A 288,358-nucleotide genomic window follows, 5' to 3' on the forward strand; every position below is an offset into this window, starting at 1 on the left:
GTGACTAAATTCTAAAATGTGCCCCATTCCCGGTAGACAGACCCCTTATCCTATACTCTGTCATATTATAATTTATACTTCTCACTTCTGCTATATTTTTTAATATAACTTATTTTTTGTTACATTGTCTCCACAAAAATGCTAGCTCCGTGAAAACAAGAGTATGGTTCTTTGGTGTATCCCCAGGGCCTGACCTTGGGCACTGAAGATAAGATTTTGAAGGATTGACCAAATGAGAGAATAATAAATTAGTGAGTAAATGAGTTTGAGTAAATGGGTTGAGTCCAAATGCGGCAAGGTATGGAGCCCTGTTCTGCCTCCATCAGGAGTGGCAGGGGTCCTGGGGTTCAAGCCTGCCTGCAGGCCACTTCAGTGGATCACTCTACAGTAAGGTAAGGCAAGCAGAATCAGGAACTGTTCTGATGATTAATAAGTAATGATCAAAATTTACTCACCACTTTTTGATTCTATTGATAGTAAGACAGTGTATGAGAAGGTGTGTGTGTGTAAAGGGGTATACCTCCAAATAATTGATGCATGTGGTATTATCAATTTCATGATTCTCTTAGTTATGATCATTTAAAGATGGAGAAATAAGATATCCAGCTGTGGATGACAGTTAGCCCTATGTAATATGTTTTTCCCATCCACCTTAATAACAAATCAAACTTTACCTTGAGCTAATTGCCACTCAGGTTTCCAAACCACCCTTATAGTGAGACATGGATATATGCTAAGTTCTGACCAGTGAAACCCAGTTGGAAGTGTTGTGGAGGGACTTCAGAGAATGTTACCTAAAATGAGTTAACTTAGTTGAGAAGGCACATTTTAAGCAATATTCTATAATTTTCCATATAACCCTCAACTAGAAGGTGCTGGTTACAAACCCTGGAAATCAGCTGTTCTCCTGAAATATAACTAGTGTTGAGGATGACAGCCATATACTAGGATGGGGGGAGGGGCAGAAGGTAGAAGCTTGGTTCCTAATGAGTCCTTAGAATTACAATACAGCTCAAGACTGATCACCTTCAAGTAAAGGCATAGGTAAAAGTGAACTTCTGCTCTGGTGGGTGGTATATGCAACTGAATATTATCCTAATATGCCTGGCCCTGATAATTATAACAAATAGATTATTAAAGGAAAAAATATTGAATATATTCAGAAAACATGAGTTCCTGTTTTGGTTCCCATGACAGTTGTGATGCAAATTCTCACAACTGAGAATTTAATCATTCTGAGACTCTATTACTCCACTTTAAATTTTGGAAAAATAATGAATACTTGTAAAGTTGCTGTGAGAATTAAGTGTAAAACTTGTATGTAAGTGTACCATATATTTCAGAGAATTAATTAATTTATAAATATATTAATAAATTAATAGTCTTGTGGGGAGAAAGCAAGTCCTTGCTTCTGCTGACCTGTAAATATTTGCTAAGAAGCAGCCTATTATTGTCTCCTTATACAACTTGATTGATGATTACAAACCACCTTCTGTGTGTAGTAAGTCAATATTGGATACTCTGGTAAAATGAAATACATATGATACCAGTCACCTAGAATCTAAATATAAAAGAGAAACTTAAATTATGAATTACTATTGTTATGGATTACTATTGCCGACACCCCTTCCCCCTAACACACACAAATAGACTAAATGTTGTTAAGTACCAAAATTAGTTTTGGCTTTTATCCATTACCAATCCATATCTGGCTAACCCTTATAATTCCATGGAATAGAGTGCTGAAGAATCTGAGAATCTGCTACTTATTTTTCTGACCTTTCTTATGCAGGAAGCCTATCAGATCACATTTGAGAGTGAATTTGGCAAAATTATACATTAACCTAAGTCTCCTCTGTTGCATATAAATTTTTTTAAGATTTATTTATTTGTGCATACAAGAATTGGAGTACAGGCCAAAGGTGCAGGGGGTGAAACGATTCACCAGAGTCAGAGTGGGGAACAGAACAGGCAGATGTTCTGAAATACACTGCTGAGGGGAGCAGTAGGCAAGACAGGAGAGGTCTGCTGTGCCACGTGGGTCACCTCCCTGGCCAGGGAGTGAACTCATGCTGCAGTGGCTGTGGATTGCTTCACAGTGCTGCTTGTGCCACCAGGGAGGCCCCAAATTTTGTGACTAGTACCTGGAAAAAAGAAACTGGTGATTAGTAAGAAAAGAGGTAATACGGATGGCAAATTAGAAAGAACTCTTTTCTTCATGTGTCCTTTCAAGCAATAAGTGGAAAGGAATAAGTAGTGCCTAAACCTTAGAATTATACTTTTGCTTTTGGGGAAAGAAAAATCAGAGGTGGGTTGAGAAGTCACTAGCACAGTGTGGTCATCATAAGTGTTTACAAGTATTTCCAGCTCCCCATCTTCCGGGCACAGAGTAATATGCTTTTTGGTCTCTTTATGGATGTGTGATGATGTTTGAGGAGAAGGTATTTATCACTTCTGAGCTTAAGCATTCAATTATTGTTACCAGAGTCCCCAGAATTTCCTTTCTCTTTGCCAGTGTGACCACCAGTGTTCAAAGTGGCAGTTGCTTCCTCAGACTGGATTCTGGAATTTGGTGAAAAAGAACAAAATCCCATCTGACCCACAATAGAGATGGAGCTGAGCAAGAAATATGTATTTTTTCTGTCACTGAAATTTTGAGTTTCTTTATGACTACAGCATAATCTAGGCTTTCCTGATTAACCCACACAATATTAGAAAGTTATCCTATGTCTTGGACAGGACATCAGTGGAATGATTGAAAGTGATAGAAAAATATATATATATGCATATACATATGCATATATATATATATGATTGAAAGTGATAGAAAAAAATATATATATGTATCTGGTTATTAGTCAACATTTGTTTTACTAGTTATGTGATGCTAAGTTAAAATGCACAGAAAAATATTTTAAAAATTGGCTATTTACTGGGCCTCCCCAGTGGCGCAGCGGTTGAGCGCTGGGTTGCGAAGCTGCCCGCGGCCTCTGCGGCGCCGGTTCGATCCCCGGCTGCTCCCTGGCCACCAGAGGAGGGTCCCACATGGCGCGCAGACCTCTCCTGCCGCCCGCTGCTCCCCTCAGCAGTGTACTTCGGTCCTTCTGCCTGCTCTGCTCCCCGCTCTGGCTCTGGTGAATTCTCTCACCCTCCCGTACTTCTGACTGTACCCAGTACATGTATAAACAAAAACAAAACAAACAAACCAGCAAACAAATAAAAATAAAGCATGCCTCTATTAAAAAAAAAATATATAAAAAAAAAAATTGGCTATTTACTGACTTCACAGAGGAATGGAATATAGGGCGATTGTTTTCTTTCCTGAACAAATGGGAATGACTGTTAAGTTGCTCTGTACCTAGAGAAAAAGGAAAAGGAAGAATTAGAGCAAAACTTGAGGATAAGAGTGTTGGGGACACCAAAGCCAAGGGAGCTTGAAATGTTGGGTTCTGGAAGAGTTGGAGAGGAATGATGTGACTGTAGGTGAACTTGAAATTTGGAGGTAGAACTGAGGAGTCTAATAACAAATTGTGTTTTTGTGGGACATGCAAATGCAGCCCTTTCTTTTTCCTATAGTCTTTGCTGAATGCCCCAAAGCAAATTTAGTTTCACAACACCTTGGAAACTTACTAGGTTTTACTAAAATGTTGATGCCTGCTTTGAAGTAAGTATAAGATAAGACTTATAGTCCCCATGGGTCACAGACATAATTGGTAAACAAACATTTTACCCTTCAAGCACACACATTAGTCTGTGCTTTGGAATCACACTGGGAGTTTCTTGCAATTGAAAAACATGAGTCAAAAGACTTATAACCCAAAAAAGTTGTCAAAGCTATAGGAGAGAAATTTATAACTACCCTTGTTTAGAGTTTTCAAGTATATTTTTAGAAAAACTTAGGTCATTTTCCTTTTTTAAATTTTTTCATTGAATTTACATTGATTTACAACACTGATCATGCTTTCAATGAAAAATAATTGGTAAACATTGATGGTTTTCAAACAAGCAGCAGCTAAAAAGGTAGGCAGGAAGCCAAGCAAAGGAGTTTTCTGCTAACACCATCAATCCCTTTCAGAGTGTCTTTTCTGTATTTTAAATATTTAGAGTTCCAGATAAGAATTTATAGGGTTTTTAAAAGAAAAGCCTTAAAAGTTCAGCTTTGGGTGGAGGTTTAAATACTCCTGTATGTACTATATTAGGAAAAAACAAACAAACACATAGTCAATGATATCCAACCTAACCTCGATTTCAAATACTACCTTGCTGGTCTCATCTGAAAATCTCCCTGGACAGAATCCTTTCCATTATTTACCCCCAGCCCCATTCAACCCTACTTGTCATGAAGGCCCCTCTTTCTTTACCTCCAGACAGCTGCAAATGTGCCATGCTGAATGCATGTGCTTAGATAGCTTAGGCATTTATCCTGATTTCTGCATCCCCCTATAATTTCTGCTTACGATTTTCATTGCACATTTGGAGTTTTTACTTTCATTCCAAACTTGGTATTCTCCCACGTTATCTCTGATTTCCTTCACTTTTGTGAGTTGTCGGTGAATTTGTCAAAAACAAGCCCCCACGAATTCAGCTACCCCATCTTCAATTACAGAAATAAAAGTCAAAAATTTGTGTTGAAGTATAAATGAGTTATCAGTCAGTTTGTATGTGTGCTTTATGGCTCAAATTGGAGCACTGAGAAGGAATTATTCTGTGTTTAAATTATAAGCTATAACCTCTCTCCAAGAGAAATAACAATAAATGACAAATCTTCCAAACCTTCCAATAAAGGACATCTGGAAAGCAGGCTGCCAATTTTCACTCTTCAGCCTATCCAAGGGAATGTCCTTATAAAGTGAAAATGTGAATCAAGAGAAAGAGATGAGTGCTTCAGGTGTTCTGTGAGTTTCAGTCACCTGCTTATGCAAATTTCTTATGCTTTAGGAGGTGCTGAAGCCCAAACTCATGTAACTATTTCCATTGGATAATGAACTGTTGCACCATATGCCCAAATATGGCTCAGTGGAGTAGCTGACAGTGTAGGATGGATGCTTCAGGTTCCTGGTCACTTGTTCTATAGCAATTGATATGTTCAGTCTCAATCAGGACTAGCAAAAATCCCAAGCTATATCTCATATGCAGAGTAGTTGAATAGAGCATTTTATTGCTCAAAATTCTGAAACACTCAAATGGAGGTTTGTGGCAGGCTCCATTTAGCATTCCAATATCCCACAGAAATTTAAGCATCATTAGATCAGCTGGGTGTTAAGGCTCATGTGATGGAGTGCTTGTAATGCAACCTGGAAAAGCTGGGGAGCCTTCTCCAGGCTATATTTAAAGTTGCATAGTCAGAACAGCATATCCAACAATTTGATTTATGTTCCAACCGAAAACAAAGAGCCCCACTAAATACTTAACCTCTTTCTTTGTGTAGTACAATGTGCATCAATTGGCATTCCTTTAAAGGGTGTAACATGACTGAAAATGACACTAAACTGGCATGTCCTTGAATTTTCTTAGGCGTTATCTTCCATGAATTTTTCTTCTTAGATATTGTGTGTGTTATGCTCACAAGGTCCAAAATGCCTGATGTCTTCAAGGTAGAGAGCAGTGTAATATTCAGATCCCTGCAGATTTGTTTATGCTAGAGTACCAAAAGTTTAACATAGATATGAATCAAAATTGTGAAAAATGTCTCTTCCAGGAGAAAAAAATGATTCTAATGGTCCTGGCTTATTGTTATTTGAAAAACATTTTCCACCTCAATGACCTCATATCAGCTGCTACATGTTTTGTTGATTTGCTCTAGTCAAGTGTGAACCATATAAATAAGCTCCAATTGATATTACCATCTGATCTGTTAAGGCATTCTAATATCACTCTTCAAAGCCCATCTGATTTTTTCGGTGATGAAAAATAGGAAGTTAAATGAAAATGTGAAAGGGACACCACCAGTGTTCATTTGCTAGGGTCACTCTAACAAAGTACCACAAGCGGGTTGGCCAAAAACAACTGCACTTTGTCATCTCACAGATATGGAGGCCAGAAGTAAAAAAAAAAGGGTGTTGGCAAAACCATACTTGCTCTGAAATTTGCAAAAGCAAATCTTCTCATCTTCTAGCTGGTGGTGGCCATCAGTCTTTGAGATGGCTTTCAACCATAGTTTTCAATCCTTAGCTTTCAACCATATAAACCAACTTTGAAAGAAAGGAAGTTGTTGATGGTGGAGGACTGTGGGGGCTTGGTGGTGAGTGGGGTGTAGTAACATACATTTGAAGAAGTGTGATGTTATACCTCTGAATTATACATAGTGTAAAACAATGTTATCTAAATTTAAAAAGAGAGAAAAATAATTTCAAGCAATTATATTAAGCTCTCAGGACCTAACCTTGTTTCAAAAAAGTTATCTATCAAAATGTATTACCTATTTGTAGTAATCTTCTGGGAGATCTATAGGATGCTATAGAGGGAATATATAAAAACTCTTCTGTGAAAGTTAGAGAAATGTGTATTAGTCAAGTCTATATCCAGTGATGGATATAGAAAGGTATTCTAGGTATTGCAAGTAGAAAATAATTTATCATATTTTATCAAAACATTATCAACTATCAGGTACACCATTATTTCTAAGAAATACAAATTGCTATTAAACTATTCCAAAATGCCAAAAAAAATGATCTCTGGAAAATCAAAAATTAAAACATTGTGCCTAATCTAAAATTTTGTTCCTTCTAATGCAGAATCTCATTACTCCATAATTGCATATATGTTCTTCAGATTGATGCCAATAACAAAATCATAAAAATGTTTCTATCCCATTCCATGTTGGATTTTTGTTTGGTACCTATAGCTGTTGGGCCTGACTATTCTAGGTCAAGAATCAATAAGGTTGGGGACAGTTTCATAGGGAGAGGTAGTTTTTGCTTGCAAGTTATAGATTACACAAGGCCTCAGGTAGGACTCCAAAGTAGAACCAGCCTCATAAGATAGAGATCAAGGGCTGCCTCTAGCTGAAATGGGAGGAATAGTAAGTATAGAGAGCCAGAAGATTCAGTTTCCTATGAAACCACCTGTGTATATTCACTACAAATGTAAAGATCTAGTTCTTTCTGTTTTAAAAAAATCCACTAATATATATGAGAGACTTGATGATAATACTTCCATCTATATTTTAATTCAGTAACCTATATGATAAGACTGTGCCTTTGTTGTTGCTGTTGTTGCTGTTTGTTGCTGTTGTTGTTGCTGTTTGTTGCTGTTTTTAAGCTATGTTGTCCTGATAAGAGATCATTTTAGGGCAGTCATGAAGGCTCCTAGTCCTTGACAATACCTCAAGCTAAGAATTTAAAATCCATGATTTCATCATAGTCTTCAAAGTCTCTCCCGCTTCCCTCTTGTCCTTGTCCTCTCCCTCCCCCTTTTTTCTTTCTGTTTCCTCTTCCTTATCTTCATCCTTGTGTTCCTCCCCTTTCCTCTTTTCATCTATCTGGTACAAGTTGCCGTCCAATTTACAGTCTCTTTTTACCTCTTTGTCTCTATCAAGGCCTGTTTTAGAAACCTCTTGTTCTAAATAAAACAAAATAAAACAAAACCTAGTGTCTTTTTAGATTAGGTGATAGTGGGTAATTATTTAAATATTTTATCATTTCATGGAATCTATTGCATATAGTCCATTGACCAAAGACAGTCAAATGAGGTAAGACACTCTCAAATGTTCATCCTTAAACTACTTGGAGCAATAAGTTAACCCCGATGCTGGAAAGAGAAGCTACTCTAATTACCTTTAGAAGATAAAGTTTGATGCAGAAAATGAAATGATTAGATCACCATCTGAAAGACTTGAGAATGGTCTAGGTCTTGTTCTACAGGAATGCTTTCCATGTATACACACGACTGACTCATTAGAACATCATTTCACTGTGGGTTGAGACTACAGCTATGAGTTCAAGAACACCCTGAGGCTCTGATTCAAATTTCTGAAAGCTGGAAATAAGCCAGATATAGAAAGACAAGCACATTCATTTTACTTAATTGAGGTATGTAGAGAAAGCAAACCAATAAATGAACTCAGTAAAATAAGAATAAACTTTTGGAATATGAGACCTCTTGATGATTACCTCAATGGAAGGGTGCAGAGTGATGGATAAGTCAGAACAAAGAGAATAATAATGGTATGTGATTGGACATTTAGCATTTAGTATAAACACATTGATTCTTCATGATGTATACCTAAAACTTGTAATGCAGTGTTGCTCTAAAAAAAGATGTTGGAAATACTATGCTATTATGCAAATGCCTCTTACTGCAAAGGAAGGCAAAGAATAGACATTTAAACATTACTTCCAGAGCCTCTCTGGTGGCACAAGGGGTTAAGCACTGCAGTATGAAGCAATCCGCATCCTCTGCAGCATGAGTTCGATCCCTGGCCAGCCAGGGAGCAACCCAGCAGACCTCTCCTGTCTCACCGTTGCTCCCCTCAGCAGTGTATTTTGGTCAGTCTGCCTGTTCTGTTCCCCACTGTCTCTGGTGAATCCTCTCACCATCCACATCTCTGGCCTATACCCCAGCTCTTGTATGCATAAATAAAATAAATCTTAAAAAAATAAAATATTACTTCTAACATTACCTCTCTTAACTTTTCCTGATCTTAAACCAATTCACCTAACAGGCAGAATCTAATTCACACAAAGAATCTAAGTTGCAAGGAATTTTGGGTAGTAGGAATTTCACCTTTCTGATCTCAGTAATAGAACTGTGGTTTGAAGGTTGCATGAGCCCTCCCTCAATTTTTACCAAAAGTAGAAAACTGTATGTCACCAAGATGGTGACACAGAAGACTGCTGCATTTCCCACTTTCCGCGGACAAATGTACAATCACACAGCACACAGAGCAGTAAGGAATCCAGGCTCTAAACCGGTTGGAAAGGCTGAGACACTCCTGCCGTAATCTCACCTCTGCCACAGTGCCACGCACTTGGGAGGAAACCTCAATACCCAGGTTCTCCTCGAGTGAAGGGTTTGGATCACACTCTTCTTAGCAGAGTGGAACAAGTGTTCACTTAGACACAGTGTTGACTCACCCTGGAGGCACGCTGAGACCTGCTGCTAGACCCGCTTAGCGTGGTTCTGAAGCTCATGCGGTTCTTAAGGGAACGGATAGGCTGGAAGCTGACACAGTGGTACTTAACTCTAACTCTGTGATTTCTGCCCTAGAGAATTAAGAATGTGTCAGGCCAGAATTGCCCCATGACTAATCAGACCACCAATTAGCAGAAAGCTGCTGAATGCATACCTTGTTATTTTTAAATCTAAAACTATTATTTCTTTTCAGAACTTACATCAACTTCTCATTGTATATGTACATATGCATCCTATGCAGACATAAATGCATCTGTTTGTCTTTCCTTGTAAGACCAATGAGTTTGACTCTGCTTTTGCTCATCATAGCCTCAATATCTAGTAATTGCAACCAAGACTAGTACATCATGGGAATTTCAAATTATGTTTAATGACCGAAAAAGTCGGACTGTATATTTTGAGTATCAATACAATGACATTTGTCCTCTGAGAAATAGAGTGCGCAAACAAGTTATTTCTTTCTCAAAGGAGATACCAATTCCTCGACTCACCTATATGTCCACAAACTGCTCCTGAAAACACTGGGTTGTATTACAGTACAATAACTGAATTATCCTTGATTCCTTGTAAGTAACAATCAAATATGTATATATTTTTCCATTTGCTTTCATACCTGATTTTAAGATTTATTTATTTATGCATACAAGAGCTGGGGTACAGGTAAGAGATGTGGGGTGAGAGGATTCATAAGAGACAGAGTGGGGAACAGAACAAGCAGACTGACCGAAGTTCACTGCTAGAGGGCGAGACAGAAGAGATCTGCCCTACCATGTGGGCTGCTCCCTGGCTGGCCAGGGATTGAACTCGTGCTGCAGAGGCTGCCGACAGCTTCCTAGTGTGGCTCTCAACCCCTTCTGCCACCAGGGAGGCCCCCATACCTGCTTTTAAATCTTCCTTAAAAAAAATCAGTTGCCTTTTAACACTTTAAGATATTGTGCAACCAAATACTGAATACAAAGAAATCCTTTGTGGTCTCAATAAAGTAATGTTTCTTTTATTTAGGGTAAAAAACTTTATAGTTACATCTAAGACCACAGTAAAATGCCTGTATAATGTGACAGGTGAATCATACTGGGTTATTATTAATAAGATAAATGAGAAGTATTTTGGTTAATTCAATTGTGGAAAGATTCAGTCGCCTCCTTGTGAGACACTGAATTCGAGAAGATAAAATCTTTTACTTCCCTGACATTCTGCCCCCATTTCTAACTGAAACTTGCAGTTTTTTAATCTACTATTGAGATCATTCGTTCATCTAATATGTATTGTATAACTACCTCCTCTAAAGTCATCTTTGCCGCCTTTAAATTGTTATGATGCTTAGAGCCCTGTAAATTTCTTCAAGGAAGATAGAACCCTAACCAAAGATAACTGAAAGATAAAAAAAATGAAATTAACTTCAAAAATATGTGGTGTATAAAGAAACAAATAAAAAACACTGAAGGAGTAGATGACAATAATTTTTTTGATTGCCAGTTTCATCAGTTCATCACTTTACCATTCTAAGAAAAATTCAAAACTCCTTTAGAAAAAAATCTAAATCCAAGCAACTCAGACTGTACATTGAACAATCTCCTCTATGTCCTCTAACAAAGGCAACAGTAATTAAGAAACTTTCTAATTGTAGTAAAACTAACCAGCCAGGTAAAATTCTTACAGTAAAGATTGACCAAATATGGAACCCAATTTAAATTGAGACTACATCTCTACTAAATGGGAATAATGGGGAGAGTGTTTGAGTATCAGAAAGGACTTGAACTGAAAGTTTTGTCAAGCACTTGTCTGTGCTAAAATTCTATCCCCATACCAGAAAAAATGTCAGTCAGTAGACTGTATAATTGTGTCCACCCAAGGGCACCCTAAAGTTGTCTGATTGTCTGCCTATCTTGATGTTGATTTATAAGCTTCATGGAGTCTTGGAACATTCAGCCTTTTATTTTACAGATGAGGAAGTTGTGCCCACTCCTGCTTCATAGCACCACATTAACAATGTCTCCGAACGCTGATGTGCGTTGCTCAGGATTGGAGATCCATATGTAGTTACAGTGGTAGGCTGGCCAGATCACCTGATGCTGACACAAGCAGTACATTTTTTCTACTACTCTCCCTAGGATATTAGGTTATGACCCCTTAAAAGACCCCATGTTTATTTAATTTCGCATGTGGTCAGGAAATAAATACACTCAATGTATTTGTCACTCCTGCTACTGCAGAACACACTAGTGTTTTTATTTTTTTTTTAAAAGATTATTTATGCATACAAGAACTGGGGTGTAGGCCAGAGGCACAGGGGATGAGAGGATTCACCAGAGACAGAATGGTGAGCAGAACAGGTAGATCTACTACTAAAATATGCTGCTAAGGGGAGCAGTGGGTGAGAAGCGAGAGGTCTGCTGCACCATGTGGGTCAGCTCCCTGGCCGGGAATTGAACTCATGCCCCAGTGGCTGGTGATAGCTTGATAGTGCTGAGACTTTAATCCCTGTGCCACCAGGGTGGCCCCTTACAAGTGTTTTTAAATTGTACATCAGGTTAAGGAATTTTTGAATGATGCAAACACCTCTTTTAATTACCTAACTTCAGTGTAACTTGCACTAGCTGAAAGGTTGTTTCATTGCAAAATAATGTAAGGAGCAAGACTACAGAGGGTATAAAGTACCAAGCACAAATAAAATCAGTTAAATGGTTATTTGTGAAAATTACTGTAGGAGTTCCCTTTTGTTTTGGAAACTTCTGAAAGAGCAGTTAGAGAATTTGCCACTAGATAAGACACTCTTTAACTACACTTTTAAAAATACAGTGCACTGAGATTAAATCACCAGCAACTCCAAAATATAGGGCCAATGAAACTACAAATTACGTTTACAGGATACATGTCACCTGAAGGAATCCCAGGCACCTTATAAACTGATTAGAAGCACAGATCTAGGTCTCAGCACAACTACACCTGAAATACTGCTACCTCTGGGTCACTTTCTGGCTACTTTTTAGCAAAAAGCAGCTGGACCACCCTGGACAGGGCACACGGCCAGTCCTAACTGAACCACACATTTGCTCCTGACTCAGCGCCGTGGAGCTGTGTGTTGCAAAGCACGGTCTGGAAATGGGAATGTCTAAGAAATTGCACTAGCACCAGCCATCTGGGAAATCATGGTGTTTCTCTCTCATGCCTTTGTAGTCAGACTACCCTTGGGGTCAAAATCCACTTTGACCATTTACTAGCTGTGTGCTCTTGGGCGACTTATGGAACTGTGAGGTCTGTTTCCATGTGTGCATTGCTTTTGTAATACATCAGATGGTGTAAAACTTAGGCCAGTACTTGGAACATAGCAGATATTTTAAAAAAAAAAACTTTTTTTCTTTTGCTTACTGATTGGAGAAATTTTTTTCTTTTTCAGCATTACTACATAGCTAAATTTGTTTTATTTTATTTTATTTATGTGTACAAGAACTGGGGTCTATGTGGGGGATAAGAGAATTCACCAGAGACACAGTGGGGACCAGAACAGGCAGGTCTATGGAAATACACTGCCAAGGGGAGCAGTGGGCGAGACAGGAGAGGTCTGCAGCACCATGTGGGTAGCTCCCTGGCCAGGGATCAAATTCATGCTGCAGTGGCCGGTGATAGCTTGATAGTGCTGAGACTTTAACCCCTGTGCCACCAGGGAGGCTCTAAATTTGTTTTCTTGTTCCTGTTAGGAATTTTTATCACCACTAGATAAATTCATGTATAATATCATGTATATGTATATCAGTATATCACTTTACTATATACTTAGATATATTCATCTCTGTGTATGTATGTAATGATATGCACTTATGTATGGGAGAGGTATTTTTGTGTGGTATGTAGATTGTAGATTATTTCTTTTATCATTTTAAAAATGTCATTTCTCTATTTTTGGATGAGGTTGGAAGCTGCATGTGATCTTTCTCAATATTTGATTTACAAAATTGAAAATTGTGTAACCTTATGATTTTTATCTTAGGAGTTGTTGAGCATCTGTAAGTATAGAGCTTTCATCAAATTTGAAGCTTTAGTATTTCTTCCCTTGTTTTTTCTGTTCCTCTCTTCTTTCCATCTGAATCTCTAAATATGTATATGAGGGCCTCCCCAGTGGCGCAGCGGTTGAGCGCTGGGTTGTGAAGCTGCCAGCAGCCTCTGCAGCGCCGGTTCGATCCCAGGCTGCTCCCTGGCCACCGGAGGAGGGTCCCACATGGCGCGCAGACCTCTCCTGCCGCCCGCTGCTCCCCTCAGCAGTGTACTTCGGTCCTTCTGCCTGCTCTGCTCCCCGCTCTGGCTTTGGTGAATTCTCTCACCCTCCCGTGCTTCTGGCTGTACCCAGTGCTTGTATAAAGAAATAAATAAATCTTTAAAAAAATATGTATATGAACATTTGGAATTATCTCACTGGGTCAATAAAGCTCCTTTTCTAGTCTGTCTTTCTATGCCACATCTATCTATGTATATAAAATTATTGATATTGCTATATTTGTTATTAAGTCAACACTGATATTTCACCTCATACATTGTCGTTCTCATCTTCAGTAGAAGTTTCCTTTCTTTTTAATTTAATGTTAATATTTCTGTATATATTATTTTCATATTTTCTCTTAAATACAGAAACAATATATAAAAGATTATGACAGTTACTATAATATACTCTCATGCTTGTTCTATTATCGTTGGCATTCCAGTATCTCTTTCTTTTCGTTGAATCTTCTGGTTATGAGATACATTTTCCTGCTTCTTGATAATGGCTAATAAATTTGACAGTATGCTGGACATGATGATTTTTTTGTAGAATGTCTGAATTTTTTGGCCTGACTTCGGAAAAAAAAGTGGACTTTTTAAAACTTGTAATTAAGTTATTTGAAGGTCATTGACATCCTTTTGAGTCTTGCTATTAAGTTTTCATATTTTCTGGGCAAATACCGAGCATAAATCTAGTCAATGTCCACCCTGTCGAAATCTCACTGATCTTTGTCCAGCGGATAATCAATCCTACTTATATCTGTTGGATTGTCTCTCTGAACTGTGTCCTTTTGACTCACCGCTCCGAGAGTTTCAGATAGTGGAAATCAGGCTCTGTTATTGGCTCCCATGCCTGGCAGTTGGGCACCAGTGGCTGGATGCTTATGACCATATTCTGCCACTGGCAACCAGCTCTTACAGCTGATGTCTGGTGGCTGGGCTTCTACAGCTGGCAACCTAATTCTTGTGGTTGGTAGCCAACAGCCAGCAGTGGACAGCCAGGCTCCCCAGCTGGGATCTTATGGCATGTACCTGGCAGTTGGGACTGTGTTGGACTCTTACAGTTGATCACTGGTGGCCACAAGCAACTGGCTCTTATGACTAGTGACTGGTGTCTGGTCTCCCATGGCCAGAAGTAGCTAAACTGGGGCTTCCTTTCTCTAGATGATGTTCCAAGGTCACACTGCAGGAGATACTCAAAATCTTAACTTTAAGAGTTTTATTCTGCTCTAACAGTTGAATTATAAGGAGTCAAGCCCACATCTTCTCTCCCCCACTCACTTGCCCCCACTCTGGAATGATCATGATTTTTGTTGATCTGGTGAATGACTTTGATTGATTTGCATCTGTTGAACCAGCGTTGCATCCTTTAAATAATCCCACACAGTTATGAGTGATTGCCTTACTATTTTGTTGGGTTTGATTTGCCTAGATCTTGCTAAGGATTTTTGTATCTGTGTCTATCAGAGATATTGCTCTATAGTCTCTATAGTTTTCATTTTCTGTGATGTCTTTGTTTTGTTTTGTTTTTCCCCTGTGATCAATGTAACACTGGTATTGTAAAATGTGTTTGAGAACTTTGCCACCTCTTCAAAAAAATTTTTGAAGGGTTTGAGGAGGATAGGTATTGAATCCTCTTTGAATGTTTGGTAGATTTCATTTGTGAAACCATCTGGTTCTAGGTTTTTGTTCTTAAGGAAACTGTTGGTTCTTATTTCTGTGTTGGTGATTGGTCTGTTTAAATTGTCTGTTTCATCCTGGTTCAGTATTGGGAAGGTTGTATAATTCTTAAAAGTGTACATTTTTTCCTAAAGTGTCCAATTTGTTTGCATATAGACATTCATAGTGATCTTTCTTTTGGCATTTCTGTGGTATCTGTTATAATTTCACCCCTTTCATTTCTGATTCTTTTAATTTAGGTTTTCTCTCTGGCTGTTTATCATTTTTTCTTAGCTTTTTGGTTTCTATATTATTTCTTCTCTGACTTATTATTTACCCCCTTCAACTTTCATTTATTATTTTTATAATTCCTCCAGATGTAAAATAGACTGAGAATTTTTTCTTTATTGATGTGGGCCTGTATGGCTATGCATACTTCTATTTTCATGCCACTTTTAGTGCATCCCATGGGATTAGGTAGCTTGTCTCTTGACATTTGTTTGTCTACAGATAATTTATTTCTCCTTTTAATTCTTCATTGACCTAGGAGATACTCAAAATATTTTTACTGGATTTTTTTTCAGGGTGTGTGTGTGTTTATTTATTTTTGTTTTTTATATTCCCCAAACAATTACAACCCCCTTATTTTGACCCCAAGCCCTCCTTTCCCCACCCCCCACCCACCACAGAGTGTCTCTGGTTCATAGTTGTTTGTTGATTTTGATATATTCTTTCTTATAGTTATTCATTTTCCTGGTCCCTTATTTAAGTTTTCTAGATTCCTGCTATGAGTGAGACCATCCAGTATTTTTCTTTTTCTTTCTGGCTTATTTCGCTGAGCATGATCCCTTCCAGCTCCATCCATGTAGCTGCAAATTGCATGTGTTTATCCTTTTTGAATTCTGAGTAATATTCCATGGTGTATATATGTACCATATCTTCTTGATCCAGTCATTTATTTTTGGGCATTTGGGTTGTTTCCAAAGCTTAGCTATTGTAAACAGTGCTGCTATAAACATAGGGGTGCAGGTGCTCTTTGGAGGTGATGTTTCTGTGTCCTTTGGGTAAATACCTAGGAGTGGAATTGCTGGATCATATGGAAAGCTCTATGTTTAGTAGGTCAAGAAATCTCCACACAGCTCTCCATAGTGGTTGGACCAGTTTGCACTCCCACCAACAGTGCAGGAGAGTTCCTTTTTCTCCACAACCTCGCCAACATTTGTTGTTACTAGTTTTTTTAATATGTGCCATTCTCACTGGTGTAAGATGGTACCTCATTGTAGTTTTGATTTGCATTTCCCTGATTGCAAGTGATGTTGAACATTTTTTCATATGCCTGTTGGCCATTTGCATTTACTTTTCAGAGAAGTTTCTTTTTAGCTCTTCTGCCCATTTTTTCACTGGATTATTTTCTTTGTTTTTGTTGAGTCTCATCAGCTCTTTGTAGATTTTTGTGATCAGACCTTTATCGTTAGTGTTGTGTGCAAAAATGTTCACCCAGTTGGTGGGATTTCTCTTTGTTTTTGTTATTGTCTCTTTTGCTGTGCAGAAGCTCTTTAATTTGATGTAGTCCCAGCTGTTTATCTTTGCCTTCACTATCACTGCTTTGGGTGATGTGTCTGTAAAGATGTCTTTGATGTGCATATCATGGAGTGTTTCGCCTATATTTCCTTCTATGTATTTTATGGTTTCAGGTCTTATGTCTAGTTCTTTAATCCATTTTGAGTTGGTTTTTGTGCATGGTGTTAGCTAGTAGTCAAGCTTCATTCTTTTGCATGTAGCGACCCAGTTTTCCCAGCACCATTTATTGAACAGACTTTCTTTTTTTTTTTATAATAAATTTTATCTTTATATTCCCCATACAATTGCAACCCCCCCATTCTGACCCCAATCCTTCCCCTCACGTCTCCCACCCCCCAAAAAGTGTCTCTGGTTCATAGTTTTTTGTTGATTTTGATTTTCACTTTCTTATAGTTATTCATTTTCCTGGTCCCTTATTTAAGTTTTCTAGATTCCTGCTATGAGTGAGACCATCCGGTATTTTTCTTTTTCTTTTTGGCTTATTTCACTGAGCATGATCCCTTCCAGTTCCATCCATGTTGCTGCAAATTGCATGTGTTTATCCTTTTTGAATGCTGGGTAATATTCCATGGTATATATGTACCACATCTTCTTGATCCAGTCATCTATTTTTGGGCATTTGGGTTGTTTCCAAAGCTTAGCTATTGTAAACATATCATTGTTTTCCTTTATGAGTTCTGTCATTTTTTTAATCATGGCAATTTTAAATTCTCTTTCTGGAAGGCTCAGAAGTTCTTCCAAGTTACTCTCGTTGCAATCTTGGGGCTGGTTTTCTTTTTGTGGTGTGTTTCTTCCCTGAGGAGTTGCTATGTTGCGTGTGGTTTTTCTACTCCCTACTGTCTGCTTTCTAATTTGCCATATGCGTTGGTACACTGTGTTGCTGGGACTGGCCGGCATTTGGGTGAGCTTCTCTGCTCCCCTCTGGCTCCTCCGGGAGCCATCTGTCAGTTTCAAGCAGTCTTTCCTGAAGAAAGGTCCCTGCTCTAAAATGCCGATGTGGGGACACACTCCCCTGTGCTCCTGTTCTGCCCCAGCGGTGGGTTCCCTCTCCCCCTCTGGGCTTGGACTGCAGGCCAGAGGTGTTCTGGTGTGGGCAAACTTCCCTGGCTCACCTCTGGCTCCTGAGGGAGCCTTCTGCAGGCAGTCTTTACTGAAGAAATGTCCCTGTTCTAAAATGGTGATGCGGGACACACTCCCTGCGTCTCCAGTCTCAGGCACACTCTTCTGCGCGTCTGGTCTGCCCCGGCTTTGAGTACTCACTCCCCCTGTGGGCTCAGACTACTGGTCCGCAGGGGCCCGGCATGGGCTAACTTCCCAGCTGGCCACTGGCTCCTCCAGGAGCCTCTGCTGGTTTCAAGTCGCTAGGTGGCGCCAGAGATCTCTCCTAGAGCCCTTGGGGAGCTGTTTTTTTTTTTTTTTTTTTTTTCACCCCGTGGGACAGGAAACAGAGCGGGAATGGTAGGGTATACCTCAACGGCTTTGGGGTGCTCTGTCTGCCTTGTGCTCCACCGTCGTGGAGAACCCATGCCCCGAATTTTGTGCTCCGGATCTCAGTTCCAAAGCCCTCAGGTCCAGGACGTGGGCTGTAGCCCAGTTCAGTGTCCACAGAATGCGTCTTTTGCACCCCGCTCCCGTGCCTGGGTGCCTGGTTCCTGGATACTCAGTGAGGGACTTTCACCTCAGTGAGGGTCTTCGCGCGCATCTCCCTGCAAGCCTAGGTCGCAGGCGTGGGGACCTGGGCAGCTGCGATCCCAATCCAAGTTTGCTTTTCAACCGCGCTGCTTTTCAGCGCTATCCCAATCCCGATCCGCGTTTGCTTTTCTAGCATGCCGCTTTTCCGCGAGATCCCGATCCCGATCTGCTTTTGCTTTTCCAGCGCACCGCTTTTCCGCGCGATCCCGATCCACGTTTGCTTTTCCAGTGCACCGCTTTTCCGCGCAAGCTTACCGGTTGGCCCGGGGCTGTGTGGTGGTCCTGGCCTCCTCCTGGGGGGCGGGGTCTCTGTTTAATGGCGCCCGAAGCTCACCTCCATGGCGAATCCTGCAGGGTTCTCCGCAGCTCCCGTTCACGGGGTGTGGTGGCTGCAATAGTTCCTTTCCACTCACAGTCCCGCTTGCTGCGTTGTTCGTTCTTGTTGGTCGTTTTAATATGTTTTTTTCCTCCTCTCTGCCGGTCGGAGAGTGCCGACTCTGTGGGTGGGGGAGGGGAGCAGGGTTCTGCTCTTTCCTCCCTTTTGGTCCTCTTTTATGGCAACTTTCTTCTTCGGGTAGTTTGCTGGAGTTGCCCGTTTATCTTCCGTGTCCCAGTTCTCACTGGGACCTGCCGCTTTTCCTCCCTATTAACTTTTTGTAATGGGAGATCTTACTCGCAGTGTCTCCTCTCCGCCATGTTGCTCCGCCCTTCTGAACAGACTTTCTTTGCTCCAGTGCATATTCTTTGCTCCTTTGTCAGAGATTAGTTGACCATAAATCTGTGGGTTTATTTCTGGATTTTCTATTTGATTCCATTGGTCTGTGTGTCTGTTCGTGTTCCAATACCATGCAGTTTTGATGATTATGGCTTTGTAGTATAGTTTGAAGTCTGGGAGTGTGATGCCTCCAGCCCCATCTTTTTTTTTTTTTCAGGAGAGCTTTGGCTATTCAGGGTTTTTGGTGATTCCATATGAATTTCATCAATAATTGTTCTATTTCTTTGAAGAATGACATTGAAATTTTGATTGGAATAGTATTGAATCTGTATATTGCTTTTGGTAGGATGGCCATTTTGATAAAGTTAGTTCTTCCAATCCATGAGCAGGGGATGTCTTTCCATTTCCTTGTGTCTTCTTCTATTTCTTTTAACAGTGCTTTATAGTTTTCTTTGTATAGGTCCTTTGTCTCTTTTGTTAGATTTATTCCCAAGTATTTGATTTTTTTTTGTTTTGATAAAAGGGATTTTTTTTTTATTTCTTCTTCTTCAGATTTATTGTTTGTGTATAGGAAGGCTACTGACTTTTGTGTGTTGATTTTGTATCCTGCCACTTTACTGAACTGATTGATGAGTTGAATTAGTTTTTCTGTGGAGTTTTTGGGGTTCTCTATGCATATTATCATATCATCTGCAAATAGTGATAGTTTGACTTCTTCTTTTCCTATTTGGATTCCTTGTATGTCTTTATCTTGTCTTACTGCTCTGGCTAGGACTTCCAGTATTATATTGAAAAGCAGTGGTGAGAGTGGACATCCTTGTCTTGTTCCAGATCTTAACGGAAATGCTTTCAGCTTTTCGCCATTGAGAATGATACTGGATGTTGGCTTGTCATGGATGGCCTTTATGATGTTGAGGTATGTTCCTTGTATCCCGAGAATTTCAAGGGCTTTTATCATGAATGGGTGTTGCACTTTGTCGAAAGCTTTCTCGGCATCTATTGATATTATCATATGGTTTTTATATTTCTTTTTGTTGATGTGTTGGATAATGTTGACTGATTTTCAGATGTTGAACCATCCTTGTATCCCTGGAATGAATCCTACTTGGTCGTGGTGAATTATCTTATGGATATATTGTTGGATTCTGATAGCTAAAATTTTATTGAGGATTTTTGCATCAGTGTTCATTAGGGAGATTGGCCTGTAGTTTTCCTTTTTTGTGTTGTCCTTATTTGGTTTTGGTATTAGTGTAATGTTGGCTTCATATAACGTGTTTGGTATTATCCCTTCCTTCTCAATTTTTTGGAAGAGTTTGTGAAGGATAGGCACTGATTCTTTTCTGACTGTTTGGTAGAATTCATTTGTAAATCCATCAGGTCCTGGGCTTTTGTTTTTGGGGAGGTTTTTGATTACCATTTCAATTTCGCTGCTTGTAATTGGTCTGTTTAGGTGTTCTATTTCTTCTTTATCTAGCTTTGGATGATTGTGGAGTTGTAGGAATTTGTCCATCTCCCCTAGATTGTTGAACTTGTTTCCATGTAACTGTTCATAGTAGTTACTGATTATTCTTTTGATTTTTGCTGTGTCCGTTGTGATTTCTCCTCTTTCATTTATGATCCTGTTTATTTGTGCTTTCTCCCTTTTTTCCTTTGTGAGCCTGGCTAGGGGTTTGTCTATTTTGTTTATTTTTTCGAAGAACCAGCTCTTGGTTTCATTGATCTTTTGGATTGTTTTTAGTTTCGATTTCATTTATTTCTGCTTTGGTTTTTATTATTTTTCTTCTGCTGGTGTTGGGGTTTTTTGTTATTCTTTTTCTAGATGTTTGAGCTTTGAATTAGGTTGTTTCTTTGCGTTCTTTCTTGTTTCTTGATGTGAGCCTCTCTTACTATATATTTTCTTCTTATTACTGCTTTTGCTAAATCCCATACATTTAGGAAATTGGTGTCCTTCTTGTCATTCATTTCAAAGAATTTTTTAATTTCTTCTTTGATCTCATTAGTCCAGTGGTCTTCCAGTTGTGTGGTTTTCAATCTCCATGAGGCAGGAGATTTCCTTGCCTTCTTTTTATGGTTTATTTCTAGTTTGATGCCTTCATTGTCAGAAAAGATGGTTGGTATGATTTCAATCTTGGTGTATCTGTTGATGTTTGTCTTGTGTCCCAGTATGTGATCAATCCTGGAGAATGATCCGTGTGCACTTGAGAAAAATGTGTACTCAGATTTTTTTGGGTTTAGTGTTCTATACATGTTTGTTAAGCCCAAGCGCTCTAGATCCTTATTTAGAGCTTTAGTTTCTTTACTTATTTTTTGTCTTGTTGATCTATCCATTATTGATAGTGGTGTGTTGAATTCTCCCACTACGTATGTGTTTTCTCTGATGTTGTTTTCACAGATGACAACAGTTTCTGATATATTTTGGTGCTCCTTCATTTGGTGAGTATATGTTAATGAGTGTTATTTATTCTTGAAGTATTGTCCCCTTGATCATAATGTAGTGACCGTTGGGAGCTCTTTTTATGTTTTTGAGTTTGAAATCTGTTTTATCTGATATAAGTATAGCTGTTCCTGCTTTCTTTTTTGGTCCATTTGCTTGTAGGATTGTCTTCCATCCTTCAACTTTTAGTCTGTTTTTATCTTTTGTAGCTAAATGTGTTTCCTAGAGACAGGAGAAGGTTGGGTTTTGTTTCTTAATCCAGCCTGTGATTCTGTGTATTTTTATTGAAGAGTTTAGTCCATTTACATTTAGAGTTAATATTGAAATGTTAGCATCTGTATTTGCCATTGTGTTTGTCTTTCCTCTGGTTTTATTTATTCTTTTAATAACTTTTTTATTTTTTGGCCTTCTTTAGTTGTTATTCATCCCTCTGTTGGTTCTGGCTTTAGGACTCCTTGTAGTATTTTTTGGAGTGGGGGTTTAGTCATAATGAAATTCCAGAGTTTCTGTTTGTCTGGAAAGGTCCTTATTCTTTCTTCATAGAGGAAGGAGAGCTTTGTGGGATAGAGTATTCTCTGTTGGCATTTGTTTTCTTGGAGTCTGTTGACTATGTCCCTCCACTCTCTCCTTGCCCATAGTGCTTCTTCGGAGAAGTCTGATGTCAGTCTGATTGGTTTTCCTTTGAATGTTATCTGTTTCTTCCCTCTTGTCAGCTTCATTATTTTTTCCTTGTCTTGGATTCTTGAGAGCTTTACTATTATGTGTCTTGCTGTATTTTTCCTTTTGTTGTGGAAGTTTGGTGTTCTTGCTTCTTGTATATCAATTTTCGGCTCCTTCTTCACGTTTGGGAAGTTCTCTTCAATTATTTCCTTGAATATTTTCTCTGTTCCTACACCTCTCTCCTCTCCTTCTGGGATTCCTATAACTCTTGTATTTCCTTTCCTCATGGAGTCAGATAGTTCCCAAAGTCTTTCTTTGGTCTTTTTCCTTCGTACTTCTCTTTCCTTTTCTGTTTTGGTTCTTTTTATTTCTGTGTCTTCAAGAGTGCTATTCGTTCTTCCATTTCATCTATTCTGCTTTCATTGCTCTTCCCAGTGTTATTTAGCTCCTCCATTAATTCTTTGATCTCCTGCATTTCTTTTACTTCCCTCCTTATCATTGTTTTCCTTTATGACTTCTGTCAGTTTTTTAATCATGGCAATTTTAAATTCTCTTTCTGGAAGGGTCAGAAGTTCTTCCAAGTTACTGTCTTTGCAATTTGGGGTGTGGTTTTCTTTTTGTTGTGTGCCTTTTTCCTGAGGAGTTGCTGGGTTGCATGTAGTTTTTCTACTCCCTACTGCCTGTTTTCTAATTTGCCATATGCCTTGGGACCGTGTGTTGCTGGTACTGGCCGGCATCTTTTTGGTGTGCTCTTTGTGGGGTTCGGGAACTGGCGGTCTAAACGAGTCAAATACTGTTATGCCAGAAGTCTAATGAGGTAGTGGTACTTTGAGTATGTTAATTGTCACTGTCCCAAAATATTTCCTCCTTCTGTGTTTAATTACACAGGTGTGTCTTGAAGTCCCACAAACTTCCCTGGAGGTGGGGCAGCTGGATTGCACTCTGGGTTCCAAATCACTGGATCTCTCTCTGGTTTCTAACTTCCTGTCAGGTGGGACCAGGCTTGCAGGGGCCTTCAGCTCACCTCTGACTGCACAGGGAACCTTTTCCCTCTGGTTCCACAGAGAGCCTTCTGCCAGTTTCAAGCAGTCTTTATTGAAGAAAGGTCCCTGTTCTAAAGTGGCTATGCGGAGATGCACTCTCCTGCGTGCCTGGTCTGCCCCAACAGTGGGTGTCCCCTCCCCTCTGGGCTCTGACTGCTGGCCAGAATGGGCTTGGGGTGGGCGAACTTCCCAGCTCACCTCTGGTTCCTCTGGGAGCCTTCTGCTGGTTTCAAGCAGTCTTTACTGAAGAAAGGTCCCTGTTCTAAAATGGAGATGTGGGGACGCACTCCCCTGTGCGCCAGGAATGCCCTGGCGGTGGGTGCCTGCTACCTCTGGGCTCGGACTGCTGGTCAGAGGGGCCTGGTGTGGGCGAACTTCTCAGCTCACCTCTGGCTCCTCTGGGAGCCTTCTGCCAGTTTCAAGCAGTCTTTACTGAAGACAGGTCCCTGTTCTAAAAGGAAATGCGGGGACGCACTCCCCTGCGCGCCCAGTCTCAATGTGTGGTATTTTTTTTTTTTTTGAGAAATATTTTTTACATCATTGTTCATTTTTTTCAGATTATTTATTTATTTATTTATTTATTTATTTATACATACAAGTGCTGGGATACAGTCCCGATGAGCGGGAGGGTGAGAGGATTCACCAGAGACAGAGTGGGGAACAGTACAGGCAGACTGACGAAATACACTGCTGAGGGGAGCAGCGTGCGAGACAGGAGAGGTCTGCTTCGCCATATGGGATTCTCGCTGGCTGGCCAGGATCGAACCAGTTCTGTAGAGGCTGCGGAAAGCTTCACAGTGTGGTGCTCAACCACCTGCGCCACCAGGGAGGCCCTCATTGTTCATTTTTAAACAATATTTGCTTCCTCCCCCCTCAGGTGTAGTCCCCATAGAATTTCCTTCACCAATGCACCTGTGCACCATCACCACAGTCCCCTGTGCTCGATCTCCCTCCTGCTAATCCCTCTCCCTCCTCTTCTGCAGATTTATAATGGTCTGTTTTTGTTTTGTTGTATTTTGTATTGTTACTGTTTTTTTACACTGATGTCTTATTTGGTTCCCCTATATTCCTTTTTTTAATACATATTTTTAAAGATTTATTTATTTTATAGAAGAACTGGGGTACAGGCCACATGCGCAGGAGAGTGAGAGGATTCACCAGAGACAGAGCAGGGAACAGAACAGGTAGACTGAAGAAATACACTGCTGAGGGGAGCAGTGGTGAGACAGGAGTGGTCTGCTGCGCCATGTGGGATGCTCGCCGGCCAGCAGGGATTGAACCAGTGCTGCAGATTCTGTGAACAGCTTCACAGCTAGGTGCTCAACTGCCAGCGCCACCAGGGGAGGCCCCCCTATATTCCTGCTATAAATGAAACCATCCAATATTTTCTTTTTCCTTCTGGCTTATTTCACTGAGCATAATTCCTTCTAGCTCCATCCATGTTGACGTGAATGACATGAGTTTATCTTTTTTGATTGCTAAATAAATTCCATTGTGTATATGTACCACATCTTCTTGATCCAGTCATCTATTTTTGGGCATTTGGTTTGTTTCCAGGTTTCACCTATTGTAAATAATGCTGCAATAAACATAGGGGTACAGGTGTTCTTTTGAATCAATGTTTTTGTGTCCTTTGGGTAGATCCCTGGGAGTGGAATTGCCGGGTCATATGGCAGCTCCATTTTTAGTAGACTGAGGAAACTCCAGTTTTCCATAGTGGTTGGATCAGTTTGCACTCCCACCAGCAATGTAGGAGAGTTCATTTTTCACCATATCCTCACCAGCATTTTTTGTTGCTAGTTTTTTTGATATGTACCATTCATACAGTGTAAGGTGGTATCTCAATGTGGTTTTGATTTGCATTTCCCTAATGATAAGGGATGTTGAACATTTTTTCATATGCCTGTTGACCATTTGCATTTCCTCTTTGGAGAAAATGTCTTAAGTTCTTTTGCCCATTTCTTGACAAGATTGCTTTGTTTGTTTTTATGGTTTATGTCTAACTTTTGTGATCAGAAAAAATCCTTGGTATTATTTCCACTTTCATGTATTTTTGAGATAAATTTTGTGTTCCAGCATCTGCTCTATCCTTGAGAATGCTCTATGTGCATTTGAGATGACTGAGTATTCATTGGGGTGGGGAGAGGGAAAATTTCCTGTAAATGCCTGCTATGTCCCTTTGAACCATTACATTTATGGTCAATATTTGCTTGATTTGTCATTTGATGTAAATGGTGTGTTGAAATCCACTACTATTACTGTGTTACTGTCCATGTGTTGCTTTAGGTCGTTAATAGTTGTTTTATGTATTTGGGTATACCTGTGTTGGTGCCTAAATATTGATGACAGAATAAAAGGGTTGGGGAGAGGGTGCTCTACTATTGCTTGTACTATAACTAGACCAATGCTCTGGGACGATTCATCTAAATGCTTAGTCAGGAAGCAAAATACTTTATCACGCTCACTGTGGAGGTCCCTTTCCAAATCTGGGTGCACTAGAATCTGTGCCTTCCCTGAGTCTGTTTGTGTGCCAGTTCTGACCCAAGCCATGTCTAAGGCTCTGTCTGCTCCCCCTGCTTCAAGACATAACAGTGTAACAACAGCCACCCAGGGAGAAACCAACAGTGTTGGTGATGAGTTGATGAGGTATACATGTGAGCTTTGATTGCATTTTCAGTTGTACTTGAAAGAGAGGGCTGCAGATAGATAGCTATTCAGCTATGTCTTGGGACCACCCCACCTGCTATGCATTTCCACCTAATTATCAACCCTGTATTCTCTTCCTGGCTCATTTGTTTATCCTTGTTCTCACTGTACCCTGTCTCAAAACCCTAGAGAGATGATTATTAAGAGGTTATTTCATGTATGTCTCACCAGGACACTATTAGTTTGTTCATATATAGCTATAATATTCATAGAAGCCCCAGAAATTTCCCTGTGGATTGCCTTAATACCAGAAATTCACATATGTTAATATCATTTGACTAAAGCAACAGTCTTCATTCTGTTAAACTTTATAACTAATCTGAAGAACCACACTAATATATAAAAACAATAGTTTAGAAGTAAATACCTGTTCTACTCACAGCAACTATCTGGACTTGGATCAACCCACTAATCACTAAAAAAGGCATGAAATGGAGAGTGTGTTGTGTGTGTGTCTGTTTGTGTTTGACACTGGAGACCAACTAATCAGGGTATTAGAGCACAAACAAAAAATACTTTCATTGGATTGAAGGTACAGATATTAGGTCTGCTAGAGGAGTAAAATCCCTGAGTCACAGGAAAATATGATAAAAATCCCTGTATAATTTGCTCTTAATTTGTTATCAGTACAACCCCCAAAAGAGAAAATGGTAACTAGCATTTTAAGTGTTACTGTATGATCTTTTAATCCTTTCAACAATGCTGTGAAGTAAGTACAATTATTACCTTTATTTTACTAATAATAACTTAGAAAGGATGAGTAACTTCTCAAGGATCATAAAGGTAATAAGTAGTCCAGTGATTTGATTGTATGTTGCTGAGACCAAATGTTTAATTTCCAGATTATATTCATTAGTGGGTTCTTTTTATGTTGTTAACTAGTAGAGATCAATAACAAATTTTCAGGAAAGCACTTGGGCATGGGTGTTGAGAAAGAAGAAATTTCAGTCCATGAGGCATTGCCATAAAAGACCACAAACATTGAGAGTTACTGTGTTACTGTCCATGTGTTGCTTTAGGTCGTTAATAGTTGTTTTATGTATTTGGGTATACCTGTGTTGGTGCCTAAATATTGATGACAGAATAAAAGGTTTGGGGAGAGGGTGCTCTACTATTGCTTGTACTATAACTAGACCAATGCTCTGGGATGATTCATCTAAATGCTTAGTCAGGAAGCAAAATATCCCGAGAACACCCATCTTTTGGGCTAAGTGTCAACAATAACTAAGAGGCTGTTCGTGCTTGTAAGTAGCTATTTACCTGTTTGAACTAGTTTTGAATGTTTCCCACCATATCAAGACCCAAAACTCGTTGGAAGTTAGGACTGTGTCTCATCACCATTGTTTTTTATTATACGGGATATTGAGTAGACCCAGTGAATAATATAAGACTAAATGGAGAGGACTGACAGATTTCTCCAAATGATCTTGCCCTGCTTTATACTTTTTCCTTGAAACTGGTCCTATTCTCACTATAAGTTCTTGAATAGCAGGAAAGTAAATTACAGGCTCGCATCTTAGTTTGCAGGTTCTGTTAAATTTTGTTAATGCTAATCACATATGCTATAAACCAAATGTGTCTGTGGAAAAAAAAAATGTGATCCAGCAGTGAATTTTTGGTGCCATATTTTGAGATTCTACTATCTTCTCTGGAGCTTTGTTTTATCTGTTCTGTGTATCCCCTGATCCCTTCCTCCCCATGCAGTTGTCTCCCCTTCTCTCCCATTTCCTCTGATTTACTCCCTTTTGTAGGGACTGTCACTGGTTCAGAATTTAGAGATTGATAATAATGTCTTGTTCTTGCACTGTAATTGCTATGTCAAGACGGCAGACACAGCGGGCTGCCACAATTTTAACACTGACTAACGAGCAGATTTGCTGGTTCTGATTAATTTCAGGGGGGCAGGATGCCTCACTTTAAAACAGAATCACTAACAATCCACTAGCACACTCATTCACAGTAGTCAAAGCAATATGTCTTTCAATATATTATTAATTTTGAGTGATCTCATCACAACTTTTCAGAATGTTAATCTAATTTTAAGTTTATTTAAATAAAGGAGAGGCCATACTATCATTTTTCCTTATAGCTAAGGAAACTAGGTCACAAATAGTTCAGTTATCTTTCTCATTTGTTACGTGAAGAATCGTTAACGTTAACACAACGAGAATTGTACAGTGTTTCCAACAAGCCAATTTCAGACTATACAACCTCCCTCAACACACATATATACTTAGTTAATTAACATAAAATTAAAGTTATAGTTTATAATTTAATGATATCAGTTTTTGAAGAAAGATCTTTAGTGTGGAATTTTGTTGTGCTAATAAACATTTGATTGCATTAGACAGTCGGTCCCTATAGCAGATCATTTTTGAATGAAGCTATTGCCTTTGGGGCCCTTACTAGAAGTTGCATTTGCAAAAGGAATATGAGATTGTAACTGGCACTATGTTGTATTTATAGTTTGAGCTAAAGTTTGAACAACACTCACTGATAATATTTGAATAAAGAGGTAGCCAGAATATATATTATAACCCAAGGGAAACTTAATTGCATAGGATCAGAATGTTGGATAGATAGTTTTGCAATATTTGGTCAAGACTGTCTGCTGTCCAGCTGCATAACAAAAAAATATTGAATATTTTGAACTCCCCTTCATAATTGACAAGAATGTTAAAAAATGAACAAGAATAGCCCATAGGTCTTAGCAATCCAGGCAAGCTTAGATCTGGGTTGCAATGGTGTGCATATCTCGTAAGATAACGAGGACAAAGCAATGAGGTCGGACACTGAACAGAATATACTCTTGAGGGTCCTTCCAGTCCAGCCGTCTATGAAAATAGCTCATCAGTAATGCCCCAAATCGGTTCACATTTAGCACATGGGTTTTAAAGGTTTCTTCAAGTGGGTAGGTTTTGTAACACATGTTGTGAGTGTCCTGAGATAACAGAGAATTCAAACCCCTCAGCAGCTGCTTATCTCTAGGTTCCCAGAAGATAACACTTAGGGATTTGTAGAAAACCCACCGCCCTGCTAGAAACAAAAGGTCACTCTTCTTGCTCAGAATGAAGCCAGTAAATGTTTAAAGTTAATCTCCCTAATATACTATAGACAGCAGTGGAGCAAACTGAAAGCTGCTGCAGTGGTCTCCCAGCAATAATGCCATAAATTGTATTGACTTCCAAATCCCTGCATTGCTGAAGTTCAGCTGAAAGTATACCCTTGTCTCAAAAGAGTCACACATAATTGCTTTGAATTATTATTCACGGGGAGCCAATGATCACATTCAGATGTAGATGACTTGTGTTACCAGCTCACTACAGGGGAGGAAATACAAATTTTTAACTTCAAAAAAAAAAAAAAAGTTGCCATTGTCCTCACAGTCCTGCTGAAGATACCAAGTAGTTTATATAAGTTTTTTTTTTTCCCCCAAATGCAATTTTTCGATTCAATTCTTTTTTCAACTTTATTGAGGTATAATTGATAAATTTGTATAAAGATTACATTACGAATTAAAATATGTAGTTGTAAAGATTCCCACAATCAGGTTACTTAAAACATCTATCCAGCACATAATTAACTTTTTGTTAATTTTGCTTTCAGTGAGCACTTAAATTCTACTGTCAGCAAATTTCAATTATACAGCATAATCAGCTGTCATTGCATACAACTACTGTTGATACAGGAGGTAGTTCCAGACCTTACTCATAACTGAAAGTTGTCCCATTTTTACCAACCCTTTATTCCTCAGGGCAGAGCTACAAGTTGGGGGTTCCCGCCACATTGTATGGTGCTGTGTCAGGGGTCCAGTTTTTGGCAACTGCATTTTAGTCAGTTGCCCAATGTATAGGATCACTGTACAGGTTTCCGGATTCCTTCAGTGGGAATTTATCCCTGTATAGCTATATATTCAATGTGTCTGGGGTGGGGCAGCAGAGAAATACAGGAGTTACGCCTGCCACTTGCATATAGTTACGATCCAGTCATAGTCTAAACCTAATATATTGTAGATGAGGAAATGCAACTAGAGAGATGGCAGGACTGGCTTATGTGACTCTAAGGCAAAAAAGCTGTCACTGATCTGTTGTCAGTGAATGTGTGACAGTTCTTCTGTGACAAGGAGGTTTTATATGACAAGGAACTTAGTAGAATGACATTGTGACTAATGATTTCTGAAGTTACGCATGAACAGTGTTAGAGACAAACAATCCACTGAGAAGACCAAGTTTTTAAAACTTCCTTTAAGTTAGATCAGAAGGAATTTTATGCCGAAGCAATGCATTAGAGCAGTTGGGAGAAATGATCTTGTAAATAATCGATGAAAGGGTTTTGGATCCTAATTTTCACAAAAAATGTGAAAAATTCATCCACCTCGTCTTTAAAATGTAAAGAACACCACCACACCTACTTAAAGTCTTACAGACTCAGCTGTGGGTTTTCACAGTATCTTGTGGCATATATTAACTCTTCTTTCTAGGTGAAGAAATGTGAGCATGAAGTATAATCTGAGGATCCTAGAGTTTAACTTAGCTCTAAAGAATAAAAATGAAGTAGAGCTTGAGCACTACTTAATTTATTTTTGTGGTTTATTATTCTATCTGCAATGTTTTATCAAATTGCCTGACCTTTCTTCAGAGGAAAGAGAAGCTGAGTCTCCTTATTGATATCTGAGCTGATTTTAATCAATGGTAGATTGTCTGAATACTTCTGAATTTTCCAGGTGGAATGATAGTGGGTGATCTCTAAAGGGAAGTAAGTGCTCTTGCTGTCTCTTCAACTCCAAGTGAGTTTAATTCAAGGAGTTAATATCACAAGGGGATTAGCAAGATGTACTCTGAAGTGCTCATGGTCCTTTGAGAGTTGAACAAGAACATTGGTCTTCTCAAGGTGCTGAAGTGATCATGGAAGGCATAAGTGTCCTTAGTTGCCATTAATGTGAAGAGCAAAGAATATTCAAGCTGAATTTGCAGTGTCCTTAACATGACGATCTCTTAGATTTTAAAAGCATGGCACCCAAAAGTCCTTTTGTGTTGCACATTGGAGCTTCTTAAATGAAACAGATGCTTTTTGATTTAACCTATGAGAATATTTATTCCCCTTCCTTACTGAGTTTTCACTGAATCAAGCAATTTACTGCTTTTCTTTTGTTGAGAAATGACAGGCTGCAATTTTTCTTTTCCTCTTTTTACTATAGAGCAAATTAATAAAAATAGATATTTTTACACCTTGAAAATGGGTCCCTGGAAGGACTCATTGTGTGCCTTGGCGCTTTGGAACACAAAGTGATTAGCAACATGGCAATGTCCATAAGTTAATAATTACTTTGCAGAATTTGCATTGCATCATGCAATTTCAACTAGACAATTCTGTTTCCTTTGCAGATATGTTGACCAATTATTGACCAAAAAAACTAATGGTCTGGCTTCCTCCTGCTGCAATATGAAGTAATTAATGATAATAGGTGAAAGTCAGTTGCCTGTTTTAAATATCCTTTCTTGTCCACAAAAATAATTTGACTAATTGTTTGAGGTGTGTTTTCAAGATCTAATGTGTAGAGGGATGGATTATAATCCTAGCTCTTCTTGTCAACTGTTGAGTGACCTAGGGAAAGTTATTTTTGTTCTCTAACTTATGAATTTTCTTTATGTGCAAAGAGAAGATAATAAGTATAAAGTACCCATTTCACAAGAATTTGAGAAACTCAAAGTGCCATATAAATGTTTAATTATGTTAGTAATGACTAAAAATCACAATAGAGATGCATTAGGCTTACTTGTTGATTATTTATTTGCCCCTTATTTTGCAAGAAATTCTAGAGAAACCACATTGTGCATTGCTCTTGATTAAACATTTATACAAAAAAGCGCCTTGGGTTGCTGGTTTTAGTTCATGTCTGAATAGCCTAGGGTGTAGGTACTTATGGTTAAGTTTAATTTTTTGCAAGGATACTTTGCCCCTTCCACTGGAACATTCTTCAGTTCCTTTTGAGATTAATTTCAGCACAGATACTGATACTCTAGGTAAGTTGCTGCAGATGTTTTATTTCATTCCCCACATATTTACTACATAAACAAGCAAACAAATGAGATTTTTGAATGGTTTATTGTGGCAAAAGGAGTGTCGGTAGTGAAGGGCAGGTTAGGAGGCGTTTGTACCCATCACTTTCAGGTGACAAAGAGAAGAGTGTCTCTGCTGAAGAGGAGGAGGATGGGGTGGAGGGTGAGGGGCAGATCAGCTAGAGTTTGCAACCTGAGGGCAGGGAATATTTCCATAAAAACCAAGTGGATCTGCCCAGCTCAAAGCAATTTCCCAGAGAAGGATCCCCTGGAGACTTCATTCTCTCTTCCCCTTGCTTTCTCTAGTGGAGTCAGATAATTCTTGAAGTGTTTATTTTTTTCCTCATATTTCTCTTCTGTGTGGGTCCTTTCTGCATTATCTTTGAGGTCACTGATTTGATCTTCCATTTGGTCTCTTCTGCGTCCATGCTTTCTGGAGAATTTATTTATTGATATTTTTACATCCTGAATCAGTTATGTCCTTATTTAAAGCTTAAATTTCTATTTTCTCATCATTGTACTTCTTGACATATTCGTTTGCTTTTCTGAATTTTCTTGTATCTTTTTATATGCTTTTTCTGCATTTTCTTCCATTTCTTTGAATTTCATTATCATTATGATTTTGAACTCTGGATCTTCTAGGGGAGAAATCATCCATGGCTTTGCAGTTGCATTCTGGAATGTTCCCTCCCTGTGATGACGTATTCCTTTGGGGTCTGAAGGTGCCATATATTGTATTTATCTGCCTAGTTTACAGACTTTGGTCTCCCTGCTTTAAAAAAAAAAAAAATGTAGCAGTAACTTAGAGACTTGCAGTACTTCTACTTTTCCAGCAGGTGGTGTTGTGTTAGTTATTTATTTAGCTTTTCTAGTTTTATGTGTTTTTAGATATGTGACCTTTCAGAACTTGTACAGCTCAGAGATCTCATCTTGCAACTGCTGAGTTGGGGATTCGGGAAGTTAGGGAAGGACCTGGAAGGTTCCAGACAATGTTGGGAATGGGGTCAGGGGATTGGCTTGCATTTGTGGCACTACTAATATATCTCCTCTTGGGGGTTCCAGAGTCAAGTATCTGCAGTCTGAGAACTGTCAGTTCCACCTCCCAAATTCAGTATCAGTCATGGCTATAGGATATTGGGAGTGTAGTCCAGCCCTTATTCCTTTTTATTGGGTACCTGGCTCAGTGGAGCACCCGAGCACCTCTACAAACATACCCCATCAGTCAAAGGTATGTGCCTTCACACCTCCCAGCTCTCCCTTCCACAGGGGTGGCCAGCCTGGCAGCGGCACCTTGGTTTGTTAAGTCAGTATTTAGCTCTTTACCACAGCCTTCAGGCATTTCTCTCCATCTATCTATTATTTTTTTAAGATTTATTTATTTTATGCATACAAGAATTGGGGTACAGGCTAGAGCTGTGGGGGGCACTGAGAGGATTCACCAGAGACAGAGTGGGGAACAGGCCCATTGATTGAAATACACTGCTGAGGGAGCAGCGGGAGAGACAGGAGAGGTCTCCTTTGCCATGTGGGTAGCTCCCTGGCGAGGGGTCGAACTTGTGCTGCAGTGGCTGTGGACAGCTTCGTAGGTTTCTTCTTAACACCTTGTGCACCAAGGAGGCCTTCTATCCTTCTCTTGCTTAATTAAACATGAATTTCCTCATGTTCTGTGCGGTCCATTGTCCAAGAGGTGTTCTGTTTTAGCCCCATGCCATGAGACTCTCTGGGTGTAGCAGTGATGTGGATTAACTTTGAAATTATTCTTCTGAGAGCAAAGCAAGAACCTGCCTCTTGCACCATCTTTCTAGTCTCTAAATTCTTTAATTCATTATGTGTTACATTTTGTGTATGGGGTTAGGTAGTGGTCTTGTTTCATTATTTGGCCGGTGGCCGTCCATTGTTGAAGAGCTTGCTAGTGTTTTGTTAGAATTCAGGCTCTGCATTCATCAGAGACATTTGTCTAGTTTTCTTTTTCTCTGTGTGGAATCCTTGTTTGGGATCCTTTAGGTTAGTTTTAATTTCCTTACTCATGATCAGCTTAGATTTTCTCTTTCTTCCTCAATCAGTCTTGGGGTTTCTTAGTTTCTGAGAGTTTTTCCATTTCTTCTACATTGTCCAATTTTAGCCTTCTAGGTGTTCATAGTACTTTTACAAATCTTTGTATTTCTGTAGTATCTGTTGTCATTTTCCTTTATTTTCTGATTTTGTGTTTTATCTTTTCCATGGTTCTCGCTAAAGTTTTATTTCTTTTATCTTTTCAAGGAGTCAGGTTTAGTTTTTAATTGATCTTTTGAATTGTCCTTTGATTTCTATTTCATTTATTTCTCCTCTAATTTTTATTTCCTTGCATCTACTGACTTTTAGCTTTGTTATTTTATTTTGTAGATGCATACAATTGTCATCTGAAACTGCTTGATATGATTTCTATCTTCATATATTTATTGAAACTTGTTTTATTCATTTTTATTATTAATCTTAATAGAACTTTACATTTTATTTTTTATATTTTAAATTTTTTTACATCATTGTTAATTTTTATTTTTTAATTTTATTTTTTTTAAGATTTATTTATTTATACAAGCACTGGGTACAGTCAGAAGCGCGGGAGGGTGAGAGAATTCACCAGAGTCAGAGTGGAGAACAGAACAGATGGACTGACAAAGTACAATGCTGAGGGGAGCAGCGGGCGGCAGGAGAGGTCTGCGCGCCATGTGGGACCCTCCTCCGGTGGCTGGGGAGCAGCCGGGGATAGAACCGGTGCTGCAGAGGCCGCGGGCAGCTTCGCAACCCAGCACTCAACTGCTGCGCCACCGGGGAGTCTCATCATTGTTCATTTTTAAACAATATTTGCTTCCTCCCACCCCCTCAGGTGTAGTCCCCATAGTTTTTCCTTCATCAATGCACCCGTGCACCATCACCTCAGTCCCCTATGCTCCTCCCTCCCTCCCTCTGATCCCTCTCCCTCCTCCTCCCCTGCAGGATATCTCTTGTTTATAATTGTCCGTTTTTACTTTCTTGTGTTTTGTACTGTTTTTTTTTTTTCACACTGATGTCTTATTTGGTTTCCCTATTTTCCTGCTACAGGTGAAACCATCTGATATTTTTCTTTTTCCTTCTGGCTTATTTCACTGAGCATAGTTCCTTCTAGCTCCATCCATGTTGCTGCGAATGGCATAAGTTTATCTTTTTTATTGCTGAATAATATTCCATTTTATATATATATATATATATATATATATATGCCACATCTTCTTGATCTAGTCATCTATTTTGGGGCATTTGGGTTGTTTCCAGGTTTTACCTATTGTAAATAGTGCTGCAATAAACATAGGGGTACAGGTGTTCTTTTGAATCAATGGGAAACTTGTTTTATATCCAGACATATGGTCTACTTTTGAGAATGTTCCATAATACTTGAAAAGAATATATATATATTCCTTTGTTTTGGATTTTAATGCTCTGTAAATATCTATTAAATCCATGTCATCTAAGTTGTTGTTTAAGGTCATTTTTTCCATGTTGATTTTCTATTTATGTCCATTGGTGTATGTGGAATGCTAAAGTCCCCTCTTACTATTCTGTTGCTGTCAGTGTTTCCCTTTAGGTCTATTATGTAATTTGGATCGTTTTATGTAATTTGGTGTTCTTCTCTTGGGTGCATATTTATTAATCAGTGTTATGCCTGCCTACTCTATAGGTCCCTTCAACATTATATAATGTCATCCTTGTTATCTTATTTGGATCAATGTCTGTTTCATCTAAGTATAATGTGTCCTGCCTTTTTGAATTTTCCATGGTCTTGGAAGACCCATTTTCTACACCCGCCCTTTATGTGTTTGTTGTTCTTTATAACTTAAGTGAACCTCTGGAAAGCAGCGAAGGTTGTGATTTGCTTTTTTAATCTATCAAGCACTTTGTGCCTTTTGATTGGTGAGTTCAGCCCATTTTAGGGTGACTATGATCTGTGAATATGTGTGGTATGTGTGTGAGTGAATTTTATATATTTTGCTCTGCTACTTAGTTTTCTGGTTCTATCTACTTATTCAATTTTTTGTGAACCACTTTAGGTAGAACTTTCAACATTTCTTGTAGGGAAAATGTTTAACTCAGCCTTTGTCTCAGAAAGACTTCATTTCTTATATCTGAAAAAATAGACTTTTTACTGGAAGTTTCTGTCTTTGAGTTTTTTGAATATATCATTCCATTCTCTCCTCACTGTAGCATTTCTGTTCAGAATTTGATGGTAGTCTGATGGGTTACCTATTCCCCACCGCAACAGCTTTAATATTCTTTATCTTGACTCATCATGGGTTCACTATTATGTGGTCATCTAAATTCCATTCCATGCTAGTCTGTTTTCTGTCTCCTGATCCTGGCCAGGCTTCAATGTGAGGGGCTAGGAAAGAAGGAGCAATATCTTTTTTTTTTTTTTTACCATTCTTTTATTTCTATGTTTTATGATTGGGAAAGAGGAAATATTAAAGGGAGAAAATTTTTTTTTTTGTAGAATTTTGTATAGCATTGCAGTGTATCCTTGATTTTTTTTGTTTGTTTGACCTATGTGGTAACTCTATAATTGTGGATTCTGTCATTGAGTTGATGTGCAAGTTCTTAGGTGACTCACTATTATCTGACACATAAGAAATCTGCCTGGATTTCCTCATGACTAGTCCAGGGATATGTAACTCAGTCTTTTCCTACTGAGATATTTTTCCTGGCAGACAGCTTTCTTAGGTCCTGTCACAATGACCCAAACTCAGCTGCCATCACAAGGGCCTGCTTATCCTGTCATATGTCCTTACTTTCCCAAAAATTGCTTATTAGGTGATTACTACAGACTTCTTTCAACTGTTTTGTGTTCACCTTCCCTCTCCAACTCCCTGCTCAGTTGCTCACTCACTCGCTCACTCACTTTCAATGACACATCAGTAAGTCTACTGTATAAATACACATCCAAATAGAATAAAATGAACATTTCTGGGGGCGTCGTTACTTGGATTGGCAGAGGTGGATTTAATTTATAACATTCTCTCCCAGCAATCATATCTCTCAGGTCAACACATGAATTCATCATTTTCTTCTTGTATCTGTTGTAGAAGAGAGTTCTACTGCCAGCTCCTTAATGGGTTCTAGAACGATTTGCTGGGTGAGTTTTTAGAAAATGGAGGCATTTATTTATCACCTCTTGGTTTCAACTTTGGGTCTTTATAGACTCATCTGAGGAAAGAGAGTCCTCTTTAATATCTGTGTACATTGAGATGAGGGAACTAAAGGAATCTTCTATTTATGCCACTTTCCTCTATATTGCAAAACAACATTGTACATTTCAGTTATTAATAAGGTAAAGACTTTAGGCATATTTAGTCTAGACGGTAGTGAATAGGAGAGAAAGTTGTTCTCCCACCCAGAGTGGCCTTTGTAGTCCAGCCAGCTTAGCATCGCTAATTTCTACCCTTTTTGTATTGGGTTTTGAGTAGCACAGGAACAGTACATGATGGTAGTAGCAAAGGTCTTATGTTAAAAACTCAACTCAGTAATTTGTTGGTAAATGCATAGCTCATTACTCTTCAAAAGTTTCATATGATCTCAATTTAGCTATAACAATTTTGTTCCACTGTTATCATACTCACACAGCTAGGAGTAGACAGTTCAGACTTCTTAGTAGTCTACTCAGGGAATTGTGGGTGATGAAATGAGGACTAATAGTTCTGGTTATGTTACAAATAAAAGCTACCATTTATGGAACACTTCATTGTAACGGGCATGTTCTAAGTTCTTTATCACTATTCACTCACTGGGTCCTGTTGTCAAACCTTTCATGTAAGTATGGTTGTAATTCACATTGCTCTTATTTTACGTTGAAATACTATTTAGCTTTGTCACACGTCAAACTTCAGAAAAGGAGAGTATCACACCCTACTTTTCTTCCAGTCTTTGAAGTAATATGGCTGTTCAAAGGATTAGATGAGGCAACTAGTGCAGAGAGGTTAGAACATTTGCTTAATGTCACACGCCTTGGAAATCGGAGATGTAGGAATTGACTAGTGAATCTAGCTGGAGTACTTGCAAAGACACATGATATATATTGTAATACTGGTGCTGTGTGAGACAGAAAAGATATGTGCAACTCAACTTATAGGATGAGCTAGGGAAATGTTTCACAGACACAATACTTAAGCTGTATGTCAAAGAATAAAGGTGTGCAGGCTAGAAAAAGAAAACTGAATATTGAAAAGGCCTAGTATATACAAAGATGGAGTACATTGGGGCTGTGATGTGAAGGAAGTATAAAGAGGAATGCAGAAGAGGAACCACAATCTTAAAGTCTTTACCTTGAGTAGTAACATTGATTTGAATGTCAGAAATTTCACTTTGTTTTGCACTAGAGCAATGGAAGACAATTAGGGGCTATTTAAAATTCTAGTCTTAATTCAGGACCCAAGCGAAGTGGCAGTAAGGTTGAAAAAAGGCAAAAATAGATAATTAAGAATACTGTCCAATTTTCCCTTAAAAACCAAGCAAGAGGGCCATAAAACAAGAGGCATAAAAATTAAATTTCCCTTTAGTCTGTTGCCTGATTTTTATTTGATGTGACAATTCCTGTTCGGTACAACCTAATTCCCCTCGTATTTTCACGAGTCCCGTCATCTCTGACCTGCATGATTCCTAAATCCTGTGGTTTCCCACAGCTCAGAGTGACTGGCCCAGACCTTTATCTTCAGGCAACAACACATAGTCTCTTCTGTGTTCCTTAGGCCTTGCTACATTTCACCTTTGCCTAAAGGACAGTTTCATCACACATGCTAGTCCTAGCTGAAAAGATTTACTTCTGGAGTCCTTTCTTAATAGAAAAACCTTGCTCTTATTTCACGTTGCAATACTATTTAGCTTTATCACATGTCAAACTTGAGAAAAGGAGAGTATCATGCCCTACTTTTCTTCCAGGGTCTTAGGAGTAATAATGGATGTTCAAAGGATTAAATGCTTTCCTTGCATATATTAAGGGCGTGAAAAATCGGCTCTTAACCTCTAAACATATAATTCCAGCACAATGTGGTGAATTTTGCATAGTATTTTTTTGTGCTGGAATTACTTGCTTGTGTCTCTCATTTAATTGTATGTGCTTTGAAAATAGTTATTACTATACTTGGGCCATTGCATGTAAAAATTAAAATTCACAGCATTCCCTTGTGGTTTCTTATATAGTTATTAACATTGTTCCTATCTCTATCTCTTGCCACTGTCTAGTAACAGAAAAATCAAGAATTTAGAGAATTACTGTTACTGCTCATTCAGAATGATCAATTATGATTTGTCATCTAGATACTGTCAGCTTTTGCAGATGTGGTTTTACTTGCAACCTTAATAGAACCTTAACTTTCAGTTCTTAAACATGGAGGTAGCTTATCCATGGAATATCTTTTGGTATGTAATGGCTAAATCTGTGATGGGTACTTGTGTCACCTTGTCCAGTTAGCTCTTAAATCAATTGTCTTCTAACAAGATGAGAAGTTATAACACAAAAATGCTTTTGAAGAAATGTGTGTTCATTTGAAAAATAAAATACCCACTCTGTTTTTTAACATTCATTTTATAAAATACTTAAAAGAACAGATAAAGTACTTGCGTTTACATAATAACCAAAATTGCAAAAGAATGAATATAAATTAATTGAACACATAACTATTTTGCCACATTAGACAAGTTTAAAAAGGTATTTAAAAAAAAATAGCAATTGGGAAGAAAACCCTTCACTCTATTGCTGTCTTTTTCTGGAAACTTTTCCTAGAAGCACTAAAATTCCAGGTCAACAGGTAGTACCTGTATTGTTGAAAACATTGTAATTGGCTTCCATATCTGTCAGCTTAAGAGAAAATAAAATTTTAACCAGGTTAGATAACTCAGTGCAAATTAAGCTTTAAGTTGAAAATCTGAAAGAAAAGATGTCCAAAGTGTAGGAAATGCTTCTGGAACTAAAACATAAAAAATTCACATTATGAATTATTTGTAAGTGTTCTTGTATATGAAACATTGAGTTAAAAATGGGCTCTTTGAAGTTGTAATTAGGGGTCTATTATTAAGACTTTTCAACGTGGGCTTGGAGAAGTGGATAGGGAAGGGTTAAAGGTCATCTGTTGGAAGAAGTTCAAGTTAACCATAAGCATTGTTTTGATCAATTCTAAAATATTTGGCCAGGATGTTGCAGACATAAAGGTGGAAAAGATTAGGAGATTAATTTATTGGACTATCAATGAGAGTAAGTACTTCTACCCTCAGAACATTTGGGGGTTGGGACAAGCAGGTTGAATGCTGGATTCAATTATGTCATACTGTTTTAAAAAAATGTATTAGCAAGTCTGGAGAGATGGGAGGCGTGCCAAACTATTCGAATCAGAGTGGAACTGAGTGTGGATCATTTCCAGTCATTAATGGATAATCATTTTTAGAAATAAAATGTATTTTGGTTTATTCACTTTCTTTTGTTGGTTGTCATAGGGAATAGGTAGCAATGGTTTTTTGTATTTGATAAAGTTTCTTCTTTCCATTCTTTTCTGTATAAGTTTTAGATTCATTCTTATGACGAAAAACTTGAGTACAAGGTGCAGAGAGATTTTGGTGGAGACTAGTAAGTTTCTCTTTTTGCAAATCCTTAAGGAAATGTATGGTATCATTACCAGTCTTCTCACAGTTTCTCATACTTGAAAAATGTTCAAATGTACTGTATTTTCTAGCATTCAGCATTTTATCATTCCCTTATCTATTAATGTTAGAACAATATTATCACAATGAAGGGACAACTTTTGGCTTTTAGACTGTACTTACGATCAGCAAGTCATAAAATATACAGTGCTAGTCTGACATCAGAAACTGATAAAACAAGTGGGAAATCATGATGACATAATATGGTTTATAAAGCAATGGAAAAATTCCCAATCCCATTTTTAAAAGTATAAAAAACTGCAGTCACACCTACTCACAGGAATAACATCTAAGACACAGTAAAAATTCCTATTTAGGGACAGTTAACTAGTCAGAATCACCTGAAATAAAACAGGAGCACAAACTATCCAAGTCCCTTGACGCCTCAAGTCCGCCCTATCTTGATAGCCAGACTGTCAGGAAAGGCACGTCACTTTGCAAAGGAATGCATTGGTTTCCCGCCCCAGGTTGACTACCCAAGTTTCATTTATTTCTGTTGTGTCTGCTAGATGCTCAGCCATGTCCTTTCAATTCCTGAAGAGGCTCTCTGTCAGATGCGTCTTTTACATCGTATTGTATTTGAAATTAAGAAAGGAGCGGCAGATATGTGCACAAACATAGTTCATATTTAGAAAACCTGTGGGTTCAAGCATTTCACATACACCTGGTTTTGTCTCATTTCTCTGCTAACTTCTCAGGAAAGAAAAAAAAAAGTAAGTTGCCTGAAAATTCTGAAGCTCTGCTGGAAACCTAGATTTTGTCCATCAGAGACTATCAAAAGTACAGGTAACAAATAACACACTGTTGGAATTAGCTTGCAACAGTTTGTGCTTTAAAAACACAGTGCCTAACAGCGCTGAGCACATGATAGATGCTCAATAAAAGGCAAAACTCTTTTTTTTTTTACCTGATTGGATGGAGCAATGTGGGCAGTGAGTAAGAATCTACAAATTAAATATATGAACTTTAATTTGATTACAGAGAGAAAGAAATTTGCAAAAAATATTGCCACAGTAGCATTGGCACTTAGCAGTGCATCAAAGATTGTTTCCACCACAATATGGGATGATTCCTATTCCACTTAGAGCAAGGTCTGACTATAACTTGGAAAATTATTAATATATTTCAGGGAGATGGCCCCTTTATACTGCCTAAGTAACCAGACCTAAATATCAGGGTCCTCATCATGTAACTTTAATGCAGCATTGTTGTGAACAAGTGTATTTCTCCCACATCTGCAGTAGTTGCTTGCTAGTATTTTAGGTTTATACAGAGTTATGACACCCCTGGGATAACAAAGATGAGACTATGGAAGACTGAAGGATCACAAAATTTACACAAAATATGGAAGTGCCTCTATAGTATATGAAAACCCCTTATTTAAAAAAGGCAGTTCATTGACAAAAAAATGCTTTATACATTCAGATTTTCCCCATCTCTCAACAGTGATGGTGTCCAAAGAAAAGATTCAGTAGTGAAGGCCACACTTTTTTTTTTTTTGCATTAGTTTGATATGCTGAAAATCAGAACCTTTAAAGCATCTTATAAATGGGAGAAATGGAATTGGACCGGGAGGTGGTAGAGAGGGGGATGGAATGGAAGCAATCAAAATGCATATAGGACTTAATCGTAGATGTGACAGCAAGGAAGCTGGTGGGGGATGTTACAGCAGACCTGACTGCTCTACAAAGGGCCCAAGAAGAACACAGTACAGGGATGAAAACAAAACACAAAAAACTCAAAACAAAAACTGCAACTTCGCCAACTTGTAAACAAGGAAAAGCATTTCACAGATTCAAAGTTCAAGGGAAGTAAACGTCTTTAAATTATTTTTGTCAGTTCAACCCTGATTTAAAAGTATGGCTAGCAAAAATAAGAGAGCCCAGCCGCTGACTTCCTGAGCAAGCAGCTGTCTTCTGAGAAGCAGCACTTCTAAGCCTCTCTCTTCTCCAGATGCCACGTTGAGGAGGAGATACTTTCTCTCCTGAATTCCATTTCACTTCTTTCCGCACTCCTAGAATATTCATCGATTTACATCTTGTTTTTTATAGTTCAGGCTGCTATAGATTCAGACGTGGGGAGACAGGAGGGGGGAAGGCAAATTCTCGGAGGATGCTACGGGCCACTTCAACGTTATTCTGGGCTATCTCTAAGGCTCGCTTCACTTCTTCAAAGGCATAACCCTCTCCCATGAGTTTTGCAATTTTTGCATCGACGTTTTCCAATGCGGCTTCGGGCCCATGGGGTTTCCTGTGGTGAATTTCTGGTGCAGTCCTGCGGGGTCGTGGCTTAGGAGGTCTGGCTGGTGCTTGAGAACCATCTGTGTGGATTTTTAAAAAAGAGAACATTTAACAATGAGAAAAAAATGATGACATTATCACATTACTATTTCTAATGAGAACATTATTTTTCATTATCTCTGCAAATGATTTTCTATGTTTACGTATTATGGGGTAGGCTTATATTCCCATTTTGAATACTGAAAACTGAGGTAGGATATGTTGGAATCTTGAGAAATGAATGCAGATACAGCCTCAATTTTATGCCATACGAAATAAGATTCATAGAGGGAAATAAACCAACTGCCTGAACAAGGGTGGCTTCCATTTCGTAGTGCAGCCCACCTTTCTCGAAACACTGTGGTGGAGAAATGACTGGGAGTTTCACTAGTGGCGAATCTATTTACAAACAGGATATGTTCCTGGCAGGATCTCCCCACCAGATTATCTGTCCTGAGAAATAAATTTTGAAGAGTCTCTTCCTATCTGATTTTTCAAATTAATAAAACTGTAAAGTGCGGGAAAATAGGTATTTTAAGTCTGTTTATCAATAGGCTCGATGGAAATAAATCTGTGCTTTCCTCAGACAGCCAGATAACAGTGCAGGAAGTGAAAAGTAATTCTGTCGTTCGCCCTAGTTAACCCCTTTTAGCAGTGAACTTAATAGAGTTTATACAGATGTTGATTTACAATGATGCACACCTCTAATGTACATGGTCTGAGGCAATTAAATAGAAAATCAAAACAGAAAAAAAAGTACAAAATTAGCAGTGGAGAATAAGCTTTTCAAAGTGAAACCAACTGACATTGGTGCTCATGAGTGGAAAGTAATCTTTTTAGGAGAAAAGGAAATTCTAGGCTACATCCCATGCAGATTCCCAAGGTAAGAAAGTAACTTGAAGGGGTGATTTTGTCATGGATCTCCATGCTATTTAGTACTTTTTTAAAAAAACTTAAAAATATTCAATGCTATATATGAGATACACCTGTGGACTTTATATAGGCATCGATGGTAAATTTAAGAATACAATTAAGTAAATGATCAAGTGGTGCTAGAACCCAAATGCCTGTGACTCTTGTACTTCCATCCTCCAGTCTCTGCTGCCTGGTGCACTTTTCCACAGACTTCAGGAGATATTGGAAGCTGGTATTTTCAATAATGATTGAATCTAAATCATAGAGCTAACTGATATATGATTGAAAAAAATAGATGAATTAGAGAAAATTTTTTTTGAATGGAGAAGGTAACTGGTAAACACCAAATTCAATCTAGCCACATCAATATACATAATGTACAAAATATAAAATTCTCCAGAGTGAAAATACTTGGTTCTATACTAAACTGGGTAGTCATTTATAATTTTTCCAGAAAAATAAGCACTTTGAAAAAGTCTTATAGCTAATAAGCTTATTAAATTGTATTCATATATAAGGGCACACATTAACTTCTGATTTTTGTTGGGCACTACTGTTTCTTGCATCTGTAACTAAACATATCAAATTATTATGTCGTGCTAAATTACCTTTTTTTTACATTTTCAGATTCCATTTCAGGTTTGTTTTTCTATCAAACATTTCCATTATGTCACACAGAGATGCACACTGAAGTATACTCTGCTTCTAATTACTTCCAAAAACCATTAGAAATTCTTAGCAAGCTTTCCCTAATCAATGACCACAGAACTTATGCACTGAAATCTTCTGTGTTCTCATTTGCTTTTAGAGGAAAAAAATCCTAAATTTCTTATATTCTACTAGTATTTTTCTACATTTGTATAATAATTGTTTTTTGGTTTCTATCCACCAAAAAACGGAGGTCACGTGTGTCAAGCATTATGAAAAGCTCAGCTGTCAATACCAGATAAGTGAGGAGGACACTGTGGCAGGAGGGACACATCTGGCAATGAAGTGTTAGGATGTGGAACTTGGTAGCTAACACTAAAAAAGATGGCACCTATCAGCAGGGGAAAAGCCCAAGAAATGCATATGATCTGGGGGACTGTTACAATTACTACTAGGAAAAAAAAAAGTGGGGGAGAAGGGGAATTTGCAGACTAGTAATTTGAGAGAAAAGTATTCTTTGCTTGGGAAAAATAACTTAGTTTGCCTGAGTTATATTTACTACTTATCAGGCGAACACACTTGCCAATTAAATCAAGACTCTAGATTATTGAAAATATCTAGATCCTGGAAAACTAGGAAAAGTAATTTAACCTCTAGAAGGAATTGAGACATTTTCATTAAAAAAAGAAAATACCCTTTGCAGATCAAGGATTTATTTTTCCAATACTTTTCCCTCTAAACCCAAAATTCATACATACACACGTCTATCTCCCAACTCATTTAATCCTACTTTTCACTGCTTTAACTCAATCTATTTTCCTAGTGTTGCCATCACTGCAGAATCTCACAAATGTTTGGAAGATTAATTGTACCATGTATTCGAGACTACAGATAGAAATGAAATGGAATTGGTTTTCAACTGTTGGTCTTTTTCTTTAAAAAGATTTTATTTATTTATTTATACAAGCACTGGGTATAGTCAGAAGCGCGGAGGGTGACAGAATTCGCCAGAGCGGGGGACAGAACAGGCAGACTGAAAATACACTGCTGAGGGGAGCAGAGGGTATGGCAGGAGAGGTCTGTCCCGCCATGTGGGACGTTCGCTGGTGGCCGGGGATCGAACTGGCGCTGCAGAGGCTGCGGGCAGCTTCGCAGGCCAGCGCTCAACTGCTGCTGCGCCACCAGGGGAGGCCCTGTTGGTCTTTTTAGATATAAATTTATTGCTGAATTTCATTTGGAATATCTTAATTTGTTTGACTGTTCTAATTGGCTAATGTAGCTCTGCACCAGGTAATTGTCATCTGTAACAAATTTCTAGGTGAGCAACATCATACAGAATTGAGATTTAGTCAGGTGCAGCTCAGGTTAACCACTAAGATTTTGAGTGACCTAAACAATTTACTTTTATAAATCTCACTCCCCAAAAATACATTTGTAACTGCATCTTTAGAGGTATTTATTCCTTCTCAGTCAAGTAGTGTGAGAATTAATGTAAATGTTCAGTGTATGTGTTGAGACCATTCAAAAGAAAGGTAATGAATGTACACCTATAATAACAGCTGTTAAACAGCAATTACATACTAAATAGCAGTGTTAGGAGAAGAAAATACAGAACTTGTTACCTCTAATCCTATAGAAAGCCTGAGGCCAGAGGGCCTCCCTGGTGGTGCAGGGGTTAAAGTCTCAGCACTATCAAGCCATCATCAGCCACTGCAGCATGAGTTCCACCCCTGGCCAGGGAGCTAACTCACATGGCAGAGCAGACCTCTCCTATCTCGCCCAATTCTCCCTGTTCTTTTCCCCACTGCCTCTGGTGAATCCTCTCACACCCCACACCTCTAACCTGGACCCCAGTTCTTATCAAACAAGACCTGTTATAATCTGAAGTACCAATGGAAGGTGTATTTAAAAAAGGGTCAGATCATTAGAGTAAATCATTGGGGAAAATTAATCCCTCTTTCTATACCTCTTTTCAAAGCTCTTTTTTCTGAAAAGTTGTATTTAAAGGTAGGAGATAAACCAAGTCTTTATTTACTTTCTCTAGTGCAGGGCCCTGGAATGGAGCTAGGAAACAGAAGGTGAACCTATCTCATAGTACCTCAAAAGTTATACTATTAATCTTACTGAAAGGTCCATACGGGAGGCCGGAATGCAAAAGCCCACAGGAAGCCTGCCTAGAAAAATCAGACAATGAACCTCTCCCCGCCCTACAAATCTTCTTGCTTCCTACAAACTTTTTCCTGCCGTGCAAACCCAGTTTCCCACCTGACCTCTCCTCACCCTATAAAAGCCTGCCTCCCCCTGGCAACATGCATGGCTTCACCAACCCCTCCCTACCTTGGGTCCGTGAATCCCACGCAGGGCACAATATATTTCCCCCCCCTTCGAGAAATTTAGCCTGGCTCTCCTTTTCTTTACCACGCCGAACCTTTCACACACCAACTCTGGGAATTTCTATACTTGAATAAATACCATCCTTAAATTATTGGAAGGACAGACATTCACTGGTATTCACAAGCTGTCCATGCTTGTGGGATTTTGAATCCCTTTGAGTAATGCTAAATGTCAAAATAAGTGCAAGATTATGTGGAGCCATGAGATACTGGGTTGTCCAAAAAGTCATGACATATTTTTTGTTTTTCAAGCAAAAACGCATCATGACTTTTCCGACAACCCAATGAGTAGTACATACTCCTGGAGCATCAATTTTACTCAGGATGTGGGAAAATTTTTTCAGTATTTAAATGAAGAATGATACCAAGGGATAAATACTAAAATTAGCATAAATTTGAGATAAAACAGACTGTGCATCAATTTTCTGCATGCAGTTGTCTACTTTTAGCTAAACTGGTCCCTGTGTTGTCACTTAACTCTGTTGGGAGAAAGATTTGAGAAGTACTGATTTAGGGTAAAACTTGACTCTTGTATTCTAAGGAAATGAGAGAAAAAGTTCTGGATGGATTGGTGATTATTAGCCTCATTTCCAACTGGATTTTAATGCAGAATAAATATAGAGTATTAGTCCATTTTCATTTTAACTAATAAGGGAGATCTCCCTTATTTTGTTGACAATAACATCGTTTACTAGCTATACATATTTAACTTGTTATGTTCTGAAATTCTAGCATTATTTTCAATTGTTTACCTTGAATTGCCTTTTAAATCCTCATAATACGAAAAATCTCTTATCAAGAGGTAATGTTGCATGTTATCAGTACAAACACATCTGCATTATGACTTTGTTATTATATGTAAGTTGTAGTCCCTGGGTTTCTGAAGGGTATTCAAACTGCAACTCATGATATTTTACAAGAGAAAAACTGGAAATTTTGTGAAAACTACTAGTCAATAGTCAGGTCTATTTGAAATAACATAGTAATAGTCATGTATTTCAGTACATATGCATATCAAATATAATTGATACATCTTAATTTTTTAAGATATAACTTTGGGCAGAGGGATAAAAAATATTTGGAAGCCTCTGTATATGTAGACATATATACATTCATATATACCTTTTTAGGTAAGAGGATAGGAGCAAGGTAATTCTGAATTCTTTAAAAATATTTTTTCAACAGAAAAGATATGTGAAATTGAATTTCATCTTATTGTAATGAGTTTTTATTTATGAGGGCTGTTAGAATCCTAGGGACACAACACCCAGTCTTGGGTTACTGGTGGGAAGAGCTAATCCAGTCCCTTTGCTGGTGTGAAATAAACTAGTGGACAGCCTGGCATCCTTGTGAACGAGATCATGCTAGAAAAAAGTACCTTATGTCTGTGATTTGACTTTTTTTTGTAAAGAGTTCAGGGAGAAGTTTGAAATATTTGATGTTACAGCCACCTGAGACCTGCTGTAATAATCAGGCCTATTTGATCACTCAGGTCCAGAAAGACTAGCAATGGTGAGTTATGTAAGATATGGTGGCCAGGAAGGCCTCTGGAGAAAGCAGAAGTTCATTACTGGTGAATATGACTTGCAGTGACTAAATCAGTACACTCCTCACTTACTGGCTGATAGTGGACCACTCCTGGTAGCACTAAATAAATTATGGAAATTAATAGTTTGGTGAAAATATTCTAAAAAGATTTCTCCCACTTCTCATAGCTAATTAGGCAAAACAAAAGAGAATGAATATTTTTTCCTCTCCCCCCTACATTTAGTATCCTTTACTGACTAATGAAAGGTAATATTAAAACCGGTATTCCTCTCACTACCAACTTTATAAGCAAAATGCAAAGTATAATTACCATGATTAGTCACTCACCTGAAGATGAAGGAAGCTGATCATAGTCCTGTGATGTTCTGTTGGATTTGACATTTTCACCTGGTAATCTCCTGGCAGGAGGCAAAGGAACTTGGCCACTTGCTGGATCAAAAAAGGGATCTTAAAAATAAAGAAAAATTTCTCTGTAAAGATCACATCTTTCAAAAATTAGAAAAATAATTTCATGACTTATGAACCATTTCTAATTTATTCATCCCTTGCTCAAATATGCTCTTCTGATTTACTCTTTAAGTAATATACACTACTATTTTATAAATTTTTCAGATCTCTAATTTAATTGCAAAATTGTTGATGAAAACTAATTTTATGTACTAATCTGCCCTGTACAATGAACAGAAATTGTTGTAAAAGAAAAAAAAAAAAACCTTTGAATTATTCCTGTAATAGTTATCAAGTCAATCTCTCTAAGCAGTAGACAATCTGTAAAATGAATCTGACATTTGGGGTTTGTGAGGACTAAAGGAATTCATGTGTGTGAAATCTGTGCAAATAAGGTGCTATAATTAAGTTTTGAATACAGAGTAAAATGATTTATTTTCTTACAATATTAACTGGAACTAAAGGCAGAGAATGACTGTCAGCGGTACTCAAGTCATTAGGATCATAAACCTAACTGATCTTTTTTTGAATGGCTGCACATTACTCCTCTATCTTAGGTTGACCGATAACTTATTTAGCCACTAACCCCATTTCATCCTTTATCATATTATTTTATTTCTACCAGTATCTCTCAAGGAACCACTCTTTTGAGGATGGGGATCTTACCTTAAAATCATCATCTTTGAATCTCCTAATACATGGTACTAAGTAAACTCCTTGGAAAACAGACTGCATGTAATAGTTACCAAAAATAAATCCTGACAGGTTCAGATACTTCATGTATTCAAAATCAGTGAAATCTGAATGGCTAGCATAGACTAAAACTGGAAATATTAAGGGAGATCTGATTATATGTCTTTATTTTAACTTCCATTTGACTTTAGGAATACACAATTTGATTGTTTAAAAGAAATACATGCCTATTTCTAATTTTTTTTTCACATTTTATTTTTATATTCCCCATACAATTGCAACCCCCTTATTTTGACCCCAATCCCTCCCCTCCTCCTCACCCCCCATAGAGTGTCTCTGGTTCATAGTTTTTTGTTGATTTTGATTTTCACTTTCTTATAGTTATTCATTTTCCTGGTCCCTTATTTAAGTTTTCTAGATTCCTTCTATGAGTGAGACCATCTGGTATTTTTCTTTTTTTTCTGGCTTATTTCGCTGAGCATGATCCCTTCCAGCGCCATCCATGTTGCTGCAAATTGCATGTGTTTATCTTTATATTAAAAAAACTAGCAACAACAAATGTTGGTGAGGATGTGGAGAAAAAGGAACTCTCCTGCACTGTTGGTGGGAGTGCAAACTGGTCCAACCACTATGGAGAGCTGTGTGGAGATTTCCTGACCTACTAAACATAGAGCTTCCATATGATCCAGCAATTCCACTCCTAGGTATTTACCCAAAGGACGCAGAAACATCAACTCCAAAGAGCACCTGCACCCCTGTGTTTATAGCAGCACAGTTTACAATAGCTAAGCTTTGGAAACAACCCAAATGCCCAAAAATAGATGACTGGATCAAGAAGATGTGGTACATATACACCATGGAATATTTCTACTAATTTTTGATCAGATGGCGGGAGGCAAGGGTTGAAATTACTAGTGATTCTTCCCCCCCTACTTGAGTACACTAATTGTCCCTAGCTTTGATGAAGATTTCTTGACCTAAGCAAGACTACTTAACTTGCTCGAATTTAATGAGTCTTAAGTTTTGAGCTTTCAGTGATTCAGGAAACATTTTAGGAAGGAACAAGAAGATAAATACTATGTAAAAAAATGTTAGACATTTCTCAAAGATGTAGATACTCCAATTGCTTTTAGTTTTTCTGCATTCTAAATGTCATAAATTAATGGTTAGAAGATTGTCTTTTGATTTCCCTAGGGGCAATTTATAGATTTGTCACATATTTCTAATAATCTAAGGCTAAACATTAAATTCTGGATATAATTCAGGCATAAACAGTCTATAATTGTATGATATATTGTTCCATTAGACAAGTTCTCTCAAAAAGTTACTAAGTAGATTAAAAATATTAACACACACAAGAAAAATATTTATAGTTCAATTCTGAATGTCTACCATATTCTGTGTTAAGTGTAAATCTGAAGCTATTGCTCAGGAATAGGGTAAACACAGCTTCTGTAGCAAGCTATACCTCTGGAAGCATTAATGCTCCCATGGAAAGAGATATATAAAACACAATTACCACAGAGAGTACAAAATTACCAACTGTCTCCCTGATAAGAAAAATTTGAAAAGCAATAAAGTTAAAAAAATTCTTCAAAAACTAATTAAAGTAAAATTTTATAGCCTCACTTAGGATTAAAACATACAAATTGAAAATACAGACATTTGTATAGTAATAAATGTTTGAGAAGTAAATGAAAAAACATGATGGGATTAATCTATTCTTAAAAAGCACGGCTGCTTGTGATTTATAGTATGGTAGAACATTGAAAATTTAATATTTTAGAGATTAAAAAAAATGGGAGGAAAATATTTGCTAAGTATAAAGGGGGGAAATATATGCATCAATCAAGATAATGCTGTGTAATACGGAAACCTATTAAATGGGTATTTGGGGGAAGAGGCATTATGGAATTTTTCCACTAACTAAAACACAAATTTTTACTCAATACAGATAGACAAAACTGCTCAGTGAAACCAGCGACATGTTTCTTCTGGGACTGTCCAAAAATCCAGAAGATTTATCTCCCATATTTTAAAAGAATATCTACATAGGATCTAAATGCCAGAATGGGTTTGAAAAGCAATTTACATAAAACAAAATTCCTCCTCCTCTGCTGCTCACTATTTGACTCACATTCATAAAGTCTCCACTACGTAGGCTCTAGGCCTAGATTGACATGCAAGAATAATTTACTAAGCTTGTGATAAATGAAACTCTCACTAATTCCTCTCATGCCGTCTTCTACCTTTTGAAGAGAAAGACATGGAAGAAATTGAATTGAAAACAACTTCAATCTTTTCAAGGTCTTCTCTCCATTAAACACCCTCAACTCCCTTAATCCATATAGTTTATGTGGTGTGGACTGACCTCCCTTTACCATGCTGCCTGAGCTCTTTTAGGAATACCCTGGCTCTGTGTTTCCTCAAATTTAGAATCTGCATTTTCACCAAGTCCCCAGGTGCAGGAGAGCCAATGCTCTAGCCCAACAACCGCAACACAGGACTACAAAGTCTCTTCCCCCTATTTCTTACTAGATCTCTGTTAAAATGCAACCCTCAAAAAACGTGAGCTGCCCCATTTCCAATCATGATAGTGTTTCATAAACATCATGGTCAACAAAACTGCGTAAATACTTATAACTGTTGCTAATGACCTGGGTTTCCTTCGTAGTTATGTGATTGCATTTTAGGATGCAAGTGGAAACTTTAATTTATCTCTAACATCAATTTGCTAACTTTTAGAGTTCAGTTGTTATTTTAAGATTGGATAAGGACTTCAAAAGAGTGTCTAGGTTAGAGACAGAGTGAAAGAAAGGTGCAGTGAGGGCTGCCAAATACACTGGGTTTTGTGCACTGCACAAAGACACGCCATTATGAGAATGAGCAGACTTAAATACAGCTTTGGCTTGCTTCATTCAGCACTGGCCCTGGTACAAAGTGGAGGGAGGGCTGCTATTTCAAAGCCAGCACAAAGGAAGGGCTTTTTGTAATCTGGACAAAAGTACATATATGCTCTCAGCAGTTCTAGGTTTGGTGAAAGTGTGAGGTGTTTTCGAGAATTCTTTAGGTTTTGTTAAGCTATGACTGGCCTGTCCTGAACACATGGCTCATGTAAAGCAGTGGGCATTACTATTTTGCCAAAAGAAATCTTGTGTGAAGTACTAAAATAGAAAACAGACAAAAAAGTAGCATCAGACTCGGCACCCTTGTTTTCCTTTCCCTCCTTCATCCTACAGGAATCCTGTGGCTCCTTTGCAGAAACTCAGGACCCTGCTCTTTGGAAATCACTACTACCAAGAAGTCATTCAGGCCTAATGCTGGAAAGGCAGACTAGACTCAAGTGTACGGGACCTGCATCCTTTGATAAGGAGGTAGGTTTGATTAGGTATTTAATACAACATCAAGAGAAAATACAGTCTCTTAGACATTCATCCTTTGTCTTTTGGTTTCCTTAAGGAAATAATTACCATTACCTCAGATTTATCATTAAAATGGACTAAAAGTTTACCTATTGAACAGTGAAAAGAACAGTAGTGAAATGCTTTTATAAGCTGTTTAAGTTTACCAGTCACCTTTGTTTACCTTTTATGTAATTTATAGTACACTACATAATATTCTATAGTATTCTTTCATGAGGATCAAGTCTTAGAGAAGATTCACAGCACCACTTCTTCACCCTATTACACTTTTTCAGATAGCAAAATGTAAATATTACTTTGCCAAAAGAAACCTTTACATTATAATCTGACATTATGTAAGAATTAAAATATTTCTTCTAAGAAATAATATACATGATTTAAAACCTAAATAAAATTATATCAAAGTATCTGGCAACAGACTAGAAATGAATGGTATTTATTATCGAAGGATGCCAACATTATTGAGAATGCCCCCATGTATAAAAGGAGGTCAAGAGAGAGAAAATAAGTTCTAACCACATGGCTCTGGCCCCAAGGCAGCCTCAAGCCAGAAGTTAAGGATACTGCTGCCATGCTCCCTGACAACCTAGCAAAATCAAAACATGTAAAACCTACTGTGAAGTAAGTCAAGCTTAGGAGGTTTCATACTAATTTTAAAAGCAGTACACTGAGTTTTAACTTAAAGGGGCTTAAAGCTACATCTATAAAAGGTGATAGGTACTTTATACAAATAATGGACAAAAAATTATCTAGAAGTTAGCCTTGGGAAGCTAACCAAGGGGCAGAAGCTCTCTCTCCTTTGAACAGCAGCATGTTGAGGCTGGGCTGAGCCCAAAAGCCCTTCTTACTCAGTGTACCAAAGTCATGCCCCTCTGCTGAGCCCATCATAAATGACTGAGCTATAGGCCAGCAGCCCCAAGCACCAGACTTTGCAAGTGGATGTAGTCCACTCAAGGAAGGCATCTTAAGTGCCTTGCTTGGGCAGCCACAGGGGACATCACCTGCACAAGACCAGGAGAGGTAGCAGAGTTGCCTAACAGAGGCAAACATAGAATCAGGCAGAACATTGATCCCAAAGAAAGAGCCAGACAAAATCATAAGCAAACTATCCTGATAAAGAGTTTAAAGCAATGATTAGGAAGTTGATCAAAAGGGCAAAAAAAATACTAATGCAGTGAGAAAGTCAACAAACATCTAAAGTTTCAAGCTGAAGTAAAACTGAAGAATAAAACTGAAAAATATAATAGAGGGGGTCTAACAGTAGACTGAATGTAGCAGAGGGTCATATAAATGATCTGGATGACAAAGCAACAAAATGTGAAAAAAAAATTTAAAATGAAGATTTTTTAACAGATTTCTGGGACATCATGAGGAATAATATTTGCATTATAGGGGTCCCAGAAGAAAGAGAAATGGACAGAAAATTTATTTGAGGAAATAGCTGAAAACTGCACCAGTCTGGAAAAGGAAACCTATATCCAGGTAAGGAAGTCCAGAGAGATCCAGCCAAGATGCATTAAAATAAAAATGGTTAACGTTAAAGAGAGGATCTTAAGGCAACAAGAAAAACAGCATGTCCTATACAAGGGCAAGCCATAAAGCTGTCCATAAACTTGCAAAAGAAACTAAATTTAGAGACAAGAGGAGAGTGGCAAGACACACTCCAGTGCTAAATGGGAAAAAAAAAAAACAAAAAAAAAAAAACTAAAGAATTTTGTAACTGGGAGGTTAACTTTTGAAATTTAAGGATTAAGAGTTTCTCAGAAAAGCAAAAGCTGGAAGAATTGATCACCTATAAATATACCTAGCTAGAGCTGTTGATTCTAATTAGCATTACCATTGACCCTTGAACAATGCAGGGGTTAGCAGCAGAATCAACCCAGTGTATTCAAAAAAGTGGTGTATAACTTTCGATCCCCACAGATGCTAAAGATGTTAAAGGGGCTTCTTTTAAAAGAAAGACAGTTGCCTTTTGAACAAATGGGTTTGAATTTTTTTTCTATACTTAAGTTTTACATTCACAAATTCAACCAGCCTTCGGTTGGTTGGAATTCCTCCTTGGATGTGGAACCCAAGATGATACACAAGGCTTGTGGCATTTGTGGGGGCAGGGGTGTGGTGCTGAAACCAAGACTAAGGAATGATTGCAGTTAAATTTTGGGGGAATCAAAAGTTATATACCCATTTTTTGACTATACCGGGCTGATCATGCCACTAACCTCTGCATTGTTCAAGCATCAGTGGTATTGCTAATTAGCTAATGAACATATAGTAAAACAGATCACCAGTGAAAAAAGGTGCAAAGAATAAAGTTGTAATATTAACTAAAGCCATAAGAATTTATATATTTATACGGTAAAGATGTAAAAAGACATTAAAATTATCAAATGGCGGAAGCAAAAATGTAAAGTTTCAGCAGGTGTTCACATGCAAGCAGCTATCAATCCAAACAGCGTCATACACAGAAAACGAAATAATCTACGCACACCCCTAAAGAGTAGTGAGACTTCAAGGGAAGAGAGAAAAAGCTTGCCCTGTGCAACATGGATGGGCCTAGAGGGTATTATGCAAATGAAGTAAATGAGAAAGACAAACAGTGCAGGTGGAAGATAAAGAAAGCAAAAGGAATAAGCAAAAATGAAAACAAGCCCTTAGTTCTGACAACAGAATGGTAGTGACCAGGGCCAAAGTGGCTTAGGGGGAAGTAAAACAGTTACTAGAGGTCATTTTTTTGTGCTGTATGGAACTAGACTTCCCTGTGAGATCATAATGTAGAGTAATATGGCTGTTCTAAATGACATACGGATTTTGAACCCTGAGGCTGCCCACCTAAAACCTATGTATAGTTGTTATCCAGGGTTGCTATAAATCATGTGTTTTTTGGACAGGAACTACTTTCAGAAAATCAAGCTGTATACTACAGGGTATATGTCCACCATCCAAGTGAGAAAAAAGAATGCTAAAGGTGTAAAAGATAATGGTTGAAATTCCTGATTTCACTGAGCACACCTGAAAGGCTTTACATAATTATCTCATACAGAAGGTAAAGAAATTGTTAGGGGAAAGGTATCTTTCCCCTATTTTTAACCAAAACAATTCAAGGAGACAAATATTTTAGATCATGCTGGTATCACTGACAGGACAGATTAGAATACCCAGTATCAGCAGATTCAATGTAACTGAATGTTGGCATTTCTAGTAAAGCTTAAAAACAGTATAGATAGTCTCAAGTCTGTCCAATCACTGAGGCTTCTCAGGAATGCCTCTGTAAGGTGGGGGTGTTATTTGTACTGGATGATTTATTTTTATGGCACCATTTCTAAATTCTATGATTCCATATTGCCTCTGTCATCTTATCAGCACAAAACCAGCTGATTAACAAACCTACTCACCAACTGCTATTTTCCCTCTCCCCTCCAAGGATTTTTCTACTTGGGAACTAGAAACAAATGAATTACATGTTTGACAGTAAGGTTTTAAGTGAAAAGTTTTCCAGTTTTTCCTCCTACCTGAAGGAAGAAGGAAGAGGTCCTGTCCTGAGGATGGTCGGCTGCTGGAGCCAGGAGGTTTTGAATGCTCAATGAGACTGTGCCTTGCAGGAGGGGGAGGAGGTGGGAGGGAAGGTGGAAGGGCATCGAAAGCATCTTCACCTGCATTTAAAGAAAGGTCTGGATCAACAGCATTCATCATAAATTAGAACACAGCATCAGGTACCAAGCAAAAGTAATGACTGATTTCTTTCATTGCTTAAAAAGAACTTCAGCCGCGGGGTTCATCCAGCAGCTCACTGCCTTTGATGACAGGAGTTACTAATTTTATGGGAGTGTTTGGAGTAAAACAAACACACATGCATGTGTAAACATTTTTCTGTTTCCTAGTACTATTAAAAAAAGATTATTGCAGGTTATGAAGACAGCTTATTATTCACTTGTAACTTTTATAATATTGAGACATGGAAAATGTGAACTAAAAATAAGGTCACACGATCAAAACCAATTTTTTTTGTACGTGCTCACGGCCTGTAATTAGAAAATCACATGCACAAAATATTTAATGTCACAGAATAGTTTACAAATATGTATATTTCACTTATCATATATCTCTAAAGAGGAAGAGTTAAATATAGAACTTCCTTTTGTGGTCCCCATAGCTAGTCACTTACATTTGCATACTCCCTAGCAGCTATAGAATAGTGCAGGATGCTATTATGTCTACTTTTCCCCGTGTCATGCTATTTTACTCATGTTTTCCCTTACCTTGATGCTTTAAAATTAGAATTGCAACGTATTTTTGTAAGCTATTTCAAATACTTTGTGAATAAAATGGGATGAATACCTATGTTCCTGTAATCAAAATTCACATGTATTTAAATATATTGAATTAAACATAAAGTTCTATTTAAAGAAAAATTATTTTACCATTCATTCAGCTTGCCTTGCAAACTCTTTCTCTAACAATCATGAATTTCTAATTTAAAATATTTGAAGGTATAGACAAATGCTGCTCTCATTCTAACTTTTAGCTATATGCTACATTATCATATTTATTCAAATCTTTTTGAAGCCCCTAAATGTCAGGCACCATGTGGGTAATGTGATGATCAAAATCATGAGGTCCTGAAGCAAGGAACTTAGTTTTCACCAGGAGATGTAAGGAAAAAATAGGTATGATTTATAGGTGAATGTCCCATAGGTATCAGGAGGAGCTATGCACTATAAGAGGGAAAAGAAATACAGTTACCAAGAACAGGAAGGTCAGAGGTCAGGGATATCAGGGGCTTGAAACCATTTATTCACCAAATTCATGATGGTGTCTTCTAGGTGGTATAAATGGTCAAAGCAAAGCATGAGATGTAAAGGACAAGCTAGAGGAAGGTCATGTTAAAAAGACAGATTGGAACGTTTGTCCTCACTGTCCAGTATACTACTTACCATCCACATACAGTTAAGATTAAAATTCAATTTGAATCACACTAGCCACATGTGATTATAGAAATCCTTTACAGCATCACATGAAGTGCTATTGGATAATGCTAATTTAAATCATAACACTTGGGTTACTGGTCAAAACTCAGCAGTGTACAGGAAGAAGAGAGAAAAAGACTTAGTAAGAAGTTAGGAGGCCCTTATAAATTATGTACATGAGGATACAGCACCCAGCTCCGAGAACAGGAGTAAAAAAAAGACAGCCTAATTATATGACTGGAAATGCTAGTCAGTGGTGTTTGGAGAAAATAGGTCATTTTGTATTTCTGGTAGCCTAATAACCAATTCAGATCAGAGTAAAAACCATTGTACATTATTTTGTTATGGTGAATTGTTATTGTGAAATCTTAATTTGTGTAGATGTTCTAAATGTTTTCTTCAAAAAATAGGGTGAGAACCTGCCTACCTAGAATTAATGAAATAAACTTGACCCCAGCACCTGCTAACTAACACCCGTGCCCACCAATGTGTACCTTCACCCCTGCATAAACACTTATTAATGTACTGTTTCACACTAAACTTTGAAACAAAGCACATTTTTCATGTGTTATAGTTACAACAATTAAGATAATATTCTCGTCTCACTACAATAAAATACGTATTTTTACGTAATTAGCTGAGTAAAAGTGGGTCATTTTATGCTAAAGAATAAGTACACAGTTCAAGTCTACTGGAATACAACATCTGGGGCAATGAACCATGCTCTAAGTTTTTGGAACGGCTTTTAGTACACAGAACTAACTTGCTAAAACCCTGACTGACTACCAGCTATTTACATCACTGCTGACATCTACCAATAAATGTGAAAAGGAATGCCACTGTCACCGGGGGGAATCCGTTCTAATTCAGGCAAATATATGACCCAGTGAGTCTGCACTGAACTCTGAAATCTGCTAATTCAGATATTAATTGAGAGAAGTGTCAGGGTGAGGGTTTTGAAAAATTTTTTTAAAAGATTTCAACCTAATGGAGGGATGAGAAGATCATAATCAGAGGGCGTCCTGTTGAGTGCAGAACCATGCTTTGGGTTGTCCCGGCTTGGAGGCCTGGCAGGTGGTAATGGCACTGGATCAGAGGCTGACTCAAAAACATCTCCTAGAGGATAACACAAAATCTTAATGTATTTTCAGTTCAACATTGGCACAGAACTTTGCCTTTAAATTCTGACCATTAAGATAGCACAAAGAATTTTTTATACATACCCTTTAAGTATATGCCTAAATCAGGGATGTTTGATTTCTTCATCTCTGAAGAGGTACTGTGTGTTCCATTCAATATACAATGACCGTTATCACAAGACCTAAAGCAGAGATCAAAGGACAAAAATTATAAGGATAAAGATTTCCATTTAAACATCATTTGGGTTGATGATGGCAACTAACCAGCCTGCTTATATAACAAAGTTTGAAAATGTATTTCCTCTTTTCTAGAAAAAGTACAAGTAATTTCTACAGACTCTGATATGTCCTTTTAAAAGAAGTAAATATCCTGCAAAAGACAAATAGCCCCTTTTTAAAAGTGAAGCCAAACCACAGAAATTGTTGGATTATCTAGACCTACGTGAAATTAATACATCATTTTGAGAGCATGGTATTACCTTGTCAAATTTTTGAAGGAAAAAGGTACCAAGGCAAATATATTTTTGTTAAAATACCGGATGGTCTCACTCATAGCAGGAATCTAAAAAGCTTAAATAAGAGACCAGGAAAAAGAATAACTGTAAGAAAGTAAAAATCAAAATCAACAACTATGAACCAGAGATACTCTATGGGGGGTGGGGGGCGGGGAAAGGAGGGATTGGGGTCAAAATAAGGGGGTTGCAATTGTATGGGGAATATAAAAATAAAATTAAAATTTAAAAAAACAAAAAATATGTTTTTGTTGTTTGGTTATTAATACTTCTGAATCATACTGCAAGTACACAATAGATAAAATTGGGGTTTGGGAAAGTAGCAGCAAAGAGAGATAAGAAGCATGTTTTGTTTTCAGCAAGTATACAGCTGCTGCACAGCTACGAACTCTGCTTACCATGTTATTCTCCTAGTAAGGGGAATATAGAGAAACCAAATTAAGAATCAAAGACAACCTTAAAAGCTAACCCTGAAAACAACAGAAGTATGGAGAAGGGGAGAGGGGTAGCAACAAAGACGGAAGGGAACACAATGGATTATGGTGGTGGACTATGGGTGAAATGGGTGCAAATACCGGATGGAGAGAACCCTAATCTTCTGAAATGCAAAGAATAAACTATTTTTTTAAAAAAAGCTATAGAAAGCAGAGTTTGTATTTTAAGTTTCTCTGATTTACTAGGAATTCTTGGGGCAAAGTAAAGGTATACATAATGAAGGTTATTTGAATAGATCTAGAGTGCTTCATCTGAAGTACATTTCTGTTCTCTCTGGTGGCTACTTCTCTTTAAAGGGCCAGAGATGGTTCATTTAAAAGTATTGAATTTTCATAAGGATGATGGACTTTTACTGAAACGGAGTTGAATTATTCATCTACTGTTCAACTTTTTCCACATATTGACAATTTGTCCTGATGTTCCAAAGGGATAGGGAACAGAGGTGAAAGGCAGTCTTTAACCTTTAAGAATGCTTTGTAGAAAACATGAGGTATTTTAACAGCTTTCATGAACAAGTAAGATAAAAAATTCACTCCAATTAAAATAAGTGATTATCAACATTAATTACTTTTCTGTAACAGCAGAAAAATGGAATGGTGGGTATAATTCAAATTTATTTTCAGGACTTGAGAGGCCTGCCACCAAAAAATTTCATCTAATATGATGTGACAAAATTTAAAATATTAAAATTATATCCCTCACTGCTCAGCAGAAAAAAAAAATCATCTCAAAGAGACAAGCTCATTTTATTTCATTTTTAAAAAATTACGACATATTTTTAGGAGCCAAAGGAACTGAAAGTTCTAACAATCTGTATTTGATATAAAGGAACAAATTTTCTCTTGCTAATAGGGGAGGAGACACTTGGTGGTTCTGATATAACAAACCGCCCTCACTTATTTGTCTTTTTTTAATTATTTGTCTTCTTAATGATACTATTTTATCAACAAATGTCTTAAACACCAGCAATTAGCAAGAAATGCTTTGGTTCTTTAAAACACAAAGGCTTAGACCGCAGCGTGTTAATAATTGTGGTTAATTCTGCAGAGGGTTGGTAATTCTAACCAGGATCACTCATGAAGACAGATACCTAGTTAAAGTGAAACTGGCTTCCCTTACCCCTGCATTGCATTTTCTACCTCAGTCTTAGACAGGCATTAGATTTTTTTTTTTTTTTTTAGAGTTTTCATCTAAAAGAAGGAAACATTCCCCTCATAAAATGCTTTCAATTGATTGACTTGACCTCAAAAAGGAAATGGCACACTCAATAAAGATGATATAGATAATTGAAGTGTCAAAGGTTCTCCTATCTGTCAGTCAATCTAGAGTACCGGGAGGCAGAAGGCTGGGCCACCAGCAACTGCTGGCGAATAGGAGAGCCCTATTCTGTGTGTCTAGCATAGCTTCAGGGATGTGGTACAAAGGAGCTGGAGCTCAGAAGGTTCTGAAGTTGATTAAAAAGAAAAAATATCATTACAGTTTACTAATTCAATTATATAAATGCAGCTGCATCCTACTTAGAGATTAATATTTCAATACATACCACCCACTTTTAATAACTGTGATATCCCTCAATAAGGCTGATGCTTAAAGACCAAGGATGTCCCAGTTTGAGCGAGAATTAAACAATTGACAAGAAAAAAAACACTGCTGTTCACATTCTTATTTGATCCAAGAAAAAGTAAAATCATGCTTGATAAAAAGCAGTTCTGGTAAACAATTTCAGATTCCCCCCCACCCCAAGATCCAATAAAACTACACTGATGTCAAGAAGGGGGATGAATATAAATTAGTCTAGTCTGTAGGTCATGAAGAAAAAAATCAAAGGGAAGTTGTCATAATACATTAGTTTCTAAGCACTAACATTTTTCATATATGCTTAGAACAGATAAAATAACATTGAAAATGCATTAATCTGTGGCAAGCCTATTTATATTTGGTTATTTGTTTTTTTGTGCTCCATGGCAATACTGGATTCTGCTGTATTCTTTCTTACCAGTTTGGAAAATGAAGTGAGACTGTGTCAGTCTCTAGTTGTTATCAACAATTGTGGGAAAACATATGCACCATGTATTTTGCCTAGGCTATCTTTTGTAAATGTTATGTTATGTCTATGTTAATTTTGAAAGAAAAAAGAAAAGAAAATGCATTAATCACCATCATGTGTAACCTATAGCAAAGTTTTATTAATGAATAATTTGTTTTTGGGAGGGAAGGGTCAACAAAATGTTCCAATAAGACTTACTAGTCAACTAAGTAAAATGACTTACTGATTAATGGGAAATTTGCCTCTTAGTTTTCTTTGAAGAGTAATGCAGAAAATAGTGTACTGGAAGAATAGGCTTTCAGAAAGAAATAAGAATTACATGTGATTCAATTGCTTAAAAACAAACAGCATGAACGGTTATGCTTATGCAAATGTGATGTGCTAAACAGCCACCCAAGTTCTTACCTAAGAGGAGGCTTTACATTATGACAATGAGATGGCTGTGAGTTCAAGGAAACAGGATGGGATGAAGGGATCTTGTATTCATCGTCTTCCTCTAGTGGGTCTCTTGTTTTCTCGGAAAGGGGATTTGCTAATGGACCAGTACACCTACCAGCAGGGGTGGGGGGAGAAAAAAAAAAGTCCAATCTAGTTTTAACATAGAATAGGCAAGTCCCCTGTGACATATTCAAATCAAAGCAGCTAGTTTACCATGTGTATTCATTTTCAATTTAGAAGAACCGTTCTTATACAAAACACAAACAAAAAGGATTTTCAAACTTTTGTTGAAACTACTGATGGAATAAAAATTTTCATACATATTATTTTAAATGGCACAGTAAGAGAAACCAGTACTCTGTCAAATAAAACAAAATTGTCTTCAGTTGTAACAGAAAATGCAGAAAAGCATTCAAATCCAAGTTATTAAAATATTAACATTTTGTTCCAATATAACTTAAATGGGTGAATTAAAATGATAAATATGATCTAGAAAACTTAAATAAGGGACCAGGAAAATGAATAACTATAAGAAAGTGAAAATCAAAATCAACAAAAAACTATGAACCAGAGACACTTTTGGGGGGGGGGCGGGAGCGGAGGGATTGGGGTCAGAATGGGGGGCTGCAATTGTATGGGGAATATAACAATAAAATTTATAAAAAAAAAAAAAATAAAATGATAAATATGTGTGCATGGCAGTTTTACATATTAATGAAGTTTTTACAGAAAGGTTGAATATTTTCTCTCTTGTGACTATTATAGTTGAAAATACATCCAGTTTAATTAAATGGAACAGTTCTTTCTCCTGTGAAGTTGCCATTCAGATTGCTATTTTTTTCCCCTAACAAGCATAAACTAAAAAGGACTAAAACTGTTGAAAGTAAATAGGAGAATTTATAAAGTCTTTAAATTAGAGCACATTATTTTTATGGCTTAAATTTCATGGCATAATAAAAATGCAAGAAAATGAGTAAAACCAATCACCTAAATTTTCAAGCATTTTACTTATACATTAGAGTAAAAAAAAAAAAAATCCAAAGAAACAAACAAAAACCTACTCTCTTTCAAGTTGACACTACTGAACTTTTATCTAACTCTTGCTGATGCCAGTGGAAAATGCCAAAGTGAAGTGCACAAACCTGCCCAATGGGTTTGTAAGACATTAGAAATATAGATTTAAAACTTTTTGTGAATCATGATAAACCTCATGAAAAATGTTTTGACTGCAATTTTGAAGCACCTTCTGTAGAGGGAGCAAGAGGTCTTTGGTACATGAGCCATCAAGCTAAAGATCGTTTATAATTTGTGAGAACATTAAGGGCTTTTCTTTGTGCTCACTGCAAGAAGGTTTTCAACTTTAACGGTATCTCTCAATCTAGAAACTTCAGATGAAAAAAAGTCTTTCCTAAGACTTCTCTAAAATTTCATCCATCTATGAAGACTTTTTCAAAACCGATTTTTGAATTCTTGTTTTCTGAATGATCCTGGAATTCAAGTGACAGTTTATGAGATGTATGTGCAGTGATGTGGTGACAGGAAGTCCACTGTCACTGCCTAGAACACAAGCTAATATTATTAATAACCCAAGAATTATACCTGTTATGGCTGAACCATGAAAGATATACATGAAGGCAGTTAATTAAGTATATGAACTGCAAATGGTGATATGCTGGGCACCAAAGGAGGGGTGTCAAACTTAACTTTTCTACATATTCTTATAAATATCAATACAGCCTAGAATTGAGCTTAGAAATTTTACTGCATATATAGTTTATTTGGGGCAAGACTATCATATGTTCGTACTGATTTAGAGTCTACTAGACAGACAATGCATACTGCAACGTCAATGTCTATTATATACCTAGCAGTTCCAAGTAAAGTTGCCACTGGAGAATGGCCAGACTAGCTTACTTTCCCATGATGGACTGAGTGATGTCAAATTGAACACTCTTGGTTTTTCTCAAATATTCCCTTTTTCTATTGATCCCACTGTCAGGATTCAAGAAATTTCCATTCTATGAAATATCCTTGACTTACAAAGTCTGTAACACACTCTCCTCCAAGTTAGAATTGTACACTTTAGTCACAATATTCTCTAGTGATTTAATGTGAGCTTTTTTCTAAAGTATACTGTAAATATCTGGGGGGATGGGATCTAGCTTATCATGGTTTGGTGTTCATATGTATAATATGAGTTCAGTCACCAGTAAAGGAAGGAGTGAAGAAGCCCGAAGACCAAAGCAGCAGCAGCTTTAATCAGAAATGAGGATCTTAGCAGCTAAAATTCAAGTCAATTAACCAACCAGGTATTCTCAGTGTACTCACTATAAAGTAAAAGCAGTAAGGTTGCTGTGAGAAAATCAGAGAATCTAAGAAAAGGTTTTACCCTCCAAACCTATAATCTTTTTAATGTGGAGAGGTACTTTACAATTAGGAAGCAGCACAGCAGAGTACATAATTAAATGTGTAGAAATAAACTACAGAAAGATGAACGGGAATCAGTCTTGCTACTATCATTGTAACTAGAGAAGTTACAAAGTTGTCCTAAACAAAATATTTAGAATATTTTGAATAGGTGTTGTATAGGAGAGAACAGCATGAAAAACCTCACCAAGCCAGAATAAAATCAAGACAAGGTTACAGAGTATGCATTTGGAACTACTGAACAGTTTAATTGGGTAAAGTCTATATATCTTACTGCTAACAGAAGAGCACAGGAGAAGAAACACATCGCTGGGTTTTAAGTAAGAAAGTGATCTGGGGAAAGCAAAATTTAAATTAATTCAGCTGTGTGAACCAAATACACTGGAGGAAAGATAGGCAGCCTAATCTAACAGAGAGAGTAGGAAAAATGGGAATTAGGAGATTTGATTTTATCCTGGTTTGACCTTGGTAGACATATCACTTAACTGTCACAAAGTGGCTCCTAGGTCCTACTTTTCTTTTTTTCTTTTTCTTTTTTTTTTAAATATGTTCTTTTTAGTAATTTTCTCCAGCTTTATTTATTTATTTATACATACATACATACATACATACATACATACTACATAAAAGCACTGGGTGCAGTCAGTAGCGAGGGAGGGTGAGAGAATTCACCAGAGCCAGAGCAGGGAGCAGAACAGGCAGAAGAACCGAAGTACACTGCTGAGGGGAGCTGTGGGCGGCAGGAGAGGTCTGCGCGCCATGTGGGACCCTCGCTCGGCAGCCGGGGATTGAACCAGAGCTGCAGAGGCTGTGGGCAGCTTCGCAACCCAGCGCTCCACTGCTGCGCCACTGGGGAGGCCCTGGGTCCCTATTTTTCAATGAGACATCTGGGCTACTATGTGATTCTAGCTTTAAATCCCATTGATGGGAATTCTGAGATTCTATCATAAAATCAGATCTAGCTTCTTACAGTTGTCCAGATATGAGGAGAAGCTATGTCAATAGGTATTATTAGTTGAATATGAACAACTTCAAAAGAACAATTAATAGGACTTAGCGGTGAATGGATTTGAGAAATGAGGAAATTGGAGGGGCCTCCCCGGTGGCACAGGGGGTTGAGTGCCATGCTGTGAAGCTGTCTGCAAACTCTGCAATACGGGTTCGATCACGGCTGGCGAGAATCCCACATGGCGCCGCAGACCTTGCCTGCCGCGCCCGCTGCTCCCCTCAGCAGTGTGTTTCTGTTGTCTGCCTGTTCTGCTCCCTGCTCTGCCTCTGGTGAATCCTCTCACCCTCCCGCACCTCTGGCCTATACCCTAGCTCTTGTATAAAAATAAATAAATCTTAAAAAAAAAATAAAATAAATGAGGAAATTGGAGAACTCAAAGATATGCTGTGGTGATCAGCAAAGAATCAGGAAAAATCTTGTACTTGGTATTTTATAAATCTGCCTGGCTCACACTTATTTGATGCATTTCTATTTACCCTGTACTGTCTGTACTGAGAACCTCAGCCACTTTTTACCACATCTTTCTTTACCTATAGACAACTGATCTTCAAATTCAATGACACTCACTTGATGCTAGGGAGAAGGGTAGTGGCTGGAGGAGGGGGCGACAGCCGGGGAGGAACATCATATTCTTCACTTCCCAGGTGACCATTGGAGAAGACCTGAAAGGAAATCCAAGAGTTACTTTAGAATTTAACTTCTGGAGGGCCTTAAAGCAGTGGCAACTCAGAAAATCTATAGTTTTAAAGAGAAAATATTGTTTTTGTTTATTTAAGCAAGTGAAATATATTTAACTCAGGAAATCTTTAGCATTATTATTGTAGCAATTATTTACCATCATCCAAAGTGTTACCTAACTATATAAACAAATAAAATACAACATGATTAACAAATATATTAAGAAGAATACTATGAGAGAGACTATGATTACTGATCAGATATATTTAGATAGTACAATTTTCCCCAAAGGATCAGTTTCTATTGACGTTAGCATTGTATGTAAGGATGCTGTAAGGAAAGCAGCCATATTGGTGCAATTCTTATTTCAACCCCTTCCAAATAAAAGTGTCCTAAATTATATTTTTCTCGGGTTAACATTTTAGAACTACTCAATAAAGCAAAACATGAGTTTAATTAGAAATGCCTTTCTTCTTTCAAGGTTGTAGCTTCAGCACTACTGGTGTTAACCAGAGACCTTTCTTGGCTTTCACAGTGCAAACAGTTTTAAACAAACATTTCAGTGTGTGAAAAACACAAACCAAAATTATTACTTTGCTCATAAGCAATGACAGTCATTGTTAATTACTTTGAATTCAGAATTTTGCTTTTCAGGTTGCTCAGTTAGACCGCAAGACCTTCCTGAACTGCTCTTTGTTAATCAACAACTTAAAAGAAACAAAAGAGAATAATGTTGCAAAATTCTATTCACAAGAAAAAGATTAAAATTATCTTAAGATCTTTAAACAATCATTAGTTTTACCCATGCATTTCTTTCTCATTAATTCATATTTAAAAGGTAAGTTGATGTTGAGGCCAAAAGGATGTAATCTGATGTGAATACTCCTAGATAATCCAATCAATGATCCACCAGATTTCTTTTTCATCTCCTCAAATTTCTAAAATGGGGTCTAAGCTTTAGAAAACAAAATTGAAAAGCATATAGCCTTCTCTATCAACTTAAGTAAAGGAAAATGTTTAAAGAATACATTTGCAATTCAAAGAATGTTTGCAATTCAAAGCTATACAATCAAAATTTTATAGCATTAAAGTTTCATTCTGAAAACTAGGATCTGTGCTATAATTCCAATTTCTTTTTCATGCTTCCCTTCATTAGAGTCAATATACTATGACAAAATATATCTCTAAATGAAATGATTTTATCACAGGCTTCTGACTATGAAGCAGATAACGGAACAAGGCAGACTTTTTTATACTTGGCTAGAGAGAAGAATTTCTAATTAGATATTAATCATTGTAAAGTTCAATGAAATCCTCTAACATTAAAAAATTCCTTTTAAGGAGCAAATGATCGTTATGATAATGAGCATTTTAGTTATCTTTAATTGTAGTCCTTTGTATGTTGCTGAAATGGATACAAGAAAGATTTTTGCAATTTTTTTTTTGATATTTGTCACAAATACATTAAAAATTCATTCTGTAAAATATAATGTGGATTTTATATGCAATAATCTTTTTTAGAAGAAAGTAATGTTGATATCTAAATTTTCAGCATTTATTTTTTAAAGACTTATTTATGCATACAAGAACTGGGGTACAGGCCAGAGGTGTGTGTGTGTCTGGGGGGGTTGAGAGGATTCACCAGAGACAGTGGGGAACAGAACAGGCAGACTGACTGAAATACACTGCTGAGGGGAGCAGCGGGTGAGACAGGAAAGGTCTGCTGCACCATGTGGGTAGCTCCCTGGGCGGTAGGGGATAGAATCCGAGGATAGCTTCCTGGTGCTGTGCCATAACCCCTTGAGCTACCAGGGAGGCCCAACTTTCAGCATTTACTGAATACAAGGGAGATAGGGAAGTAACCATTTCTGTTGTATTGGCCTTTATTTATTTATTTATTTTTATTTTAATTTTTTAAAAAATTCATTTATTTATACAAGCACTGGGTACAGTCGGAAGCGCGGGGGGGGGGGGGTGAGAGAATTCGCCAGAGCCAGAGCAGGGAGCAGAACAGGCAGGCGGATGAAGTACACTGCTGAGGGGAGCAGCGGGCAGCAGGAGAGGTCTGCGTGCCATGTGGGACCCTCACCCGGCGGCCAGGGATCGAACCGGTGCTGCAGAGGCTGCGGGCAGCTTCGCAGCCCTGCACTCAATTACTGCGCCACCGGGGAGGCCTTGGCCTTAATTTAACAATCCAACCATAATTCAAACAGAATATTGTGAACACACCTGGAAAAAAAGTCAATATATTTGAACACTTACTGATATTAAGATCTTGCACATTAGGTAAATGAGAGAATATATTAAAATCATTTTTTCTGCCACTACCTGCAGGATGTTGCATGATATTCCTGTGTACTACCATTAAATTTCAACAGGTCTTGTAATGCAGGCGATGATGTCTAGCACTGATAAAAAGCCAAAGTACAATTAGTAATGTAGTTTATTCTCTAAGAGAGTAATAACCTAAGGGAATTAAGTGACTTGTTCCTAATTTTGTGAAACAATCTATTAATATGCTTTAAAATACAAATGGTACTTTCTCCTGCCACATTAGAAACACTCTTTATCAACAAATAGTAATGCAAGGATTTCTTCTGCCTCTGAAATGCCATAGTGTCTCTTCTGAACCATTAATTTGGTGCTTAGTATCTTGATAACTTGCTTATAGTTATGTGTAGTTATGTTCTGTGAAGGAGCATTCAAGAGCATTTATCTCTTTCAGGATAAAAACACTCATATCCTTATCATTTTATAGCCTATCTCCTCACTGCCTCAAACACAGTAGGGCTAAGGTGAATACTGACTCCTGATTGGCCTAGATGATCTTAATAATGGATCCTTATCCAACAAAATGACATTCCTTTGGTATAGTTGAAAGAAATTTATTAGTTTACAAAAGTTCTCTCAGCAAACTTATGTAATTTGTTTAAAGACTAGTCTTATATACTGTTCTAAATATGTACTGCAAATTAACAATATGCCCAATACCAAACAAGTAATTCTTCTTGATGATATGTTGTGCAAACAGCATCTTTCTGTTTAGCTAAAGTGCCTGTTTATATAATATTTAATGTAAAGATTTAACATACTTCATTCTGAATTCCATGTTCCCACCTGGATCCATTTCATTAGACTTAAAATCACTTTAGCTACCACTATCTGTGGGAGTGCAGAAAGTCACAACTTTTGGAGCTAAAAATACGTATTTCATGTTTTATGGGAATCTAAAAGGGCTGCTTGCTATTAGGAGAAAACAATAGTTCCTCAAATGTGTAGACTGATATAGTATCACTGCATCTCAATGATTTTGGCGGTCTTAACTCCTCCAATAAAGATACATTTTCTTGCCCTTTCTTCCAAATTCTTCCCCCCAAATTTACCACAATTCCACTGGAAATGCTACCACCTTAAATAATCCAATTCTATCACTTCTCTGTCCCCCCAAATTTAAGAGCTCTTTCCTATTGAATTAACCATGATGTAGTCTAGAATCCAAGACACTCCACAACTGGCTTTAATCCACATTGCCAGTTTGATCTACCCTGTGTGTCCTACACTGGATCAAAGATTGACTTCCTATCACAATGCATACTTCTCACATCCATGATAGTCCTTCTGTCATGTCTACAAGAACAGCACCTGACGACTATCCTTCAATATAGCCAGTGATCCACATGTATGCAGCTTTCCTTAGTCTTTTTTTTTACCCTGCATCTCAATTAGAACTACTTCTCCTTCATGGAGATCACACAGTATATTCTCTGAATGCTTATTTTACGTCTTATCTCCTAATCATGTAACAGCTTCATTCTCACTGGACTGTGCTTATTTACTTTAGATGTCCACAGTATCTAGAACCACCTAATTATAGGCATATAGCAGAAAAAAGTTGAAGGGATAAGAACACATTAGGGTTAAGTTTAGACTTGTGGGAGGAGTATAATCTGAGTTGGCACATAATTCATTATATATTCTTGGTTATACTAGATTAATATTTTTCTACATGCCTTAAGGTACCTTTTAATCCTAGTCTTGAAGTCTGATGTTCTCTTATGATTCAGATATTGTCCAAAAATTAGGGTTAATAGCACTTGGAGCTTTTGAGATATAAGGAAAACAAATACTTTTGTGGCAATCTTAGCATACTTAAGAAAAAATCTTACTTGTACAAAATTTCAAACGTGTAAACTCACACATATACTACCCCCAAAATACTGCTCTTACTTGTTCTTCAACACAGATTGAAAGTGAAACCAGTGTACACAGAGGTCTTATTTTTCTCAAAGACAGCCCTCAGCCTTAGATTCATAGATAAGTTTAAGGTCATCCATATCAACATGTGTCTCTACGCCCAAACAGCCAAAAGCCACAATCTCAAAAAGGGGAATCATTCGATGTATTTATCTGGCAACATCTTCAACAGATTATTGTACATGGGCTCATTTTAGAACAATGTCACTTCAAGTAACATGACAAGTCAGAGATAGTTTTTATCACATAAGAAACAGCAGTATTCTTATCTCTTAAGAGTAACGAATAAGGATAGTTAAACACAACTTTAACATCTAGATATAAGCAGATATTTTTCAAGTTTCCAATGATCTTTTAAATATTTTATCAGAACTATTCTTACCTTAGATACTTAAAATAAACCAACAACAGAATTATTTAGCCAATACAGTTTTTATAAGGAACGGGTTTACAGCTAGAACCTGAGAATTTTGAGAATGGAAACAGTGACACAGAAATGTCTTACCAGTTTTTAATAAAAAGATAAACAAAGCTAACTCTTAGCTAGCAGATTCATGTTAAAAGTAAATATTACCTTGGCTAATTTGATTCTGCTAGATGAAGGGAGAAGAAAAAAGGGAGTAAATGAAAGTCACAGAAAATTCTTACATTTCATGTTAACTATGAATTAGATGGCTTTTTTTTTTCTATAGAGAGCTCTACAATTAGCAAATGTATTTAGAGTTTAATTTATTCTTGCTTCCCTCACCATTTATCTGTCAAAGATGCAAATAAAAAGGGCAAGTGGGTCTAATGGATGATGGGAACTGGAACACAGACAAAAGATGAACAATTGAGGAAGGTGAATTTTTGCTCAACTTATACAGTGTTTAGTTTCACAAATCCCCCATATGGTAGTCCATATGTACATTTAATTTTAATCTAAATTTTCAGTATTTATTCAAGTTTTTTTAACTTTAAAATGGGAAAGTAATGTTTCAAATGAAACATTACTGCTAACAAAAACAAGTATACATGATAGTTTTTACAATTCAAAACAAATGTATTTCATCTGCATTTTCAGACTGATGGGTTATGTGAAAATAATTTATCAGTCTCCAGTTATCTAACTCCCCATAACATTTTTTTCTCATGAGAAAATAAAACAACTACATTTTAGCTATAGAAAGTGACACTATATTGGAACATTTACCATTTTCAGGAAAAATAAGAACCTTTTAAAAATCAAAATCATTTCCTTCTTCGTCATCCACTCCCCTTTGTGATATCCTCTTATGGGACCTGATCTACCAATGAAAACACTTCTTTTAAAGAGAAAAAATTTTATTTTATACAAAAATTTTCTACCTCTGGCTGAAAGCCAGTGTTGGGAAAATGCATTTAAAAACTCTTTGTACTGTTTATGTATCGTGGACATCTTCTCTTCCGTGGCTCACGTCCTTTCTACCCTGCCCATCCAGCCCAGGTACACACTCACTTTTGCCTTTGTGGACAGCGTATGTGGACTACAATAATAGCAACCAAATTATGGGGTGCTTACCAAGCATTTATTAGGAACGATGCTAAATAAAATAGAAGGAAAGGGGTAAAGTAAGGTTTTTTTTTTTAATATAAAACTAAACGGCAGCTATTTTTAATGAAGATGTCAACTGTTAGAATTTATTATATACTCCACATCTCCAAATCTGTTATTTTGGTTTAATTCTAGAACCTAGGGGCATGGGGCCTAGCTATTTGAAAGGGGAGAGAACAATGGGATTCAGTCTATCTTTAACACCAGGAGGGTCTTGCATATAAATAGTGCTACAATTATGTAACTAAATCAGTTTGGATTGAAGAACTACAATTCTTCAAATACTTTCATAAAAAGTATAAACTGAGAAACAAACTCCAAGCCAGGATCACAGAACCAGAACCTCAGGATTCTACGTGGACTTAGCCGCATCCAAATAGTGAACTGAAAAGAGGAATTGCACTTTAAGTAAATTGTGATATAACCTGTGGTCTAAGGGAAGTGGGACCATTTTTCTTTCATAAAGATAAAAAGTGTAGATATAATCTGTTGTATAGCCCTTAATACAAATAATAGCCTTAAAACAAATATTGCCAATTTGTGTGCCTATACAATATAGTTTAATACATAAAACTATAAATATATCCTCTCTGTAATCTGTTTTAGAGCTCAGACTACATTGAAATTAGGAATGTTTACAATGGTTAATTTTGGCTGAAATGCTGTCTAGTTATAACATTATCTTTGAGAATACAATCATACTAATATACATGAGATTACATCTTAGATAATTTAATGAGGATTATTTACAAAGAACTAAGTAAAATTAAAATCCAGCTTTTAGTAAGAAATAGACTTTGCAAATGTAGTCAGTGTTTGCTGGGATATTTATATGTATCGGTGATCAGGACATGAAAGTGCACATACAAAACATAACAGAATCTTTACAACTGAAGCAACTATTAATATTTCATGCTATAGTTAATAAAATTTCATGCCTGTAACCTAACCTCAAATTCTGAAACTGTGACTTTCCATACAAAAATTAACAGTGTGCTAAGTCTTAGAAGGGCAGTTCAGATTATAGCTAAGAGTATATAAAAGAACCCTGACATACTAAGTTTTCAATAAATTTTCTTAGATAATTATTATATTTTAAGAACTCCTGAAATCCATTCAGGAAATAAATTGCAACATGCTGCTGAGATGTAAATGGCCATTTCACAGCAGAGCTCTGTCCCACTCTTTGCAAGGAGAGTGTGATCATGTATGAGTGAAGATAGATGCTAAAGGAGGAATAAAAACCACTAAAAAAGAATGGCAGGTCCCTCTTATCGGGTTTCTAAGTTGAGAAACATTTCTTTTGCAGAAGAAAAGGTCTTCATTTTCAGTTGTAAAACTGCTTGGTAAGTTTTACGTCCTATTTAGGTCACCCTGGAGGGACTCTTTAGAGAGAGAGACTGAGGCAGCCAGGTGAGTCAGTGGCACAGAATCATGGAAACCACCATCACTTTTCCCCTTTGTGTTGAATGCCATGCCCGTAGTTCTACTCTTTCTACCCCAGCTACCCTAAAGTAACATTCAACGTTGAGGTTGAATATCAAAACCTAGTTTTCGTTATCACTGTATCTATCACTTTACCTTCTCAAACATGTACACATGCACACGTGCACAGACACAGAGGTTGAACATGCCACACTCCACACTTTCTTTCTTAAATATATTGTAGGATGAACTGACCAACAGCAAGCAATTATTTTGAAGGAACAGATTACTGACCCGGAATTATTTCAGATCAGTGTAGATGGGATCGATTTAAATATTAAAGTCTTCAAGAGAGGCAAAGCCTCCTTTAGTTGAGGGAAGATAGCAATGATCTGATCTGAGTCAAAAATACCACGTAAGCAAATCCCAGGAAAGCAGCAACCCTGCCAGGGGCCTATGCAGAGCTCTAAGCACAAGGACCCGGCTCCTGCCATTTTGGTTACCCAAGTGCTGAGATTCTTTCCTGGACATGTAAATGATGAAGATGACAACAGCCTTCAAGTTAGAATTCAACACGTGTGAGACTATGAATTTTATGTAGAGTTTGTTTTGTAAGAGTGAACTGGGGGGCAAATGAGAAATTCATTTCACCTGGTTGCCTAAAGTGTACTTTCCTAAGCAACAATGCCAATAACTGATTTATGATATGCTCTAGTTACACAACTTTTTCCAAATTGGATAGAAGAGATTAAAAAAAAAAAAAAAACAGCTGATTCTTTCACCAAGTTATTAATAAGAAGAACTTTCGGCAGATGAAACAAGGGAAGGTGAAATAAATCTCTGGCAAGCTGTCTAATGTCTTCACATTAAAGTTAAATCATTACTTAGAACTTTCTTCCTGACTTCTTTTAGGTTCAACTTTTAATGAGCTTCTGATTATTTATAACACAGAGATAATTAAAGACCTGCAGGGAAGTGCCACACTAGGCCAAAAAAAAAAAAAACCCACCCAAAAAATACTTCCCAACCTTTTGCACTTCCTATTAACATATTAACAGAAGGGTTCTATAAGCAGATTGTTTTGTCTCTGCTTTGCTAATTTCTTACCTTGGCTCCTTCTAAAGGCAAATCATGGCATCTGTGTTTCCTCGTAAGCACTGGGTCAGAGCTCATTCTACTGTGCCTTCCATTTACATTTGAACTTGCTGTGATTCCAGGTTTTGGAGAGCCTTCCCCTAGGAGTCTACATCCCACTGACGGATTAGTCCCAATCACATCCCGAGGGCACCAGGCTTCAAGAGGCATTGGTTGGTCTCTGGAAGGCACACTTTCCCCAGGATGGAAGTGACGACTCAGTCTATTGTCAGGTGGGATGGGAGGAGGTCTTTCAGGTGGAGGGGGAGGAGGATCTCTTAAGGGAGGAGGTGGTGCTGGGAGCGGTTTATCTTGTTTTCTCACCATGCAAGGAGAAGACTAAAGAGACACAAAAGGGAATAAAATGATAAGCTACACCATGCACTGAGATGACTTCCAAACTAGTATATTATTGCTAAGTCAAAAGGAGTTTAACAAATTCCCATGTCCCATGTTTCATTTTATCACTTACACATGAAATTTTAAAAAAATAAGACTCATACAAATATATTTCATTAGGAAATTTTTGTAGAAAGTGATTACATAAAACTGAAATGTTAGAATTACAAAGACTATGCAGCAAAAAGAAGCAGAATGCATCAAAATTATATGCTGATTTTGAATAGCTGACATTGAAATAATATCAAGCAATACATTTATTTGCATATTTCTATGATTAAGGAGAGACAGAAAAAAACCTATCAAGGTTTTTTTGCTTTACTTTTAAAGAGCAACCTGACATATCTCTAGAAGACTTAAAGCATTGGTTTTGTTATTTTGGTGTTTGTCACTGAAATGAAGAGCAGCTGATAAGCAGCAAATTTACTCTGGTTCTTTTTTCCTATTTAATCAGTTACTACCTGGATAGTGAAAAATCACAAATAATACAGTAGCACTATTAACAGACTATTTGAATTTTTTTGATCCTTAAAATGGAAAAAAAAAATAGTCTGATTTTATAGGGAAATATTAATTTATATGCTCCTAAATTGAACCTGTAATTTTCATAGCTTTTAGTTTTATTTACAAGATTAATCTGGTTTGTGCCTTTATTGTTAGAAAACATTAGAAGAAAATGGAATATATTGTGTGTTCACATAATTCTGACTAAATAACAGCCTAAAAAGTGTAATATGATCTTGAAACCAAGTTAACTGTGATATGAAAAAAAATCAAATACCATGTTTCCAACTAGTTTTGGACAACAGAACATATTACCAAATGGAATTACAAAAATTTAATATCTAATAAAAATTTAATATCTAATAGAGAAAAATGTTTATTGAATTTGAAAAAATTCTACTCAAAATTAAAATTTGGAAAAAAATCCACAGAACTAAAATCAACTGTGGGCTTAGATCTAAAGAGGTATAATTATGTGTTTAATATTGAACAGTGATGTAAGTTACCTTGCAAATATTGTAATTCTAATTAGTTCCTTCAGATATTGAAAGTACATATAATCCCATCTGCTGAGTCACCTTGAAACATGGCGACAATTTATCACTCCTTAAGCCCTTATGCAAATATACTCCATCACATTTTTCTTGTCATGACACTATGAAAATGAGTATAAAATATCACTTTATAAAAGCGTGTCACTTATTTTAATACTTATGATGACCTTTGAAATCCATTTTACTGAGTAACTCTACTACCCTGCTATTTGTTTTAGCAGTTGGGCAGCTATTACAGACATGTACTCTCTTTTGTAATTACCTAACTTTTATAGTAATATAGTAAAGAATATAATAATGGGTTAAACATAAATGAGAAACCCATCAAAGTTATTCCTAAGCAATTAAGAACACAAGAAATATGAGTATTGGGATTTATAAGGACCAGAATAATCAATAACTGTTACAGAAAATTTATCTGCGTTTCTAATAAAATCACCTTTGGTGATCCAGTTGGGCTGCCACAGGGAGACCGAACTATGCCTTTCTGAATGAGATCCAGGCGAGGAGGCACTGGTGGCAGGCTGAGATGTGGGATCTGGAGAGGATCTGCATGGGGCTTTCTTCTTTGTGCAAGAGGAGAGGATCCTGGAGACGTGACTGGTGAATTCTGCCTATCAGTGCACTAGAATAAAAAGAGAGAAGATGTTTATTTGCTATATAAAGTGTATCTTTTCAGTTCTTAACACCTGTGCTTTTGAGAAGGTATGTTATAGAATACTTGTTGACAGTTTACTCGGATTAAAAAATACATGGAAAGAGCTCACATTATCCCTCAAAGGCAGTAGCATTATGTCAAAAATGAGTAAGCTTCTCCTACATTTTGCAGAAGGGACCAATAAAAATGAACAGCAAAAGCATAGTTAAAAAAAAAAACAATCAAATGCAGACATTCTACTAGAAATTGCATATTAGGAGGAAACCAGAAACACGCAATGTAGTAATGCATATTGCTCGACTTATCTATATCAGAGAATCTTCCTAGGTCTTTGATTTTATTTACAATACATTCTACAACCTAAACATTATTCTGTTCCATAGAAAATAGGCATAGAGCACGGTTCGCTTTCCTACTAACCAATTATACCAGAAAGAGAGGGACAGTTTTAAAAATTATTTGTATTTGAAATATACAGGTTTGGGGCCTCCCTGGTGGCACAGTGGGTTGAGCGCAGTGCTGTGAAGTTGTCCGCAACCTCTGCAGCTCCAGTTCCATTCCCAGTCGGCCAGGGAGACACCCACATGGCACGGCAGACCTCTCCTGTCTTGCCCAATGCTCCCCTCAGCAGTGTTTTCAGTCTTCTGCCTGTTCTGCTCCCCGCTCTGTCTTTGGTGAATCCTCTCACCCTCCCATGTCTCTGGCCTGTACTCCAGCTCTTGTATAAATAAAATATATCTTAAAAAAAAAAAAAAAAAAGAAATACACAGGTTGTGCTCAAATGTGTTTTTCCCCTCCAATTTTTTATATGTCTTTCTTCCGGAACTTAATCTAGGAAAGTCTGTACTTCTGCTAAAAACTGGGAATTCCCGTATGCTACTTCAGATCTTCCATCTCATCTGGTAGATCAAAAGCCAGTAACAAATACTTCAGTTTGTATGTGGGTAACCCTTTCTCTGTTTTGGGTCTATATAAATGACATTTATATTTATGCTATTTGGTATAAAAGTCATACAAATCAAAAATTTCACTAGGTTTTTGAAATGTTTATTGTCAATGTTTTCCTCACTCCCCTGTTCTCCTGTTTACTTTAACTCTTAGTCACTATATGCAACCCACACTTAAGAAGTATGGACTTGTCCCATACTTTTGTAGTTTTTTTAAAAATAAGCTTCTAGACTATACCTCACAGTCTGAATATTATTGCGGACATTGCTAAATGGTCAAATCTTTGTTTCTTTCAATTAGGGTGCCAAATAATTCAAAGTAATGTCAATAAATTTAGACATAACCTTGAAGTCAGACACTAACAGACAATTACACTCAACGGTTTTGTGAATGCAACTGGAAGCTGACCTTGATTAGCACAATTCATATTGTATTTTCCTAAAGGTGATTTTATACTGCCCTCCTTTACAAACTAATTCATTTTGAGGCAATTCAGTATCTGTAAGTTGGCTTAGTAGAATAATTTTATGTAATACACGAAAGAACAAATATGTTTTAACTTTACTCGTTACTGGGACATAATTCACCCTAACATTTATTTTCCTGAGTTTTCCGAAATTGTAGTAATATTTCCACGTAGAAGTAGATAATTTAACAATGCCCTTTTGATAATAATGCATTGATCTTTGTTAAACCTCTTGCCATCTATATGAACAATTCTGCGATTATAGTATTGAAATTGTGCTTAATTTTTATAGCTAGCAAAATTCAAATGCTTAACCATGGACATTTGTAAACATTTTTAGTAGGTGGTTTTAGTAGATTGTTACATAAAAGGTCACTTTTAATTCATCTGAAATAATGACCAGTTTTATTTTTTCTTTCCTATTTTAAAGCCTAAGAGAAAAAAGCCTAATAAAATGCTTCATACCCCAGCTCACAAGTCTTAAATGAGGCATTAAAAATTCATGACATATTTGGTAGCAGGAAAAAAAATCATAATTTCCGAATTTATCAGCTCAACTTAAAGACTAAAAAGTGTGCCTTTCTTTGCATTCTAAAAATAAAGAGAAGCAAAATGAATTGATTTAATGTGTATCTAAAATTTCTATCCTTTCAACTAGACCTATCTCTACACAGTATTTTCACTTTAATGTTTTTTTAAAGAATGACAAATTCTAGAGTATCAGAATTTCCCCCTGTACAGGTAATCATCAGGTACAATAAATCTAAGGTCAAGATATAACAAAGGGATGAGGCCAGTCATCTTTAGTCTATAGACTTACATTATTTCCTAAAATGATGCCATAATAAGACATTTCCCTCAGCTCTTCTCTCTACCTTGGACCACATATCTAAGTCCCATCCCAAGATCACTCAGACCATGTTATCTTTCTCCATTTCCAGTAAGTGATAAAAGGAGATGTCGGGGAAAACCAATAAATAACAAACATACATGCAATCCTTTGGTTCAAGTTTAAATTGAAAGATGTGAACTCCACAAACTTAAATCACCACTCACTAATTTGTCCAGTATTTCTCATTCATATTTTATATATAAAATATAAATATTTTTATATCTATATATGCATGCACACACACACACTCCCCCCTCCATCCTGTACAGAAATACAGAACTTAATACACATTCAAAAAATCTTCAGTAGAAGAGAAGGAAAACATTCTCAATTTTTGTTGGTAGGGACATACTTGATTGGAATATGGATTTCAAGTGTGGCTAAAAACACTTTGCAACTGGTTATAATGGCAACTGGTTATAATGAACGATTATGTTTCTAAAAGGAACCATGTAATTAAATGTATAATCTGACTTCAAATATATTATTTACTATAGGTAATATTTAAATTTCAGCTAGAACTTTTAAATGTCATATAATTTTGGACAAGTAACTACCCATTAATAATCTTATTCTATATTCTGCAGATAATAATAATCTACTTCATGGAGATTTTACGGGTTAATACAATTAAATGAATTGTGATAAAATTAAATTTGCTATAGAACATCCACTGTTATTTGCATGACGTATTAGGAATATTGACTATTTTGGTAGAAAAGTGACAGATAACAATCTATTATACCTCCAAACTTCAAGCAACCTTAACTCATCTTTACTATCAAAATATAACACTGTTAGAAACATCTTTAAACAAAATCTTCCCACCCATTTTATTTTTTATTTTGTTCTATACAGTTTCTCTCTAGACCAGGCCTATACAAAGCAATAGTAACAAAATCAAATATTCCAACAAATTAGACATTCTTAAAATGCATTTAAAAGTCAAATAGAAATGTCTCTTAACTTTATCTGCTATTAACATTAATCATCATCACAAAACTCTAGAATAGAATTTAACACAAATCTCATTTTTTTTTCATCTTGATCATAAACGTCATGAATATAGAAACAACAAATAAAAGTAGTTTAAAAGATGGAGAAGGTCCATGAGTTCAGATGTGTCCATGAGTTTATTTATTTATTTAAGATTTATTTATTTATTTATACAAGCACTGGGTACAGTCAGAGGCGCGGGAGGGTGAGAGAATTCACCAGAGCAGGGAACAGAACAGGCAGAATGACGACGTTCACTGCTGAGGGGAGCAGCGGGTGGCAGGAGAGGTCTGCGCGCCATGTGGGACCCTGGCTTGGTGGCTGGGGATCGAACTGGCGCCTTAGAGGCTGTGGGCAGCTTCGCAACCCAGCGCTCAACCGCTGCGCCACCGGGCAGGGCCCCATAGTCATTGTTTTATTTAATTCTCTTTTTCAGACTTCAGTTATAAATATAGAAAGCAAGGATTGCTATTCTCAGTTTTGAATATGTACTAGGACAATGTACTAGAATACCTGTATCCTGGGCAATTTCAAATTTATTTTTTCAAATTTTCAAATTTATTTTTTCTATTTTCAAATTTCTTTTTTACTCCATCTTTAATGGGAATCTTTGTCTCACTTCACTCATCTTTGTCTCAGTTTTCTTATCTATAAAACTAGAAAGTTGGATTAAGTATTCTTAATCCATGTCCATGAGTTTAGATGGAGTAGGTCCATGAGTTTAGATACACACACACTATCAAACTGTTTACCATAATAAAGATTTTAATGGTTCTGGCACTTCTTCCCTTCTGTGTTTTCCTGTCAATTTCCCTCCTTATTAAGTACACAATTTCCCTGTATAAATTTGGGAAATACAGAAAATATAAACATGTTTTGAAAAGCATCTCCTCAGAGTAATTGGTGATGGTTCCTAATCACATATACAATTTAAAATCTATCCTATATTGGTTAACATTATACCCCTAAAATTTTAGCTGGTATTAAACATTACTCATGAATTTTAAAGGGAAAAGTATATGGGTACAACAACATGTAAATAATTATTCCCTTGCTATTCTCAATTTCTCTGGTTATAATGTATCACAAAGAAGTCTGTGATATTATACATTTTAATTTTTAAGGAAAGAATCATAGGATTTTTGAGGATTGGATAAAAGACTCATAATTAGGCCAGTGTATATAAGTATTCATAAGACCTCTTTACTATCCAGATGGTAAAACCAACTTATTTGAATTTCATGTGTGATGGTTATCATTGAACAAAACTTAAAAGCATAAAATATGTTCAGTTTTGAATATCTGTTTAGTAAAATACTTGCTTGGTATTTCAATGGCCCATGTAGATGTTAAATTTTTACTTCCTTGACAAATAATTAGAAAAAATTGGCAATATTTGTTTGCCATTTGTATTTCTTTTTTTGGGTTAGTGGCTTTTTATGTTCTTTGTCCCACTGCCTACTACATTATTTCCTCCTCACTGACTTGACTGAGCCATTTACATATAAGCATAGTGAAATGCTACATGTTGCAACAGTTACACACTTCCCCCAATTTTGTTTTTAATTTTTTAAGGTAGGGATTTTTACTGCTGTTTTTCTGATTTTAATCTCCTAATGAATAGAGTGAAGACAACCACAGTAAAATGGTACATTATAAGGAATTCTCAAAAGGGTCATGTCCTGTTTACCACTGCCTTAAATTAATTTCTTTTTTGGACACACCTCCATTGTTATCTGTACACTTATTGAAGTAGAGGTATGGAAAGTTATGGGAAAAACTGCAAGGTATAGGAAAAGATACAGAATTCACTGAATTAACAGTTTATTCACAAAATAATAAATCATCTGTATAGACATAGATGCAAGAGTTACCTCTGTAGGGTGGCACCATTCTTTAAGTTATAATCCCATTCTTTTATCTTGATTTTAGGTATTTTTCACTACTTTAGAGTATTACATTTTCAGAATTTTAGAATAAAGGATAGTTTTTCATTTCAGCTTCTTTTAAAACACAAAAATACCTGAGGGTGCCTTGATTCCTGCCTGTATTATCATATACCAGCAAATTTGTCTGACTAACAATCTTTCTTAAGTTTTTTAATACTGGTTGCTGATGAGTATGTCTTTAACAAATTGATATACTGGTGTTCTGCAAATTTAAAGGCCACATTTGATTCTTTTTTATCTACAGTCACCAATGTTTCATAGCACTTTGCTTTATGAAATGAATAAATGCTATTCTTTACTTCTCTGACAAAATTTAAAGAATTCTTCAGCACTTAGAATAGAATGCTAATGACTACCATAATGAATAGAGAAATCCAAATTTGCAATTTTAACAGAAAATCCTGAGAGAAAAGGCCCAAGAAGTAAAGTAGTTAAAAGCGTGTCTCAGCATGCTTAGCAATTACCAATAATAATTGGGGAATCATTCTATTTTAGTCACTCTTCATTTGTCCACACCTTTTAAAGAGAGATTTTATAAAAGCTTTAATAAGATCCATTATTATGGAAATGGCTAAACATTTGGTAAGAATCTTTAAACCCAGGTAGGCTTTTAAAACTGGACAAGAAAAAAACCTCTCCAATTACTAGTAAGATAAGAGTTCTGACAATCCCAGAGATAATCAAAGTCAATTTTATAACATTCCTAATAAGATTTTTACTTAACAATTTCCTGTATCTGAACAAGGTAGATATGAAGGTATGAAAAGGGTGATATGAAGGACTCTTACAGGGTTTTCTCTAGACTCTTTAAACTCATGAAAATCTCTCTAATTACATTTTCTCTAAAAGCATGAAAATTAATGGCCACTGATAAAACTTTTATCACATAAAATACAATATTGTATGTATGTTTTCCTTGTTACTAACCATTCTGTTAGTTCTTTTCTCACATTGATTTGTGAATATAACAAAATCAAAAGTATTTAAAACAATATCCAATGCAGAAAGATCATCATTTGGAGGTATTATTACAGAAACATTTCTACATATACTCATATCTGCATGTAATTTATAATCTAAAGTATAAATTATGTCGTGTATCTTGCAGTAGCTGCAACATTATTCCCATTTAGATATAAAAAGCTTGTATGAGGAATGTAGTGTAAGAGCAGTATAACAATTTCCTGCTCACTCAGTGTCATACTTCCTAAAGTTTCAACTCATAGGAATTTAGGGAAAAACCCAGTGAACAAGAAAAGTCTTCTTGATCTATCATTCCAATGGAACCGAATCAAAATTTCAAGCATGTTCTTTTGTGCACATAAACTGATTCTACGGTTTACTCAGAGACAAAAGATCCAGAAAACCTATGCAATATTGAAAGAAACAAATTTTGAAGACTGTCAGTATCTGACTTCAAGATCTACTATAAAGCTACAGCCATCCAGACTGTGTGGATACTGACAAAAACAAACAAAAAATCAAATACACTGATAGAACAAATACAGAATCCAGAAGTAGACACACAAAAAAGTAGTGAAAAAACATTTGACAAAGGTGAAAAAATAATAATACAATGGAGCATTATCTTTTTAACAAATGATGCTGAAACAAGTGGCTATCCACATACAAAAAAAGGAATCTAGATGCAGACCTTACACCTGACTCAAGAATTAACTCAAAAAAGGATCACAAACCTAAATGTGAAATACAAAATCATAAAACTTCTAGAAGATAACAAGAGAAATCTAGATGGTCTGGGGACATGTAATCACTTTTTAAATACAACACAAAAGGCGTGATCCATGAAAGAAATAATTGATAAACTGGGTGTCATTAAAATTAAAAATATCTGGTTTGTGAAAGAAGCTATTAAGATAAATAAAACAAATCACAGATTAGAAGAAAATGTTTGGAAAAGCACATATGATAAATGCCTATCATCCAAAATATATTATTTTTTAAAAAACTCAACAATAAGATAAAAATTGGATTTAAAAAAGGACCATAGGCCTTAATAGACACCTCACCAAATATTTATAGATGGCAAATAAGCATATAAAAATATGCTATGCATCATACCTCTTAAGGTAAAATTAATTAAAACAACAAGATACTGTTATACATCTTTTGAATTGTCAAAATCCAGAACACTGACAATAACAAATGCTGGCAAGGATGTAAAACAACTGAAACTAATTCACTGACGTGTACAGCTACATTAGAAGATCACTTAACAGTTTTTAACAAAACTAAACACACTTTTATAGCATATACTGTAATTGTACCCCTTGGTATTTAGTCAAAGAAGTTGAGAACATGTCCATGCAAAAACATGCACTTGGATGTTTATAACTGCTTTATTCCTAATTGGCAAAACATGAAAAACAACAAGATACTCTTCCGTAGGGAATGGATAAAGAAATGGTGGTACATCCAAAAACGAGAATAGGGGCCTTCCTTGTGGCTTAGGGGTTAAGTCTCAACACTATCACTGCTAAGGCCTGATTTTGATCCCTGGCCAGGGAGCTAACCCACATATGGCGCATCAGACCTCTCTCGCCTACTGCTCCCCCTAGCAATGTAATTCAGTAAATCCTCCTGTTCTGCTCCCAACTCTCTCTGGTGGATCCTCTCACACACCATACCTCTGGCCTACATCCCAGTTCTTCTATGCTAAAATAAATAAAAATTTTAAAAAAATGAATACCAAGATATTATTCAGCAAAAAGAAATGAGTCAGGTCAACTCAGAGAAGAATCTTAACTGCTTCTTACTAAGTGAAAGAGGTCAATTTGAGAACGCTACATACTGTATGATTTGAAGACAGTAAAAAGATTAATGGTTGTCAGAGAATGAGGCAGAGGGAAAGGGAGGACAAGAAGAAGCATAGAGAATATTCAGGCAGTGAAAAAACTCTGCAGGATACTATGATGGTGGGCATGTATCACTATAAAACTGTCCAAATCCATGAAATGTACAACACCAAGAGTGAACCCAACCCTAATGCATGAATTTCTGACAATGATCTGTTAATATAGGTTCATCAGTTGTTATAAACACACCATTCTGGTGGAATGTTGATAATGGGGGAAAGTTAGGCATGTGGAGAGGCAGAGGGTATAGCAGATGTCACTGGACAGCTCTGTCAGTTTTACTGTTAACCTAAGATTACTCTACTTAAAATACAAGAACAGAACCAAAACCAAACCAAAAGGGAAATCCCTCTAACTAGGTGAAACTATGCTCTACTTTTTCCCTGTAGGAAGGGAATGTAGGCACCTTGTTACCATTAAGAATAGGGATATTTGGGCCTCCATGGTGGCGCAGCACTGTGAAGCTATCTGCAAGCACGGGCTCTATCCCAGCCAGCCAGGGAGATACCCACATGGCGCAGCAGACCTCTCCTCTCTCACCCTCTCCTCCCTTCAGCAGTGCTTTCAGTCTGTTTGTCTGTTCTGTTCCCCGCTCTGTCTCTGGTGAATCCTCTCACCCTCCCCCACACCTGGCCTGTACCCCGGTTCTTGTAAAAATAAATCTTAAAATAAGAGAATAGGGATATTTGTGTGCAAAACGAGGTACACTTTTTCTATACTGTTTATACTATAATTCCACTAATAACATCTGGAAAATTTTAGATACTACAAATTAAAGCACTGAAAAACAGGAACACAGAAATTTATACAAGGTGAAATACTGACTAGAATAAGAGTTGATTTCTCTTTGAGATGTGATAGAGAAGTGGTCAATAAAATTGCCGATAGAGTCCACTTTAAAGCAATAATAACAGCCTCACAGGCGGGGAAAATCCCAAGAGCACTTTTCATTAAAATGCTAAACAATGTTCACTACACAGAATTATGCTGCTTCTCCTTGAAGTACTTTTTATGAGGAAGACATTATCTCCTGACCTGTGGTAAGTTTACATACAGTGGAATTTCTTTGAAGTTTCATATTTTACTTTAAAAATTTACTAGAATTTGATAGCCTAATTCAAATATACTTGGGATATTAATTTAAATTTATGATCCCCCTCATTTCACAAAACCACCCCTTAAATCTTGTAGCAAAATATTAGTTTCCTGAAATATGTCATGTTGATAGTAGTGGCTTCTTACACTCTTTGGTTCACTCAGCTTCATAACCAATTTTGAGAAGTCAGGCAAGGGTAACATATAACACAGAGTATTTCCATAAAAATGGCTAAGGTACAAGAACATTCTGGGAATTAGAAGAATAAACTTTAGTAACTGAAAAATGCCCTCATGCAAAACCTCTATTGTTCCCAAAATACCAGATAAAGCTGGTTTTAACAAAAAGCAATTATTATTTGATTACTGTAGCTCTTCACCCTATTTTAGAGAATACTTAAATCATTTCAGTTTACTTAGGTAGAGAGCAAGACTGTCATAGTGTATCTAATTTATAAAATTCCTAAAAAATGTATTTTAGTAGAAATGTTGGCAACTTTGCATGTTCTGTGGGCTATAATCTAAAAGATGCTTTTACATTAAATTTTCTTAATGTGGCCATGCAATGAAATTATGACTGTAGATACAAACAAATTCTAGTAATGCAACCAATTCCTTGCCAAGCCAAGGCAGGTTGGGCATCTAATTCTTCCTAAAGAATGATAGGTAACAGTATCTAAAAGAAAAATCTTCCATAGGCACCTAAAAAAAAACTGCTATTAAATTCAGTACTTCTGGACAACAGGATAAGAGGCGGAGCAACAAGGCGGCGAGGAGACGCTGCGAGTAAGATCTCCCATTAAATAAAAAACTTAATAGGGAGGAAAAGCGGCAGGTCCCAGTGAGAACTGGGACACGGAAGATAAACAGACGACTCCAGCAAAATACCCGAAGAAGAAAGTTGTCATAAAAGAGGACTAGAAGGGAGGAAAGTGCAGAACCCTGCTCCCCTCCCCCACCCACAGAGTCGGCACTCTCCGACCAGCAGAGAGGAGGAAAAAAACACACTAAAACAACCAACAAGAACAAACTACGCAGCAAGCGGGACTGTGAGTGGAAAGGAACTATTGCAGCCACCACACCCCGTGAACTGGAGCTGTGGAGAACCCTGCAGGATTCGCCGCGGAGGTGAGCGAAAGGCTCTGGGCGCCATTAGAGAACAACAAGACCCCCGGAGACCTGCACACAGCCCTGGGCCGGCCGGACCTGAGGGCTTTGGAACTGAGACCTGGGGCACGAAATTCGGGGTGTGGGTCCTCCACGTCAGTGGGGCACAAGGCAGACACAGCACCCCAAAGCCGTTGAGGTTTTCCCTACCATTCCCACTCTGTTCCCTGTCCCCTGGGGTGAAAAAAACAGCTCCCCAAGAACAATAGGAGAGATCTCTGGCGCCACCTAGCTTGAAACCGGCAGAAGGCTCCTGGAGGAGCCCGTGGCCAACTGGGAAGTTAGCCCACACAGGCCCCTTCAGACCAGCAGTCTGAGCCCACAGGGGGAGCGGGCACCCACGGCCGGGGCAGACCGGGCGCGCAGAAGAGTGTGCCTGAGACTGGATGCACAGGGAGTGCGTCCCGCATCGCCATTTTAGAACAGGGACATTTCTTCAGTAAAGACTGCCTGCAGGGCCTCCCTGATGGCGCAACGGTTGAGCGCTGGGTTGCGAAGCTGCCCGTGGCCTCTGCAGTGCCGGTTCGATCCCCAGCTGCTCCCCGGCTACAAGAGTAGGGCCCCACATGGCGCGCAGACCTCTCCTGCCGCCCGCTGCTCCCCTCAGCAGTGTACTGCGGTCCTTCTGCCTGCTCTGCTCCCCGCTCTGGCTCTGGTGAATTCTCTCACCCTCCTGCGCTTCTGACTGTACCCAGTGCTGGTATAAATCAATCAATCAATCTTGAATAAATGAATAAATCTTTAAAAAAAAAAAAAAAGACTGCCTGCAGAAGGCTCCCTCAGGAGCCAGAGGTGAGCATGGAAGCTCGCCCACGCCAGGCCCCTTCTGGCCTGCAGTCCAAACCCAGAGGGGGAGCGGGAACCCACCGCCGGGGCAGACCAAGCACACAGGGGAGTGTGTCCCCACATCGGCATTTTAGAACAGGGACCTTTCTTCAGTAATGACTGCTTGAAACTGACAGATGGCTCCTGGAGGAGCCAGAGGGGAGCGGAGAAGCTCACCCAAGATGCGGGCCAGTCCCAGCAACACAGTGTCCCAATGCATATGACAAATTAGAAAACAGACAGTAGGGAGTAGTAGAACCACACGCAACCTAACAACTCCTCAGGAAAAAAGCACACCACAAAAAGAAAACCACCCCCCAGATTGTAACGACAGTAACTTGAAAGAACTTCTGAGCCTTCCAGAAAGAGAATTTAAAATTGCCATGATTAAAAAAAATGACAGAACTCATAAAGGAAAACAATGATCAGAAGAAGGAAATTGAGTCCCTAAAGAGGGAAAACAATGGTCAGAAGAATGAAATTGAGTCCCTAAAGAGGGAAGCAAAAGAAACACAGGAGAGCAAAGAATTAATGGAGGAACTAAAGAACTCTGGGAAAAGCAATGAAAGCAGAATAGATGAAATGGAAGAACGAATAAGTACTGTTGAAGACACAGAAATAAAAAGAACCAAAACAGAAAAGGAAAGAGAAGTACGAAGGAAAAAGACCAAAGAAAGACTTTGGGAACTATCTGATTCCATGAGGAAAAGGAAATACAAGAGTTATAGGAATCCCAGAAGGAGAGGAGAGAAATGTAGGAACAGGGAAAATATTCAAGGAAATAATTGAAGAGAACTTCCCAAACGTGAAGAAGGAGCTGAAAATTGATATACAAGAAGCAAGAACACCAAACTTCCATGACAAAAGGAAAACTACAACAAGACACATAATAGTAAAGCTCTCAAGAATCCAAGACAAGGAAAAAATAATGAAGCTGACAAGAGGGAAGAAACAGATAACATTCAAAGGAAAACCAATCAGACTGACATCAGACTTCTCCAAAGAAGCACTATGGGCAAGGAGAGAGTGGAGGAACATAGTCAACAGACTCCAAGAAAACAAATGCCAACCTAGAATACTCTATCCCACAAAGCTCTCCTTCCTCTATGAAGAAAGAATAAGGACCTTCCCAGACAAACAGAAACTCTGGAATTTCATTACGACTAAACCCCCACTCCAAAAAATACTACAAGGAGTCCTAAAGCCAGAACCAACAGAGGGATGAATAACAACTAAAGAAGGCCAAAAAAAGTGATATTAAAAGAATAAATAAATAAAATCAAAGGAAAGACAAACACAATGGCAAATACAGATGCTAACATATCAATAGTAACTCTAAATGTAAATGGACTAAACTCTTCAATAAAAAGACACAGAGTTGCAGCCTGGATTAAAAAACAAAACCCAACCTTTTGCTGTCTCCAGGAAACACATTTAGCTACAAAAGATAAAAATAGGCACAAAGTTAAAGGATGGAAAACAAGCTTACAACAAATAGACCAAAAAAAGAAAGCAGGAACAGCTATACTTATATCAGATAAAACAGATTTCAAACTCAAAAAGATAAAAAGAGACCCCAATGGTCACTACATTATGATCAAGGGGACAATACCTCAAGAAGAAATAACACTCATTAACATATACTCACCAAACGAAGGAGCACCAAAATATATCAGACAACTGTTGTCATCTCTGAAAACAGACATCAGAGAAAACACATACATAGTGGGAGACTTCAACACACCACTATCAACAATGGATAGATCAACAAGACAAAAAATAAGTAAAGAAACTAAAGCTCTAAATAAGGACCTAGAGCATTTGGGCTTAACAGACATCTATAGAACACTAAACCCCCCAAAAACAGAGTACACATTTTTCTCAAGCGCACACGGATCATTCTCCAGGATCGATCACATACTGGGGCACAAGACAAACATCAACAGATACACCAAGATTGAAATCATACCAACCATCTTTTCTGACCATGAAGGCATCAAACTAGAAATAAACCATAAAAAGAAGTCAAGGTACATTCCTACCTCATGGAGATTGAAAACCACACTACTGAAAGACCACTGGACTAATGAGGAGATCAAAGAAGAAATTAAAAAATTTTTTGAATTGAATGACAAGGAGGACACCAATATCCTAAATGTATGGGATGCAGCAAAAGCAGTAGTAAGAGGAAAATATATAGCAATAGAAGCTCACATCAAGAAACAAGAAAGAACTCAAAGAAACAACCTAATCTCGAAGCTCAAAGATCTAGAAAAAGAACAACAACAACAACAAAAAAAAACCCAAAACCAGTAGAAGAAAAGAAATAATAAAAACCAAAGGAGAAATAAATGAAATTGAAACTAAAAAAAAAAAAAAAAACAACATTCCAAAAGATCAATGAAGCCAAAAGCTGGTTCTTCGAAAAAATAAATAAAATAGGCAAACCCCTAGCCAGGCTCACAAAGGAAAAAAGGGAGAAAGCACAAATAAACAGGATCATAAATGAAAGAGGAGAAATCACAACGGACACAGCAGAAATCAAAAGAATAATCAGTAACTACTATGAACAGTTATATGGAAACAAGTTCAACAATCTAGAGGAGATGGACAAATTCCTACAACTCTACAATCACCCAAAGCTAGATAAAGAAGAAATAGAACACCTAAACAGACCAATTACAAGCAGTGAAATTGAAATGGTAATCAAAAACCTCCCCAAAAACAAAAGCCCAGGACCTGATGGATTTACAAATGAATTCTACCAAACATTTAGAAAAGAATTAGTGCCTATCCTTCACAAACTCTTCCAAAAAATTGAGAAGGAAGGGATAATACCAAACATGTTCTATGAAGCCAACATTACACTAATACCAAAACTGAACAAGGACAACACAAAAAAAGAAAACTACAGGCCAATCTCCCTAATGAACACTGATGCAAATATCCTCAATAAAATTTTAGCTATCAGAATCCAACAAAATATCCATAAGATAATTCACCACGACCAAGTAGGATTCATTCCAGGGACACAAGGATGGTTCAACATCCGAAAATCAATCAACGTTATCCAACACATCAACAAAAAGAAATATAAAAACCATATGATAATATCAATAGATGCTGAGAAAGCTTTCGACAAAGTGCAACACCCATTCATGATAAAAGCCCTTGAAATTCTCGGGATACAAGGAACATATCTCAACATCATAAAGGCCATATATGACAAGCCAACAGCCAGTATCATTCTCAATGGTGAAAAGCTGAAAGCAATTCCATTAAGATCTGGAACAAGACAAGGATGACCACTCTCACCACTGCTTTTCAATATAATACTGGAAGTCCTAGCCAGAACAATAAGACAAGAGAAAGACATACAAGGAATCCAAACAGGAAAAGAGGAAGTCAAACTATCACTATTTGCAGATGATATGATAATACACATAGAAAACCCCAAAAACTCCACAGAAAAACTAATTCAACTCATCAATCAGTTCAGTAAAGTGGCAGGATACAAAATCAACGCGCAAAAGTCAGTAGCCTTCCTATACACAAACAATAAATCTGAAGAAGAAAAATAAAAAAACCATCCCTTTTATTATCGAAAAAAAAAAATCAAATATTTGGGAATCCAAATATGCTATTCCAATCAAAATTTCAATGTCATTCTTCAAAGAAATAGAACAATTATTGATGAAATTCATATGGAATCACCAAAAACCCTGAATAGCCAAAGCTCTCCTGAAAAAAAAAGAAGGGAATGGAGGCATCACACTCCCAGACATCAAACTATACTACAAAGCCATAATCATCAAAACTGCATGGTATTGGAACAAGAACAGACATACAGAACAATGGAATTGAATAGAAAATCCAGAAATAAACCCACAGATTTATGATCAACTAATCTTTGACAAAGGAGCAAAGAATATGCACTGGAGTAAAGAAAGTTTGTTCAATAAATGGTGCTGGGAAAACTGGGTCGCTACATGCAAAAGAATGAAGCTTGACCACTACCTCACACCATACACAAAAATCAACTCAAAATGGATTAACAACTTGACATAAGACCTGAAACCATAAAATACACAGAAGGAAATATAGGCGAAACACTACGTGATATTCACATCAAAGACATCTTTACAGACACATCACCCAAAGCAGTGATAGTGTAGGCAAAGATAAATAGCTGGGACTATATCAAATTAAAGAGCTTCTGCACAGCAAAAGAGACAATAACAAAAACAAAGAGAAACCCCACCAACTGGGAGAACATTTTTGCACACAACACTAATGATAAAGGACTGACCACAAAAATCTGCAAAGAGCTGATGAGACTCAACAACAACAAAGAAAATAATCCAGTCAAAAAATAGGCAGAAGAGCTAAAAAGAAACTTCTCTGAAGAGGAAATGCAAATGGCCAACAGGCATATGAAAAAATGTTTAACATCACTTGTAATCAGGGAAATGCAAATCAAAACTACCATGAGATACCATCTTACACCAGTGAGAATGGCACATATTAAAAAAATTAGCAACAAGAAATGTTGGCGAGGTTGTGGAGAAAAAGGAACTCTTCTACACTGTTGGTGGGAGTGCAAACTGGTCCAACCACTATGGAGAGCTGTGTGGAGATTTCTGGACCTAGTAAACATAGAGCTTCCATATGATCCAGCAATTCCACTCCTAGGTATTTACCCAAAGGACACAGAAACATCAATTCCAAAGAGCACCTGCACCCCTATGTTTATAGCAGCACTATTTACAATAGCAAAGCTTTGGAAACAGCCCAAATGCCAAAAATAGATGACTGGATCAAGAAGATGTGGTCCATATACACCATGGAATATTACTCAGCATTCAAAAAAGATAAACACATGCAATTTGCAGCAACATGGATGGCACTGGAAGGGATCATGCTCAGCGAAATAAGCCAGAAAGAAAAAGAAAAATACTGGATGGTCTCACTCATAGCAGGAATCTAGAAAACTTAAATAAGGGACCAGGAAAATGAATAACTATAAGAAAGTGAAAATCAAAATCAACAAAAAACTATGAACCAGAGACTTTTTGGGTGGTGGGGGGCGAGAGGGGAGGGATTGGGGTCAGAATGGGGGGGTTGCAATTGTATGGGGAATATAAAAATAAAATTTATCATTTAAAAAAATAATAAAATAAAAAAAAAGTAATTGACAACATTTGCTAAACTTATAAAGTAATAAGATTTATAAATTGAACTTTAATATAAAATTAGTTTTTTAATATGCAATTTAAATAAATTAACTTTTAAAACTAAAGAGACCTCTGAATAATATTTTCTGTGTATAAAATCTGTTTCTATGGAGTGGCTGGGCAGGGGGAACTAAAAAAAAAAATAAATTCAGTACTTCTTCAGGAGTCTTAATACTACATGTAAAAAATGTTAACAACTAACACTTAATATTTACTCTGTACCAGCAGTATTCAAATGGTTTTACATATATGAACTCATTTGATCTCAACCTGAAGATAAGGTTACTGAGAAACAAAGAAACTATGTACCAAAACTGTAAATAGCTATGACCCAGGTAATTGACTGCAATGACAGTATGTGTACTGAAGAACAATACAGGTCAGAACTGCATTACCTATCATACTTGAAGATCTACTCATACATGGAACATAAAGAAACAAAGAAAGGAACAAACTAAAACCCTTGACATTTGACTGTTGAACTGAAGCTATCAGAAGGGGAGTGTGGGGCAGGGGAAGCAAAGTGTCCCAGTGGATTTTGGTGGGGGATAATTGGGGCTTTAGGGGTGGACATGGCACAATAATATGCATTTGTAAAGATGGGAACATATACTGCTAAAATATATATGGCGTTGTAAACCAAAGTTAAGCAATTTTAGTTGAAAATATAGAAGAAGTGTTACCAATGATGATTCAGTGGCATACTATGTGCCAGACAGTAGGCAGGGCTGTGAGAATGAAAAGAAAGCAAGGGAAGGCCTGTGCCCTCCAGGAGCTCACAGTCGACCACAGGACACTGATCCAAAACTGCTAACAAGAGCCTACAGTGTATTCTCAGAATCTGGTATGTATTCAAGCCATTTTTGAAGAACATATAACACTATCTTCCAGGTCCCCTATAATATCACCTAGAACTTACACAAGGCAGTTTTTCCCTTGGACAATTAAATACTAATGAAGAAAATGCTACTATTAGGCATGGAGGATTTAAGGAATTCAGTGAAGAGAATGCAGTGAAATGGCAAACAATGTACACATACCTCTGGGTTGTTTCCAACAAAGAAAGACTCTACCTAAGTGGGAGAATGAGAAGGTACTACTGTGGTGGTCAGAGTAGTTCTTGGGCGGGACTGTCTGATGAACTGCAGGATGTTTTGCATCCTGCCTGCTAACAGGTCAGTTGTTTCTCTGACCAATGTCCCCACGTTTCAGAATACCCTCAGGAGGCAGAACCTCACGCAGAGGAGAACCATACTCTATGTTACAAATATCTACTGTTATCCTGCTTTTCACTCTTGTCCTTCTTCTCCTTACTGTTCTGCCTGTGGTTAGAATATGAGTCACATTAAAAAGCATTGCTCTCCTTGAAACCCTGTGATCTGTACACAAGAACTCTCTTCAAGATCAGGATTACTATGGAACTTTTCCTCATACTTACTATTAGGAAAATATGAGGAAAATCAAGCCCTGGATGATCTATTAATCTTTTACTTAGCAACACAGATTTAATTTTTTTTTAAAGATTTATTTATTTATATAAGCATTGGGTACAGTCAGAAGCACAGGAGGGTGAGAGAATTCACCAGAGCCAGAGCGGGGAACAGGCATTCTGCGGAAACACACTGCTGAGGGGAGCAGCGGGTGCGGCAGGAGAGGTGTGTCGTGCCATGTAGGACTCTCGCCAGCAGCCAGGGATCGAACCGGCACTGCAGAGGCTGCGGGCAGCTTCGCAGCCCAGCGCTCAACCACTGCACCACCAGGGGAGGCCCCGGATTTAATTTTTGATAACAACATATAAGAAAAGATAAAGAGTTATCCCTCTGGTTACAACTGTTTTTGTTCTTAAATGTTTTTTTTTAAAAAAAGATATTAAATATTGCTTAAAGAAACTGTTTAAGATGGAAGAAATTAGTCTCAACTCATATATTAGGTGAGTCTGTCAACTATTTCATCCTGTATGCAAGACTTTATTTTGCTTGTAATTTTATGTATTTGGTAAATAGTATGTTCTATCAACACAATTACTAAGGAACTGATAAGAATCCTCCTTAGACAAGTGAAATAAAATTCTGTATAGTAACAGATAGCTTTTCTTAGCTGTGATCTGACTGAAGTCAGAAAGGATATGATCTTAGCAATTGTACTCTGGACTTCCTTTAAGTGTTTACATGAGAACCAATTATCTTAGAAGTTCTGACAGCTCTGAACTCAAGCAATGGTATATAATTTCAAATAAAATCTAAAATGTTTTCCAGTGAGAATCAGAAAATAGCCTATATCTAGGAAGGCAAACAATACACTGTACTTGTAGGTTCTGATTGCTTCTGTAAAAATTCGTATTATTAAATATGCTTACCTTATAAAAAGGAATACATTCTATATGTTTAGTACTCCACTATATATAAACTCCAGCTATGGGATATCACCATGGTAACAGTCTTTTATGCTATGATGGAAGCATTACTAATTTAAAGAATGCAACATGCTTAAAACAGACAATTTCACAAGATAGTCATCAACTTGCTCATAAAAGAGCATACAGATGAGATGGATATTTGAAATGGCAGAGAAAAGAAAACTGAACCATTCTGATGGACAATGACTGACAGTCACTACCACAGCTAAGAGAATGAAATGCTTTGAAAATGAACGAATGAGTGAAGCAACTGAATGGTTAAGAAACAGAGAAAGAAAATTCAAGTATAAAAATGATTATGTCAGGTGACAATGTGCTATGTTATTAACCTCAGCTGTAAGGCAGAACTGAACAAAACCTTCCATTTGATGTACTGCATGTATATACATTCAGTCTACAGACAGGAATGGAGATAAAAAGGTGCAAAATCTCAGGTTACTGCTCACAAAGAAGATGTGGAATGCATGTGCATTTATTATTTCATTTAATTAATATTTAGTGGGTATATTTAAGGTGCCAGGGGAACCCAAAGATAAGTAAGACATTGGCTCTGGCCATAAGAATTAACAGTTTCAATGAGAAGACAGTCCTCTAAATAAAACATTAACAATTTAGTGTGACTGCTGAAACTCTTAAATAGAAGTATGTAAAGTGCTATGGGACCATATGGTCAAAGCAATAGCTTTTCAATTATCACAAAAAAAACTGATGCTTTATCTATACTAAAATTTAGATTTTAAAATCTAAGTGGTTACCTTTAAGAGAGTAAGTTAATGTATAATTCACACAATTTATTTCCTTGACTAGAGGCATATCACTGCATATAAAGACATTTATTTAATTTCTCCAATGTCTAATTGTCATAGGAAGGCATGGAAATAACATTGACTATAATGAAAGCTTTATTAAATGGCAATGTTGACTGCCAAATAAGCCACTGAAGTGGAAGTTTATGGGCAATAAAATCTGAGAGCTCCATTCTTCTCTTTTTTGGGGGTATTTTATAGAAAAGACAGATATAAAAATTTCTCAGCTCCCTTGACAGGAAGCTCACTAATGTGCCAGAGAGAACAAAACCTGTACCTTCTGGAGAGTGCATGAAAAGACCAGGGCACCCACCCCAGTCCCTTGTGAGCAGTCTATGCTCCTTTTACCCGAGCAGTGACAGCTTTCAGTTATCAGATGGATACAGGCTTCACCATCTGTGGAAAACAGGCCAAGACTGTAAGTTTCCCTATAGTCCTACAGGATGAATACAGTCTTCCCCAAAGCAGTAAGGGGCTTAGAGTTCTAGAAAGAGGCTCAATGCCTCTCTCCAGATATGAATCACTGAAAAAAGAAAATCCATTTTGTAAAGAAAATGGAAATGCCTTTTTCCAACTGGAAACACTACTATCTAGGTCCCCTGTACTTGAACTGCCGCATGGTTCTCAAAAACTTTTCTGTCATTCTCTATTATCCATGTATAATCATTCTTTAAATGCTTTCTGAGCCTTAGGTTTATGGCCTACAAAGGTTTTCTTAGAAGGGACAGATAGTAAGTACTTTAAGCTTGTAAGTCAAGATGCAAAAATCAAGGAAATCATGTACTTATTTATAAAATCATTTAAATATACAAACCTTTAAAATGTAAAATCACGCTTAGACAACAGAAAAATGGGACACAGAGTGCTGATTTGAGTGTTATAGTCAAATACCCAAAGTGAGCTAAAACCATTTGGTTATTAAAAATATTTTAGACTAAGACCTTACCTTCTTCTAATAGAACCTGCAGAATGACCTGACAAAGCTCTATCAAATAGTTTTGTAAAGGAAAAACAATTTCCATCATATCTATTTATAGTGGATATTTTAATACCTACAAGAAATATATCTATAGAGTCCAATACAGTAGCCACTAGACATAAGTGACTATTAAGCCCTTAAAATGTGCCGTGTGACTGAGGATTAAAATCTTCATTTTTATCACATTTTAATTATTTTGAATTTACATTTATATCACCAGACAGGGCTAGCACACAGAAAACTGATTTAATAGTAACTTACATATAAATTACCAGGAACTAACTGAATATGTGTGAGATTTTTAGTGAGCTGTTAGGTAAAGTGCAAGGTATAAATATTTCTATAGGTTATACCAACAGATCTCAATTAAAAGTAACTTCTGGTGAAAATTCATTGGGAGTTAATAAATTTTCAGCATGTACATTATGTGACAGATCTGAAAAGATCTTCAAATAATGGTAGTTAAACTTTGTCTACCAAGTACAATGTGTGTGATATGTTCCAAAGATGGCACAAGAGACAGTATTGCATGATGGCTCATGAACAGAGTTTTTAAGGCAGGGAGACCTGCGATAATGCACAAATTCTGCTACACAGTAGTAATGGGATTTTAGGAAAGTTATTTCTACATCTTTCTTCCTCAATTGTGTCCTCTCTAGAACAGGAAAATAGCAATAGCTTCCCCATTGGGTGGGTGTGATGATCAAATGAGGTCAAAGATTTAAGAATCTGGAACAATGTCAGGTCATTTACAGTACTGATGCTACTATTATCAACATGTTAGTATATCTACAATGTCATATGTAATAACATAGTCATATATTCTATGATACTGTCCATATCCTGGCTTAGAACTCCTTTCATTACCCTGCAGGTGAGAGCTCCACACAGGGTGTGAAAGGGGTTCTAAGCCAGGTTATGGACAGTATCATAGACTATATGACTATGTTGTTTCCAGAGGACCTAGTATGGCATCCCAGCTCTGCAGCTCACCTGGCTCATGTAGCCAAGTCACATGACAAGCTTGAGCCTCATTCCTTCTTTGAAAAATGAAAATCACTTTCTCAAGTTGCTGAGAGAAGAAAATATGTGAAAAAGTTTTGTGCATATAAAATACATTAATACTGGTCTACTCATCATTAAATCATCTTAAAATCAACTCTTGCTCTTTCAATTTGAGTTTCTTCTTTTTTATCCGTAGTGTTCCTGAAGAATAACTACTTCCTTTCTTCCACCTCTTGGGTCAAAAGGATCACACACTTCACAACTGTGTGTCTGACACAGGATGAAAGGATGGAACCAGAAGATGTTTCTCCAAGGGTTAAAATTTTTAATTTACTAAAAAATTATTTGGAGAGTAAAAATCATCCCAGACCAAAAGCAAAATTTGTGAGTAGTCCTATTGGTGATGCTAATATACCTGCATATATAAGAAAATTTAAGGGCATGATTTCAGTGAACACTGGAACATAGAAAATGCAGAGAGAACATGAGGCTGTTTTGACGCTGAAGGGGTATTCCAAAGAAATGCTTCATCTGTCCAGCATGTGTTTCCTATCACAAAGACAGACACATACAGGGAATAAAATTCTCATCATTCCACATAAAAGGCTAATAGGTTTTATGTTACCTGCCAAATCCTACAGAATTGAAATGGGGGTTCTGTGTAGGGCTGTGCAGGCCAAGTCTGTACTCAGCAGGGATGAGCACCAAGACTGTTTAGCCTTATCTGCCACTAGCTGGGGAAAGCGGGGGTACTCTCACTGTACTTTGGATTGCTAGTCGTCATTTCTGACTTTGAAAGCATGAGTTTCTGAGTATAATCTGAACTTTATGTAACTTTCTGTACAGTAAATGTCTATCCAGTTCTATTGATTATTGTACCTCTAGTCTATATATCAAGTTATAAGCTGGTTTATCAACCAGTCTCCTGTGACTCTGGTTACATAAACTCCAAGTAGCCAGTGGACTTAATCTACAGTGAACTGATAAAGTCGATTTTCTGAGCCAGCAATATTGATTGATAAGCAAAACACAGATTATAGTAGATTCACAGTTATAAATCTTATGTCACCACTTGTAGCCAAACAGAAGGCGGCTGGCAAGAAAATAACTCTAGCAGATACTTCTTTTAGACTTCAACAAATATTCTTAATCAGTTACAAATTTTAATTTCCTTTCTGAAAATATTCTTCACAGATCTGCTATTGTCAGTCTTAACTCTACACAACAGCTCTCATTATCTCTCATTTTGATTTAAAACAGCAAGAGTACTTTCAGTAGAGTCTACTGCTTTCTTAGGCTATAATTTTATCAGACTAACAACTTTACTTGTATTTTCACTTCTGATTCCTAAATCTTTCCCAAACTCTAACACACTCAATCATACCCTATTTGTGTGCATTATTTGTTTTGCATGTCACAGGTCACTGATTAAACCTATGGTTTCCAGATTTACCTTTCGAACATTTGCCAACCGATTCATCATCAGGGACTCCTCTCGGTCGTCATCATCATCCAAGTCCAGCATGGGTATTCCAAAGGGGTCAATGATGCTGCAGCACCTGGAGCCTTCATCTCTCGGATCAAAGGGGTCCACAATTATGGGCTCCGTTCCTTTAATTTCACAGCGACAGAAGGGGCAGCCCTGGCCGTCTGATTCCTGAACAACACAAAAATGTGATGATTAGTCTTTGTTCAAGTAAAGCAGTACTGAGGAGTCAATGTTTTGCAACAGTAAAATATATCACTAGAAAGCATTTAGGGTATTAAGTTGGGTGACAGAAGATCTGTTTTAAAAAGGTAGTAAGATTAGAACAGGAAGACAAAAAAATATGACAAATGTTCAGTATCAAATTTTTAAAAAAAAATTCTTCTAAAAACAGGTTTGATTTCCCATTGAAAAGGAAAAAAGCTATGGCGCTTTTATTTTCTTGGTCATTTACAATATCAATGTTATCAAAACTTTAGTCCTATAAAAAACTAGAAATTGAATCATGTCCCTTTTTATCATAAGGCACCAATGCCAGTTAAACATTCCATAAAAATTTTTTGATAGTCATTATAAAAAACCAGTAGTATAATATAGAATAATCCATCTAAAAATTCTTTATGGACAACTTCCCATTATGTATGTGGATGGGTGTGTCTGTGTATGGCTAAATGTTTCCATTTTAAACACCTAGGTTTTTAAATAATATGATAAATAAGCCAACAGGGAAAAATAACACATTTATATTCAGAAACCATCACCTTTCCTAAGACCCTGTCCATCTGGACACAGCTCCCTTCCATATAACACCATGTGAGATAATGTTTTACCCTTCATATTGTTTTCAAAGGAAATACTGTAGAAAGATTAATGCAAGTACCTATGGATCATAAATTCATTTACTGATTTATTGAAAGTTTTGTTCAAAGTCTCAATTTCATTTCTCAAAACTAACTGCAGTAAGAATTCACAATTGGTAGGAAAATAGGACAAAAATGTTTTCATGCCCTGCCAATAATGGTGCCTTCTAGAGACAGGTGATACATACCACTCATGTTTTGTCTTTTTGTTTTGCATTATACCTTGACTTTAATAGTGTGTCATTTAAAAAATACTTAACTGAAAAGTTGTGATTCTAATCTTTGACTCATATACAGTGTTGTAAACCAATGAAACTTACCACAACAACAAAACAGTGACAATCATAACATCATTTTAAGGCAGAAATGGGATGGCTAGCACAATTAAGAGATGAGAAAGATACACAAAGATAACATTTTTAAAGAAAACCTTCAGTACATAATTCTAGTTGACTCCATCCATTTGGAATGATGGGAAACTAGGGATCTACTGGCCCTACAGTGATAGGCTGATCAGTAGTAGAATTAACATTCTCCCCCTCCTCTCACTGGACAATTACTGAGCGTGCACTCTATGGGAGGGAGTTTATCCTGTCTCAAGTGTTACTAAGAGTAACAAATTGAAAATCTTTGTTACACACATTGTTAAAAAATAAAAACACTCTTTGGTTAAGGAAAAGAAATCACAATATACTCTCATTTATCTGTGGTCACGTAATTGGGGAAAGTTGGAATGGTAAATAGCTGAAGGTGGTGTGAAGAAATATAGACATATCAATACAAAATAGTGTCTCCTGCTCACAAGCTTAAGTTCAGTGGGCTTCAAGGCAACTTTGGCTATTTGCGCCATCATTTTACAGATTATAAAAACAAATTTTACATTATCTTGGATAACTTCAGAGTTCTATTTTTTTAACACAGGAGTAAGTAATTACAAAAAGGAAATCCTTTCTCCTAATCTTTCAGTAATAAAAAAAGTTAAATTTGAGTGCATATTCAATGTTATCCAGATAAATTTCTCTTATGAAAAAGTCAAAATGGATCCACATGCATGCTTGCAGTGGAATTTTCTTAAATAAGAACATCTGAAAGGTCTACATAAGAACATTTAAAAACTATAGTCCTAACCTGTAAGAGCAAGATGTAAGAAGCTGATGTTTTCTGTGTCTTTAATGAACCAAGGATGTAAGGCAGTGAGTGCTCTGGGCCCTAAGTAGACACTTCATTCATTCATACAGGTATAAAATATTCAAGCAAATTTCAAAGCATATTCAAAAACAGAGAGAAAAGTAAAGTGAATATATTACAGATTGCCCAAATTTAACAATTATCAATTCACACCCAGCCTTCACTTCTTCCAGCCACTCTTGAATTATTTTGTAGCTCTTCCCATTGATCACATACATTAACCTTTATGTTTAGCACATATATCCAAGAATAGTGGGCTTTTAAGACCCAACCATAATATAATTATCATCACTAAATATTAATCCCTCAATCTAAAATATTATAGTCATAATTTTTAGGGCAGTGTCTAGAATGTGTAAGCCACTGTACTTTGCTTGCTACAAAGGCTCCTCTTAAAGACTCCAAGGTCAATTTGCATGTTTTCGTTTAGACTGACTTCCAATTTATTTGATCTATTTCTTGAAAAACAGTAACTGAAAAGACTGAGTTTGGAACAGAGGAGGTGAAGGCAATAATAGCTTGTTGCATTGTAGATGGTACAAGGAAAAAATTGGAACAGTTCATCTAAAGCCAAATTTAGGTTTTTCTCCCATCTTGCCTATCTGAAAATTTAATACTATACAAATTACTGATGTGTATTAGAGTAGGTGTTTTATATGTCACAAAAGTTATATTTTGTTTATCTTTATTGAGAGTTTACATTACTCACTAAATGAAAAAAAAAAAAAGCTTCAATGCACATCCAATTTGATTCATAAACAGATCACACTGAATATATCTCCTTAATGGTATTTACTATGATTTTCACCGATAAGTTTTGTTTTTTTTTCTAAAGATTTATTTTTATTTATTTATACAAGCACTGGGTACAGTCAGAAGCGTGGGAGGGTGGGAGAATTCACCAGAGCCAGAGCAGGGAGCAGAGCAGGCAGAAGGACCGAAGCACACTGCTGAGGGGAGCAGTGGGTGGCAGGAGAGGTCTGTGCGCCATGTGGGACCCTCCTCCAGTGGCCGGGGAGCAGCTGGGGATCGAACTAGCACTGCAAAGGCTGCGGGCAGCTTCGCAACCCAGTGCTCAACTGCTGCGCCACCGGGGAGGCCCCACCCATCAGTTTTTATAAGATGACTTGTCATAGGCAAATTAGAGCTTAACCATAAATTCTCAAATGCCACTCTGGTTCTCTGTTCTACTGTCTGTCAGATAGCTGACTGAATACATTTGAAGAAGGTCTATAACAAACACATAACTAATCAGGATTGTAGCTCAATAATTAAAATAATGTTTGTCAATGTTCACTTAACACAAGATCAAGGAGCATATGCTAACGAAGGAGAAAGACAAATATCTCTAGTCCCCAACATAGTCACATTCTGTGAATTTTAGGAGGAAGTACTTGGGACTACATCCGTTCTAATTGACTCAGATTTCACTTCCTCAAATGAGAAACATTTCAAGCCAAATGATACAGAAGTTATCAGTGAGGACCACACTCATATGAAACTTAACCATTTAATATGTTCATAATAAAATATGTTTATCATTAATATTTAAGTTAATGATGTTAAATACAATTAAGCAAACTGAGAAAAACAGAATAATTTTATTTTCCTAAAAGATTTCCCATTTTCCCAAAAATCCTATGCAAAAATCCAAATAAATGTTATCAGTATGATCTCAATGTCATCAATATAACATTAGATCAGTCACCATCCATATTCCTCCTGTTTAAATATTCAGGTGGACAGTATCTCTTAAACATTTCCTTTTAATTATTTAAAGATAAACATTATAGTACAATTCATTTGCTCTCAAGATGACTGATTATTCAAGGGCATACTTGTAAGGCCAATAACTCATACTTTCCCATATATACAATATACATGGAATGCTTAGAGAATACATAGGCTTCCAAGAGTCTCATTTCTGGGTGCATTTTATAGTATGTGTTTGTTTTCCATCTCAGTAACTTCTAATTTAAATCACCTTGCTATACCCTTCATATAAATTTTCAATTTAATATTTATCTTTTTAACATGGAACAACTATAAATAACTAGATAGAAAAATAAATCATACATACTCTGAAAGTAGCTTGGGTGCTGATAACTATTTTCAGAGCACAATATTTACCACAGAAATTCTAACTTTTTGTGGAGAATGAATGAAAGAATGAATGAGGATAGTTATTAGTAATCCTAAATAATCAAGAATGGAAGAGACTTTGGTTTGGTGTTCTTTTATATTGGCAAGGCAAGAAGACACTGGTGAACTTAGATTTTTCTAGTTTTAACCAGGGAGGTAGATGAAAACATGCAGTGATCAGAAAAGGACCACAGACAATTTGAATCAGGACTCTTGGATTGGAATCCTAGTCCCATTTATAGCTGTATGACAATGACTAAACTACTTACTTGTAGGGAATAACAAGAGAATGCACATTTTAAGGTACATCTTGAAAATAAAATGAGGTAAATTACTTCAGAGTTTTCCAAAGTGCTACATAAATTCTAGTATTATTTCTATAAAGCAGTCTCAAAGACAAAATATATATATATATATATATATATATATAGTAAGATTATTAAGGAAATAAGGAAACATCTTAGCATTGAGAAGAATTCCATATTCTCACAAAATAAATGGGTTAAAAACTACAAAATTATTAGTATATACATTAACAGTAATCACAAAGATGAGACAGGCATCCCCTAAGTGATTATATCAATTACTGTAATAGGAACAATAACTACAGTTCTAGACAGTATTGTACACATTATCTCTATATTAACTTATTTAACCCTTATGAGGTAGATACAATTATTATCCCCATTTTTCAATAAGAAAATTTTGGGTTTACATAATTTGAAGGAGACCACATGGCCAAGCAGTACTGAATAAGAAATAAGATGCAGGAGATCTCTTTCAGGAAGCTAATCTTTTCATCTCTACATTGTCACTACACTATTATCATCAGGACATAGCTCTTCAATCTTAGAATCATATCCTAGGTCAAAATAAAGTTGAAAAATACCTGCCCATTATGGGATCATCTGACAAAAAAAAATCTATTTTGTTCAAATTGCAAGTTTCAAAATTAAGGAAACTACTAAAAGTGACTGTTCCATTTGCTCTAAATAAAAATTTTCAGTTTGTAATATGAAGATGCTAAACTTGCCCTAACTTTTGGGTATAGGTTGGCATATATTTTTCACATGTGAAGAGCTTTTATAATAATCATTTGTTGCTACAGTCCAATTTAAATTTTTAACACATGAAGCTTGTGAGCCTGCGTTCTGAAGATGTTTTATTCAGTGGAGTTTAAGATACCTATTAAGTGCTACTGGTTAAAGCCAATACAAAAAAAAAGTTTTCCAAGTCAAAATCTGCTATCATCCAGGTTTATCATGACATACTGAGCTTCCACTTAAGTCACTAGACATAGAGTGCAGCATTTGCTCTACCCGAGGTTGTTTTCCCACATCTGTATGTGCCTTTCATTCCTACTGACATCATTCCAGTTCTGACGTCACTGAAGCATTTTGGGAAAACCCCAGTAATCCCGACATTACAATGTGAAAGAGGAGCTTCCAACTCTATTTTACTTAAATTTATATGAAAAGATAAAAATTGTCAAAGGAGGAATACCACTTTATGACATTCTTTAAAACAAGTTTTTTCTTATATGTAGTAGTAAGCTTACAAAAATTTCATGAACATTAGAAATGTGAAGGTTGAGTGTTTTGGAGGGAAGATACAGTAAAAGATATAGTGCCTGATGTGATCATATGAAGTCGCTTCTCACCTCTCTTAGACAACCATGTATTTTTTCCCCTAATAATGCTCTCCAATATAGGTCATATATAAATTCACTGAATCACATATCATTAAAAGCACCTGTTGATTTAGTGTGAAATACTATTTTGAACACTCTAATATATTTCTTTTAAATTATTTTGAAAAAACAGACAGAGGGAGTAATTACAGGGAAAAATTACTTTGAATTGAATTAAAGTTCTCCGCATAATTCAAAACAAAATTGCATATCTAACTGACGTGTGTATACATTTTTATTTTGGAAGAAGGATTTGAGGAACACAATTTAGAGTTTGTGCCATTAATAAACTAAAGTCATTTTTTGGATTTCTGGGGGAAAAAAAGAAAGAAAACCATTTTTCATACCTTAGTGATAACCCTGCAGCAACACAGCTGCATAGCATGCTAACTACAAAAAGAAAGATGTGAAGGAGTACAGGGTGAAGAAAATGTTTGTTAGTATTATCAGAATAGCATGGAAGAGAGAGAAAACTCTCCCAAGTTTAATTGCCAAGGGTAGAACAAATACCACACCCAGAGTGATACTGCTTCAAAGAATGTCTCTAGAGAGATACTATTCAACTTATTTAGTATTCCTTGTAAACTCTGCCTTGCTTATTCAATTTATTAAATAACACAGATGTTTCAGAAGGAGAAAAAATATTTGACACTTCCTGGAGGCATGACTAATGGGCCATTATGACAGCAATTAAAGAGTAACCACTTGCAGGCAGTAACAACTACCTGACATCACTCCCATGCATTTCTCAGGGTTTCTGTTAATTAGATAAAATTCAAGTCTCCGAGGAATTTCATTTAAACCAAAGAAGACCATCAAATGGAAGGAAAAGTCAGTGAATAAAGACTGGCTAAAAATGCACATTGGCTGAACACATTATGTTTTACGATCAGAGTTTAATATTTCCTATTGGACTCTGACTGATTAATCAGAGCTTCTTGGCAGACATGCAGCCTTTAAAATCCTTTTCATCAGCATGCCCAACCAAAGCACTTGAAACTAACAAAAAATGTCTGCACCCATAATTAAATCTAAAGGATAACAGGATGTTCATTTCAAGTGATTGTTAATACCATGTCCTTCCATAAAACTTTCAGATATAATTTTGACCTCTTGAGATTTGTAGGGATTGTTTCTGAGCATTTTAAGCTCACATTAGTCCAGAATTTTGGAAACAGAAGCTGCTCAAGGACTGTTTCCCAATAAATAAATGAATAGATTTGAGATCTTGGAAAAGAAGAATGATAAATTACATGTCTGCCTCTACCATGGCAGTTAGGGGAAGCAAAATAAATTTCCCTGTGCAAAAGTAAGTCTGCAAAGTTAACTTCTCTGATAGAAGAAAACAAGCATATAAAACAAAAACAATGAATTCAAAATCATAAAAAATGGGACTTTAGCCCTGTGCCATTATGAATAAAAAGCTGAAAAGAGACAAGTATCACTACATGGACTCAAACAGCAGAGTTAATAATCTTACAGCATTCTTCATTGCATTTATATATTTAGACATAATAAATAAAAATATATCGCATTTAGGAAAATTTTCAATGATTCCTTTTGTTCTCATATGCACTATCAGGGTAAGCTCACTGAAGCTATAATGTAAGGCTTTTAGCATTTTTAATATTTGTCAACTGGGTTTTAAATGGATTTCCTTTAAAAGACTTTTATTACATCACAGAGGTGTTTGCAGTAACAGGGCTAAATGACTGTTAAACACTGCTGTTCACACAATAATGTCAAAGCTGATAAAACAGATCTGTTAGTTGGCAGGAAGTACCACAGTATGAAATCTGTATGTAATTGTAAATATTTGGGTTTTCCAAAAGTAATGTTCAAAATTTGAAGTTTAACCACAAAGATCCTATTGAGATATAGATGTTATGGGATATCACTTTGGAATTCCCAAACTGTAGTCTAAAAACAGTTTTCTCCAGTATAAAGAAAATTTGAAACAATCATCCTCCTATATGGTTCTTGATGTAAAAAAGCCAGTATGTAGAGACTTGGTCTTACTGCCTCTAAGTTAGTGCCAATAATATTGCAAGCAATAAAGTGAGATGATGTGGCTCAAAAAACGTGGGAAAAATCAAAATGTGAAAAGGTTAAGGGAATCATCCAGCAGCTACTGAATAGAAAAAGTACCTGAGGGTTCAAATTTTTAAGATTCATTCTCAGATTTTGAACATGATAAAAGATCTTTAAAAAGATCACAGATTTTGATTTTTACTTTATTAGAATTAGGTTTTTTCCTGGTCCCTCATTTAGGTTTTCTAAATTCCTGCTATGAGTGAGACCACCCAGTATTTTTCTTTTTCTTTCTGGCTTATTTCGCTGAGCATGATCCCCTCCAGCCCCATCCATGTTGCTGCAAATTGCATGAGTTTATCTTTTTGACTGCTGAGTAATATTCCACTATGTATATGTACAAGCAACTATAAACCAGAGACACACTATGGAGGGAAGGAGGTGGGAGTAGGATCAAAATAAGAGGGGTGGGAATTGTATGGGGACTATTACCAAGATGAAAATGCATATTGTGCAAAAATGAAAAATGATGTAAAAAATGTATAAAATATATAAATAAATGTAAAATGTAAAATGTAAAAATGTAAAATGTAAAAAATATATAAATAAATAAATAAGATCACAGATACTTGAAGAGAAACGGACACAACTAAGGCCTTTATAAGGGCTTTCACAATTTATGTATAATTTCAGAGTCTTGATTTAAGGTAATCTCAGTTCTTTTTTCTTTATATTATTTTGCATAAAATTCATAATTATTAAGTAACTATCAATGTATAGATAGCATGCTAGGGTAGAGGATCTATAAATAAAGCAATCTACATTCTAAAGCAGAAACAGGTAAATAAGTAAATGTTAACAATATGAATACAATTAGGTCAGGTGTTATAAGAACATATACAAAATATATCAGAAGAATGTTAATTATGAATCTCTTGTGTGGGGAGAATTCAAAAGATGTTCTAATAATGACTTTGCATAATTTTCATTAAGCTTTATGCAAAATTCTATGATTAGATTAGTATAATAACATTCACAAGTGATACGAATGTGATTTTATTTGATTATTTCAAATTTCTGAGTACTTTTACACTTTTCATTTGCTATTACTTAGTAAACTACTTTATTAATATTTTCTCCATAGCGTCTCATAAAAATTTTACTCAAAGGCTTGTCAGTGCAATTTATGGTAACTTAACTTCCCTACTTTCTAAATGTAAAACAGAAGTACTTCAGAGAAAAGATAAAAAAGGGAAATAGCAAATGTTAAGATCTATATTTATGACTGGACATATGTCCATGTAAGGCCATTAAACCTATGTGGCAAATCATGAAGTGAATCAAGGAACTGATTAGCAACTAGCAAGAGGAACAGCATCATCCACAAAATGCACACATAGTAATATATACAAAAGCTGTGGAGATATTATTGGCCCACATTCCTTTAAGAAGGTAAATATCTTTCAAGAACACAGATAGTAAAAATTTTTTTGTTTGCTATTCAGCCATGTTCTTTTACTCACCCTGAGCAATGAGGTATTTTGCATGGCATTTTAAATCATCTTTAGATTAAAGGTTTCTACCCCAAAATGGGAACTTCTGACTCTTAGCCCATTTAGCTTCTAAATACTATGCAGAACACCAAGTTAAAGATGCCAAGTCCTGCAATATCTGTATCTGTAGGCTTCGCGTCCATGGTCTCAAGAGAAAAGACAGATACACAGCCCATACAGGAATGCAGAGAGTACCATGAGCTTGTACCACCCTGGAATTCTGGTTTTCTTCAGGAAGAAATGTAAAGCTTTTAACTGGTTTGTGCTGGTGACAATATTATCACAATGAAGACCTAGTCCAAAGGGGTGACATGCACAAACTCAGCTTTAAAATACTGAATGGGTATCAGGTAAAGCAAATCATCCTAAAGTTGTCCTGTCCCAGTCAGCCTGGCACACAGTCAGTAATGTTTTTTAAGACAACTAAGAAAACAATCAAGGGTCAATGGACAGAGAACAACTTTGCTAACACCATTTTCATCATCCTTTTTCCTTTAGTCTCCTTGTACTACACAAAATTCACCAACATCATGAGGCAATGAAGGGAAATTAGAGCAAGGACATAAAGGGAAACCAAAAGTTAAGTATAAACCAAATGTATACTGAAGGAGAGAAGTGTAGGGATGGTGAGCAAACTTCCCAGAGGTAGCAAAAAATATCTGGGAGTTCAGAAATGGCTTTAGAAACATAAGCCAGTAATAATTCATTTCCAAGTTCTTCCACTTTTTCTTCACCCACTTTTTAAATCTCCCTAAAGAAAAGGTTCTTTCTATAAGATTGTAAAAATGTGAAATTCATTACATATATTTTTGAAAGCATTATATTTTATTACCAAGTAATTTATTCAATAGGTTTCAATGACTCTGAGTCTGCATTTCCCTTCCTGAGCCTCTCACGCCATCCTTCCTCAGGCAGTGCAGAAATTGCAGGAGAAGATCACGGAGTGGGAGAGCTCATGGACAGGGTGAGAATGGCAATCACATATTCAACTGCAAATTTAATTATCTTAAAAATTGAATTATCTGCTTTCTAAACTCTACCAACATTGACTTCAGTACCGACTGTGATGAAAAGTAGTAAAAAATGGATTGATGAGAATAGTTCATGAATCTTCCAAATACTTGAAACTGGAAATCTGGAAAGATTCATTTTAATTTCCCCAACCTTTATTACAGTTAAAAAAAAAATACAAGAAAGCCTTGGGGAAACTAGTTATTTTCTAGATCTTATACTAAAACAGCAAATCAATTTTTATTTATTGAATGCCTGCTACAGAGGGAAAGGCAGTTTGTCTTAGATTCTGCTACTATAAATTGTAAAATGTAATGCCTGTTTCTGTGGTAACTATAAGTGTTCAGGAGAGTTTTCCTGTCGGATTCTCCTAGTTAGCTTTACAGAGCAAACAAAGACCCACACCTCCTCCCGAGAAAAGAGAATTGGTTGGAAACATCACTTAAGACTTATGTGCTAGGGTTTACTTTGTTTCAGAATCTTACCAACTCTAAAGAGAATCAGCTCTAAAAGAAATTGTGTAAATATGGGTAGTTGGCAATATTGATAAGTGACATCCTGAAATCAATGGTGTTACAGAAGGAGAGCTACTTATGACTAATATCATAAAATTGTTGGACATGCAAAGGAACCAAAATACAAAACACAGCAAGGAATCTAATTATATAAAAGAAATTTAAACATGTAAGATTTGTTTGACAACCATTTCAAATTAGGTAGACTTAGTATATTACTTTGAGTCATTAAGATGAGGAAAACTGAAAGTATATAATATTAAGGGGAATACAAGGAAGACACCCATGCTGGTAATTCAACTGTGATCATACCTGCCAAGCTGTAAGGCAAGAGGTGCACATCAAATGCCCACAAGGCTCAATCTTGACATCTTTGTCGTTCTCGGCACAAATTTTACAGAGCTGAAACGTGGAGCCCATTTCACAATAGAGTTCGTACTGTTCCTGGGATGTGGGAGGTAAGAAAAAGGCAATGTTAATGTATTTTTAGTATAAATTCTTAATGCAGAATTTTGTTAACTACAATGGCTTATAGTAAACACTTCATACTTGATCCTGTCAGGATAATGCTACCATTTAAGACAAGTTATACATTGATCATCACAATTTAGTCTACATAATCATTTTTAAGAAGATTTGAAATTTTATCAGGCTGCCAATAATTCAATGTTTCATACTGATCCCTTAGCAAGGCATTGCTGTAATACTCACAGGGAATCAAAAGACAAAACATACAGCTTAAAAGAATGACATATATAACTGTACTTTCCTTGTAAATGCCACATATATACACAATTACTGTCAAATTGCAAAATATTTATATGATTCTGGCTGACCACTAAACTTTATTTCTCAGATTATTATCAGATATTTCAAAGTAGAAGAAAAGCAGCATTTTCCCTTTCTGCCATCGGGTACTATGGTCCACATTTACTATTTCAAATAATCTCCAAAGCATAAGATACATTGAATTTTTAAAAATACCTGAGGCTCAATAAAATTGTTTTCCTCAAATTCTGTATTAAATCTCCAACTCTAAATTGCATACTCTTATCCTAATCTAATGATGTCAAGAAAACTAATCACGGGCCTCCCCAGTGGCGCAGAGGTTGAGCGCTGGGTTACGAAGCTGCCCGCAGCCTCTGCAGCGCTGGTTCGATCCCCGGCTGCCAGGCAATGGTCCCACATGGTGTGCAGACCTCTCTTGCCACCCACTGCTCCCCTCAGCAGTGTAGTCAGTCTGCCTGTTCTGCTCTCCGCTCTGGCTCTGGTGAATTCTCTCACCCTCCCGCGCTTCTGACTGAACCCAGTGCTTGTATAAATAAATAAATAAATAAATCTTTAAAAAAAAAAAAAAAAACTAATCACTTCTGCAACTAAAAATTTTATTAAATATTTCTTCTCTTGAATTGATTAAAACATTTTGGCATAACAGAACTAAGTGTTCAAACACTAGAAAGATCTATGTCAAAAAGAGGTACATACTGGTCAGTATGAGAAAATACAAAAATGTGCTATTTAATGGGGATACGATGAAAAGGAATCATAAAGAACAAAGATTTATTTAAATATGGCAATGCTGCTGTCTAATAAATGCTTACATTGTACCTGGCCCTGGGTAGGATAAGTAATATTTAGCCCCAAACATGCTAAAAGATCATGTAATATTGGTAAGAGAAATCATATAATATATCGATACATATGAATACATAAGCACACATATGTAGATTGTTATCATGATGCACATATTATTACTATATAGTTTTTTAGTGACATTTAGGAAAGGGAAAGAGGGAGTGGGCCACGATGGCCAAAAAATAAACCTAAAGTAATCCCTAATATGTCATAAAATCACTAATGATCTTAAAATAATAGATACATCTTTATACTGGTGATGGCAATCAAAGGATCAACTTGTTATTACATAAAGATTACAAGCTAGCATTACAGGTGCATAACTCAATGCAACCTAAGGGTTAAGATGTTCAAATATTTATGAAAATTAAGAGAATGATATAACTCCTGAAGATTTAGTTTTAAACAATGTCTTTGTAAACAATTGACTCATGAGTACACTTTTACATATATTAAAAAATATAAAACCACTACATAATTTAGAAAATGTCAGCCTCACATTAAACTATATAAGCCAATAAGTGAGCTTCATGCAATATCAATATCCACTGGAACTGAAGTCCAGAGAATGAGAAATGAAGTAAAATCGGTTGTCCTTCCCCCAAACCAACTTCTTTTAGTTATATTTATTATATAGCATACAAAAGCACGCATTATGCAGTGCTATTTCAAACAAGATAACAGGTAAAATATAATATTCAAGCTCTCACTTTCATCCTCTCCCTAATATTCTCAAACATTTTCACTTCCTCAGTTAAATACTGGGTTAGTGTTCTTTTATTTTTAAACGTATATTGATTATGTTCATACAAGATCAGTTTCTCTGAACTTACATAATGTAACAACACAAAATGAAATGTCACATAATCAAGGTTTACATAAATGGAGCTTTATGACATAATAAGATGCAGAAGTTCCCATGGATGTGTGACGAGATGCTTCTCCCTCCTGTTAATCACTTTACAGTATGAGTCCACTAAGGTTTATTTAACATATGATTAAATATTTTAATATTTTAATTTAAATTTTATAATTTAAATTATCAAATTTTATAATTTACAAAAGATCACAGATCTTTGCCTATTTATGAGGAATTTATAAATTTAAAGTTGTTCTTATTTTGATAATTACTGATTTTGATAATTACTATTACCCTCAAATAAAAGGTTTTACCAAGTTATCCTACAACTCATAATCTATGGAGGTTACCAAGAATGGATTTAGGAATACAATTATTATCTTCAATAAGCTTCAATTATTCATTTGACTCTAAAAGCTATGCATAAAATTATTCTAATCTTCTTTGGACATTCCTAAGCCTGTGATTCTCTTCCTCATATCTATGTGCTTACCTATGGATTTATCTTTCTCCACATACAAAATACCAATATTATGTCAAAAGCAAGAATATTAACAGTAGAAATTTTTATCTAAAATATGAAGTAATTTCTTTCCATTCTTAGAATTTCTTATTATCTTTTGCATTAAATAAGCATGTATGATTTTAGCTACAGTTCAAATAGAGAATCTTACCAATTTCCAAAGCATTCTGGATACTTATTATGTTTCCAGAAATTTGTTCTTACCTGTGTAACTTTTATGTGATCATGGGGTGTAGGTTCACATAATCCTGTCAGATCAGGATTATAACTCCTCCCATCCGGATAAAGATAGCTGGATGATAAACAGAAAACTTATTACCATAAAGATAGAGTTTTAATTGACATTAAGGTTATCAAATTCTTCTATACTCACATACATATTTTGATGTAACATCAAGAACTACTCTACCGCACAAGTTATTTTTTATGATATTTAATATCTAGAAATCATTTTCACATACTATATAATGTATATGGACTCATATACTAAGCAATTATTTTTAATACTTCTACTATGTTTTAAATGTAAATTTCAAAAATTTACTTTACTGGTCCTTCATATTCCTTCCAACAATATAGAATATATACCTATTTGCAATTCTTACCTCTTCATCTGAAGAACAGTTAACTATCATTTTATACTATGTGCCATAAATAGGAAAAAAATGGAATTAAATCCCACAATTTTCCCACAAAAGTTATTCAAACACTTCTGTGGTGCTCCCATTTCTCCAGTTTCCCATCCCCTTTCCACACACTCTAACTCACATGCACACACACACAGAGTTCAAATAAATAGAAAATGTCACAATTATGTTTCATTTACTTCAAGTAAAGTTACAACACAGAATGATCACTAATTACCAGGTTCTAGCACTAGATTTAAAATAACAATAAAAATTATAGTTACTGCCATCTTGCTATGCTAAATTAACTCTTACCTATTCAGAAATTTATTAAAATCATGATGTGTAAAATGTTGGTAAATACTTTTTTGGGTTAAATATGTAAAGAGTAATATTACCAGCTACTGGATCCCATTAAATAATTAGAAATCATTCTGTTTATGTTTCTGTTCTAGATAGCTTAAATGAAAATTAAGAATACTATAATGGTGAATATTTTAGAGGGCAAAACTACACTGATACTATTCTGTGAAGAAAAAAATATATATTCACATCTTTAACAATTTGTCTACAAACATGTTGTTAAAAGTTAAAATTTGTCAAACAACAACAAAAAAATGAACTTAGAGGGACAGGTCATTGTGTTTTTTTTTTTTTTTTTTTTTTTAATATGTAGGAGACAGTGCTGACTACATCTGAACCCAATTCAAATTTGAGCATCACGGAGTGAGATAAAGTTCAACAAAGATTAAGTGAGGCACATGAAGCAAAAACTGACAACTTTCTTCTTATACCTCAACATGGCCTGTTTTTAAAAAACTATATAAAACTTTGTTCAGCACACTGCCAAAACAGAGAGAAATTCTAGGAAGCATCCACAAGTAGAAGATTACCAAAATGACAGTAAGATTGCAGAGGAGAGTTTAAAAAGGTTGTGTTAATGTATAAGGGCCATTCAATGATTATAATCCTCAGTAAAGCAGGGTGCTACTGATTAGCCCTGTTGAAAGGCACCAAAGGGATATCAAAACCTAACTGGTTATCAAAGTAATCTTCTTTATCACCTATACCATATAATATTAAAGTCAAATATAAGGACAGCTGGTCTTGGGCTAGGCTACATAATATCCTGTATTTTTATTTCTCTTAGGAAAAAAACCTAATTAACATAATACTCATTTTAATCTAACTTTAAAGTCAGGTTAAAATTTTAGTTTGTTCTTCTTTAATGTAATCTATCATGAATTCAAATTCAACTAGCCAACAGCTAAGGTGAGTAAAAGTTCAGAGATTTTAGACTACTGATGATGATATTATTCTTATTTTTTGACTTTTGAACAATTGAAGAATTATAACGAATAAGCTATATCAAAATTACAGCATTTACAGAATTGCCACTCATAACCTCCATTTATAAATTAAAACATTAAAAGCATACTTCTTAAAAAGAAAAATGCTGTAATTGGTGAATCTAGTTACATATGTGGATCTTTGATGCACTAGAAGGAAGGTATGAATAACTGAAAAAGTGAATTTATTAAGAACAGAATAAAAAAGAAATACACATTTGGTATCATAGTTTTGTTATTCTTCTGTAACTATTTTTTGAAAGCTTTTAACTTTCAAAATTACATTATTTTTCTCCAGAGTCCATAATTTTTTTCTTTTCTTCAATTACTTTAAGAGAGGTAAAGGTGAAATCGTTTGGTATTTGCCAGTTCTGAAACTTTCTCTTGCTGTGCCTTTACCACAATACATGCTATATAGTAAGCTGAAGCACAAATGTCTCTTAGTAACTCAGCAAGCAAAATTCAGAAAAGTCAGCAAAATGAAGTTACACTGAAAATACACTGAATAGAAGAGAAATGGTACATGACTAAAATCAACAAGAATCTATAAAGGGACCATAGACTGGACTACTCTAAACTTAATGTATGAGAGAAGGTAATTACTTCCTATAAAATAAAGGATATTATTTTTAACTTTACAGCTTAAGGTTAAAGCTTAGCTATTAACATGAAATTCTAGAATACAGACTTACTATTAGTGTAAATAAAAGGATATGAAGAGAAAAAGAAGGGAAGGAGTAAGAAAAGGATAGAAAAAGGACATCTAGCATGAAAGTCAAAATAGATGTAAAGCTAGCAATTTGAGGGTTATAGGAGGAAACAGAAGTCAATTATCATAAATAATAACCTCTTCATAAATATACACTTCTACATCTATTTTTAAACAACTTTTCCCAATTTCTTTTCCTATAATCACGTTAACACATTATAATTTGATGTTGGGATTTATTTGCTATAATATATAGTTGACACTCAATAGGTTAGCTCAAAATGACCATTTAAAGAGATGCACAATAAAAACTCAGGAGTTTCCATTTCTCAGTCTCGAGAGGAAAAAAAAAAAGGCAGATCATCAGCCACAAAGCATTCTCTCCAATACATATTTCTATTTCTCAAATTTATGAATGACTACCACCCGGATTCGCATTTCTCATACTTACAATCCTTCCCTGCTACCATCAATCAGGGCTTGAAATAAAGGCTTATTATGTGGAATGGTCTGCAAGATATTTCCATCCCCTGTCACATAGCCAATGGCCCACTGCCCCAGTCTAGTGCAGCTTAACCGGAAAATGTAGCTGTGAAGTATTAGAAAAATATGCTTACTCACATTGAAAATATAAAACAAATTTGTTAGATTTTTTTAAGCAAAAGAACAATCATTTAGAATTACTGATAGAAAATTCTAGCCTCTATTTTGACACCATTGCACTTATCCATTTATTGACCTGTAAAGGAAGCACTAATCATGTCATTTAAATATCTCAAGTTTGAGAAAATAATTGAAGTTGTAATCTACCAAGTAATTTATTGCCATCACCATCAGGGGGTGCTCTGTATGAAAAAGCTAGGGCTCTCCAAAAATATTTTGTAAGTAAATCATTTTTAGAAAGTAAAATTTTAATTTGGTTACCTCAGTCAAAAATGGAACCAATTTCTATTACAGAATTCAATATATTATTTTGTAATTTAAATAGCAAATAATAAAACAAAGCAAACAAGGAACACAGATTCCTTATTTATAGACTTGGATAAAATAATTTCCCAAATAACTTCTATGTTAGATTTGATTACTTGATTCCAACCATATGACATCCTCCAAATCATACTCCCAGAGAAAGAAGATGCTTTATATAAAGCCAATCTAAGAATAAAAACTATGGAAAAATCGTAAGATCTTGGAATAAAACAAATGACTTATTTGAATAAAACAAATGCCAACATGCATTATATATGACCAGATCTCATGGTTACAATGAGAATCAACTATCCATAATCTAAAGAAACGTCAACAGAAGCCAAATTATTTTCTGTACACATGATCTCCTTTTATATCAAATAAATAGTTAAAAATTAAAAAGATGGACATTTTCATCATGGCCAAGAAAATTGTTTGGCTTGTCCTTAAAAAAAAAAATAACTTTGTTAAAGGACAAATACCATTTTGTCCTGCAAATAATATTTTTGCTACAAATACACCTAAAAAAATACCAAATTCACTCCCAAATAAAATGATACCTCTATGTAAATCAGTAGTACACTAGTGGACAATGGAATGACATTTCCTACTGAATTGCCTGTGCATGTGCGTCAGGTCTCCACGGCCATTGCTGCTGTACCTAGCGTACCACAAATGGCTACTGCCTGCACAGTACATTCCTAGATGGGAAGTGAGGAAACTTCACTGCCCTAGACACAGAGAGTTTCTATTCCCAGAGTATCATTTTAATAAGGTGTGATTTCTTGACTAATGCTAGAGGGGCTGACCAAATAGCCAACTTCTGTGAATCTCAATTTCATTACCTAAAAAATATAAATTCTAAGACTGGAAAAGATTTAAGATATTATGGAAAAAGTTCTCAAGGGTATCAAACTGATTTGAAATGTAACAGTGGGCTTCTATATGTTATACAGTTATATGTGTTCATCATAAAACCAAATTGAATGTCTTAAAAAATACTCTAAAGTAATTATTTTGACTTTAACACAATATTCAAATACACATGATTTTATACACAAACATAGGTGTCATCAAACAGTCAATGTGCTAATAGCCTACTCCAATTTGAAGATCAGAACTCTAGGAATTAATGAATTTCTAAATTCACCAAATTACATAGTACCCTACCCTCTTTCACTTTCTGAACACTGTGCCAGAATAAGCTCAATGTATCAATTTAAAGGATTCAATTATGAAGCATCATTCTGGTCTATTTCTGTTTGCCTATCCCTACTCCCATGGGTATTACTGGTTCAGTTCAGGCCTTAGAAGACTTTTCATCTTTAGATATAGCACATAAAATTACCACTGAAACATCTTACCTTCCAGGTTTGGTGCTGTATTTCTGCAGTCGTGCTTTAACTTCATCATATGTGAGAAAGGCCATGTAGCCTGGATGTGTTACAGCTAAGAAATTCCAATTCCGTAAAATAGAGCCCCAAGGCTAAAAATATAAATTAAAAGATATTATCTTGAATATCCACTATCAACTACATACCAATTTATTATTCAATGTAATTACTGAAATTCTGGATATTTTTAAAGTCAGTAATTTATGCAGTTAAGGTCATCCTTTATTATCTAACAGTAATATATCTAACATAAAATTAGCTTGTTCTCTTTTGGAGAACATGATCAGAAAGTAAACAGATTTCTTAAGAAAAAGAATAGAGAGCAAAAAGGAAAACCACATAATCTCTTCTTTACAAATTCTATTCCCAACACAATACTTGTGATCATTTTGAAACATAAACCGCATCACTCTCTGTTCAAAATCCTTTAACTTTGAGTAAAAGCCAAAGTCCTTATAAGTGAGTGGCATACATGGTCCCTACTGGGATGATCCCCAGTGCTGTGACTCTCCCATTTTCTATCTCTTCTTCAGGCATGCTGACCACTTAGCTATTGCTTTCAACATAAGGGCTCTCTCTCACCTAGGAGTCTTCATATCTGCTAATTCCTCAAACTGAATTCTCCAAATAGCCATAATTCCGCTCATTAAAGGTCACTTTCTCAGTGAGGCTGTCTCAGACCACCTATTTAAAATTTACAATCTCATTTAAAAACTCTCCTCACATTCCTTATCTCCGATGTCTGTTTTGTTCACTACTATAATGCTATATATCTCACTTTACAGAGTAAGAAACCATGTCATAGAACCTAACTGATTTGGCAAAGATTATACATTAACCATATGCTACACAAGGTGCTTGTCCGCCTTGCACCAAAGGAATACCTGTGCATGGCATAGTGCTAGTTCCCTAAAATAGAGCCCTACACTTAATAACAAACTCAGAAACTTAATAACAGGTGGGCTAACTGCTACTGTACAGCTCCTTGACTCCTTGTCTTTCCAAGGTAACATAACTGTATTTACAATTGGTTTATCCTCACATGACTGTAAAATTAGAGAAGTTTGATGGTTTCAAAGTGAGCCATGTGAAAATATATTTCACAGAAACACGTGCGCACACATACAAGTCTGTGTCACTCTCCTTTAATATAATTAATGATGGCCCCAGTCACCATGGCAAGAGTAAAAAGGCAGTTAATGATAGACAACTTCGCTGGAGTGTGTGAATGAATCATCCTACCTTTTTTTTTTTTTTTTTTGGTGGGACCCTCGCTGGCGGCCGGGGAAAGAACCAGCGCTGCAGAGGCTGCGGGCAGCCTCGCAGCCCAGCGCTCAACCACTGCGCCACCAGGGGAGGCCCATCCTACCATGTTTTTTAAGCTGAAATTACATTTATTCCAAGGAACTGGCACTCTATCTGATGTGCCAGATTATGAACTCAAATCTTCTAAAGGAATTTTGTGCTGCTCAGTGCAAACTGATGCAATAGTCATCATATATTCTTGAGTGGGAGAGGGCTTTCTGCTTTTGTTTTGAAACTTTTTCTTTGTTATTAAGAGTTTCAAATTTACAAGATGGAATTCTTTAAGGATTACATTCCTTGAGATGCGGATAATAAAGGAAAGAACGATTTAGTAATAAAGAGTTTTTAACCTTTTTAGCCATAACAAGAAAAATATTTAGGGGATTTCCTCATAACACTAAAATATCTAATTAGGCAGAAAGGCACTCTAGAAAACACTATTATGAGAGGATTTTGTACTTGAAAAAAAACATGTTTTTAATTTTCTCCTTAAGTCCTGACTAAAAATTGCATAAACAACACTTGGAAGAATATCAGTATGTTTCAACAAATTGAGAAAAAAAAAGTGTTATAACAGTAACTAGGTTTTATTTTGCATCTTCTGCTTCCCCATTCACAAAGGACAAAGATGGAAAGAATATAAAGTATTTGGGTCACTTCCATTGAAGTCCACATAAATTAATGGAAAAGTTGTTTAACAAAATGCTGAACTTTACTGAAAGCCAATGCACAGATCAAAATACAGTGGGAGAAAAAGGAAATTGGAGTTTTGAGCCAACTGCTGCAGTATGTAGCAACTATTTCTTAGTACACTATCCAGAAGGACAGCTCCTAACTGCAAAAATATTTATGTAATATAAAGAGGCAGGCTGAGTACTATTTTTCTTATGAATGCAACCAATAGTCAGAAACATGTGGTAGTTATGTGTCATTGTTTATAAGCATTTGCCAACTAATGGATTAAAGGTACAAAACAATGCACGATGGAGACAAATTATTTTTGCAACTTGTTTTTGGATTTAAGGAAATCTGTTCACATATGCCAACATAAGATAATTTGGGAATTCTTAAATGATTACAGAAATTAATGAAGTGAATTATGGAGACAAATCCCTCCCTTCTCCCAAAATTCTATCTCTTTCAAGAAAAGTCATTTATTGACTTACAAATTTATGCTGCAAGAGAGGCCCGGCTGGTCTGCCTAGATACTCTTTAAAGGATGACTGTTCTCTTTTTTTTTCTCCCTATTCCACTGATATGATACATTACACAGTCACTAGTATATTCCACAAAACAACTCATTCCTTATCCTGCCACCCCTCAAACTGACTGTCCCATTTCTCAACAACACAATCTTCTGCAGGTGGAGAAAACATGACAAGAAAGGGGAACAGCAGCCCGATGGAGAGGGAAGGGAGAAACAAAGTCTCTGTATTTTCAAGACTTTAGCACCCTCCTATTGTAGCACCTCTGAACAACTTGGAGAGGAGAAAGAAAAGCTTAAAGGCACAAGAAAGAAAAGAAAATGAGGAAGGTAGCAAGATCCTTTCAATGCCTCCCCCATATTTGTGCCAGTTCAGCAGGAATTAACAGGACCAGAGAAAAGTAAAAGGGGAAAATAGTATAACTCCCAGCTTTACTCCTTTTGTTTCCTAGGCAATTCTTGACTTCATCTTTGAGCCCCTTTATGCCTTCCTGATAGTTTTATGCTACTTCTTTATGTAAGAACCCAATCCTGCAGTGGACCTCACCAACTTTCAGACCTCAGTTTGCTATGTGACCAACAATTAGAGCCAGAAGGATTTATTACCAATTAACCACCAATATCATGACTGCATCTGAATACATGTTCATGCATTTACAGTGCTTACAAAGTTACATTTCTCATACAGAGTATGTAATTATAACAAAGCCATTGCTCAATTTTTAAAATTGTATAAAGATAAAGATGAGTGAAAGTTAATATATCCACTTTTCTGTGTAACAAAACAACTTTACCATATTTTAAGACAAAATATGTGATTATTCAAAGCATGAAAACTGGAAGCAAATGAAGAATCTCAACAGTATAAAGGGGCTAATGTAAGTTCTTTTGCTACTTCTATAATTGTGTTTCAAAAGACTATTCTTTTGGTTCAAAATGTAAGATTTTGGTTTTGTTATCTAAAACTTTTCATAGTATCTCTACTCAAAAAGATTCTTTCCTTTTTCATCCCAGTGAGCATAAATAATATAAATCTAACTCAGAGCGTTAACATAATCTAGACTGTTTTTTAAAAATGAAACAGCATATAAGAAAACATGAACACATATTAAACAAATTGGGCAAGTATTTAACCATCTTTAATATATAACTTGAGATATTGTAGCATTTAATATCCATACTAAAAAATTGCCCTGCTCTCCACAAAGACACACTGTTCCTAGAATGGACAAGTAGGTTTACTGTCTGAAAATAATCATTGTTCTCTTCCTTTATGATGGGAAGAAGCAAAGTTCCTACTATTTAGGTTGTCTTTGTATCAAGATAAATTGATAATTTGTAAAATTGTCAGACATCTTTAAAGAAAGGAGAGGTCCCATAATTAAATGATCAGCATCAGTTACACAATTCTCTTCTAAAATGTATCTTAAAAACTTTGATAAAAATATAAACAGGCAATCTAAATATACTAAAGAAATAATCATGAAAATATTGTAAATTGAAAATAAGCAAGGGCATACTTTCTGCAATCATTTATCTAATTTCTGACCCTATATTCTTAGGCATTATTATGATTTTAAAATTGTAATAAGGTAAAATGTATTCTGTAAGTATTTTTGACAAGAATTAATTTGCCTACCCATTAAAGGGTTCTTTCACGAATTAAAAATTAATCCCATGCAATATGATTTTCTTACAAAAACCAGTCACTCTTTCCTTGTGGGCCAGTGTTAAGCAGTCATAAATCAGAGAAACAAAATTCTTATAACACTGGAAGCATGAAAACCAGTATGATACTCTTACATTTGTTGAAAGATTGTTTCAAAGAGAGTAAATTTTACTGCTAACTAAAAATAATAAGCAAGCCTGGTTTGTGATCAATTTACCTCATCTTCTATGTAATTTATATTACCAGAATCAAAGACTATAAGGCATAGTCTCATACATGGAACACTTTCATTTTATGACTATTGGAACTGACCCCCAAAGATAAACATTTTAGTGGCAGAGCCAAATACAAAAAACAAATTTCAAACTTCATGTTTACAGTAATTCCATCAATAATAACTAAAAGAACAAAATAACATCCAGTTTTCATCAGATTATACCTGCATGAATTCCAGTCAAATGATTCACTCTAAAATTTAAAGCAATGACCAAAAACTTACACCAATGGCTTTTTTTAAAACTACAGACTACCAAGATGGATACTGTTTAACATGCATTTGTTTATTTATGTGTCTGTGTGTCTCTGCTACATACACACACCCACATGCACACAAGTATATCCAAATACTATACAGACATATAAGTGAGGAAGGGATGGAAGGAAGGAAGTCTACAAAGCAAGTAGAAAACTTACCTGAAATAGTCTGGTAAAGATATCAAATTCAAAAACTGAAATGTAATCATTACAAGTTAAATCAATTGTTGACTTTAGCGCCATTGCTTCCAAGCCAGAGCTAATTTGATGGACCTCATGAAGGCACTGTCTGAATACTTTCCATGGTACGATAGTTCTGTGCAAGAAAAAAAAAAAGAGTAATTGAATAGAGTGTCATTTTAAGATATAACTTCCTTTGAAACAGTAAAATTCAAACATAGCAGTGAAATAATTACATTTGCATCAAAAGACATAGTTAAGAATATGATTTATAATTCAGAACACATGTAATAGGTCTTACTAACTGGATTATTTTCCATTTGCTAAAAAAATGTGACCAAAATCTTAGTCAATTTTTCTTTTAAACAGTCCAGGCCTATCAAGGTATTTCTTTTTTTAATTTACACTTTTATTAATTATTATTATTATTGTTTTATAACATTATATGTTTCAGACATACAACATCATGAATCACATCTGTATGTACTATATTATGCTTACCACCAAAAGGCTAGCTTTCATCCTTCATCCTCAAGGTATTTCTAAACTACAATGGGGTAAGGTAAATTAGGTCAAGGTTCTTTGTGTCTAACCTTTTCATTTGGCATGCCAGATTATTTAACTTTGCTTTTTTTTTTTTTTAAAGATTTATTTATTTTATACATGCAGTGGGGTACAGGACAGATGCACGAGAGGGTGAGAGGATTCACCAGAGACAGAGTGGGGAACAGAACAGGCAGACTGACGAAATACACTGCTGAGGGGAGCAGCGGGTGAGACAGGAGAGGTCTGCTACGCCGTGTGGGACCCTCGCCGGCCAGCAGGGATTAGGCTGCAGGCAGCTTCACAGCGCTGCGCTCGACAGTCTGCGCCACCAGGGGAGGCCTGAGATTATTTAACTTTGAACCCAGTTAACTTCTCCCTCTCTGTTTTATTAAAATTATTACAAGATGATGGGTTCATCTAATAGTTGGAATTCTTTGTTCACTGCTCAAAAGAATAATACATACCCACCATTTTGAGAAAGCTCAGGTGGAAAATCATCAAGACACTTGGCTACTACCCCAGTATTTTCCAGAGGTGAAAAAGAATATGTAATCTTACCTTTAAAATTAATGCAATGGGATATTTTATGATTTTTTAACCAACCACACTGGCTAACATATGGAAGGAATTTATTCAACACTGATTAATGTATTTTTATTAAATATAATGCATCAAAAAATTTTAGGTAATGCAATTACATGGTTCAAAAATTTAGGAAAGCATAGAATGGCACCCAGAGAAAAGTCTTCCAACTTACCCCTCCCAATTTTCAACATTCATCCACCTCTACCCCATCATAACACTCAAACACTCTCAATTAATTTTCCTCATTTTGGAATACTAAGTGAACAAGTGGAAGAAATCATTCATAGTTTTAAAATTTTAAGCCGTGGTTTTTAGAACAGATTAGCATAAAAGCTATACATGCCCTCTAAAACTGCAAGTATTTAAATCTTATGATTTTCTTTACAAATAAGAGAAGTAAAAGAATAAGGCAGAGTAGACCAAATTTGGCTTGGCCCCATTCTATACAAGACCTCTCAGAGAAGCATCAAGACAAACGTACAACTTTTATATTCATTCAATAATAACTTATTGCAGTTGTTGCCAAGTTTGAGAACGCACAAGAAATCAAATCATTGTTAACATATTAGCTGCTGATTCCAAATACAAGACATTCTGGTTGAGTCTGACTGGGGAGGGACCCGGGAACTTACAGATCTAACAAGTTTCCAAATGCTGCTGCTGCTGCTATTGGTCTGGGATACACTTTGAGAATCACTGATCTATTTTATCTATTAATTGCTATGGCAAGGCACTGGGGAGAAAGACAATGATTATGATACTACAAGATACTATCTCCCCTTAAAGGAAACACACTTTCATTGTAGAAATAAGATTTATAAAGTTAAAGAATACAGCAGGGGGAATACTCAAGTGCTACTTGACAGAGACACAGCAAGTGCTAGAAGAATTCCAGAGGAGAGGTTTGTGGCAAGATGAGTAAATGAAGAGACAAGTTTATAATACAATGCTATATTTACGAGAAAGTTTAGGTTTGATATACCATTAAAAGAAAAAAAATGTAAGACTGAGTACATCAAAAGGCTTTTCTCTATGTATGAAAGAAAACAGGAAACCACAGAGAACCAAAGACAAGCACCACATCAGAAGTCATTTAGAAGAAACACACGTCAGGCTCTGATTAAGGTTAACAAAGTGCTGCTGTTTTAAAAGAACAAGGATAACTTTTGATAATATTAAAAAGCTACTAATTTATGGTGAAATATAAATGTGCAAGTTATGTTCAGTTTCATTACAGTCTCTTCAAAAGTAGTTAATAAGTACATTTTTCTTTTCCAACTTAAAGTTTCAAATATTCAACACACAGAAGGGACATGAACCATAATATCCAATACAAAAAAATATATATACTAAGGGCTGCAGATTTAAGAAAGGTATGTTTTAGGGGCCTTCTTGGTGGCGCAAGGAGTTGAGACAGCACTATGAAGCTATCTGCAGCCACTGCCGCCTGAGTTAGATCCCTGGCCAGAAAGCAATCCACATGTGCAGCAGATTTCTCCTGTCTCGCCTGCTGCTGCCCTCAGCAGTGTATTTCAGTAGATCTGCCTGTTGTGTTCCCCACTTTGTCGCTGGTGGATCCTCTCATGCCCCACATCTCTGGCCTGCACCCCAGCTCTTGTATGCATAAATAAATCTTTTTTTTAAAAAAAGAATGGTATGTTTTATCTTTGTATGGAAATGTGAAGAGAAATATATCTTGTATAGAAAGTAAATAAATCAGCCAAGTTAGACACCTTCATTCTATATTACCACAAAACAAAAAATTAGCCTCATTCCAATATTAAGATGCATGTAGATCACACCTCCTTTAAATACCCTTTAATTTTCCAGAGCAAATTATGAAAAAACCCACAAACTTCAAAAATTGTCTAATATAGCATGGTAGGACAACAATTTGCGAAAAGGACAAGCTCCATTTCCATGGTGCTTGTATGCATTAGAGTTCCTCACACTGTTCACTTGTGTTAAACCCAGATACAAATAAGCTTTCATGGACCCTTTATTAAGGGTAGTAACAGCAAATAAGAGCATAATTTGGTTAACTTATGCATAAAAACTTTGTACAACAGACACCCTTTCTTCGATCAGTTGAGCCAAACATTCCAATCTGGGAAGGAAGTGGGGGGTGGGAGGAAGGGGTCTTTCATGAGTAAAGATCAGATTTCTTTAATAATAGTAACAACAAGTTGTCTTAAAACCAACAATTAGACTCTAAACTTTCCAAAGAGGATTTCAACTTGCTATCATATTCTTTCCTAATACACACATGAGTGTGTGTGTGTGTGTGTGGGGGGATGCAAAGGAAGAGAAGCAGAGAATGACTACTTTTCACACCTTTAGTTAAGCTGTGGAAACAAGACAGAGTGGTGGTTTCTACTACCTCTTCTAGAGATGAGGCAAGTGAAGAAAAATACACATGTAGCCTGTTTTACAAATATATAGAAACTTCAGTGTGCTAGCAAAGACCTAGGAAAAGGCAAAGAGAAAGAAGAGAACATAAAAACACTCAAGCTTTTAACCAACACAGAAATATTTTAACCTGTCTTTTTTATCACTTACAATATAAATCACTTCAATTTTAAGTTGAATTACCCTTAAAATCCACAAAAAAGCACAGTGTCATTTCACAAAGAGTGGAATACAAAACCAGCGGGTAGCCAGGCACTTGTGAGGACATGTGATATGATTTCAAGATCTTTCTATTCCCAATAGATCTTTAGATTACAATTTTAATGATGGTTTACTACTTGCCAGTCACCAAGTACTTTATATCTATTACCTGAATTTGGTACTTTAACACCATGAGGCAGATATTTATGCTCATGGTAAAGATGGGTAAATTGAGGCTTAAAGAGGCCAAGTGGGTTCTCCAAGAAAGACTACACATGTGCCAGACATTGTGTTTGGCCTAGAACAGAAATAAATGAAGTCACAGTCTAACAAATGCAAAGACTTGAAAAATAAAGTATGTTGTGCTATATGATAAGCCATGGAAAAGTGCCACAGAAACTGTCCCTTGCATGTAATTATTAAATAGGAATAGCAATATTAAAACTGACATATATGTCTTTATGATCTAATGCTAAAAGTTATCTAGAAAAGATGCATATGCCTTAGGAACTCCACCGGATAGAATGGTGAGAACAGGTATCTTGTTTACCTTTGCCTAAGACAAACAAGGGTGGGGGTGGGGGCAACTAAAACTGAACTGTGCCTAGGAAATGCAAGGGGGGTATTTCGTGAAAGACGAACCTAGAAATTTCATCTTGCTTTCTACTTACCAACTTACAGAAATCTTTTGATGACTTAAGAAAAGTGATGTAAATCTGTTCATATAATATCAGGAGAGATAAGTAAGGTCACATTATAATTCTGCTGTTAAGATAGTGTCCCATGGTCTGTCCACCGAAAAGACAATCAAAAAAACACTTTAAATCTTGAACCTGTTTTAGAGAAAACAGGTTCAAACAGATTCAAGGAAACAAACCTATAAAAGATACAAGCAGGCCATCAATCTACCAGGTTTGTTTCCCTCTTTGTGAAAGTAGACAACCATATGAGATATTCTAATGTCAAAATCCTGTAGTTTTTAAGACAAAAGTAAAAGGAGTGGAAGACAAAGTGTTAAAAGAGTGATACTAAAAAAAGACAAATTTTTATGAAGCCACACGTTCATAAAAAGCTATAGGTTTTCTTTTTAACTCAAAAATTCCTTGTAATAAAGAAGTTTCAACAAAGGCATTTGGAAATTAGAAGTTTTATATATATACCTCGGGTGTGAATGATCATTATTTACATAGCATTTCTAGAAGGCAATTTGGCAGCGAGTTTCAAAAGCTACACTTTTTGACCCAAAAAGCCTACTTTAAGGGATTTTCATCTAAGAAAAATATGTCAAAAAATACACAGTAAGGCAAAGATTCATCCACTAGTCTCTTCAATACAATGATGTTAATAGCAAAAAATTAAAAATATGTACTAAAGGAGTAATAGGACATGCTATAGCCATAGATTAGAATATTTTACAGACACTGACTTGTGTGTGGAAAAATATTTGTCATGGAAAGGTGCTCATGGGATATTATTAAATAGGAATAGCATTTGAAAAACTGGCATATATCCTCCATGATCCAATGCTAAGAACTATTTAGAATCACTGCAGTGAGGTACACAAATTTTAACTCATAACTGGTTTGTGGTAGGATTATGATTTTTTTCTATATTTCTATTCTGTTTTAATGTCTTAAGGAATGAAAGACATATTAAATGTTTTAAAATATATTATGTAATCACAGAAAACAAAACTTAAATCAGTACTTGCATACAATATGGGTTTTTTTTTTAAGATTTTTTTTTTTTTTAATAGAGGCATGTTTATTTATTTATTTATTTGTTTGTTTTTGTTTATACATGCACTGGGTACAGTCAGAAGCGCGGGAGGGTGAGAGAATTCACCAGATCCAGAGCGGGGAGCAGAGCAGGCAGAAGGACCGAAGTACACTGCTGAGGGGAGCAGCGGGCGGCAGGAGAGGTCTGTGCGCCATGTGGGACCCTCCTCAGGTGGCCGGGGAGCAGCTGGGGATCGAACCGGCGCCACAGAGGCCGCGGGCAGCTTCGCAACCCAGCGCTCAACCGCTGCGCCACCGGGGAGGCCCGCATACAGTATGGTTTTATATGTAGAAAATACAAAAATACTTGCAAACTATGAAAATGAGAATTCAACATGATTGCTGAAAATAAGGCCTATATATAATCAGTTGTATTTCTATAAACAATACATAATTAAAAATAACTTAAAAACTTGACCTTTTATAATAGCACATGAAAACATTAAATAAATAGGATTAAAACTAAGGAAAGATGATCAAAGTCAAAACACATACATATTCCCATACACAATTACAAATATATGACAAACATAGGGCTTAATACTTCAATGGATTGGTAGACACAATACTGTTAAGCTGTCAGACTCCCCAAATTGAGTCTTAGATTTAATACAACCTCAGTCAAAAATTTCAGGAGGCAATTTTATAGTAGAAATTGTTAAGATGATTCTATACTTTTTAAAGAACATGCAAAGAGCAAAGAACAATCAAGCCAACCTTTATGAGAACAACACTAACAAACTTACTCTCTATATAAATTAAGACAGTTTGGTATTGGCACAAAGATAGACAAATAGCTAAATAAACAAACCAGAAACTTCTGCAGCAAATGCAACCAAATCTAAACACTGGATATGTTGCTTCAAGTATATATAAATAGCAGTGGTAATGAAGTTTTCACCAAGTGTTGCCCAGTTAAATTGATAAACAAATGAAAGAAAATTAATCTTGATCCCCATTTAATAACCATTAGTAAGAAAGATGAAACGATATAATTTTCTAGAAGAAATGTAAGAATATTTACAAGATGCTGGAGCAAGCAAAAACTTAAAAAGCACCCCAAATGATCAAAGGATAATGGCTAAGAGGAATTAAAATCTGAGTTCATGGCAAGATAACAAAGTGAAAAAGAAAGGCATATATTGGAAGAAACATTTATTTGCATAAAATCAACAAAAAAGTCATGAATGTAATATAGAATTCCTTTTAAAATTTAATGACTACTCAAAATTTGAGCAGGTAATTTTTTTTTTTTTAATACAAGCACTGGGTACAGTCAGAAACACAGGATGGTGAGAGAATTCACCAGAGCCAGAACAGGGAGCAGAACAGGCAGAAGGACCGAAGTACACTGCTGAGGGGAGCAGTGGGCGGCAGGAGAGGTCTGTGCGCCATGTGAGACCCTCCTCTGGTGGCCGGGGAACAAACTGGCGCTGCAGAGGCTGCAGGCAGCTTCGCAACCCAGCGCTCAACCACTGCGCCACTGGATAATTTTTAACACATACAAAACAAAAATCAAAATGTTCAATACACACAAAGAGGTGTTCAATTTAATTAGTCAGGGAAAATGTAAATTAAAAGCACTAAGATTTCACTCTATCCCAGAAAAATTAAAAAAAAAAATCATAAAGTGTTGGGGAGGATAGGAAGCAACAGGAATCTTTTGGCAATGCTCACCAATGATTATACTGGTAAACCACATTGGCTAGCTCCTAAAAGCAACTAAAGCTAAAATTATGCATAATTAGAAGCCAGAAATTTTACTCCTAAATATACACCTAATAGAAATGAATATATATGTTTTTAAAAGTAAAAATAGATTCAGAGCAGCTGAAGTTAATATTGCGGCAAAGGAGGAAGAATCCCAAAGTCCATAAAAATAATGAATAGGTATACTGTGGTCTAGCTATACAGTGGCGTAAGGAGACTGAACAAAGGATTGCTACATGTAAGAACTTGGATGAATTTCACAAATATAATAAAGTGAGAAGGAATCCAGATTTTTTCAAGATTATAATTGTATGATATCTACTACATATCATTCCATGAGGTCTGAAGGCAAGTAGTGACTGCATGAGACTTGCTGAGGAGTTGGGGAAGAAGGGTTCTTGAACTGGAGGTAATTTACTATTACCCTCTTTAGGAAGCATTTATATTGCTATGGTCACTTCATGAAAATTCATCACCCTACCTTTATGATTTGCATTTTTTTTTTTTTAAGATTTAGTTATTTATTTATACAAGTACTGGGTACAGTCAGAAGCATGGGAGGTTAAGAGGATTCACCAGAGCCAGAGCGGGGAGCAGAGCAGGCAGACTGATGAAATACACTGCTGAGGGGAGCAGTGGGCCGCAGGAGAGGTCTGCGTGCCACGTGGGACCCTCACCTGGTGGCTGGGGATCGAACCAGCGCTGCAGAAGCTGCAGGCAGCTTTGCAACCCAGTGCTCAACCACTGCGCCACCAAGGAGGCCCTGATTTGCATATGTTTATCTATGTACACTAGATATTAAAATTTAAAAATTTTACATTATAAATCTAAGATTAAAAAAAGAAACATGGGTACTGACAGAATGCCTGATATAATACAAAAAAAAAAAAAGGAAACCAACTTATTTGTAATTTGGTCATTGATCTTTGTTGTTATGGTGCTAGCTGTTTAAAATCAATTGTGGTTCTGGGACAAAATGTCACATTTTAGCACTATATAAAATAAAAAATGTTTTATTAACCCATTCCTACTATTTTTACTTTCATCTGAATTTTATCAGAAAATTCACCTTATTAACAAAAATGTGTTCAGAATCAGTAGCTCTAACTTGAAGACTAGCTTGATGAGAAGAATTTATAATACTTGATACATTTTGATTCTTATTGTGTATGAAAAATTACATAGTACTTTGATTTCCGAGTCTGTTGATATTGTATAAATAGTTATTCAATAATCAAATCTTCTGTGCAATGACTTTGTTAAAGGATATGGACATTATGGAAATAGATTATCATGTTGTTATTGTTCTTGCTTTTATTCCCTTAAGAAAAAAAAACAATTATTTTCCAGCAACCCACAGAAAGGGCACATCAAAATCACTCTGGTCAAATAATCATCTCACAACTCATCATGGATAGACTGGTAGCCATGGTTACCAAGGGTATTAGATATAACCATTTTTCCTCATAAGAGAAAATTTCTGGCTCTCATAAAGACAGACACTGAGTACTTGTGATAGATTCTGTTTTGTAAAAAGGTTCATAACATGTTGCCTGTAATATAGACAGGCATCATTTCTCTGTATAAAAGGGACAAGTATATCTCTACATTCTGAAACTTAAATCTAGATTCAAACATTTTTATGAGTATAGACAAATAAGGAAAATTCCCTCAACATTACTACTAATTTGCTCAATAACCTTATTGATGTGACAGTCTTAATTTTTTTTTTTTAACTTTTGGCCTCACAACCTAATTTTTTAATATAATAACCAGTAAGTTTACTGTAGTCATGAAATTAATATAATTCCATTTGGTTTTCTGGTCTTTAAAGTTTATTGGCGGAAAACACTGGGAAAAGAAACTGGAAACATAATAAAAATAGGTCAAAATTCCATTTTTAATTTTTTTTTTCATTTAGCAGACATTGACCACAGAACAGAAGATTTTGATCTTTAAACAATGGACATCTGCTCCTTTCTTCTTAATGTATCTGTTCTTTCTATATTCAATAAAACCTGTGGGTTTCACTGATATGCTGTCAGATTAAACAAAATTAGGATATTATATACATAAAATTATAAAGTTCTACACAGAAGAACTTCAGCAAGGCTTTAAAATTATCTTCTCTTAAAAATTGAGAACCCAGCCTATATCACAAGCAAAATACACAACAGAATGCTATACAGTGACTTAAAAAAAGATGAACTCTTGCCATTTGCAACAACATGGATGGAACTGGAGACGTGATGCTAAGGAGAAAGGAAATATCCTATGGCTTCACTTAAATGTGAAACATAAAAAAATGAAAGAAAGGGTTACTCAAAACCAAATCAACAGCAAACCCTAGACTTCTGTCTGTCTAAGGTTACCAGAGCGGGAGAGAGAGTAACGGAGGAAAGCAAAGTGTGGAAGGGGCCCAATGGACTATGATAGACTATGGGTGCAGTATGTAACACACTCTGAAAGGCTGTGATCCTATGCCTCTGAAATCACATATAGTGCTGTAAAGCAATGAATGCTACCTTAATATTTTTTTTAAAGTCAGTATTAAAAATCTTTATAAATCTCTCTACATATAGGGTTAGTTAAAGTAATGGATGAAGTCTGTTAGATATGTAAGTTAAAATGAGGCAAAATAGAAAACTTCCAATGATACTTCTAAACCTCACAGGGTAAACTGTATACATAATGCTATATGTATAAATTAGTTTTCCCGGAAGCTTCTCTTAATAGGAGAAACACTTGATGATTGCAGAACAAAGCTAAAACAATGCTAAAAAGGAAAACTAGTTACTGTTGTTTCCTACTGTTAAACATTCATAAAGAAGAATAAAAAGAAACATTAGCCATCTATTAATGAAATATAAATCCTGGCCTGTTGATCCTAAACAGATTTATTTAAGCTTGCTATTAAGTCACAAAGAATCCCTCTCCTAGCAGAACATGACACCAAAGACTACACAGAATCTTGAGGTCCTAGCCTACTCACAAGCTAGCAAGTTTGTCTACCACAATTTCATGGATGCTGGGACAAGACACAAGGTTTATGAGTCAGAGTCTAAGGAATTCATTACAAGAAAAATAGTTGGAGTATCAGCGTTTTCTTGAAAGCATTTGCAATGTGAGCTCTTCATTTTTTTTTTAAGATTTATTTATTTATTTATACAAGCACTGGGTATAGTCAGAAGCGCAGGAGGGTGAGAGAATTCACCAGAGTCAGAGTGGAGAACAGAACAGGCAGACTGACGAAGTACACTGCTGAGGGGAGCAGCGGGCTGCAGAAGAGGTCTGTTGTGCGCCATGTGGGATCCTCCCCAGGTGGCTGGGGATTGATTCAGCTTTGCGGAGGCTGCGGGCAGCTTCGCAACCCAGCGCTCAACCGCTGCGCCACCGGGGAGGCCCTGAGCTCTTCATTTCTACAAGGCATTCCATAGATGTGCCATTTACACAGTAAGTTTTGTAATTGTAGACAAACCTAAGGTTTAGGGAGCCTAAAATTTATAATGATAAATAAGCATACCTGTCCTTTGATCCGGAAAGAAATATCACCCCTGTCTTACAAGGCTGTAAACCCAGGTCTACATGCCTTTGTTTCAGAAGGAGAAACTCTTTACCTACTGATGAGAAACAGCTAGCAGACAAAAAACAAATGTTTAGAGGGATTAAAGAGAAGGACCTTTTTGAATCAGAAATTTTTAAATGCTTTATGAGAAATTTTTTCTAATATTTTCATATGGAATGCCTATATACCATGTAATTTCATTTAAAGTAGTTTGAAATAAAACATTAGAAATGATGCCATGAGTAATTAAACATGTTCGTAAGTGTTGGGCTTTACGTTTACCTGCGTGGAAACTAAAAATGTACAGTATCAGAAGTTCTGAGAAGCAGACTGAGTGGCTTAAAAATTCTGTTTTAATGAATTAAAAACTGATCAGCTAACTAGTTCTAAGCAGTGAAGAGATGTGAAGTCTCCTTTTTTAAAAACAGGATTCCACATAGGAAGGCTTTTTAAATGACATTTGAGAAACAGTTTTGAAAATTTCAGGGATTGACTTTTACTCAGAATTCTTCAGGAAATACTAATGGTCTCAGTGAATGGTGTCAATGATAAATATATATTTCCTTATTTCTCAGAGCAGAGCAAAAAAGAAAAAAAGTTAACTAACGAATTCTCAAGATGGGGAATAGCCAAATATTGGATATGAATAGGCTGGACTTTAGGCAATAAGGTTATAATTTTAGTGTTAGGGATCTTAGAAGTGACAAAATAAGAGATGATTGCTTAGACTCCACTCCTAACATGGCTGGCTATAACACACCAACAGTTCTGGTAGAGAGCCAGACACATTAAGTAACTTAGTGCACTGCAGAATCCAACACACTTATTCAGTGCACAGTCAACAGCCAACATACCCACTCAGTACAACACTTGAAAATCAACACATGTATTAGTATAACATGAGGTTTGGTTATAAAGCTGACTTCAGACTTGAAGAGGGGACAATAAATTAGGTTGTAAATTCCTCGTGATTATAGTTTGATTTCTCATACCATCACCTTGTTCATCACTCTCTATTTTTAAAATCCTACCCTCCTTTAGCATCTATGACATCACACTCCCCAAGTTTTCTCCCCCTACTTTCCTGAAGACTCCTCCATTTCCTTAAATTTCCTCTGTGCATATTTCATCAGAATTTAAGGATCTGTCCTCCTCATACCTTCCTCATGGTTAGCACCAATTGCTATAGTGGCTTCATATAGCTTTCAGAGATTATAAACTCAAATATCTAGGGAGCAGGCTGACAACCGTAAGTAAATGAGGTCCAAGTAAACACTGCAGTGAACTGTGGTAAAACACATTTAAATCAGGCAGCTGGCACACAGGTTAAGCCAAGTCTTGCCTTATCAGAATTCAGATGTAGAGTTGCCATGTATAGAAGATCTAATAGACATGAATTTGTCTAGGTGTATAAAATTGAATACATGGCAAACTAAACTTACCTAGATGCCTAATCTCTTCTTCCTACTTTCCTGTCTCAATAATGATAGAAAGTACTCAAATTCTAATTGCATTTTTATATAATTTCTTAAATTTATTTATATGTCCTGCATTAGTATTACACATGTGAGAATACACATTATGTATTTTATGTATATGTACATAACCAGACAACAGAATATGCTCAAAATATTCAGCAATAAGTTAGAAATAAGGAACATAATCAGATGGGTTTGAAAACCATTGTTCAACTTCATTGTCCATATTGCAATAACACTGACCCACCTAAAATACAAATGTGAGCACTTCCGACTTAAAACCTATCCACTGTGTCCATGTCTCCAATATTCTCAGGATTCCAAAGTACAACACTGCATATAGAAAAAATGAAGTCCAAGGATCAAAAATTTGCAGAGCTCTCAAAGTACAGTCCAAGTGCAAGAATAACAATTTGGTTCTTAGTCAGGGGTTTTCTGAACATGGACCAGAACCCATCACCCTTTGTTAGATTCCATGTTCACCAAGGAAATGTTCTGGATATGATGTGGTACCACATATAATTTATTGGCAGTGACAAAGCATCCCCATTGGCCTGAAAGTAGCATTAATCACTGTAAGTTAATGAGATCATTACTGTGGATTAGCGAGCTGTCTGTAAACTGACATAAATTGCATCCATCCTCTAACCATACCCTTGGTTTGAATGAAAGCAGGTTTAAAGAATGAGAACCAGATCCTAAGTCATGGTGGTTTCTCCAAGATAGATGTCACTTAATGAAGGCTTGAGAGAAGAAACCTTGAAGTTACTCTGTACCTTTCTTTGGAGCTACAGAGACACATGACAATTCAAGCCCCCAAGAAGCATAATCCATTGAATGAACTACTAAGCTCCTAACTAATATATGGGCAATCCATATAAAACACCAGCTACTCCACAGGGCCTGACCAGTCTAGTTAACAGTTAAGTTACCACTGTGCTATTCCTTGGACATTTTCCTGATGTGACAGAACTGAATCTTTGTATGTACCGGCTTCCCTAAATTGAATACCTATAGCTTAACAGTCAAAAATTATAATTTGGCCTTTTATTTGCTTTCTGTATCTAGGAACTTGTTGCAATGAATTGGAAAAAAAATAGTCTTAATGTTTATTTTCCTGATGGATATGAGGATACTTTTTTTTTTTTTTTTTTGAACACACAGTGCGAGGAGCTGGCTAAATAGAATTCTTAAATAGTAACTCCTTGAGGTCTATTTTAGTTATTTTTCTCTAGAACTCCCTGCTGCAGTTTCCTTATAAGTACTTCATTTCTATTGTCCACCTCTCCTTTAAATATGATTAAGTTACATGGATTTCACTAAAAGGGAAGCTGATCTAGTTATTAAGCTAGATAAACATATCTAACTCACTGGAATGGTAACTAGCCCATTGTCCTTTGTTTCTTACTAAAAGTGAAAGGAGAATACAGGAAACCAAAGATGGTCCCTACCACTTCCCCAGGAAATCAAAGGTAGAGGCAATGAACTGAGCTTCAAATAGGTCTTTTTTCCCCCCATGGTAAGCAGGACAGTTTCTTATATTCTACCCTACTTTACATAATTTACGTGCAACTTTAGAAAAATTTAAATTTTTAAATTTTATTTTTAGATTTCTAAGGACTAAAGCACCAACATCGTACAAAGTAGAATATTAAGTATTTTTAATTTAGTAATAAATATACTAATGGAGTTTTTAGCAAGATTAAGGATTTAAGTTGATTAATTATTCTACAACATAAAGTCTTGCTGTGTGTATATGTCAGCAACTGTTAGGTAGATTTTAATTATTAACCTTTGCAACAACTTCAAGTAGTATTTATCATCATCACACATATTACACAAATGCAGAAACTGATGCATGAAGAAACTAAATAACTTGCCCTAAGTGACAAAGCTACTAAGTGTCTTCAGTCAGAACTAGGACACAAAAGACCTTCCTACAGGCCTACCCCAAGCATGTTGCCTCCCAATTACATACACAAGTCCTGTCTCTGTCTCACACATACACATGCACAGGGACACACACATAGCTCTCATTTTCAGCTTATTTGAATTGAATGAGCAAGTTTGTAAAAGTCTAAATATGAAACACTGTGCTAAACTATCTCAGGAAATAAAAATACTACTATGCATTACAAATAAGTTCTGATGTCATAGTGCATACAGTCTAATGGAAAGTCAGATAGACAACATAATCTTAAAATATGAAAATAAATACAATTTCAGCAAGAGCTTAGAGGAATTTAAGAAGATGCTGCTGGCAATGATGGAGGGAAACGAGAATGACGGGATTAGTGGGAACTTTTATATAACAAAAGTAATAAAAATCATTAAGTGAAAATTTCATTATGGACAGATGAAAGAAAAACAAAAGAGCTAAATAATCCAAATGAACTGAAGAACAGGACATAGTAAAAAAGGAGAATTTAAATGTTAGAAAAAGAAATCATGAATCCAACCAGTAATCACTGAATCTCTGTTATGGTTACAGTACCTAAATTATTATGTTTAAAGATTATATAGGAGGGCCTCCCTGGTGGCGCAGCGGTTGAGCGCTGGGTTGCGAAGCTGCCGGCGGCCTCTGCGGCACCAGTTCGATCCCCGGCTGCTCCCCAGCCACCGGAGGAGGGTCCCACATGGCGCGCAGACTTCTCCTGCCGCCCGCTGCTCCCCTCAGCAGTGTACTTCAGTCCTTCTGCCTGCTCTGCTCCCCGCTCTGGCTCTGGTGAATTCTCTCACCCTCCCGCGCTTCTGACTGTACCCAGTGCATGTATAAACAAAACAAACAAACAAACCAGCAAACAAATAAATAAAGCATGCCTCTATAAAAAAAAAAATAAAGATTATATAGGAAATACAATTAGCATGTGAAAGCACTGAAACTACAGTTTGACATAGTAACTCTAATAAATGTATCATTTCACTAATTTGTGGATTGAAAAGTCAATGAGTTTCTCATTAAAGCAGGAAAGACCCACAGCATAAATAAGGAGTCAGTAACTTAAAAAGTGTATCTAAACAAAACAGGAAGAGAAAGCATGGAGTAATTACAGTTGGACATGTGGGGTGGTGTATATTAGTGAGAGAAGCCAGAAAACATAACTTCTAACTTAGACTTGAAAAAAGAGCATCACAATTCTGATATTGTAGAAGAGAGAGGGCAAGAGAGTGTTCAGGAGTGAACCTGCAGGAACTGGTTACCATAATGCAATCTGCAGATAATAATTCATTTAAAAATTTTAAGCTGAGAATAGACATCATGCATCCATCCAATTATGCATAGTCAGTTACATGTATTCGTGTTGACACATTCCAGGAAATGTGTGCCAGGTTCTGAAAAACAAAAATCAGTCAGGCACGATTCCTACCTTCAAGGAACCTTTCCAGTCTAGAAGAAAATGCATTGCAAACATGCTAGCAGTTCACTACAATCTAGTGTGACAGATGTGAGCACAAGCGCCTGGGAGTATGGAGTAGGGACACCCAGATCAGAGTGGAGTGTGACACTTACATCAGGGTAATCAAGAGAAGCTTCCAAAGTGGAACACTAGATAGGACATGGGAGACTGAAATAAAGGTACAAGATAGGGAGAGAAAGACAAGGAGGCATGACAAAAAGCAGCAGATTAGGCCATAAGTAGGGTGTTGAATGGCTTATTCTTTGAGGAAGAGCTGAACACAACAAGATGAAGCTAGTAAAAACAGTTCCTAAAGCTTGTTGTGTTAATGAGATTTTTAGATTGTAACCTAGAATCAATAACTAGTCATTGAAGTACTTCAAGCAAAACATTAGAATAATTAGTTCTGCTTTTTTAAAGAGTACACCAGCTACTAAAGACAAGAGGACCAATCAGAAAGCTGTTGGAGTAACCCAGGGAAAAAATTTAGACTTAAAATTAAAATGAAAGATCAGAACTTGATGTAAAGTCAGGATGGGGCAGAGAGATACATAAGAAGATTCAGGGAGTTTGAAGCCATGGTTATTTCTGAATTATAATTTGGCTGGACATTCATGTCTAAATCACCTCAATGTCAAGAAGTGCTCAGCACCAGTAGCACAGGCACTGCTACCTGAGTTGCTATAGGAAAAGTAACTGTCACCCAGATCGAATCACATCAGTGGATATTTTTTAGCAGCTAGGAATACCTTATTTGAGCCTCTGGCTTATTATTTGTGGATTATAAACTACTAATCCAGTATGTGAAAATTCTGTTTGGTATTGGTTTCATTTGCTGAAATTTACTGATACACACACACACACGTGTATATATACGTATGTGGGGGTGTGTGTATATATATACTTATATATTCAATAATTTTACCTCTCTTTTCCCACATATTTCTAATAGTCTGGTCAACAGACTAAAAGCAAAAGCATGACTCAAATAGGGATCTCCCTAGAAATCAACTGCAGAACACGAAGGGTTACTAGTCCCCTTTGGAGTCTGGCACTGGTCCTGAACAGCGACATGGCCCCTACCATAGGTTCAAATCAGTTGAGAAGTACAAAAATGAAACATAAGGTATACGGCAACTAAATACTTTTGTCTGCTGCCTGTTTTTATGATGCCTGAATCCTAAAATTGCCTATAGAAGCCTTATGAAGTCCAGTGAACAATAGCTTTCTCCAGGAGTTTTAACTCAAATAATATTTTGTTCTTGTAATGATACTTTTTGGAATAAACAAACAATAATACTTTTTACACTAAAAGCATCTTTATGAAAACCATAATCTGTTTTTAGAACTAACCTCAATAGTTTTATTTTTAGAAACAATACCATTTTCAAGTTTAAAGGCACTGGCTAGGTCAAATGAAAGCATTCTCACATGGGCCTAATATATAGCAAAATAAGTGACAGCAGTGCTTCCATGTGATAAACAAGTTATGAAAATAAAACCTACTATTAAAAGCACAAGGAAAATAAAAGTATTAAACCTTTAAAATGTTAAAGACAAATTAATCAGCTTTCCCAAATAAGTGAAGATAGGAGACAAAGATACAAGAGTTTGGGAAATAGAGCATTTAATTAAAATTTCAAGAATACCCCATTTGATTTAGTAATAATTTCACTCATGTAGCAGTTGAAGAGAAATTTCAGCCTTTGTTATCTATGGTTATAAATAAAGGGAAATAAAAATGTTTCAAATGCGTAACTTTCTATGGCTTAAGGTGCCAGAAAAACAAGCTCTTCTCTTAAAAAAAAAAAAAAAAAAGTATGATCAATCTTTCCATTTTTACTGACCTTCTGACAGACAACTAATTTATAACTCACCAGAATTTTCAGTTTTTCAAAGAAATACCACAATTCGTTATACAGATTTTTTTTTTAATTTTAAGATAGTTTATTTTGAAGGTTATGAGCTGCCTGCATTAGTGTTAATATATGAACTGTAACTTCAAGAAATCCTCTCAGTTCTTACTTCCAGTAGCTGGCAATCCTTTTCTGTTTTCTACCATTCACAAATATTTTATTTGTATAGTCTTGGCTGTTTTTTTTAGTTCCTCATTTGTAAATAGATACATGAGCATTATAATTCTCCTACAAGAAAGCTGGTGCTAATGGAAGCTTGGTATTTCCTCCTTAAATGTCTAAAAATAATTCAAAATGCATTTTATTTGAGAAGTGGAGAAAAGGCCTCAATATTCTGAAACCAAAAAAATTATGTATCTAATTAAAGGTGCATTGCTTTGTGTATAAATTCTAATCATGGTGCTAGCTATAAACACAGCACACTTGGTAAAGGAATCAAAGGGGGAAGCCCAATGTTATATGTAATTCATCAGCATCTGAGGACAAGACCATTAAAAGTGTATAAAAACATTGTGTATGTCTCATTTCATCAGTTAATGTATAAATACAGACTTTGAAGTACATAATGAAAATAATAATGTGTAGGCAATCACTATTCTTCTTTAATATCCAGCCATATTTCTGCCTGGATCCAAGGAAATTTTGAGGGTGCTCTCTCATCAATGAGGACCCTTTGCTTCCTGATGCTTAGTTCTCGATCATCTTACTGAAAGATTCCCAACAAAGTTTTGCAAGCTTTAAGTCATGCTGACTTCAGACATTCAGTTCCTATTACTTGCCAGGATTGCCTGAGTTTGTGTCTGAGTAGTAAAGCACCTACAGGATATATCTTTATTTAGCTACTTTGTGATATAATGCAACTTTGTGATCACATCACCCTTCATTTCTATATCTTGTGTACACATGTATACTGTCTGTGCATAAAACAAAGAAAGCCGGAACTAGGGTGTTAAGGTCTTCTTTCATCTCAATTTCAGATCTCAATCAAGCTTATATAACACCTCTAGGAAGCAGTTTATACCATCTCTTTTTTGTCTTTTGTCTGTGTCTTGTGGGTATACTAAGTTATCAAAAGTTATGAAATTTCATGTATAGAGATGTGGTGTTCTTATACACCTCTGCTTCTTAGAGCAAAGTATTTAACTCAATTGACTACTAATTTAAGAAATGTCAGGTAACCGATTTTATTTTGTAGTAACATAAAACTAGTTATTGAGGTATACGTTTGGTGATTAAACAAAAGAAAATCAAAACATTCAAGTGCATTCTTAAAACACTACACCATAAGTAAAATCCATACCATCTAAAATTACAAACAGGTCTAGGTCATTCAAAGATGGATCCAAACTATAAAATGATTTTTACTTACTTGTCGCCAAAAAACTTTCTCCAGAATTCAGCAGCATCTGCTTTTGTGATTCGAAAGTTATCTCCCTGGAACTGACCGTTTGGAAAGATTGCTTTGATTTCTGCCAGCATGTGACTGAAGATAAGGGACAGTTTTGTGAGATTTCGTCTGTAGACACAAGTAGGGGGGGAGTGAAGGAAAAAATAAATAAATGTTTATCTACATGTGATTTAATGGTCATTTATGTAATATGAAAATTAAATTATGTATATTATCAATGTAAATCTTGAGGTTGATCATGATCAATTTAATAACACCCCAAAAAACAATGTTTATAAAGACTGTGGATTTAAAATTCCTTTCATTCTATTATTCATTCACACATTCATTTAATATAGAATTCTATTATTCATTCACACATTCATTTAATATAGAATTCATGAGTTTAATGAGGAGTCAAAACATCATATAGTTAAATATTAATGCTAACCAAAAGACAGAGTGATTACTCTTTTTTTGGCAAGATTTATTTATTTATGCATACAAGAACTGGGGTACAGGCCAGAGGTGTGGGGGGTAAGAGGATTCACCAGAGATAGAGAGTGGGGAGCAGAACAGGTGGATCCACTGAAATACACTGCTGAAGGGAGCAGCAAGCGAGACAGGAGAGGTCTGCTGTGCCATGTGGGTTACCTCCCTGTCAGGGATCGAACTCATGCTGCAGTGGCTGCCCTTAGCTTCATGGTGCTGAGACTCAACGCCTTGTGCCACCAGGGAGGCCCAAGAGTGACCACTTTTATATGAAGCAGTAAGGACAGATTATGTCATTAAAGGAAAATAAGGGAAGATTACATAGTTGTTTGACAAATGAAGAGCTGGAGTGGAGGTGGGGGAGAGGAAGGAAGGAGAAGACATTTGGGCAGTAGGAGCAGCATGTGCAAAAGCACAGAGGTATAAAATAAGAGTGGTTGGCATACTAGCTAGGGATAGCCTAGGTATCAGAAAAGAGCAGAAGGAGACTGAAAGAAATGGCATGAGACAGTGAGAAAGTCTGGTTGGAACAAGATATAAAGAGACATCTGGAGCTTCCCTGGTGGCACAGGGGTTTGGGCACAGCACTATGAAGCTGTCCATAGCCTCTGCAGCACGAGTTCTATCCCCCACCTGCCAGGGAGCAACCCACATGGCACAGCGGACCTCTCCTGTCTTGCCCGCTGCTCGCCTCAGCAGTGTATTTCGGTCAGTCTGCCTGTTCTGTTCCCCACTCTGTCTCTGGTGAATCCTCTCACCCTCCACACCTCTGGCCTGTACCCCAGTTCTTGTATGCATAAATAAATAAATCTTAAAAAAAAAAAGACATCTGAAACAAAGAACCATTTTTGGGCAAGTACATTGCCACCCCACCCAAAAATCAGTTTCTGAGGATGGGTTTCAGATGTGAGTGTATTTTAGAAGGCCCCTGATTAAGTCTGATCTACCCCTGCCCCTTCATTAAGAGTTTAATGATTCTCAAATAACAAGCAAAAAAAGAAAATCCATGTAGGTACCAAAGAAATCCTATAATATCCACCTATCTGTAAATTTAATGGGTGTTACTCCTGAATCACTCACAAAAGAAACAAGCAACTTCCTACGTGACAGGAATACAGAATAAAGTAGTCATGATAAGAAGGGAAAGTAGGAAGAAAATGCCATAAAGTATAAGTCATCTACATCCCAATACATTCATCTCAACAGGAATACCCCCAAATTCCAATTTCTATAACCTTTATCGTCTTTCAGACAATTTATGAAAAAGGGGTCCGAATGTAGGCCTTATTTCAGGGCACAAGAAACAAACAGCAAAATCATTATGATTAGACATAATGGTCCATTATTTTTTCCGATTCAGCCACCCTTCTTAAATCTTATTTACGTAAGATTTACACATCCTCATTTAGATGATGGTAGATACAAGCATTTCAGTCCAAGGAAGTACAGGTGAACTGCCGAACTCTATCAAAGGAAAGAACTGTGACCAATACAAACTGCAACTGACTTCTGAAATTTGAGTTTAAGGAAAAACAGTCATTTTAGAAAATCTGCAACAACTTTATTTCTATAATTAGGCTAAGGGTTAATTTTCCAAACTTCCAACTGATACACACCAGAGAAAAAGAAAAAACAAGATGGCTATAATTCAGGTAAACTGACTGTTCCTTATTTTTTAGTTGCTCTCCTTTGCCTTGTTTCTTTAATCATATCCAAATGTGATATATTTGTTAGGTCTAAAATCTGAAGCACAATGCCAACAACTACCCATCTTGGATATTTGATCCGTTGGCTATGCAAACTCACCCAATTTAAAGAAATAGTAACGTTTCAATTTTACAACTGACATTCTAGTTACACTACTAATTACAAGTACCTAAACAATCACTGTTTAGTTATACAATGTTTGTATATCCAAATTTTGTTATGAAAGTGAATCAACACATTTTCATTTGACTTTTGACTTAAAAAAAAAAAAAGAAAGAAAAAACAGCCAGGGAGCAGAACAGGCAGATCTACTGAAATGTCCTGCTGAAGGGAACAGTGGGCGAGACAGGAGAGGTCTGCTGCACTATGTAGGTAACTCCCTGGCTGGCCAGAGATTGTACTCCGCCCAGGATCAAACTCCTGCTACAGAGGCTGCGGACAGACTTACAGTGCTGTGCTTAACCCCTTGTGCCACCAGGGGGGCCCTCACTTGATTTTCTGCATAAACAAATTCAATGAAAAGACAGTTTGCCTTTGGTCTTTAAAGAAACCCAAACTAAAGTTGTTAAAATATGTTTCATTTGGTTTATTTTTATTTTAGTTTATTTTCACATGTATCAGAATATGTGTTTGTGATATCTATTTTATATCTAACTTTAAATACACATATTCTGCGTCCACAAGAAAAGGACTGCTTTGGAAATCCATTACTTAAAACACTGATTTATAGAAGTTGTATTCCACATCAAGATATGAAAGGAACTGACTCTACTACAACATGTAATTTCATTTAAATTTATCACAGCAAACAGGTTTTCTTTTAATATGACTTGTGATTTTGCTGTTTATATTTTGCTACACTTGATTTAATTTCATTTCCCCTTCTAAATCCATTTTTTTAAAAAAATAAGAAATTTCCAATTTTGAAAATACATCGAAGAAAATATGTATCTTCTTTGTAGATGGAAAGTTTTTTCCTATGACATTTTCCATAATTGGCCAACATTCTCTAAGTTCATGTGGTTGCTTCTCATCATGAGATCAAAATGATGACTGCTTAATAAAAGATTTGATACTAACGAATTAGAATAAAAGACTGATACTCACTAAAAACCCTCAGCCACAAAATAGCTAAGAAATAACAAATTGTCTGCAAAGAAAGAGACTCAGTATTACAAATATAATTAGGAATATCACAATACTTTCTTTTAAATGTAAGAGTTACTTCAGGTATTATGACAAGTCTCTGATTAAGTATGAAAGGTTAAGCCAAAAAGCAGCTGCCAGAGGTCAATACTTGGTAAAGATGTCATTATTAGAGGAGCCTTGACGAACAGGGAGGAGTAAAGTCAAAGGAGAGGGGAAAGAAGAGCAGAAAGGCTAACCACATTTTTTAACACATATGAGAAATGCATCAGCAATGTAAGAATTATCTCCTAAGAAATAAGTTGCCTCTTTAATTCAGGATTCAGTCAACTAATAGTGTGTTTCCTTAGACTGGTATGAATCAATTCTCCAAATGTCAACTAAATTACTTCACCAAATATCAGGTAGAACTAGGGTGAATTAGCATGATGTTGGACTGATCAGAGCACCACTGTTCATGAATAAATCTTACTAGTTTAAGTTGGCTAGAGTCAACATCACTGGGAGACCATAGATCTAAAGGACATAGGTTTTGATACAGGATCACAAAATCTTACCCTAAAATTAATAAATTCACTGGATAATATAAGAGAATAAACCATAAGTAGATTCTTATACAACATCTTGGGGGGCAGTGTACCAATTATAACCATCTTGATTAAATATGAAAATGAATTAAAAATATCAAGATTTGATTAGTAGCATACACTAAAGGTGAGAGACACACAAAGAATGTAATTTAACTGGAATGCATGTAATTCTTCTATTTTCTCCATTCAAGGAAGAGGCATTTCAGAAAACAAAGCAGAAATAAGTTTTAAATGCTGAATTAGTAAAAAAAACTTTACATGACATGTCCTATGAGTAAGTTCCAAAGTTTGTGAGAATGTACCACTTTTAGTAGGAGATATGGGAGACAATTTTTTTTATTCCAAAACCATTAATGATTCAATTCTCACATTTAAAAGCTAGAACATGTTCAGCTTAATCTTTACAAGGTGAAACAAATTCAACATAAAAAGAAAGGCAGGACATAAAGAATATAAACAGTGGTGCTTAAAATGACACTCACATCTAGTTAAAAAGCAATTTCCATTCACTGTATTTCTGATGTAGTGCCCTTCAAGATGGTAAGAGTTACTTCACTGTTTTTGACCTTGGGAACATTTGATTCCTAAGAAAGTGAGGTGATTAGGCTGATGTAAGCCTTGCCTTTCATTTTGCCCTCTTGGGGATAGAGACTATTATTAAGATGGATCCTGAGAGACTTAAATAAAACTGGATCTTACCCATTCACACTGCCCAAATACTTTAAAGTTTTCAGTACTTCCAAGGGAACATGAAGCAGATTGTAGTAATCCAAATAGCAATGGAGACTCACCTATCCCAAGTCAAAAGTTGGTAGTATGTGCAGAAACAATGTAAGCTGAAACACTGGCAGTTGGACAATTTTTTAAGTTGCCCTATGCTACTTCTTAGAAACTAAATGGCTCACTTAAAAAAAAAATATTGCAATGCATGTCCATCAAAAACGCCCCTAAGGAAGGTCTTTTTCCTTTGTTAAAGAATACATCATCCATTGCAAACACCGCTAGCGAGACCAAATCCACAGTTGTGACTGGGAATATGAACCCCAGGCATTCTTTGATCTATCTTTACTGTATGGTTAAGGTGTCTACAAAGGTCTAATAAAAACAAGAGATTATATCTCTCAAACTATGAAGGCTACTCTCAGGGTAAATATATTTGCTTTCTAAAATAAACAGTTTTAAATAGACAATTTGTAAATGCCTTACCCAAATTTAATTCAAACATGACACATGACTATCACATTCAAATGTTTTCTGAGCATTCTCAGGAGATATTGAAAAGATTCTGCTTAATTGTTCATCAAAGAACTTGGCTCTGAAGTTGCATAGAACTGTATTTATATCCTTATTCTGCTGGTAATCTTGAACAAGTTACATAACCTCTTTCTCTGAATTAAATTCCTCATTTCTAATAATTTAAAATAAAAATGCATACCTCAATGAGCTGTTAAAAGGAGTAATTAAGGCTTGCAAATAAAAGCCTAACAACTAAATTTAGGAACACCCACTAGGAGCTATTTGTTGTGTGTAAAGTGTAAATATCTACCATTATAGTCTCTTCTTAGTCCCATGTAATACTACTGTCTATTAAACTGATAGCCATCTTGAAAAGGTAAAAATCATAGTTCTCATCTTATTAACATCAATTGTCATTGTGACCTTTCATAATTTCTCAAACAATGGGCAAGTATTTGATTCGTCCCTTCAGTCATTTATTCCACAAATCTTGACTATTATATAGTAGGCTTGCTCTAGGCACTGATGTTATAAAGATGAAATGAAGATTTCCAAAGGTACAGGACAATGTAGTGGGAATAAAGCTGATGTAGAACCAGACAAAGGTAGTAATCAGTAAGAGACAGTTGTTTACGGTTTCTGAGGTGACTCAGTTCTGACAAGTATGTGGCCTCTACTGGGTAGGTACTATAAAGTGAAGGTGAATTAGGCTAAGGATTAGATAAGTCCAAAGCTGAATGGAGTCATTCATGTGAATTTTTAAATCTCCTAGAATTATGACAGCAGTATGAATGAAGAAAGGGACTATAATAAATTTTATCTCAAAACAGTCAATAAAGCTTTGTAAATATTTTTTAATGCCAGCCATTTTAACTTTATGGCAATGCCAAAGAGTAGGATTAACAGTATTTCTTTGATGATTTCAACAGTCTTACACAGAGCATTTATTATGAGAACTTACAATACGATACGATCACCTGCACTTTTATCTGCACGAAAAGCTTAGCAATATCTACTTCAATAAAGAAAACTCTTTTGTCTTTAGTCTACTTCTTTTGATTAAACCTAATCTGTAACAAGTATCCTTTCGTAAAATAAATCTTTAAACTGTAGACCAGTCTGTTACTTAAGAGAAGAGAAAAAAATCCATTTCTACATTTGATTTTATTTACCATAAAATACAATAAAAGTTCTGTAAAATAAGTGGCAAGTCACCACTGCTATGTGATTCATACGAAAGCAACCAGAACAGACTAGAACTTTGTTTTTTTGTTTGTTTGTTTAATTTTTGTTGTTAGCTTGATTTGCAAAAGAAAAACAGAAGTTTAAATGGTACTTTCCTGACCTGTGAAAATTTGATGAGTCCCATCAACACGCAAAATAAACCTGATATTGAAGCAAAAACATTGTTTTTTAATCTAAATTCACTCCCCCAGCCCCCGCCCTTCAATTCCCAAGAGGCCACCATTAAAAAAGATTACAGTGAAGTAGCAATATGAATGTCAATTAGTCAGTTTCTATTGTTTCTAATGGAAAATTCTTAATTAGCTTTTATTTGTTATATTCCCTCCACCACTACTTTTTTTTCTTTTAATCACATTTGACACTTCAAGGGTGGCTTTTGCTTTCTTTCTTTTTTTTTTTAACTCAATATATTTAAAAAGTTCTTCTAAAACAATTTTTTTTTAGGATTTCTACAAGCCATGAGACCAATCTAGCTTTCCACCATTTCTCTATGCAGTCCTCAAGCTGTTGAAAGGGTGTCCTACTTTTTCAGATCACACCTGGATTTAATCCAACTTTCTGCTCTTCCTCTTATACAAAGTTACTGTGCATCTTAGGCTGCTGAGCAGTTTAATGTCAAAATACTCCCATCGTATCTTTCCTGTACCCCTTTCCCAGGTGTGATCAGGCTCCTAAATGCTGTACCACCTCACCAATTCATAATACCCGTTTCAGCCCAAAAAACATCATGGTTATTGTATATATTTTACTTTTTTCAGAGCACAAGTCCTTGCTGGACTCTCACACACGTAGCAGCTTCTTACACATGAAAGATCTCCAATAAACGTTAATATCAAAAATATTGAAAGAGCTATATAAAAGGATTTCCTGACTCCAAGACAGTACAAATGAACAGGTAGAGAGTAGTAGTATATAAAAACATTACAATAAGGCATTGATTTTCCAAATCTTGATGAAAAGAAACCAAAAACTGTTTTAATAGATAATTTAAGATCTGGGGATTGACTCTAAGTTAGAAAAAAATGCCTCCATCTTTTTCTTTTCTTTTTTTTAATAAATTGTGAATGGCAAGATATAATACCAGCAAACTAAAGGAAATGAATGCTGTATCACCCTGGTCTGGTTTCCAGAAAGTTGAATAAATCTGTCACACTATCACAGGAAGCATAACAGTTTCCCATCACATTACCTGTTCCCTGACAGTTACTTCTTTTGGCTCTGGAAATTTCCTTTATTGACAACTATGTCTCAGTATAAACTTGCTTTTTTGGAGTGGACCAAGTGAAAACAAATGGGCCACAGGAAGAAGACAGAGATAGGTCATCGCTCTGGCACTCCATATGTATTCCTTATAAAGGAAACAAAAATTATGAGGCTTATTTTGTCTCTTTACCAAGGATAAATATTATCTTTATTCAAATAATTGGGACAAATATAAAAAGTAAAAACGAGCCAACTTTAACAATCCATTCTGACATGGATACCACTTTATAACTTTATTTATGTGTGTGTGCACACGTGTGTGTGTGCCATGAAATAAAAGTGTGAAGAAATCAGGATAATAGTTTACCTAGAACCATAGATTCCTTAAACTTTATGAATGTAACAATACTTTTTTTAATATGAAAGTTTCTTTAAAAGGTAAAAAACTGGATTTGACTGATTCTGTGGCTGGGTGGTGCTGACAGGACCTTCTAAACAAGTAGTTTCTATATTTCCAATAAGAAGTCCTCCTAAGAAAAAACAGGGCTAGGGAAGAGGGAGACATGGTTGCTGGTAGCTCAGGGGTCCAGATATGGCTCAACCTGCCTCATCACCACATGATGTGAACAAGAGCTGAAAGCTTCTCTATGGCAATTTTTTTTTTTCCCCATAGAATAAGGGGATTGCGGTACATAAATCTGAAGTTACATAATATTCTATTGTGCTACCATCACTTTGCTCCAATCAATAAGAGCTGGGCAGATGGGTGTAGCTCTAAAAAGGCCACATACTTTGGGCAAAATGTGAAGGTATTTCACAACTTGCAACTAATACAAATACAGCACAATATATTTCCATTTTACAGCTTTTCCTTAATAATTGCAGAAATCCTGAAATCGGGATATGAAAATCTAACATAAGAAACTGAAACTATAGTAAGTATAAAGACTCATTTGTATATTTGGAAACCTTGATATTTATTATTTCCCTTGCCGTAACAGACATAGCTAACATTTCCTTTTTTTTTTTTTTTTTTTGGTCCTTTTTCCAACACAAAAAAAAGTCCTTGAATAATGCTGGCTCTCAAAACAAAGAAAACCACAAAGCAGAACTAACAAAAAATAATAAAAGGCAATTTAAGATCTCTGTGTTTCATGTTAATGAATAGTAAACACTAGGATATTGAAACCATATGAAAAATGTTGACTATTAGAACAGAGTATGCCCATGGGGGAATTTACGGTTTTAAAAGTTGATTTTATTTATGTGTTCTTGGTAAGGAAATGTGCTAATATACATGTTGTAGGCATAGGATAATATCAGGTCTAAGAACTTTTAACTTTCATCTCAACCAAGTATTTAGAAATATGTAGACTTAGACTATTATGTTTACCACATGATGGCTGATCAATGAATTAAATCCCTTTACTATTTCATCTGATTGCAAATGCAATAACTCCCACATCAATAAAACCACAGATACTAGCTTTGGAGTAGGATGACAAATATATCTAATCTGTCTACATCCTGAAGGCAGTTTATTAAAATAGTTCAAAGCTCCAGTTCTGGAGTCAAATTATCTAAATTTGACTTTAAACTTTGACTTTAAACTTTAAATTTGGCTTTAAACTACTTAATAACTGAATGTCCTCGCCACTAAATTAATCCCTTTAAGCCTTAGTTTCCTCATCTTTAAAACATGAATTATAACAGAACTTACTTAATAGAACTTGTAGAGGATTTACAGGTGGCCAAATATTCTATCACACTTCCTATCATGAAGTGGAGTCAATTTCTAATCTGCTTGTATCTTAAATAGGTTTGTGTCATGTTTGATCATAGAATGTGGTAAAAATGACCTATGCAAATTCTAATGACAGGCCATAAAAGAGTTGCAGTTTCTGCCTCTGCATGTTTGAAAATGCTCTTGGAATTTAACCACCATGCTGTGAGGCAGCACAAGCAGTGATGTACAAAGGCCCTAGTGGGTCTTTATCTAACAAATGCTTACACATGGGAATGGACATTTCAGCTGAACCAACACCCCAGTGCCGCAATACCGCATGGAGTAGAAATCCACTCACAAGATCATAAATAACTGTTGAACTAAGCCACTGAGTTTCAGGATGGGTTGATACACAGTAGTAGATAACTGGTTTAGGAAACTGTTTAATCAATACCAGTACTATTTGGGCTACAAACTATATGTAGCATTACAATCATTACCAGTTAACAGTTGAAAGGAGAGGACCCTCTTCTCTCTGTCAATATGCATACATAAATAACTTACAGATAAAGAATCAGATTTAAAAGTTGTATTTCTAACAAAGTAGCTTTTACAGTTTTACATCCTCTATTAATTTCTCTGATACCAAAATAAACCAACCGAGAAGGTTTTTAGAAGAAATCTGGACTATACTAATTGGAAAGCAGCCAATGTTGATTTGGATCAGAAGGAATTTACTATAGTTAATTCCCAAAACATTTATTTAGATAACCACACAATGAAATGAACTGTGAAAATACCATTAACTTAATCCACTGATTTAAAATGACAACAATTACTACAAATCTTAAATGTTCAAAGGTAAAGCATCCCTTGACATTATATGTATTTAAAATACAAGCAAATAACCATAACATTTATAGACTATACAGCAGAATCTTTTAGTTGAGGCCCCGTTTAAATCACGTTTTCTGAAATGATTAACGTAACTGGATTTGACATATGTCTAGATAAGAAATCATTGCTGATGTTGGCTTATCTAGTTCTGTTTACTCTGGTTTCTGTTTAAAAGTCAAGCACTGTTAATAATCCCTTATCCACATTGAAGTACACACACTTATTTTTTTAGCATAATTCTTTTGGCTCCCTGATGTATGTAAACTCTCACCATAATAATCCTGAAAAGATATTTTAAATACTATTGAATAGATCATTGTGCCTATCTACTCATGTAACTGTTTTTAGTGAAATGTACTGTTAAACCCAAGACTTGTAGAATTAAATTTATACATTAAACACAGGAATCAATCATTAGTCCTCTTCTGGATAGACCAATCATTTAAAACCTAATAAAACAAGAAAATCCAAATATTTACAAAGAAACCATGTATATAAATACAATAACAAAAGGATCATGTATTCTAAAAATTTTATTTACTAATTATTTTTGCTTAATCAAGAATTTCTTAGCAGATTAAATATTTAGAGAGAAAGAAAACTTACAAATAATCTACAGGATCAGGCTATAAAAGCAGCCCTGATTAATCTTTTCATGTTCTGACATCTTAGGATGCAGCTCGCTGCATCTCTAAAAGTCTATCTTGCTTTCATAAATGTCAGCACTCCCTGTTTTTCAGAATGATTTTTATGCATAGAAATTGTGACCTACATCTATGGAATATAAGTGACTTTAAATAAAGTTTATCCACTCAAATATTTTTTAAGGCACTGCTGTGCTCTCCACTATGCTACGGAATAGGAAATCATCTCCCTGCCCTCCGGGAGTTTATTGTCTGAGTGGATAATTAGATATAAAAATCACTCAACTACAATACAGTATAACTGTATAATTGAGGTATATTAAGGCTATTCAGGAGCATAAGAGAGAAAGAACACAAGGGAGAACTAAAGAAAGAGAAGTACTCGGTGGGCCTCTAAAAGGGTTAGGAGAGTTAAGGAAAACAAAAAGTGCTAGATAAAAGCTGTGAGCCTGGTAGACAGACAAAGGCATGCATGCCATTGTAGATTCGCATCTGGCTATATACAGGACAGACTGTAGGGTCAGAAGTGATTTATATTCACGAAGAGGCAAAGACTACATCATAGACAGCAAGTCAACTACCTGTCCAGGTGACCCGTTTCAACCTGGACATGTTCATCGTCCAGAGAGCGTGAGCAAGGTCACAGAGGTCTACACAGACACTCATGTTGAGGAGTGTGAAAAAGAACCACATTTAATAAAATGTATCACAAGGTATAGCGACTAGGAAGTCTTTGATCTTTATCCAAATGTAAAAGTTTTTTGAAGATTTTTGTTGTAAGATAACTAAATTTTGATGTTTTCTTCCCTATATCCTTGTTGGAATACCACCTGCATTTAACAAGTTGGGAAAAGAAACAAAAGAAAATAATAGGACACTGAGATGAAGGTACCAGAACCACATGTCTTGGAAGCCCCTGGGGGAATCACCATTTGAAACCAACTCAGAAAACATATTGCTGATACACATCTGAAAAGATGTGTTTCTACTTGAAAATGCCACAGTATTTCTCTTACATACAGAAATTACTCACCAGATAAATATTCAGCATATAAAGAAATGTATCCTTACTCCATGAACTAAAATAGAACACTGAATGAATATGGCCAACCCCAACACAATGTTATCAAAGACAAATAAAATACCATTACGCCAATGACATTCTGATGGATAGTTCCCTGGGTAGGGAGACTCTGCCAAAGCTCCCAAAAATAAGACCCCTCTGATTCTACTAAATACACTGAAATCTGTTCTTTTAAAATGGACTGCAGCTAAGCAATGCAGTTTTCAGTTACGTTCTATAAAACCTGATCTATTTCCTGTGTCAAAAAATATGTTTCTCAACCATCTGTTTGGCATTACACAAGTGTGAATATGGAACTGCATGGAAATGTCTGTAAATAGCAATGTGTAGTAGATATGTGGTTTCTGATCAGAATAAATTTTCAGTATTTTGGGTGACTTAATTTGAATCCTATTGGCATTATTTATCACTGTTCATATATATGTATACATATATATTCTCCCCCCCCCGGGGGAAAAATACCTAATTATATATGACATATGTAAGACATTGGAAATAGCATTTTCTTAGTCAAATATAAAGAAAGAAAAATTAAACATGAAGATGGAGTAATAATGCTCATTTAGTGGGCCTCAGATTTCAGTTTGGTATCAAGATCTAAAATAAGAATAAAGATAAATGTCTAACCATTATACTCAAAATCCAGTCTTTGGTTCAGCAGCAAAAACATCACCTCACATCTTATTAAAAATGCAAAAATTCAGAAATATCTCATGCCCCCACCCCTATACCTCTAACTTAGAATCTGTGCATTAAAAAGACCCACAGGTGATTCACATAAATGTTGAACATTCAAAAAGCACTAGCGTAGCAGGAATCTCCAAAAATCTTTTATTGTTCTGCCTCTAGATAACAGTACATCTAAGACAACCTCAAGACATATGTATCTATTTAAAGATTAGTGAAAAATTCCACTCTGTTCTCCCAAACTACGCATCTATCAGACCCTTTTAAGACAAGCCAATGTGTCAGGAGTCAGCTAAAGTCACAGCGGGGATGGAGTGTCATTGTTTTCAAGTGATTTAGCTTCTCTTTCTGGACAGACCTCAAGGACAACTAATGATGGAACTTCGATTTGTCATCCCTCTTGCGCAACAGCCCTAAAGAACTCAACTCTACTCTTCGACAGCCTAGTCCTGGGACAGTCTGTACTTTTCACATTTGTAACTGAATTGTAAATATCAACATCAAACTGATAATAACCTCATTGCCACACCCTAGTTCACCCCCACAACTCTATTGTAGGGTAGAATTAAATTGTTTTGATTGGTTAACATATTGCCAGAGGTTAGAAAGAAGGCTTGCTTCCTCCTCCTACAGGAAATAGAAGATGACCACACACATCACTTACTCATTGTGTGTCTCACCTATCCCTAATTTGAGAAAGGAGCAAATAAGTTCTCCCTTCAATCATCTCCCTAAATCACAACTTTTCAGATTCCTAAATACAAGTAATACATCTGTCACATCGCTTCTTTCCTTATGAACAGCAGAGGGGGGTGGGGGGGTAAAACCTGCCAGTTAATAAAACATAACTTCTCCAAATGCCACTAAGGCATCTCCATCAAGAACTGATTTTTCCCACTACTATATATTTCCTTGTAACTTAATAATTAAAGAGCAATCAGGGCCCCCTACCGACCCACCAGCATAAATAACCTTGAAAAATGTCAATCAAACCCAGCTAACTAATTTTATCATGAGAACCTCTAATCAGAGAGATAAAGATCTTGGCACAGCCTTTGGAGTTGTGATGAATGCAACACCACAGGCTGGAATGAGGCCAGGGGAGCTTGGAAATTTGAAAGGAGCAGCTGCGGAATCCTAAGGGTGATGCTGCTCTGTTCTGGCACCTGAGAGAAGGAAAGTGAAAGGCAGAAAGAGACGGTCTTGGCAGACCATATAAGCATGCCTAGCACTCTATGAAAGGCAAACTCAGAGTAATAAATCAAGGGTAAAATCAGCCTAGTGGCTATTAAAAAATGGGATGCAGAGGAGCTACTCTTTTCAATATAAAAGGATTAATAGAGAGGTGTTCTATAAACCCATTGGGTTCCGGATGCTTTTATTTAAAAGACCTTGAGAGTTTAACAACAAAAATTAGGGAAAATAACAGGATTTCTCTCTATTTCACAAGGGAGCCTTACCACTGAAGTTATCATGTATTTGTCATTAAATAATATTTTCACACCACATGAACATTTCAGGAAAAAAAAAAACGCATTCCTTTAAATGGACTCTAACTTCATCAAAGATTCACTAAAAAGCCTTCTATAAATGCCACTTCCAGGTCCTCCAATTGGTCTGAGGAACCTGTCAGAAACAGTATGGAGAACCATGTGCAGTGTAGAAGCTGCACCCTGCATGCCCCACAAGCTTCTAATCACAACTGAAGAACTGTGCTAGGACACATTACAAATTTTGAAAAAGATAAATATAGTCTGCTGGAAACTTGTTATTATTCATCTATGAAACAGTAACTCATTTTTTTTTCCAACCCTGACTTGCAAACAAATATAGAGAAAAAGGCTATGGAAAAAAACCTATTAAAATATACCCATTCAGCATAAAAATAAGACTGAAGACAATGGTTCCCAGGCAACTGAAAGACATACAAAGATTTCTTTGGATATGTAATTCCAAGTTATCAAATTATTTGATAGTAAAATTTTGTACTGTAAGTTGATTTCATATTCTGTTAAACTTCCTGCCAACTGTTACCATGTGAATTTACAGAAAAAATCATTTTAAAATAGGTCATATGTGAAATCCGCTTTCTACTAAGCAAAATGGGTCTTATGTGAATCAGCTTATTATATTAAGTCATGCCTGCTTACTGAAAAACTCATAGATTTCTGCATACCTCAACACCATTTAATTATTGTGAAAATGATATGATCAGACAATCTAACTAGGCAGTTCTGCTCTCCAGAGTTAGCAGACACCACAAAAGCACAGTTAGGTAACATTCTTTTAGGACATCTCATAATAATCACAGAATTGTAGAGATGAATGTCCATTATAAATCATAATTATTTCTATCTTCTCATTTATAGAAGCAGAAATACAAACTCAGAAAGATTGTTATGGGCCTAATGTCACAGAACAATTGCAGACTGGACTTGAGTTTTTGAACTTCCATTTATACTAAAACCACACATACATTTTGCCCCCAATATAAATAGGCAATACTCTCTCGTAGGCTAACCATTTAATCAACCATAACTCATTTTTAAATGACAAAACAGTTACCACATAGATACATTAAATGTTTTAAGAGATGCACACCTTCTACTCAAAGGGAGTAGGTACATAACTTGAGACCCAGCATTTTCAGTCATAGGCATAGATGCATCCGAAATGTATACAAATGTGCACCAAAAGCCATTACTAGAACATTCATAAGAACATTATTCAAACCCAAATTGCTCAAATGTCTATCAATGGCAGAAAGGATAGTGTGAAATACTCACAATGGAATACTAAATAGTAATAAAAATAACGAGCAACAAAACACAACAATAAGGTTGAATCTCACTATCAATTCTGAGCAAAAGAAACCAGATTCAAAAGTATACTTTATGATTTCAGTTCTTACTATATCAATATTACCGATTATCAGGTATATATTTCAATAAATATGTGGATATATTAGTAGAGTATTATGTGTAAAGTATATGTATTTTCCCCATTCTCTTGGTAAAGGAAGAGAAAGGAAGACTTTTCTTCAGTCACTTCTTGAAAAATAAGCTCATGACCTCAGGAGACTGACTTTCCCACTTGTTACTTTCAGTCCAAGCTTCCACTAAAATTAACTATAAACCTGTCAAAGCCCATGAATTGAGGATCATACCAAAAGGAAGATATTGCATCAATTTTTCAACCTGCCATTATGTACCATAATTCCACACATCTTTTAAAACTATAATACCACTGGCTTACAATACTACGTAAGTTTCAGGAGCAGTCTGACACATTGATAAGTGTATATTCCACACCACACCCACCACCAAAAGTCCTACTGCCAATTAACACTATCCAAGTGACCCTGTCAGTCATTTCTACCGCCCTCCTTCCCCTTACCCACTATAGCCAAGACAAAATAACTTCCATTTTACTGTGGTAGTCTCAGAGCTGTTTTGGTTTTGTTTTCTTCGTTTCATTATATTCCACATGTGTGAAATCATCTGACATTTGCCAACTTCCCTTAACATAATCACCTCAAGTTCCATTCATGTAGTCACAAATGGCAAGTTTTCATCTTTTGTATAGTTCCGTAAGCCATTGTGTATATATACGTCTATCTTCTTAGAATTAATATGCCAAATATATACAGAAATCTTACAACAAGAAAAAAAGTGGGCAGATCTGAATAGACATTTCTCTAAAGACACCCAGATGAGGAACAGACACATGAAAAAAATGCTCATAATTACTTATTAAGGAAATGCAAATCAAAACCACAATGAGCTATCCTCTCACACCTGTGAGAATGACCTATAGCAAAAGGATAAGAAACAACAGATGTTGGTGAGGGTGTTGAGAAAAAGGAGCCCTCGCACCCTGTTGGTAGGGATATAAATTGGCGCAGCCACTATGGAAAATAGTATGCAGGTTCCGAAAAAAAATCAGAAATAGATCTACCATATGAACCAGCAACTCCACCTCTAGATAGCTATCCAAAGAAACTGAAGACATTACCTAAAAAGATACGTGCATCTCAATGTTCAGCGCAGCACTATTCCCCGTAGCTAAAACTTAGAACCACCTAAATATCCATTAACAGGTGGCGGTTTTTTTTTTTTTTTCATTTTTCTACCTCCCATTAAAAAAATCCAAATACCAACTTCACATACAGAATTCAGGTTTTCAATAAAAATTCAATTTTCTGATTAGATGCTTTCAAATTTCTGTTATAAACATAAAAAACAACATAGAAAAATTTGTAATTTATAGACTCAGACATCAGGACAATTTGTGTTTCTCGGTTATTCTTTATTCTTAGGCATGCCCTAATTCTACACACTAAAGTAGAAAGAATGGAAAGTGGGAGTTCTATCCTTTTGAATAACCTATTCAAACCTGAGCAAGCAAACTGCCCTGGTATGCCCATCATAATGGAAGAAGCAGCATAAGAGCTAGTTACTCAAATGATATCTAAAGAGCAGAGCCTGACAATTTTATTTTGGTCATTTCAATTCATTATGAGAAGCAGGTACACACTTAAGTTTCTGATAAGGTGCCCTACATAATCATCAAAACTGCTACTTTAACTTGTTATAGTGAATAAAAAATGTGAAATGCTAGTTAAAAAAAGTTTTATAAATTATGTTTATCGAGGTAGCTTTGCCTTAAAACGTGACATATGATTCAGAGGTACGGATTCACACCTCTTCAGATATGTCACCACAGCAAGTCCACCACCAAAGAATCAATAAACTTCCCTCACGGGTCATGGGAGCGCCTTCTCCTTTTACTCCCACCTCTCACCTGCCACCTTTGCTAGCCTCAGTACTACAGTCAGATTTTAAGCATTTATGTTGTGTTGTGTTTTTTGGGGGTCTGTTCCTTAGCTTTTGTTTTTGTATTCCCTACATCATCCACTATTGTTTTTCTTCAGTTTCTTTCATTTGTGACAACATGGATGGATTTCATGTTTTATAGCTGAGTAACTTTCCACTGTGTGTGTGTGGTTAGAAATATTTAATGGAGTTTTCAAAATACATAATCCACAATGCTGCTTGAATTCTGCAAATGTAAACTTTATCTATTGATATAGAAAAGTAAAGCGAATTAAAAGTATCTTGTTTTTACTGTCTCTAGACAAAAGACAAATGATGTGTTACATTATAACCACTCTGAGATATAAGGTATTAGGCACAGACTTTAAATTCCTTGTTACAATGAAAACATCTGACCTTATGAACCAAAATTTAAACAATTCTTATCAGAAATCAAACTTTTTGAGTGTAAGAGCAGGCTAAATGAGGATTTAAGCCCATTTGTTCCCATCTGTAGTCAGAAGCAGATGTTGCAGGTTGAAATTAGGGGTGGGGAAGAAAACTTCCTCTTTTAAACTCGAGAGCTACTCTCCCCGTCCCTGCTTATTTTGAGCTAAATTTCTTTATGCAAACATAAGAAAAGTTTTAAGAAGTTGCAACTTAGATGTGAAAAATCTAACTGGCAGAAAATGTGTATGTGTGAGGAGGTCAAGCATTTAGGGAGGCATTTATGTTTTTGTTTTGTTTGGAGATGGGAGAGTACCACAGAAAAGGCCAAAAGTTGAGTAAGTGGGGTTCCTCAGAAGTGGTATGACTAAGCAGCAAAGAAAGACTGTCTCATGCACAAAAATTAAATCACAATCCATTAAACACTTGAATGTAAAATCCCAAACCATAAAATCCATAGAAGAAAACAAAGGCAAAACACTGCAACTTTGGCTTCAATGATGTTGACGGCGAGACTATAATGGCAAGAGAAACAACAGCAGTAATAAACAAATGGGGCTATATGAAACTAAAGAGCTTCAGCACAGGAAAAAAAAAACACTCATGAAAATGAAAAGACACCCTACTGAGTGGGGGAAAGTATGTGCACACCAAACACTTGAAAGGGGGTAAAGATTCAAGATCTATCAAGAACTCAAACAAGTCAACAACAACACATAAACAACCCAATCAAAAAATGGGCAGAAAATCTAAATGGACACTTCTCCAAAGGGGACATCAGATGGCCAACATACACCTTAGAAGATGCTCATCATCACTTATCAGGGAAATACAAATCAAAACCACAGTGAGATACTACTTCATACCAATGAGAAAGGCCTATTTAAAAGACCACCAAAAAAGGAGTGTTGATGAGTATGTAGAGACAGAGGAAACATCATTCACTGTTGGTGGGAATGCAAACTGCTCTAGTTACTACAGAAAATAGCATAGTGGTTTCTCAAAATAGACCTACTAACATCCATCAATACCATTCCTAGGTATCTACCAAAGAATGCAAAAACACCAACTCAAAGGAATATATGCACTCTTATGTTCATTGCAGCACAGTTTACAATGGCCAAGTTACAGAAGCAGCCTAAGTACCCAAGGACAGATGAGTGGATTAAGATGTGGTCTATATACACAATGGAATACTACTCACATATAAAAAGACAAAATCTTGCCATTTGCAACAACATGGATAGAACGGGGGGGGGGGAGGGACTATGCTAAGCAAACTAAGCTAGAAGGGGAAAGACAAATATAGGATGATTTCACTCAAAGTGGAATAGAAAGAAACTAAGCAAAGGACAGAAAAAAACTAAACCAATTCCTGGAAATCTCACTGCAGAACTGAGGGTACCAGAGGAGGAAAATGAGGTGTGGGGGACAAGGGCAGAGGAGGGTATGAGATGGTAGAGGGTACTTAGGTGATAAGGTTCGTCTGATAAAATACATCTGGAAGTATGTAGCTCCACTCCTAAATCATATACAGTCTTGTAAACCAATGTTATGCAACTGAAAAAAAAAAGCCACAAAAATATAAAGAAATATCAATAATTTGAAAAAAGATGAAATGGTAAAAGATAAAATGAGATTGACAGAGTAATCATTTGAAGCTAACCTCTCAAGATCTATTTAACATGTCTAGATGGAAAAGTGAATTGTAAAAAAGCAAGCATAGTAGTAATTATAGAGGAAGAAAGATGAACAACAGTGGTAGAAAAGAACTCATAATAAGAACAAAGGAAAAAAGTCCCTGCAATTGAGAAAAAGAAAAATACCGAGAGAATTAACAAACTAAACAAATGAACAAGCAGAATAATAAAGTGCAATGAATAACAAAGACTTCAATGCAGAAGTTTTTAAAGAATATTTTGGCATGGAGAAGCGACCTCCTGGCAGTCTGGACATTTTTGTTAGCTGCGTGTAATAGACATTATTTGTGCACATTTACTAAGTAGATGAGGCAGTAGCTGCATACTTTATATGTAAAGAGGAATACTATCCACAATTAAAAACGCTGCATAATGAAAAAAAAGAGCAATTTAAGTATTTGATTCACAAAAAACATTTGAGTTGCTATCTCCAGGTACTAGGATTATAGACATGTGACCTTTTTTGTTACATGTTTATTTTCAAATTTTCTTTGACCATGAATTCACCGTAAAATCCAGACCAGTATAAAATATATGTTTAAGAGTTTCATTTTGAAGTCGGAGGAAACACACCATGAAAGAATGTTCTCAGAGCTACTGGGAGTTCTACCTCAAACACCCCTCCCCACTCACGCCACCGATGCCTAACTTGGAATTGGAGATTTCGTCTTAAAGAGAATGTTACAATTAACAAACCAATTCCAAGAAAGACCCCCACCAAGACTCCAAAAACACTCATATAAACATTCTAAAAGAAAAATATTCTAATTTAAAACATTTCCTTAATATCTGAAGCTATCATTATACCTACTTTTGTTAGAGCCACAATTCTTTTAAAATGACATTCCCAAAGACCTTACTTTTGCAAAAGGCAAGTGTAAAAATGTTCTCCATGTTTGAAAGAGCAAAGTGTTAAATAATCACAAAGAAATGCTCTTAAAATGTCCTTTTTCCCCCCAGAGGTTGCCTATCTATTGCCATCAGAGTTGATACTCTATGAAGAAAAAGCAAACTGTAATCTATCAACAAGTATTTACTAAATATATTACAAAGTAGCTACAAACATCCTCCATCCCTGAACACATGTACCTTTGCAAGTAACTGCTCCTTCCATCACTAGGTGGAATCTATTGCTCCACCCCTTGGTCATGCGACTTGCTTCAGGCAAAGAGCCCTTTGTAAATGCAACAGAATTGGAGGTTTATACAGTTTCTGTGCATTGGTGCTTTCCTTCTCTTGCAGCTGAGAACCATTATGCAAACACATGAACACAATCCTCAAGGAGGACAGCCTGAACAACATGAAGAGAAGCTCCAGGTGAGGCTCTGGTACATAATGTGAGGCTATACTAAATCATCCAGCCACAGCTGAGTTCAAAGCAGGGGAACCACCCACCTAACTAAAAAACATCACAAGAAATAATGAGTATTTCTTGTAAGTCATTAGGTTCACTGTGTAGGAAAAGCAAAGTGATATAGACACTAAGTGCTAAAGAACCTAGTACAATACCTAGCATCTGTGACTACTTTATAAAGGCTAGCATCTTCTTCTAAATCCTTCAAAGAATACAAAAAGGTATGGTAATCCTCACCTTATGGCAGTAAGCATCAGAAAATCTGGAAGCTTTTTGAAACACTGACCTGAACTTCACCTCCAGAGATTCTGATTCAGTAACTTTGAAGTAAAGGCTAAGAATCTGCTTTTCCAACAAGTTTTCTAGTAGTTGCTGCTACTGATTTAGCTGGTCTGCACATCACATTTTGCAAAATACTGTCCTAAGAGTTTGCAGTTTTTCAGTCTACTTCAACAAATACTTCTTAAATAGACCCTCTTTTCAAGAAGATGCTAGGCTGAAGACTATAGAAAGTGTAACAAATAAAACGAGGTGCAGGTGTTACTGCGGATAGAGAAAGATTTGTGTCTGTGTGTGGAGAAGTAATCAGTCCTGGGTTGAAGAAAAACAACTAACTTATTACCTTTCTATGCTCTAAGAGTACCAAAAACATGTTTCCAAAATTTATAACCCATAGTTAGTCTATAATATTTTCCCTTTTTTGACACTCTGAAAATAATATTTCCAAGCCATTGCTCAAATTTCTACCTTTGCTATTGCTGTTACTGATAAACTTTATTGTGTTAACTGCAGTTGTAATTCTAATGATATAGGTAAGCTGCTTCTAGGAAATTACCCATGTTTATCAACAAAAGCATTTAAAATACTTGCTATAGAAGTAATAACATGGGGTTAACGTAGCCTAATGCATTTCAGTTGGGCTAGCACTGCCTAATTCTCTTCCAGAGAATATGTGCTAATTCTAGAATACATAAATGTCTAATAGCTCCTAATTTCTCATGTCATAATTAACTTAATGATTGAAGACTGACTTTCAACATTTACATTTCTGGTGTTAAAATAGAGAAAATATTTGTCATTTTCTGGTCTAAGCAGCTAAGAATTAATTTTGTGGGTACTCAGGGCATGCTAAAATTTATACTTTCATAAAAACATGTGATATCCTGGTAAAAACATTTGACTGAAAATCTGATGATCAGAATCCTGAACAAATCCTTTAATCTCTTTGGGTTGGGCCTCAGATTTCTCATTGGTGGGGGGGAAAAAAAAAGCTGATGAACAGTGTTTCTCAGCTTTGCCTTCGTGTTACAACCACCTGGATGATTAAAATATTTCACCAGCAGTATCCTAGGACAACTACATCAAAACTTCTGGTTCCAACTATCAGAGCTGCTTAAGCTCCTCCAAGTGATTCCAATACACAGCCAAAATTCAAAACCAGTGAGTAACAGGATCTTCAGGTAACTTCTAACACTCAGTGGTCCCCAATATGGCTGCACATCAGAATCACCTGAGGGCCTAGAAGAGGCTCTCATTGCCAGATCCACCCAAGCCCAAGTCAGTCAGAGCCAGAAAGGGCATCAGGGGCTGGAGTGACTTTAAAAAAATTCCTAGATTATTCTGATGGCTCACAATGTTTGGGAATCACTGTCAAGTCTCACATCTTTAATTTACAGGAAAAAAATGCTTTAAATAGCATGTTCTTATCCTATTACAACAGGTTTGGTGACAAAGACCTGGAACAAACATAAATTTCTAGAAAAATAAAATATACATAAAATCACTAACACCAATCCAAAACTGTGAGCCAAGCGATACCCCCAAAGACACCGACTAATAGTTCTGGAATAAAGTCCTAATAAGATCTAACTTATGGGGAAATTACAATTGTAGAAATTAGCATTGAAAAAATAAGTATTAAGAAATACAATCTGGGTTATAACAAACTACTGCACATATCCAAATAATAAACAAAAACACACTGTGAGACAGTCAAAATGCATACTTTATTTTAAAAGAACACTGACCCATTTGTCTTATTCAAACACTTGAAAAGAAAGAAAGTGCCTCAGCAAGGTTAAAAAAAAAATTGGAAAAAGATTTAAATACACTTCTTAAGTATTTGACTAAATTTTTAATCACTCAAATTGAGCAGGTTGAAAGCCAAATTTTAGAGAACTTGCCCATCTCTGGCACTGATAAAATGACTTATTAATAAAAATAATCTTTAAAGCGCCCAAGACAATAACAAAAAAGGAAGCAGTCATTAATAACACATAAATGGTCTATAACTTTAATAGCTTACAAAGCCCAGGTATACAAGAGTAAAAATGAAACTTAATTACTGTATTAAATACCATACTTACAAAAGTGAAAAGGGAAAGGAAATATCGTTAACAAGAAAGCATATCGTATTTATAATACTGTCACACAAACCATTTAAAATGTTTAGCTACTTAAAGGATAATGAATTCAAAGGTAAATATGAGTAATCCTCTAACAAATGGCCAGTCAACTTAGTCACTTAGCCTTTTAAGCAAGCATTAAGCGTTAAGACAGGTCTGAACAATTTTTAATTTTCATTTTATAAAGAATTTTGTTGGGCTTCACCCACCTCACTGCATTCATTTACATGAAATGGTCTCCTTCCTTCACTCTGTGTGGTGTGGTAAGCAGCTAAGGGACTTTCTCTAACAGGTTCAGCCTTGCCCACAGCCATGTTAAAGATGCCTTTGCAACTGTTGTTTTGGCACAGGCAAGACACAACTCTAAGGTATCCACTGCTAACAAAAACAACAAAACATTTGTTAAAACTCCTTAAAATTAAGAATAGGATTTGCTTAAAAAAAAAAAAAAAAAGGTGCTCCAAAATGCAGACAGGCTCAGGACTCTAGCCTCAATAGGACACTGAGATGTGACCTACGGCAGAATCCTGAATCCTGAAAGAGCCCCAAGGGTGCTGGGGGGAAGATGAGGTTGCCTGGACTTTTAAAAGGCGGTAGACACAGCTGACTTCAAATATATAAAGAAAGTAAACATACTTGAATCGGAGATGATAAAGACAATCCTTGTCTTGAAAATAAGCAAACCGCTAATGTGACATAAATCTAAAATATCTCAAGGAGAAATTCACACACCCACTCCCCCCACGCCATATGGATGTCACATTCCACTCTTTATTGTTTGGTCTCTGTGTCTAGTCTCATTCCTATTGCAGCTGTCACACACATGACTTGCAGTTTCCTAAATAGGTGGTTGGGGTTCAGACACCAGTGACCCTTCTCACATCCAGAGCTGTCTGCAACAGTTCCCAGTTTGCTCTCAGTAACTCCTCTCCAGATTTATGCAAAGTTGTTCATGTACTTACATACATTTTTGGAGGGAAGAACCCCTAGATATCTACAAGGTTCTTAAAGGTGTCTGTGAGCTAGAAGAGCTTAGAACCAATGCTCTCCAGAGTTTTCAACAAAAAGCTTAGGTGAACATTCTATAATATTCGTGTGTCAAACACCAAATTAAAGTCCCAGGTGCTCATGCTCAACAACGAGGTGGGTACCAGTGCCACAATTTCTAAGAGACTCAGAGTCAGCACCAAAAGATGAAACAAACACTGAAATCCTTAAAGACAGTCCCCCTAAAAATCATTTATTTGTCCTATATTTTGGGAGAGATCAGAAGAATGAAAAAGGATGTCTGGCTCTAGTTAGAAACAACATCGATCACTACTTCATGCATCTATGATTGAAGCATTTTATAATTTCAGCCATTTTATAGTATCAGTGAATTCTACTATTAATTGCTTCCTGAAACATTTAGAAGACTGAAATTTTCATGCAATAATAGAAAGGAATTTTAATGCAGTTGGCAAGGGGCTAAAAATGAATGAAGGTGTTACTGTTTTCTTGGAATTTATAAACATGTGTATATATTTTAATATAATTTTCAATTTCACCAGGTAAATTCAACTGTTTTATTCTAAACTAGGACAATTGTTTTATTGTAAGATTAGACACCTAGGCAAGTAACATTTAAACCGGTAATGTCAATGAAAAACAAAACAGAGAAATCAGCGAGGTCTTTACCAACCACTGCTAACAAGCACTCCATTATAAACAGTTCTCATGCATAGTCATTTTATGTACAAATTTTGGTTACTGAATGATATTCATTGAACAAGCAATTCCAGGTAATTTGCTAGTTGTGATTATTGTAATGTTTAATTTTTAGTTGTGATAATTACCCATGAGATTTAGAATACACAATTTGTAAAATAATTATAGAACCTCTATTTATTTCTCTAGGCTCACTATCTGAGGAGAGAGACTCTGAATTTATGAGACCCGAGATTTATGTTTCAAGCTTCCACTGAGCTACCTTTGTATGGCAGTTTGTATGTCTCCAATTCCCCACCAAAACTGCTATTTACTATTAAATACAGCTCCTTTCAATGTGTCAAGGGTACCATAAAGATATTCAGAGTTTACTTTCATGGAGTGAACCACCTCCTCAGAATTCCTCAAAGCTCAGTAAAGAGAAGCCTACCTCAAAGCTTTCTGCTTATGCCTTCCAAGTTCCTAGAGTTGAAAATCAGGATGAGGGGGGTACGTAGTGGAGTTGTGGTTCAACTATGCTCTCCTTGGCTGTATTCTACAAATCTTTCAAATGCTAAATTTATTTATTTTTTTAAAAAGATTTATTTATTTATTTATACAAGAACTGGGGTACAGACCAGAGGCACAAGAAGGCGAGAGAATTCACCAGAGACAGAGCTGGGAGTAGAACAGGCAGACGACCGAAACACACTGCTGAGGGGAGCAGCGGGAGAGACAGGAGAGGTCTGTCACACCATGTGGGTTTCTCCCTTGCCGACCGGGAATTGAACCCACATTGCAGAGGCTGCTTACAGCTTCAGAGCTTTGTACTCAACCCTCTGTGCCACCGGGGTGGCCCTCAAATGCTAAATTTAATAACTTGTTCTATTATGCCAAAAGTGGGGGGGAGAAGTTTATTTTTACTGGGAAGTCAAAATAATCTGGAAGTTGATTAATATGACATTAATAAAGCTGGCATGTGTTCTTTAAGATAAAAAGATAGGGCCTCCCCTGGTGGCACAGGCTGTTGAGTGCAGTGCTGTGAAGCTGTCCCCAGTTTCTGCAGTGCCGGTTCGATCCTGGCTGGCCAGAGAGGGTCCCACAAGGAGTGGCAGACCTCTCCTGCCATGCTCGCTGCTCTCCTCAGCAGTGTATTTCATCAGTCTGCCTGTTCTGTTCCCCGCTCTGTCACTGGTAAATCCTCTCACCCTCCCGTGCATCTGGCCTGTACTCTGGTTCTTGTATAAATAAATAAATAAATCTTAAAAAAAAAAAGGATAAGATTATTGTATTTCTTGAAGTGGTTATACTTAATTTTTCATTATTCTTTTATCATTATACTCATTTTTCCCTTAAATAGCTGGTTTAAAAAAATTTGAAACTAGGAAAAGATACTGGAACTAACAAGACATTCAATTACAGGAGTACACTTAAAAGGTAATGCTGAGAGTTAAGTTTTTCTATTTACCCCCAAAAGTCTGTGTGTTTTTCTCCGTAAGCTACAAGTGTATTGGGCAGTTCTCTCATAGCACTCTGACTACACACTTAAACTCTCTAACACCAATATTTTGAATATGAATACATTGTAAACAACTTAAAAAATGACTTCCTAATGTCACATTGCCTGGGTGTGAGTGGTCACATGTGCTATTCAGCACTTCAGTGTGGTTAGTCTAAACTGGTGTCTGCTCTAAGGGTAAATGCACACTGCATTTCCAAGCTAGGGTATGAAAAACAAAATAAAATATTAAGAATTTGGTTAAATTATTACATGTTAAAATAATAGCTATTCAGATATTTTAGGTTAAACAAAATACACTGTTAAAATTAATTTCACCTAGTTAGTTCCTTTACTGTTTTTAACATAGCTACTAACTTATTTTTTAATTTTTTTAGATTTTTTTTTTATTCCCCATACCATTGCACCCCCCTTATTTTGACCCCAATCCCTCCTGTCCCCACCCCACCCCCCACAGTGTGTCTCTGGTTTATAGTTCCTTGTTGATTTTGATTTTTTCTTTATTATAGTTATTCTTTTTCCTGGCTACTAGATAATGTAAATTACACGTCTTACATAATATCTCTAAAGGACAGTGTTGTCCTTTGAGTTCACCCCCTACCACCTTCTTTTTATATCTATTGCTCTGTTTATTTTTTAAAGCTTTTTGTTTATTTTAAGGAATCCTTGAATTCATTTAGATTCTCCCCTAGGGAGATGATTTCCCTCTAACCTCCCTCCATAGTGAGAAAGCACCCTTCACTACCAACTATCCCAGCCCCTCCCAAAAAACAGCCACATTCATTGGTTTACATCCACGTAGACATTCACTGTCTACATCCGTGACCACAAGACTGTTCTTCACAGGTAAGAATCTCACTCATCTCTCACCGAAATAACAATATGGCTCCTCTGACCCCAATCTGTCCTCTGATGCATTCCCATACTTTACCCATGATCATTTTTCAAAGTATAGGTCAGATCACTTCATTTACCTCCTGAAATAAATGTCAATCCTACCCTAAATTTACAAAGTCCACAATCCTGAGCAGTTCTCTAGCCAGAACTGCCAATCTCAGTAACCCTGTTCATTAAGGTGTTCTTAAAACAAGTGATCCAACTTCTTATACTATTATTTAGAACTTTCTGGAATTCCAGGTACATTCAGAATCCTGTCTCTTACAGATGCTATTGCTTTACATTAAAAGACCCTCCCCTCAAATGTGTTTGTATCCAAATCTTACTCATCCCTCAGTGAAGCTATCTCCCCAAAGCTGCAATAATTCTGCTCTCCAAAACCCCATTTCCTGTTGCCAATATAAATAGTGCAGCATTTATAGTTGCCTTTCCCTTGAGTTATATCCACATATCTGTCTTCTCTCCTGTGATTCTTTTTTGAAAAAGAACAAAAGGTGAGAGAGCCATTGGCAGAAAGAGAAACGAGGGAAACAAACAAACAAACAAAAAATGATTCTGACGACTAGAAGCAAGCTATGTGGACAAGTACATTCCTATAGTACCTAGTCCATGATCTATCTGCATGTGACAGACTCACCTGGGTAAATGTTTGCTAAATGAAGGAACTATGTAATGAAATGTGCCCTAGTTTTAATAACTCACAAATTCAAAGAAATATTTAATTCTCACTTTAATGTGGCATTACATAAAGCATGTGCTGAGTTAATGAATAAATGAATTAACTTCTAGACACACTGATGCAGACTATCTGGGAAGGACTCAACAAACACTGTACTCTAACACACAAATGAAATTTCAGGACAATGAACACAGTCCTCCGAGGAAGTATCCCGTCTTCTCAAATAGTCGCTAAATTCACTTCAAAGCAATAGTAGAACTTGTTTTCTTTTACTTATATGATCTAATGAACTGACTCATTAAAACGTCTCAAGAAAGGCAGATATAGTATAAGATCCCTATCTGTTATCAGGAAGCGGATATGCTTTTTAAAGGTCACAAAGATATGATGAGCTTTAAACTCTCATTAAGTTTTGCCAATAATTGGCTGAAAAGCAACTAAAGAGAACACAGATATACCACAGGAAGCAGCATGTGTTAAACGGGTTATTTTAAGTTAAAAATTGAATAGGTAGAAATTTCAAAAGAAAAAAGAGATAACAAAATAAAAAATCTAAATACTGTTAAAATATAGAAAATAGAAATTTTAGAAAATAAGTCCAGTATTAAAGAAACTTAAATGAGGTCATTTCTAGCATAAAGATTTACATAAAACATTCAGTGTTACTTCCAAAAACTAAATGATATTTAAGTAACTTGTTTTTATTTCAAGTCTAATAATGGAACCATTTGATTTACTCAGCTACTGCTATTGAGTTATCCAGAAATGAAATCAAGATTTTTAGGTTTACTCAGTGTCTAATTATGGCAATGAGTTGGTTTTGATTACCACAAATACTGAACTAAATATTTAAGTCAATTAGTACTTAGAACAGTTCATTATACATATATACAATATGAATACTATCATACAAAGGGAAACTTTAACTTTTCTAGTTAAATTTGTGATGTTACAATCAAATTTCACTGAAATAAGTGAAACTTTTCAGAATGAGTAATCACTTAAGTTACCTTTTCATGAAAAAAATAATGATAGGCAACAATATCTTCCATTATCAGCAATTAAATTTTTGTACTAAGTAAAAAAGTAATCTTGAAATGAACTCTGAAAATTTGGTGTATATGAATAGGCAGCATTTTTAATAGTTTAACATATAATTTTATTTCTAAAACAACATCCAGAGAAACACATACACCTAAAAGTTAGCTTTTCCCATATACTTATGGAGAGAACAAAAAGCATAGTATGAATTTATAACCAAAACAAAAGAGCTTTTATGCCTTTAAGAAAAAAATCAACTGTGATCCTTTCAACTTTTACAACTGTTGCTGTAAAAGTTACTTGGAATTACTGTTTTAGAAGCAGAATGTGATAGATCAACATAGAGGTAGAGACTAAGACTTTAGAATTCAAGTGGCATAACTCCATGAATTTATGCCCAGGAAATGTACCTGACATCACACCACTATTGTATCTAGAATCTGAACCCAGAGATGCCTCAAACAGTACTTGCTCATTTTACCATCACTGTGTATGTGTATACTAAATACACCACTGCTTTAAGGAATGGAGTCAGAAAACAAAGCACTAAGAAGCAATATATGTTTACAGAACTTTATCCGGAAGATGCTGATTTTGTGTCTGTTTTGCCAACTTGTTATTTGGGTTTCAGACTAGCACCTTTCTTCCACAGTGCTTCCTAAAACCAATAGGAAAGAGATTTTCCAAACAAATCTTTTTTAAAAATAAATTTTATTTTTATATTCCCCATACAATTGCAACCCCCTTATTTTGACCCCAATCCCTCCCCTCCCCGCCCCCCACCTCCTATAGAGTGTCTCTGGTTCATAGTTTCCAAACAAATCTTAAATGAAAAAAAGTAACTTCTCATCCATGTGCAACAGTATTTTCATCTAAAAATGGGGTTTTGTTAAAATACTTAAGAACCCTGCAAACAGAAAATTTATTTTAAATATCTTTAGCTTAATAGTTCACCTATGAAAGACCAAGCTAAACTACTAATTTTATTCTCCTCACCTCAACCTTGTCATGGTGAGGACACTCCCTACCCACTACTCTTTACTAACAGTTGTTTCTCTAAGGATGTGTCCATACATTTCTTTTGCAGTCTATTTTAATGGTGAACCATTCAAGTAATCATTTATTTATCAAAGATCCTATATGAACAAACTCTGTGCTTCTATAATATATATTTAGACTTTATGTCATACTGTATTTATTCGACTGTACTCAAGTTTCTTGGAGTCATAATTTCTTTTTTTTTAAAGATTTATTTATTTATTTATACAAGCACTGGGTACAGTCAGAAGCGAGGGAGGGTGAGAGAATTCACCAGAGCCAGAGCGGGGAACAGAACAGGCAGACCAATCAAATACACTGCTGAGGGGAGCAGCAGGTGCGGCAGGAGAGGTCTGCACGCCATGTGGGACCCTCGCCAGTGGCTAGGGATGGAACCGGCGCTGCAGAGGCTGCTGTCAGCTTTGCAGCCCAGCGCTCAACCATTGCGCCACCAGGGGAGGCCTTGGAGTCATAATTTCTATTTCTTTTGTTTTGCCCCACATGCTTTGTACCTAATACGTAATAAATAAAACAGAATCTACAACTTAGATATCACTCTTTGAGGTATCAACATATAATCAGATTAAAGGACTGTAAATATGAGGACAGTGTTAGCAAATAGTATTCATTGCCAATAATTAAAAAAAATTAAGTTACTTCTTGTTGTTTTGATTTAGTAGTTTTTTATGTTTACGTAAACTAATAAGTATTGATGCAAATGCTTTCATATCATAATTTAAAAATAATAATAGGACAAATCCAAAACTAAATTATATCCAAACCTTAGAAACATTAACAAAAATATTTAACATTTAAAAAAATTCTTAAAAAAAAGTAATAACATTAGCTAATTTAAGTGTAGCTTGTAGATTATAAGATCAGAATCAATGCTCTATGGTCTGCTTAAATGAAAAACCCAAAATAACCCACTAATTCCTTCACTCATTCCCACATTTACTCAGCCACCTATCAAATATTTACTGAATATAGCTGTCTGCTATGCAAACAGTGATACTGTAGTTAAAGTATAGAAAGATATAAAAATGAATGGAATATACAAATGACTTGGATAAGCAAATTTATGAACAGTTAGATGAAAACAAGCTTTCAAAAAATAATTTGTTTCATTACGTTTTTTGTTTTAATAAAATAAGAGATAGTTAACCAGAAAAGTACATAAGCAACACATATTCCAGCTACAAAGAGTTCAGGAAACAAAGCCAATATTTGATTTTAATCATAGAATATTAATATAGTCCCGTTAAATAACATGAATGAAAAAATATTACTTAAAATTGTGTCTGTAATCATTTGACTTTTATGTGGAAGCCTAACAGCTGACAGAGATCAGCAAGAGATCACACACACAGGTAAGCATGATGCTTCTACCACACAGCCACTTGGTAAGTGTAAGGCAGTGCCTTCAGGCTTTTCTTATTTTAAGCACACACTGTGTGTCCAGAATTAGAAGCAAAAGAATAGCCTAAAGCAAAACTATGGTGACAGTAAAAAGATCAGTGATCACTACGGGCTAGAGATGGTGGTGGGCGGTGAAAAGACAGAGCATAGACAACCTGTAGGACAGTGAAAATATTCTATTATGTTACAATATCATGCAAACATGTTATTCATTTGCCCAAACTCACAGAATGTACCAGCAGTGAGCTCTGTGTAAACTATGGGCTGTGGATGATTACCCCGTGTCAATGGAGGTTCACCACTTACAGCATCTCACTCTGGCAGAGTACGTTAACAATGGGTGAAGCTACACATGTGTGAGGGAAGTATAACAGAAATTTCTGTGCCTTCCCTTCAATTTTTTGGTGAACCTAAAACTTCTCTAAAAAGCATAGTCAATAAGAAAAATAACCTCACCACTGTCATATTTTTCTTTTTAAATTCCAATGTGACTGATAAAAGGTGTGCTTTATGCTCACTCCTGGTTTGTGCTTATTAGAGTCATAAAGTCAAGGACTGGGGAGCAGGGATGTGTACAAATCCCAAGCAGACCCGAATACTGCCAAACACTGTTTTTGTTGTATTTTGCAAATTCTGGTTGGTTAACTGTTTTCTCAAACAAATAAAGGCCCAAATGGGGCAAAGGTTACTTCCACTGTTTAAAGGTATGTAGCAAACAATAAAGCAATAGTAAACTATACATATGGTTTTAATTTCCCATTATCAGGTTTCTGAAATGAAGAGATTCAGTGAAAAATGAACATGGGACATTTCAGAACAGATAATCAGTATCCCTAGTAAACTAAGGAAAGCTAGCACAACAAAAATAACAAATCTAAAGTGACTTAAAACAACAACAACAACAACACATGTTTGTAGATAGCAGAAGAGAAGAAACTTTAAAACTCTAACTTCAGGAAGAAGAGCAATAAGCAGGACTCCACAAAGTACAAAAAAAGCACACCCAGGAACACAATTTAAGCATTACCAGTAGCGCTACAAATTAAGTAAAACTGATTTGGCCTTAGATTGATGGTCATTTAAAATCAGTGGCTGCCTGAAAATAATGACAATTCAAAGACTTTCTTTGGGAAATGTTTTTCCCTCATTTTATTCAATGGAACTAATTATACAGTTTACACATTTAGTTACATTCACTATAGCAGTCTCTATTTTGTTAAAAAGGTAAGTTTCTTGGTCCGAAATCTTCAAAAACTTTTTTTCTCTTAAAAATATTAAAACATTCAAATAAAATACCCACAATTATTTTTGTGACTTTTATTTAAAGCAGCTTAATATTTTTTTCTTTCATTTCATAATTTAAGTACACACATAAAAAAGAAAATCTACATTTTGTAATCTACCAAATAGTCTACCCTAGTAAAATTACAAAAAAATACACTGCTTCACAAAAATAACTTGAAGTTAGAGTAGAAATGCCCAATTTTGTCAAAATTTTATTTCTAAACCTCAAACTTAAAAATCAGAAAATATTAATTACTGTGATGGTCATGTAAAATGGTTGAATACTTTATTACACCAATCAAAGATATCCCAGTTTGAGAAAATAATCCATAGTCATAAAACATTTATTCAATAATCATAAAATACAGAATTATATAGACTTGATTGCAATGAAGGAAATTCGATTTTTTATCAGATACCAATATACCAAATCAAGCTTGTATAGAAATTTCATTATACTTCTTGTTAAGAATAAAGGCTTGCTGCTTCCTGGAAATATTAAAGTTCATAATGATCAATTTTAAATGTTAAGTACTTCACAGATACAAATTTAAAACACTGCTTTATGCATTAAGTATATATATCCCATAAAATGTAGAATTCAGAAACCACATACTTAAAATATGTTAAATCTCTACTTTTATAACTATTTTTCATTATCAAAGCAATTAGTTACCAGAAGAAAAGCATTAGCAGATATATATGTGATTAAAAACATTTCTTTTTATTATATTCCAAGTGATTAAAGAGTAGTTTCTGGAAACCTTAATTAAGTCTTTCCCTGAACAACAGAGAAATCCTGCTGGGGAAAACCAAAAGTAGGGATTTTTGCCATTTTTTATATAGATCCAAATCGACAAAACTATATTTTCTTATTTTGTATAAAGATAGTTGGCTAAGAGTCATAATTTCTTTTAATATAGGAAAATTAGTTAAGCTCTGATAATAATGCTAATGAATAATTTCCGATACTTACAGAATTCTACGACAAAAATCCATAGTAACATGAAGTTTAAGAATCAATTATTTTGTCTCATGGCTTGGTGACTTTGTGCCAAGTCTATAAATTTCTATTTTCTCATCTTACACACACACACACACACACACACACACACACACACACACAAACACTCAAATAAATAAGTGCATGTCTATTTGGAGAAATCTAATGAGCTCTGTGGACAATGCCAATGTCAACTTTCTGCTGATATTATATTACAGTTATGCACTGATATTATATATACAGTTATACACTGGGGGACACTCAGTATAGTTTCAACATAAAACGTTGGAAAACAGATTGGCCTAAATTCCAATATTTCATTTAGCTCTGAAATTCTGTAATCCTATGAAAATCACCTCATTTATTTTCTCATTTGGTTTCCTCCCTTTCTTCTATTCTCCAACTTGTTTGTTGGCTATTTTAACCTTTCCACCCCCATCAGGTCTACTGGTAATATCCATATTATCGCTTTGCTATGAGTGGCATTCAGAGCAAAAGGGGACAAGAGCGAAATGCAGAAATTGAGATAAAGATAACTGGCTGATTATAAATGCTAAAGATTGTATCATGGAAATTTCAGCGAAAATTGTTTCATGAATCCTTGTACTGACTGAGCAAATATTATGTCTCAATGTATCTGTCAGTCATAGCAAGTACTATCTTTTAAAATCTCTCTAGTTGAGGGCCTCCCCGGTGGCACAGCAGTTGAGCGCTGGGTTGCGAAGCTGCCCGCAGCCTCTGCAGCGCTGGTTCAATCCCCGGCTGCTCCTCGGCCACCGGAGGAGGGTCCCACATGGCGCGCAGACCTCTCCTGCCGCCCGCTGCTCCCCTCAGCAGTGTACTTCAGTCCTTCTGCCTGCTCTGCTCCCCGCTTTGGCTCTGGTGAATTCTCTCATCCTCCTGCACTTCTGACTGTACCCAGTGCTTGTATAAATAAATAAATAAATAAATAAATAAAACATTTAAAGAAAGAATGCCAATCTTTAAAAAAAAAAAAAAGAAACAAAATCTCTCTAGTTGAAAACAAAATCAAAGAGTAAAAGTCAAAATTTGGATAGAATTTTAAATAGAATTAAATTCTCCCAACCATAGCTTTTATATGCTTTATATGTTCACCAAAAAAATACAAAAATATAATGATGAAAAATAAACTTACAAGATAGAATTCAGCTATGAGAATTTGTTCATGTCTATATCAATTAATAAGCATAAATGAAGTAAATGTTGCTTCTGTTTTGTTTTAAACAATAGTATATTTAACTTGATTTAAATCTGTAACATGTGTTTGTCGTAAGTAAACAGACTTTGATAGTACAAAAATTTTAACAATTTAATTATCTTCTACCATAGACCGTATTTGAAGAGAGTAGTGTAAGTATATAATATATATGTAAAGAATGGCTAAATTGATTCATGGAAGCATAAAGGTACTGGATGCCAAAAGTTGCTGATTCTTCTGAAATCAGTCATGCTCATTCATACTTCCCCATTTTTACAATCATCCTCTAAATTCATGATTCAATTACTTTTTATTTGTACTACCAAAGTCTTGTTCCAATGATCAATTCCATAAAACTCCAAGTTACCATGTGCAGTAGTTTCAATTCTTTAAAAACACACTTTTGCTCACATCGTAGCTATTTAATTATTCCTCACGTCCCAATGAACATGACAAATATTCCTTAGTCCAAGATTCTGGAACCTTCAAGATCTGGTATCATCCACCTTCAGAATCAAATTTTGTACTCCTCCCCTAGTCCCCGAAATGTGCCTCTGTGCCTGGCACAGTACAGTCTCTCCATTTCCCATTCTCTGCCCACTGATACGCCATCTGTTTTTGAAGATGGAATAAAATGCTCTCCATAATACTTTCATGATTGGTACAGTCTGGCACAAGAAACCCCTGCCTGAGGAGTTCTTTCTTACACTTCTTTCCAAAATACTCCCCAGCATCCTTCTCTTAAAAATTTATAATGTTTTTGTATACCTACCTTATTCCTCTAATTTGAGAACCCCTTCAATGCAGACTGAGCTTAAAATCTAGCTTAAACACCTACAGACACCTATATCTTTATTGAATGAATGAAAAAAAATAGCTTTGTTCCCTTGGAGTGTAGTAGCAAAAGAAGAGTGAAATAACAACATCTGTCCTTTCAAAGGAATGAGAAGCAAACACCACAGGAATAAGGGTTATTAGTGGTTTTCTATTACATTGAAATATCAATGATAACTTTCATCAGTTCCACAGAAACATACAAAGACCGCATGGTGTCATCTAATTTAATTTTGTTGCCCACTTTGTTAAACTATGAAAATAATAAAAGCAAGCTGACTGCCCCAAAGCCACTTGAAACAATCTGTCAATTTCATGTAAGCCATTTGAATGAATATTCAGTGGGTATGCCCAATCTTCATAGTTAAAACTTAAGGTTATCTTCTTTCAAGAGCTTAATTTTGTTATGTTGAGGTCTTGGAAACACCCAAGGTTAAGGTGTGCTAATGGGACTCTTGTAAATACTATTCTTTATTCCCTGTGCTGAAAATTTTTTTTTAAAAAAAACAAAAGCATGCCAGAAAGTAGTCTGAAAAAAAAAAGATGCTTTCTCTGCAGTATCTATCTTTTAGAAGTAACTACAGGAATAAGCTGTGCATAAATTGAATCCTACTTTATGTGCACAGGTACTACGCACCTGTAGACCTGTCAAGTGACTTTAAGAAACAAAGTCTGTATCTGAAGTTGAATCGTCCCCTCTTTAATCAACTCAATGATCCACTAAGTGAGTACCAAAATGTGGGCTCAGCAAGTGCAATGGGAACCAAAAATAATCTCTGCTAAAGAAATCTACACTTCAATTGAAGTAAATTGTCTGCCACAATTGCAAGTAATGTGAAACAAAGTATACCTTAGTATACATTGATATCTATGCCCCTAACAGCAAAGACAGGGACAAGAAAAGGAAAACACTGCAAGACCTTAGGCATTACGGAAGAACTGGTCAGGGAAGAAGAATAGATTGCAGATGGGTAGGAGAGGAAACATGTTTCTAGGATTATGAGGGAATGAAAAAGAGATGAAGATGTGGGTAAGAAATGAAAGAAGACACATAAAATAAACCAGATTATAAACAAGACACTTAATCTTTTGCAATAAAGGCAAATGGCCACAATGGGTGTAATGTATTAAAGACTTCCCTAGATTTAGCACAATAAAAGAACAAGATACTGGGCGGTCAGCCAATAACAGTAATCTAGCTATGAAAGAGGGAAGGATGAAATAACACAGTTACAAGAACAGGGATCAAAAAGCAGCAGCAAAAATTATTTTTAAGGGAGAGAAAATTCAATAGAAATCCAGACTAAATGAAGAGGCAAATGGATGAAAAGGATAAGTAGTTATAGATGACTTGAAACTTGATGACAATAACAAAAGGTTGTTGGGGAGTAAGAGAATGAGTTTAGATTCATTAATCTGAGATATTATAATTTCCAAATACACCACTCACAGGTAATATGGAATGAGAGTTAAGATAAGTTGAAAGAATTACAGACAAGCAAACCATAAACATTATGACAAATATCAAAAGTTCACTGGAATCGCCAAAGAATCATCTTCTTGGATCAAAGACTAAATACTGGGACATACTGACATTTAGGAGGAAAAGAATCCAGCAAGAATACAAATGCTATAATTTAGACATAAGAATGGAATTGAGACAGGTAATATTACTGAAAATGAGAGAAGTGACTATTACTCAAAAGCAGCAGGAGGTGTATCAGAGCCACTGAAGTGAACAATAAGGTTAAAAAAAATCTCAAAGCAAGTTCTGAACACCAGACTATACCCCAAAAATCCAAGAAATAACAGAAGGCATTATTTAGGAAAAATCAGTATGAGTACACTAGTAGTATGGCAATTAAGGTAGGGAGAAAAATGACCAAGGCAAATGTGCAGGTTTGTGTGAGAAAGAAGCTGGTATTTATTAGGTATTTTGGGTGTCAGAGTTGTGAGAGAGAGACAGAGAGAGAGACAGAGAGAGAGTCAGACAGACAGACAGACAGACAGAGACAGAGTCAGAAAGAGATACTAGCAAGGCACAGAATCATAGCCAATAAAACCTAATTTGCATTAAGTTTTAATCTGCTAATTTATCACTGTAAATCACTATGCTGAAACTTGTTTCCAGGCACAAAAATGCACTTGTGAAAATAAGCAATTACAATTTCAAAGGTTTAATTATATTATCTCTTGTTTAAATATACTGGTTTCCCAAAATCCATGTGTTTTCATTTAAATATGTCACAATATTACTAATGTGGCTTTTTTAAAAATACCACAAATTTCATCAGAATTAATGAAAACTTGTCCTAAAGAATCTTCAAACAATAATTATTCCAAAGAATGGAATTAGTAATAAAAAATGTTTTTTTGTGTAATGTTATAAAATCAAAATTCAGAATTTAAAAATCTTCATTTCAAAACTCAATTTAAAAAATGAATCATTTTTCTAATGTCTCTTCATCATCAATAATCAACATCTATTGATATATTCCTGCACTAATAAAACTCTACATGTAAAAGCAATTAGGGAAAAGCTAAAGACATTAAAAAAGATCACAGACACATCACTAACTCGTCAAGTGACACATTTACCTAATTGATGCATAAATATTTCAATGCCAAAGGTTAATACTGATAGCATTTCTCCTTGAAAGGGGACAATTTAAAAATAAAGGACAGTGGCTCTATAATTTTCATACCAATAAAAGTTTTGAGAGAAAGCACTGATATTTTTGAAATGAAGGCACAAATATAAACTCAAAAAATTATGTATGATTTTGACTACTTTTGGTAATAAAACCATAAATGCAACTGTGTATTTCCATTGAATATAATGCAAACACTGTTTAAGTGATTCTAAATATAACAAATAATAAGATATCTTCACCCAATAAATTAAGAAAAAGAGAAATTTAGAAAAAGTATAATTGTGAGGGTTAGTTTTCTTTTGTTTCTCTGGTTATGTTGGCGAGCAAAAAAGATGATGAAATAAAAGTCTGTTTCAGAGACTCAAGGCTCTCTGACTGAACTTCATAACTGCACTTGTCCATCTGCAAAACAGAAATCCTCTGCTCAGATGTAGTTAGACAATAACTCCATTATGAGTCAAGCATGCTTGGCAAAATGTCAAGATAAAACTTGACTAAGTCTAGACAAGTATATCAGCTAAATATAGTCAACCATTGTGGAAACCATTTGAACAGAAATGTATAAATGTAAATATTTAAGCTGGAGTATGAGGTTTCTTTGAAGGTCAAAAGAATACAGTTTTCAAAATAGGAGGCAAAAGTAGGTAAGACAATTTATGTTCTGTAATCAGTAGAAAACGAGTGCTTTTTATAATTCAATTTCTAGTCAATAGTAATCAACGTTATTGGTTTGTTGCTTCTGTGTTTCTTTTGCATTTATTAGTTACCTTGCTCCTAAAAAGTTCTAGTTCTCATTTCTACAGATACAGCTACATCCTAACATTGTTCTAATTGTTCTGTGCAAAATTAAAATGTTATCTTTATATATGAAATCACACTTACTCTAAGTGTGTTAGGATTTGGAAAGGAACTAGCAGGAGTTTAAAGAAGTAGAAGACCAAGAGGGAGTAAGTAGTATTTAATTTGACTCTAGGAAAAAATTAATCATATGTAAATGAATGGCGTTCATGTCTATCATGTTCACAACAGTTGCCTCCCCTCTACATTCTCACAAGGAAAATAGCCCATTCCAGCTTAGAGAACATCAACACATTATAAATCCATCTCCATAATTCAATTGTGTAAACAAACACAATTTAAAACATAAAACCTCAAAATTTACTGAAAGATAATCTTCAGCATAATTTTAATGGATATTATGTCATATAACCAAGAAAATAGATACAGAAAAAGCAGACCTTGGCCCACAGTCGGAAATCAATAAAACTGAAAATTAATTTGGCTTTAAAAAATCCTATAAAGTCCATTTTCCCATTTTTGCTACTTACCCTTCACTATGCTATTTACTAGGGGAAGTGAGATTTTAGTTTTATAAAAACCAGTAATTCAATGATTTTAATGGAGGGTAATAATACATGGTTTGAAGAAAAATTTTACCTACATTCTTGAAAGCAGGATGTGAGGTAGCACCAGATGCAATAATCTCAAACACTAATATTTTTAAAAGATTATCAATAGTTTCTATTCTCTCAATTTTATAGCATTCAGAAATTTGATCTAAATACTGATTCTGGGCCTCCCGGGTGGCGCAGCGGTTGAGCGCTGGGTTGCAAAGCTGCCTGCAGCCTCTGCTGCACAGGTTCGATCCCCGGCTGCTCCCCGGCCACCAGAGGAGGGTCCCACCTGGCGCGCAGACCTCTCCTGCCGCCCGCTGCTCCCCTCAGCAGTGTACTTCGGTCCTTCTGCCTGCTCTGCTCCCCGCTCTGGCTCTGGTGAATTCTCTCACCCTCCCGCGCTTCTGACTGTACCCAGTGCTTGTATGTATGTATGTATAAATCAATCAATCAATCAATCTTTAAAAATAAATAAATAAATACTGATTTTGCCCTATGTATCCAAATACAAAATGATTTTAAGTGTCCAGCTAACATTATTCTATAATTTTATTGTATTAAAGATCACAGACACATCACCTACTCATCAAATGACACATTTACCTAATTGATGCATAAATATTTCAATGCCAAGCAATTTAAAGGTTTACATATTCCCTTTTTAAAGTCAAGTGCCAGAGGGCCTCCCTGGTGGCACAGCGGTTGAGCGCTGGCTGCATAGCTGCCCACAGCCTCTACAGCGCTAGTTCGATCCCCGGCCGCTAGCAAGGGTCCCACATGGCGCGCAGAACCTCTCCTGCAGTGCCCGCTGCTCCCCTCAGCAGTGTATTTTGTCAGTCTGCCTGTTCTGTTCCCCACTCTGGCTCTGGTGAATTCTCTCACCCTCCCTCGCTTCTGACTGTACCCAGTGCTTGTATAAATAAATAAATAAATCTTTAAAAAAAAATAAAGTGCCAGAGCAAATGATCTAAATAGTACGTTCTTTCTAGTTCTACCAATAGTAGTATCTTATCATAAAAACCAATCTAAAGATAGGATTTTTAAATTTCACAATAGAGTACTGATTCTGCCAAACGTACACTGCTGCCAAAACAGGAAAACAAGAAATTTTTTCAGGGCAAGTAGAAAAAGAACCTGATTACAAAGGTCAGCGGCACTTCAGATATATTTAGTGCCAAGTAGGCATTTGTACTCTCCTCCCTGAACCCACAAGAAGGTGCTACAATCATCCAACCCATGACTCTGGGGTTCTCAAAATTCCCAGGAGGATGACTGGTTCAACCTCTATGGAAACAGTGTGGCGGTTTCTCAAAATAATAAAAATGGATCTACCACATGATCCAATAATTCCACTCCTAACTCCTAAGTATCTGCCTGAAGAAAACAAAAACAGTAATTCGGAGGGAAACACATATGAGTTCCTATGTTCACTGCAGCATTATTTACAATAGTCAAGCTATAGAAAAATTCTGAGTGCCCAAATACAGATGAATGAATCAAGATATGCATGTGTATACTCACACACAAACACACACACAAACTACTCAGTTATCAAAAAAAATTAAACTTCATATATGAAGTAAAGAGAAAAGAAGGGGTCAGATAAAGCCAAATCAACAACAAACTCCAGAAAGTTGTCTGCAGAATGGTGGTTATAGGGAGAGTGAGGAGGAGAAGCAAGAACAAAGCTGGGAGGGAGAGCAATGGGCAATGAGGATGGCTTCGGTGGGAAACATGGCATAGTAAGAGCATCAGAAGGTGGAGATCTTACACCTCTAAAACACAGTGATGTAAACTAATGTTACTACAATTTAAAAAGTCAACAAATATTAAAAATTCCAATTCTTACTAAGTGTTTTGTTAAAAATCATTACCGAATATTTTGTTATCATTCTAACTACCAAAAGTAATAGTTTTCTTTTAAAATATATGGCAGATTATTTGATGTGCTATTTGAAAAAAATTATTAAATTAAAAAAATGGAAAAGTCATTGGAAAAAAGTACCAGGTATTGAAATACACTTGTACACCTACCTATAGTCATAAGAATACTTTATATAGACAGACTTACATAAATATACATGCATACCTCATTCTATTATACTTCACTCTAGAGTGCTTTGCAAATATTGTGCTTTTTACAAGATTCCCACCAGCAAAAAGATTATGACTAGCTAAAGATTCAGATAATGGCTAGCAATTTTTAGCAATAAAGTAATTTTTTAAAGATTTATTTATTTATTTATACAAGCACTGGGTACAGTCAGAAGCACGGGAGGGTGAGAGAATTCACCAGAGACAGAGTGGGGAACAGAACAGGCAGACTGAGGAAATAAATACACTGCTGAGGGGAGCAGCGGACGAGTCAGGAGAGGTCTGTCGTGACATGTGGGACCCTCGCCGGTGGCCGGGATTCAAACCGGCGCTGCATAGGCTGCGGGCAGCTTCTCAGCCCAGTGCTCAACCGCTGCGCCAACAAGGGAGGCCCAAGCAATAAAGTAATTTTTAATTAAGTTTTATATATATATATATGGTTTTTAGACATAATGCTGTAGCACACTTAATAGACTGCAGAATCATGTAAACAGTTTTTATAGGTGCTGGCAAACACTATGAGGAGCTTTACTGCGATATCCTTTTTTGCAGTGGCCAGGAACCAAAACCTAAGTATCTGGAAGGTATGGTAGGATTTGGCCTGTAGGTGGGATTTAGCTCCTTGATTTCCCATCCTTTTTTCCTCACCCAATTTCCATTATTTTCAACACTTCTATATCTTTACTCAACTTCTTTTTCCCTCCTATCTCAGAGGAAGAAACAGCTTCTCATTCCCAAGATCAATTCACCCCTTCTCACTTCCTTTTCATGGTCCAAATTTAAACAAGATGGATATAAGAGTGTGTTTCTGTTTATAACCCTGTTGCTATCAATGGAACAATACAAAATACACTTGTTCGCATCTCACCTTATTTTTTTTTTAAAGCTGGCCTCTTTTTGTAAAGATTTATTTATTTATGCATAAAAGAACTGAGGTACAGGTCAGAAGTGCGAAGGGGGGGGTGAGGGGATTCACCAGAGACAGAGTGGGGAGCAGAACAGGCAGATTTACTGAAATAGCGGGGGAGTCAGAAGAAGTCTGCTGCACCATATGGGTCACCTCCCTGGTCGGGGATTGAACTCGTGCTGCAGTGGCTATGGATTGCCTCATAGCACTGATGCTTAACACCCTGTGCCACCAGTGAGAGCCCTCACCTTATTTTTTGTTTGTGTGAAATCTTGAAAACTATTCCACACCACCATTCATTATTTCTACAAACTAAAATGTTTAATTTATGGATTTAAAATCTGTTTAACTGATTTTCAGCCATTTGCTATTATAAATTACAATTACAGTTTTATGTATATCTTCATTTCTATTCATTTATATACGAGTATAGATCCATGTGTGCACACAACTACACAGTGCAGTATTTAATCAACAAATTACACTTTTGTATGGGATATATTAAGTATCTCTAAATAAGCTGGGGAATGTAAAAGAAATAAAATGCCTTTGCAGTTCTCAAGCCTTCTAAATTCTCCAACACAACCCGTGTTGGAGATAGTTCAGGTCCTATTCTTAGGATGGGGATTTGAAAAGGTAAAGATTCTAGCTTGTTCCATGGCTGGTCAGTTCTAAAACTTACCGGTACTCTCTATTATTTTGGGTACTGGTAACCAGATCTCTCCTTGAGAGTGAACTAAAGCAATGCTCTCATTGGGATATATCTGCTGACAAGGAAGAGGGGAATGGGGGGAAGGAGGTGTTAGCGGTTCTTCATGTACACTCATGGCCAAAATAAAGTCTAAAATAGAATGAAGGAATAATAGGAATATAGTAGGTCCCTTTTAGACCTGGATGGGAAAATAAGCCTCCCATCTGATAGGACTGAAAACTTTCTTCAATATCTCCTCTGCTATTCTTAGTACCCCCCATGATTCTATCCATTTCGTTTTGCTTTTCCATCTGTGGTTTCTTTTAAAAAAGCAACATGCTTAACCACCATATACTGTCACTCACACATCACCCAGTAGCACTAACAGAACCATGCAATGTCTGTTAGGTACATCAGTATTTTCTGATTTATAACTTGACTGCTGCTTAATCAAAAATCTTAAAAAAGAGTTGCTTCCCCTGACTGGAGCAGAAAAAGCTCTCCAGCCCTGCCCTCTCATCATAGCTTGTCTTGTTGACATGCTATCTTTGTGCTGCTTGTGTTCCTGTTTACGGCCCAAAAAAACACTAGTTTATAGGACCCCCTCAATGCCCTTTTCAGCCCCAGAAGTTAAGTGTGTTGAAATTCAAAGACTGCTTGAATTGGATAAGTGAAATGGTTGAAGACAGAATGTCCAAATGGGTTTTATCTCAAGCCCTTATAAGCGGTCCTACAATTCAAACATTGCTTCTGACATTCTTCCTGCTTCTACTGAAAATAGATGGCAAGTTTGAACTTCACTGAAACAGCTGTTTCTGGCTATGATCAGTGTCACAAACAAAACCACACAGAACAGAAAGCTCCCTGGCCTGACCTCACCTCTGCTTCTCTTGGAGCCCTTCCATCCACACCACGAAGGGGAAGGGCGAGGGGGCTGGCTCCCCCTCCAGACTGATAAGCCACGAGGATTTGCATTTCTCTTGCTGCCCCAGACCGCCGTTGAGGTCAAAGCAGTTCAACACAGACATTTTCAGATCTACACACTATTTTTACAGTAAGAAAATCTTCTGTGCAAAGCAACTGCTTCAAAAAACACATAGGAGATTTCAAGTTACTTGATTAGTTTATATCCTCCTTCCAAATCAATCTTTTCCAAATCCTTCTATTAAGAGACCTGCATCCTTTAGCAAACAGGCTTTCCCCACTGGGTTGCTCTTCCTACTGCCAAATATGGACTGAGCTTGCACCTCAGTAATCTTGACCTTTGAAAAAGAGGACACTTTTCTACATTGGTCACACTTACTCTCTGTTCATGTTGCAACTAATTCTTGTGCTTGAGCTCTAATTTGTCAAGATTCCCTAAACTCTGTGCCCACAAACTCTCTCCTAAGGTAAGTATAAAGCACTGTGCAGGGCTTCCTTGAGCTTCCATCCTTATTATTTCTCCACTACTCTCCTTCCTCAATGTCCCCCTGTCAAACTCCTGTCCTCCTACTATTTTGAACTAGTTGACTCTACCCATCTTTCCATTATGCTTCATTTTCTTCTTTCAAATCTACGTAAGCTGCTTTCTCCACATTTCTCCCCATTCAGTCATCACTCCTACTTTATCTTTTGAACTGGAGTTTCTCTAACCTTCCCTTATTTTCCTAACTCTTCTCCCTTCATCAATCCTCCTGAGGAGCAGAGCATTAAACTGGAAATCTTTAACACTGAGGTTTTCTTCCTATGACTTTGCAATTTCCCCAACTCCACATTTGCAGGTAGTCAAATACACCAAAACTCCGCTGCAGCCCTGCTCACTCTTCAGGGATTAATGTGGACTGGTTGCAATCTTCCTTATCTAAAGGCCAATTTTATACACATAAGGTACCCTGTAAAAGGAACTATTTGTAGATAACGTTACCAGGGACTCAGCTTCAAATGTCAAACACCTCCCCTGCTTATTCATGTCAAAAAGACGACAAGCTGGTTTTCTGCTGTCCAAGCAAGGTTACTTTAGTTAACAAACATGCCTGTAGAATCTAAACCAAATGCCACCACATATTTCCGCCCCCCAATGAGGGCTGAATACCACAAACAGCCTTGGCTCAGGGACACTGTGAAGTAGACTCAGGCTGATTTAGCGAACCTTCTTCTCTCTGGGTTCCTTGCTTCCTTATACCCTTGCCTGGTTTCCATCATGTAGTCTATTCCTAATTGCAATTGGCTTGTGGTAGTAACAGCTTCAAAAAAGGCTTTAACACCTACTATGGAATCCCAGGTGGTGGTATGGGAAGAATCTGACACAGTAGCTGTGATGAAACTGCTTGGAGCACCGGAGAGCAGGGAGGAGTCCCCCACATGCCTTCACTTCACATCAGCCTCCGAGAGGGAGATTTCTCTCCTCTACCTTTTTCTTCTCAGCATGAAACCTACTGTAAGACAACTATCTCCACTCCTAATACAATATTAAGAAATAACAGACATGCATACAGTCCGCGAGTGAAACTAGAATAGCACCTAGGGCATGATTGTAAAGGCATCTTCTCTTATTCTCTCCTCCATCCTAGATGATGCTTCATAGAACTTAAAACACTGACTGGAACTGTAACATTTGGATACGTTGATTTCAGGTCTGCCTCCCCAACTAGAATGCACATGCCATTAAGACTGGAGCTGCATGTGGTGCGCTCATCACCGATTCCCTCATGCCTGGAACACAGCTAGAGTACTCAAGCCCTCAGTCAGTAACAGAGGGATGGAGAGATAGACCTAGACATGGATCTCTCTTTTGGAGCTAATGTCTTATCAGAAACTGTGTCAAGATTTAATCTCAGGACAAGAATCAGCTACCTTAAACGGAACCTCAACTCTAAATTCCATTTCTTCATTTTCTTGAACCCTGAAATGTGCGAGAAAGGAGGAGGGGGTATGGAAAAAGGAAGGAGAGAAAAATAACAAAGGAGAGGGGAGAAAGGAAAAAAACATTCAAAGCAGAACGTAGGTTGTTTAGCTTTCCTGTTACTTACTCTCTAGTTCAGAGAGAAGAGAATCAGGCTCAAAAGCTCATTATTATCTTGTATAACTGAAACAGCCAGGGAAAAGCAGATACTCAACAAATCATACTAACGGGACCAATGTATGAATAAAGGAATTAATAAGAATTTGAAAGTAAGGTCAATTTGCAATGGCAGATTTTACTGTCATGTATCTCATGTATCATTTACCTCAATTTTCAAATTTAAAACAATTCCTCTTTAAATTGTTTTAAATGAGGAGCTTATGTTTTGACATTAGCTAAAATATCTATCTGCTTTGAACTGACTATTCCTGATGAAAACTATATAGACAATAATTGCAGAAAGTATATACACCATCCTAGGTAGATGTTAACCATTCACTATTTAGTATATTAAGCAATCAGCAATACATCATCAAGTGAACCCCCATCTATCCAGGACATTTCACTTCAAATCCAAAAGGCAACTGTGAGAATATTTTGATAACAAAACTAGATGGAAATTAGATAATCATTTTAATAAGATTTGAATTCTTGAGAGTTTTAATTAAGCATCTAAACAAATCCAATGCTTTCCAAATGCTTTTGAAATGTTTTTTAAATAAAATACTGCTTCTCAGTTTATATTTTTTTAAGATTTTATTTATTTATACAAGAACTGGGGTACAGGTCAGAGGCGCAGGAGGGTGAGAGGATTCACCAGAGACAGAGCAGGGAGCAGAACAGGCAGACAGACCAAAGACACTGCTGAGGGCAGCAGCGGGTGAGACAGGAGAGGTCTGCCATGTGGGTATCTCCCTGGCCGGCCGGGAATCAAACCCATGCTGCAGAGGCTGCGGACAGATTCACAGCACAGCGCTCAACCCACTACACCACCGGGGAGGCCCTGCTTTTGAAATTTTAAGCAGAGTACTTTGGACTTCCAATTGGCTCCAGAATGACATGTCCCCAGTTTTGTTTATGGAGACTCAAGACCATTGCATGATTTAATTACAGCAGCAGATAATAGAAGTATCCCTTTGACCAGAGAAATGAACTCACATTGACCATATACATAAAAAGTTCACCAATAATTCATTCATAAAGAAGTAATAAAATCACATGGTACCTTACAATATAAAACATGATCTCCACTAAAAAGAGATAAAATATTAAACAAGGCTCACTATCATGAAAACACCAGTGTCACATGTAATCCAACAAGTTTCCTACTCCATTCCTCTACTCTTTATCATTATCACATAAACTATATTAAAGTAACATTTCACATGCATTTTAAATGGTGCTACTTCATTGCTGATGAAGCAGTAGCTTTTCTAATACCAAATCTAGATTTCTTAACATTCCATAATTTTGCCCCCAACTTTATTCATCTTTATATCATCTTTTTTTTTAAGATTTATTTATTTATGCATACAAGAACTGGGGTACAGGCCAGAGGTTGTGGGGGATGACAGGATTCACCAGAGACAGAGTGGGGAAGAGAACAGGCAGATCTACTGAAATACACTGCTGAGGGGAGCAGCAGGCAAGACAGGAGAGGTCTGCTGCACCATGTGGGTAGCTTCCTGGCCAGGGACTGAACTCGTGCAGTGGGGCAGTGGACGCAGATAGCTTCATAGTGCTGCAACTTAACCCTTTGAGCCACCAGGAGGGCCTATATCATCTTATATCATCCTCTCAAATAATTATTAAAGATAAAAGCAACTCACATTAATAACTACTCATGGAGTAGAACTGTATTAGCCAGATGGCAAATATTTTTCTAAGTCTCCTCAACTATTCCACCAAATGTACATTATAAAATCCTCCTTTTTTATAAAATCCTCCAAGTAAAAATAAAGACTCAGAGAAGTTAGGTAAATTACTTAACAGCACTTGAAAGAGCTAGAGCTTGAATTCAGATCTGTCTGGCTAATGAAATGGAATCCTAGCTGGGCATGGAAATTAGTAAAGCCTGAACATAATCAAGAGACCAAAAGAAATGAGGAGGCATAACAGAGAATACCAATAAAATTTAAAAGCAGATTTCACAAAGAGAAGGATGTAAGAGTAACAGAAGACTGGGGTGTGTCTGCAATATGGGATTTAGATATTGAATTATAAAACTGTATTTGGGACCTATGCTGTATAATAAATCCAACGTTATTTCAATATTTTTTAAAAAAGGATTCCAAAGGTAGCATGACTTGGCTTATAATATACATGGTTGTGTGGAATAATAGTAATAATTCATGTCAGTGAAGTCAGTGAAGTGGGAATTATAGTTTCCTAGAATGAAGGTAATATCTAGAATCAGAAAATCGATGGTGGAGGGGGTTCCCTTCAAATGCTGGGGTATGCAAGGAAGACTAATATTAGCATCTACAATGATGCGCCTGCTACTGGAGTAGGAAGTTTATGGAATCCTTGACAGGAAAATTGTTCTTTATTTTTAGGTTGATACTATACCCCTAAAACATGCACAGTGTTATAATTCAATGTTACCCCAATAAAATGAGCTTACTGATACTGAGAACAGAACAAACAGGTAGTTACCAGAGGTGGGGGCTGGAGTATGGTGAATTAGGTAAAAGAAATGAAGAGATACCAATCTCCAGTTACAAAATAGTCCATGGGGATATAATATGCAACCTGGTGACTACAGTTGAACTATACTGCACATTTGAAAGTTGTGAAAGAGTAGATATTAAAGTTCTTATATTAAAAAAAATGTACTGTGGTTAATTAGATGTTAATTAGACTTACCACGGTCATTATTTTGCAACATATGCAAGTGTAAAAAAAAATGTTGAACACCTAAAACTAATATAATGCCATATGTCAATTATATTTCAATAAAAAAAATTTAAAAAAATAGAAGAAGAGTAACAGGGAAGAGACTTCAGTGAAATACTCTGCCCAACAGAGAAATGCAAGATGTATTTGCATGCAGTTATAGCTACGTGTACAGAATGTGATAGAAGTTGGCGCAACCACAATTATAGAACCTGGAAAGGACATGAACAAAAGGACATACAATGTTCTTATAATAATACCCTTATTTCACCCTGCCTCACCTTGAGATTTACATGTAGTTTACAAAGACTCTTCAAGGGCAGAGTATTTCAATAAAATGAAAATAACTAAAGTAATTTGGGATCACACCATTCATTCAGTGAAGCTATCCACAGTGTGATGATGTAAGCAGCCTTTTGGACTGAAAATGCCAAACCAAACAATAATTTCTGTAATTTTCTCACTCATCATTGTGAAACTTTATTTTTCCTAGTACTCATTTCCCACATAGAATTTGGTTCCTATAACATTCACAATTTCTTGTAAGTGGTATTACTTTGGGTAAAAGGTTGCAAAGCACAGGGCACTTTTCCATCCATTATAATATAAGCTCACAAACTCCTCAAGCAAATAACTGAATTTCACCAGTATGTGTGTGTTCAGGAATAATGCCAGACACCTGGTCTCTATTAAGAGCCTAAAACTCTGGGGGAACTGACCAGGCAGACTTAGTCAAATGTAGAAGGGGAAGAGAGAGACTTATGGGACAAAGATAAAGTAAGGAGGGGTATAGCGGGCAGACACAAAGACTAAAGACATAGGAAATATGGACTGATATAAACAATAATGTGAACAGGTCATAAAATCCAAGAGAATTAGGGAAAGTCATGAAATGGTTTAACAGAGAATAACTATAACATAAACCACAAAAATATAATATTAAAGTCTCGTTAGCATGAACTGAAAGCGAGGCTTACTTAATAAAGCTTTATTTCACAAGACTGTCCCTTCACTTAGTACTAATTGAAAAATCTGAAACTTAAATCTAAAAATAAAACAGCAGAGCAGAAGTGGCCAATACTTTCAGCACAATGGTGGATTTTAGCATATGGTTTTAGCTGTGTGTGACAGAGAAATGGAATAGCAGCTTAGGCTGATGTTTATTTTCCTCTCATCTGAAAGGTAGAGCAGCTCTCAGTTACAAGGTCATCAAAGACCAAGGCTCCTTCCCCTTTGAAGCATTGCCACACCTGTGCCACAGCTCCTCTCCTCATGGCCCAAGATTATTGGTTACCCTCTTCACATTCTAGCCATCAGAGAGCGAGGGAGGGGGAAGAAGAGGGCTGTGGCTTTTGAAGATAGGACCTAGAAGTTGCACACCTCACATCTACTCAATTAGTCAGAACTGACTCACAGGACTGCATCAGCTCCATGGAAGCCCAGGAAATACTGACTTTACTATGGGTAAATAAAAAGGGGGGATATATTATCATAAGATAAAAGATGTATTTGGGGGATAATTAGTAATATTTAATACAGATTATAATGGAAATCACAACATGATTTTCACTAGACGTTAAATGAAGTTTCACTAAGAGAATTACATCACATTAAAAGTAAGATTTTAAATCTTTATTTTTCTTTAAAGGAGAAAATATTCAGATGCCAAGACACATGGAAGGAAGGATTATATATTAAATTCTTGACACTTTTAAAAACTAACACCAAAATAAGTATTTTCGCATTTTAGTCTTGAGCTTTTGTTTTAGCATAGAATAGAAAATATGGGGCCTCCCCTGGTGGCGCAGACTGTTGAGCGCAGCGATGTGAACCTGTCCGCAGCCTCTGCAGCGCCGGTTCAATCCCCGCCGGCCGGTTAGGTTCCCACATGGTGCGGCAGACCTCTCCTGTCTCGCCCGCTGCTCCCCTCAGCAGTGTATTTCAGTCAATCTGCCTGTTCTGTTCCCCACTCTGTCTCTGGTGAATCCTTTTGCCCATCTGGCCTGTACCCCGGTTCTTGTATAAATAAATATATCTTAAAAAAAAAAAGAATAGAAAATATGTATGTATCAATACTCCTGACCTTGGAAAATGTTCTCTTCCCTTCTTAGAGTAATAAATTTACAAGAGAAGTGATTATATTAAAAAAACGAGGTATTTTAACAAATTAACATTGTTATCTGTATACAACCTACTTCATTTTTAAAAAAATCAGCAGGTCTAAGGTATCTTAACTTGAAATCCAGCAAATGTCAAAGGAAGTTTTATACAACTTTCTTGAGGTAGACTTCAAGATATCGCATAGATCAGTAGAAAGACATAGTTCAGAAAGGTGAGAAAACATTTCACCCACAATGGAACAGAAGCTTCTAGGGAATTTCTATGCCACACTGGTAAGAGCTGAAAACTTAACATGTACAACTTACTGCAATTCATTTTAAAATATAATCTTCTTAAAAGAATCAGTTTTTTATCATCCATCACCCCCACAGTAAGTGCTAAAGAGACAATGCAATATCCTCTTATAAAATATTTTTAAATATCATTTTTATTTTTACAAATTTCATAAAATATGTCTACTTCAGAAAATACAAGTTAATTTTTCAATCTAATGTTGTAGCTAATGACACTGAATAGCTTAATATGGAACATACAGGCAAAGTAAATGTAATGAATACTGTTGACTGTTTATACAGTTGTTTCCTCACAACCCTGTAGACAAGTGAAGTTCACAGTGAAGGTGTAAGCTCAACACCTACATACAAAACTGTAGTTATTTTTATGATACGGAAGCACTACTCCTAAAATTAAAATTTTCTGTCTTTTTAACTTCTATGGAAGTAAGACCATGTATCAGTAATTCTCAGCACTGTGTCCTTCACAATTCTCCCTAATTTCTTTAGGATGATCCAAAATTCTAAAAGAAAATTCTTTCTACATTAATTAGCATTTACTTTCAAAAATATCCCTGCCTTGAAACACATTATGAAAAGAGCAAATCATTTATTATTGCTGGAATTTTACCTTTAATTACAGCCCTAATAACAAGTAGTAAAGTGTAATCTTTAAATATTGACTATTTTAACTTAAAGTATCTCATTTTACATGTAACTAGTTGGCACCCCTGTAAACCCAAGAATCCCAAATGTCATATATATTGAACTTGCCTCTATTTTCATTGGAACACTTACTCAGGAATTCAACTGCTGTAGATGTGAAAAAAATAAGAGCAATATGTACAATTATAATCTGTATTTTCAACCTCTCCCCAATTTTACACTGCTGTCATCATCAAATGAACTTATAAGTCTATAATCACCTTATAAAGTCTTGAGTCATGATAAGGAAAGCCTTCTAATGCAGCCATTGGATACCAGGTGCTTGAAACTGCCTAATAAGGTCATTCTCTGTTTGTAAGACAGACAGACATTTATATCCTTGTACTTGTTCCCCAGAGGAAGTAACATTTCCTATCAAAATCTTTTCCTCTGTATGTAATACTTTCCCCTGAGTCAGCAGTACCAAGATCTGAATGTTTGTCTTCTGTTAGGGGATGTGTCAGTAACCTTGATACAGGATCAGTCTTATGAAGCATCACAAAATAATAAGACCAATCAAATTTTGTTGTGAGATATGAGACAAATAAGAACTGCATTTTTCCTGCTAAAGAACCACCACTATCTCTAAAAGATAAAAAAAAAACCCTGCAGTTTGAGATTGAATTTTAATATTGACCTTATTATATACAAAAATATCTTATTGTGTAATTCAGAGACAAATTCATTTTAGTGTAGCACAGTAAGGTACACACTTGCATAAAACTGAATGCTCATCACACAAGAAGCCTGATGTGACGGAAAATGTCTACTCCAACTCTCATGAGGGCACAATGTAGAAAGGTCACCAAATTTATAATTCAAACTCTGTTCAAAAAGTTCATGCATTCTTTTAGGTGTTGTGTGCTCATTATGCTATGGCATGGGGTCTGGTACAAAGCTCAAACAATGAAGGACCAACAATATAAACCATCAGCACCAAACTTCAAAATAAACAGCTAACAAACGAAATATCCAGAATGTAAACTTTGTCATTTAAAAATATAATTATGTGATATCACTAGCTGAGTAATTTCCCATCTTCTTCTCAATATATATATATATATATATATATATATATATATATAAAACTGAATATCTATACCCAGATGTTTTCTCCCCTCCCCCCTAAGAACCATAACCATGCTCACAGTGAAAAAAATCAAAAGGAGAAGAAACAAAGCATAAAAAGAAAACCAAAATCTCTAAATTTCTACCCTACCAAAATACCCAAAACCACTAAACCCCAACACATATGCTTTCACACACTTCTGAGCTAGATGCTTCAGTCTTTTAAAATATCTCCCATGACACTCTCACCCTGTCTGTATGTACTACTCAACCCTCGAGCATCAGTTCATACAAGTTCCCACCAGAAGTCCTTCCTGATCCCCACAAGTGATCAGGTGCCCTCCTCTTTGAGTCATATAGACTTGAGTGTCTTTCAAGTACACAGAGGCCATCCAAGTTAGAACCAAGTTAGAATTTTATTTCTACATTGCCAACAAAGCTCAAAAACTCAAGTTCTAGCACCTGATTACTCCAAAATGCTCACTTTAACCTTGAAATACAGGTAACATAAGTGGAAAAGGGAAGAAACCATAGCAAACATTTAAAACTGGGATAAACCATTTTTGAGAGGGTAGTTGAAAAAGAACCCTGTAAGGAGATATTTACATTTGAATCTTTTTCTCTACCTAACAAAGGTGAAGTCCCAAAAGGAAAGCTTTTCAGGAAAAGGGAACAATTTGAATATACAACAAAGTGGAAAAGACCCTGGCACAATCTAGGAATTTAAATTAGACAAGTGAAGTTGAAATATAAATGTTATTCAAAAGTAAGCAAGAGAGTAATGGGTATTTTTCTTTTTATTATTTCAAATTAAGGGAATCAAATAAACAAAGCTTTAGTGAAGGAATCTGTAATATGGAATATTAAGCAATAAATGCAGGTAGAGAATATGATTCAGAAAAGCAGATGAAACTTAAAAGCTAGTCAAAGCAGTCTCAGGTTGATACAACTGGGAAAAAAGAACTGTTCAAAACTTACAAAAATAATCTCAAATGATGTAGTTATTAAAGGAAAGCTCTTTCAAAAAGGTGTAAACTAATGTTTGAAGTACTATCCGTCTGTTTCATAAAAAGAGATAGGTATCAAAGACACCTATTCATAGTACTATTCATAGTAATATAATGTTCATTAACTTAAGAGTTACAACAAAGCAACTGCCCAAGAACATATGTTAAAATGATTTTGAAATTCTAATTTAATTTACATTAAGAACTATAACATGGATATCTGTCGATTTCCTGTTTCTCATTAACACTTTTAAAAATGCTAATTTTAGACATTAAATTATTAAATATGTGAAAAGTGGTTTCACTTGTATTTCTGATGTTGCTGTGCCCTTTAGTTCTATGCTAAAACAGATTCTAGACACTGGTTTGAATTATGGATCAACAGGCCAAAGAGTGACTCACCTAGCTGCAAGGCCCTTCTCATTCTTTCTGAAATGTCACATGAAAATATAACCCTTAGCTGATTAAAAGATGTGTCTCTAGAGCATATAAGATTAACAAGTCCAATTTAATTTTTTCTGACTTAGGTATTAAATTTCTCTTTCCATCCCCAGAAAGAAAACTAAACTAAACAAGGTGGAAACAAATAACATCTCCTGTCCATAGGTAGATTTAATAATGCCTACCTAGTTTTATAATGCTCCTTAAATAGCACAGAGCTTGGCATTAGTGTATACTCATCCCTTGCTCCTTTGATTCATAGTTACTGAGTATCTACCTCTGTTTAGGAACTGGAGTAGGCACTGGAGAGAGAGTGGTAAAGAAAAAAGAGAGCCTTATATAAATCATGACCAGTTCTGGAAGGAAGAGAACAGAGGACCATGAGAGAAAGAATGTCTAGAGTAATTTTGAGTGATGTGTCCAGGAGGCCTCTCAAAGGAAATGGCATTTCAGTTAAGATCTGAAGGGTGAACAAGAATTAGATATTGAAAAAATTCAGGCAGATGAAGCTGCGGGTGTGAGGGTCCTGGGGCCTGAAAATCTGAAAAATGGTGGAGAGCAGCTGGAGCAAAAAGACCTGAGGGAAACAGTCGTGAGATGAGGCTAGAAAGGCAGATAACAGAAATACAAATGATAAAATACTCATATGAATAAAGAGCGCTTTTTGTGATGTTATTTTTTCAAGGTTATAGCCATCGATTTTCCATTCATTTCAACCATATGGTCTTGTATAATAAGAATAGATTTTGAATCCAGCAAATAAAAAATACAACTTATTCAGCATGATGGTTCTGAAGAGCATTTCAGCATCTTGCTTCAAACACAATCACGAAAGCAGACCAAGTATCTTTCTCTGGAACAAAAAGACTTAATAATTCCCATAAACATTTAAAATTAAGACAAAATTAGAGTTCTCAACATAAGAAAAAAAATAGTGATTTTTTTACAACTCATTTGGCTTTTAAAGACTCAGTAGGACATTTTTGTTTCTTTTGATAATCAGTTTCATTTTCTGAACAAGAAATGCTGTTAAGATTTGTTTTCAATATCCATGGTCTAAATATAAATGTTCGAGCTTAATTCTAATTTTAAAAAAGTAAAACTCACATTTCTAATCATTTTACTTATATTTCAAATAATTTTATTATTCTTGGAAGTTAACAAAAATCTAATATGCTTCTCTTTTAAACTTACTGATGTCAACACTAAATAATTTAAATAAGGTTTTTAAAAAAATATTGGAGAAGCATAACTTTTAAAACTTTTAAAAATTCTATGCTTTATAAAACTGTTGCCTCAGGGAGTTAAACCACTAAAAATAGTGTCTCAAAGGAGTTAGAGCTTAGTAACTCAGAAGAGTTTTTAATTTTTCTTAAAAAATGAGTATTTTTCTAAATTTTTAACACTGCCAATTCCAAAATAAAATAGCCTTATCAAATTATCTAGTAAACAGCCCCTCTTTTTTACTACTTATTGTTTTTTACTGCAAATGAGATCTTTAACTATACACTTTTAAAAATTGTATCACCTAAAACTTCTCCACTCTACATGAAAACATGTTCAAGAAGTTGAAAAAAAATGTTAGGACTGAGTTATACTTATACTCTGGTAATAAAAGAATTGATTACATAGAGAAGATTATTCTAAATAAAATTGTTCAGACTCTAAACTTCTTTCTGTTGACTTCATCTGGAGAAACAGTTCACAAAACTCCGTAACATTGTTACAATGGTACAGACTTCTGGTGGTAATTTTCACTCAGAATTCAAGACAACTAATTCTTACATAGTTGTACATATTAGGTAGTATTATTCCAATAAAACAATGCTAAGTGCTACCTAACAAACAAAAGAACTAAAGGGAATACAAATATATTTCTATCAATTGAAGAGAAATCAGATTAGTGTAATTATACGGGAGTGACACAATGGCATAATATTGATATTATGCAGCATTTATAACAAATTTTAGCATTAATGACACTGTCGGTTAAAAAACCCTAAGGAAGAAAACAAAAAGAAATAATTCTTGCTAAAAGCAAAATCAAAATAAAATAATGTGTGTAGATTTTGTTCAAAATTCTAATTTACCCTCTCGAAGTTTAGAGCAATAAAAGAAAGTCACTTTTAATTTTACTACTACTATATCATGAGAGAGTATATTCTTCAGAAACACTGTGATTTTGAGGAACAAAATCAACTACTGGACCTTCATTGGAAGTTATTTTTGATCACCAATTGAAGTACGCATATATTATACCCTGACAGCCAGTGAGGTGTACAAAACTGGAGCATTTTGCAAGTGAAAAACTGTTGTTTGCATATCACTATTAGGGTCCACAAACTATCAGCACATGCCATTTTTCAAAGCTCTTTTTTTATTTTCATGTTAAGAAACATGTTTTGCCAAGATCTTCACCTAAGTTCTACAGATGAAAACAGGTATGCAGTTCTAAAAAGAATAACCTTAAATAGTTCATAAATTTCTTTTCTTATAAAGTTCTAAAAACTAGCTCAATCTAAAAAAAATGTGTGAAGTCATATTTACTGAAATTCTTTCTGTAAACTGAAGAAACTCATTTTGAATTATGTGCAACAATTACTATCTCATGGTGGAAAAAAAAATTCTCCCATAGAGCTGTGAGAAATTAAAAATAATCACCATGCAGAAAAATGAAAAGGAGCTTACAAAAAAAGGACAGCTATCAGAAAGAAACTATAAATAATTAAACCAACTTGGTTCTGAATTTCAACTAGGAATTTGAAGTAGTTATATTTAAAATTAAGTAGACCCAGTAAAAATTTTTACTCTTATATAAGCTACTACCTTGAGACGAATTTTCAACCATATGAAGATTACTGATATATTAACCTACTTGGTATACTGCAGTGAAATGGAAACTTCCTAAATAACATCTAATTAAAATTCTTTACAGTATGTTGAGACTGTAATACAGTAAATAAAGTCCTGTTCTCACCTGTTTACTTGTCATCTGTCTCTCTTAAATTTTGAAATACTGAAAATGCTAAAAAGAATTCTAATTATTTTAATCCCACATAAATGACAGTTTACAACAACTGCATAAAATAATGTAACTTGCTGTTGGAATGATGTCACATGTATAGAAATAGGAAGTAAATAATGAGCATTTGCATAATAGACAAGTTACCAGGGATGCAATACATCTGCACTGATCTTTAAAAATGTAACATTTATCTTGAGTGACTAAAGGGAAAACAATATTTTGACTTTCATGTGTCATCTACTAAGGTTACTTTCCACCCTGGATGCTAAGTCAAAGATGAACTGGGACCATGATTTCTCTTAGGAAACAGAAGAAGGACCAGGCAGATCAGTCTAGGTTACCTTCTCTGTGTTAATGGCTTCTGCAATCAGAAAAATCAATCAAGTCCACAAGCCTACTCTTCTCTACCAGACAGAGCTGCCCAAGACATTGTCATCCCTCGTCAAAACAATCTGTGGAGGTTATCTCTGTCAAAAACTATCTCATGTGAAATGTAGATTTCAGAGTGCCCCCGATCTCATTCTAATAAATAAATTTCAATCATTTTTTTAAAGATTTATTTACTTACACAAAAACTGGGATACAGTCAGAGGCGTGGTAGGGTGAGAGAATTCTCCAGAGATAGAGCGGGGAGCAGAACAGGCAGATGGGCCGAAGACACTGCAGAGGGGAGCAGCAGGTGAGAGAGGAGAGGTCTGCCGCGCCATGTGGGTTTCTGCCTGGCTAGCCGGGAATCGAACCCATGCTGCAGGGGATTCGGACAGCTTCACAGGGCAGGGTTCAACCCACTGCGCCACTGGGGAGGGCCTAAATTTCAATTATTATTATGTAAAATTAACTAACAATATAAATTGCAATGGATAACTCAAGGAGGTTCCCAAATTAGTGTGGGAAAAACATATCACAGAGGTTATTGAAGCAAAAAGAGAGTAATATTCTAAGGGTCAGGTTTTGACCTCTGGACTTACACAAGGAACAAAATTATTGGCCAAATATTTTAGGACAAATTTCGGTACTAAAATATAGCCTGAGATCTGGATGGATCATGGCCAATGAAAATGGTAAAGTTGAGATACTGACATCCCACGCTAGTGAACTTGTAAAAACACACAAAACCACCCCCAGCCCAGTATAGTGAGTCAAAACAAACTGCTGACAAATCCTAGCAGCTATGTGAGGGGGCGCAACAATAATACACAGTGAGAACACACATGCCTCTGTTTTCCTTTAAAGTCTGTTTCTAAGTCTGCATGGTTGACATAAAAGAACAGCAACTCCTTTCTTTAGAAGCCCTCTCTGCTTTTCAAATTGTCCCTTACAGTTGATATGTTTATGCCAAAAAAAAGCTGCCTATATGTAAAGAATATTAGCTCCAACTACCCCACTTTTCTTTTTAAAAGAGATGACAACTTAGCTAAAATCTAAAAACTAATGTGATTTGACTTTAAGACATTTTTTGACATGTCACTGCACTATATAACATTGTATGTTTCAGTGCATCTCTAAAACACAATGTTAAATATACTGCAAGTTCAATAATAAATGTCCGATTCTAGCCTGCACCACACAATTAATGTTTCACCAGACCGAGCTGGTAAAAGTTTGAGAATCTTTATTTGTTTCAGAAAACTGCATCGTAAGAATACAAGCCATTACCAAAAGATCCTTTAATTTGCGTGCGTATATGTATGCACTCCCTAAAGAGGCATGGAATGACAGAATGACCGTGTACACACAAAAAGCTGTACAGAGGATGAAGCACCTCTGTCGATAACACATACCAAATGAAACTGGACTGACTATTCATGTCGAAAGCATAGATTTTTGAGAGGATTCCCCAGTTGCTGAAAAGTTCTGAGTATTCAGTCATAAATACAACATAACACAGAAACAAAAACAGTCTTTGAAGAAACGTTAAAATAAGAAGAAGAGGAAGTGAAAACACTCACAAGAGCTCAGAAGAGAACTAATACATTAATAGGAAAGTCGTGAAATATGCTCATCCCCATTGTAGTTCATAGGACCAGGGAAAAAGGTAAAGCTTGTGGGTTTCCAGGGATTTATCTTATAAGGGCTAAGTATAGCTACAAAGACACTCCATTAAGGAAGCGCTTCCAAATGGTAGCACTAACTTTATCCAAAAAAAAATTAGCAGAGTGAAGATACTGTACATGCAAAGAAATAAGAATTGTTCTAAACTATGATTACTCTACAATGAATAATAATCGAACTGTTTATGGACCTTTTTTTCCCCATCTAAAATCAAAGCTATATATGCCAAACTTGGAGAAGTTAATAATCAGTTTATCTTCTAATTCTGAAAGCTAGTCTTTGGTTACCTTCACTAGATACTTTGCAATGTAACATTTTTTACTTTGTTCTGTTTGCAGACCCCAGTAGCGCTAATCAAGGAGTAAATCAGTATTTTCACGCAATCCTACAGTAATTCTAGAGAAACAGTCATATTTTCTGAATATTTGCCTACTATGAAACACTGCTCTGAATACTGTGGGAGATAAATATATATATACCAAGAAGTCATTTTTGCCTTTAAAGACTTACAAGACAGTTTAAATGATGTGCCTTAACACCGTTTTTATAAGAGCAATATTTGACTATATATATACACACACACATATATATTTGGTGTATATGTAAAAATCTGTGTGTGTGTGTATACTATATATAGTAAAGTGCCACATGGACGGTCTTGATAAATACAACAGTCTGAGGAAAAAGACTTTTTGGCTAGAGTGATCAGAAAATGCTAAAATAATATGGAATGGGGTGAAGTGGGAGCTGCTGTTGCATCAATAACAAGAAAGAGGGTTTGATAAATAGAGGAAATAGGAAGATAAGGTAAAATGGTAGGATAATGTACTGACACTCCAAGGTAAATCCTAAGGATACTGTAAGAAGAGAATTTCAATTTTCTTTTCCAGCAAAATTCATTCAGAGGCTTAAAGAAACTTATCTTTCTTGGGGATCCTTGAACATGACTTACAACTGGGAGAGAATCCCTACAATGGTGATGAAGAAAGCTTCATAATAAAGTGAAGAGTTCTTAACAGAGTCAGGATTCTAGTCCTACCTGTGCCATCCCTGGTAACTGGATATATAAAAAGGGGATGATAACTCATGGGGATTCGAAGAGAAAGCAGGATGATAGAAATAGCTAAGTCACTTTTTAAAAATGTGAATACTGAGATCTCAACTGGTAAAGACAGAGGTATTAGAGGAAATGTACTTAATCATTCTAGAGGATTATACTGCATCATCTGTCCATGGTAGGTAGGGAAACCACTAGATGAGATGACTGCTGAAGATACTAGAGACATATTTTGTGTCAAAAAAATACAAAAATGTTTCAATTTGTTACACTTCAAAATTCTACATCAGAAAACTGACACAAGATAGGAGATGGGGGTCTACTAGAGCTTTCAGCTCTCAATCATTGGCTACCTTAAAAATGCCACATTTCTAAAATCACCATTGAAGATTATATCAATGGAGGAGGGGGGTCAGTAAACTTTTTCACAAAGTTCCAGAAAATAAAAATTTTCAATTTTGGTGGAAACTACTTACTTCTGCCACTGTAGGCAAGGAATAAGGATATCTATGTGCCATTGAAATTTTATTGATATTTACAGAAAGAAGTGAGGCTGAATCTGGCCCATAAACTGCAGCCCATAATCTGGCAGCCCATAAACCAAATACTGATCTAGCAGCAAAAGACACTGAGAAAAATGACCAACTCTAAGATATCAGTTGTATATGAAAACAATTTTTACATATCCAATTACAAGGAAAACAAAGTAGAAATAGAATTATATAGGAAAAGGTTCAAAACAATTGATAAGGAGAAATTTGCTGATTGGCAGGACTTGAATCTATATATTACCCATTACTGACCAAAAATAGAGAATTTTTTAATAAAATTAAAGTGTTCTGAAATTTCTGGAAAAGAATAAACTTGACAGTTCCACTGCTGTACAATCATTGTACATCAATATACCCTCTAAATAACTTTAGACCAAACATTGAAGTGTCTGTAGCAACCTCAAAATGATCTAACATTTTTTCATTAACATAGCTCAGAAAAAAAATCTAATGAAGCTTTCCTATTTTCCTTTAAAGAAAAAAAAGTTAACTGTGCTCATCTACACAAATTAAAAGCTTAAAAAATTAGACATTACACCCCTCTCTCTCTCTCTCTCTCTCACACACACACACACACACACACACACACACACACAGACTTGAGAAATGAAGCTTTGAATTTCCTGAATTTAACCAATAAACATTGTGTCTCTTAAAAAAAGCAGCTTTTGCTGACCATCTGACATGCAATATTAATACATGTTCAATGAAGATGAAAAAACACCTCATTTTCACAAGCATAAAATGTGCTAATTGTTCACACCCATCCTCTTGAAACAAACTTTAAAAGCCTTTATAATGCTGATACCCTCTGGATGCCAATAGTTGCAGGCTCACATAGGCCAACTGGTAGTGAGACATCATTTAGATATCACATCACACGTGAATATTCACTTGCTGTCAAGTATGGGGTCTCCCATCCCTTTAGCTTCTCCAGACAGAAGGTGGAATTGGATAGTACCACACATCACTGAGGTAACAGACATTTATAATAAAGATAAATAATATAATTCTTATGGTCCATAATTTCAATGCTTCTTACGTACTAAAAACCAATAATTTGGTTTTAAATATTTGAGTCTAAGCATAAGTATTTGAAGTTTAAAAAAGAATGAGGAATCTCTCAGTTGAAACAGAAAACAGAACTGTTTTCTCCTTTAAAGGATGAGTTTAGATGAAATTTCTTAGGCTATTTATTCCTGCTTTCATTTTTAAATACTTTTCTCCTAGAAAGCTAATAAAAATAGAAAAAAATTAAAAGGTTTTCATTATTTTTCTGGATGTTGCATATTCAGTGTCTTAAAATGATGTACGAAAAATCTTCTGGTGGGGAACACGTGGGGCAGAAGGTTTGCAGGACAGCTTTTTGTGCTATGATAAAAGGCCATTCCTCTGTCTTTCAACATTAAAAAATTGAGAGCTCTAGCAGGAAATCTACTAGCAGGAAATATATATATATATATATATATATATATATATATATATATATATATATTCAGTCCATGTTGATTAAGAAAAATTAATTTTAACTGCACGGAAATTAAATTAATACTGTAAGCCAAGTATTGGCAAACTATATGGTCCACAGGCCAAATTTAATGTAACGTGTTTTTGTAAATAAAGTTTTATAAAAACACAGCCTTGCCAATTCATACTTACTATCTATGTCTGCTTTTCTGTTATAAAGAGGGAGTGGAATAATTGCCAGAGTCTATGTGGCAAAACCTAAAATATTTACTATCAAACTGTACAGTTTGCCAAGACCTGGTTTAAACAACTCAACATGCCATTTTAGAAACAATTATTTACTGTTTTTTAAACTGAAATCCCTGAATTGATTTCCTAAAATCTTAATTTGAAATTATACTTACAATAATACTTTATGCCTTAATGCTAAATATACAAAGTGAATGTGGAGTTTAACCTCATGCCACTAACACAGAAAATACCTCCCACATCTTTTTTTAAATTTGCAATACAGTAAACAGATTTAATGATGATGATGTAAGCCACAATTAACTATTTTAATTAATACTCCAGAGTTTATCACAAAATAAAAGAATAAAACAGGGATTCTTAATTAAGGGATCATTGAGGCTAACAATATTAGGACTTAAATTAAATATATTGTGTTAATTTCTAAAGAGAGAGAGCACTTTATTCACTGAGTTCAGTAAGGTGTTTTTATATTATAATGAAGTACTTATAAATTCACATATCTTTATGTCTGAAAATATTATTGACGCAAGCTGAATTTGCCAAATTTTTCAACATAAATAAAATTTATTAATTCACCATGCTTTTCATCACAAATCTGAAAAACTACAAAAATTATTTGCACTATATACTCCGGAAAAAAATCATTTTATTTTGTTTGGCATTATCTTCCATAAAGCAAAACTTTTTACACTTTGATGACACCTACTCTAATGCATTTTAAATTTCTTTCCCTTCTTAGTATACATTTTACACTGCTATATTTGGCCACTGCTATAGGTTGAAATCTTCATGTCGATCGTAACTGCAAGTGTGAGCTTATTTGGAAATAGGGCCTTTTCAAGAGTAGCCAAGTTAAGATTGGGTCATTAGGCTAAGCAATACAACTGATCCCATATAACCCCTGCTCTTATAAGAGGGTAATTTGGATATATATGCAGAGATCACTGTGTGAAGATAGTCACAGATTAAAGTCATTGCACAACCCAAGGAATGTCTAGGACTGCCAGGAGCTGAGGATATCATGAAAGAATCATGTCTTAGAGAGTTTGGAAGGAGTGCAGCCATGAGGACACATTGATTTCAGGCTTTTGGGCCTCAGAATTGTGAGAAAATCAACTCAAACAATGTAAATTGTTGCTTAAGCCACTCTGTTTGTTGTGCTTTGTTAAGGCAGCACTAGGAAATTGATAGTCACAAATCTGTGATTTCATGATCACATAGCCAGATATGAGATGTAATATTTTTCAATAAGAAATTATAATTATCTTTCAGTTGAAAACCCTGTTACAGTTCTAACTACCAAACAAGACTGACAACCTCAATCTCTCTTCATTCTTTGAATGTACAAAAAGTTCCTTTTGTAATGACCTCTGCATATTTAACAAAATGTTATTTTGTAAAATGCAATTTTGCATATGTAAAAAAATTATAATGTAATAACTTGAATAGTGTCACAGACATCAATGTTGTTTCATTACGATATTGATGAGGAAAAATGATAGTGACTTTGACCAGATGGCATTATTTGAGAACCTAGAGGAATTCCTTATACACCAAGTTAAGGATGGAATTACTTTACTGCTATAATGGGCACCTCTAAAAACCACTGATTATATAAATGCAAACTTATATAAGACTCATGCTCTACTAATAATGAGCTTAAAAAAAAACTCAAAAGATTAATACTAAAAAGGATTTAGAAAAATGAATAATTCTGAGGCACTATATTTCAAGATACTCCGATCATGATGTCTATTTTATGTCAACCCAATTAGTGCTGGAACTGGGTTCCCAAAAACTCCACTTCTTTGTTAAATCACAGGGAAAAAAAGTGCCTCTTCTTGGACTAGCTTTTCAAGCATTCCTCAGGCTATAGGATTATCACTGCAGCTTGTCTGTTTTATAAACAGACTTCAATTTAGTTTTGTAAGAAACTGCCAAAGGAGCTTTCTTTAACTAAATAACAAATCTGCCACTTGAAAGACATCATTCATCAACCTTCTTTGTGGGAGTATTGTTATTATGAAACTAAAAACAGGCATTCTTTCTTGAGTGCTTCTGAATTTTAATTATCAAATTTGAATGTCACCAGATATTTACTGAAAGGAAAACATAAATTTTAATAAGCTGCCTTAAGACTGAAAAACATAAAAGGTATTCAACCATAAAGCCAAGTTCACTTGAGTCTTATAAGTTTGCTTACTATCTTACAAGTTATCACTCTCAGGAATTTGTAAACATTTAATAAACTCCAAACGGCAAGAAAAAAATTCCCCAATCTTAAAATCAAAATACCGTGTGTATAATATATAATTTGACTTGGCAAGAATGCAATAAAATGTTTAATAGCTTAATAAAGTAGAAGTTAGGGGTAAATGGTATACTCACAGGGCAGGAAAAGAAAATAAGCAAATAAATAGGTTAAATGTGAATATTTTATTTACTATTACAGAAAACATGTTTAATTTTAAACTATATCTCAGTAATTTGTTTTGCTGGTATTTTGAAAATGTATCCCAAAGAGTAGATTGGGGGAGAAATCCCTTTCACTTTTTACTTACATGAAAATCAACAAAAAAATACTTTCTATTAGCTAGCAAAGCAGCTTGCATGTAGTTAGCCACAAGGTACTGAGCAGATATTCTGCAAGCTCTCACCTGCCCACTCTAACAGACTCCCTTTGTTTAACTCAGAAAACATTTGTCTAAATAACTTTCTTGTGGTCTCTACTTTCATAGTGTGCTGAAGAACTAAGCCTCTTTACTTCCAAATTTTAAAAATGTGTATTACAATACTGAAGTGTTTAAATATGAATGAAAGCATTCTTATCAAGTCTAAGAAATGTTGTGAAATTTTGTTCATTTATGATAAGTCAATTTCAAGGACATGTTCAAATTTTTTAAAGAAAATTCTATTTCCTACCTGGCAGACATACTTCTACTTAAAAGGAATGACTACTACTTGTCCCCTGAGTCCAAGTTAAACATTATCATTTCAAAACATTAAGTTAATCTTTTAATACCTTAGTCTTCCATTGAAAAAGAATGCCTAGAATGCAGACAAATACAGCAAAAAACTAAATAGGAACTGAGTATGTTTTATACTAAAATATGTGCGTTAGAAAAGATCAGTAACCTATTTTTACTAATTTTGAAGTATACTTTCTAATGACAACCTGCCCCTCATCCTCATGAAATACAAAATAATCGCAATTTTACCATTAGTAAATAAAAAGAGCAATAGACTAATTAATTGTTGAATAAAATTAGTTTCAAAGATATAAACTATTCCCTCTCCTGTTTCATTAAACAGAAGGTACTTCATGGAATAAATGGGATACATTAAGCACTGTATAAATTTTCTATAAAAGAAAAATAAAACTTCTTTAAGATAAATTTTCTTGTAAATGGACTACAGGAATGCCAAAACTAGTATTTTTACTATAAAGTACTACTAGATTCGAAAAATTATTTAATAGATTGATTTAGCAATAGTTACGTTTAGTCAGAAACAAGCAAAATCTTTGTTTTTATGACGCTGTAATGTCTGAGCCAAAAAAATATTGTGACTGACTATCTAGAAAATAATCTAAAGACTGAAAAAACATAAATAGAGTCAGAAACCAAACAAGGGTACAAAGAACACTTGGAGCAGAAATAGCATCAGACATTAAGATTCCTGTACTCAGTTCACCAGAACTCTTTCCTTATTTTCTTCTCACAATGTACAGAGCTGCCTGTGAGAAAATATGAAGCCTGAAGTGGCATTAAAACAAGACCATTAACCCATGAGGTTCAGTCATAATTAAAACTACTACAGAAAGCCCAATTTTTACATAAAGATGAGTCACTGTACATGGCTAAACTGAATAACCGCGAGGAATTTCAAAGATACTTTAGTGACTATGCAATCAACTCAAATCTGTATTTGCACAAATTTGAATATCTAAATTAATAGGACATTACTCTTTGGCCAATGCAGTGACATCATGAGGAAAGCGAGGTTTGCTCAGCTTCATGTTTTGTTATTGGTCTTATTGTTAGAGCTGATATTTCTGATTCAACTCTTAACTTAGCCGTGTATCTTTAACATATCAGTTCCAAATGTTCTTAGAATACAATCTCATAAAGTACAACACAGACAAAAGCAGCAAGCACAGTGATTTATAGTCCTTTTGTGAGAAAGGGACTTTATTAATATAGCAGGTTATATATTCTTTGTTCAGCCAAATGGTCACTGGAGAACTAGATCTCTGCCTAGAATTCCTAAAGGGTATGAATTAAAAGCTAAAATCTTCTATGACTAATTTTTATTTTTCTACTTTTTAACCAAAGTAACACTGTACTATATAACATTATCCAAGTTTCAGGTGTACATCATTATTAAAGCAAGAGTTGTGTGTACCACAGAAGTCTACCACTAAAAATCCAATTCTATACTTCTCCATATATTTGACCCTTGTGCCAGATTTACTCACGTCCCTTCCCTTCTGGCAAGCTCTTATTTGGTCTTACAGTTTAAAGTTTGTATTTGGGTTTTATTTAGTTCATTCATTTGTTTTGTTGCTCTATGTACCACATGAGTGAAATCATGTAGTGTTTATCTTTCTCCATCTGACTTATTTTACTTAGCATACTACCTTCTAGGTCCATCCAGGTTGCTGCAAATGGCAGAAAGAACATCTTAATTGGAATGAATATTATTCTACAAGTTATGGGAAATAGCATTTCTTTTTTTCTGCAACACAGTGCAGAAAAAATGGTTAGGGGCTTTGAGATGACATTAATAATAAGACAACATCTATGCATTACTCTCTGGTATGAATTATTTATAAGGTTTATTTTCTTTGCAGATAGGTTATCAAATGAAAAGGTCTTTTTCCACCTCAGCTGACTTCTGGTTTTGTTTCAGTAATTGTAAACCAGAGTGTGGGAGGGAAAAACTGGTTGTAGCATTCTGGTTCACTGAAGCAGTTCGAAATACAGAAAGTCTGAATACCCTCAGGCCATCATCTCTGGGTATCCTAAAAAACAGTGTCCGATACCAGGCCTCCAGAGTAGGTTATTAACATAACTTTTTATATGGAAAAGTGAACTTTGTTATGAAAAAGACTCACTGATGAAACTGCCATTTAAATTACTGAAAAATGGCATTTCCTATCAGAATGCTAGTGATAACCATCATTCCATCCATTTTGACATTTGCCACTAAAACTTTTGAGCAGTACGATATAGTTTCTCCTCTTCTCTGGTAACTAAAACTAAAAACTTTCCCTTCTCTTCGTGATACCCAACCCCCACTCCATAATACACAGGAAAACTATGTGTGCCAGAAATCACAGAATTATTTTTCCCAGAAATACCAGCTCAGATGGTTGGACACTCAGCTGGAGAAACACCAACTCAGTATGAAATTTAATTGTTTGTAGGGGAAAAAATAAAAGACCATAGGAAAAGTGACAAGAGAAAGATGCAGTTTACAGAAAGTCAGGCGAGGCATGCAGCTTTATTCTTACAACAAATTATTATTCCACCCATGCTCAAAATAAGAGGCTTGCACTATGCTCTTAATATCTATTTCAATAGCAAATAAATGTAACTGCAATTCCATCCTTCACCTTCTACACATTGCTATATGTATTCTTCTATTTGTTATACTTAATCACATTCTATTTATTATACTTAATCACATTTAAATGAACTCATATTCTAGTGATCAATTAAAATAGCTCCTTCAAAATTTAGACCTGAATTTCTCCTATTTGCCCCTACACTAACAAGTAAATCTACAAAGAATTTTATTTTTTAAATAAAAGGGACATTAACATAAACATTGTGATTCACCCAGCATATCTTCTTCGATAAAGTACAGAATTACTTGGAACAATGCTGATTTTGTTGATGAATTTTAAATTACAGAGTCTGCTATTACTGACCTTCATCTCTAACTTAATAAAATTGATGTCCCTAGTGATATTATTTGAAGAATCAAACAGTGTCCATAGAACTTACAATACCCCAATAATCAGTGTGTCATACATTTAAAAATGAGGATCATTTTACTAAACAAAATACTCTGTTGCCAAATAACCATGAGAACTTCTAAGAAGTTTCTTTTATAGTCCACAGAGCAAAATGTTCCAGAGCTCTGCTTTGGAACTTTGGCCTCAATGCATTTGGAATCCTAAGGGAACCTAGATGTGTACTCAATATATAACATTACATACATATGTATATATTAATAATATGTAATAAATAAAATATATATTATTAATATACATAGAGTAATACTATATATTTCTATCCAAAAACACCCATAAATCAAAAATCTATACCTGTTATAGTGTAACAAGAATGGCCCTTTGTTATGAACTATGAGGAGACGAGCATCAAAGTTTTACAAAAACATAGCTGATCACAGAACACTACCAGATAATGAATAAAACATGAATAACAGTAAAATTCAAGTAGAAATATGCCACAGTAGTGCAGGAATTAATAAATTTTGTCTTAGGGTTGAATTCTGGAGTATGACTGAACTTATTCTGACACTTAGAATTCACAGAGTCGAATCAACATCATCAGTCAGCATTACTCAATCTACCATCATCTATAAAATCTACACACAACCATCAAAAATTACAGAGGCCCCCATAATATGTTTCCACATAAAAGCCCAAAATACCAACATTTATAAATGAAGTCGTAATTATAAAACATCTACTAAGTTAGAAGTTGCCTCAGGTTTCTACAGAAGGTGTAAAAGTGGAATACAAGTTTACCACACTGTATTACTACATCTCTGAAAAGCAGTGTAACCACTCAAACTCCTGGATCTACAAGCTACATGCCTCCTTATGCTCCAAATACCCTAAAATGTAAAATTTAATGGATTACTTTGCAGGAAATAAACTTCTGTAATGAAGTCAAGAATATCATTGTATACCTTTAGATCTGTAAGATCTATGTTCTTATTCTATTCTACTTCTGATCCTTGAGGCAATTCAAACTCACCTTGTTATTCTTGGAAAGTCTTAAGAGTTTTAAAGAAAAACTGGAAGATTACCATCTTCAAGATAAACTGGTCCAAAAAATAATGCGCCCACAGTTACATAATTGGTTAGATGGCTATGCCTTTTAGGATTCATCATTAATTAGACAGAAAATTATAAATAAGTAAACATTTGTGCCATTTTACATTTGGTAAGGAGGCATCCTATGTTTAATTTGATGATTTTACTCACTCTAGGTATTTGTTTGACCAGTATTTACAGACAACTTCAGAGTCTACACACCTAGGTAAAAGATTTTTCGATAATGAAACCCTATGTCATTAGACTAAATGAGGCTAGTTTTTCCATACCAAAAGCCACATTAGAGGTTTCTTAAAGGTTTTCCTATACATAAATCTAAAATTCAGAGACGTTATGTATCTTAAGCCAAAATTCACTTAGCAATGCTAAGATATTTTATATTTTAAGTTGGAAATCTAGACTAAAACTATCAATACATATTCCAGGTATATTTAAAATGCCCCATTAATGCAAAAATTCTTTTATTTTCAAGATCAACCATGAAATTTAATACTGAAATATCCAAACAACACATCTTATGGCGGAATTTTGAAGTCAAGAAACCTAGTGATAAAAGAAGATTCAGTTGATATAACTTTAGTCTTTGTCAACTCTGTTCAATTTCCCAGTTTCGAGTCAAAGTATGTAATTTGAGGCTCTATCTCTCACAAACATCTATAACACCAACCATGAAACAAAGACTGTGTCTTGAAGATACTCCAATATCAAATGCTAGTGGAGCACAAGAGAGAAACAGGAACTCTCATTGCTGGAGAAAAGGCAAAATGATGCAATCACTTTGGAAAATAGTTTTGGAGTTTCTAACTAAACATAGGTATACCATTAGATTCAGCAATCATGCTCCCACAGTGTTACTCAAATGAACTGAAAGCTTATGTCCACATAAAAACCTACAAATATTTACAGCAGCTTTATACATAAATTTGGAAGCAACCAAAATGGCCTTCATTAGGTGAATGGAGGGATAAACTGTGGTATGTTCATGTAATAAAGCATTATTTAACGATAAAAAGAGGTGAGTTATCAAGCTATGAAAAGACATGAGGAAAACTGAAATGTATATTGTTAACTGAAAGAAGCCAATGAAAAAGCCATATACTGTATTATTTCAACTACATGACACTCTGAAGAAAGCAAAACTATTGAGACAATACTATGCTAGCTGATTGCCAGGGGTTCAGGGTAGTGGCGGGAGAGGCAATGAATAGGTGGTGCGCGGGACATTTTAGAGCAGGGAAACTATTCTATATTATACTGTAATGGTATAGGATGACAACACACATTTATCAAATCCAATAGATTTGTGCTGCACAAAGAGTACATCCTAATATAAAGTATGAACTTTGGTAACAATACTATATCAATAATAGGTCATCAATTGCAACAAATGTACCACACTACCCAAGATTTTAATAATAAGAGATACTGTGTGGGAGGCAGGCCAGGAAAGTATATGGGAACTGTGTACTTTCTGAGTAATTTTTCTGTAAACTGAAAACTGCTCTAAAAAATAAAGTATATTAAAAAAAAGCAAAAACACTGTCTCATGACCTAGTTATTATCATTAATAAACTTATGTAAAACTACTTAAGTTAATGTGAATACTTAAATAATGTGAAAAACAAATACACAACTGCATGACACTTCTACCAAAACAACGTATGTGTTGTGAAGCAAAAAGCAACACTGACGATTTTAACATTAAAAAATAAAATCTGGAATATTCTTACCTGTCCTGTGACTGTTCTTCATACATCCTCTCCTTTCCTTCTTTAAAGAGTCTTATTGCCCGTTTTGACTTTTTCATTAAACTATCAATGTAGATTTTAAAATATTCATTTTCACTGAGTTGGGCAAGTTTCTGGTTGTCATCATATTTGCTCAAAATTAGTCGCAAGTGCTGATATGTGTCAGGTAAAATATCAAGTATATATGGTGGGCTATTTTTCAACTGAAGTTTTGGATTTTGGCACAGTCTGACCTAAAAAAAAACAAAAATAAAAACGAAACATTTCATATGAAACATAACTCATAGAAAAATGAAAAATATATCCCAGTATGTAATATTTCATTTCCATAATAAAAGTTTTATATTGAAATTACTACCTCCAATCTACAAAGAATTGGTAAGTAGCTATATTTAATACAGAATTATACATTTTCTCCTCTTCCCATTCAGCTTTTTCTATATAAAAAAACTCTTCAGATTTCATCCTTTCTTGTACAATGGCCATTTTTCAAGCATAATAGAAAGCTATTGTGCTAATTACTGTATACCACTAATAGTCTCTTTTAAAATAAAAATGAGGAAATAGGCCTCTTCTGCTGGCAACCAATGTCTCACTTTTAGGTATATTTTACTACATTGAACTCCCAGCTAAAGTTCTTTCATAGATTTTTAAATAATGTTTTGGTCTATTGTTCCTGAACCCTAAGGAGAATGAAACAAAGAGGTACAATTTTAATAACCAAGTGATTAAGCAGTAAATGGGTGTCAGGTCAGAACAAGTCTTTTCCACCTCCCCAGATTGTCTCCCAGGCCCATAAACATGTGTTACATAACGGTTCAGTCATTCCATCAGGTGCCACCTGGCCACTGGGGTGGTCAGGACTGCTTGCAGAACTGAAAATACCTTCTGCTAACAAGCAAAAGTAGTAATCCAACTACTATATTCACTTCTACATGTTCATGTAATGAATCAAAAGTAAATCAACCTATCTCATTTTTATCCCACAAACAAGGGCACAAGAAACCCTCCAATTAAACATACAAACTGCATAAGAATATGCAGTTTAAAGTCATAGCACCTTTAGAAAAAGCAGCTGACAAATGAGCTAATCAGAAGCTAGAGAAGCATAAACCTAAGGGTCTCCCAAGTATTTGGCCCCTCTCCTAGGGCCCTAGTATGCTCTCTGTGAAGAAATTTCAAACAAACTTGGTTATGGGTACTGTATTTTTCCAGTATGATTCTCTTTTGGATAAACTTAACCTCCCCGTCAGGAGGCAGTAGGGTTGCCTTATACATTTCTGGAAGCTGGCTAATGGTACTTTGAGTTAGAGATACATTTAGTTTGGCTTTAGTGGAAGGTACACGTGAGATGAGCAGTCATTTCTGTAAACTGTAAAATTATAGTCAGCAGTCATGATAAAAGAACAGCTTCAGGAAAAACTATGCATAGTACTGACTAGCTCAACATGGGAGCAAAAAAACAAAACCAGTTCAAATCTGATAATCTGAATGGGTCCAGTGCTACCAAGGGCTGAAAATATGCAGGGGCAATGGAAGAGAATCAAATTATAAACTATATTACCACTGGAATAGTTCTCTGCTGTGTTTAAACCTGTAAGTTTTAAAAATGTATAATTTCTTACAACTTTTATCCAGAAAAAAAAAATTCACTGACTACCCAATTTTTTATTTTTATATATTTTTTTCTTTAAAAGTATCCCTCCAAATTTTATAAATTATGAGTTCTATAAAACATGGATCCATTCCAGGTACTCATAAAAGTGTTTAAGCCAAATAGGAAACAGTTGAACAATAATTTCAAGAATCACAAACACAATAAATCATGGAAACAAAAAATGAATAAATACTATCTCACTTGCTTTCTTTAAGAAATAACCATGTCACATTTTTGTGGGGGGAAAAAAATCTGATTCACTCTCAAGCATGACCCCCTCAATGAAGACAACCGATTTTTCACATTAACTGAGGGCATTATCCTTTCCTCTTCGTCTTTGCATAAAGTGCCTAAAACCGAATTATCTAGCACATACTACGTAACTAAGAAATGGATAAACAGGTGGATTGGTTGAATGACTCTATAATACTTTATATATTCTTTTTATACATAGTATGATTATATTACTGCCTTATTTTCACAATCGAACTATACTAGTTTCAGTTCCATAAGCCAAAAATATAGGCATAGTTTAAATCTACGAATATTATTTATATCCACTAAAAAAATTGGAAAGGGAAGATAGTATCTAATTTATTAAATAATGCCATATCTTTACAAAGCTATAAGGCCTGACACCTGCATATAATCAGAGAGGCTAAATCCAGCCTAACGAGTGACTAAATCACAAATATACCAATCACGGAACAAATCTTGGCTGAAATAGGATTGTTTTCAATTCTTAACACTAAGACATAGTATTATGAGTAGATACACAAATTTCAAAACTACTACCACCAACATTCTACAGCAGACAGTTTAATTTCAGCAACATAAAACTTGGTACAACCTGTCACAGACTGATATATTACTAACCTATAGTTAGGGGAATAGGTAGTTTCAAATTTAATTTCTCCACTGCTGAATTTTTTAACTGATAAAAATTTTCTTGTAGGTATTCAGACATTTTCACGTTTGCAGACATTCTAAGTAACTATTCTTTTATAGATATTTTAAGTGTTATAGAGTTTTAGTTTACTACTCTCCATCAGACCTCTTTCTCATTTCCTTTATTTAACTGTTATTCTCTTTAGAATTCATTGCTTTATTTGGTAAAACTGTATGCATAACTATATATTCCAGGTACTGAGCATAACTATATATTCCAGGTACTGAGTTTAGTGCCAAGGAAATTACAGATGACTAGAACATACTTCCTCCCTCAAGGTGGCTGGCAGAAGAGACCTAGTTCTCTATAATTAACTTAGGAGCAATGTAATTCTTGCTCTAAGGGATCTTAGTAAAGATCCTGTTCAATCCATTCATTTTCAGATAAAGAAACTAAGCACTACAAAGATTAAGGGACTATTAAAAAATCATTAATCCAACACAAAAGCCTGCATCTTCTGGATCTTAGGCTGATCTGCTTTCTGACTATATCACAATTTAATTAGAATTAGGCATATAATTAATAATCCCTAGCTAAACTCATTTACATTTTTATTTTATTCCACTTGCAAATCTACATGAAATTCAGGACCCATTTGTTAATTTTACAAACATTTGAGTCAGGCATTGTTTCAGGCCCTAGGGAACACAGGAAGGAATAAATCACAGACCTGTCCTCCAGGAGTTTTCCAGTGAAAAAGACTGGTGACTTTAAAAAGGAATTACAGGAAAATTTAAGTCTCTAATGGAGATATTTACAAAGTGCTAGAAGCGAAAAGCAGCAGCTCACTCACATCTACATGGGAGTGTCAAGAAATGCATACCTATGCTTGCAAAAGGAATATTCCAGGCAAAGGGGTATACAAAGAGAAGAGCGAATCTGTCATTGCAAAGGAGCAGGGAGCACAGGAAGCCCTTAGGTGAGAGTGCAGCAGATTTGAAATAGGCCACAGTCAGTTCATCAAGGCCCTTGCAGTCCACATAGTTTTCTGAAATTGCATTAGGAAAAGAGCAACATACAATGCTGTACTCTGAGTTTGCAGTTCATCAGCTGGATTAGTATTACAGTCTGTGATTTATGACAGCTCCTGCTGAAAATGAATAACCCTACACCAGGACTATGACTTCTTAGCAGGTCAAATTCATTCAATTCAATAAATATTTATTGAGTGCCTGCTATGTACAAGGATCTGCAAAAAGTCAGAGAAAGAAAAATTGCTTTTCTAAAAACATTATATTAAGGAGAAAAATCAAGCTTACCACAAAGTTCAAGTTCAGATTCAAATGACTTAGACCTCTTCTAGAAATAACTAAGTTGCTCCCTAGAAAGCTCACAGAAGAGCTCTCATAAAGAAAAAAATCTGTAGTCACATTATATAATGATGAACTTTTTAGGGCACCAACTGGTACATAAAAAGACTGGTTCACAAGCAATGTTACTCTTCACTTGTTAACTATTAGACAAAGCATTTAATATTGGAATGAGGCTGAAAATTTTGATAAAGTCACTGACTCAAGGGATGAGAGGACATTGAAGATCAACATGACCAACTCCCTCCTTTTGACATGTTAATACTAAAACACAGAAATAGAACCCAGCTGAGTCTACTGCTCAGAAGCCTGGGCTGGAGATACTAAGTCTATGGAGATAGTCAATCACTCTCTCAACAATAAACAATTGCCAGTTGTATTTGTTTACATATATTTAAACATTTTAAGCAGACCTCTCCATATAAACCTGCATTGTTTCACATACATAAAAATATATGATTAATATATACCTATCATATACATAAAATATATATCAGACCATATCAAAGCAAAGGCACAAATATAAACACGGTATTTGCTAGTACTATAAAAATTATAGTTGCATTTAAATAGTATCCTGACTGTGTTTTAATAGAATTTCTAGCCAAAAGGTAATAAAGAGGTATTAAGTGAGCTAACATACTTTGTGCAAACAAGGTTCAAACCAGCCCCTGAAAAATATGAAAAAAATTCTACTGAAACAAATAGAAATATCAACAGTAAGCAATTGTGCCTATATTACCAGAGACCGTCCTTACAAAACATACCTTACTTCGTGGGACATTCAGATATATTAAATCAAGTAATGTACATGCAAGGTGGAAAATAACCATTTCCTTAAAGATATAAGGAAAACCTAAAAGAATCCCTTCTCCTTTTTCCTCATTTAAATGTTATGAGGTTCCTCATTGCAATTACATAAACATATGTCATTATAAAAAGCATCTGGGAGTTTTTTTGGTTCTTTCCACTTTAGCAAGTCATCACTAAGTTTATAAAAGCAAAAAACATATACAGTACAAAATATAAGAAATATAAAAATCATACAATATATAAATATATAAAATATCATATATTCTATAATTTTATATTAAATAAAACATGAAAAGACTGCTACACAGAATGCTTGGGCAAAACCATAAGGTTAGCATATAAAATCCGTTATGAATCTAGTATACTATACTAGTATACTACACTAGTCATAGGAGAATTTAGGTGGGGTACTACCAAGTCCTCTATGGTTTTTAATGCAAGTTCCTTTAGAAGACTGATATAAGAAGCACCATTAAATAATTGAGGGTGGAATGATAACTAGCTCATCTATCTGTCCCATCACCTTGTACAGAATATTTGATGCACAATAAATATTTGATGAAGGGGAGGAGTAATAGGAGGAGAGGGAAAAAATAACAGGTAATTTTACAATTGAGATATTCACGTTGAGATTAAATAAATCAGACAAATGATACTGCCTCTTTTGGGGGTTAATAATTACGACTTCTCTTAGCTCATAAAGTTCTTCATACTACCTGAAACCCTTAAAAAGTCTGGAAAGTTTTGTGTAGGAAATAGTTAAGTCCAGATCAGCACTCCTCATGTGGAATCAGTACCTCAGCAACTTCAGTACTCAGCTTATGTGCCATCTTTTTAACAACTAGAACATATAATGTAATAACTACTTTTGCATTGTGATTGGAAGACAGTTTGCACGAACTTAAAGATATTTAAATATCAATATGTCAAAGTGCTAAAATTTTGTTGGATAGATTTTAAAATGCTTCTTTCTTTACTAGGAGAAACCCAGAAACTTAAAAATACCTTTAAAAAAGAAAACCTTGAATATATACCCAAGATGAATAGATAAAATAGCACTGTGGCACCACTTAAGTCAAAACATGTTTTAAGATGATCTTAGTATAAAGGATGAGAACTGATTTTCAATTCAACTTTTACTTATTTACACACTAACTTGCTAGAAAAGTAATTAAAATGTATTTTATGTGTTCTACACAATTTTAAAATATGGTTTAAACATTACAAATACTATGCCTTAAATCACTTCCTAACAACTCAACATTAAGTTCACAAATTTCCCTGAGAACTTCTCTGTATATTTCTTTACTTCCCTCTTGATTGGATACCGTTATCTATGGAGACTGATTCATCTATTTGTTCTTAGCCTTTCCCTCCCTCATTGTAAGCCAAGTTTATACAGTATCAATAATCTCCTCCTCCTATCTTCAGTCCCTCCCTCCCCACCCTCCTACACTCAATTGATGAAGTGCTCCTACAGCACTCACACATACACACAAGTTATGCTCTGATAAAACCCTCAAGCTATCTATTAGAACTTTCTTCCTTTTCACTAGCTGTCACATAATTCTAGAACAATTTCAAAATAATCCACATACTCTTTTTAATCTAGCCCCATTACATTTATGAAAGCACTCTGAAAGGTCAACAATAACTTCTACTCAGGAAATTCAGGAACTTAAATTTTCATCCTGCTTGGTTTTTCTCTACTTGAGCTTGAACTTAGTTTTCTCAGAACCTGAAACTACCCTTCTTGAAGCTGCCTCTATCCAGTAAAAGAATACGCTCCACCTCTTTTCCTACTTCTCCATCACTGTTCTTTACAGGATTACTTTTTCTTCACCATCATCTAATCATAGTTACATTACCCAACACCAAAAATTCCAATATCTGTTTTTTTCTGATTCTCATCATGGACACTGGTTTTTATATCTTCTTACTACTCCGTAACTTGAAATGCTATCTTTATGGGCATAACTACCAAACTTATGTCTCTACTTGCAATGTCTCTCTTGAACTGCATATTCAATTTTCTGTCTTCAAAATGGATTTCACTCTGGCATGTCAAACTCAACATTGCCAAAAACAAGCTTATCATGCATCAATGGTCAAGCTTCCTCTTTTCCTTCCTATGTTTCTTATCTCATTAAGGGCATCACTGCCCTCAGAGTCAACTAGGCTGAAAACCTCAAGAGTCACTTTCACTTCACTTCCCTTTCATTCTCTGTCTCTGCAGGGACATCAAAACCTGCATATTTTCCTTCAAAATGCCTCCCACATTTTAACAAACAGTTGCTATACCTACTGTCAGTTCTCGAGCTCAGTTCTTTATTATTTCTTCCCTAATCTGTTTTAATTCCTCTTGATCATTAGTCCCAACTTGAAGTTTCTTTTCTTTTAATGCATGCTTTAGTGTCACTAGAGTAATCTATCACAGTATAGTGTTGACTTTTCCTCACTCTACTCAAAGGACTTCAGTGATTCTCTATCTGATAAATAAAGTCCAGGTTCCATGACAGAGTAATCAAAGCCTTATTATATTTCTCTAACTTACCTTATTTTATGCAACGGTTTTCCTTTACCTAGCATTCATTTGACCTGATTTGTCCTCCATCTCACTGGAATCCAAACACCCTCCAAAGAGCAGCAGGATGGCAGCTCCACCATGCTGTATTATATACCAACTTTTCATCCCTAGCAAGGAACATTCACTTCCAACCTATACTATGTTACACAATCCATTCATACTATATAGAACTTACTACATTCTACCATATGGCATGATCATTAAAGTCTATCTTTCCATAGTTAGGATTTGAAAAATAGGTGATGAAATCAACAGATGCTGCATAAACCAACTTTGAAAGAAAGGAAGTTGTCGATGGTAGAGGACTATGGGTGCCTCGGTGGTTGTGTGTGGTGTGGTTTTAACATCATCTGAAGAGGTGTGAACCTACAGCTCTGAATCACATACAGTAGTGTAAACCCAGTTATTTAGGGAAAAAAAATACAACTGAAAATAAACAATAATCGAATAGTAAAAATGCTCTGAGTTAAAGATTACTAACTGATAAAGGTTTCAGTTAAATGTATGCCTTATATCAAAAGGATAAACCAGAGTAACTCTTGGTAACACTCCTTTAAATCTTTTTATCAAAAACTTTTCTGAGAAGTGACAAGTAGCAAACTTTGGGATCACTACATTTACCTCAGCACAAATTCAAAGTCTAACTCAGTACTAAACAAAATTATCATTCCCTATCCAAGTCCACTAGTAGCCAAGTTTCTGCTAATATGGAGAAACTTTGAATGAGGAAGAGGAAATATGTGAAGAAAAATTCAAACAAATAATATTTCCTGTCGCAAGGAACGTGATAGTCTGAAAAGCAACAAACACAAACAAGGAACGTGATAGTCTGAAAAGCAACAAACACAAACAACAGGCATACGAATCCTAAGTTTTCACTCTAGAGACATGAGGAATTCAGAGATGTGAGAAATTCACTTAGGAAAGAATACTTACTTATATTACCTTAAATATATGCATATAATTCAAGCATTTTTAATAGACAAACTTGAAAAAACATGATGGTCACAGGGATATTCTAAAGGTCGAAAATGAATTATATTTCAGATTTCACAAACGTACTAAATGCACTGAAGGGAAAAGACAGGAAAGGGCTGTTTGACATCATCACTTTTTAAATGCTTTTAAAACTCTTTCAGTAATGTAATTTCAAGTAAATGACAAGGACAGCAAGACAAAAACATAGGCAGGTACTCAATTTGCTCCATTCCTTAGCATCAGTTAATTATTTTTAATTTCCTGAACATCCATGTATGCTAAGTACATTTAGTATCTATTAGAAGGGAAATTGTTTCTTCTATTTTCCATCACCTGGCTAAGATGCTTGTGAAAACCATGCTCAGGAACCTCGCATTAATAAATTATCATTCCTACCATACTGATTAGCAATCATTTCCTTACTATCACCTCAGCATTTCCAACCAGAGTACAATAATACTGTTCCTAAAGGGATTGGCCAGCAGGATTGAGACAGACAACTGTCTGACAGTGGCCAGTAAAACAAAGTGTATGCTGTCTACTTCCCTGCCCCTGTATTTTCCCTGTACTTTGTGTGAGTCAGTATTAAGTCCTTTCCATATTACAGGGCAATTAGCCATGTGCATGCCTGGCTCAGACGCTGTTCCTTAACAGTTCAAGAGCACAGTTATACCATGTGTAGCTTTGCATCCCCAGTTAATATGTACTTAGCAAGAACATAGCAGGTCCTCAATAAAATTTATTAAGAAACCTCATCTCTGTAATAGACTCCACATTTCAGGTATATTTGAATCAAGCTGTACATTCATGGGGAACAGTTCTGACACTGCATCAAATAGGCGACCACTGGCTTGAAAAGATTTAGGTCGGCTATTGACTTACACAGACATAAGAGCCAGAAAAAATGTCTTAATGGGATGTTTTGGGATATGCTACTATTCTCTTTCTCAACAAATGCACTATGCTAACTCTGTGCTGTTGATGTACTGTTACAAAATACTTTACATCTGACAAAGAATGCAACTGAGCAATTACTTACTCTCTCTTACTCTGAGTGACCTTGTATTAAAAGCCCATTCCTTGAAACTGGAATCTGAGTTGAGTGTTTTAAATTCTAGAGGTGAGGGAATGGGGAGGCTACTAGATATTCCTTCTATGGTCTCAAAAGTACATCTTATTCTCTGTAAAGTAAGTTATTTTACTTATAGGTAGCTGAGACACTCTGAAATTGAAGCTTATTTTTATTTCTAATATCTACTGTGTTGAAGACTGTTCATAAAGGAAAAAGGTAACTGAACATTTAACCCTGTCCTTTGTATAACTACTAGTTAAACTTCAAAGTCACTATTTTCTGTTATTCACAAGCTAAACTCATTTTGTTGCAGTTATTTTACAAAACAGTTAGGTAATGTGTCAAGGGATTAACTTTTGGACTAATAATAAAAGTCCTGATGTAATCACCAGGACAATGTTGATATTATGAACCACTTCCTTAACCACTGACAAAGAAGAAAAGATAAACAGATGTGGGGGATGTTTCTGCATTACAGAATTAAATAAAATATACTTAGAATTAGTAATTAGCAGTGTATATTTATTATTGTGAGAACAGCAATAAACATACTGAACTCTTCTATAATGTTTTATGTGATGTCCTTCCTCAGATCACAGATAAATTCATAAATGAACACAATTTTCATCCTTGACAAATAACGAAGACAAATAAGGAAAGCCCTATAACGCGCCCTTGCCAATACCTGCACCCAAATTCCACTAAGTAGAGACTATAGATAATAGATATCCTTGTGAGTCAAGTTTCTCCACTGGAGAAGCTAAGCCCAAACACACAAAAGAGTTAATAAAATAAGCAATGGCAGAAATGTACTTACCAATAACCATTTATTTTACCATAACCCATGGTGAAATAATTAAAAGTAGATAAAACTTATGTTAATAATCTGTTACAGACCAAAATTATGCACACATATTTTAATGTTTCTAAAAGAATGACATTTTATTAACTATGGCTCACCACTTCCCTATATAAATCTTTTTCATTTGATATTCTAACATTCACTCACAAATGTACAAATTCTGACTACTCAAGAAAGGGGTTGGGGAGGAAAGAACAGTTCCAGGTAGAATCTGGCCTATGTGTGGCCCATACATATAACGAAGAACTCAGAGAAAAACTTTCAATTGCTTCTTTTACACCCAACTAATGACAAAGGCAATGAGAGTGACCTTCAAGAACATACTCTTCAGAAAGCAAAGATAGCTTGTACTGTGTCTGCCACATAGCTACTATTTTCCTAACTGCATATTCCTCATTCCTAAGTATCCAATGCTAAAATCAAAACCTGACCTCAAGCAGCAAGTTGCAATCTTCTGACACTATGAGATCATTTTGTCTGGAGTACTTTAATATAACAATTTGAATGAACTGGCAGAAGCTTAAATAGGTCACACTGAAGCCAAAAAGTAAGGATATTTACCTGGCAAATATATTCTGTCTCTGCATGTAGCAGGCCTTTCCCCAGACCATCAACCAGAGGATGACAGTAGTTGACCTATCTCTCTATACTTTCCATATTACAAGTGAAAAGAAAATAAATCTTATCACCTTCCTACATTGCTATTACCACTGAGGGTGACTTTTTGTGGCAAATATTTGCACATAGTTACAAAGTAAAGTAAAGTAAAGATAACTACTACCAAATTATTTCATGGATTTTTTTTTTAACATATCCCTACATAAGGAACTTTTCTTAAATCTCCAATCCTGCAGTTATAAAGATGTCAAGATCCCTGCATCAATAAAGCTTCATTAGCCCTAAATATCTAGGAAATAAAACCATAATATGCTACAAACATTTCCCTAGGGGGAAACCACACATTAACTACATATGTCACCATGATACTAATTTCATAGTTCTCCTTAGTAAGATAGGTTTCCTCAGTAGACCCTGGGAATAGATTCTGGTTGCCCAGACTTCTCTGTTCAGTCAGCTTGATTTCTAATTGTGAAGTTGCAGTTCATATGAAAGCAACATGCAGAAACCACAAAGGTTTCTGATACTCTCAGCTCCACTACCTCCATCATAAATTTTCCTTTCATAATAAACAATGTGCAATCGAAAAGGTTTCCTGTTTCAAAATGGAACAGAAGATGAAAGAAACTGTAACTCTACCATTAACAACAAAAAGTTTCTTAATGAAGATGAAGTCTCAAAGATGAAAATGGAACTCTTTCAACTACTGCTTTCTCACTTAAGGACAGAACTTGTTCTTTCCCCTGTAAATATTTTCAGCATCATACACTGCAATTGTGTTGGTGGTCCAACAGACTTTTTCTCAGATTACTTGTTAGCAAGCACTCTTTTGCTACTAACAGCAAGACACTTGATATAAAAAGGACAAACATTTCCAAACTATTCTATGGCCATGTACCAACAAAGAGCAGTCAACAGTAGAAACTTTGCATATCTGAGTCATATAGAGGAACTTTGAATTTAAAGAGCAGAACAAATTTTTTTTTAATTTTTTAAAAAATTAAAATTTTTTTTTCTAAATTTTTTAAAAAATCTTGCTGTTAATCCATCATTTCAAAACAGAGTGCATGTAAGAAAAATAGATATGCAATTCAAAAAATGTTGCCATAACTATAATTATTATTAATTAATATTATAAGTAAATCTGGATGATATATCTGGATGAATAGGGCTACCAATAGGCATAGTCAGACAAAACTTACCACTTTGTCCATCAGTTTCCAAGTTTTCTCTACAGTCCTGCGATCTGCTGCTGCTTGCTTAGGGGGTCCAACTGCATCCTGAATTGCATCAATAATACCCAAAATTCGCCCTTTTCGGGGGTTTCCTCCTCGACCACCAGGATTTCTGCCATTCATAGAATTTGCCATCTGGAACCTTAGTTCTTTGAAAGGCAGATTAAAAAAAGAAAGAAAAGTTAGTTGGTCATGAAAATTATTCCCCAACAGAAAACTAAACAGGTTAACTTGTACCCACTACATCCTCCTCTACCAGTGAGAAAAAAAGCTAAGGGTCCCAGATTCAACTTTGCAACAGCAAGTGATTTGCACTCTCAATCTTTACACACAGTAGGTTCATAAGCGGACTCTAGATCTGCTTTTGAAATATTAGGAGTTAAAGATGTATGCTCCTCAGTTCCGACTATCTAAAGCTTGAATAATACCAAACTCATAACAACAACAAAGTCAACTTACAAGGGTTTCCTCCAACTAGATAAGAACACAATATTCCCCCCCTATCTGCCTTAACCCCAATTCAAAATACTAGAACTGAAGTACCTAGAAAACGTTTTGAGAATCTTACTCAAAAACCACATTTTCACTCACATTTCGCAAAGTTATATAAACGTAAGTATTACTCTACACGAGCATAAGGGACAGGACTGTTGTCAACAAAGGCTTAGGACTTGGGTTTCTACGCCCAAACTACCAAACAGAAACACATGTACAGGGACATGCGAATGCCCAGTTTTCAAGACAACGCGTTGAGAAGTTATCTCAAGTTAAGAACTAAATAAATCAACAAACCACCCATTTTAAAGAGAGGGTGAAACTGACAAGAGCAGGCACCGAGAGCAGAGCGTTCACTTCTTTTACTCCTGGCCTTGCCTTTCACCCAAGAAGGTAGTAGGTGGCAGAGGGGGGCGGGGGTGTCCACAGCTTGTGACGGGACGTCTGTACCCCCTCCTGGCTTAGGCCCCTCCCCAGCCACTCTCGGACCTCTCAGATGGGGGTGAGGGGAGGTGGACAGAGTAAGGACAAAGTATCCCCCTCGCGCCTCCAGCAATCGCAGCCCAGTCCGTCCCTGGCGCTCAGCACTCGGCTCCCCAGTGGACGAACCTCCCTGAATCTGCAATCCTAGCGACCCGTGTCCCTTTACTCTTTCTTTCTCCTCCCCCGGCCCTGCCTGGTTCCGGTCTTTAAATGCCCCTCTTCAAAATGTGACGGAGGCAGCGACAGCAGCTGGAAGCCGGGGCTGTCCCTTCTTCCTTCGTGGCCCCCGCCTGGCTGACCCCGGACCCCGTGCAGGGAAAAAAAAATAATAATAAAATAAAGAGTCGAGAGAGACTCCCCTGCGCCCCCGACCCTCCTGGCCTCCCGGGGCCGCAGCTGCCCGGGGACACGCGTGTGCGCGGGGTCCTACTCCACAGCCACGAGCCCCGGGGGCGCGGGCAGCCCGGGCAGGGAGTGTGGAAAGGCGGCAAAAGCGCGCTCCCGAAGAAGGAGCGACCCACAGCACAGACCACCGAGACAGGGAAACGCAACAATTACCGTCAGGACAATCCACACCCGCTCTCCCCTCCCGCCCGACTCTCGGGGAGGCCGCGGGACGCCGCAGCGGCACTAGCTGGAGGAGGAGACCACTCGCTGGACACCCCACCCCTGGGTAATACACACTCAGAGACACAGGCGCGGGGCGGGGCCGGGGCGGGGCCGCGCGCAGCTAGACCAATCCTGCGCGCCCGCGCACTGACTGGCAGCGGAAGGCACCAATGGGCCGGAGGCGCCCGTCCTCCTCGCACTACCGCCCGGTCCACGTCTTCCACGGTACACAATGGCCCCTGAGGAAGGCCCGCTCGCCACACGTCCCGAATGTAAAGGGACTCAGAGGGAAACAGGGGCGTTCGACTCACCGGAGAACCAAAGTGGGAAAGGGAAAGGAAATGGAAGAGAGGCTACGAGGCACTGGGGGAAATGACCAATGAGGAGTGGGGAGTGGGCGTGAGCTTTGGGAGCGAGAGCCAAAGCCGACTGGTCTAAAAGGCGGGACTTCCGGCTTCGCTTACCTTCCTCGTCTTTTGTTTCATAGCAACAGGGTAGTGGCTGGGAGGGTGTTGCTTTTTTACTCTGGGCGGATCCAAGACTGAAGAATTTCATCTCCCTAGGGCTGCCAAACTCTTACACCAGGACAGCAGCCAAACAGGTCTAAAGCTTCTTGCTGGCTATCAAAAAAGAGCATTAGTCACCAAGCTTGTAGGATGAAGTATAAACCTCTTAGAGAGTAAATTAGGGCTAACACCTGAATGCCAACCAAAACTTGCTAAATTTCTGAGAGTTTCCCTTTTATTCTTAGTTCTGTAGGCATTGCAGATCAAACACTAAATGGATGGAAAAGCAAGTAGTTGATAACGCTGGCCAAATAGTCCCTACTAACTTTGCTAGGAGAGTAAAGAAGGAGACCTTGGGAACTGCTAAAATATGCTTCGCACCTTTTTGTTTAGTATGTTTCTGTATAAATGACTGATATTTTGTCTGAGTCACCTTTACTCTGCATAGATCTCTCTCCATCTCACAAACCTTATTGTATCTGCCATTCTATCCCTGCGTTTTTCAATCTCTCTCTCTGTGACTCCAACCTTATGCCTTTAGAAAAGTCCACATCCGGCTAGCATATTTTTAAAGTATGATGGATATCAACATTATTTTAGTTTTAGGCGTACAACATAATGGTCAGATAAGATTTTGTATACATTGCAAAACGATCATCACAATACGTCTATTTCCCATCTTAGTGACTTTCAAAATTGCAACATCATGCTACTGATTAGTTTGCAAGCTGTATATTACATCTGTGATTTGTTTTGTAACCGGAAATTTGTACTTCTTGATTTCCTTCATCCATCCTCTCTCTCTCTCTCAATCTCTCTCTCTCTCTCTCTCTCACACACACACACACACACACCCAACACACCAACACTCCACTTCTCTGGTAACCAACAATCTGTTTTCTGTTAAAGATTCCACGTGTGTCTGGATTATTTCACTTAGTGTAATACCCTCAAATTTCAATCTAGTTATCACAAATGGCAAGAATTTCATTCTTTTTCATGACTGAGTAGTGTTCCTCTGTGTGTGTGTATGTGTGTGTGTGTGTGCACATGAACTCTGCATTTTCTTTATCCATTCATCTATAGATGGACATGTAGGTGTTTCCACATCTTCTTAATGTAAATAATATCACAATGGGGCCTTCCTGGTGGTGCAAGGGGTTAAGCACAGCACTGTGAAGCTATCCACAGCCTCTGCAGCATGAGTTCAATCCCTGGCCAGTCAGGGAGCTACCCACATGATGCAGTAGACCTCTCCTATCTAGCCCGCTGCTCCCCTCAGCAGTGTATTTCCGTCAGTCTGCCTGTTCTGTTCCCCACTCTGTCTCTGTTGAATCCTCTCACCCCCCACACCTCTGGCCTGTAGCTGAATTCTTGTGTGCAATAAATAAATCTTTTAAAAAAAATAATACTACAATGAACCTATGTATATCCAATAAACATATATATATATTTAAATTCATCTCTTTTGTTCCTCTGTAACTACCCAAGGTAAAATTGCTATATCATTTGGTACTTCAATTTGTAGATTTTGAGACTCCTCCATATTGTTATCCATAGAGATGGCGTCAATTTACACTCTTACCCACAGTTCACAAGGATTCACTTTTTCTCCATATCTTCGCCAACACTTGTTATTTATCTTTTTGATAATAGTCATTCATAGGGATGACATAACAGCTCATTGTGGTTTTGATTCGCATTTTCCTGTTACTAGTGGTGCTGAACATATTTTCATGTGCATGTTGCTCTTGTACAGCTTCTTTAGACAAATATCTATTCAATTCCTCTGTGTATGTTTTAACCGATTTTTTATTGAGTTATTGATGTGTTCCTTTTGTTCCTTGTTATGGTGGAGCTGTCAGCTTGTTTTCATAGCCCAATGTAGGGAAAAGTTTTCCATAAAAAGGTGTATATCCGAGGGAGGAGTTAAGACATCTGCCACCATCTTGAGATGCCTCTCACATCTATCTAATCCTAAAAGAAAAAAGTTGCTGGGCTAGGACCCTTCTTTCCACAGATCATAGATTAAACAAGTATCCTTTATTTCTATTTAACTTCAATCCTTCCATAGATGCTATTGAAAATTGCTCTGGATTATCACACTTTGTAATTTTCTGCCAATTGATAGTACTGAACACAATTTATACACTGGGATTCTCAGATGTGGTATTTTGTGTCTTTAAAATATATATTCCTTTCTTTCTCTAGCTAATTAATGTTTCTTAATTGTTCTCACTTCTTTCTAGCTAAATGATCATTTAGCTACCGTGATTGTAACGGTCAAGAATGCTGTTGTTATAAACATACTTTATTCTAAATCCCTAAATTCAGATGGTTAAGATTTTTCATTTCATTAAAACAGGAAAAACATGTGGTTTAGGAATTAATTTTGCATTCCGGCCTGCTGCATGGACCTTTCATACCAGCCTTTTGTTGATAGGAAAAGGGGCAAAGGGGCGACGGTTCTTTCTTTGGCAACTTCCTGCTGAAAAGGGGCAAAGATCAAGGGGGTGGCTCAGGCCTGGTTATGAGGGTCTTCTGCAGGGATGTGAGAATATGGGTGGAGAAGGAGTTGGTTAAAGATGGTAGGAGACATTTCCCGAATGTGAGCCTGTATGAATTTTAGGAGGCAAGGAGCGAAAAGAAAAAAATAAGGTTATCATTAGTATTGTCCCCAAGAGTGGGAGGAGCCATGACACTATAGGATTTTGAAACCATGTCAGCGGAGTCCCCGGTTTTACTAGTAATAACATTATTCCCTGAGGAACAGGCAGGTACCCCCTTTATTAGCTGTTAACAAGTCCAGAGCCCGCCGGTTTTGGAGAGTGACCTGTGCCAGGGAGGTGAGCTGTCTTTTTAATGATGTTGAAGACACATAGGTTTTTTCTAAGGAGGTATCAATTTGTTCATAAAATTCCTGGGCAGAAATCAGGCTGTGTCCCAGGGCCCCACCTGCCATACTTGCAGCTGCTATCGATGATGCCGGGCTGATTCCAACCATGATTGGAAGAATGGCTGCCCGCTTAGTCCAATGTGGTGAGAATAACTAACCTAGCTCAGACCGTCTGTACAGAGCTAACTGTGGGACCGCGAGGACTTGGATACGTGGGCCTGGAGTAGCAGAATTAATACACTGAGAGAGAGAGTCTCTGTATGGACCTTTCAATTTTCAACTATTTTACCAAAACCACCTGGAGTCCAAGTTAAGTTCTGATATAGTAGGATTTTCATTTGAGCCCAAACTAGGAATCAGGGTTTGGATATGGCTGATGAGCTTATGAGACAATAGCCCTTCCTGTAAACTATTAGCATGAATTGATGTGCAGGAGGGAATAAAGACTTGTTTGGCAAAACTACCCCTGGTGCCTCTCATGGAGACATAAGAGATTGAGCACAATAAAGGACTACATGCTGAGGGGTATAAATAGGAGCAAACAGTAATGTTTTCATAGGAGATAGAGTTGACTAGAAATACTCTCTGTGTAGGACAACTAAGTCTCCCATACAGTGCACTTTAGTGTGAAATCCGTATCCATGGGCAGCATGGTGATTTGTAACCTAGGGAGAACTTGTGAATGGAATCTTTATAGGAGAGGAGTGTTCTCCTGAGAGATTCTGGCATAAAGCAGAAGGGGAGACTCTTACCTAAGAGTCTCACAAGCACTGCAACAGCCAGTAGATGAATAATAGGAACAAACTGATTAAGACCATATATGAGACCCACTGGGGGCTCCAGAAAAGACTGGGAACTTTGTAGTAGAGGTAGTGAGATATTTTTAGAGGGAGCTATAAACCTTTGTCACTTGAACATTAATATTTATACTCACAGACTGGTGTCATTTGGGAAAATGCAGATTATAGTCCTGTATTGAAACACAGGGAATTTTTTAAAAAGACAGCTATTTTGAACAAATACTTAGATTTTTCATTCAGAATATTCAAAATGATTTTTTCATTCACTTTAGACAATATCACTAGTGAAGACTGGACAAAGGTAAGCAAGTAATTTCCTTAATACATTTCCATTCTAAAGTTTCAGATTAAACAGTTCCACGTCTTAAAAAAAAATTCAAAATTACTTCCTTCCTTGTTATCTTCTTTCCCAAACTATTAATCCAAGATCAGATAATGATTTATTTGGCATTATTCTTTGTAATAAAAAAAATTTTTCATCAGTGTTAAATATAGTGATTGTAAAACTTGGAATGCTTTGTCTCAATTCAATATTCCTTTGCACCACCATTGCATTCTTCATATTTCCTAAATATTTCTATGTTCCCCTAATATTTTTATTTCAGAAAAATATAATTTTCTTGTCCGTAAGAGTTTGTGTGAAGAATGCAAAATTTGATAAAATTTATCACATTGATTTTGCTACAATCTCTATGCAGTTTGATTTATACTACATTATAGCACTGAATTTTCATTTCCTTTTTTTTTACTGCTCTCCAATGTAACTTAATGTTCTTAGTTTAAGTAATATTGGTTTGCAATAGTGTATATTTTTCCTTTAAAATATAAATGCTGGGCCTCCCTGGTGGCACAAGGGGCTAGGACGCAACCTATGAAGTTATCCTCAGCTATTGCAGCACAAGTTCGATCCCCAGGCAGGGAGCTACCCACATGGCGCAGCAGACCTCTCCTGACTCGCCTGCTGCTCCCTTCAGCAGAGTATTTCAGTCAATCTGACTGTTCTGTTCCCCACTCTGTCTCTGGTGAATCTTCTCACCCCCCACACCTCTGGTCTGTACCCCAGTTCCTGTATGCATAAATAAACAAATCTTTAAAAAAAACTCCAATCTTTATGTGTGTATATATATATATATGCATAATTTAAAAGCTAAAGGGAATCTTGGCAGTGATCATATCACTTACCTTGGCATATCTGAAAATTGGCTAGTTTACCGGGGATTATTGAATTCTAAAAATATAGGTAATAAACCCAAATTTATGAGATTAATATGTGGTATAAAATCCATGTAATTATGTGAGAAATGTAACTACTAATCAGATCCATATTAATGTAGATCAATTATATTTTCACTTTTGTTCTTAAGAAGTCAGAAAGACCAGAAATTTTCAAAATGAATGTATAAATCAGAAGCAAATTACCCACAGGATTTACATTAATAATGTTAATAAAGATCTAATATATTGTATACCTACAAAAAAAAAATCTTCTCTTTTAAATTACAAATTTCCCACCCCCAACATATAAAACTACCCTTTTCTATTTTAGGTGTGTTCAGCATTTCAGGACAAGACATCTATTAGATCAAGTATGATTTCTGACAGCTAATTCACCCATTCATTCAATAAATATTTTTAGAGCATCTAATATACACCAAGAATTATGCTAAATGCTGTGGAATACAAAGGTAATTAAGCACTAGTCTTTGTTTCCAAAGAGAGCCCAGAAATATAAAGATAACACTATAAATTCAAGTGGTAAAAGCAATAATTTCTGTAGGAAAATATCAATATGAAAAGCTCAAGAAAGGCACCTAACCCAGCTTAGAAAAACTGGCTAGTAAGTTGAGACTTGTAAAATAAATTAGATTAACATTTAATCATGAAACACTAGTTCTAACCAGAGAAGCCCTCATAAGCAAGGGCATAAGAGAAAGAAAACAGCTATGTATGCAGTATTCACAGGGAAAAAGCCAGGTCCATCTTGTGGGAAGCAGAAGGGTAAATAAAAAGCAAAAAATGGCAAGTGACAAGTAAATTAAAATAATACCTGATGTGTCAAATTAAAGAACTTGAATTTGATCCCTTTTTTTGATATGTAGCTATTGGATTTTAAATTATGGAGAGTATATAGAATTAGAAGAGCAAGAGAAGTGATACTATAATATTTATATTTGAGAAAGGTCACTCTGCTGGTCAGGTTGATAATAGGTTAGGGAGAGGCATTTTAAAGGCAGGTGGCCAGTTAGGACATGTGTAATAAATGATGATGAGGACTGAAAATGGAACAGTGGTAGTAAAAAATAAATGACATATTTGAGAAATATTGGAAAAAGTGCACTCCCAGAGATGCTGTTTTGATTGATCTATGATAGCATTTAAGCTCCCCAGGTGATCCTAATTACCATCTGAAGCTGAGAGCTGGATTAGTTAATTTAGCCATCACTGATAATTGCAGGAATATGAAACATGCAGAGGATGAGAGGTCAAGAATGATGGCCAATATTCTCATTCTAATGACTTGGTAAAAGACAGCCTCAAAAAATAGCACAGAGAATATCAAAGAACAATCTATTTAGTGGAAAGGGGGAATGAATTCACTTTTTTAAAAAAAGATTTATTTATTTATGCATACAAGAGCTGGGGCACAGGGAAGAGATGCAGGTGGTGAGAGGATTCACCAGAGACAGAGTGGGGAGCAGAACAGGCAGATCAACCGAAGTACACTGCTGAGGGGAGCAGCGGGTGAGTCAGGAGAGGTCAGCTGCACCATGGGTTGCTCCCAGGCTGGCCAGCAATTGAACTCCTGCTACAGAGGCTGCAGACAGCTTCATAGTACTGTACTCACGCCACCAGGGAGGCCTGGAATTCACTTTTAAAAATTAAACATTTGAGGTAACTGTGGAACAAGTAGAGAATATTTTAACTAGATGATTGGATATGTAAGATCATAGAATTGGGAACATTGAAAAGCAAGTAGAACCTGGAAATAATGAAATCATAAGGGGAGATACATGAAATAAAAGAGCATGAACTGTAAGTTGAACCCTCAAAGTTGAACTCAGAGAAAAGCAGAGGAGAAAGAAATCACAAAAAGATAGAGGGTAGAATAGAAGATCACATAGAAACCAGGAGAGTATAGTATTTCCGTGGAGTGGACAACAGTTTCAAATGCAGAACTGGGGTCAATTAAAAAAAAAAAAAAGATTACAAAACATTCATTGGAGTTTTGGAGTTAGCTATTGAGAGATCATTTGTGACCTAAGCAGGAACAGTATCAACTGAAGAATGAATTACAAAGAATGGGAAATAAGGAAATGAGAAGTGGAGATTAGTCTTTTAAGAAATCTGTACAAGGATGGAGAAGAGAATTTAGTATTTATACTTACAGTCTCTGTTGATAAATGCAGAATCAAATGGGGGCGAGGGAGGGAAAAATTTTAGAATGGGAGAAATTTAAACATAAGTATATTTGTTAAGTGTTAATTTAGGAAGGAAAAAAAAAAGAGGGACACCCTGGTGGCACAGGGGATTGGACACAGCACTGTGAAACTGTCTGCACCCTCTGCAGCATGAGATCGATTCCTGGCTGGCCAGGGAGCTACCCATGTGGTGCAGTGGACCTCTCCTGGCTCACCCGCTGCTCTCTCAGTAGTGTATTTCAGTCAGTCTGCCTGTTCTGCTCCCTGCTCTGTCTCTGGTGAATCCTCTCACCCTCCCACGCCTCAGGCCTGTCCCAGCAATTGTGTGCATAGATAAATCTTTGGGGAAAAAAAAGAATAAAAAAAGAATAAAAAGCATCTCCTATGAGAACGGGAGAAAGGAGACCCCTGAGAATAAAAAAGAACTGGAGACATGGAAATACATGGATAATAATGCTTATTAAAGTATGTGTGTGCTATACAGAAATCTATTATAAATAAATGTTTACAAAGTGAAAGAGGTTGAGGGTAGTCATGTTTGATAGCTTGCTTCATCTACCAGATGAAGTAGTAGAGAAAAGTATCTTCTCAAATGGGAACATGAAGATAATGATAAAAATTTTGTGTTGAAGGAAAAAAAGGCTAAGAAAAAAACTGAAAATCTATTCTCAGGGCATAATGGAGATTGGAGATCATGAATCGGTCCTGACTCCAGCCAGGAAGGGTTGATAAATTTCTCCAGCAGGGCACTAGGGAAGGAAAGACTATAGCTTGGAAATAGGTTTGTGATCCGATTGAACCAATGTTGCAGGAATAAACAGATGAAAGAAATCAAGGTTTTTGAGAGAGTATTTCATATGATCAACTGTGAGGCACAACATGAGCCAGGAAGGAAGAAATAGTATGTACAAAAGACAAGAGAGATGTCTTTTTTAACATGGATTGTTAAGATGCTTCAGCCCACCAGGAAATTCATGTAATAAAAATCCACCCCCCCCAAAGAAATTATTCCAGATGGTTATGGATGTGTACATATGCTTATATAAAATTTACACTTATATATAGCTTTTTATATCATTAAGTATACTTTAATGTAGAATATATAGGTAATTAGATATATTTAAATACTGTTTTCTTTTGCAGCAAATTTTCCAGTAGCCAAAGTGAAATAGGAAATAAGGCATTTTCTCATATTAATAAAGCATTGATTTAAATGTTCAAGGTAACATTTTATTTTACAAAATAATGAAACAGTAAATAAATAGAATGATTACATTCATTATAGTATTTGTAAATGTATGTGTTGTTCCATATTACAAAAGAAGTAAAAAAAAAAAAATCCAAGAGATTGATTGGCTTTTTATCCATTTGTATATTCTTACCTCTAATTTTGTGTGTGCCCATCCTTGGCAGTCATAATCTAGAAAAGAAAGTGAACTTATAAGACACAGACACACCAAGGGCAACTTTCTGGGCTACATATACTTGACAATATATTACTTTAATTTTTAATCTATGACAAAGGTTATATATTGGTTGGCAGGCTGTACATGCTGCATGTTCAAGACTCACAGTCATAATCAAAGCATCAACTGAAAAAAATAACCAACAACATTAAGTCCCCCAAAACTCTTGTTTCTATAACTGTGAGCATCTCCAAATATACATTTTATCAGATTTTTGCCATTTTTAAACTAGACTGCCTATGTTTTCCTCCAGGACTGGACTTCTGTATGACAGGGATCATTTGGTAATTTTCAGTGGTTTACACCTTTAGCACCCCTTTCTCACACATAGATATACATTTACATTTGTGTGTGTATACACGCACACATATACTCACGTGCTTCCATTGTGTGACCCTGACCAAGTCTGCTTTACTTAACCGGTCGCAAGTTTCTAGGACTCTGTTGTCTAACTCTCTGTATTCTTTAAAGTCAGATCCTACTCACATTGTGTTCAAGTTTTCTATACACACTTCTTTCTCTTCTTTCTTTCCCTCTTCCTCCATACTTCAATTGCCAACTAGAATAAAAGATGACATATTTTCTTATCTGCACAGGCACATGAGGTCAATGAGCTATCTTCCCAAATAGTTCTATTTTACTCTAGGCTAATAGCATATTTTATTGGGTTGGATTTTGTGACGTGTCATCTTAGGGTGGTTTGACGGCCTTGATTATATGCACCACAGTCGCCCCCTCCACCTCATCAAACAGATCCCCAGCAGGAAGTCACTTGGTCCATTTATATACATTCTTTTTTTTATTCTGTCACAACTGGCTTTGTTTTAGCTGTCTACAAGGAGAATGTATTTTCTATATTAATCAAGAAAGCTTCATATTTCTATTTAATCTTTGGGATTAGTGAAAAAAAAAACAGATGTATGTTTTAAATATAATTTCATTACCACCAAACATGACAGAGAGGCAAAGACTCAGTCCAGAGACACTGCAGCATGTATTTTCCATTGTAACGAAAAGAAATATTCACATGAATAATACTTACCTATGAAATAAAGAGCAAAATCTGTCTTACAAGCTACATAGTTGCATCTGAAGGTAAAAAAAATGAATATGAAAGGTGGCATTTTGGGAGGCATCCTCAGAGAAGAGACTGAAGTGATAGATATAATCGATTCCCTACTCTTCCCCTATGTCTGCTTTCTGAATGACCTTTTTTCAATTTTCCATTTTATTTTCACAGGTCATGAGAAGATTGCTGAGGAGGCAGTCAAAATTGTGAACATTGATTTTTTTTAAAATGTACATAAAAAGATAAATGAGGGGATTGTTTGAGTTGAATGTCAACGAGAAGAGAGAGAGAGAGAGAGAGAGAGAGAGAGAGAGAGAGAGAGAGAGCGCTCGGGCGCTAACTACTACCTGCTTAAGTTAGTAAATTTTATAAGGAAGCATTGACAAACATGTTAATTTTGCTTATATTCATGTTCAATTTTGGGGGGTAAAAAAACCATTTCAGTTTTTCCTAATTGTTAAATCTCATTTCTGTCTTTTCTCCCCAGGTATAACTCAATCTACTAAAAAGAAAGAAAGAAGCAAAAAAGAGAAACACTTCATATCATACCAGTCTCTTCTTTTTTTTCCATGTTCTTCCTTACTTGGTTTTAAAGCTTTAAGCCATTTTACTGTGCATCAATGTAGATAAAGAATAGCCAGAGAGTCTTTGCTTTGGGTCAGGTGCAGGGTAATTCTTGCATGAAATTAGCTATTTCTTGGCAGAGCTAAAAATAACAAACTGTCTGAGATGCTGCCATGGCTCATCCAGCTTTCAAGCAAGCTTTTCTAATTTCTGACATGGAGAGCTGATCTTCTGTTCATGGCTATAATGCACCTGAAGAAAGCATTTCCTGTGGATATTGACAGAAAGATATCACGACTTTCAGAGTCTAGTATTTCAGGAAATAAATGTCATTATGGACTCAAGATTACATATGCAAATTAAGCCCTATACATGGCAGAAAAGGAACATGATTACATTTAGTATGTAGAGCTGACCATTCACACTGTGAATTGGGTGCTCCTAGTACATGGTGTAGACATGTAGTTACTATAAAAGTAAGAAAGAAATGGGTGCTTGACTTCAGCAAGAGAGGTAAGGTAATGCCTGATGGGGAAAGTTAAGCTAGACCTTCAGGAATGTTGAAGAAGAAAATACATGTTGAAGGAATAAAATAGATGTTTGGAGATGGGATTACAGGTTGTGGGGGGCATGCACATAGGAAGCATACAAAGGCCATATGTCCAGTGAAAGAAAGATATAAACTCCTATAAAATTAAGTACAAAAAATATAGTTCTCAAATATAAATCCTGTTGTATATATATTGTCTCATTACAGAGTATAGTTGGACTTGGTCATTTTACAGTCTCTAAATTTAAGGCACACCTCTGTACCATTAATTGTGGTCTATCAGCTCATTTATTTATTTCATCTCAATATATTTTAACCAAATGGTACTCAGCTATTTTCATCTATCTTGTTGATTGCAAAAAGTTATTAACTGTAACTTTTCACCATCAATCAGTTAAAATATGCATACACATACACACACCCCTAAACTCTATTTATAGATTAGATCATTTGCCACACAGCAGGCCCAAATCCAAGAAAGTTTTTAAGTATACTATAAAGGACCTCTTCATCAGGATCAAGGAAGAAGCTTCAAACCCACTCCAGATAATTTTTCTTTCTGGTTAAATTCAACATTTATATAACACAAGATATCAGATGACATTTAGCTAATGCCTAAAACAGGTAAGCCTATTAGGAATGCCTCTATATTTTTCTTGCATGTTATCAAAGGTTAAGCTTTAATGAGGAATAGAAATTCAAGAGAAGAAAAAATTTTATAATAACCTTATATATCACATGTAATTTAAAGGATATACTTAAACAAGGATTTGAGGAGAATATACTTATTCTGCATATCTTAGGTGTGTGTATTTTTTGAAATAAATAGCAGCTTCTAATATGCAATATTTAACTAGCTAAGAAAAGTTATCCCTGGAAGCAAAAATGTTTCTTGAAGTCTGAGATGGAATGGATGGAATTTCAAAAGGACGTTAATATATCTGTTTCATAAGGTCTGCATTAAAAATAGAAAAGGAGGCACGCATAGTCATTAAAGACAATGTATAAAAATAAGTATTTAATAAATACTAGCTTAATCTAAATCACACAAAAAAGGAAGGATACTGAGATTGAAAGGAACTGCTTCAAATCAGTGTAAATTTCATTAATTAATATTCCAAAATATAAAAAAAAAACAAAGAAAGATCAGTTTAGAACAGGAAAGGTTGTAAATAGAAGTGCACTTAAAATTTTTTGGTGGAACAGGAAAGACACAGCAAGTAGAAGAAATGAGCTATGCAATGATTACAGTTAACTATAGCCACTGCTGGTTCTTGGGGATCAATAGAAACCACCCTGTTCATGGCCAGAAACCAGAATTTTAATTTCTTATGTAAATAAGTTAGAAGTATAGAGACTATGATAGGTAAAATAGGAATATTTATAGACCTTAAGGATGGACACTTGCAAATAAAGTTTCCGTATGGCGCTAAAAATTCCTCACATCTGTCCTTAAGATAGTTCCCTCTGAAAACCAAAAAGGAAATTATAAGTTCAGAAGGAAGAAAAGTGACACCAAGATGATGGCCATTATATTCACAGCTAGATGTAGAATTCAGATTTTCCATTCTTTTTTTTTTTTAAAGATCTATTTATTTATTTATACAAGCACAGGGTACAGTCAGAAGTGCAGGAGGGTGAGAGAATTCACCAGAGTCAGAGCGGGGAACAGAACAGGCAGACTGACAAAATACACTGCTGAGGGGAGCAGCGGGTGGCAGGAGAGGTCTGCGGGCCATGTGGGACCCTCACCCAGTGGCTGGGGATCAAACTGGTGCTGCAGAGGCTGTGGACAGCTTCGCAACCCAGCACTCAACCGCTGCGCCACTGGGGAGGCCCCAGATTTTCCATTCTTATCCCAATAAAATTAGGGGTAGTTGAAAATCCTATTCCATCCCCTACCCAGCAGAAGACTTGTACTTTTAATTACCTCACTCTCAATATGTATCAACTAGGTTTACAGTAGCAGAATATTTAGAGCAACTAAGTATAGTTACACTGATTATATCAAGTCATATCACTTTAACTGAATCTTTCACCAGTCTTAAGTCTGGTGAATTGGTCCTCACTATAAGTGAGGTGGACTTCAAGAAATTTTAAGGGCAAGAGAGAAGGTAAATGTGGATGGTAAACTTTAAAAACTAATGAGGGGGCCTCCCTCCCTGGTGGCTCAAGGGGTTGAGATGCAACCTGTGAAGCTGTCCACAGACCCTGTAGCAGGGGTTCAATGCCCAGCTGGCCAGGGAGGTGACCCACATGGCACAGCAGACCTCTCCTGACTCACCCGCTGCTCCCCTCAGCAGTGTGCTTCAGTCAATCTGCCTGTTCTGTTCCCCACTCTGTCTCTGGTGAATCCTCTCAATCCCCATACTTCTGTCCTGTACCCCAGCTCTTGTATGCATAAATAAATAAATCTTTAAAAAAATTTAAAAAACTAATGAGAAAGCCAAATGAAACCATTAGGAGAACATCACATCAAAATATTTGTCCATCTATCAAACTATGAAAACAAACGGGGGTGGGTGTGGGAAGAGAGTGGTGTTACATTTTAAGTAAAGCAAATTATTCCTTTCTCAAAGTTTTAATAGATCAAAAATTTTGTTGAAACTATTATTATCACATAACTAAGTCCTTTAAAGTGATAATAGGAAGAACAGGTTTTGAAATTCCTTGTCTGTGTTAAATAGCTACACTGATTGCTTAATTTTAAATCAAGTTATGTTATTATCATTAGACACTGACATTTCAATATTAATGAATATTTATTATCTTTTATGTACAAAAGGAGATATGTCAGTATAGAAAATAAATTAAATTAAAAAAAGGATTATAATTGTACAATAAGGGTTTGTGAATGATGCTTAGTATTCAGGTCCAGCTGGGTTTCCAGTGGCTCAAACCTCCATCTTGTTGGCTCTGCATAGGTCCAATTAGTAAGCAAGTTCTTCTCATGTGATAGCAAGCTAACCACTAGCAGTTCTAAGCTTTCCTCATTCTCACAGCTTATTCTTCCTGTGAAAAGTGTCTCTTCTATAGTTTAGGAAACACCCAGGACAGACTTTGATAAGCTTGGCTTGATCATTAATCCATTCCTAAAACAGTTACTGCAGCTAGAAAATGGAAGCACTAAGGAGGAGAACCTGCAAGCACTGCAGGTGTGTTATACCTGAGGTGATTGTGAAAGGTATGCTTTCAATGCTTCTAGAAGAGTGTGTCTCTTATGAAAATGATTCAATCTAAAATCTGAAGGTGAGGTAGTGTATTGAAATAGAAAAGAGGATTGGGAAGTGAGAGAAAAAGGGGGGGGGGAGGAGGGAGGAGAGGGAAGGAGAGAGAGAGAGAGAAAGAGAAAGAGAGAGATGCAGGATACATGATCCAAGACAAGATAGGCAAGAAAAAGTTAAACCAAGCAGTTCTTTGTACTTTAATGTTAAAGGGTCTTTACCCTAAGAACAAGCAGATTCTATGGATTTTATAGATGAAACAGGAAATTCTTACACATGAAAGTACTGTAATCAGAGGATGAGGTGGTACCACATAATGTGGTGGTAAGGGTCAGCAGAGAAATGAGCATGTTCAAGAAATATTTTGGAGGCAAAATTATTGTTCATTGGGAATTGTGCATTAGGGATGGGCCAAGGTGACTTTCACATTTTTGTTTCACCTAATAGGCTGGATGACATGGGGATCAGTGAAAATGGCTCTCATAGGAGGAAACCATGAATTGAGTTTCAGAAATATGCAATTTAAGGAACCAAGATTTCCAAATAGATATATCCATAGCTTCTAAAAGTGAAGAATAAATGCTCCTGAGGTAGGTGAAAAATGGAGGGGAAGACTTGAAAGTTACTGGCAGGGACGCAATAACTGAAGCTATCGAGTAGATGAAATCCTGAAATAGAAAACAGGATGAGGTGAGGAGGACCAAGACAGAAATATCCACATGAGAAAACAGAAGAAAGACTTCCCTGGAAGGTGGTGGGAAAGGAATAATCACAGTGATAGAGGTAGACTCTGAATAATGAAACAGTGCAGACTTTCAAGGGGGCATAATTACCCACACTGTTCATGTGTAATCCCTGTTATTTATTTAATGATATGAATAGCATCAAGATGTGCAAACATTGCCTTTGATTGTTTTCTAGATACCCTTTCCCCACCATTCCAACACACACACAACACACACACACACGCATGTGTGCCTCTCCAGCTAGCCAAGTCTGAGTATACGCCCGTGAACATTTCTCTTTATATTTTCAGCAATAGCTCTGCATTGAGACCAACAGAGTCTTGCTCTATTCTGTTGAGAGCAAAACAAAATTTTAGAAGTGAAAATTATTTGTAGCATTAATTATCAAGAAACCAAATCAATCATTGGTCTGGGCTTAACTTTTTCAGATATTGCTGCAGAAGGCCAGTTTAACTCAACAATGAACAGTATCAGTGAGTAACAAAAAAATTATGGACTTACATGAAGACTATAAAAAGATATTTTCTGTATTGTTCTTGCCCTTGGAAAGCGCCTTCCTTCCTTTCCTGTTTTGTTGCTGCCGTAGGATGTCAGTGCAGATTTACTGTCATTGTTGTCATTTGGCCAATGAATATCATGAAATGTAGGCACTTAACCTTGTGCAACTCCATGAGCAGGCAGTCTGAAGTCTGACTCCTGTGAGAAGGTTATCAGATTGGCTGGAGGCTCCTGGAATACAAATGTGACAGTGAGGTTTGTCTTCCCTCCTCCCCCAACCTGAGTGAAATACACCCTTCAGAATTGCTTCACATCTCATTCAAAGTTATGACATTTAGGAAATAACAATCTGTCTTCTCGCAAATTTTTAAAACAAGTTTACAGATTTAGGTAGTCATCTGAAATTCCACAAGAACTTCCTTAAATCTATGACCTATTTTCGCAGGAAATAAGCTGAGAGCAAGGTTTCTCAGCCTCAGTATTCCAGATATTTTGGACCAGATTATTGTTGTTGAGGTTTGTACTCTGCTTTTTAGAATATTTAGCTGAGTCTCTGACTTCTGTAATCTAGATAGAGGATATTTTCTAGTAAGACTTCTATATTTTATTATTTACTAGATTACTACTATTTTATATTATTTATGGTTCAAGGAAAAATATAAAGCAATATATAGAAATGACCAATGTAATAACCAGAGAATTTTAGAGAGTTTTTATTTTATTCATTTGCTTAATGAATTAACACGTGATAAATCACTGGGGGCTCAGTGGGGAAAGGCAGGTACCCCTCCTGGAGAGGTGCCATCATATGTCACTTACTCTTTCTGTCTTTCCTACTCTTTCTGATGGTTTCTATCTCTCCTCCCTCTGAGACTCCAGTCCTCCCTTCTAGATACAGCTGCTCCTTCCTGATGCATATCAACACTTAGTGTCCCTAGAGGAAGCAGTGACTCAAGGATCCTGTAAGTCTGCTGTCTTCTTAGTAAAACTCTTCTATATTTTATAACTGATTTTATCTTCCATTTTAAATATTCTTTCTATGTAAAACATAAAAGTATGAAGATTTTTTTATTAAAGAGATATTCGCTATTTTATCTTCAGACTCTCTTATAGTTTACATAGTTCATTGAGCCAAGCCATATGTGTATACACAAAAGACACTCCTCAATTTCATTAATAAAGCACATATAGTATAAAAAATTTATTTGACTGAAATGAGAATAATGAAAATGCAAAGTTTAAATGCTTTCTTTAAAGAATCTCAGTTATGAAAATCATGGTGATAAAGCTATAAACCAACCAACACATGAAAATCTTTCTTTTCAAGTTTCAAGTCTTTTCTAAACAAAATTTAAATCCACTGAAGGACTTCCTCTGGAGTAAACCTATGCAGACATGGAAGTGTCTGAAAATAAAATAATTCTACTCTTGCACCATTTCAAAACCTACTTTGAAGAGGTTTTAATATGTGGCAAAAAATGTTTATACAAAACTGGAATAAGTAACAAAATTTTACGATATTCAACTTATTTTAAAATTTATTATTTTTTCTCACTTAGGTAAAGGCAATTAATGAGATTAAAATCATTATGTAAATTGATGATCAGTAAAATGTTGAGAAAAGACCTTATTTTAGTCACAGCTGATTTTAATGGACTATCTCACTCCTTAATAACATCAGTGACAATTGTTACTACTGTTGTTACTTTGGTATTTGAAATAATTTTATAATTGCTGTGTTTAGATTAATGGACATTTGGAGGTTATGTTGTAGCACACACATTTGCCTTGGGTATGAGAGGTAATGTCACTTACTAGTTTGCAACTATTGAAATTTAATGGATATCATACACTATGCAAAATACTGTGTGTTTTCTCAGATCATTCTTTAATTCTTACAATATCCCATGAAGTTTATGCTGTTATCCTGATTAAAATACATGATGTTAAGAAAATTAAGTCGACTGCTCAATTACATGCCTAGTAAGTAGTAGAACTAGGATTCAAACCCAGGCCGTTTTGATTCCCGAGCCTGTGCCTCTACCTCTCTCATAAAATTGCATAAAACCCTTCCCAGACTGGGCTTTCCTGACCTAAGACTGTTAGAACATATAATACTAACAATATTGACAAGAAACAGAAAACTTTACCCCTACATTGAACCTGGAAATAGTGGCTCAGATAAATGAGTCTGTTTATAAGTAAATGTCATCCTCTGAAGATATAAACTGAGGTTTGTCTAAATTGAGAGCCCATACTGTTTTTAAATATACCAGTCCAACTGGAATTTCAGCAACTATGGAAATGATCTCTCTTGGCTGTTCAACAAAATAGCCACTAGCCATATGTAGATATTAAACACTTGAAAGGTGGCTAATGCTACTGAGGATTTATGTCTTAAATTTTACCTAATTTTAAGCAATTTAAATTTAAATGCTACATGTGACTAATTGTTACCATACTGAACAGTACAACCATGATTGAACTCTATTATCCTAACCTTTTAAGGAATATATAAAGAGAACCTTAAATTAACTTAATTACAAAGGAACTCAATTTTAAATAAATTCAATTATTCCTCATTAGTTAATCCTTTAACTCAATAAAACTGAAATTTCCAAGTAAAGTAACTCAACCATATCTAATGTAAGACTCAAATTTTTTTCTTCTCAATTTTTGCTCTAAGTTCACTTTTTTCCTGGTTCCTTTATTTCTATTTCCCTTTACTTCCTTTCAAATTGTGTAAAAGTAAAAAGGAGAATTTGACCATTTAAAATCATGTTTGAAAAATACTTTACCATGCAACCTTGACCGTCTCTAGTCTCTCCTTTTATTTTTCTACATCTAGAAATTGTGAACTTAGTCTCTAGTCTTTCTGCAGTAAATCTGTTTTGTATTTTACTGGTCATGTCATGTCTTTCACAGATGGGTAAATTCCAATTCAGAGAAATAGGAGTCAAAGATGAGGCAGTAAAGTCAAAAGGGGATTGAGTCTAATGTTACAGTTACTAGTCTGGACAAAGAACCCAAGGCAAGAAGCTTTTGGTTTTTCATTCTTTCGGTAACATGGGAAAACAACCCAGACATATGAAATTAAATATTTCCCTGGGCTAAGGTCTGCGATGAAAGTTACTGGCAGGCCAACTGCCTCAGTACCAGCTCAAGCTGCCTAGCTCAGGGGGCAGACTTGTCCCCTACTGCTCTCAAAAATGTTACAGGAGCTGAAACTCCATCACGATGTTATGTCTTAGAACTTGTCTGTAAACCTGGTGGGATAATATAGGGACTCTGAGAACCAGCAAATAAGATAACTTTAGTTTGTAGAATTGGTATTAATGTGCCCTATATAACTTAATTCGCTTGTCTGACTCCAGAATTAGACTCAGAACCCTAAGGCCAAGAATCACCAGATGGTGGAAAGTCACCTATACTAGCCTCAGACTATGCAGAAGAAACTAATTTCTATGACTTTAAGAAACTAAAATCTGGGAGTTAATTTGTTATTTGTTAGTTGATTATCAAAATGTTTTCTAAAAGTGATTTAATAAAATTCATGTTTACTATATAAGCTAAATGTAAAACCCTGACTTTCCTATGGATGGGTTATAATCTGATATTTGTGTATTTTCTAAGTAAATCTCAAAGATAAATTTTAACATCATTACATTTCTTTTATGTGTTTTAAAAACATTAAATTCTATGATGTTCCCTTATTAAGCCCAATTAATTTTTGCTGGGTTAGAATTTAATTACTGAAGGCACGAATGTATTACAGAACTTATTATTATTCAAGATCCATTTTTTTTTTGCAAATGAATGGTCATTATGGAAATTTACAATTTAAAAACTAATTAAAAGGAAGGAGTTTCTAGTAAATGATGTAGTAATTTTGCTGGTGAGCAAAATTCTGTTAATATGTCAGACCATCTTTCAGTTGACATTTGCTTGAATTATATTATCTGATACTTTAGTTATGACCACAGCCAATAACTGTATCTTTTATATAAATATTTAGAATTTTATTTTACAGTTTCTTTGGCCTTTTGGTCTTTGAATTCTTAAAAGTAAAATGGGCACAATGTAATAAATAAAATGGGCACAATGTAGAACCACCAAAAATCTTAGACCTTACCATCTAAGAGTAGAGAAATATTTATTCTGATTGTTTTACGATATATTTAGATCCTTAAAGGCAAAGGAGAATCTCTACCTATCAATCAATTAATCAATCAATCATTTATCAACATAGACATATAAATATGTCCACTAATACAGTATTTGGTTTTCTATCTGCCCCCATTTAGAGTGTTGGTATAGAACTTTTTTTGTTTATTTGCTTGATTAAGGCCCACTTAGAAATTTTCTCACTTTTAACAATGAGCTCTGGACTCTTACGTGACATTAGAAGTTTGTCTGTTTGTGTAATACATTTGTGTTTATATATTCAACAGTGTGCATTTTTATATGGAAAAGGATAAATGGGAACACTTATTCAGCATGTTTAGGTGCCCTACCCTCTTGGAAATACTTGTTACAGAGAAATGAAGAAATACAGGTATCTACCAGCAAGTATCTTAAAGCTGTAATCTTTTAGGGGGGCAAAAAAAATTAGTGTTCCTCCTAAGGTTATGTTTGGTATCATCAACATTTCTATTTATATGATGTCTCTCTGCCCTATTTTGTTGAAAAAGTTGGCAATTAAGTTGTGTTTACTCCAATAGATTTACAACCTGTCCAGTTGATTTGAGAATAACATTATTTTACTCACCAAGTTAGTCTGTGCAAGAAAGGGTAGTCTCTTTATAAATGATTAAGGCAGCACATGCTTATTAAATTCAAATTTGGAAAATACTAAGCACTATTAAAAATGTCAGCCATAATTCTTCCTCCAAACATATTCCATTTATATTTTGAGATATTTCCTTTTTACGTCATCACACATATATTTTAATTGTGGAATCATTTTCACTAGTATTTGAATCATTTACACATTTGTTCATCATTGTTGTTCAGTTAATATATCATGCTTTTTCATTAAAGTTATACTTAAAAAAACATAATACACACATACACACATGGCACTTGGGATTATATATTCTTTAAATATAATTTTGCCATCTTGCATGCTTTCAAACAATCTGGGATGAAGTGCATTTATATTCTTTCTCCAACTGTTCTTTGTAACAGATTTCCTCTCAAAAATTACCCCTTTCTCCTGTTCAGAATCTATCTTATTCCATCACTGCTTATCATATTGCCATAAATGGACACATTTATACAAGGTTTACTCATGATTATGTGTCAGACTAACTTCTAAGGCAAAAATACTTTTGGAGAAAATATCCATATGCCACATATCTATTTCTCTCTGTTTGTTCACATATCCCCCTATAGGATTGTTCTTTCTCCTTCAGCTCCAACTTTTATTCATTTACTCATTAGACAAATATTTGTGAAGCACTTCTACATGCTAGGCAATGTGGTAGACACTGGGCTATAATGGTGACTGGGACAGTTTTTGACAGTCAATTACATTATAATGTGATAAGTGCTGATTAACACAATTGGAAGACATTATGGCAAAAGTATGAAAAGGCAATCAATCCTATTTTAGGGGATTAAGAATAGCTTTACTGAGAGTATGACTTTATCAAGTGTAATTCTGACAGCCCAGGCTATGACTGATGGCCAGAAAAGGAAGACTTAGTTGTTATAAAGAATTTCCTCTAATGTAAATTTGGTAACTCAGCAAGTCAGGAATGAGGTATCTACAACTGGGATAATGCAAACTATTAATAAAGGGGATGGCTGAGCTGTAGACAAAATTAAGGTAGGTAAACTCATTTAGCTACAGACACGACATCAGAAACTGCTGCCTGCACAGTCCCTAATGAGCAGAGCGAGCACCTATGAACACTGAATGTCCACTAATACCAGGTGTTCTAGCCTAGTAGACAGAGGCAGTGCAGTAGAAATGTATTGATGTATTAATTTTTTTAAGGATTTATTTATTTTTCAGCTGGGACTACATCAAATTAAAGAGCTTCTGTACAGCAAAAAAGACAATAACCAAAACAAAGAGAAACCCCATTGACTGGGAGAAAATTTTTGCATACAACACTAATGATCAAGGACTAATCACAAAAATCTACAAAGAGCTGATGAGACTCAACAAAAACAAAATAATCCAGTCAAAAAATGGGCAGAAGAGCTAAAAAGAAACTTCTCCAAAGAGGAAATGCAAATGGCCAACAGGCATATGAAAAAATGTTCAACATCACTTGCAATCAGGGAAATGCAAATCAAAACTACCATGAGATACCATCTTACACCAGTGAGAATGGCACATATTAAAAAAAAAAAACAACTAGCAGCAACAAATGTTGGCAAGGTTGTGGAGAAAAAGGAACTCTCATGCACTGCTGGTGGGTGTGCAAACTGGTCCAACCACTAAGGAGAGCTGTGTGGAGATTCTTCAACCTACTAAACATAGAGCTTCCATATGATTCAGCAATTCCACTCCTAGGTATTTACCCAAATAACACAGAAACATTAATTCCAAAGGGCACCTGCACCCCTATGTTTATAGCAGCACTATTTACAATAGCTAAGCTTTGGAAACAACCCAAATGCCCAAAGCCCAAAAATAGATGACTGGATCAAGAAGATGTGGTACATATACACAATGGAATATTACTCAGCAATCAAAAAGATAAACACATGCAGTTTGCAGCAACATGGATGGAGCTAGAAGGGATCATGCTCAGTGAAAGTCAGAAAGAAAAAGTCAGAAAGAAAAAGAAAAATACCGGATGGTCTCATTCATAGCCTGAATTAAGAAAACCTAAATAAATGGGGGACCAGGAAAAAGACTAATTAATACAATGTAAAAATCAAAATCAACAAGCAACTATAAACCAGAGACACAGTACAGAAGGGGGTGGGGAGAGGAAGAATTAGGGTCAAAATAAGGGGGGGTGCAATTGTATGGGGAATATAACCAAAATGAAAATGCATACCTTGTGCAAAAATGAAAAATGATGTAAGAATTATATAAAATAAATTATTAAAAAATTTATTTTTATGCAAGAGCTGGGGTACAGGCCAGAGGTGTGGGAGGGTGAGAGGATTCATCAGAGACAGAGCAGGATGCAGAACAGGCAGACCACCGAAATACACTGCAGAGGGGAGCAGCAGACACAACAGGAGAGGTCTGCCACACCATGTGGGAATCTGCCTGGATGGCAGGGAATTGAACCCATGCTGCAGAGGCTGTGGACAGCTTCAGTGCGGCGCTCAATTCGCTGCACCACCAGGGAGGCCCCTATTGATGTATTTTGAATGATGTATTGGACATCAGGAAAATTCCTACATGTAAGCTAACTGTGGACAGGAGGAATGGAGACTGGAGAAAGGGCCAAAGTTATTGACTTTGAATTCATTAGGCCTTCAGCCAGATGGAAAGGTACTAGAGTCCAGTAGAATTAACATATAATAGAAGCTCAGGGGAGGGAAGTCAGGCTGAATCGCCTAACAGCTTGGATTAACATAGAATATATGGAAGGCTATATACATTTCAGGTACCTGCTATATTGAATTCACAATCAGTGTAGGGATAGTCCTTCCTCCCCCTGTAAAGCATACTCAGAGACACACTCAATTTTTTTTTCCATCTTTAAGCCTTGAAAATAGAGTCCCAGTTCCACACTATTGAGTTTTAGTAATTATGTCAGGAAAATAATGCTAATAATCAACTCTTAGAGTAAAAGGGGAAAGTTAAGGAGAAAAGTATTGCCAGAGAAACACACAGTCTTATAAAGACTCTCAGTTTTAATTACATTAGAGGAGTGGGCTGGGTCCTACACCAAGGCATCTTGTTGCATACTTGGAAGACGTTGCATATTTGGAGCTTGTGGGGTGTATGTATGAGAAGTGGCTGGGGAAGAGCAGGACTCTATATTGTGCTATTTACACTGGTTTGTGGGCTCTGGTAGTAGGTTTTGATTCTGTGGATTCATGACATACAAGCAGAAGAATTAAATAAACTAAGTTCAATTCTCTCCCTTACTTCCATTATGGTAAGCATTTTCTGCTGATTGTATTCAAAAAAGATTCTGAGGACACAAGAAATTCCCATAGACTATCTATCTCAGGAATTCACTTCCTGACTCAAGAATCCCAGTTTATTAAGCAACAGACAGAAACATACAACAGCATCTATGACTCCGGTGAACAGTCAGATGTATGAACTTCCTCTGACCAAAATTTTCCCTGACCTTGAAAACCTCTTAAAGTTTTTTACATTAATCAAAGATCCCTTGAAAAGTTCTAGCTAGAATTTGTAGAACTTATGAACAGAGTAAGACTTATAAGGTGAACCTAACAACTACAAAACAAACTATTGTTTTATTTATTGTTTTTGATGTTCTTGAATTTTTTAAATTTTATTCAATAAATTGAGTGATTTTTTTTAATATTTTTTTTTTTTTTTTTTTTTTTTTTTTTTTTTTAAATAAATTTTATTGTTATATTCCCCATACAATTGCAGCCCCCCCATTCTGACCCCAATCCCTCCCCTCCCGCCCCCCTAAAAGTGTCTCTGGTTCATAGTTTTTTGTTGATTTTGATTTTCACTATCTTATAGTTATTCATTTTCCTGGTCCCTTATTTAAGTTTTCTAGATTCCTGCTATGAGTGAGACCATCCGGTATTTTTCTTTTTCTTTTTGGCTTATTTCGCTGAGCATGATCCCTTCCAGCGCCATCCATGTTGCTGCAAATTGCATGTGTTTATCTTTTTTGAATGCTGAGTAATATTCCATGGTATATATGTACCACATCTTCTTGATCCAGTCATCTATTTTTGGGCATTTGGGTTGTTTCCAAAGCTTAGCTATTGTAAACAGTGCTGCTATAAACATAGGGGTGCAGGTGTTCTTTGGAATTGATGTTTCTGTGTCCTTTGGGTAAATACCTAGGAGTGGAATTGCTGGATCATATGGAAGCTCTATGTTTAGTAGGTCCAGAAATCTCCACACAGCTTTCCACAGTGGTTGGACCAGTTTGCACTCCCACCAACAGTGCAGAAGAGTTCCTTTTTCTCCACACCCTCGCCAACATTTGTTGTTGCTAGTTTTTTTAATATGTGCCATTCTCACTGGTGTAAGATGGTATCTCATGGTAGTTTTGATTTGCATTTCCCTGATGACAAGTGATGTTGAACATTTTTTCATATGCCTGTTGGCCATTTGCATTTCCTCTTCAGAGAAGTTTCTTTTAAGCTCTTCTGCCCATTTTTTGACTGGATTATTTTCTTTGTTGTTGTTGAGTCTCATCAGCTCTTTGCAGATTTTTGTGATCAGTCCTTTATCATTAGTGTTGGGTGCAAAAATGTTCTCCCAGTTGGTGGGGTTTCTCTTTGTTTTTGTTATTGTCTCTTTTGCTGTGCAAAAGCTCTTTAATTTGATGTAGTCCCAGCTGTTTATCTTTGCCTTCACTATCACTGCTTTGGGTGATGTGTCTGTAAAGATGTCTTTGATGTGCAAATCACGTAGTGTTTCGCCTATATTTCCTTCTATATATTTTATGGTTTCAGGTCTTATGTCTAGTTCTTTAATCCATTTTGAGTTGATTTTTGTGTATGGTGTGAGGTGGTGGTCAAGCTTCATTCTTTTGCATGTAGCGACCCAGTTTTCCCAGCACCATTTATTGAACAAACTTTCTTTGCTCCAATGCATATTCTTTGCTCCTTTGTCAAAGATTAGTTGACCATAAATCTGTGGGTTTATTTCTGGATTTTCTATTCGATTCCATTGGTCTGTATGTCTGTTCTTGTTCCAATACCATGCAGTTTTGATGATTATGGCTTTGTAGTATAGTTTGAAGTCTGGGAGTCTGATGCCTCCATTTCCTTCTTTTTTTTTCAGGAGAGCTTTGGCTATTCGGGGTTTTTTGTGATTCCATATGAATTTCATCAATAATTGTTCTATTTCTTTGAAGAATGACATTGAAATTTTGATTGGAATAGCATTGAATCTGTATATTGCTTTTGGAAGGATGGCCATTTTAATAATGTTTATTCTTCCAATCCATGAGCAGGGGATGTCTCTCCATTTCTTTGTGTCTTCTTCTATTTCTTTTAACAGTGTTTTATAGTTTTCTTTGTATAGGTCCTTTACCTCTTTTGTTAGATTTATTCCCAAATATTTGATTTTTTTTGTTTCAATAACAAAAGGGATGGTCTTTTTGATTTCTTCTTCTTCAGATTTATTGTTTGTGTATAGGAAGGCTACTGACTTTTGCGTGTTGATTTTGTATCCTGCCACTTTACTGAACTGATTGATGAGTTGAATTAGCTTTTCTGTGGAGTTTTTGGGGTTCTCTATATATAATATCATATCGTCTGCAAATAGTGATAGTTTGACTTCTTCTTTTCCTATTTGGATTCCTTGGATGTCTTTCTCTTGTCTTATTGCCCTGGCTAGGACTTCCAGTATTATATTGAAAAGCAATGGTGAAAGTGGACATCCTTGTCTTGTTCCAGATCTTAATGGAATTGCTTTCAGCTTTTCACCATTGAGAATGATACTGGCTGTTGGCTTGTCATAGATGGCCTTTATGATGTTGAGGTATGTTCCTTGTATCCCAAGAATTTCAAGGGCTTTTATCATGAATGGGTGTTGCACTTTGTCGAAAGCTTTCTCAGCATCTATTGATATTATCATATGGTTTTTATATTTCTTTTTGTTGATGTGTTGGATAACGTTGATTGATTTTCGGATGTTAAACCATCCTTGTGCCCCTGGAATGAATCCAACTTGGTCGTGGTGAATTATCTTATGGATACATTGTTGGATTCTGATAGCTAAAATTTTATTGAGGATTTTTGCATCAGTGTTCATTAGGGAGATTGGCCTGTAGTTTTCCTTTTTTGTGTTGTCCTTGTTCGGTTTTGGTATTAGTGTAATGTTGGCTTCATAAAACGTGTTTGGTATTGTCCCTTCCTTCTCAATTTTTTGGAAGAGTTTGTGAAGGATAGGCACTAATTCGTCTCTGAATGTTTGGTAGAATTCATTTGTAAATCCATCAGGTCCTGGGCTTTTGTTTTTGGGGAGGTTTTTTATTACCATTTCAATTTCGCTAATTGTAATTGGTCTGTTTAGGTGTTCTATTTCTTCTTTATCTAGCTTTGGGTGATTGTAGAGTTGTAGGAATTTGTCCATCTCCTCTAGATTGTTGAACTTGTTTCCATATAACTGTTCATAGTAGTTACTGATTATTCTTTTGATTTCTGCTGTGTCCGTTGTAAGTTTTTTACATTAATATTGATCAAATCGGGCCTCCCTGGTGGCGCAGCGGTTGAGCGCTGGGTTGCGAAGATGCCCGCAGCCTCTGCAGTGCCGGTTCGATCCCCGGCTGCTCCCCGGCCACCGGAGGAGGGTCCCACATGGCGCGCAGACCTCTCTTGCCGCCCGCTGCTCCCCTCAGCAGTGTACTTCGGTCCTTCTGCCTGCTCTGCTCCCCGCTCTGGCTCTGGTGAATTCTCTCACCCTCCCGTGCTTCTGACTGTACACAGTGCTTGTATAAATAAATAAAAAAAATGTTGATCAAATCATTCAGATTTGTTTTATAATTCAACATGTTCAATAGAGTATATTTTGATGTTATAGATTATGTGTAAAAAGGGAGAAAATGTCCATCCATAATTACACTGATTTTTTCAATGTAACATGTCTAGTTTCTAGTGTTTGAGAGTCAGTATTCTTCAGATTACAATTCCCCAAAGCAGAGCAGAGAATATGAGGCCCTCACATTTTGTGGGGGGAACGCTTCCTTCACCCATAAAATTACTTAGAGAAGAGAGGTGAAAGGGAGATTATCTTGAACGATAAGTGGATTTCCTACTTTTGAGCCTTCAAAGGCTGATGTAGTTTTTCAACAAATTTATGGACTATTTCTCCATAAAATTATGGTTCATTTTTACTATGAAAAAAAGTAGTTCTTTATTTATTAATATGAGACAGTAGTTAAGAATATGTTAAGTAAAAACAAAATTAAACTTCAGGTTTGGATTATGATGTGTTCACATTTGTGTTAGAACGTATACAGATTTACAGATAGATAACATATACTTGTATATGTAGAGAATTTTTCCAACAGAATACACAAAAAACCTTATGACGGATGACAGTATTTCCTTTTGCCTGGGCTGGGAGTGAGCAATGTCAGGGAGGTTCAGAAGACAGCTCCTGGGTAGCTGGAATGAGAGGAAGATTCATTCTGACCTAGATGCCTTCTGTTGGGGGATTTTTACTGTACAAATGTGTTATTGTTGTTAAAAACTAGCTAAATAAAACTAACACTCCATATGTTTTATGGAATGTTGTGTATTTTATCTTCATCCTTTTAATTTTAATGTAATTTTATTTTTATCCTTTAGCAAATGCTATTTTGAGATACTCAATATTTATTAAGAGATGAAACTATAAGTTAAGACAATGTTATTTGCCAATTTTCTATATGCCCTTCCTAGTTCCATATATTGGACCTATAGGAGATTTCAATGCAAGCTCATGGAAAAATATAGTACCCTCTGTCTGTTGTTTCAGGGTAAAAGTTTCTGTAGCCTCACTGTAGTCTTATTTAGGAATTTAGAACCTTGTTAGAATTCTATACTGTTTAGTCATCTTCTGTTTATTTTCCATTTTTCAGACTATTGGGCATTAAGATAGACTTTAATTTACCCTTCACTTCTGCGTACAAAACAGAGTCCTCCCAGGAATATTACCCATTGCCTAATCCGAAAACAACCCCTCGCCCCCAAAAAATCCTGTGAGGTACATTTTGTATTCCTTCTGGAAATGTAGTATTTACTGGCTGTGAACAGCTTCCCTCCAGCAATATATGGCCTTGACTAAATGAATCAAGGGAGTTGAGGAGGACATCCATTTGCTTATTGTTAATTCCCTGAAGAAAAAGATAGAATTTTAAGACCTCCTCATTAGTCATAAAGATAATGGCAATTTAATATGAGTGATTTTCAGATAATTCTTGATGATAGGTACAAAAGTAGTAGGCTATTCATAAAATCTTTAAGAGATTGGGCACTTTCTGGATTTATATATTTAAGAATACATTTCTCTTTTATTAAAGTCTTTCTTATTTTAGAGTCTGCAAAAAGGAGACTTTCTTAACTAAGGAAATTTTATCTCATTGTGGAAGATATGCTGAAATGTCAAGAAACAATGTTTCATTGGAAACATCACCTGAGACATGATAGCATAAAATCTTCTGGCCCTGAGTAAGCAGATAAGAAGGAAGTGGAAGGGATTTGACTAAAATAGTCTTTGCCACCAAGATTTTTTTTCCTGTTCTTCCCCATGACTCTAGGCTTTTTAAATCTTTTATTTGCCTGACTATTCCCATCTTTCATAGGTCTTCTGTCTATTAAGTTGCCTCAAGTTACGTTACAGTGAGGTTATATTCACAGAAAACTACAAACATCACTGATTTATAGCCATACTCCTGAACACAGAAGCAAAAGCGCATCTGCACACCAAACACTCTTTATGTAGCAATTTCACTTCTAAGGTAATTTTGCCAGTTTTTGAAAAACTGGATCTGCTGCTACAGGAGATTTATTAACTTTGAAAATAGTCCAAAAGAATTGTGATCTGATTGCCCTATAGAGACCTCAAGTTAAAAATGTCCAAAATTAAACTCAGTGTTTTCCCCACTCATTCTCCCATGAAATTCCTTTTCTTTTGGGTTTCTTTTTTTTTTTAATTAAAAGATTTCCTGTATTTGTTTATGGATACAAGAACTGGGGAGTGAGAGGATACACCAGAGAGAGTGGGGAGCAGCGGGGAGAGGAGAGGTCTGCTGGGGATCTAACTCATGCCACAGTGGCTGGTGATAGCTTGATAACCCTGAGACTTTAACCCCTGAGCCACCAGGGAGGCCCTCATTCTGAGTATCTAATCTCAGTAAGGGTTTAATCCTTCTTTCCCCTTAATTATTCAATCTCCTCCACATCCTCTTGTCAAACTGACCTCCTAAGTATTCTTAGATCCATCTCTTCATTTCCTCCCATTAACCCCACCTGTTAAAGGTCCAATGATAGTTTAGCCCCATGAATATTGCAGTAGTTGAATAACTAGTCTTCTTTCACGTCTTCAGTCTTAAAATGACATATACTTTTAAAACACAAATATAATTGTGTTACTTCCTTCAAATGACTTCTTTATGAAGAACTCAGTCCTCTTGGTCAGCTGATACTTGTCTAATTCTCCATGATCAAATTTCGTACTGTTCTTCTCAGAGGATCTTAGGCATAGTATACTCATGACCTCTGCTTTCCCAAATGAGACAATTTCCCTAATGATTTTATGGAATTTTTTTTTGTTTACATTTTAAAGTATAAAATGTTTATTAGGAAAAGGAGAAAGGGAAAAAGAGAGACACTTGCATAGTCACAGATGGGTCAGGAAAAGAGCTGTGATTTTATGGAATTTAAGATACAGTTGAGTAAAGATGGGTCCTGAGCAAGAACTTCTGCAGCCATCTACAGGAATAGGCATGTAGTCATAATGAACAATACATATGGAGAAAACTGAGTTTACTCTCTAAACTAGACAAGGTATGAATGTATAACCATGCAAAAGACTTCTTTCCCCCAAAGACAGATATTAAGTAAAAGACTACCATGAAATAAACCATGGGGGCTCCCTGATGGCACACAGGGTTAAGCACAGCACAGCACAGCACAGCACTGTGAAGCTATCCCCAGCCTCTGCAGCATGAGTTTGATCCCTGGTGGGCTGGCCAGGGAGCTACCCACATGGTGCAGCAGACCTCTCCTGACTCACCTGCTGCTCCCATCAGCAGTGTATTTCAGTCAGTCTGCCTGTTCTGTTCCCCGCTCTGTCTCTGGTGAATTCTCTCACCCGCTGCACATCTGACCTGTACCCCAGTTGTTGTATGCATAAATAAATAAACCTTAAAAAAAAGAAATAAACCATGACCTTGCTAGAATGTACTTTGCTTTTTGTGAAATTCAGCAAACAGCATTAAAAAATAATATGCTCATTCTTTGTTATTGTCTTGACCTTAAAGGGGAAAAGAGATCCAAAGGGTAATTTGCATAAAAATATGAACTGCTATTCTAGGGAGGAAGTGACATAATGATAATTGAGTCAGATGAAGAAATTCACCTTTCCCATGGCCTTTAAATGTATAAACCACACCCATTACCCGAAGCTCCCTGTAGTGGTAAGACCTTCCCACACCTTTGGGCATGCTGCTTTCTCTGTGTAGAATCATTTCTCCTCTTTGCATGACAGGTTAACTTCTATTAATCTTTCAAAGACATATTTAAGTATCACCACCTCCATGGATCTTTCCCCACCACTCTTTTCTGCTGCAACATTTTCTACCACATACTGAAGCCTTTTACTCACTTGTTTATGTCCTGGAGTACTGGCACTATTGTAGCCCTAGAATCTGTTACAATGTAAGAACACTCAGTTTGCAGAGTAAATAACTGAATGAATCTACTACAAACTCTGAAGAGAGAAGTTTATAGCACTCTAATAAAATTATTTTATAGGATTCAGATTTTAAAATCACGATTTTGAAAAATTAACATTTGGGTCATAATATAAATTCAGGTTAATTTGTTAGACTTTATCAGTCTCATTGCCCAGATACCAGAGCTTCCAAATGTGGTAACCAGAGTGTGACTATGGGTTATGTTGATGAATTGGTAGGAGATATTCCATGGAAACAGGATAATTAAATTCTATTCCTAAGAAACCTAATAAAAAAACAAAAGTCAGAGTTGGTGAACTTTTGGTACAACTTTTTTCCCTCATGATCAGACCACTGGAAACGACATAGACATTCCAGCAAAGTTATTTTCTATAGTCGACATTGCAATGAGGGCATAGCTTTTGCTTATATGGTAGTTCAGATGGTTTCTACACTACATTGCTAAAGTTAGGATTTTCTGTGTTCTTTTCTAACTTATTTTTATGTAGTATCTCCTCCATTCTCTACCTATACTAGATGCCTCCAAATGACCTGGATTGTGGAAAGGGCAGATAATCTCTCTCATTCTGAAGAAAATATTCATTTCATGTTCTGATTTAGGACATGAATAGGGATTTTAAACTGGGGATTGGGTCATTTCCTTCCCTCCCATATCCTAAAAATGTTTATTCTGGTAGTTAATTGATCTCTTTCTATATTTTTAACATTGTAAACACTCTTCTTTAGAAATCCACATTGTACAATTAAGTTATGGGAATGAATATATCCAGGGAGTAGATTCCTTATAAAAAAAAAAAAGTGTCAACATTAACCAAGAGAAGTTTTGGAAAAGGAAGCTTTAGAAGCGATTGCTGTCAATTTTATTATGGTAAGTAGGGGTAGTAACCTTAAGAGGTATGGGGAGTTGCCTACAACTGAATACCTTTGTGAGGAACTCAATTCTTCTGATTTCCACTTAGACACTGAGAATATACTATGTAGCATAAAGCTTTCACATATAGCTGCATAACAGCACCCTGGTTTTAGGGAAACTAAAGGGTACAGAGGTAGGATCAGCTGACCACCTTTCCTGGAGAAAGCAGCACCCAATATAGACAATGGCCATTGTTTCAGGAAGAAAGTGACCTCAGTCCTTTTCATGCCTGCCTTCAAGGTAGATGAAGCTTTTCTCTGACAAACAGGGCACACACATTCTTTTTATCTTATAAATAAAAACATAACTGCAAGTAGGAAATTTTAATGATGAATTTTAGAAAATAAAACTGTAGTCAATTTTCAGGTGAAACACTGACTTGAATGAACTTGAAAACACTACCAAAACACTATCTCCTTTAACAATTGGGGAGAACTAAAAATAAAACAATATAAAATCACAGAATTTTGAGCTAGAAAAAGCCTTAAAAATTATTCATTCCTCAATTTTGGTTTTGAATGTGAGGTTTAAAGAGTAAAATCTCGTCCCAAGCTCACGCAGGGAGGAGGGATGTGGTGAAGTCTGGAAATCAAGGCTCTGTGAGTAATGTGTGTCTTTCATACATCAGCCTATGCCTATTCCCAGTTGGTCCCTAGTAAGCTGATGAAAAACAGTCCACGCCTCAAATCAGCAGAGCGCAAGAGTGACCAGTTTTCTATTCAACCCTGCCTGATAAGCCCTGTCACCTGGACAATATCTCAATTTTCCCTTGCCCAGCTATTTTAGTCATAAAACTTAATACTAAATTTAGACCTATTTAATAAGTCATAAAATTATATACTAAATTAAAAAGGCTATAACTTGTAATACTATATTATGAGGCTAATGTCATCAGTAAGGAATCTTAAGTAGACTACTACTATTTTAATTTCACAGATATTTAGTAAGTTCTGCTTGGGGAGAACTGGTTTGAACTAGATAAAAAAATAGCGATGCAATAATTTATCTCTTTGGCAAATCCTTAGTTCTTCAGAATGACTTCTACTTCAGAAATGAGCACATGTCTAAGAGAGTGTATAAGCTTGAGAGTCCTGCAATAATATTATAAAACATCATCTGAACTGCCCTGATACATATTTTTAGACAGTTCTATAAATGGTTGCTTCCCACGGGATACATGTTTCCATTCATTTTTTGTGAATGAATGTTCCCCCTTCCCACACCCTTCATTTACAGGAAAAGGAAGAAACATTAGAATTACTAAATGGAGCATGAATTTTTTTCCAGAGAATGCCTAATCGTGAGAATTAGAATCACACTTGACAATGGGATACCTTTTCTAGAGAGTGTGACACTTCAGGAAACTGTTTATGCTTTCTGAAGCATAATGCTTTCTGAAGTCTTACACAAAGTGTGGAGTGTTTGTTAAAAAACATTTTTCTTCTGTCCATTTTAAAGGCATCATTGTTATTGATACATATTCTTTTAGAAATATACCACAAAACCTGTGTTACTCAGTTTCAATTGTGCACCTCCTAGGAACCTCCTATTATCTCTGCCTGCTTAGTTCTCTCATAATAAAAGTCAAACCCTCCCTGAAAATACGTCCTACAGAAAGAAATTAACTGTGGAGCAGAAAAGAAAAGTAGGCATCCTAAAGACAATACTTGGAAGGTTAAGTGAAGTAAGGAAATTAATGATTGATAAATATTGAGAAGTCTTTAATGTCTCAAGTCTCATGTGTGTAAATGTTATACAGCAGAGGCAAGCTGCCAGAAGCCAGTTGTTGGAAGGATTTGTGAGTTCTTATTCTGTGACGTCATAAAAGCCTTTGGAAACATTAAAACATAAAAGTCACCACCCCGCTTTGTTCTGAGATTCTAAATGCCACTGAAAGTTCAAGATACTAAAATGCCCTGATCTCTTACAGATCTCCATTTTTGTAATAAGGATCAGAATCTTTTAAATGTTACCTGATTCAATTGACAAAAGTAATCTGAAAAATCCTTGACTGCTTTTTACCTTAAACTTATTTTTTAGACCATGTCAAGTTACAAAAAATTGTTATTATAAAACTGTGGAAACTGATTACATTCTAGCAAATAATAACAGTAGTCGAGATTAATGATTAAAACTTTCATAAATTGCATTCACCCTCAATACATTTTAACTATTTTATTATATTTGGCATGTATTTATAACTTATGAATGATTACTATTTTAAAAACGAAAAATTGAAATGGAAAGTGAGAATTTCTTTTGGAGATATGTTAATACAAAAGGTAATTTTTATTTCTTTAGATAACAGTACTTTGTTTAAAATAATATGAATCTGCTGCTATTGAATGGTGCTGCTTTGCTGGAGCTTCCAGAGAAAATCTTAGGATGTGTGGAATTAGAATTGAAAGTTTGGATGGCTTCACTTCTAACTGAAGTAATAGAGTTTTTTTTTTTTTTTTAAAGATTTATTTATTTATTTACATAAGCACTGGGTACAGTCAGAAGCGTGGGAGGGTGAGAGAATTCACCAGAGCCAGAGTGGGGAGCAGAGCAGGCAGAAGGACCGAAGTACACTGCTGAGGGGGGCAGCGGGCGGCAGGAGAGGTCTGCGCGCCATGTGGGACCCTCCTCCGGTGGCTGGGGAGCAGCCGGGGATGGAACCGGCGCTGCAGAGGGTGCGGGCAGCTTCGCAGCCCAGTGCGCAAGCGCTGCACCACCGGGGAGGCCCTGAAGTAATAGAGTTTTGTTGATTTGGCATCTCTTAACTTGACATCACTCAAAGTAGATAATTTGTCTTTAAAATCAGATTCTGCTCTTACCAATCATTATTTGCTTCATAAAGTGCCTTTTTGGCTAAAAAAAAGATTTGGTTTAGAGGATAAGGTATACCAAATATTTTGCTATTGAAATTAACTACAAGTTTCTACTCATATTAGCTCAGTATCCCCTAATTTACAATGAATAGTATATATGTATGTGAGTGTATATATGTATATATAATCTCTCTAAGATAATATTTATACATAAATTGAGTTTACCATAACTTGTTTTCAATTTTTTGCTTCTCATTCTCTATTTTATATGTCATAATACAAGGCAGGGAAACTTAAAGGAAATTAAAAATAGAATTCAAATATTTTGTCATGGTAAAAATCTAGATACAGAAAGAATTCACAATAGGCTATAATAACTTTAGATCATCTATATTTTCATCATGTATTATTTCACTTAAAACATCATTTTACCATTGATTTTTATCACTCATTGTTATAACAAGGAATTTTCCCAGAAGAAAAACATAAAGGCTCATATTAATTTATTAAAATTTACCTTTATGATCATTAGCAGGAAAAATTCAAACGTGCTATTGTTAGGGGGAAAGGATGTCCTGAGCAAACTCCATAGAGGCTTTGTGGGCACCACCCCTACAACACTGGGAACTACAAATCCCATGATCACCAAAGGGAAGGTTGCGGGGACCTGAGGGTGGTTCTCCTTTCAGTATTGAACTGGCCATGTGGCCAGGGGTCACTCTCTTGGCCACATGGCATGCTTGGCTTTTTGCCAGCTCGGCGGGTCATTGGGATTCCAGGTCAGCAGAACTTATCTCCCTCTTTTCCCCCTGAGTTTTTCATTTCCCCATTTCCCCTTCCCTGGAAAATAAATAAATAAATAAATTTATCAATCTTTTGTGTATGTCTGCAGTTTAGCATTAAGTCCCCTTTAAGTGTGCAGGTGAGGACCCATAGTCAGGCAACCCATTTTATATTGGGGTTACCCTGTAACACTATCTCATTTTAAAATGTGGAGTGGGTTGTAAGAATGGAAAGGAATTTTTAGATGAAAGTAAGTATATCGGTGTGTTCTAAATTGAATTCATTTGTGCATTCACTTTTCACAAAAGTTAATTGGGGGTCTATTCTGCATCATTCTTGCTAGTGAAAAGCTATGGTCCTTGTTCTCCAATAGGGCAAGGTGCACTGGGGAGACAGGTACAGCAAAGTGTAGTGATTAAATGCTTGTGGGAACACAAACCTGGATTCAAGGTGACAGGAAACAGAGAAGTGGATTCTTCCTAGAGAGGGTTTCTTAATTGATTAGTAGGAATTAGTCAGATAAGGTGCGTAGGCATTTGAATCCATGAATAGAGTCAACAAGGACTGACTTAAAACAGATGGTATATAGTGTTAAAACAGATGGTATATATATGGTATATATGGTATAAAGTAGAAAATTAAAAAAAAATGGCAGTGACTGTCTAGAGAGATGGACAGAAGATAGATCTTAGAGAACCTTATATGTCATGTTTGGAATCTTGGTCCTTTTTCTTGTACATAATTGTGAGACATAGAAGGTTTATATGTGAGTATAATCATATGAAGAATAAATTTCAAGTGGCTAGCTGAAAGCCAATAGGGATGCTGCTAAAATAATCCATTTCAAAGATAAAGCATATCCATAATTTGGAAAGTACTAAAAATGACTAGATTTACTTGAGAAATATTTTGGTGGCAAAAATCATCAGGATATTTATTGAATGGGGAAATATAAGGATTGGGAAAATTTAACAAATATTTAAAGAGTGGGTGACTAGGCAGTTGGTGAAACCCAGCACTATCATCACTACAGCCTGAGTTGATCCTTGGCCAAACCCACATATGGTGCAGCAGACCTCTCTTGCCTGCTGCTCCCCTCAGCAGTGTACTTCAGTAGATTACTCTGTTCTGCTCTCCACTGGCTGGTGAATCACTGGCCCTCCCCTGCAGTACCTCTGACCTACATCCCAGTTCTTCTATGCAAAAATTAAAAAAAAGCAAGCAAAAAACCTCAAAGTAGATCAGTTTTATCGCATTGACTATGAAAATAATAAATGCAGAGTGAAAACTCCTAGAGAAAGAGTTTGAAATGAAACTTTGGAACAACAACAGTCTTTGAAAAGTTTTAAGTGATCAGAGGGAAAAAAAATCAAAACGGAGACTGAATAAAAGTGGTCTTAATTAATTGGGAAATTTAAATTGGAAAAATAAAGTATCACTGAAGTCTACTAAATAGGAGGTTTAGTATTTCTATTTAAAGAGGGAGAGACAATTGTTACTTATGTTTGCAACAGCAAAGTACAAAGCATAAGAAATAACATTTACCTACAGATACTATGAAAAGGAAGTCATTAGTCTTAGTGAAAGATTGTCCAGTATTATGTTGAGAAAGAATCCTTATTACTATTTAAGGGGAATGATTGATTACATGAATGACAAAGTAGAGTGGAAATATAAACTAATATTTAAAAGAGTTTGGATGAGAAAAGACTGAGAAAGAGGATTCTTAGAAGGTAATACTGCATTAAAGAGAAGATTGATTGTTTACAATGGGGAAGGCTTGAGCGTATTTGTGGATTCAGAGATAAGAGCAAGTTCAGAGGGAGAAGTTGAAAATACAGAAGAGGTAAGATAATTCTTAACTAACAGAGCAAAGTTCTAAGAGAATCAGGAGGGCACAAGCTTATTGTTCTAAAGTAAGTGGGAAGTCATTGAATTCTTAGACACTGGGGAAAAGAAAATAAGCTTGGGTTTGTATATAAACAGATTTGGAGGCTGGAAGTTGAGATAGATCATATCTGAAGGTTTCAACAGTATCTGCAACTGGAGACAAGGTCTGCTGAAAAAGAAGGTGGTAGGAGTTGATCAGGGAACGTAAGAAAGAGATTAAGATCTGGAGTAATCATTGATGGAAATGGAAGAGGGAACTGACCAAGAACAAACAAACATGCCAACTATTGGTGGAGAGGAGCCAGCTGAGATTTAAAACTGTGTGCTAAAGATGATCATGACCAGTTTGGCTTGGTGATTTTTTGCACGGGTGGCCAGGACCTAGGGGTGTAGGAGCACAGAAGTGACATTTTAACATTAACGCAGGAGGTTTGGAGATATGTGTGTGTGTGTGTGTGTGTGTGTGTATAAAAGCAGAAGAGGAGTAAAGAAGAATGCAAGGAAATTGAGGGTGACCTAAGAGTCATTTAGATAATCGTGCATATCCTGAGCAGAATTATCTTACCTTGGAGAATTGTTCTTCTACATTGCAACCATACAGAACCTGCTAATCGAGACCCAGCTCCTCAGCATATAGGCTGGAAACATGATTTGGGATAGACCAATCATGTATCCTATTTCCCAATCTTACTGATTATTCTGGAAAGACCAATCTGTGTTCATCTCTAGAATTTTACCAGCTAGAATGTCTCAGGAAAAATCTTTTCAAGTCAAGGTCAACAGAGAAGTTGAAATAGCAATAGAAAGTTCTAGAGGTGACTGAAGCAGATTCTCATTTTACTCCAGGGCAGCTTCCTTTTTCCTTTCTTGATCTCATAAGTTGAATTACCTTTAGTGCCTAATATTTATATCCCAAAGTTTCCTGACTCATACAATTTTCTCTCTTTTTCCTCCCAATCTGGAAGGCATTCTGTATTTGTTTTGAAGACAAAATAGGTCTTGTCTATTTTGAATGGGAAATGCCTAAATAAAACTCTTATGTTCCTACTTCTGCAGTTAAAACTTAATGTTTCTAAGCCTTTTCCTCTTTACCTCTGTGTTCTATGACCTAAGTGCTGGGAAACTGAGGTGCTTGAATTCTATGACTCCACCAGTGACTATGATAAGTCAATGGAACAACTTGGACTGGAGAAGATTGAATGCAGTTATTACTGCTTAACAAAAAATCCTAGTGAAGATCTATTGGAAAAAGTAGATTTGCAGATATTGACAATACTTTCCATTTCTTTATTTCTTACTAAGCATGTAATTACTGATTGTGAAATAGCTGAGCTACAGGAAATAATTATGGGCATGGGCATCAAGAAAAAAAATGAAAACACCAAAAATAACTCCTGATATATATATATATGTATATATATAATTTAGATAATAGTCTCATAAAATAGAGTTAATCACTTTAAAGTGAACAATTCAGTGGAATTTAGTAATTCATGATATTGTGTAACCACCACTTTTATCCAGTTCCAAACTATTTTCATCATTCTGAAAGAAAACATACTCCTTAAACAGTTACTCCTGACACTTTTAATACCATAGTCCTGATGAATTGAGACCTTCTTCTTAAAAATAATTCAATAATAAGGCTTGATTTGTATTTTCAAATTATTCATAAGATTCATAAAATAAGAAAAGAAATATTTCCCTTTCACTGGGGACTTTTTCATTTTGATCCTGGTTTTTCATCCTAAAACCTGGAATTATTGTTCTGGATCTTTTCAAAATATAACAAATGGTAAGGGTGCATTTCATAAAGTATTATCATGGAAATTTGTGAAAAAATATTGTACAAGTATTCATGATACTTCGTTCATTAAGTGGGAAAAAAAAGTTGTAGTAATCCAAAGACAGTCAGCATTAAAATGAATGACCTGCTTGGCTCCTTGCCTTCTTATCCAGTGTCACCTCACACACACAGACACTCAGAGTGCACTTATTGGTCAGCTTATTTCAGGCTCTGGAACATATTCAGGGTATGTGTGTGTGTATGGTGGGGAGGAGTAATTTAAGTTCAGAAGTTCAACATACTGCCATCCTAATTCCCAATTCCAATTAAAGCAGCCCAGAGGCCCTGTTTCATATTTTTCTATGTCTGAGTTCCTGCTTTGATAATTTCAGTTTCTCTAAGATAGGAGTCTTACCTTGTTCTCACTAGTCCTTGAAGCCAGGGCACCTCCAAATGACCTCTTGCTAAATCTTGGAATTTTTGCAGAATTGCAAAATAGGAATGGGAGTACTTGAAAAAGAGCTAACAGGGGAAAAAAAAAACTGATGAAGACACAGATCAAAGCAGATCAGAATTACTGAAGTGGAAAACAAACTTGAGAATGATTCAGACCAAGTTGCAAAGATATAAGGAGAAGTGAATTACAGAAAAGAAAGTGATAGGAGCTAGAACAAGAAGTTTCAGTATATGTCTAATGAGTTCCAGAAGAAGAGAATCAGGGGAAACAATATTTGAAAGTGCATCGATACAGAATGTAAAATGCACATGGTAGTGGAATGAAATAATATCATACCTAAGCGGGTCATAAAATCCACCAACAGAGTTCTCACCTATTTCCTTAGGAACAACTTGCCAAACATCCTAACTACTCTTCTATCTCAGGTAGGAACAGCTGGAGGAAATTTCCTTCGCTAGTTTTGCTAATCCCAGTTCCTAAGCATCATCTTCATGCCATTTTGTAGGGTAAAAAGCTCTTTTGTTTCTGAACTCTTTTTTTTAAATATTTATTCATTATTTACACATAACAAGAGCTGGGGTGCAGGCCACAGGTCCGGGTGTGTGTGTGAGAGAGAGGATTCACCAGAGACAGAGTGGGGAGCAGATCTACTGTCATACACTGCTGAGGGGAGCAGTAGGTAAGACAGTTGAGGTCTGCTGCGCCATGCAGGTCAGCTCCCTGGTGGGGGATCAAATTCATGCTGCAGTGGCTGGAGATAGCTTGATGGCACTGAGACTTTAACCCCCTGTGCCAGCAGGGAGGCCCTCCATCTCTTAATCCCTGTTGGGAGAGGACATCCTGCTGAAGCAGAATACTTGCAGGATTCCACAGGAATCCCTCATTTGTGAGGATTCAAGGAGGATGTGTGCATGAACGCATGGAGAGCTGTGGCACCTGCGTCCACAACTTTGAAGTGAAGGAGAGCGAGCACTCAGACAATAGTGGGGCTGTGTGTCGCTGCCCAGAATCATCATGTGAAGAAGAATCATAATCCAGAGACATCTGAGTACATCCCATGCCTTGGGTGACTGTCCTTCCAGAAAGAAATGGTAATGAAGGGGAAGGGGACACGGATGGGAAGGCACATGTTAGGCTACGGAAGGAAAGACTGGAGATAGAAAAGACACAGAAAACTTTCAGCAGAAAATCTCTGCTTCTGCTTGCACAAAGTCTGACAAAAATCACTCAATTGTGAGGGAAAAAAAAGTAAAAGAATGGAATTCACTGTAGTAGTGGTTGGGTGGGGGGGGGGGGCGGCTGGGTGTAACGTGCAAAGCACCACAACCTTCAGGATAGTGCAAGGGAATCCCTGAGAAGGCAGCTGGAAACTGGCTTGAGCAAATGCAAGGAGCCTTCTGACAAGCCAGGAAGCTTTGTAAAGCTTCAATGCTTAGGATAAAATAAATGTCACCTCTTCAGCGGCAAGATACACTGTCACCACTTCAGAAGTTTGTTGAGTATGTTGCCACAGCAAAGGATAAACAAAGTGCATGTGTGTACTGATCAAAGCATGGATTGAAAGAGTCACTCTCCTCCCTCCTTCACCTTGCCTGTAAACTAACTCAAGAAAATGCCACCTGTATCCTGACATGTTGTGCTTCTTTGAGCAAAATTACTGAAACATAGAATCAGGTAATGGTTCTATGGAAACTTTCATTTTCTGTGTTTGGTAGGAACATTTGAAATTTTCGTAGAACTTAAAAAAAATTCTCTCCTGCCTAATAAGGATTTAAAGATTTTTAACTCCTCACATTCCAGTGCTTTGAAATTTAAAATACTTTAAGTAAATGTAATCGGATTAGTTTACTAAATACACCTATAAATTACTAAACAACATTGAACAATACAAAATTGCCAATATTGAGATTGTCATGGTCTACAAAGAAAGAAAAAAAGGCGATTTCGTAAGGTTCAGCCTAACTATACAGTATGTAAAGTGGGTTTTCATAGGAGTCTCTAGTCCTGCTTTCAAAGGAGCTAGTAAAACCTTTGCCAATTACAGCTGACAGAATAGTGCTGATTCAGCTCGCAGTCTTTCTCTGGGTGTCTCTATATTTTGTATTACGATGTTTGTTTTCTTTAGGAACTTTATTGCTGAGTTCTTTCTTTTTCACTAATAAAGTTTCACTGCTTACAAGTTTGCTTACAAGTTCAGCCTCCCCTACATCAGCAATACCCTCCTCCTCCCATTTCATTACAGAGTCTGTTGTTAACTTGGTGCATACCTGTCCATATAACTGTATTTATATGTACAATTAAATATGTACAAATATATATGTACAAATCCATATGTATATACATCCACAAGGTTTACTTTTCGCCTTTCTTTTAGACAATAAGGTGATATACTAACATACTTGTCTGCACCTTAGTAGTGCCCTTAATAAGGTCACAGAGCAGGTTTTCTATGATCTGAGCAGACCAGACAGGTAAAGGAGAGTCCTGGAACCCTTGGTGGCTTTCTCAGGCTTTTATTGAGCTTTTATATGTAGTGCAGCAACCAGGTACACAGCAGGCAGGGGTGGGGGGGAGGGGGGAGGGGCCACGAGGCCAGGAGGCCTCTAAGCCCCTGGCAAGTCTTTACTCTGGGCTTCTCTGGTGTTCTTTCTCCCCTTCTCTCTCTCTCTCTCTTGCCTCTTTCTCCTGCCTCTGCTTCTCTTGGGGAATATATCAATCCTGTACCCATGGCCCACAGAAGTAAACAGCACAACTTATAACAATATAACAATGTAACAAATGCAGGTGCCCCCTCAGGCAGGACAATCCTAATGGCAGAGGGCAGAAAAGCCTGAAAATCATTTACCCAACAACCTTCCTTCTCTAAGTCTATATTGTGGAAATCTCTTCAAAGCAGTTGGTGTACCTTTAATTCACACTGCTAAATAGCTGTGTAATCCACAATATGGATGTCGTAAAGTGTTTCAACATGCAGAGTGGTGTTTTGAGGCCCGTTTATGTTGGTTTATGATAGCCAATTTTGTGAATTTCTTCCCAACTCTGCATTCAGTGATATCAAATTGATAACTGAAAATTAGCCAAGGTGGGAATATGAAGACCATTAAGTACAACAAAACAAGGCCTTCTTTTCTCTCTCTTTTTTTTTAGAGAACACCAATTTACCAGCACAACATGGTCCATGCTACCGGTAGTGTATGTATTTATGTATTTATGTGTATGTGTGTGTGTGTGTGTATGTCTGTATATGTTTGTGCTCTAATTTCTATGGTTATATTCCATGAAACTGGATGGAGATTAAACCCTATGTGCATCTAGCCTTATCTGTGGATGCTTTCATTTTTATGAGACAAATCCCAGGAATTTTAATGTCAGAATAAAAGGCATGTCCTGTTTGAACTTTAGTGGATGTTGCAGGATTACTTTCCAAAACTGCTGTAGCAATGTATGAGATAAACTCTTTCATTTGATTCTGTTCAACATTAGATGTTACCTTTTTACTTCATATTTTCCTTACATCTTTGAAGACTGAGCATGTTTTCCATATGTCTTTCAGCCACTTGGATGTGCTCTTCTGTGAACTGTCTACTCATATCCTTTTCTTTTTTTTTTTTTTAAAGTTTTTTTTTTATAGAGGCATTTTTTTTTTTATTTGTTTGTTTGTTTGTTTTGTTTTTTGTTTATACATGCACTGGGTACAGTCAGAAGCGCGGGAGGGTGAGAGAATTCACCAGAGCCAGAGCGGGGAGCAGAGCAGGCAGAAGGACCGAAGTACACTGCTGAGGGGAGCAGCGGGCGGCAGGAGAGGTCTGTGCGCCATGTGGGACCCTCCTCTGGTGGCCGGGGAGCAGCTGGGGATCGAACCGGTGCCGCAGAGGCCGCGGGCAGCTTCGCAACCCAGCGCTCTATCGCTGCGCCACCATATCCTTTTCATTTGTGTCTCTCAGGTTGTTAAGCTCTTTGTAACCATTTGGAAGAAGTTTTTGTGCATTACAGATAGTCTTTCATTTGTCATCTTCTTGCAGATTTTTTTAAAACTAGTGTTTGCCTATCCATCTTAATATATTTTTGTATAAAAATATTTGTATAGCTAAGACAAGAGAAAGACATGCAAGGAATCCAAATAGGAAACGAAGAAGTCAAACTATCACTATTTGCAGATGATGTGATAATCTACATAGAGAATCCCAAAAACTCCACAGAAAAACTAATTCAACTAATCAATCAGTTCAGCAAAGTGGCAGGATACAAAATCAACATGCAAAAGTCAGTAGCCTTCCTATACACAAACAATAAATCTGAAGAAGAAGAAATAAAAAAAAAAACCATCCCTTTTATTATCGAAACCAAAAAAATCAAATACTTGGGAATAAATCTAACAAAAGAGGTAAAGGACCTATACAAAGAAAATGATAAAACACTGTTAAAGAAATAGAAGAATATACAAAGAAATGGAAAGACATCCCCTGCTCATGGATTGGAAGAATAAACATTATTAAAATGGCCATCCTACCAAAAGCAATACACAGATTCAATGTTATTCCAATAAAAATTTCAATGTTATTCTTCAAAGAAATAGAACAATTATTGATGAAATTCATATGGAATCACCAAAAACCCTGAATAGCCAAAGCTCTCCTGAAAAAAAAAAAGAAGGGAATGGAGGCATTACACTCTCAGATTTCAAACTATATTACAAAGCCATAATCATCAAACTGCATGGTACTGGAACAAGAACAGACACACAGATCAATGGAATGGAACAGAAAATCCAGAAATAAACCCACAGATTTATGGTCAACTAATCTTTGACAAAGGAGCAAAGGATATGCATTGGAATAAAGAAAGTTTGTCCAATAAATGGTGCTGGGAAAACTGGGTCGCTACATGCAAAAGAATGAAGCTTGACTACTACCTCACACCATACAAAAAAACCAACTCATAATGGATTAAAGAACTAGACATAAGACCTGAAACCATAAAATACATAGAAGGAAATATAGGCGAAACACTCCATGATATGCACATCAAAGACATCTTTACAGACACATCACCCAAAGCAGTGATAGTAAAGGCAAAGATCAACAGCTGGGACTATATCAAATTAAAGAGCTTCTGCACAGCAAAAGAGACAATAACAAAAACAAAGAGAAACCCCACCAACTGGAAGAACATTTTTGCACACAATACTAATGATAAAGGACTGATCACAAAAATCTGCAAAGAGCTGATGAGACTCAACAAAAAGAAAGAAAATAATCCTGTCAAAAAATGGGCAGAAGAGCTAAAAAGAAACTTCTCTGAAGAGGAAACACAAATGGCCAACAGGCATATGAAAAAATGTTCAACATCACTTGTAATCAGGGAAATGCAAATCAAAACTACCATGAGATACTATCTAACACCAGTGAGAATGGCACATATTAAAGAAACTAGCAACAACAAATGTTGGCGAGGTTGTGGAGAAAAAGGAACTCTTCTGCATTGTTGGTGGGAGTGCAAACTGGTCCAACCACTATGGGCAGCTGTGTGGAGATTTCTTGACCTACTAACCATAGAGCTTCCATATGATCCAGCAATTCCACTCCTAGGTATTTACCCAAAGGACACTGAAACATCAACTCCAAAGAGCACCTGCACCCCTATGTTTATAGCAGCACTATTTACAATAGCTAAGCTTTGGAAACAACCCAAATGCCCAAAAATAGATGACTGGATCAAGAAGATGTGGTCCATATACATCATGGAATATTACTCAGCATTCAAAAAAGATAAACACATGCAATTTGCAGCAACATGGATGGCGTTGGAAGGGATCATGCTCAGCGAAATAAGCCAGAAAGAAAAAGAAAAATACCGGATGGTCTCACTCATAGCAGGAATCTAGAAAACTTAAATAAGGGACCAGGAAAATGAGTAACTATAAGAAAGTGAAAATCGTAATCAACAAAAACTATGAACCAGAGACACTCTATGGGGGGTGGAGAGGGGAGGGATTGGGGTCAAAATAAGGGGGTTGCAATTGTATGGGGAATATAAAAATAAAAATAAAATAAAATAAAATACATTTAACCTATGGAAAAATAAAAGAAATACTTCTAAGTGCAAAAAAAATATATTTGTATAGCATCTGCATTTCTTTTATGGCATTTCTTCAGTGTTTAGATTGGAAAAAGAGTCTCTTAAATTTTCTTTAAAGATTTTTTAATTAAGTCTAAATTTCATGAACGTTTTAAAGTACTTTCTGTTTTGTTTGTTTTTATAAACAGCAGTGTGTTCTTAAATGAGCACAGAACACATTATGAAGATCATTTCCCCAAATCACTAAAATGACTAGTTACTAAACAAAGAAACCAACAAACAAAACCCCTCAACTACAGCAGCTTCTCAAATTAAACATTTTTGGAGAGTCTGTCCCTGTCAATTCAGATCTTGGAGACTTGAATCACTATTGCATACATGAACTATTCATGGAATTTCATGACAGAGCATTATCTCAAAAGATTACAACAGTCTTTCTTTTAATACCTATGTGGGTCTCCATTAAAACCTCCAAATTAGTTTATTACTTATCATCCTACATAAACTAAATCTACACAGCAGCAAAATATGCTAAAGTTGTAAATTAAAGGTAAAAGTAGACAATTCAGATTATTGTATTATCTCAGAGGATTTGAAAATGCAGTCTTCCCATTTAACTATAGGTAGTATATGATGATGATGACAATGCTTTATAATTTGAGGAAGAGGGGAAGAAGCAGCAGTAGAAGAGGAGGAACAGGAGGGAGGAGCAGGAGGAAGAGGAGGAAAAGAATACTTTTATTACAGCTTAAACCTAGCCCATGGTGAAAAGTCATTATTAAATTTTCTATAATACAAATTATAGAAAATAATATTTCTTGATGCTTTCTTTTCCTAGTGTTAACTATCAGAAGCATACATTAAATATGTTCACATTTTTGGGATAAGAGCACCTGTTATCATACAGAGATCTCTCATTTTATTTGATGGAATAGTAGACCAACAAGTTTAATGCTAATGTAAGATAATATTTTTCCACTGAAAAGTTGCTACTTATAAATTTAAATGATGATCAAAAAGTGATTAACACCTGTTAGATGATAATGAGCATAATTGCAAATACATGTAATAAATATCTTTGGAATACTTGTATGTAAAAAATTGTACTGTACCTTTCCAAATTCCAATTTAATTTTTAGATGTGACTAATTATAATGGCTGACATTTATTTTATTGCAGTATCCTAAAATCTTTTCATGTAGTGATCAATTTCGTACTCCCAACAACATGAGAGATAGATAGTATTCTTTTTTCGCCAATTTATGGATAGATACTGAGGCAGTGTTAACTAAAACACACATATATACTAAGTAGTATAATGAAACCCAACTAATTGCATATTGCCTCTCAGACATAGCTCATTATCTAGATTATTGAAGAATACTTGAATTAAATTTTACTTTAACAACGACTAGAATAAATTTTAATAGTTCAACTCAAAATCTTACAAAAAACATAATTGGTGTTTCTATGTACTTAGTGTAATTATATTTGCAAGCCAGTATTTCATCATTTGCATTTAACATTCAATAGAAGTTAATTTTCAAAAGCACTGCTAGAGAAAATGGTCATTTAAAAACCTAACTCTGAAAAAAAGTAAAATATAATTTACAGAAATTTACTAACTAGTCCTAGCCTTGGGCAGTAATCACCACACAGTCTTAAGTTAAAAGATTATTTCAGACTTTAAGGGAAAAATTAAATTATTATTGTGCATGATTATTAATTTGATTAAAAGTCTTGAGAAACTGGCTTCATCATGAGCCAGAGAACAAATTGATTTATAGAAATACATTGGCTTTATTTAATATATAAAAATAAAACCGTGTGTGTAGTTTTGTTTTTTTTTAACCACACTTTTTAGAGGGCTCAGATTTACAGAGGAGCCCTTATGAATAACATATGTTGAATTTATAAAGCAGGGCTTTGAAAATTACACTACATACACAATTATTTCAGATGAAGTAGGATCTGTGCATACATGCTTTTGATATCATTTTCATCAATGCACATTGAAATATCGTTATATTAATCTTTAGTTCTCAATGTTTAAATGACAGAAAAGAGAATATCATAAAGGTAGAGAATACAAAAAGAGAGGAAACAGTTTTATAGGTTCAGCTTTTTTAAAAAAAAATTGTAATTTAAGATTACAATATTTCCTAACAAGAGGAATGTCTTAGCAATGAGAATAGTTCCTCGGTTTCTATAGGATAAAATTCTAACTTCTTACTGTACAAGAAGCCTCTGGGACATGGAGCTTCTGCATACACCTTTCTGTCTGCCTCAGAACTATTTCTCCAGTGCAGGAATAATAAACCTAAGTTAGTATTTTCTGGTACCTACATTATATTTCATGGAAAGCATATATCTTTTACAAATTTCTGGTCAATTCCTGGTTCAAGAGAGGATTTGAGAGGGTCTCTTTTAAAAATGTTCCTTAAAATTGTGCAAGCAGAGTAGAACTTTTTTATTTTTTTGTACCATTTTTATAAAGAGCCTATGCCACTGTTGATATGTTTTCCCCAGATTTTCAATGGACAGTGTGGTTTGAAGTCTGTTACTTTTAGGCCAGTAGATTTTGTACAAAATTCAGAAGTATTCAGTCATACCAACCATGGTACAGGCAGAAATGGAGAATACTCCACCCTTTAAAGAGGAAAGGGGAAAGAACTGTGAGCCTCACTTATATGTGGATATAGAAGGCATAACCAAGGGCCAGTAAAAACCAAACCAATGATGAACTCTTAGCATTTGACTGCAAAACTGAGACAACCCGTAGGGGAGGAAGGGGCTCCAATGGAACATAGTGAAGGATTCTTGGGGTGCTGGTGGCAGGGATGTTGTGAAGATTGCCTTTGTAGAGGTTTGAATCTATTATCCCCAAAGATGCAATGATATAAACCAATTTTACCTGAATAAACATAAATTTTTTTAAAGATTTATTTATGCAAGAGCTGAGGTACTAGAGGTATGTGCAGGAAGGTGAGAGGATTGACCAGAGTGGGGCACAGAACAGGTGGATTGACTGAAACACACTGCTGAGGGGAGCAGTGGGCGAGACAGGAGAGGTCTGCCACGTCATGTGGATATTTCCCTGGCTAGCCAGGAACCGAACTGGCACTGCAGAGGCTTCGGACAGTTTCACAGCACTGTGCTCAACCCACTGCGCCACCAGGGAGGCCCAATAAACATAATTTAAAATGACGAACTGTGAGCCATTTGATATCCCCTGTCTCCTTCCAAAGATGCAGCAGGTTTATCTCCCCAGGAGCACTGAATAAGAGGATGGAAGAATCCAAGAGTGCCATGTTAATTGATATAGTTTCATATGGGAGAATATATCAGTTATTAGAAGTAAGCATTAAACACTACCACCTATCACCCCAGCAGAAAGAGTGTGCAATACTGTTTCACAGAACTTATAAAAATGTTTTGCATGAAAGTAGGATATGGTAAAGTCTATTACTGATGAGAGTCATTAGAGAAAAAACTTTCTGATCTAATCTATTCTAATTGTCTTTTGTTTCTCATTCTCTTGCTTATCTCTTGTATAAGATCCTTTGGAAGGCCAATAGAAGATGATACAGCAGCAACAGCATATAAGTGCATCTAAGCCATGACCTCTGACTCCCAATTTCCTTCAAAGTTCTGCAATTTTCTGTCCACATTCAAGGTAGTTCCTTGGGAATTAGATGTAGAAAAGGATTTCCAAGAAGTTCCTCAGAGATCTAATTCAACAACAGCAAGCTTTTGTTTATTTGGATCTTTATTGTATATTTTACTTTAATTATAGTGATTCAGTTACTTATGGATGCTATGTACAGAAAATGAGATAATCATAATCTGTAGTCCATACCATGTTATTATCATTTATTATCAATGTATTATCCATTGAAGACTCTTCTTGATTTTTAAATAAAAATTTGTTCTTTTCATTTTATATGTTGTAGTTAATTTTGCTTTCCACAACCACCTCAATACTCTGTGTTTGATTTATGCTTCTTAATGTACATGAAACCTATAGAATATTTTGTCCATTTGAATAAAAATGTGAGTTTAATTTACATACATGATATTATGCCATAAGTCTCATTCTATTTCTTTTTTCCCCTCAGCGCTGTATTACAAATCCATGTTGCTAATGTAACATGAACTTTTTTCTGTTTGCATTTTTGCTGAATATTATTTGTTGAATATAATTGACATAAAATATTATATTAGTTTTAGGAGTGCAACATAATGATTTGATATTTATATATACTGTGAAATGATCATTCCAATAACCATAAACTTTTTTATAAAAGTTGAATCTGTTCCCTACATTTACAAATTAGAAAATTTTACATGCAAACACAGATTTTTGGCTTCTCTTCAAGTTTATTTTTTCTGCATGGCAAACAATCACAGAAGCTGTATTGAATGCTGCCTTTATACAGGGCATAAGCTTTTTATTTTTCCATTAGGTCCCACTTATTATTACCTGTTAGCATTTCCATTTACACCCCTTAGAAGTCATGAAAATTAGCGTGGCTCATTTTGTGGCCTGTTAAACAATTATTCTTTCCTTCTTGTGTCTTATCTTTGTCCCTATTACTAAGTTTTTGGTTTATCTTCTAATTACTAGTATCTTTTTCTTGTTATTAACAACTTTTTTCTCCAATGACAATAAAAATGATGTTTTTCCTTTTCATATTTGTATATAATTCAGCCCTTTCCATTAGACCCTTTCACTCACTATGTTCTATGTGAACAGTTTCCTCTATCCCTATGTTTACTCAAATGAGTATGATTTGTCCTCATTTATGATGGGTGACTTCCCACTGTAAATAGCATTTCCCATATTTTTATTACAGCCCTGTCTTTTCTCACTCTTCTATACTTTTGCATAATTCTCCCTGCTGTATCACTGCTTCGAAAACAGCATCTTACATATCTTCACACGTATATCTTCTTTTGAAGTACTATATATGTTCCACTTTTACTATTCATTCATTCCTTTAGTTAGCTAGTCAGTAGTCAATCAACACACTCATTGACTACTGAGCACTAGAAACACTGTTCTAGCCTCTGAAAATATAGAAATGAACAAAAACCAAAACAAGTAAAATTATTTTCCTGCTTCCTTTACATAACTCATAGAAAGTATCAGTAGTTGGGAATAAATGTTGACCCAAACACTATTTGTCTCTCACTCTTATGTGTTCTTAACAACACACTCAAAATGTTGCAACGCACTTATTGACTTATAATTTTCATCTAAAGCTTAAGGAATTAAGTTGAAAACATACTTAAGCCTCAACAATTTGTTAGAACTTTAATGGGTTGGAGAATGGTACGTTTTGATTCAATTTCAGGTTAATTTCACTCCATTTTACTACTAAGGTAGCAAGAAACAATGGAAATAATATGCTTAGACTAAGCATGTATGGAAACTACTTCCTAATGTTTCCCTATTTCTTTGTGGAGCCAGACACAAAGTTTGGTGATTGTTGTAGCAGATATGAATTAAGGAATATAACCAGGCCAGACGTTTCAAGGACTTGATTCTAGTACATTTTAGAACATCAGGCAGAGGGAGAGGAGGAAATTCCTTGATGTGCCACAGTTACTGACCATTCTGTTTTATTTCCACTGTGTCACTAGACTCACAACAGGCCTGGCCATGCTGACCACAGTAAGCAATAAATTTCCAATCATCAGAGCCTTCTGTTCCTTCCATTTCTTCCTAGGTGGGAGGAAATTTAACTTCAAAGTCTTTCAGCCTGAGAAATGAAGATCGCTCTTAAGGAGATTGCAGAGGAGTACATAAAATTGTAGCATTCACCTCTGAATCACATACAATATTGTAAACCAATATTACCTCAATTAGAAAAAATGATATATAACAAAATAAATGCTAGCAATATTATGCTAGCAAAATAAATGCTAGCAATAATGTGAATATAAAACAGTGCTAAAACACAGTGCCAAAGATGGGGGACAGGTCACTGACAGTGGGTTCTCACCTGTGCACCAATTTCAAGACCACTCAGATTCAGGATCCAACAACAATAGGGTTAATTTAACAAACAGGAGCTTGGGGAAGAGGAAAGAGTTTCTAAAGCTGCAAGTCTTACCCCAGAGAGTGCCCACAGTGTCCAGAGATCCCAAACAAAGGCTTCTTGGGGAAGCCCATAGCAGCAGTTTTAAGGCTGGCTGCATCCCAGACTAGACAGCGATGGACTCACTATGAGGTGGTGCCAGAGAACAAGGCTCTGTAGAAAGCTTGTTTTGAGCTTTTGGCATACACAACAGTGAACAGCTCCTTGAGGCACTTGGCTGAGGCTAAGTGTTCCTTGCAAGTGATGTCAGAAGGCTGGAGGCAGGGGCAGCAGCCAAGTCTATGCAAAGGTCTATGGAGGTCTGGAGATCTGGTGAATCCCATGGAGATCATCCACCCAATGTGTCCTTCTTTTCAGAGTCTGTCTGCTGAATACTTCTTTGAAGGTGGTCCAGTGAATCCTTCTCTTTGGAGGTTGGCTGCTGACTGACTCAAGCTGGCTCTTTTTCTTCTACCTTATATCCTCTTCTGGACGCTCCACCTTACAAGCCTGAATGGATCACTTCCAATCCTAAGCACCTGATTGTACTGTTTATCACCAATCAGCTCACTTTCAATTTTTAATCTGAATAATTTATTCAAAGTTGGTGACAGCTGGAAAGCTTGAACTGGGTTGGTCTATTTATGATCCTACATCCAGATATAAAATGGAAAAGCCTGGCCCCTTCCTAGACGGGCCTGCACAGAAGTCATGGCAGGCTTGTGGGCTGGAGGGCCTTGGTTTCAGGTAGAAAGAGCACACACATGAAAGTTCTCTGACAATTTGCTTTGTGCATCTGGCAAAGCAGTCCTTGGCTTTAGTCATGGATGACTGGAAGTAGGGTATTTCCTTTAAAAAGTCCTTAAACTTCTTTTCTTCATCTGACTCAAGAGATGAAAAAGGCAATTTTCAAGATAAGAATTTGAATTTGAATTGTATATAACTATAGAAAAATTTTATATACCTGTGGAAAATTTCATGTGCAACTAACTTTAAATTGAAGTTAGATGATTTACTGTTACCACTACAGCTTTAATTGACAGTTTTTGTAAGACACTTGATGTAGTTCTGATATTTTTATTTACTTATTTGCTATAGTAACCACAGAATTTTTTAATTGATATATTGTTCTAAATCATTAATTTTTATATTTTAAAAGTTAATTTCTTTCTTTTTTGATGAGCATTGCTTAAAGAAAGTAAATAAATTTAACAATACCATACATCTAACAAGTGTGTTTCTTCTCAGTTTGTAATATTCATATATTTTATTTATAAAAATAAAGTCTTGACCATGCTTGCTTCAAAGGGTACATAAGTTATTTTTTATTAATAAAGGAATCAAATGTATACTGACTACCTGCTATATACCAGGCAGAACATATATTCTATATAACTTAATTGAATTGAAATTGAGGCTGGGATTACTATTTCAATTTTAGATTTGAGGAAAATGAATCTCACAAAAAATAAGTAATTTGAGGGAGATTATAGAGATAGTATATGGGAGAACTGTAATTAAATAATGATATTAAATAAAGCTTACACATATACCACTTTGAGGACTAAGCCAAGAATTCAGAACTTGGCAGAGAACCTGTTTGATTCAAGATCTCATACTTTCCTCCACTCTAATAGTGCTAGTGTTACAAAAAGGAGACAACCTACTTTGATTCTCTTCCCCAAAATGGCATGACAGGATAGGATTAACTGGTTTGAAGGGCACTAGGAAGGAAGGCTTATTATTCAGAGCCAGACTAGCTCCAGTAAAATCCCCATCTCAAAGATCACAGTTTATTTTCCTTAGGGTTTTTCTTTTGGTGTTTCCAGGTCTTTTCAAGTCCCATATTAAAACATCAGTTTTCACAGAATATGATGCTTTGAGTCAATATCAATAAAACCTTAAGGGATTTGTTGATCCAAACCATTCCCAATGATGACAGATAACAGAGCTCATAGTTGCTAGGGATGAAGACAAAGGAGGAGTATAGGTTTTCCCATGGGAAGGCAAATAAGAGGTAATGCCAGGAGAGCCAATAGTGGATATGAAACAGCAAATAATAAACTGCAATTATTTACAGTTTTATCAAATTTCATCTGCTCAGGTCATAGACAGGTATCAAGGTATCTGACCTTTCAAAAAATATTAGTTTTCTTATATATAATGTTGTCAATTTGTCTCAGGCTTGCTAAAAAGAATGTATACTCAGTTCAGTGTGTTCTTTTCTTGGAATTAGTGCTATCTCAAGTTCAAATGAATCCCAGTAGGAAGATCACAAATACACAACATTATAAATAACCCTAGGAGAATAGAGATGTGAATATTAATCAATTTAAGCATTATGAGACAGCAGGGGACTATTTTGGACAAGATGCATGACACTTTTAATGGCATGGCTCTTTGACAGCTCTTTAATTCCAGGAAGAAAGTTGGACAAGGAGTCAAGGAGGTTACAAGTCAAACCAAAATCTCAAATGAGTTGTCAAACCCCAAAGGCAGTCTTTAAAGGGATGGACAGTGTGTCCAACATAGGGGCATATTGTGGTGTCTCATTTGATTTTAAAGTGCTATACAACTATTTATTGGACAGCAATGATTTCAACTGGATTAATATTATGAAGATTTGACAAGAGAAAAGACAAGACTATAAAGATTCCCCCAAATCATTTAGATAATATAATCAGAAAACAAAGAATAATTAAATGATAGCTTTTCATTTTATTGGCTCACCACTGGGCAATACATTGATAGATAATCTCTGTTGATAGCAAAATCCAAGTTCCTATTTATGTTATTCATTTAGCCATTTATTCCTTCACAAAGCATTAAAAATCAGCCCTACTGTATACTAAAGACTGTCCAGATCACTAGGGTTACAAAAATACTGGAAGATGAGACAGATGAGATTGAAAGCCAGACAAGAAATGCAGTTTAGTTCTTGGAGAAAGAGATAATGCATAGGTCAATAAAGGGAAGTAACTGAGTATCAGGGATATAAGATTAGAAACCAAGAAGTAACCAGGTGAAATGGTTGAGTTCTGGAGCTTCCTTAATAAACACTCAGCATCTATCTGATTGTACCTTTGAGTTCTCGCTTGCTTTGGTTGCTGGGCTCCATACTTGTGGAACTTGTACAATATCGTGCACCACACAGAACAAATTAGTTCTGTGATTCTAACTGTCACATATAAACTCTGCGTGTTAACCCCAGTAATTATCAAATGCTGTCAGAAATGTTGATCACTTTAACAGTAGAAATTTGATCATGCTAAAATCCCTGCTGAAAGATGATTCCAAAGCTTTCCAAGTACTTAGTATAAAATTCAAATAGCATCACCTATAAGGCCTAGGTGAACTAGTCCCTGACTATCTCCCAAATTTCATTCTCTAGCACTTTCTCCTGAGTCTCCCTTCTCCACTTGCCCTAGTCTCCCTTCAGTGGCTTAAACATATCTATACCTCTGTTTGGCTGTTCCTTCTGCCGGCATTTCCCATTCCCAGGTCCACCATACTCCTGACCAACCTCTATTCATCTTTGCAATTTGCACTCAAATGTCCCTTCCTTGAGGAAGCCTCTTCTGACCACCAAATCTAAAATAAATCACTAGCCCCTCACCACCTTCCCTCATTACACTTTTTTTTCCTTCATAGAACCTATTACAAATGGAAATTGTACGTATGTAATTCAATTATTTGACATAACACCTAGCATTTTAAGCAACACAAAGACAAAGGCAATGTTGTTTCCTATTTTTAATATAATTCCTGACTTAGAATTTTAAGTACCAGCTGAATGTTTTCTAAAGGAACGAATAAAAGATAATTATATAATTATATATAGGAGAATATGGGTAATTAATTATTACACAGTGCACATAGGGCTTTGGGGTAACGATATTATTTTCAAACTGGAGTTTCTAGAGAAAGAGAAAAAATACAGCCCTTGGTGGCAAACACCTCAACTAGATGACCTCCAACTACCCTCTGCCCTTTTACTTCTTTGGACCTCAGTTTCCCAAAGTGTTCAATAAGTGGTTGGATGGCCTTTGTGATTTCTATATTAAAAACTGAAGAAAATAATCTATTCAAGTAGGAATTTTAGAAAAATATCCCAGTGAAGCACTAAGGATTTTAATGTTTAGCAGCCTCCAGCTGTACCAGTTTGCTGGGATGGTGTCTTCGGAGTCAGAAACCAGGTCCATCCACTTGCTTATCACCGTTCCCCTCACCTAAAAAGCACGTCTGATCTTTCCAAACAGAGATTAGAAATGTGTATGGGCAAGTAATAAATAAAAAAAAAGCAAGCATTTAACTTTTTAAACACTCTTATCAATTCAACATGTAGGTTTGGCACAAAATCAAAGAACTCTACACAACAGCTGCCTTCATTATCTTGTGTGCATACTGAGTAAGAATTTTCGACTCTAGAAGAGGCTGTTTCAGAAAGTAAAAAATACAGCTGCTCTATCTTCATAGGTCACTGCATTAAGGAAGTCATTTTAGAGAATTTTGTGGACTTTTTACTTTTTTGGTCTGCATTCACACACGGTAAGTAGATAAAATACCAAGTATATGATACTATACTTCCCAAATGTGTTTGTAACTGCTACAGTAAGTCTTTAGATTCTAAAAGTTCCATTCTGCCAATGGACAGTGCCACCATTTCTTAAAGTACCGGTCTTACAGAGTAGCTGCCAGGTTGTTTGGCACAGTTATATAACTACTGCTGATAAAGTTCACCTTGTAGTCAGGAAATAACAGCCTTCAAGGATTCCCAAATACAAGGCTGGACTCTGACAGTAAATTTGTTCCTGTGTTCACCTGTAATTTAAGGTAAAGAAACTGTCTAAGCTAAAATAAGATGTACACTGAGTACCACAGGTGATTGAAGACTCATTTTATAATCTAAGAGAAAGAAATTTTATTACTGTTTTTTGGAAGAGACAATAATGCCAGATACATAGTTCTTTCTCAGAAATATTCATTATATTTGTGCATTGATGACCTATGCCCTGATCTGACGACTGGATATTTTATGAGTACACAGCTCATAAGCTTTACAAATGCATTCATTTGGACCCCAGTAAGATCGTGACTATGGCTTACCCAGCTTCTCCTTTTCTCTGGAATAACCTTTGTTCTGTCTCTCCTAAGCATGAATACATTCGTAGACGTGGTGTATACATACATGTACACATGTGTATACATAGACGTTACATTCTTTTTATGTACTCAAGCATCAATATGAATCTCACCTGCTCTGTAAAGGTACTCTTTCACTTTCCTTTCCTAGACAATCAACCTCTTTTTCCTATACCCTTTCTATGTCCCCTCTGTGCCCAGTTCAGATACCTGTTATAAATTTTAACTACTTTGTTTAATTGACTTCTTTTTTGGCAATAAGTTTCAGGGAAGACTTGACATGTTATTCATCTTTGTTTATCTTCAAGTTATCTCACTACTATATGCCACTGCTGAAAAAGTATAGGTTGCATTTTCTAGGAGTTCTCAGTATGATGAGACTCCTAATAAATGTGGTTATGTGGCACCTCATACAAGATCAGAGATTATTTTCAGTGGCAAATGGGCTTTGGACTCTTATGAGAATGTTAAAAAGTGAAATGGATTTTGTTTCCCTTCTTCTGATTCTGTAACTTTCCTTTACTCCTCAGACACCCGTCTTCACATGCCATTAGGAATTCAAAATGTGCCGTTCCCAGAAAAGCCTCATGACCCTCCATTTTCTTTCTAGTGCTCTTCTCATTCCATCCCCCTCTCCTGTGAAGACTCCTTTTACTTAAAAGTAGTACTTTACTTACTAATGCTGGGCTTTGGTTAGATAAGCTGAACCAAGTAATTTATATTGCAGAAAAAGGTACACATTATTGGTGCATTATGTGATATCAATAAGATATTCTGAGACAATTTCCAGACTTCTAGGGAGTTATTATGATTCACTTTGACCTTGAATTACTAAACTTAAAGCTATCTCTTTAACTCTTACTTTGGCTTCTAGGGTAGGGAAATGTATCCCTGAGATGAGGCTTTTATTGGGCCCTTTGGGCCCAACATTGTGAAAAAGGAAGAAAAAGCTATCTGGATTTGCCTAGACAAAGTGACCAGAGACTACTAATTTATGAGTCAGTATAGTCTATGTTTGGCATTAATATCTAGATTCTTTTTTATGTCCTTGGTATTTTTATATATCCTAATGAACCCTCTTTGTTGTAAAAGCAAGTTTAATAGATAATTCATAAGTTCCATTAGAGTTGTTTGTTTGGGGTGCAAAGTGTCTTCTGGATTAAAATGAGAACATTCAGAACTAATTTAGTTTGTTTGTTTTGACTAATTCATAAAGTAAACTTTATACCAGGTATATAGGAAAGGAAAAAAGACTGCTTTGTTCAGGTGTTTTGGACAAGTAAAAAGATAGAAAAGTCTTAAATAACTTATTTTCAAATTTTTGTTTTACATTCCATTGCAGGGTTACAACCACAGATTGGTTGTCTTCTATGCTGTAAAGATCAGTGACTAGTGACTGACATTGGGCCACTTAGCCTGATGGAGTTTACTGCCGCAGGATCCCAAATTGTTGAATACCTGTTCCATGAAGTGTTGGAAGCTTGGTTGACTGCAGTTATCAAATCAGTTATTGCTCCTTACTTTACCACAGCAGTGCTTTTCTGCCTGGGTGAGTGCCTTACAATGCCCTCTGTGCTTCAACCATCCTAAAAAATTATTCATCTAAGTATAAGGACTTAATCCATTACCCTAATTTTGTAGCTTCATTCCCTCCTAAAATCCCTTTTAAGAGATGGTTATCTACAATCATTATTAGAATCTACTATTGGTTAATAGATTATGCTGAATGGATTTGGGTGTTCCCATCTTATTTAATATTCCTGTGATGACTCCTTTGGCTGCCTAACATTCCATAGTATGAATAGCATGCTTTATTTTACCAAGTCCACAGTATTGTAC

General features: G+C 36.0%; 1 protein-coding gene across 6 annotated transcripts; it reads right to left on the reverse strand.

The window, feature by feature from the left end:
• Positions 1-42,692: 42,692 nt before the first annotated feature.
• Positions 42,693-227,848, reverse strand: CBLB (Cbl proto-oncogene B; the record flags this gene model as incomplete). Of its 6 annotated transcripts, XM_084231637.1 has the most annotated exons (18): positions 42,693-42,952; positions 48,743-48,862; positions 56,487-56,627; positions 58,926-59,057; positions 59,165-59,262; positions 62,540-62,683; positions 66,576-66,670; positions 75,046-75,411; positions 76,969-77,154; positions 100,295-100,498; positions 111,630-111,761; positions 114,539-114,626; positions 117,470-117,607; positions 119,352-119,473; positions 124,253-124,409; positions 143,229-143,375; positions 215,603-215,853; positions 227,669-227,848. In XM_084231637.1, 18 exons carry the CDS (start codon positions 227,834-227,836, stop codon positions 42,693-42,695), a joined length of 2,949 nt encoding a protein of 982 aa, XP_084087763.1. The 6 variants fall into 6 exon arrangements, with proteins under 6 accessions (XP_084087763.1, XP_084087764.1, XP_084087760.1 ...); XM_084231638.1 differs by lacking the exon at positions 62,540-62,683; XM_084231634.1 differs by lacking the exon at positions 143,229-143,375 and having other exon boundaries at positions 227,669-227,836.
• Positions 227,849-288,358: the final 60,510 nt, after the last annotated feature.

The sequence above is a fragment of the Talpa europaea genome (assembly GCF_964194135.1).
Source record: "Talpa europaea genome assembly, chromosome: 4".
Classification (NCBI taxonomy): domain Eukaryota; kingdom Metazoa; phylum Chordata; class Mammalia; order Eulipotyphla; family Talpidae; genus Talpa; species Talpa europaea.